This window comes from Coturnix japonica, chromosome 12 (assembly GCF_001577835.2).
Source record: "Coturnix japonica isolate 7356 chromosome 12, Coturnix japonica 2.1, whole genome shotgun sequence".
In the NCBI taxonomy this organism is placed as follows: domain Eukaryota; kingdom Metazoa; phylum Chordata; class Aves; order Galliformes; family Phasianidae; genus Coturnix; species Coturnix japonica.
This window is the reverse complement of record NC_029527.1, coordinates 16,671,391-16,949,963: the sequence shown is the minus strand read 5'-3', so window position 1 is coordinate 16,949,963 and position 278,573 is coordinate 16,671,391. Positions and strand designations below refer to the sequence as shown.

The 278,573-nt window shown below is 48.3% G+C and overlaps 12 protein-coding genes and 1 non-coding gene across 33 annotated transcripts in view; 7 read left to right on the top strand and 6 right to left on the bottom strand.

Moving 5' to 3' along the window:
- Positions 1–20,572, top strand: part of TMCC1 (transmembrane and coiled-coil domain family 1) — a 73,378-nt gene extending 52,806 nt beyond the window's left edge. For 7 of the 8 annotated variants that reach the window (XM_015874850.2, XM_015874853.2, XM_015874858.2 and 4 more), the window contains 3 exons: positions 6,488–7,422; positions 13,790–13,925; positions 16,255–20,572. In XM_015874850.2, coding sequence (XP_015730336.1) covers positions 6,488–7,422; positions 13,790–13,925; positions 16,255–16,569 — 1,386 coding nt within the window. In that variant the 3' untranslated portion in view covers positions 16,570–20,572. Of the gene's footprint in view, positions 1–5,614; positions 5,669–6,487; positions 7,423–13,789; positions 13,926–16,254 lie in introns of those variants that run through there. The other variant, XM_015874857.2, reaches the window with a different exon arrangement.
- An 18,238-nt stretch (positions 20,573–38,810) lies between these two features.
- Positions 38,811–101,861, top strand: PLXND1 (plexin D1). The gene is made up of 36 exons (XM_015874847.2): positions 38,811–40,210; positions 50,865–51,041; positions 53,543–53,674; positions 55,378–55,478; positions 56,177–56,306; positions 56,795–56,969; positions 58,429–58,537; positions 59,130–59,232; positions 61,292–61,396; positions 62,867–62,956; positions 63,743–63,836; positions 66,152–66,315; positions 67,573–67,724; positions 67,890–67,989; positions 71,053–71,192; positions 71,598–71,765; positions 73,969–74,059; positions 74,157–74,432; positions 75,344–75,493; positions 77,340–77,454; positions 78,380–78,487; positions 79,146–79,258; positions 80,478–80,585; positions 81,650–81,780; positions 82,411–82,609; positions 87,478–87,624; positions 89,043–89,199; positions 89,926–90,029; positions 90,993–91,056; positions 91,300–91,334; positions 92,993–93,097; positions 93,895–94,058; positions 95,377–95,524; positions 97,561–97,701; positions 98,535–98,609; positions 99,244–101,861. The coding sequence occupies exons 1-36, from the start codon at positions 38,921–38,923 to the stop codon at positions 99,358–99,360; spliced, it is 5,778 nt and encodes a 1,925-aa protein (XP_015730333.1). The 5' UTR covers positions 38,811–38,920; the 3' UTR covers positions 99,361–101,861.
- A 1,662-nt stretch (positions 101,862–103,523) lies between these two features.
- LOC107319758 (histone H1oo) lies at positions 103,524–104,963 on the bottom strand. The gene is made up of 5 exons (XM_015874872.1): positions 104,930–104,963; positions 104,508–104,791; positions 104,286–104,415; positions 104,156–104,211; positions 103,524–104,057 (listed from the first exon to the last, which is right to left on the bottom strand). The coding sequence occupies exons 1-5, from the start codon at positions 104,943–104,945 to the stop codon at positions 103,731–103,733; spliced, it is 813 nt and encodes a 270-aa protein (XP_015730358.1). The 5' UTR covers positions 104,946–104,963; the 3' UTR covers positions 103,524–103,730.
- Positions 104,964–105,593: 630 nt separating this feature from the next.
- Positions 105,594–111,607, bottom strand: RHO (rhodopsin). Its single transcript, XM_015874845.2, has 5 exons — positions 108,885–111,607; positions 107,889–108,057; positions 107,644–107,809; positions 107,276–107,515; positions 105,594–106,820 (listed from the first exon to the last, which is right to left on the bottom strand). Exons 1-5 carry the CDS (start codon positions 109,243–109,245, stop codon positions 106,701–106,703), a joined length of 1,056 nt encoding a protein of 351 aa, XP_015730331.1. The 5' UTR covers positions 109,246–111,607; the 3' UTR covers positions 105,594–106,700.
- Positions 111,608–113,986: 2,379 nt separating this feature from the next.
- Positions 113,987–142,699, bottom strand: IFT122 (intraflagellar transport 122). 4 transcript variants are annotated; one of them, XM_015875127.2, is made up of 29 exons: positions 142,625–142,699; positions 141,689–141,773; positions 141,252–141,330; positions 140,401–140,477; positions 139,949–140,015; positions 138,772–138,918; positions 138,278–138,457; positions 137,524–137,599; positions 136,790–136,981; positions 135,869–136,007; positions 135,043–135,245; positions 134,446–134,583; positions 133,638–133,802; positions 132,980–133,177; positions 131,243–131,383; positions 129,573–129,626; positions 127,325–127,486; positions 125,006–125,172; positions 123,962–124,133; positions 123,153–123,255; positions 121,542–121,682; positions 120,466–120,563; positions 119,471–119,571; positions 118,070–118,235; positions 117,053–117,164; positions 116,518–116,646; positions 115,615–115,694; positions 115,188–115,352; positions 113,987–114,434 (listed from the first exon to the last, which is right to left on the bottom strand). In XM_015875127.2, the coding sequence occupies exons 6-29, from the start codon at positions 138,882–138,884 to the stop codon at positions 114,345–114,347; spliced, it is 3,285 nt and encodes a 1,094-aa protein (XP_015730613.1). In that variant the 5' UTR covers positions 138,885–138,918; positions 139,949–140,015; positions 140,401–140,477; positions 141,252–141,330; positions 141,689–141,773; positions 142,625–142,699; the 3' UTR covers positions 113,987–114,344. The 4 variants fall into 4 exon arrangements, with proteins under 4 accessions (XP_015730613.1, XP_015730614.1, XP_015730612.1 ...); XM_015875128.2 differs by lacking the exon at positions 138,278–138,457; XM_015875126.2 differs by lacking the exons at positions 141,252–141,330; positions 141,689–141,773; positions 142,625–142,699 and having other exon boundaries at positions 115,188–115,349; positions 140,401–140,444.
- Positions 142,700–143,137: 438 nt separating this feature from the next.
- Positions 143,138–146,479, top strand: MBD4 (methyl-CpG binding domain 4, DNA glycosylase). 2 transcript variants are annotated; one of them, XM_015875134.2, is made up of 7 exons: positions 143,138–143,258; positions 143,684–144,198; positions 144,576–144,650; positions 144,964–145,098; positions 145,348–145,497; positions 145,794–145,897; positions 146,244–146,479. In XM_015875134.2, exons 1-7 carry the CDS (start codon positions 143,221–143,223, stop codon positions 146,319–146,321), a joined length of 1,095 nt encoding a protein of 364 aa, XP_015730620.1. In that variant the 5' UTR covers positions 143,138–143,220; the 3' UTR covers positions 146,322–146,479. The 2 variants fall into 2 exon arrangements, with proteins under 2 accessions (XP_015730620.1, XP_015730619.1); XM_015875133.2 differs by lacking the exon at positions 143,138–143,258 and having other exon boundaries at positions 143,280–144,198.
- Positions 146,480–146,607: 128 nt separating this feature from the next.
- Positions 146,608–148,559, top strand: RPL32 (ribosomal protein L32). The gene is made up of 4 exons (XM_015875135.1): positions 146,608–146,887; positions 147,460–147,560; positions 147,835–148,016; positions 148,383–148,559. Exons 2-4 carry the CDS (start codon positions 147,465–147,467, stop codon positions 148,510–148,512), a joined length of 408 nt encoding a protein of 135 aa, XP_015730621.1. The 5' UTR covers positions 146,608–146,887; positions 147,460–147,464; the 3' UTR covers positions 148,513–148,559.
- Positions 147,254–147,392, top strand: LOC116654032. Its single transcript, XR_004308855.1, has one exon. It is a non-coding gene; the product is annotated as a small nucleolar RNA SNORA7 (small nucleolar RNA).
- A 327-nt stretch (positions 148,560–148,886) lies between the features above and the next one.
- On the bottom strand, positions 148,887–164,082 carry LOC107319865 (cullin-associated NEDD8-dissociated protein 1-like). The gene is made up of 15 exons (XM_015875136.2): positions 163,923–164,082; positions 161,922–162,065; positions 160,932–161,086; positions 160,390–160,513; positions 159,489–159,745; positions 158,850–158,955; positions 157,952–158,100; positions 155,977–156,269; positions 155,187–155,328; positions 152,564–154,072; positions 152,138–152,233; positions 151,295–151,464; positions 151,025–151,189; positions 150,468–150,575; positions 148,887–150,268 (listed from the first exon to the last, which is right to left on the bottom strand). The coding sequence occupies exons 1-15, from the start codon at positions 163,988–163,990 to the stop codon at positions 150,041–150,043; spliced, it is 3,714 nt and encodes a 1,237-aa protein (XP_015730622.1). The 5' UTR covers positions 163,991–164,082; the 3' UTR covers positions 148,887–150,040.
- A 435-nt stretch (positions 164,083–164,517) lies between these two features.
- SEC13 (SEC13 homolog, nuclear pore and COPII coat complex component) lies at positions 164,518–170,043 on the top strand. Of its 3 annotated transcripts, XM_015875130.2 has the most exons (9): positions 164,518–164,653; positions 164,871–164,915; positions 165,656–165,771; positions 166,129–166,280; positions 167,143–167,276; positions 167,984–168,117; positions 168,343–168,463; positions 168,663–168,809; positions 169,231–170,043. In XM_015875130.2, exons 1-9 carry the CDS (start codon positions 164,651–164,653, stop codon positions 169,339–169,341), a joined length of 963 nt encoding a protein of 320 aa, XP_015730616.1. In that variant the 5' UTR covers positions 164,518–164,650; the 3' UTR covers positions 169,342–170,043. The 3 variants fall into 3 exon arrangements, with proteins under 3 accessions (XP_015730616.1, XP_015730618.1, XP_015730617.1); XM_015875132.1 differs by lacking the exons at positions 164,518–164,653; positions 164,871–164,915 and adding an exon at positions 164,916–165,023; XM_015875131.1 differs by lacking the exons at positions 164,518–164,653; positions 164,871–164,915 and adding an exon at positions 164,922–165,023 and having other exon boundaries at positions 165,608–165,771.
- Positions 170,044–175,604: 5,561 nt separating this feature from the next.
- LOC107319924 (von Hippel-Lindau disease tumor suppressor-like) lies at positions 175,605–192,292 on the bottom strand. Of its 2 annotated transcripts, XM_015875291.2 has the most exons (13): positions 192,012–192,289; positions 187,901–188,080; positions 184,453–184,623; positions 183,664–183,776; positions 182,075–182,269; positions 181,582–181,646; positions 181,031–181,145; positions 180,197–180,306; positions 179,641–179,836; positions 178,870–178,932; positions 177,443–177,643; positions 176,767–177,286; positions 175,605–176,495 (listed from the first exon to the last, which is right to left on the bottom strand). In XM_015875291.2, the coding sequence occupies exons 1-13, from the start codon at positions 192,256–192,258 to the stop codon at positions 176,377–176,379; spliced, it is 2,295 nt and encodes a 764-aa protein (XP_015730777.2). In that variant the 5' UTR covers positions 192,259–192,289; the 3' UTR covers positions 175,605–176,376. The 2 variants fall into 2 exon arrangements, with proteins under 2 accessions (XP_015730777.2, XP_032303127.1); XM_032447236.1 differs by lacking the exons at positions 175,605–176,495; positions 176,767–177,286; positions 177,443–177,643; ... (7 more) ...; positions 184,453–184,623; positions 187,901–188,080 and adding exons at positions 190,649–191,496; positions 191,774–191,884 and having other exon boundaries at positions 192,012–192,292.
- Positions 192,293–192,360: 68 nt separating this feature from the next.
- THUMPD3 (THUMP domain containing 3) lies at positions 192,361–198,273 on the bottom strand. Of its 2 annotated transcripts, none has more exons than XM_015875292.2 (9): positions 198,037–198,273; positions 197,637–197,714; positions 196,642–197,154; positions 195,327–195,457; positions 194,866–194,935; positions 194,381–194,496; positions 194,099–194,209; positions 193,735–193,858; positions 192,361–193,469 (listed from the first exon to the last, which is right to left on the bottom strand). In XM_015875292.2, exons 1-9 carry the CDS (start codon positions 198,238–198,240, stop codon positions 193,338–193,340), a joined length of 1,479 nt encoding a protein of 492 aa, XP_015730778.1. In that variant the 5' UTR covers positions 198,241–198,273; the 3' UTR covers positions 192,361–193,337. The 2 variants fall into 2 exon arrangements, with proteins under 2 accessions (XP_015730778.1, XP_015730780.1); XM_015875294.2 differs by having other exon boundaries at positions 194,099–194,206.
- A 17,887-nt stretch (positions 198,274–216,160) lies between these two features.
- Positions 216,161–278,573, top strand: part of SRGAP3 (SLIT-ROBO Rho GTPase activating protein 3) — a 64,113-nt gene continuing 1,700 nt past the window's right edge. Inside the window, exons 1-22 of one of the 6 annotated variants that reach the window (XM_015875333.2) lie at positions 216,162–216,393; positions 238,293–238,485; positions 240,247–240,409; positions 247,602–247,664; positions 249,837–250,022; positions 250,914–251,042; positions 258,947–259,168; positions 259,647–259,748; positions 259,935–260,132; positions 261,397–261,481; positions 262,821–262,848; positions 265,613–265,715; positions 267,414–267,474; positions 267,885–267,962; positions 268,538–268,672; positions 271,194–271,299; positions 271,564–271,791; positions 272,465–272,544; positions 274,626–274,806; positions 275,196–275,345; positions 275,668–275,995; positions 278,050–278,573. The exon at positions 278,050–278,573 is cut by the window's right edge and continues 1,700 nt beyond it. In XM_015875333.2, coding sequence (XP_015730819.1) covers positions 216,327–216,393; positions 238,293–238,485; positions 240,247–240,409; positions 247,602–247,664; positions 249,837–250,022; positions 250,914–251,042; positions 258,947–259,168; positions 259,647–259,748; positions 259,935–260,132; positions 261,397–261,481; positions 262,821–262,848; positions 265,613–265,715; positions 267,414–267,474; positions 267,885–267,962; positions 268,538–268,672; positions 271,194–271,299; positions 271,564–271,791; positions 272,465–272,544; positions 274,626–274,806; positions 275,196–275,345; positions 275,668–275,995; positions 278,050–278,466 — 3,303 coding nt within the window. In that variant the 5' untranslated portion in view covers positions 216,162–216,326 and the 3' untranslated portion in view covers positions 278,467–278,573. The other 5 variants (XM_015875329.2, XM_015875332.2, XM_015875330.2 and 2 more) reach the window with 5 other exon arrangements.

Here is a 278,573-nt window from a genome sequence, read left to right as displayed (position 1 = left end):
TATGCTTTTTTGACTTCTCAAAATAAGAGATGTTACCACAAACATACCAGGCTGAAAACAAGAAGAAAAAATAAATTTAAAAAATAATTTGTTTTAAGTAATCTCTCACCCCTTTGGTGCAGATATCTTCCTGCTCATAGATTTCTTTGAATCTCAAGGGGCTTATCCTGAACTTTATCAAGATAAGTGTATAAGTCCATGGGACCAGATGATATTCATCCAAGGGTTCAGAAAGTGATGGCTGATGTGGTTGCTGAGCCACTTTCCATCATATTTGAAAAATCCTGGCTGTCTGGTGAAGTCCCCCGAGACCGGAAAAAGGGAAATATTACTCCCATTTTTAAGAAGGGGATAAAGGAAGACCTGGGGAACTACAGGCCGGTGAACCTCGCCTCTGTGCCTGGGAAGATCATGGAGCAGATCGTCCTAGAAACTATGCTAAGGCACATACAAGACAAAGAGGTGATTCAAGACAGCCAGCATGGCTTCACCAAGGGTAGATCTTGCCTGACCAATCTGCTGCCTTCTATGATGGAGTGATGGCTTCGGTGGATAGGAGAAGGGAGATGGATGTCATCTACCTGGACTTTTGCAAAGCCTTTGACATGGTGCCTCACCACATCCCTCTCTCTAAATTGGAGAGGTGTAGATTTGAAGGATGGACTGTACAGTGGATTAGGAATTGGCTGTCTGGATGCAGCCGAAGGGTTGTGATTAATGGTTCTGTGTCAGGGTGGAGGCTGGTCACGAGCTATGTCCCTCAGGGGTCAGTCCTGGGACTGGTGCTCTTCAACATCTTCATCAATGACAGACGGTGGCATCAAGTGCAACCTCAGCAAGTTTGCAGATGATACCAAGCTGAGTGGTGTGTCAATACATTGGAAGAAAGGGTGCTGCACTTCGGTCAGGGCAACCCCAGGTATTTATACAAACTGGGGGAAGGTCTCCTTGCACGCTGCGGAGTGGGATCTGGTGTAGGGTCCTGGTGAATGAGAAGCTGGATATAAGCCGGCAGTGTGTGCTTGCAGCCCAGAAGGCCAACTGTGTTTTGAGCTGCATTGAAAAGGGGGTGGCAAGCAGGGAGAGGGAGGTGATTGTCCTCCTCTACTCAGCACTTGTGAGACCCCATCTGCAGTACTGCATCCAGGCCTGGGGCCCCCAGTATAGGAAAGATGTGGGGCTCTTGGAGCAGGTCCAGAGGAGGCCACTAAGATAGTCAAAGGGCTGGAGCACCTCTTCTATGAGAAAAGGCTGGGGGAACTGGGCTTGTTTAGCTTAGAGAAGAGAAGGCTCCAGGGAGACCTCATTGCAGTCTTCCAGTACTAGAAGGGAGCATTTAAACAGGAGGGGGAATGCCTGTTTATGAGGGTGTACAGTGACAGGACAAGGGAGAATGGTTTTAAACTAAGACAGGTTAGAGATTAGAAGAAAGCTTTTCACACAGAGGGTGGTGATGCACTGGAGCAGGTTGCCCAGGGTGGCTGTGGATTCCCCATCCCTGGAGGCACTCAAGGCCAGACTGGATGTGGCTCTGACAGCCTGGTCTGGTGGTTGGTGGCCCTGTATGTGGCGGGGGACTGAAACTGGATGATCATTATGGTCCTTTTCATCTCAGGCCATTCTATGATTCTATACATTTATTCTATATCTACTTAGTGCAATTTCCCAACAGTTTGGATTTAGAAAGAAAAATACAGTATCCCACATTGACATATGCGGGAATAAGCTCATTGGAATTGTGAGAATTTAGTAAGGTTCATTCACCAGCTATGGTTTACAGCAAAGTAGGAAGGAGGAAAAACCAACAAACTCTTCTGACATTTGGTTTCTCCATCAGAAGCAAATAACAAACAAACTTTGTGCAGAATGGAACATAACACTGCAGAGGTGCCTCTGATCCTGTTGCTCCAAACATAAGAGAAAATGTACTCTTCCAAGTAACAGGAATTCTAATTTGCCTCAGCAGATGTGACTGACCCCTTCATGCGGGGCCACAGGGCACATGGCTGCCATGGGATCACTGGCTTGTGACATTTTGGAAAAGTTATGTATTAAGAGGTAGGAACTCCCAGCCTTTCATTCCTTTTACTGCAGCTAAAAATCAATCATCAGTGCTTCTTGTTTACAATATTACTCTAAAAGGACAGCGAAATGGCTTACACAGTTGGACATCAGCTGCTGGAGATCAGTTTCACTGATTTGTATCTGCTATCAAACTATTTTTGGAACTACATCTTGGCTTTCCTGTGAGTCGTTCTTCCAGGCTCACAAGAGTGGAATCACAAAATATCTGTTCCCTTTATTGAAGTGTTTTAAAAAATTTATTAGAGTCAGGAACACTGAAAAGTGAAGTCTTCTGGTACAGAACCTCTTGTAAGGGACATCTGAGATAATTCTTTGTAAAACATGACTGTGTTTGCATGGGATCAGTTTCAATGTTTGAGTATGATTTTTCCAGAAGTATTTTGATCCTGTTTTGTAGTAGTGCTCTCCAGTTCCAAGATCCACTATTTTTATAATCTTTGTTTGGATTTCCAGAGATCTCAAGAGCTGTTGTGTTTGTCTGCATCCTCTTGTGAGTATTCTTTTTTCCCTTAAAGCTTACCTTTTTGGCACAGGAAATATAATTTTAAAAGTGCCTTGAAACAATCTTTGAATTTGACGTTCAGAGCCACTACTGAGAGTGTCAGAGTAGGAAGTACTACTGAAAATATAAGGAGACTCAGGAGAGGTCAAAAGTGATTACCTACGCCAAGCACGTAGTTAATAGCTTTAATAAACACCAAGCACGTTGTGGGAGTTCAGAGGACAAGCAGTGGGGCCTCACTTGCTGCCTCTGCTCAGGGCAGCAGCTCCGTGCCTTGCTATGGTTGTGCTGCAGGCTCAGGCCTAGCAGACACTAAAATCTGAAAGACGTGGACAACATGAAAGGCTGTCTTTCTTTTTTCTCCACTCTGATCTTTATTCCCATGACGTGTTTTAATTACAGGACTATTTAGTAAGAAGCCTTGTGTTCATCACTGTGTATGGCTGTCCCCACGCTGATGCCTGAGGCAGGAGGTTTCTGTCCCCTGCTGTGACTTTCCTGCAGCACCCACAGCACACCTGTGCCAACCCTGTGCCTGCGCTCTGTCACATCCCCAGACAGGGAATCCAAGGTGTACAGCTTTCTGATGGTGTTACTTGCACTGCTTTAACTACAGCAGGGTGGGACAAATGCCCACATTTTTTGGCAATTAGTTTATACTACTGTGCAGTGCTTAGTCACTGGGAGATGACTAATGACACCTCCAGAGCTGCCCAGCACCCTGCTAGGGCTGCTCTCAGCTCTTACAGTCCCCACTCCCTTCCTCACCTTCCCTATGTACTTCTATACCAAGTAGCACAGTGCTTTGCAGTCACGCTTTTAAAGCTCTTACATGAGGGTAGAGGATGCAGGAGCAGAGTGTCTCCCCGAAGCAGACCTGTTTGGAATGCTGCTTTTTACTTCAGCCAGCTGCCCAGTTTATTCTCAAAAGAACAAAAAATGAACAGAGAAAAACTTTGTGAAATTCTGAAGTGGTTTCTGCAGAAGGGTGACACATCTGAAATGAACACTTGTGTCTAATCTTTAGCAAAGCCAAAAGGCAAAACCATAGGTTCTGTATGGGCAGTGATTGTGAAATAGACATATAGGAACACTTACACAGGAGGGAAGATCCGATGGGGAGGAAGAGAAAGCAGCGGGTCCTCTGTGACTCTGTCTGCTGGGCAGCTCAGTGCCAGAGCAACCCTCCAGTTCCTGCTGGTGAGAGTAAGCCTGCCTGTTTGTACTGAATCAGGTTACTACCAAGCTGTACTGCAAGGGAGAATTTCTGGTTGGACTGTAATGCCTACTTATATACAAACATTGACCATTACAGTATTTTGTTTACCAGCACACTTCAGGACAGACTGCCAGTCATCCTCGGTCGATAACGCATCACAGCACTTCCTGATGTGCTGAGGGACCTGACTGTGCTGAGTCCTCCCTTCCAAAGCCCCCAGAACAGAGCTCCATACAGCCCTTTGCTTTTCAATTGGAAAAAGCTGCACTTGTTCATGCAGAGTAATGTCCACAAAGCTGATAATTCTGAAGTAATTAACCCAAGATGTTTTATTCTACCATAGCTCTTCTGGTTTATTTTCTGTAGGTGAGCTCCCAAGTGCTGTGGTTGATGGTACTGGGCATGGGATGAGGCACTCATCTGCCACCACGATCAAAAGTGTTTCTGTGTGGAATGAGCTACTTCAAATTACTTCTAAAAAAAAAAAAAAAAAAAGGCATAAAATGGATGGTTCTGTTTCTTTTTTCTGCTTTAGATGCTAACATTTACTTCTTGAGTAGATACAGATCTTCACAAATAAGTTGGTAGCTTTCTTTTTGAGAAGACAACTCTTTTTCTGAGGCAATTAAGAGGAATAATAAGATTGCAGTGGTTTACTGAATATTACTGAATAAAGAAGTGTACAGTGTGCTGCTTTGCAACTTATGGCAAGCTGGGAAAGCAGAAAATGGAGCAGGGTGCTACAGCACATATGGCTCTGCTGACAGGGAGCTAAGTGCTGCCATGTGGAATTGGTGGACACCATCTAGATCACACATGCCTGATGCATGCAGATCTTTGTTTCCTTCCGGACCATAGGAAGGCACTGGAACAGTGACAAGCTGAACTCCTCTAGAAGATAAGGCAGCTGAGTGTTCCATGTGTCCAAGTGGTTCCTCTTGGTGAGGCAGCAGATAGTCCCAGTGCCAAGATGCTGGGAAGGACCTTAGCTGCGCACTGCATGCAGTGCTGCAGGGAATGGTGAACATAGAATGTTGGAACTGAAAAGAAGGATGCAATGAATTCTGATAGTTGTTATTTTGTAAAGCATATATTCACCAAACAGATCCGGTAAGGTGTTCTGCATTTGGGGGTGAGTTCTGACCTGTCTGGTCGTTGTGTAAGTAAAGTAGTCAGGACGCTGATCAGGCTGCTGGCTCCTTGGAGGCAAATGCGTAGCACTAGCAGTTGTTTGCTGGACACATAGGGAGGGCATGGATCAGTCTGCTCATCCAGCACGCGACAGAGCCCCTTGCTGCAGTTGTGAAAGCCAAAACGTGTTGTTGTTTTGTTTTGTTTGTTTGTTTTCATGGTTAAATAGAGGTGCTACGTTCGAGGCATCATGTTAAGAGTCCACTTTTCAGAACACCGCTAAGCACAGCAGTCCCGTAGATGAGCAAGAGATGGAAACGTGACCCGGAACCGAAAGCGAAATTGTTTTTAGCTGGCCAAGTCTTAAGAATAAATAAGGAGAGGGAGTCGCGTCCTCCTCCTGCCCCGCTGTGTGTCCTGCGGGGCCGCTCGCGGTTTGTTTCCCCGGCGCTGGGGCTGCGCGGCCGGCAGGCGCTGCTGCTGCTGCTCGATTCCGTGCGGCCGAGCGCTGCCGGCCGATTCTCGCAGCCGGGTTTCCGCTGCCCGCCCGGGGCTGCGCGGCCGCCGGGCCGGACGAGCCGCCGCCTCCGCAGCGGGGCGGGCGCTGCAGCCGGGCGGGGCGGGCCGGGGCCCGGTGGGGCGCCGCGGCGGCGGCGGCGGCGGCGGAGTCATGTGGGTGCGCAGCGGGAGCCATGCAATGGGAGCGGGCGCTGCTGCTCCGCCCGGCCAAGGTACCGGGCTGCGGGGCGGGATGCGCTGCGTTGGGGCTCGGCGGAGCCGCGCTCTGCGGTGTCGAATGGAGCGCGTTGGAGAAGGGAAAGTGTCGCGACTCGGCTTAAGTGCCGGGCTGCCTCTTTAAATCCTACCCGAGGGAAAAACTTCAGTGCTTATTCTGGTTACTTTGTACGGCTCCTTTGTGGTGAACAGTTCCGCTCATCCTAGAAATAATTCTTTGGAACCTGTTGCCTGCTCTCTTCATGCTTGTAGATGCCCGCTTGCTCCTGCTGTTGCTGGCTGCACACAGCGATCTGTGTGATCGCTGACCTGAGATCCCAAGTTTGCTCTAAGCACCAACCTTTGTAGATCTCTTGCTTTTCTGATAACTCTTGTTACTGTCTTGATTTCTGGTAAATAGATGAAGTGCTGAGGATAATTTGGACGCACTCTATACTCGGCTGCATGGTTTTTCTCTTTCACAGTTGCCTGCTGTTCTGTGGCTGTGGCTACATACCAATACTCTGTAGGTACCAGTCTGCAAACCTGGATTCTGTCTTGCTTTGTGCTCGACTCTTTGGCTGCTCAGGGCTTTCAAACTAACTGAAGTATTTGAGAGTTTGCCCTTTTTCTCATCTTTTGCCGGATGTCTGTAAAAAGCATTAAGCTTATGTGTTACTTGTAGAAGATCAGTTTATTGATGCTGTATTTTAGCCAGCTGAACAAAGGTGCATTTTTGCAGAATTGTGTCCTTGTCAGTTTGGTGCAAAAAAGGACAGGTTTTTGCATTAGCAAAGCTGACTGTAGTGCTCATGCTTATGTTTCTCCTTGTGTAGATTGAACGACTGGAAGTCAGCAGTCTAGCACAGACCTCCAGCGCAGTGGCCTCAAGCACTGATGGCAGCATCAATGCAGACTCCGTTGATGGCACCCCAGATCCTCAGCGTACAAAAGCAGCCATCACACACCTGCAGCAGAAGATACTGAAACTGACTGAGCAGATCAAAATCGAACAAACAGCCCGTGATGACAATGTGGCAGAGTACCTGAAGCTGGCCAACAACGCGGACAAGCAACAGGCTGCACGCATCAAGCAAGTCTTTGAGAAGAAGAACCAGAAATCTGCCCAGACCATCGCCCAGCTGCAGAAGAAGCTAGAACATTACCATCGAAAGCTGCGAGAAATTGAACAAAATGGAATCCCTCGGCAGCCAAAGGATGTCTTCAGGGATATGCACCAGGGATTGAAAGATGTTGGAGCAAAAGTCACTGGCTTCAGTGAGGGAGTAGTAGACAGTGTTAAAGGTGGGCTTTCCAGTTTCTCCCAAGCCACGCATTCAGCAGCAGGAGCTGTGGTTTCCAAACCCCGGGAGATTGCCTCTCTCATCAGGAACAAGTTTGGAAGTGCAGACAATATTGCTAATCTGAAAGACTCCTTAGAAGAAGGCCAGGAAGATGGAACGGGAGGCAAGGCTCTAGGTGTTATCCAGAACTTTCAGTCAAGCCCAAAATATGGCAGTGAAGAGGACTGCTCCAGTGCTACATCAGGCTCAGTGGGAGCCAACAGCACAACAGGGGGCCCTGTGGGAGCTTCCAGCTCCAAAACAAACACTCTGGATATGCAGAGCTCAGGGTTTGATGCAATACTACATGAGATTCAAGAAATTCGAGAGACGCAGGCAAGACTGGAAGAGTCATTTGAGGACCTTAAGGTTCGCTATCAGAGGGATTACTCATTAATAATGCAGACTTTGCAGGAGGAGCGGTACAGGTAAGTACTTTTTTATTAGTTTCCATATGAAGTACTGTGGGTGTCAATCGTGACAGTCCTAGAGAGTAGTGCTCAGCAGCCTGGTTCAGGTGGGATGCACTGCTGTCAGTCTGGGATTTTGCTTTCCTAGTATTGTCTTTTGTAAATATCCTTATTCCACTGCTCATTTACCTCTCTCCACAAGAAAGGAGTAGCAAGAATAAAGGTCATTTCATATTTTTTTCATTATAAAAAGTCAAGCCAAATAAGTTTAGAAAGGTGTCCCCAGGAAACAGGAGTACATTGATTACTGTTAGCCAGGCAGTACTTTGCTGATGATAAAGCCTGTGAAGGTCTGGGGAAAGGCAGGGATCAAGAAGATTCAACTGAATGTTATCCTGACCCTGACTCTTCCAGTGCTCAGAGCTGTGAATCTACAAGGGAAAAGTATATCCAGCTTTCTTAGTCTCTATAAAAAGGCATGCTTTTCCCTTATACCAAAACTAGAGTTTACATTCTTGTCTCTGCTCCACAAGGGCAAAGTTCAAATAAATAAAGGTAAAAGAAGTGTTAGTTAATGGCAGCGTTCTTGTCATGGAGGTAACATGGCACTGGAGGTGGACCAGCCCCATGCTTTGGTCACTCTTTGCCTTGCTGGAAGGGCTGGGGAAGCAGAGCGGCTGCTGCCACACTACTTGTCTCTAGGGCTGCAGAGTAAACAGAGTCCCCCTCATTGGAGCTGAGGCTGCTCTCCAGCTCCGCAGAGGCAGGAGAAGGGGACAGCTTGAGGCTGCCTCTCTGCTGCCTCAACCCCCCAGGACACCACACCCTAAAGTCATAGTGAGTCTTCTACTGCACTTTAATAACATTAAATGAAAAGTGTAAGGGACCCAGCTCCTCATTCTGATAGAGGACAGCAGACTTTTGTGCAAAGCTTGTTTGTGGCCTTCGTCACTTAGACCAGGCTGCAAAGCACAGCCGATGAGGCTCAGCACACCTGTTGGGTTTGAGGATAGGTTCTCTGAAAGACTCTGTGCCATTTGCTCCGAGTTTGGTTTGCTCTGTGCTGCATATTCACTCTACAGCTTTTCAGGCATGCTGGTGCCAGATCATTGGAAAAACATTTGAAAAGGCTTTTCCTGGTGGGATGTAGTAGTGACAGCAAGCTTTCTGTGTCTGTCGCAAAGCTTGGCTAGACAAAGCCAAACCATCATCACTTTCTAATCCCACATTGCCACAGTCAGCGATTTGACTGAAACCAGAGCCCAGCACAGCAGCTTTGGTCCCTAGTGCCTCACTCTCATCAGGTCACATTGTGAAGCAAAGGGGAGTCAGATCTTCTGCTTCACAGCAGAGAGGGGCCCTGTTGTTTGGTGCTGTGTGGGTTGTTGTTTTGCACATACAGCAGCAGGCATTCATAGTGGAACACTACATGCAAGCACTATGTAGCTGAAGGAGTGGCTGAAGCTACAACAAAAGACCTTGGTTGGGGACTAATGTATGTTGGCAGCTAAATGTACTAGTTATTCCCTGACATCATTCAGCAAGGTTCACGTAGGTCCTTCTGTGAGTCCAGCACAAAGCAATGCCATGAGGGTAAGCCTACCACCTACCCACTAAGGCAGCCTGGAGTGAAGAGCTTTCATGAAAGTCTATATTTGATTTATACAGACATAAAAATATAGTGGCTCAGACTTGCTATTTGGAAAGCTGATGCACATTGGTCAAAGGTGTGACCTCCAGAAAGGACTGGCTGAACTAAGTGCCCTTGCCTCTGCAGGCTTTCAGAAATGAGCAGATAACACAAGGAGCTCATGGATAAATCACATTGAGAGAAACTGTCCGAGTCCAGGTTCTTGTTTGACAGCCTCCATCCTCTAAAATATCAGCAAGATAAAAGCCAGGAGGGCAGTGTGATATGTGACAGCAGAAAAGATGCTCCTGCCATGTGTGAGAAGGCTGGCACTTGTTCCTTTGGCTGCTAACTCTTCCTTTGCTTCAGAAAAAAAAGGAAAGGAGGAAATGGAAGCTGATGTTCTGTGCTGTGATGTGCTGTATTTCTGGATGCTTTCAGAAACAAGCACTGAGTTCTAGTTTGAGTTTTTAAAAAATATTTTAGGGAAGCCTTTACTTGTAGGGCTGTGTGGAATATTTGCATCGTCTGTGGAAACTGGAAGAAACAAAGCAGATGTTGTGATGTTTTCTCATCCAGTCTTGGTCCATTTCCTTGTTCTTAGATGTTTTGCTTTTCTGCAGGCTCTAGTCTATTTTATCTGCATGCTCATTTTGTTTCTGCTTATCAGCCAGGGCCTGACTCACAGATGTTCCTTGACTTGCTCCATCTGCGTCCTGTCCTCACTTCAGCTCTCTCTGCCAGCACAGCTGCTCTGTCAGCCATTTCTGCAGGCCCTGTTGGCGCAATTACTCCAGCCCAGGGGATGCTGGACCAGCTTGGCAGCACCCAGGGGCATGTGTTGGCAAAATATGGTCCCACAGGTCATGGAGGCAGGAGGACTCTGGCCTGCACCTTGGCGCTCACTGTGTTGCCTCCATGCTGGGAACAGGCCCTGGAGTGGCCTGCCACTTATCTCAGCTGTGGGAAGGTAGCAGTTGTTTACTGATATGAGCAGGGGCTTTCTGTGCTGTTGAGACTGACATGAAGATCCCGCTGAGTGTTTTAATCTTTCTTGTCCCTTCAGAAACCTGTCTGTACACAGTGAAATCTCATGTGATTGGAGTGTGGCCGGGCTGAGGTTTTGGGCTCCTTCCCAGCTCAGCATCCTTGGAAAGTGTGTTCTGATCCCCCCATGCTTCTGTCAGAGAATCCCACCAGACAAAACACTGGGAGCTCACACTGTCCTTCTTGGCGTCATTTAATTGTTGGGCTTCAGTGCGTTCTCATTTATTTTAAAATTGGTCAGGTTCTCGTTTATTTTAAAACTGATCAGGTTCTCATTTATTTTAAAATTGGTCAGGTGTGCTGAAATTCTGGGACTGGAGGACTGAACAGTTTATATGCCCTTATGTCAGGGCAGCAAATGCTGTGTGCTCAGCATAGAAGGTTCTTTACCCAGGTATGAAGCACTGAGATGTTCTCACAAAGCTATTGTCTCTCACCAGAAGAGGTGTTGGAGCTGGAAGCACAGCATGAATAGTGATACAGAGAGTGATACAGAGAGCAGCTCTGCCCCTTGAGTATTGCTTAGATTGAAGTCTTGGAAAATACTGCTAATAGGTAGTGTTTTTAGCTATGTTGCTCTGCTGTTGGAAGCAGTGTGTTCAGCAGCATGAAGAACATATTTGAGAAATAAAAGTTGGGTGCTATTCTGTAGGACAGCCCCTCCCTCCTCAAAAAGAGTATCCTGAGAGATGTTTGAAGAGAGAGGTATTAAACTCTCTGTTTCTCTGTGCTTGCTGTAAAGATCTTTTAGCATTTGTTCAGCCAGTTTCTTCACTTGCCGGAGCACTCACTGAGCATAAGTAAAATGTCTTCATCGTGGCTCTCTGATGCATATGGTGCACTAGCTGTGTATTTTGCAGCTATTAAAATGCTTTAAATGCCTCAAAGCTCTTCAAAAATGAGATAGCTGTAATTCTGTTCCATAGTATGTTTCAAGTCAGTTCCCTGATTTCCAAACAACAAGCCTCAGAAAGTATGTGCAAATCTGACCTGGCTGTTCCCTGTGAAGTGTTTACATGTGCCTTTCTTCACCTGAGCACCCCATCAGTATCCCACTGCCTTCCGTACAAGTGTCTTTGATGATGAAATAAATGCAAAATTGTCACTTGTCTGTTATGTAGAAAAGTGTCTGTGCTTGTCAATGTAGACTCCAGTAATTTTAAGGGGAGATTTCACACTTTAGCTGCTGATAAATTAATTCTTAGACTCTAACAAGGAATTTTCAGTACTGGAACAGAGTGTGATTTGACCAGCTGGGGTATTGCTGTTTTCACAGACAAACTTAGGGTGTCTTGCACAGACACTGGTGTTTGTATAATGGGAAGTTCTTGGCAGGTGTCAGGTAATACCTCTGAATTAAATCTGAACCATCTTTTAACAGGAGAACTGTATCTTCAGGCCCTTGGAGTCAAGTGAAGCCCTCTTAGCTTCTCAGACTTCAACAGCAGTGTAGAACAACATGGGAAAAATAAAACAAACCACATTTTCTAAATTGTAGATGGTGAGACAAGGAATTAAAAGGAGATGAATGGAGGAATTTCAAAAATAAGTTTTTATTATTAACCCTGTTCTGCCAGTTTCCTAACACGTGGTTTCCATCTATGAAAAAGCTCGGGTGGTTCTGGGGTGCAAACTTGGAGTCAGGCCACTGAGACCCAAGAGCAAGGCAGCAGTCTGCTCTGTGCAGTGGGTTGTGCTTTATGCCAATCATGTTTAACTCCTGACTATGCAGCCTTGGAGGGATCCCTTATGTTTCCTGTAGACAGGTTGTTTTGAACTTGGTAAAATATGGTTGTTTCTTTTTAAAGAAACAATTTAAGCTGCCTGGCAACAGCTGTTTTGTGAAGGTGCTTATGTGGGAGGTTAAAACATATAATCATGATGCTTTCAGAAATAGTTTAGTTCCTTTTCGTTTTAAAACCCACTGGAAGACTTTAAAATACATTAACAGGTGATTTGTGCTGCCTTTAGGACTCCTGAGTGGGCTTAGTTGTGCTTTTTTGGTTGATGTAAAGTTTTGTTGTTTTTTTTTTAAATGAGGTGGAAACAAATGGCAACATTAATTATCTGGATTCCTTCCTCATTAGCCGGTCTTCACGTGGCTGCTATCCTGCTTGAGCTTGTAGTTCCTTGGAAACCAGTTCCCTCATGTGCCCTGCTGCAGTGGCACAGCAGCACTGGTACCTCCAGGGTCAGCTGGGGGCTGTCTGGGGCTCCCTGCGGGCTCAAACACTTGTTGGAAGATGTTCTGCTATGTCCAACTCCTCCATTTTACTTTCAGTGGTTATTGCACCAAGAATGTGAATGGAAATTCTCTTTGGACTTTTTAGTTTAAAGTAAAAACCTGAAAGCATGGTTCAGTACTAGCTTATGCCAATGGATTTTGAATATGTAGCTCATGAAGCACTAAAAACCTTTTGGGGAGGGGTGTGGTGGGAGGAAGTGAATTTTTTTGTTTAGTTTCAGAGCTTAAATTCTCATTTATGGAGAAGTAGTGCTTGTTTGTTTTATGCATGTATGTATGTACATCATTTAAAACAGGAGGTAGTCAGATGGGGACAGAAATTAAGGAATTATCTGCATTGAATTCCATACAGATTTCTCTATTAGTAGTAATCAAGAGCAGATGATAAGAGCTGTACTTTAAACTCTTTCCAAGCTGTTACAGTGAACACATTAAGTGGAAATCAGAGTGGGAATAGCACAGTGGCTACAATATAGTTGTACCCATGCCTTCCTTGCATCAGAGCATTGCTGATAACGGACCAGGAATAAGGAAGCAGTGGAGAGTGCAGGGAAGAAGGCTGGTGTGTTGTTTTGGCTGTTCTCACCCCTGGTCTGAGCTCTCTCCATGTTTACCTTCTGGAAACAAGACAAATACTTGCCTGATTTTTTAAAAGATATTGAAACATGAGTTGCTTGTAAAGGGCTTGAAATTCCAAGGGTGAAGTGCTGCATACAAATACAAAGTATCCGTAATGTATTTTGAAGGTTCTGAAATAACATGAAGCTATTGTTGAAGTCTGTTTAAAAACTCTTCAGTGAGAAACAAAGCTTTCTCAGAGATGTCATAACTCCTGTTTTGTGCAGTCCTCTTCTGCTAAACCACTCTCAGACTGCTCACCATAGCAAACTGGAAAATAAGCCTTCAGTTCAGTGGTTCATGTGTCCTTCTTGTAAGTAATGCGGTGTTCTTTGCTAGTTAAGCTGAATCATTCACAAGAGATTAGAAGTACATCAATAAGTTAGACCACTGTGCAGTCTCATATGTAAAGGCTAGAATATGCCAGCATGTTCTCCAGGGCATGTTACTGCATACTATTTTGTTGTCATTTTTACTGAAATTACTCGTCTAAAATACACGAGAGTTTATAGTATTAGAAGGTAACTTATTTGGCTTAAAACAAAAGTTTTAAGAATAAGTATGCTAATTCTGCACTTGATTTCTTTCATCTCTTGACAGTTGTCATTTCTCCTCTTTGCTTGTTTTTTCCCTGGCTTGAAACAAGACCAATGTTATCTTACCTGATAGAAGAGCTTTCTTGAATTCCCAGTGGGAGGGTCTCACATTGTTCATAAAACAAAGTTCTGTAGGTGCAGTCATTGTTTAATAACAAGTCTGTGGTATTCACTGCTCAGTTGTAACTGGTCTAACAGTTGCCTCCCTCTTTTCAATAAAGCTGCTGTACCATGTCATCTCATTTCTAGATGTGAAAGACTGGAAGAGCAGCTAAATGACCTGACTGAGCTCCATCAGAATGAGATCCTGAATCTGAAACAGGAGCTGGCCAGCATGGAGGAGAAAATTGCCTATCAGTCTTATGAGCGAGCCCGGGACATCCAGGTGGGTGACAAAAATAGGAGCACTGAAATCTGGTCTTCCACATGCTCCCTCAGTAACTGTTTTTGAAATACTGCTTTGATTCAGTATTTGTTGTAAATCACCGTAGGTTTATTGCTAAACTTTATATTAAAGATTTCTGATCTTTATTCAGTCTCTGACCCTCAGGTATCTCCCCAAATAATTATTTTGTAATGAAGGGCTGTGCACATTCAGTGAGCAAATTGAGAGGACCTCCACTTATTCAGAGAAGGGTTTTGAAATGAGTGATAACACAGTAGAAGCCTGCACCCACTTTTTCTACTGGCTCTATTTGCAGGGGTTTGTTTGGGTATTGGAAACTAATGGGCTCTGACCTGAAGCTTTTTTTTTTTTTTTTTTTGCAGTAGTGTTTGCAGTGAACTCATCTAGGATGCATTTCTGTGTAATGAATTTTAGAGACCAAAGATGTCTCAGGAAAAATACAGTCGGCTTTGCGTATCCACTGCATTTCTGAACAGCTATTTCTGTTGGCTTGCCGAAATACAGAGATAGTTTTAAAAGAAAGGTTCCTTCAGTGTTTTAAGGACCAAACCAAAGCAAACAGAGTCTGTGTTGTGGGAGGGCCTTCCACAGACCCAAGCAGGCACATAGCAAAAACCTGGGCAATGATCTGAGCAGCAGCTAGACCTTGTCAAGGCCCATTCAGAAACAAATCTCTCATCTATTTTAAATTTGTGTTGTGTTTGCTTTAGCAGGCATCCCAGCGTAGATAACTGACATGAGATATTTATAATGTGAGTGGAGAACTGTAGGTCAAAGATCTCTCTTTCCTCCTCTGAAGGAGTCCCAGCCAGGTGAACGCCTTTGCAGGCAAGGCACACCTGGCTCATGGCACACTACTAGGCCCAGCTGCAGGGCGAGTTGAGTCAATGTCCTTTTGGGTTCCTTGCTTCTTGCAGGTGTTGTTCAGTATTACCCATTACCTTCAGGTGGCATAACTGAAGAGAAGCCCTTGCGCTTCATGACTTATACAGATGTTACACGAAGACAGAAAAGTAACAGATAGCAATGACCTTTAAGTTAAGTTTAACATAAATCAATGTCAGTGGCCTCTGACAGTAAACAGCAGTCTCTCCCTTTAGGGAATGTTGCAATATTCACATTTTATTCTCCTTTCTAGTTTAATTCAGCAGGAAGAATTGAGGTTGGAAACTTCAACTGAAGTGGGATATTCTGAATAGCTGCTTCTATTCTTCATTTCCTGGTTCATTACTTTTAGTGTAAACTTTAGTACAAATAGGGACTGGCTATTCCTCAGCATTGCTGGGGAAAAGATAAATGTTCAGTCTTCTTGTGTGAAGGAACAGTCAAGGACATGTGCTGGTGCTGCAGAGGAGCAGTGACAGAGCTTGGTCTGCAGGCACAGGTCCTGGTTCTGATTTGATCACCATTCTGAGTGATGTCACTGCTCTATTCAGACTTCTGACTCTTACCAATGTCATCATTCAGGTGCTGGGAAAAGCAGTCCGGAGGGAGCGTTGAGGGCAGAATTATAACTTCATATCTCTGTGAGCAAGGTGCCTTAAAATCCCCAGCTTATCTCCGACCCACCCACTGCCTGTTGGTGGTAGGTGTGCTGGTCAGGTCTAGCAGTGTTCCACAGCTACTCCTCCTGGTTGCCAACTGGGCAGACCCAGCCCTGCATCCTCTGAGCTTTTTTGGTTAGTTATTGCTGTTGACTTAGTATTGTGCCAGGTTGAAAGGGGGTCAGATGAGCACAAATCAGAGGAAGAAAATGATGGAATGGTGAGGCTCTGGGAACACACAGAATGAGTGAGGAAGAGGAATACTGGCAGAACACAGAGCCTTCATCCCCTCAGTGATCTCTTGAAACAAACTGAGGTGGGCAGCTCTTCTTTCAAGTAGGTGAAGGCTGTCTGCTTGCTGAGGGCTCTGTGTCCTCCTTCCTATGGATCCAACCACAAAACAGGAAGGATGGTAAGGCCCCTGCCATGTTCAAGGGCAGACAGCTTATGTGTAAAGTCCTGTAATGAAGCCTGGCTTCTGCCAAAGCTGTCAGCTTATTCCTTCAAGACATTCTCAAGGAAGTGAGGTCACACAGTGCCTTATGCACTGCTGCACTTAGTTGATGAGGACTCCTCAATTACATGCAGTGGCACAGCCTCTTCTCCTGCAGCAGAATATGAAGTCAGCATCATGACTTACATCCTGCAGAAGGTGTATGAGGAAGGTGGCCTTGCTGTGGTCTGGTTGCTACGGTGAGAGCCTTTGGCTGCTGCAGCATCAGCCCATGACGCACTGGAACCAAGCGGTGTGTTCTTGTCTACAGGAGGCCCTGGAAGCATGCCAGACCCGCATCTCCAAGATGGAGCTACAGCAGCAGCAGCAGCAGGTGGTGCAGCTGGAGGGTCTGGAGAATGCCACAGCCAGGAACCTGCTGGGGAAGTTCATCAATATCCTCCTGGCTGTCATGGCTGTCCTCCTTGTCTTCGTCTCCACTGTGGCCAACTGCGTCGTGCCCCTCATGAAAACTCGCAATAGGACGTTCAGCACTTTATTCATAGTGGTTTTCATTGCCTTTTTGTGGAAGCACTGGGATGCCATCTCTGGCTACTTGGAACGGTTCTTGTCTCCCCCCAGATGATGCCATGAGGAATCGGCTGCATTGCCCCCTCCCAGCACACTCGGTGAGCAAGCGTGGCAAAGATTAGTTGGCAACTACTCCGCTGAAGTTTTGAAGTGTCTGAGTGAATTTGTTTACATTTAGAATAACGTTTTTTCTCTGCAAGATGCATTGCAATAGTATTTTTTAGATTTTATTCAAGAACTCTTTTTGGTGAGAATCCTGGATAATTTTTATGTAGCACGGTTCTCTTTGGATGCAAATCTTAAGATTCTTTAAAGTGTACAAAATAAATAAATAAAATACAGAAATTTGGAGCATACCAATGGGCAACTTAAACTGTGGTTTGAACTACTGTACTAAACCTGTCAGGAAGAAGAAAATGTGATTAACTTAAGATGAGCAAAACTAAAGGTAGTGCACACAGCCTTGAGGGATGGTAACACAGCAAACCTGTAACTAAACTTTTACTGTGAAGTCTGCACACATTCCATGTCCAAATGTATGGGTTCGGAGTGGTTTCTTAACAAGAAAACATCGTGTGGATCTTTCCCGACTCAGCGTCTGGGTTCACCATTTGTGCTAACCTGACTGAACAGTGACTTTCTGTAAGGCTGGTTAACTTTGCTAAGCCTATGAAGTGGAAGCCTCATGCCATATACAGTAACTGCACAGTTGTGCTGCAGTATTTTGAAGTAGTCCTTGAAACACTTACCTTTAAGCAAAGCCCTTGGTCGCACTTTTAAGTTGTTTTTTTTTAATGTATGTATATTCACAGATTAAAAAAAAAAATCCAAACAGCATACTTGAAGAGTATTATACTCAAACTCTCAGTGCTTCCTTATTGTTTCTAATAGGATTTATTATTATTATTATTATTATTATTCGGTTGTTGATTTTTTGTTGGTTGGTTTGTTGTTTTGCTTGTGGTTTTTTTGGTTTTTTTTTGTTTGTTTTTTGAAGGGGTCAGGTGGGTCATTGCTTTTTTTTTTTTTTTCCTTATAAATAAAGAAGTGATGTTTTTAAATGAAGAAATGCGTGAATAATTATGAGCTGTCTTGTCCTGAAGCAGTTTTGTGGAAGGCAGACGGTAGTTTCTAGTGCCAGCCTGTCTGGAACACAGTGCTGTTCATACGCCATTTCTGTCCTGTGCACACAGATGCAGCATCAGGAAGAACATCATCCTCTCCGCACATTCTTGTCAGGCAGGTGTTTTGTTGGTTTTTTTTTTCCTTTTTCCAAATGTGAAAAAGAATATATTTGTATTTCTCTCTTCAGCATCATCTCTCATTCCTGGCCTCGGGTTAAGAATAGGGAATTTCTTTGCATACCTTCTTAGGCAACAGGTTCTTTTAAGGAAAGAAATGCTGAATCGAGTTTGCTTACAGGAATGATTGCCTCAGAAATATCCCTGATTCCGTTTTTAAATAAACTTAAGATTGAAACCAAAGTTTTCCTGTCCACAGATCAGATCATCTGTGTAGAGATTTTGTAAACTGTATCTGTGTAGTGTGCCATAGTTAGCATCCTCTGTGAGGGCGAGCACTCATAGTACCTTTTCAAATCCCTAAAGGAAATGTTGGCTTCAGCCATAATTGGTGCAGGCTGCTGTTGCTGATGGATGTTGGTACCGGCAGGCAAGGCTGCGTGTCCAAGGAATGTGGATTCACTCAGTTTTTTTAAAGTTTGGTGCCCCTTTCATTGTAACAGTGTCAAGATACAGCTTCCATCTCCATGAAATGTTAACAGACTCCGGGAGTCTTTCAGCACCATTTGTGGTGTTTATTCAGATGATGCTATTCTTCTTCCTTCTGGGTTTATATTCTCTGTAGGAACTAAATGTTGCTCAGGTGACCTAGACCAGTTGAGATCATACATATTCATACACGAAACATATGCATTATATATACAATATGTGTGTATGTGTATATGTATATATGTATACATATGTGTATACACATATACACACACATAAATGTAAAATATACGCCATGATGCAAATTCTGGACTCTTTAGAAATCCCCCTGAACTAGGTTAACTGATGGCTGGCTGATAAAAGCCCTCCGCAGCTCACCCATTCTTCAGAGATTCTTTGTATTTTTTCCATACTCACAGAAATCTCAGGTACCCTGCAGGGATCCCAGCACACCTGCCTTTGTCACCGTATGCACTAATCTGTTCCTGTCGTACTTCAAATGCAAATTGCCAATTGCAACTTCCTCAAGCCAAAAAGAATAGTTCTTCTCACACGAGTTGCAGACAGAGCAAAGGTTGCATAATTGTTTCCTCTCTGGACAGTTCTTGTAGCTCAAGTGAAGCTGCATTCTGTATACAGTCCTTATCTGGCTGGTACAGATTATGCAGATAATCATCTTCTCCTTTTTAGGTTTTGTCAGAAACAACAGCGTGGATAACAGTAAGAAATAATTTGGTACATAGCTGAAAAGTGTTGTTGCCTTTATTTGTGGCTCCTAGCCTCTGCACCTCCGTTCTCCTCAGTTTTGGTCACTCTACAAGAGCTCGTGGTAGGTTTTCCTGTGGTCAAATCAGGAAGGAATTGGAAGCCAATGAATTTGGAGGCTCAGTGCCACTCATCTGTAGTATGTGAAGGCAGTGATTGCCTCTCTTCTTTATACCCTAACTTCATTTAGCATCTCAAGTGTGTCACTGTCAGTAAATGCCATTTGCTAATTTGCCAGGTGTAGGCTTGATAGAAACTTATCACCTCAAAACTGTTTGGCAAAGGCCATGTATATATGGCTCCAGACAATGTCTGTCTGTCTGTCTCTTTCTCTCTCGACACTTTTTTCCATTCCAGAGAGTCATCTGCAGTAATGCCACATATGATGCTGCATCCACTTTTCTTATCCCAACAGAGCTGCCATGTGTTTTGCCTTTTGCATTAGCAGAATGTTTTGGGGTTTTCCTCCCTCTTCAATTTGAAGGTCTGTGATGATTTCTGATAGGTTAACAATGATTATATTGTTGGACATGTGATTCTAGCTTTAAGGCTCCCTTTCCCTGTCAGTGGTTGTGTTTGCTTTCTTGATGAAGCATTTCTGGATGATGTGTAGAAGAGTCCCTGGTGTGGCTGTGCACGTGTGAGTACCTTTTGTGGACCTTCCTTTTGGATGTATGCTGTTCTAGTGACCATCTCTGAGTTGCAGAATGTTTCCCTCAACATTTCATATTTGGAGCTGGAATTCTGGAATTATTTGGGTATGTTTAGTGCATATCAACTTGGGATGTGAAAAGGGAAGAATGTCACGGACTGTGCTAGTTGGGAAAGCACCGACTCTTCAGAGAAATTCTGGGGTTCAAGTGAAATTCATCTTTTTTTCCCTATTTGTTTTCTCAGTGTAAAAAAAAAAAGAAAAAAGAAAAGAAAAGAAAAGAAACAAAACAAAAAAGTCATCTTGATGCAAAAAAATGGCTGTCTTTGATTTGATGAATTTCCCTTTCCTCTCAGCTTCATTAGTTTACATTAATGATACCAAGCATGCTCACAGCAATGATTTCCTTGGATTATTCCAGTCCTGTGAGCTTTTAGGGTCTGATCAGATTAATTGAGTTCTGTACGTGTTGCACTGGGACAGAGAAGCACTGTCTTTCAGCTTTGACAATTATGCATTTTTTAAATTAAACAAAAAGGCAGCATTACAGCAGAATACACCGAGCTACAAAGGGGTCCAAGATTGGGTAGTTCTGACAGTTTTAAAGTGAATTCTGAATGTGGCTAAAGAGTTAAAACCCTGTGTGTCTGTGTTGTGTGTGCCGGGTGGTATAGTGGTAGGCAATTGACTTAGCTGTAAGTGTGTTTTAAAAGTGTAAAAAATAAACTGAAAAACTCACTTGCACGGATTGAAGAGTACAGAAATGACACTTGTGAAAGTAACACTGTAGTTTGTAGATCTTAAGCTGCTAATTGTTGAGAGAGATTTACATTTGTCTTGTCTGATTGTTGCAGATTTATCTGTGACACTTTTACTGTATATAAAAAATAAATAAAGACCTCAGCTATTAACACTGGATTAATTGGAATGTTTGCACGGGGCGGTGGGAGGGGAGTCAAGAAAAATAGGGGGATATGGAGAGGGTGGAAAGTGTGATGAGTCCTAATAGCTCAGGTTTGATCACACTCTCCCCTCCCCTAAGAGTTTGAAGTTTGATCGAGTACTCCATAAATCTTTTTATTGAGCTTCCATCCTATGGTGAGCCAGACCCCACCTGCCGTGGTGAGAATGAGTGGCTGTGTGCTCCGTCCTGCAAGACAGCACATGGTCCGTGCACCTCTGGGTGTTTGTGTGCACTCCTGGCCTGCAGGGCTGGAGGCTCAGCTTGGAGGTGGGTGCTAAGCAGTGACTCACCCAAGACATGCTGCCTATTTCAGAGAGCCATGTGGGTCCTGGCTGTGGGGCAGACTGTGCCAGTAGGGAGGGGCTGGGTCTCACACATTTGGTTCTTTTCTGTATGGGTTGACAGGATGAGCTCAGTGCTAACCTGCATGTGCAAAAAGTAGGGAGGAGGAGGGGGGGTACATGTGTGGCCACAGCTGTGCTCCATGTGGAACTTGTGAGGGAGCAGGTCCTGGCTGCATCTCAGCTTTAAAGAGATAAAAAAAACAGCTGGTAGGACCGTGTGCACTGAGCAGAGCTCATTCCCTCTGCCTCCAAGGAAAGGTGAGAGCCTGTACGATGTGGGCTGGGCTGCCACAAGGAGTGTAAAAAGCCTGTCTACCAATTTTCATACCATTTTTCAGTTCTTCGGTATTTGTACAAGGTGGGAGTGGGCGCATCTCTCTCTGAGGGAGAAAATGCTCCATCCTGTTAGGTTTGGTGAGCTGCTCAGGAGCACGAAACCCAGGGAATGGCAACAATATTAGGGGGAGTCTTCTGTTTTCACGTATGCACACAGGTTATAGAACCAGCAAAGGATGAAAAAGCAGAAATGGCCATTATTTCTCCCCACAGGCAAATTCCGGCAGCTCATGGATGGAGCAAGTACTTGGAGCCGCTTTTGCTGGAACTTTCTGACTCAAGGTAGGATGGAGATGTTGCCGGTGAGGTTCAAAGTTTCTGCATTCTTCTGGGGGTCATCTGACAGGCTGGTTGTGGTACCTGTGGCTGTCGCACATGGCTCAAGACAAACAGGAGGGCATAAAGACTAAGGATGAAAATAGTGGTTTTCTACCCCCAAGTCAACAGTTTCATCCTGTCGTTCAGAGGGCTGGGAGCCATCACTCACTCCTTGTTAGTCTGTGGGAAGTAGTTTAACAGCTCCAGTCAGGACAAGCAGTAGCACAGAGCCGAGAAGCGCCTGACCTTTCTCCCTGCAGAATGCGCTCCTTCGGGTCAAATGGAAATTCAGGCCCAGCGGTGCCACGGCGGTTGATGCCGGGACAGCCGGCGGCACAGGGCAGTTTCCCCAGCCACAGCCCACGGGAACGCGCAGTCCGGGTCCGCCGGCTCCCAGCGACACTGAAGTTCGGGTTAAAGCGCCACGTGGGGCCCCGCTGGCACGGAGGGGCCAAAGGTGAGAACCCGCAGCGACCTGCGCGCCTGCGGACCGACCGCCCCGAGCCCGTGGGACGGTGTCACGGGAGGATGCGCGGCTCGGGCGGGCAGCGCCGCCCGGCGGTCACCCCGCGCCGTCACACCGCCATTACAGCGCCATGACAACGCCATTACACCGCCACGCGGCTCCGAGGCGCCGAACGGGCGCGGTGGGGGCCGGCAGGAGGACCCTCCTGGCTGCGGGGCCCGGGCGGCCCAACAGCGCTTCTGCCGAGGCAGCCGGGACCAGAGTGCCCGAGACTCGAGCGGGGATGTGAACCGCTCTCACTTCCATTGTTCTAATAGACTGTAATCGTTCTAATCTGATCTACTTTCAGCTGAGACAATCCCGAGCGCAAAGCCGCCATGGAGCCCCTCCCGCAGCTGCGGCCGCCGCCGGGGCGGGCCGAGGAGCGCAGGTTGCGGGGCGCAGGTTGCGGGACTCGAGCCGCCCGCGACGCCGCTGCCCGTTCGCAGTCGCCGCCCCGGTCTCTGGCGCCACCCAGCGGCCGCAGGTCGGTACCGCGCCTCGTCCCGCGCTGCCCGGCCTGACCCCACCGCTGCCGCTCGGACCTACGGCCGTGTGCACGGGACGCAGTGCGGGCCCCGGTGCAGCCCCGCGGGGGCCCTGCTGCGCGTGGCATCTGAAACAGTGTTACTAGCAGCAACAGAGAGGTGATTGTCCCCCTGTTCTCAGCACTGATGAGGCCGCAGCTCGAGTGCTGTGTTCAGTTTTGGGCCCCTCAGTGCAAGAAAGACATCGAGGCCCTGGAACGCGTTCAGAGGAGGGCAACAAAGCTGGTGAGGGGTCTGGAGCACAGGCCGTATGAGGAGCGGCTGAGGGAGCTGGGATTGTTCAGCCTGGAGAAGAGGAGGCTCAGGGGAGACCTTATAGCTCTCTCTAACTTTCTGAAGGGAGGTTGTGAGCTGGGGGTTGGCCTCTTCTCTCGTGTAATCAGTGATAGAACTAGAGGGAATGGTTTTAAGCTGTGTCAGGGGAGATTCAGGCTGGACATTAGGAAATATTACTTTTCGGAAAGAGTAGTCAGGCAGTGGAATGCATTGCCCAGGGAAGTGGTGGAGTCACCGACCATGGGAGTGTTCAAGAAACGTTTGGATGTTGTGTTGAGGAATATGATTTAGCCTGGAAGTATTGGTAATGGTTGGACTAGATGATCTTCTAGGTCTTTTCCTACCTTGATAATTCTGTGATTCTGTGATTCTGTGGCAGTGTCCGCACTCGGCTCTCGCAGCGCTGTACAGCACGGCCCTGCTGTGGCTGCAGTCAGAGTCGTTTGCCCCATTCCGAGCGTTCCCCTCGTCTTCTCACGGTGTGCCTCGGCTCCCCTGAGAAGTCTCTCTGCCCCTACATCTGCTCCCTGCACCGGGGCTGCCGTGTGCTGCCGGGTAGGGTGCACATAAAGGCGCCTTTGCTGCTGTGCAGGACAGGATCCGAATAAAAAAAAGGATGAAATCGTGAGACTGGGAGGTTCTCTGGATACAGGATGGAGAACGCAAAGAACAACGGCCGCATTGATAGAGCCTCATGTCTTGCTGTGGCTGAGGAGGAAGGACCCTCCCTGCCGTACTGGAGCTCGAGGCGGCAGTGAATATGTGGAGCTGTAAGAACACTGTAAGGATGAGCAGCCCTGGGATGCTCGCTCCTGTCAGCAGAAATGCCCCTCAACTCCCCGCCACATCCCTCACCCCAGGTGCTGCTCACTGCCAGCGCCTTCTGCCAGTGCTTGCAGTGTCACTCATTAACGGGGCCTGGTGGTAGACAAAGCCTGCACTGAGATGGCACTGCCTCCAGGGCAAGGATGGGGCTCAGCTGAGGCTGCAGAATTGGCAGCCTGTGTCTTTGACAGAGAGTGGGGAAAAACCTCATAACAAGACGCATCCCTCTGAACTCATGGTGTAGTGCAAAGACCAGAGAGCCCCGGTCCCAGTGGCAGCATCAGAGCAGCCCTGGTTGTGCTGCAGGAGGCTCCCCAGGTAGCACCTCACCTCTTGGGCTCACAGGCAGAGCTGCTCTTTTTTGCCAAACTTTCAATTTCTGCTACTTGTGGCTATCCCCGCAGGCCAAAGGCAGCTGCAGCTTCTAACGATGCTGTTCTCACTTTACCTCCAGCAGCTCTGACTCACTTCCTTTCCCACCACACTCCATTTTGGCTGGTGCTAGATGAAATCCCACTGTAAGCAGCCACAGGCACGCTCTGCTCCTCCAGCAGGAACACATCACATAGCACTGCATCACACAAACAACTGAAGCTCAGGCTCTGCTGTGCCCCTGTAAACCCTGTCCCTGCCCACTGCCACTTCATCATAAGACCAAGCCCACATGGATCAGTTCTTGTATTTGCTTCCTCTTATTGCTGGCATTCAGCCTACCTGCCCTGACTTGGTGTCATGGTTTTGTGATTTGTGCTGTTGGTATTCCACATCATAACATCATGTGCTGAGTACAGGGAGACAATCACTGCCCTGTTCCTGCTGGCAGTGCTGTTTCTGATGCAAGCCAGGATGCCGTTGGCCTTCTTGGCCACCCGGGCACAGTGTCGGCTCATGTTCAGCCGAGAATCAATCAGTACCCCCAGGTCTGTTTCCTCTACACAGCCTTCCAGCCACTCCGCCCCAATCCTATAGCACCGCCTGGGGTTGTTGTGGCCAAAGTGCAGGATGCAGCATTTGGTCTTGTTGAACGTCATCCCACTGGCTTCAGCCCAGCTCTCCAGCCTATCCAGATCCCTCTGTAGGGTCTCACTACCCCCAGGCAGATCCACACTGCCCACCAATTTGGTGTCATCTGCGAACTTACTGAGGGTGCACTCAATGCCCTCATCCAGATCATCAATAAAGATATTGAAGAGGACAGGCCCCAGCACTGACCCCTGGGGAACAGGATGCAATAATGAATCCTCAGGGCCTCCTGCCCAGTGGTCTGGAAGAGCAGCTCTCCCTCAGCCCAACACAGAGCTGGAGTAGCAAATGTGAGGGGACAGACTGTTGCAGTGGGAAGTGGGCCCTAAACCATTTGGGCCACAGGCCAGGAGCTGGGCTTCCCCTGTGTGAGGGCAGCAGCATTGCCCAGGTGCAGGGCAGGCTCAGGCTGCCTGTGTTGGTGCCCCTGTGGCACAGCAGGGGGGTCCGCACTGCTCCCAGGAGCCACAGTGTGGCAGTGGCTCCTAGACACGCACTGCTCAGTGCACTCCTGTCCTTCAGGCTGGGACATGGAAAGGATCTTGTCATGCATAGAAAGGATCCCATGAAATCTGGTTGATTTTTCACCCTGATTTATCTTTCACAAGCTCCATCTTTTGGCTCCTCTGGTACTGCCAGCCATGGCTACTGCCGTTGATTCAATAATGTATCTAATCTGGCTTTCTTGAGAACAGCCATAACTCAGAGCTGCTGTTCTCCTGCTGGAGCCATCTTCCTTCCTCACGCTCTTTCTCTCTTTCCCAGCTGAGGCTGATCTGTCTGGGAAACTGTCCAATTTGCTTCCATCTGATGGGAACGGATCCCAGCTCCATCCCTTCATCTGCATTGGAGTTAAAATCAGCCAAGGTCATTACTCTGAAATCACTCATTTTCCTCTGCATCTTTGCTGCCATTTTTCCCCCCTGTGCTGGGCCACGCTGGGTGCCCCAGTCTGTAGCCTGTCATGGTTTTGTACTTTTTGCTATTGGTATTCCACATCATGACATCATGTGGAGCACAGAGAATAACTACACATCCCAGAGGACCTCACAGAGAGAGAGGAAAATACGTCACAGAAGTGATGCTGGCTCTCTTGCTCTCTCACTGCCTGGCAGCAGGTGTGGGTGTGCTTCCAAGCTGTACACCTTCCATTGCAAAGTAGGCTTCTTGGTCTTTATAAAACTCTCTCATTTTACTTGATTTATTAGGCTCAACCTAGACCAACATGCTTGGGGTCACTGGGGGCTGCTCTGCCCAGTGCGAGGCTCACACCTTGATGGCCCTGAATCCCCACTCCACCTCAGAGCTCGTTTTAGCTCAGGGCTTAAACACAGGAGAGAGGGGCTGTCCACAGAGCATAGGGCTGCATGGTGCTCAGACCTGCATCTGCTGTGAGCTGCCCCATACACTGCTGTTGGCTGGAGCTGCATGCATATATCTGAGGTTAAACACTCAGAGCCCAGCTGCCAGTACCAGGAAGTACCTTCAGATGTGAACACAAGAAGCTGCTTCCACCTGACTCCAAAGCATGACTGAGCTGAGGGGTGTGCAGCTCCTTGGGCAGGGAGTCCTGCACCAGGGGCATCCTGCAGTGCTGCAGGTGTGCAGAGAGCTGCGGGGGTGCCCTCCTCCCAGTGCTGGGGGGCTTTAAGCTGTAAACTTGTAAGCAGAGTGCTCTGTGTTTGTAAACAATGAATGTAGATTGTGGCAGAGCCCAGTGCTCCTGAAGGAGGGCAGTAGCTGTGTGTACGGTGAGGAAGGCAGGGTGCAGTGCATGGGTACCTGCACACCCTGGAGTGCTGAGGGACTCCGTGCTGGAGGAATCACTTGCAAAATGGTCACTGATGCTCTTGTGATGTGATGGTGGTGAAAAGAGAATCGCTGCTGAGCTGTGTCATTTACAGAGCCCCAACATTAATTAACTGTGACTGATAATCCATTGCCAGAATGAACAATGCTGTGGACTTATCCATATAATTCCCATTTGTGTGTTTAAAGACTGATAGGAGAGAGAGAAAAAAAAAATCCAGATGAAAAGATAAGGCTGAAGATAGAAGATACATGGTGATGTCTTGGAAATCTAATTTAATGTAGAAAATATCCTTTTAAAAAACACACTATTAGCTGCTGTCAAGTGACAGCCATTTGGCCCTCACATGCTCCAAATGAATGAAGCCAAGTTGTGTCCGAGCTCTTCTGAGAGCACCGCCTGTAATGCTCACCAGGCTTCTTCCTGGAGCACACTGGATGCATGAAATCTGCATGAAGGCTTTGAGATGGGGCTTGTCAACAAAGCCCACAGCTGAGTTATGAATCACTTCAGCTTGTCACACGAGCTGGTTTCATACCAATATCTCCAGAGGAAAAGTGCTGGAGGATTGGAGGAGGTAGGAGTGGGGACATCAGATGTGATCCCCCTGCCCTGGTTCCTGATGGAAATGTTTCACCACCACAACCAGATAATGACTGGTTCTAATGTAATAGAATGGCCGACATAAAGTGCACATATTCTGTTTTCGCATCTGAGCCTAACATGTCCACGAGTCATAGTCTGAAATGATTGGGGGTGTTACCAATCACACAGTCTGACATTTTGCCAGACGGTCTCTTCTGTCTCTTCTCTGAAGTGTGGAAATGAAGGATGTTATTTCTTGTGTTCTGTAACAAAAAACAGGGCTGCTGTGGCTTAAGGAGCCATTAGATGAGGGAAACTGAAGAAGGAAGGAGATGAAGGAGGAGGATGAGAACACCACCACCCAACGACAGAATCCAGAGTCCTGATAACCACACAAATATTGGACCATTAGTGATGCTTAACAGGATACATCATAGGGAGTACCTGAAAAAATGCTGTGGAAATTTCCCAGCCCAGGCACCACATCGTATCACCTCTTGCATCCTTTACCAGGGTGATCTTGAAAACTGTTTGATTTTGCTTGGTTTTATATTTGTTTATTCGGTCGTCATTAATAACAATGAAAATGGAACTGCCCGCCCCTGCCCAATTTCACTTGGTGCACAGTTAAAGTGCACAATTATGTAAACCAGGCAGACTCCCACTGCACGTTATCCCGGCAGCGAAACACAAACCAGACATCAGAGACAAGTTACTCACCCACCGGAAGAATTACTCACTGAGAACAAGGAGACTTTTACAAGGTTGATTTAAGTGTGCAGATGAGTGTAACAGTTGGTGAGAGTTCATCAGCCAATGAATGTACAGCAGAGGAAAAACTAAAGAAGAAATAAGGAGATGCAGATTTGTTTTTGAGTGGCAGAGGTCCTGAACTGCTGGGATGAAGTGCCCCATCCTTTGCCTTTCTCAGATCAGGAAGGCATCTGATCATATGTCAGACTTTAAGCTCTCTATTATCCTTAACAAAAGTAACTGTCTTACATACAGTCACATTGGTGGGTATCTTGCAAAGAAAGCTCTGATTCCTAAGAGAGAAGCAAAGAGTGAAAACGTGTAACACCAACACTGAAAAAACAGAAAAATGACACTCTCTTGTGTGCTCCCTTTCTTTCTGTGCTACACACAGAGCTGGGGAGATCAATATCCATCTGGTTGTTTTGTGGCTGCTGACATTGGCCAGCACTAGGGATGGTTAACGCGCTCTCAAACATCCATTTCTCGTGCTGAGCAGCCACTCCAGCCTTTCAGCTTCTCCTTGCACGTCACAGCTCTGGCCTTATGACAAGCAGCTCCCCACAGCAATGCTGGTGAACAGCATATGTGGCGATGTGCTGCTGTAAAGGTGTCCGATGCTTTTGCATCACTGCTCCTTCTGCACAGATGTGCTGCAGAGTAAAGCCCACCTGTTGGCAGCAGAAATGTGGAGGCTGACCCTGCATCTGTGCACGTGTGGCGGCTGCAGAGCACCACAGTCCTCCGGCCGAGGTCCTTCGTTTCCCACAGGAGCAGAGCACAAATAGGCACCCAACTGTGTGCACAGAGCTGTGCCCTGCAAGCGGCCCTTCCCCCGAGTGCCGCATGGGTGCAGTGTTAACCCAAACCGCGGCAGGACGGCTTCCTCCGCTCCTTTCCTAACCTCTTTGTTCTGCAATTGCCCCCTGGGATGCTTTTTCTTCCCCTTCTATCTGTGACCGCGCTGAGCGCTTGAGCAGGGCGAAGAGCTGGACACTCCCGGCATTACGCACTGGCTTATTTGGTTTGGGAAGAACTGCTTTCAGTTGTTGGGATTCAGCCTCAGTGTGAAACAGATGCTGAGTTTCATGCAGTGAATGGATTGGCATAGGAGAGCAATTGTACTGCTCCCTTTCCTCATCTGTTGTGTGGGATCAGAGCTGTTAGATCTGCAGCTGGTTAAGTGTGAGACCCCAGCATGGGAACAGAAGTGCTGGCTGCTGGTTCTCAGTGATTGCTGGGGGGTGGGATGCAGTGCTCCCCTGAAGCACAGCCACACACACACTCCTGCCTTTCTTCCTCCCCCAGCTCTCCAGAGTAGAGAGAAGGAAAGAAAATAGTTTTGCTAATAATGCCAATCTAGAGACATTTACATTCCAGCCCTGGCATGAATGTCTACCTGCAGAAGTCCCAAGCAAGGCAACAGCCAGCAACTGAAAGGAGCCATTTGCAGCCATTTTTCTGCCTTGTTTTCATTGAAGTAATTCAGACAAGGACAACTGTGTTACTTGGATTCTCTAAGGTGTAATTTAGGCATGAGATGTTTACAATCAATTCTCATTTGCATCAGCCAGGAGAAAAGCATGGCTTCTGTTAGATACTCCATCGGATGGGTTAATGACTACTTTAACTGCTAATATTTGTTCAACCTTCTGCATCTGGGCTCTGACTCTCGTGCCTCTGCGCTTACTATGCAGATTTCGTGCAAGCAGCAGCACTGTGTGGCAGGGCACTGCAAGTGTGGTTTCTATTTTACTGAGCAGAATTAGTGCCTGAGATGGGTTGTTTGACTGAAGGCCCTATGAGCTGGGAACAACACACACTTCCTTTCTGCAGTCCTGAGAATAACCTCAAATTAAAATTCTGTTTGCTATGGTCCATCCTGCTACCCCTGCTATTGAGCAGCTCAGTGAATAGACAGCATGATGGAATCACTGGGATCACCTGCAGGACAAGAAACATCAATGAGCTTGGGGTCTCTTTCAGGGTATGTCTGGATCCAAGACAGAATGTCTCAGAAGCAGAGAGAGGCAAGAAACTGTTAACTCAGAGTAGCACAGAGGGTTACAAGGTTTATTACACACACACAGAGCCCTCCACTTAGATAACCCTAGTAAGTTACAAGCAGAAATTCCATAAGCAAGTGCACTATTACTTACTGACCCTCAAGAGGTGGTGAAACACTGAGCAGGAGCAGGACAAGGATCATGTTGGCAGTGGATTCAATAGGCAGTGCCAGCAGGGCATCCTCTGCTTCAAGGGCACTTTTCCTCTCTTTCCACTGCAGCCTCTCTCCTGCTTTTATTCTCCCCAGGGTCTGCAGGCCTTTTTCCACTTGCACACTGCACTCGCTTGTCCAATGCATGACACAAAGCCCAAGTGAAACACCTGCTTGCAAAATAAGTCTTTGCCAAATCAAGATAAACGACCAAGGTCAGCTCTCTCTACAAAGCAAGTTCTTTGTGACCACAGCCACAAACACTTCCCTTAACACCATCAAATCATAGAATCATGGCTTGGGTTGGAAGGGACCTCAGGGATCATATATCCCCAGCCCTCCCAGCAGAGGCAGGGCCACCAACCTCCACAGTTAATACCAGCCCAGGCTGCCCACAGCCCCATCCAGCCTGGCCCTGAACACCTCCAGGGATGGATGGAGCTTTCACAGCCTCTCTGGGCAGCTGTTCCAGCAACTCAGCACTCTCTGTAAAGAACTTTCCCCTGACATCAAACCTAAATCTTCCTTCCTTCAACTTAAAGCCATTTCCCCTTTTCCTGCTGTTATCTACCCTCTCAAAGAGTTGATTCCCCTCCTGTTTACAGGCTCCCTTTGGGTGCTGAAAGGCTGAATACTTTGTTCCATCCCAGGATCACTCTTTGGTCAGGGGTCTGGAGGTCCCCAACATGAGGTCTGGCCCCCAGACTCCTTCCTTGAATGCTGTGCAGAGGCCAAATGCTCCTTTGCAAGGCTGGTCAGAATGGGGCAATTGATTGACAGCTTTGATTGAAACCAGAAGCAAGTTTTGCTTTTTTTTTTTTCTTTTAAACCCAGGATTAAACAGACAACGCTGATTGAAAGATAAACCCAATGCTCAAAAAGACCCTGAAGGTGAAAAGTACTATTAAGTGGGTTAAAGGAGCCTGCCCTCTGTGTTAAACCATTCTCTGTGAGGACAGAGAGCACCAAGAGGGAGATAAGAAGATTATGAGATTGGATTTCAGGTTATGGAGACCTCAGTACTTCGCTTCATCCTGAGCACCTCTGTGGGTTATGAGTGGGAGCCTAACGTGTGCCATCTGCAGTGGTTACCACTCACACAACTCTGGGAACCGGCCCAGTGCTATGCAGCTGGCTGTGCTGCAGCACCACAGGGGGATGCAGAAGCTGCCAGACCCCAAACCTGGCCCCACAACATCAGAAAAATGGGTCTGTGCTGGTCCCCCAGATCAAAGATCCGTACCATCCGTACCACCCACACCAGGTGCTGCCACCTCCAGCACAGAGCCAGCACCTACAGCTCATTAGTAATGATGAGCACCCAATAACAAGGGCAATCACTCTAGGTGAACTCCATGACGTTAAGGGTTGTTGCCATTTCAGTAACCCTCCTGGGGTAGGCAGGCTGAAATGTAATAAAGCCACTGCTCTACACCCCAATGTAAGCAACTGTATTGCTTGCACTAAGCTCAGGTAGGATGGCAGTGTTTTTTGTGTGATTCATTCTGTTCTCCTGGGGGTAGAAATACTGAGAAAAGGGTGTCCCATGGCAATCACAGCCCCTGAAATATGCCGGTGTACAATGGGATATGAGGATGTGAAAGTAGCAAAAAAAATCACTGTTTAGCTGGAGAGATAGAGGAGCTGACATTCAGGTGACAGAAATACTCCGATTTCTATCTGCGTGCTGTTTACATTTTAAAGAAGAGTGAGTTGTGAAAGGTGATTTTAATTATTTAGGCTGTGTGTTTGCCTTTCATTTTCCATTTCCCAGCTGTACCAGCAGGTTGCCCCATCTCTTTGCTGTACCATTCCTTCTGTGCAGGCTCGGGGCTGCAGTCACTGGTGGGTAAAGCAGTAAGGGGCCCATTCTGCCAGGCTACCCCAGTAAGCCACAAACAAAGCTGTTTTCATTATTACATAGAGTTGTGTGGATGTTTCCATTGCTACTCCATTTTCAAATGTTCATATTTTACAAGGTTGATTTTTGTAGTGGGTTCACGCACAAATTCATGTCTGTGCATATGGGCGTGCAAACTAGACACTGCCTCCCTGCAGCCTGAAACCTCTGAGAGCTCTTTATCTTAGAGCTTTTCTGCTACAAAGTCCAAAATGCTACACCTGACCCAACACAGGACTCCCCGACACTTTAAATGTCTATTTGCATGTCTTTTGTTGTTGTTATTGTTTTTTAAGGTGTACGTTATGTACATGTGACACTTTTACATTTCAGCTTATCTTTAAGATTAATGGATGTGTTGATTGCATGTAAGAAATGTGTCAGCCTCTGAGACTGCTGGGGCCACCCAGGAAACTTCAAGAATGGTGTTGCACTGTTTCCATTATGTCAAAAAATATACACCGCCAGATGACACCCCACTGGTGGCACCGTAATGACAGACAGCTGTCAGTGTCACTGGAAAACACACGCTGCTGGTGTCCACATGCCACGCATTTATCTCAGAGTTGCAGAATAGGCCTCTGCAAGATACAGGTGATTTAGGTTCCCTAGTAAAAAGTAGTAGATGAGTGATTTGTAACTATGTTTGTTAATGAGATACCCCATGTCTCTATTCCAGCATCAGGCCATGGTGAGAGGACTGCAGGACCTGATCAGCCCCATGGGAGAACAAAGAGGACCTTTTCCAACATCTCGGTGTTGTTTGCCCTCATACAGTGTGGCCTGGGAACCTTCTGGGGAGAGTTTGGGTCCAAGCAGTGTGTAGGGCAGGGTCTGGCAGGTGGTGATTGGCTGGTGAGAATCTCAGGCATGGTGCTGGGTGAAGGTTGGTGTACTGGAGGTTGTGACCAAGGTTGGAGGTAATGCCAGCTGGGCCTTGGCAGGATCGGGGTTAGAGGTGATGATGAGCCCAGTTTACATCAAACTGTGATATTCACTGAAGGGGTGAGTTACTTAGGTGTTGCTATCAAGTGATCTGAATAGGGCTCCCAGCTGGAGCTGGCTGATGAGAGGGGGCTGGGGACCAGGCTAGCAGAGCAGTGAGCAGTGTTACAGCTGGGTGCAGGACCTATGGGACTGTGCCTGGGGCTGGACAGGCAAGGGCTGGGGGCCTAACCCACAGCTAGAACAACTTATAAGCTGGAGCTGAACTCACAGGAGTGCTTGGATTCACAGAGTCCTGGGTCCTGCAGCAGCTGCTGGGCAGTGGTGCAGCGATGGCTGTGCTGAGCTCAGTGCAGGGCCTGCTGCAGTTGCACGGTGCCACTGGAGGGTGGGCTCTGCTTCTGGCCGTGCTGCAGGGCCAAATGGGGCTCTCTGGGATCTGTTCTATGATGCGCAGTGGAGAGCAGAGATGTGGGGAGTGGGGCACAGCAAATGGAGTCAACTCAGAGCTCAGTGATGTGGTTCATCCCTTAAAGCAATGTGAGATTTTAATTAAAATGCCTGGGTTTGTACTGAGGTGTGCGAAGCAAATTGTATTTGTTCAGTTAAACACTTTTTCAGTCCTTTAGTTTAAAAGCATGTAATGAGCATCAAACACTGCATCCTGAGCAAGAGCTGCAAGCATGGGAGAGAACAGCACTGAAGTTACTAAGGTAAGTCAGATTTCTTTGAATTAACAAAGGGGAGTGCAGACTGCAATAATGAATTTACAGCCTCATAGTTATACTGTGAGAAAGAGGGGAAGGACTTAAATCCCTGTTAAGTTTAAGGTGCATTGTAGTGCAACTGGCCCTTCGGTAGAACACGGTGAGAAATGCAGTCTGTCAAATCCCGCTGACATATTTTGGCAATAGATATTTCCTCTAATTGAAAGCAATTGTTGTGTTGTAAGCCTTCCTCCCTTCCCTTTTGTTTTCGTTAGCGGGGAGCAGTGGCCTGGCTGCCTGAGCGCGTATTGAGCAACTTCTCGCTGCAAAGTGAGCCGCGAGCAGTGCGGCACGATCCTCTGCCTTCAGAAGGAAAAGCTTCCTGCGGGCTCTGGCTGGGGCTGCTGGGCAGAGCGGGCAGGGCCGGCACCGCGAACCCCGCGTACAAACGAAGCCCGATCCCGGCTGTGCCGCGCTTTTTTTGGAGCAGCCAGCCCAGCCCTCACCGCGCATCCCACGCGGGGGTGCTCTGCTTTACGCTGCGCTCGCTTTCTCTGCTGAGAGCGAAGCGCGGCATCCCACGCTGCTGGAACTCGGTCAGAAGCAGCAGGGCTGGGCTGGCGGTCCGGCTCTGCCGCGGCACCGGGCTGCCAACACCGGGGCTGCCCCCGGCCAATCTGAGCCGAGCAGCGCCCGTGCCCCGGGCCGGATCCGTCGGCAGCAGCCCGCAGCGCCGCGGGGCGGACAGGGGGTCCGGCTGAGGCCGGAGGGGCGTCACCGCTGCCAGACACCGAGAAACCCCTCGCGCAGCGCAGCCGGAAATGCGTCTGGCCCCGTTTCTCCAGCCAAAGTGGGTGCGAACTGCAGGCGGCGAGCACAGATCTGAGCCTTCAGACAAATGACAGAAGGCATACAGCAAATTACAGGTGGGGCTGCAGAAGGGAGGAGCATGGGACTCCTGCATCCTGACTAACAGCCCCACCTGTACAACCAAAACTCTGTTCCACTCACGATGTGTCAATGCCCAACACAACTTTCAGAAAACAGATTTATTTATTTTTATTGCCTTTTGACAAACCTCTTTGTCTGGAGGATCCCGTCATTATGTGTGTGTGAACTTTCACCAGCGCCAAATCCATCACTCACCCGGGGGGACCTCCCTGTGCTCCCGGCTCTGTGCCCAGCCATCTCTGGAGGCAATGCCTCATGATGTCTGCCAGCTGCCATGCTGCCGACAAGGTTACGGCTGCATTACGTACTCAGCTCTATATTACTCTGGGAAAAGTTCGTCTTTGAAAACCAAGAGGGTTGAGGAAAAAAGCCCGATTCTGCTCAGAAGGCACAGTGCGTCCCATAAATCTCTCCTGCCCTTACTCAGACTAGTGGCTACGGTGGCAGCAGAGCACACAAGTGCCATTCCTACTTCATCCATCTGCAGCGGAGCCTCAGCCGTCAGCACTGCTTGTGCCGAATGGATGTTTGGGAAAGGACCATGCCTGAATCTTTCTGCTGAGCACCAAGCAGAACCCCCATATGCCGAATCAGTAGCAATAACTGCCTGACCTCCATGAGCTTCAATACGGTGCCTGCAATATAGATCAGTAACAATGAAACAGGGGCTCGGTCCAGACTCATCCAAAAACATATTAAGCATTTCCAGACAGTTTGTTTCCACAGTCGTTGTTTCTGAGTGCCCTGGGGTGTGTCTGAGCATTCTGCTGCTGCGTTCAGCTCAGTGCCAGAAGGCAGTAACACCAGGCTGGTAAGGGAGGCAGGGCTGGTGAGCACCAGGTGATTAGGGCTGTTCTAGTTCTATGTCTAAGTGCATCTCTGATCCCCTTTGGTTCCCTTGGTGCATGTCACCAGTGTAGCCCTATCTTGCCCACAGCCACCAGCCTCACCTCAGCTCCTCCTGCAGCCTTTAGGGTGAGAGCAGTGCATATGCTGTGCCCCTGTTGTGACCCAGCACATCTATCCAATGGTAGTTTTCCATCATTATGTATTTAAAAAGCTAAGGGTAGAGTGGAAATGCTAAGACATGGTCTGAAGCAGTGATGGAGCACCTGGTGGAAGGCAGGGCCAGCCCAGGGGAGCTCAGGTGCATGCAGTGTACCCGAGTGATGGAAGGGATGGAACCAGGATCCACTCCTTCCCAGCTCTCATTTAAGGGTTGGTAGTGGAGGTGGACCATTGGAGATCCCTGCATGTCTGAGGCCTTCTAAAGGAAAGCAGTTTTTTTGTTTGTTTGATTGATTCATTGATTGTTTGTTTTTAATATCAATATGGTGATAGTATTTAAGCTTGTTCTCATTTGCTGCAGCCTAGGATTGTATGACTGCTATTTCTGCTGTACTTTCCATCACATTATAGCATTACAACCATTACACAAAGCAAGTGACCAAAAGGGACTCAAAACGAATGTCTGCTGAATGTTGGTGAATCCTGCCTGCCATCATTTTGAAAATGAACCAAAGCCCCATTCAGAGGCACAGCAGAAGGGAGCTCAGAAGAACCAGACGCTGACTGACCCAGAGTGGTGTATATCCCGACCCAAGCAGTCCCCACGTGCTGGGGTCAGCTCTCAGTCACTGCATCTGACCCTGCTCATCACATGCAGCCCTCCTCCAGATCCATGGGCAGCTACCCTGCAGGAAAACTCCATCACGTACATAGGTATTTATTGTCAGTGTTAAAGTGCTCAGATTCCGTTTTTGTCAGCGCTGAGTCAATAGAACCTGAGTAATTGCATGAGTACCTCGTGTTTCCCCTAAAGGGAAACTGTTCTGGTGTAAATATATTTATTAATTATTAAAGTGTTTTTGAGTTCTGATGCATGCAGGCCCTCCCTCCTGCAGAGACAGCTGAAAGCTGTTATCTTTGGACCTGCACAGGGGTGGCATGGGAGGGGATTGGGGGGTCACGGTCTACTGCAGGCAGCAGAGGTTCATTTGTGACATTTTTCTTTCCCTTCCTGAACAATAACAACAAAAATAACAGTGAGAAATGTGTGTGAGAGATTCAAATCCTTTACTGCTCCATTAGGAGCATTGCCCTGAAATACTCCTAACTAACAGCCCAGATAATAGGGTGGAAAATCATTTCTTGAAAATATTCCTCTCAAAGCATCTTACCAGAGGATTGTTTCCTAACAGCACAGAAATCTTTGTTAAACAATCCTTCAATAGCACAAATATTTGGGCTTCAATTGTATCAGTGTAGATAACAGCTCAGCAGAGGAAATGGGCACCAGGACTCCTGAGGGATTTCTCTCTGACAAAGGCAGGGCTGGATATCTTGGGCAAGTCACACATTTCTCTGTGCTCTTTGGCCTACATATATGTGTGTGTGTGTGTGTGTGTGATTAGTGACTGTAATGTGGAACGTAATTTGATGTGCTTTAAAAGGCCAATTTCTCATGGAAGATGCTCTACTATCAGGATAAGCAGCCATAAGGAATCCTAAAATAGGCAGATTAAGGTTTTGGGATCATGGAGGTTTATTTCTATGTAATTAAAGACACAATCACATTTAAATACTGTTAACTTGTAGTTTTAAAGAGACCAAACAAGCAGGAGCCCCACATTCACAACTAGCTAATAATGCTACTAATTAATGACATGATCAGCAGAGACAATGAGTTAGATAGGGTGAAAGCACAGCATTTAATTTAATGCACATTTTTGGTGGACACGGCATAGCTGAGGCAGCTGTGTATTAATGAGTGCTCTGACGAGGGCAAGGAGGACAGGAAGGGGGTGAGGAAAACTGGCAGGTGTAGAAATGAGATTAGACAACAACAGAGGATTTTCCTCTCCAGAACAGAAGTAGTGCAGAATTCCCATCAGCTTTGCTAACGTGTTTTGTATAAATGGAAATAAGCACCATGAGGACGGGCAGGATGGAGATTGCTCCTCGCCAAACGGAGCTTCAGTTTGCCAGCCCTGCGTTAAACGCTGCCGGCTGTTTGTGGGCGGAGAGAAGCCCCTGCTGCAGGGTTACCTGTGCCATAACAGCGGTACAGCTGTCGCCATATGGCAAAAACAAAACCACAGCATTCCCCTTGGTGTTCCTTTGGTCCGCATTCCGCGGGCGCTGCGATCGGACGAGGATTCGTACTCGCAGCTATTACTGATCCCAGCGCCCGCGGGGTGCGGCGACACCAACCTGTGGCCTCCCCCTCCCCCCCAGCCGTCTGTGACACCCCACGAGCCGCGGTCCCTCCGTGTGGTGTCCCGCTCGTTTCCGACCTACAAGGAGACGAGCACCCCGGGCAGCAGCCTGCCAAGGCCCCCGGTCCTCCCGCCCCGACGTCTCTCTGCCGAGCCCCTCCGGCTCCGAGCATCCCAGCTTGGGACAGAATCGCGGAGATGCAGCTTTAGGCCTTCAGCCGCCCGAGCAGAGCGTTCCCACGGCGATAAGGAAGGGTGGGTCAGAGGCTGCGCTATCTCGGAGCCGTTTCTCCCGCTATGGGTTTTCAGTGGGTGGAACTTAGGAATATTAAAGCTTCTTTCTTCCTCTCTCTTCCCACAGTTGAAATGCCCGATGGAGGGCAGAGGAGATGCACGGTCCTATTCTGAACTCTCGTGTTTGGCAACGCGCGGGCAAAACTTCCCCCGGGGGTGGGGCGGCTCTCCCCGCGGTGGCTGCCGGCTCCCGGCAAGACCGAACCGAACGGGGGCAGCGGCGGCTTAACGGGGCCCCGCTTCCCTACTGGGCTCCCCTGCCCCCAAGCAGCCCGGATGGGACGGGACCGACAGCCCCCGGCTGCCTCTTCCCGCTCGACGCGCCGCTAGGAATAGGGGCTGCCTCCCATCGCCCCTCCAAAGCCTTCCGCCCATCCAACGCGAAAACGGATGGAAAAAGGTGCGCAGGGCAGAGAAGAGCCGCGCCCGAGGCGGAGGGTCACCGCGTCTGCGCCCCTACCCGGTGCGGAGACGACCCGCGGCGCGGGGAAAACATCCGCAACTTAATCACGTTCACATGACGAACCCCAAATAAGAAAGGAGCGAGGAACGCCAAGAAGGGCGGAGACGGGGGCGGGCGGAGGGAGGGAGGTGCGGCCGTGAGCGCGCCCCGCCGCGCACCACCGCGGCCGCCACTTCCCGCGGGCGTCGCTCGGCGGCGGGCGTGCTGCCCCCGCAGGAAGCGGCCCGGCCCCTCCCGCCGCTCGCCGCGGGCTCATGCAGTGTGCGGCGCGGCGGGATGGGCGCGGGGACGGGGATGGATCCGGCGGCGAGCGCTGAGCCACGGCCCCTCGCGCTGCTGCCGCTGCTGCTGCTGCCGCTGCTGCTGCCCGGTGGCGCCGCCGGCCTGGAGGTGCAGCGCAAATTCGTCTCGCCCACGCCCACCAACAACTTCGCGCTGGACGGCCCCGGCTCTCGCGTCTACCTGGCGGCGGTCAACCGCCTTTTCCAGCTGTCGGGGGGCGAGCTGGCGCTGCAGGCGGAGGCGGCCGTGGGGCCGGTGCTGGACAGCCCGCTGTGCCACGCGCCGCAGCTGCCGCAGGCCTCCTGCGAGCACCCCAAGGTGCTCACCAACAACTACAACAAGATCCTGCAGCCCGATCCCGAGCAGGGCGTGCTCGTCGTCTGCGGCTCCATCTACCAGGGCCTCTGCCAGCTCCGCAGCATGGCCAACATCTCGGCCGTGGCCGTGCGCTTCCCGCCGGGCGGAAGCGACCCTCTGGCCGTGTTCCCCAGCATGTTGAACGTGGCCGCCAACCACCCCAACGCCTCCACCGTGGGGCTGCTGCTGCGGCGGGGCAGCGGCGGCGGGGGGGGCGCGCGCTTGCTGGTGGCCGCCACCTACACGGGCTTCGGCAGCCCCTTCTTCCCCCGCAACAGCAGCCTGGAGGATCACCGCTTCGAGAACACGCCGGAGATCGCCATCCGCGCCCTCAACGCGCGCGGCGACCTGGCCAAGCTCTTCACCTTCGACATCAACCCCTCCGACGACAACATCTTCAAGATCAAGCAGGGAGCCAAGGCTCGCCACAAGCTTAGCTTCGTCCGCGCCTTCCTGCAGCGCTCCCGCCGCCCCTACGCCTACCTGGCGCTCAACAGCGAGGCCAACGCGGTCGACAAGGAGAGCCCTTCGCACAGCCTGCTGGCCCGCATCTGCCTGGGCGACGCGGCGGAGGCCACGCTCAACGGCAGCGGCGAGCCCAAGAAGCTGACCGAGTCCTACATCCAGCTGGGGCTGCGCTGCGGCGGCGCCGCCGACGCCTTCACGCGCCTCGTGTCGGTGTTCCCGGCGCGGGCCGCCTGGGGGGCTCCCGCCGAGGAGGAGCTTCTCTTCGGCGTCTTCGAGCGCGTCGGGGCGGGCGGCGGGCGGCCGCACTCCGCTCTCTGCGTCTTCCGCTTCGCCGAGATTGAGGAGACGATCCGCGCCGCCCGCAACTCCTGCTTCGTGAGCCCGGCCGCGGGGATGGTGGCGGTGCTGGACAGCGTGGTGCAGGGCACCGGGCCCGCCTGCGAGAAGAGGAACATCCAGGTGGGGCTGCGCGGGCACCTGCCGGCACCGGGCGGGCTGCGGGACGGGGCGGGCTGAGGCGGGCCGGGCCGCGAGGCGCCGCGTGCTTCTCTGCCGCTGTCGGTCCGCCTGCAACTCGGGGGCAGCGGCCCCACCAGTCCTGTCGGCCGCCCCGGTGGCCGCGACCGAGCCGGGAGGGCTCCTTCCTCCCGTAACCGAGTTCGCGCTGAAGAGAAGAGTGTGCGCGGCGCGGCTGTGGCCGCTGAGCCGGGGGAAGGTCGATTCCCACGGTCCTCGTCCCCAGCGGACGGACTCGTGGTGACTCACGGCTCCGCGCGCTCCCGGCGCTGGGGATGCGGATCGCGGAGCGCCGCCAGCAGCAGCCGCTCCTTTCCCACGGGACGGCCCCGCGCACCCACCGCCGTGCTGCGGCTGGGGTAAAAGTTTGCTGTTGCCACGATCTGTTACCGAGTGAACGAAAACGTTAAGGCCGGATAACGATGTCTGTTTGCCCTTTCACTAAGGACGTATCGTGTTTTGGAAGGGGGGCGTGGGGAAGAGAGGAAAAAAGCTGTTTTAACACTGCATTTTTCCCGCCCTCTGGGAAGGATGCATAAATCAGCTCCATCAAAGATCTTAAAAACATCTGTTTGATTTCAAAAGCAAGATCGAGTGTTTGGGCTGAGGCTTCCTCGAGCAACGCTAGTGGCAAAGAGAAAGGTTTTCCATGGTAACCAAAGTGTTTAGTGTGGCATCTCCATGCCGTGTTAAAATACGTGATCTTTAATGCACTGGTTCGTGGACCTGCTCTGGCAAAGTTGGGTAGTTTTTCCCCGGTGGCAAAATACGAGCTGCCTGACAGCCAAGGAGTCCGGGAGCTGTCCTGTCTTCTGAGTTCCTACCGCTGGGACTTAGGCTCCAAGTCCTGGCATGGTCACGGCTCTCCAAGGAGCCACAGGCAGTCAGGAATCCCATTCATAGATCAGGAGACACTCACGGGTCTTGCTGGCCGTGACTGAAGCTCAGAGCCTGCAGCGTGAGCTCAGCACCATGCCTGGCTGTGGTGGTTCCATCAGCTGAAAGGAGGTGGGAACTCTGCGGAGGTAGTGGCTTAGTTTTAACTGAACCTCAGTGGCAGAGACACAGAGACACCCAGTTCCCCAGAGCTTCCTCTGCACTCGTGCATGGTCAGGAAACAAAAGTATTTTTCTAAACTTTGTTTAGTGTGGAAAATAACTCCAACATACAACATTTATGATACCAAGTGAGGTATTCAAACAGCTCATTCCAAAGAGATTCAGCAATGAAATGAGGATTTTCTCCATCCTTGGGACTGTCCCGTGCTGCTGTCCTGAGCTGTGCTTGTGGTTGCTTTCCACCGAGCTCCCTGTGGGCTGAGGATGACCTGGAGGACAGAGGCAGCGTGCTGGTGAGGTCTGTGCTGGGAGGGCTGGCAGTCAGGTGTGCGCAGGCTGGAGGAGCATGCTGGAAAGTGCTGAGCCTCCAGCCCTCTAGAAGCCAGCAAAAATCTGCTCGCTGCAGCTCTGCAATAAGGTCAAGCTGCAAAGAAGTTTGTTTACGTGGAGACAACAGCTGAGCTGTTGGGCAGGGAAGGTGGGCTCTGGTCCGTACTGGCACTAGTGTGGCACTGCTGTCCCTGAGCAGTCATGTCACCATATGCTCGTGTCTCCTGATTTGTGGCACACTCCTGTATTTGTTCCTCTTATTCATAAGCCTGACTCACATAGAATGGAGCATTACATTTGTAAAGCTACTTTGAGAGCCTTTGAAGTCAAGTATGGCAAGGTATAAGTGAGGCGTACTATTAATATTTGTTCACACTTAACATTTCTATGCTTTCTTTGAAGCATATTCCTCTAAAATTGCTGACTAAACCTTCTTACCAAGCACAGGGACTACCTTTCACTTGTTTTGCCTTTTTTCTTCTCTTGCCTTTTCCTTACTCATTAGAATTGCCATCATTTAACAAGCTTTTTTTGTTTTTGTTTTCAGGCCCTAGAGTGGCAGTGTCCAGAGTTGTAGTGTTTCTTTGTGGTGCAAAAATGTAACATTTCTGCCTTGAAAACAAGGAGGTACTTTTTGTGTTCCAGCCCTGGTAATGCAGCAGGGCAATGTTCTAAAGCCTATTGGTTCAGTGGTGCAGAGGCATATCCTGCCTCAGTGAAGGTTGTTTTCCCGCTGCAGTGAGTGGATGAGCTCTGGGGTTGCTTTCTCACAACAGAAATAGCTCTCTGTGATGAAGTGTGTATCAAAGTGTGCTAGTCTCTAACATGTGGCTACATGGACCCCTGTGTGAAATGGTACGAGTAAAGCTGCTGCACAGCTGGGGCCTGGGTCAGGCCGCCTGAGCCTTGGGAGGGAGGAGGAACATGGATGCCCATCAGCACCTGTCCACAACCCTGCAGCAGTTGCTGACTGCACCCTGTGCGTTGGGCCTGGCCTGCTGCACGCCCATAACTCCCTGAGCCCTCTGAGAGGCAGTGAGAGGAGGCAGAGTGGTGCTCTTTGGGGTTAGATGTACTACTTGGGGATCTCTTGGGAAATGTTTTGGACTCTGCAACACCAAAAAAAGCTGAAAATGCTGTTTGTTTTCTATGCTGAAGAACTTGGGCATGGCAGCATGAGATAACAGTATGTTTCGGTGCTAATTCTTGAGTTTCTGGCTCTGTGGCTTTGTGTCAGATCCTGCCTGCTCATAAAGCACAGTGTTCTGTGGTGTGCTGATGAGATACCACCAGTGAGCTTTGCTGGGAGGGGTGGTTAAATAAAACTATCTCCTTGGCAAGCTCCTTGGCCTGCCCAAGCACCCAGTGCCTGTGAGCTCTGGCAGACTGAAGGCAGTACAGAAATGTTCTCAAAGAAAAAGATCAGATCCACATGGGAATATGACAAAACATCCACCGTGTCCAAACACTGCAGCGCCTCTGTGGGACTGGGCTTTATAGGAGCTGAGCCACTTTGAAGTGCTGGTTTATACTAATTTAGAGATTCCAAGCATGAAAATAATTGTGATCTAACCTTCCGTCTACTCACAGAAATCTGGGGGATTACCCACAGAGAGGAAGCTGGAAATTTGCACTTAATTTGTGCATTAGGAATAAAGAGGAGCTCCTGCAGCACTGTGGGTCACTGCTGTTGGCAGAAGGTGCTGCGTGTGGAGGTGCTGTACAGAGCGTGGTGTCGCACAGCACTGCAACGCGATGCTGGGCTGTGATCTCTGCTGCTGGTGCCTTACAAGCAGTCATTTCCCACCCATCCCTATTTCCATCACAGCCTCCTTGGCTTGGGCAGCTGCAGCCAAAGGGACCTCCGTGCACCTGTGGAGGTTTGGGCCAGAGCAGAACCTTATGGAGCTTTGTATGGCTTTATGGGATGTCAGGCTCAGACCTGGGCTGGGGGGATGAGTGGGGCTGAGGGCAGAGGTGAGTGTGGCACCTGTAGGTGTGGATGGCACTAATAGCCCTGCCTCCTAGCTCCTGGTGGGCATCTATTTAGACCTGTAGCAACAGCAAACTTGTGACATTTCAGTCTGATGGCCTCTTCCAGCAAGTCACTTGAAGTATAATAAGGCTGAGCCCCTGGCTGAGGTCGTTTATTACAAACACAGGGCAGGCTGGAACCTGTAGTGGTTGGAAGAAATCAATTAGAAGCTCCTGAGTACTGCTTCATGCTGCCTACAGCAGTGCAGCCTGGTCCTGTGGGCTTGCACTTGTGGCTGCCCAGCAGGAGGGCTGTGGGTGCATGGCTGGCCCTTGGCACATGCTCACAGCACTGAGGTGATGGATAGCATCAAAACTCATAGCTGCTGTCTTCAGGATAGGGTGTGATGGGGGATGACCTGGCCCAGGGCTTTGCTTATAGTTTTATTTTTTTTGCTGGATTGATAAAGTTGCTGTCCTTTCAATAGGAATGTAACATCTTGCAGCAGGTGGGGGAGGTGGCAGACTCTCAGCAGCGACCTCCCACTTCAGAGAGAGTGGCAGAATTTATTTCTGAGTGGAGGAGTCTTGTTGTTGGGTCACACACCTGGGCAGCAGCTCTGCTGGATGCTGTGTGCTGAGTGTGCCTGAATTAAACCAAACTGGGAAGAGCCTATGCAGAAATGCTGGGCTGGTATGACCTGTGGGTCCCAAAGCTGTGGTGGCTGTGACTCAGGGCCTGCTGAGCATCAGCAGGGCTCATCCACTTGGGCAGCACATGGAGACTCCAGTAGAGACCTGTGCTGGGGGCTGAAACTGTGGTGCCCCACTTTGTCCTTCCTTCACAGCATGACCTTGACCAGCGGTAGCCTCGTGGGGCTGGGCTGCTGCTGGAGCTGGGCTGCCCCAGCTGAGGGTCACTGCTCTCACAAGTGTTATTAGTAGTGCTGGAGCATTGGTATTTTAGTTCTAACCCAGAAGCAACATTGCCTCAAAGTCTGGGTTCTGCTTATATGTGCCTGACTGCTATTTGAAGGACATTTAGAATTTGTGTTCCTCCTTTTACTTCATCTCTATTTAAATAATTATGTTGTATCATATCTCTTATTTCTGGAGGAAAACCCCTCCAGCCCTCAGGTTTTCATCCCACTATTTGCTGGCCGCTGCCAGCATTTAATGGGCTGAGAGGACATGAGCCACCTCTGGATATCCCAGCAACAGTGAGCTGCTGAAACACGGAGTGTGCTAAAGCTGTTGCTTTAGAAGGGAGCTGAGGAAAGTTTATAGCACAGTGAGAGTTATGCAACTTGTTACTTGGATTGCCTTAGTCCAGAAATGCAGGCAGGAGTGTAAAGGCATGTTTGGGAGCAGCACGTGTCCCTTATGGCATGGCTGTTCTGAGTGGGGGCAACGCTGAGTATGAGAGAATTCAGGTTTTACTGAAGATGTGTAAAAGAAAAATGAAGTTCTGCTCATTATCTCAGTGCTTAATTGATTTGGCAGAACTAATTAGAATACAGAAAAACATTTACTATAAGCTATTGCTGACTGAAATAGATTTGAACTGGCACATGAAAAGGCTGATGATGTTAGGTAGAAGTTGTTACCCTAATGGATGCGTTTTTCAGCACAGCTGTGCAGAGCACTAGAGGTGTGAAGTGCTGAGTGTGAGCAGCAGCTATAAGGAAAAGTAGCCTCTGATGATAGAGCAGCCGAAGTGCTCACTCCAGACTCCTTCCTGTAGAAAGGAGCTTTTGAAATTGTTTCCTGAAGACAAAGCCAAGCATACATGAGAAATACAGCTTGAGTAGTGGAAGAGATTCTCTCCCAAGGAAAGAGTTCCTCACAACATGCAGTCTGAATAAAGCAAATATCTTATTCCCAGTAATTTAGCAAAGACTTTCACCTGTGCTCAGCAGCCGGACACCCTGTGGTGGAGGCAGTAGGTGGTGGTTTCTGCTCTGTGTCCCTGCAGAACAGGGCAGAGGAGCAGCACTCCCAATGAGGGAATCTGATGGCCACGCGACCTCTGTCTGCTCTGGCATTCACTGTTCTGTGACAGCCCCCCTGGAGCCTGTTGTTCATTAGTCCTGCTGCCTGCCCCTTCTGTGGGGATGTGGCTGTTTAATCTGAAGCACTCTATTTAATGCAGGACAAGGACCAGCACCATAAACGTGACTGATCTTCCTGGTAGCAGCAAGGAGGTGCAGTTTGCAGCCTTTGTTTCTCTGCTTCTTGCAGTGTATGGGGTTATGGTGGTGTCCTGGGGTGGGTGTGCAGTGAACTCTAGACAGAGCTGGTCTTGGTGGGCTGCTGGGGACCTTCGTTTGGCTCTCCTCCTGAAACCAGGGAGAGGCAGCACTGGTGACACTGGCACCTCTTTCTTCTGCTTATAACAAATAATGACTGATTCTTGTGCAGCTGCAGAGCATATGTAAAGGGATGAGAAGTCCCAGGAGAATGCTTGTTTATGGTGCTTGTTGCAGCCTGCCTTTCCCATGACGTTTGTCACTGTGCCCACCTGGTTTCACTCATTGTTTGCTCTGCTTCCTTAAGCTGGGGACACTACTCTGAACTCTGTAGTTGTTTCCATCAGGTGAACTCCCTGAGTGACACTGAGGATGTCAGGAGCTGGCAGGAAGCAGTCAGGAGTGAGGAGAGGGGAGAACTAGGAAAACAAAAGTAATCTGGTAAATGAAAAATGAAGGGAAGAGGCTAAAAAACTGCCAGGCATCAGGAGCTGTGCAGGAGCCAAAGGGACGCTGTTTGGTGTGGGGGTGACATTTGTCTGCTGCAGAGGGCAGGAACTGGGGAACTGATACAGTCATTTGTCTGTGCAGCAAATTCTACATCTATTCTGCTGGCTGCCGCTGGCTTTGGTACAGTGAATGCTTGTTTGTCAAGGGAATGGTGATTCATGGGGGTTTGACAGAGGGAATCTGTTGATAGCGTTTCATAAGCAATTACTGCAATTCAAGAAGCCGTTAACTTTCCCAACTTATGGCTGGAAAGCTCCTGCTGAGGAGGAGCAGCCTGGGCTGTGAGCAGAGCTGGTGGTGTGAGTGTTACACACTGCACAGATGCAGCAGCGTGAGGGATGTTCCCCACAAAACATGGGCAAAGTCATCACCAAGCATGGCTGGTGCTGGGGGCTGTGGACCCACAGCAGTGCTTTGAGGGCTGTCAGCCCTGTGCCAGGGCACAAACAGGCAGAGGTGTTCCAAGAGCTGCATGTGATCTCTTGCACGCTTCAGACCCTTGGGGATAACAGCTGGGCAGACGTTACCTGCTGGCAGTGGTGCTGTGCCAGGTATGGCACTGTGGGGTGGGTGGCATCGTGCAGAGTGCAGCATTGATGCTTCCTTGCTCACAAGACTTGCAGCCTGTGTGAACAACAAAACCAGGTGCAAATATCATCTTAAGCCTTCTTTAAGGACATCTGTGGTGCTGTGGGGATGCTGATTGCATGGTGTGTGTGATTAATTTTATGGGGGGAGCTCAGCCTAAGAGCCTCCACTGGTCAAAAGTGCACAGGTTTGCCTTATTGCCTTAAAACCAGGGTGGTCACAGGAGCTGATAATGGTCACCTTTGCAGCAGCACTACAATTAGAGACTGCTTACATTTCAAGTGCCTGAACAGCGGAGTCCTCTTTGGAGGATGACATTTTCCTCCAGGCATCCTGCAAGCCTGTATTTGACAGCTCTGGTTGCAACACTCAGACAGATAAATGCGTGATTGTGTGTACAAACTGCTGTCAGAGCTGAGAGGGCTCTGCAGTGAATAGCTGTGCCTGGGGAGGGGCTCTGGCTAAGCCCAGTGCTGCTGGACACAGAGCAGCATTTGAGCTTTCTGTCCTTGCAATGCAACTGAGAGCTGCACTGCTTCTGACACCGCCTGTTCTATGGTCGTGTCCATGCAGTATCTCCACATTTCTCTCCCTGTTCAACTCTGAATCCATGCCCTTCTATGCTATTTTCTCCGGACATATCTGAATTATTTTTGGTGTTCTGTCTGCAATGAGAGATTTCCCTGACTCGTATCTACATGTTCATAAGAGTCCAGTGGTTTATGTTGAGGAATACAGGAGATAAGGCTTGAGCCCTTTTATCACAGAATGTAATGGCCTGAAAATGTCAGTTGTGTGGAAGCAGCTGCCAAATTTTGAGCCTATAAAGACGGTTCTAAGTCCCACAAATCAACAAGTTTGGAGCGGATTATCCAATGCTGGCTGTGTCATTTTCCCAGGACTCTTGGCATGTTGGGAGCCAATGCTTTAATCCACTCTGATGCTTGGAGGGGTGGGCATGCTACTGCTGCTTCACTGGAAACAGTTTTGTGGCTCTGAGGTGTGGCAAGGAAGGGTTTTCTGCTGAAAGCAGAAGCTGCAGGGCTTTTTTTCTGGTTTTGGTTAAGAAATAAACTCCATCTTTGCTTAAGAACTATTTTTAAGGTCACAAAGACAGGATGCAGAAATCAGTAAGTTCCATAGATTTCCTGAGCGCTGCCTCACCACTCCTCTTCCTCCTTCTGTTTCCAGCAGACTTCCTTCCGAAACTGACATCCTTTGAGCCTGCCTCTGGGGTGCAGCACAGGGCTGGGGCCTGCTGATGGAATAGCCTGGCACATCGCTGCTTTGGTTGGTGCTGGTTTAGGCCTGGGATAAAAGGGCTGAACTTGCACCATGAACACAGTTTAGTGCCTGAGCTCTGATGTGATTGAAGAGCTTTCATCTCTGCCCTGCTTTGACTTTCTGGTCACACTTGGGTTAATCCAGCAACTGTCGTCCTAGTTGATGCTCCTTGGATTACATTAATTTGCAGCAGATTTGCAGTGTTATAGGAATTACACACGTGCCCTGCTTGGCATGGCTCAGCCTGGGCTGGCTGAGGGCTGGCAGTAGCTCACACCCATATGGATCCTGCAGGGCACAAGAATGGCATGGCCAATGGCTGGAGTGCAGAGGGAGCTGAGTCTTACCTCCCCCAAGTACTTCTGTTGGTTGCTGAGGATATCTGTAGATTGTAGTGGAAATGCAGTAAATACTCATGGAGTAATTTGGAGATGCAGATGACAGAAAGGTACTGGCTTGGGGAGAAAACTTCTGTTCCTCCTTTCCTTGCTGCAGGGTAGGTCAGGTTGGTTTAAGATGGAGCAAAATTGTACTCATTCTGTATCAAGAATCCTTTCCAGCACAACTTTTAAGTGAAATTTCCCAAGCTGCAGTGTGATCATCTGGTGCCTGTGTGAGGATGTGACTTGGTCATATCCTGTTTACTCTAAAATGACAGAGCTAAAATATCTCCTTGGTGCTGCAGTTTACAGATAGAAGTGGCATATTGTGTCACCCCACCCGGGATCCCAAGTGAGGGAAACACCATCTGTCTCCTCCTGTCCTTCAGAAGAGCTGATGTCATCAACAGAAAGGTGTTTTAGAGGAAGGATGTCTGTGACCAAAATAATGCTTGGCCTGCTTTACAATAGTTACATCCTGTTTACCACAAAAAACACTTTGCGTTTATATTGGGTCTGTAAACATGATTTATAAACAGGTGGAGATGACAGATAAGGAACTTCCATTGGCTTCAGCCATCTGCATGCAGAGCAGTTCCATTGTGCCCCACGAAGCTGCTGTGGTGGCATGACCCAGCAGAAGGAGCCCACAGGTCTTTGGTTCACAGGTGTTGGTAATGAGTAGTGAAGAGAAGCTGGGAATGTGTCCCCAGGATAAATTAGTAAAACCAAGTGCCTTTCTAAAGGTTTGGCTGTGAGTGAAAGAGACCATTAAATCAGAAAAATGAATGGCTTGCCATACTCTGCGCAGAGCAGGAAGAGATTGTGTTGCCCAGTTACAGAGGGAAACATATACACTTGAGAATTTGGGCTGCAGTTTTATTTTTTAATGGAATGAAGTGCCATAAAGCTACAAAACACATTTAGCAGTTGCTTGTGTCTGCCACTTGGGCCTTCCGTCTTGCTCCCATTTGTGCCAGGCAGCAGCTTTGGGCCCATCCATCCCTGTGGGGCTGAGCAGGGCTGTGCTTGCTGTGCCCCCCAGACCTGCGGCTGTGAGCTGATCCGGGCTGGGGGCTCTGAGGGGAGAGCTGCAGGCAGTGTGATTTGATCAGGAATTCAGGTACAGGACTGGTGAGCTCAGCCCAGGAAGGGATGTGGTGAACAGGGCACTCATCAGCTTCTGCCTGATAGAAGCATGCAGTCCAGTATCCCTGCATTTGTTCTGCCTCAGTGATGCTCCTGGTTACTGCTCTGGGTGGGATATCCACAGTGTGGCTGATTTCAGCAGGGCATAAAATGTGATTGGCGCTGGGCTGCAGGCTGAGCTCCATCAGCGCTGCCTGGTGTGGTGTGTGTGCCTCTCTCAGACAGGGTTGTGGTTGCTGCTGCTCCTCAGCTAGCACCAGCCTGCACATTCCCACCCTTGTTGGCCTGTAGCTGTGTGCCAGTGCCTGCAAGAGTGACAGCTCGATTGCAGCTTTCGAGATGCGACTGCTGCAGCTGATGTGGTAATGGTCCTCTCCATGCCCATCACTGAGCAGTGCTGGCTGTCCCCGCAGCTGCTGTGGGAGTGACAGCAGGTAGATGGTCGGCAGCCAGACTGCTGTGGTATTCAGGCACTGCTGAATTCATTCATGTCATCTGAGTAGAAATCATAAGGAGAACCTCAGAGGACTCAGGGTGAGAGCAGTCATAAATCCTGGGTACATCTTGAAGGGGAAGGAGAAATATGAAGCGTCAGTCTGGTTGGTTGGTCAGTCTAAATGCTGCTGTCATGCAATAGTGGCACTAATTAATTAGTGCAGGGTGGTCAGGTCAGCTGTATGCTGTGGACTATGGACACCTAATGTTCACTCACAGACTGCATTCATAGATAAGGACTCCTTATAATTTCTCCTCTGCTGTTGCTCTTTCACACCTGATGTGGTTGCAGAGCTGCCATACCTACCTAGTGTCTCCCCCTGGCAGAGCCAGGCACTCAGCGCCATGGGAGGGCTTTCTGCCAGGATTGCAGCTCCTGGCCCCAAAATACCTTCAGTTCAGCCAGGGTAATGCAACCAGCTGACAAAAGAAGCTAGATGCAGATAATGAACATCTTGTGAATGGCTGCAGCCCTGCGTTTCCCTGCTTGGTGGCAAGGTGTTTTCTGTGGGCCTGGAGATTCATCCCTAGTGAGCAGGAACTGCTGTGCTGAACCACTGACGTGTGCATATCCCTGCAGCTGCAGCCGGAGCAGCTGGACTGTGGAGCAGCGCACCTGCAGCATCCGCTGGCCATCGTGAACCCCATCACTGCCACCCCCATCTTCACCTACAACGGCCTCACTGCTGTGGCAGTCGCCAGCGTCAACAACTACACTGTGGTGTTCCTGGGCACTGCCAGCGGAGGACTCCTGAAGGCAAGTGTGGGAGTGGGGGTAGGGAATGGGGGTACAGGGTGGCCACTGTCAGTGTGGCGGGCCCATGATGGGAAGCATGTGTTATGGGTTTGTCTTAGCACCTGCTTTCATTTGGCAATAAAGAGGTAATTGGATGCTGCTGTGCTCTGTGCAGTGACGTGCACTGCCTGGTGACTGGTGGATGTTAATTACTGCTCAAGGCTGCCACTCGAGCAGGATGTACTTGATGAGACCTGTGCTGAAAATGTTATTGTGCAGCATTTAATTATTAACGGCTCTTCTAATAAACTTTCCCTGTGAGCTGAGGGCCTTGGAGGACTCCATATGGGTAGGGGAATGCCAGGCAGTACCTTGCTGAGTCCTGCACAGATGTGGATCCAGAGCCAAGTTGTTGATTTTCTGCTGTGTTCCAAAGGCAGCACGGAGCAGCACAGTGCCTGGAGCCAAGAGGCGAGCTGGGGTTTCGGTAACTTCAGGACTTGAAGTTTGCCAAGAGAAGTTTTGATTCCAGCCATACACAACAGTTTAGTGTGTTCTTAGCATCAAAAGTCCATAGAGGAGGAGGGGGAAGACCAGGAGGAGAAGCATGGCTGACAGATAGCTGCTGTGTGTCAGCCTGCAGTGAGCAGTGCTTTATGTGGAATACAGGATCAGAATGCTTGCAAAGAAGAAAACGGATCCCATCTCTTCCCTTGTTTCCATTGCTTCTGGCAGAAGTGTGGGAGAGATCAGAGGGTGATGGTGGCTGTTCTGACTCCTGCCTGCGGGCAGTTGGAGCAGGCACACCTTCAGGTGCTGCGCTGGGGGTGTGCGTGCCACACACAGCACAGTGTGTCCATGCAGCGCTGACAGCTCTCCTTCCACTGCCATTGCAGAGCAAGCAGTCTTATCTACCGAGCCTCCATTAGGGAGAGGCTCCTGGCTCCCCTTTGCTGGGATAATTTACTCATATAGCTCTAATCTAATTCTGCAACACAGCTGCATAACCAGAAGCCCTTTTACCTTCGGGGTCCTTGCTGTTTGGCATGGGATACAAGATACTTTGCGTGAGTTATCACTTAGATTTGCTGCCTGAGAAAAGACAGCAAAGGGGCAGAAGTAGTGCTCGGCCAGCTCCTGCCAGCAGCAATTATGGCTGCCAGGGAGTGGGGAATTAATCAGATAGTCTGCAGGCGGGCATCTCATGGGGCCATTTTCTGTGCTATTGCCAGCAAAGTCATTAAAGGAGCAGCACCTCCGTGTTGTGCTGGGGAGGGTCCAGGCAGAACAAATGTGGGTTCACTGTGCTCACAGGGAGGGACCTGGGGCAGCAGCTGGGAGCAGTGGACACCAGAGGAGAGCTTGGCAAGGAGGGAAAGAGTAGCATAGAGCTGAGGTGGGCACCAGGGCTTGGTTTCTGTGCACTGTGGGTGATTGCAGGCTAATTATTTGGCTCTGGATAGCCAAGTTTTAAGAGTGCCAATGATAGCTGCCTTCTTTCTCCATAGCTGCCTGCATGGGAAGCATTGTGTGTTCAGCCTGCGTTAGCTATCTGACCAGGATGTGTCAGTGCAGCTCTAGTGCAAGAACTAATTAATCTTATGTTAATTAATTAATTCAGACTTTAGAGAGAGCAGGCTTGCTTGGTCCCTACAATTGTTGCCTCCCTAGCAAGGAGGTAGGAATTTTCCTCACTCCCTTTCAGTTTTAAGATGAAAAGTGACTGTCATGTGAAATTGTGTAGCCCCATTGTTATTTCTTCTCGGCAATGCCACATTTAATTTGCTGAGCTCTCAAGTCAAATGCCAACACATTCTGGGTTCTGAAAAGCGGGCTGACACTGTACAGCCTTTTCCATGACTGCTGGTGGCTCATGGGTGGTTAGTGAGGCAAGGTGGGTGCAGCTCTCCTGCTACAGCTGCTTTGGTCCCCGGGAGCCAGCAGGGATAAAAGCTTCAGGCCATGAGTGACACACTTATTTTCAGATAATCAGGGAGGAGGAAAGCCATGTTACATGTCTGCATTGCCGATTGCTGCTGTTTTTCATTAAGCCTTAGAAGTGAAATGTTCTTTGTAAAAAAAAACACACATATGTATGTAGTGAGGGCTGAAGGCTAAAGCCATTTACATCAGGGTTGCAGTGAGAGCAGCACTTGACACGTGCCGTTGTGGTGCTGAGATGGGAACGGCATTGTGGCCGTGTAGGTGGGCAGTGCTGCATCAGGACCTGAGGCTGTAAGGATTCCAGGTGGGCCGTTGCTTCAGATAGAGGGACTGGGAGGCCAGAGATGTGTTCAGTAGGAGGCATTTCTCCTGGTGGAGTGGCATCCCTGTGCCACAGAGCTGGCTTTGCCATAAAGCTCTATGTCTGCAAGTTGTAAAACAGTTGAAGGTCTGCAGCACTTGAAAATATGGAATGATTTTAGATACATTCTTGATTCTTGTTAATAACTGAGGAAAAATAATCTTCTCTTCATAGTGTTTGAGAAATAGTCTCAGTGAGTGGCTTTTTCTCACTACAGATTAACCTGGACAGTGCCATGAGGGTTGTTAGCCGGAGGTCCATCTCAGTGGCTTACGGAGAGCCTGTCCACCCCATCATGCAGTTTGACCCCTCTGATCCCACCTACCTCTATCTGATGACGTCCTATCAGGTGAGCTCTGCATTCACTTCCCATTGAGCAGCATGGTTTACCTTGCCTTGAGCACTGAGTTCAGTGCAAGCAGGAACATTACAACGTGCCGCAATGCCAGTGGGCAGAGCAGAATCCGGGGGCTTTGGTTGCTGTCGTAGCACCCCTCTGCACTTCCTAATGCAGTGCCTATGCCCGCCGTGCTGCTGGCAGAAGTCCTGCAGTGGATGGGATCACCCGCCCCATTTCCTCCATGCCTCCACCCCGAGCAGCACAGTGACACTGGGGCCAGTGCAGTGGGATGTGGATGGTGGGAAGTGGGCTATGGAGTTTTCCCTGCTGCTGTGCCCAGTTGCAGTGAGGTGTCGGCTGGGTCTCTGCACCTTCTGGCTGTGCATTAGGATTTGCTGGATGTATTTCTGGAGCAGTGTGACTTCAAACACATACAAGACTTTTTCCTGCCTTGTGATGATTCGCTGTTGTCTGGGGCAGGGAATATTCCCGTTATTCACATTGGCTTTCCTGTCTTTGCAGTAGTGAGATGAAAGGAAGAGTGAAAGATATCTAAACTGATCCCACTTGTGGGAGTGTGGAGATAAGCTGAGGCTGTTGCTTTATAGAAAACAGAGAATTATGGCATGCGGTCTGTGAGGAGGCTTTGGGGAGCCCCAGCAGAAAGGCTGCCTGCCAGGAGGGCTCTGCAGGGGCAGCTCCTGCACAGCCGCCAGTGGAGCGGGGATGGGGCTGTGTGAGCCTGCAGCAGGTAGGAACAGACGGGCTCATCTCCCTCAAGTGAGCAGGGGAGGAAGATGAGAGCTGAGTACTCTGGGCTCTGGTGGTTTGTCCTGAATTACATTTTAATCTGTCGAAACAGATGCACAACCACAATCGTTACATGTTGCATTTGTATTTCTAAGCCCTGATTCCCCACAGATTGGTCATTATCATTTCACAGAACACTCCCAGGATGCCTCTCCAGCTGATATTTCTGACTTTCTCCTCTCAGCTCTCAGGCTATGCTGAGGACCTTATTCCTGGCTGAGTAAGGTTCTGAGAGCAGCCCCTGCGCTGCTCTTGTCTGCTTATTCCTTTCCCATCAAACCAGACTGTTAATGTGCCACCAATACCTGGGGAGGCTCCCAGGGAGCAGAGTACGGCCAGGGCACTCCTGTTGTTGGCCTCTGAGTTACCAGACTCGGTTATTCCTCCCAAGTGTTCAGAAATTGAAGGAGGAAAAAGCAGAAAATGATGTACACTTTCCGTTCCTGCATGTCTGCAGAGCAGTCCTGCAGCACTACTGTTATTTTTTTAGAAACTAAGGTTTTCAAAATAGTGTGGCTTTCTGATCTGTTTGTAAATAACCAAACACCATTTGGTTAAGAAAGGAGATTCTGCAAGCCTGAGGAGCTTTTCAAAAACGAGGAGAAGCTGTGAAACCAGCCCCAGCCATCTCCTCTGAGGCAGTGGAGAGGTGTCGTGTCACTCCCCATCATTTTCCAATTACACACTGATGCTGAAGGTGCTGGCTGAGGAGGAGCAACCCAGCTCTGTGCAGCTGCAGCACTAGGCCAGTCCAGTCACACTGACTGCAGTGCTCGCTCTGTGCTGGTGGCTGCAGCAGTGCTGGGCTCTGCACCTTGCTGCCAGCTGCTCCACCACAGCCAGGTGCAGCATTTCTGTGGCACTATGAAACATTTGGATGCAACCATGTTGTTGTTGTGCAGATGACCCGAGTGAAGGTGGCTGCCTGTGAGCAGTATTCGACGTGTGCAGAGTGCCTGGCTGCAGCAGATGCATACTGCGGGTGGTGCACCATGGAGACCAGGTAGGACCTACTGTGTCCGATGTGGGATGGCAACAGCTTTGGCCCTTGAGGCCACAGACAGGCATTCTTGGCAGCTTTGTATTTCCACCAGTCTTCGTTCTGTCATCACAAAATAAACACTTTTAAAAACACTCACGCATGTCCTCCTATGAGATGCACTTTTGAGCCAGCATATAACAGTAGCTGCTACACTGCAGGTAGCTGCCAGTGCAAGGAACATCTTGGAGGCATCCAGCCATGGGACTGCTAACCCCAGCACCCTGTTAGAGAATGTCTATAACCCTTGCAGTTATTAGTTATGGGTAGGAGACAACATTCAAATGGAAGTTACAAATGTAGACTGAGTATTTACAGACTGAAGTCAGGCAAAATTTCACCTTCCCTTCCCTGTTCTCGGCTGAGCGTGGCCTGCTCAGTTCCCAAGTTGCAGTGTTGGTGTTCTGAGGCAGGCAGAGACCACACCAAGGGGTTGTTGAATATTACAATGGAAGGGATCTCCAGGTAGAGATTTCCCTAAAACCCAGTAGTGCTGATGGCTGCAGTGGCTCTTATCATGGCACCAGGTGCTCAAATGTGGCGGCTTTCTCCTTAACTGCACGGATGGAGGCAAAAGGTCTCAGGCTCTTCACAGGGGTGTCAGTGTATTTATCAACTGTTTTGTGAATAATCAAGCACCGGTTGTTCCCTTTGTCCTGCAGGTGTTCTCTGCAGCATGAGTGCATGAACTTCACAGAAGCCAATTTCTGGGCAAGCGCAAGTGAAGGAGTGCAGCAGTGCCCTTCAATGACCATTTTGGAGCCTGAGATTAATACTGACAAAGAGAACCCGGTAGGATTGATTGTTTTCCACTCAGGGTGGTGACACACTGGAACATGTTGCCCAAGGAGGTTGTGGATGCTCCATCCCTGCAGGCATTCAAGGCCAGGCTGGATGTGGGTCTGGGCAGCCTGGTCTGGTGGTTGGCAGCCCTGCATGTAGCAGGGTTGTTGAAAGTACTGATCATTTTGGTCCTTTTCAACCCAGGCCATTCTATCATTTTTCTATGATTCTATAGTTCTGTTGTTCTAACCATGTGCACATCCCATGGGGACTGTGCAGGGGCTAGGCAGGCAGGTGCTGTGGGCACTTTGTGTGTCAGCTGATAATGCACCAGTTAGAGTGTTTTTAGAGTTCAGAATGCACAAAATGAGGGCATGCAGCTGGCTGTGTGCTTGTTTTGGAGTTCCCAGCCTATGAAACACTTCTGAAGCATGCTAAATATGAATGCTAAATAACTTCTAAGCAAATAACTGATTTTTTTATTCCCTCAATTGTAGGTCCTGATAATACAAATAAATGGAACTATCCCGAACCTAAACGGAACAAACATTTCATGCGATTATGGAAATAATATCCGCACTGTAGCCAGAGTTGCTGGAGATTATGCAAACCAATTTATTTACTGCAGTTTACTTCCACGTCAGAAATACCCTGCATTTCCAAAAGACCAAGGTATGGGAAGGAATATAAGCTCAACTCATTCTCACCACTGCTATGGAAATAGTTTTTCATAGGCCTTTTTATGCCTACTTGTATGTGCAGATAATGCATATGGAGAAAAAAGACCCAAACTGTTCCTATTTCATAGGGCATACGACTTTAAAGTGTGGACGTTCCACCATCTTCACATGGATTGGCAGTATTTCAAACCTGCTAGATTTTGTTCTAAAGAGCAGGATGTAAAAGTTCATTTCCATGCTTACTGTACTGAGATTTATCTGGTTAAAGTTTCTGCATTAGGTCAGTAAGTACTAAAACAAAACCGGTTTAGCCCAATGTGTTGCTACCTCTGTTGATACTTCCAATTGCTTTTGCTTAAGCTCCATTTGAAATATGCAGTGCTTTTCAGGAATTCAGGAAGAAGAGCAAATGTGTACCTAAAGAGAAACTCTAACCTTGTTTGTGCAACCAAAAGCCAGTCTGACACCTTCCAGTTTTCCCTGTTTTCAGAACTGGCCATTATCTCATGCCCGTGCTGCAGCAGCTGGCAGCACAGTGAGCACCCTCAGCCCTGCCTGTTTGCAGCCCAGCTTTGCACCCGAGTTGCCCAGAGCTGAGTGCTCAGGGACAGAGTCAGCGCTGCTTCCTTGCTCCTCTGGGCAGTGTGGTGCTTCCTTCCAGAACAGATGTTAAATTTTTATCTTTCAAGCTTAGAGTGAATGCCCTATTGAAGATGACTGACTTCAGTAGGGGAAGCATTAGCCAGTCCTTTTGAAAACCCTACTTTTCATAAGCAAGTTTATAAGGCTGCATTGTTTTTCTCCCTAGCAATCCAAAGAATGGAAGATTATTAACTGTTTTGTATTGTTAGTTACAGCAATGTCCAGATGAATTTCAGGAATCCAGTGCGCTGATTTATTGTACATATTCTGAAAGAGGCATTGTTTCTTGTCCCTCTGCTTATATGGCAAAATTGTGGGGGGAAAAAAAACAGAAGCGATTTTTGTATGTGGGGGAATCAAGCATAGCAGCACGATGCAGCCAAAAAAGGGATCTCCACTCTTTCTCTGGGTTTGTTGTCATGGGGAAAGTGAATGGAGGTTTAAGACATGTTAACCAACAAGTTTTAATTACCACATTTTTTTTGAAGATATCATTTAGCACCCACTGTATGCAAAGACAACCGTTAACTCCCTACTTAACACTCACACAAAGCACTGGAATTTTCTGCTGAAATTTGCAATGTTCTTTTGGCAAGGGTGTTGTAAAGTGTTAATTTAAGAGGGAAGAGTTTGAAGTCAGAGGGCACAAGATGAATGGTCCAAGCTCTAAAATGCAGCTTAGAGGAAGCCCTAGAGAAAACAAATCAGATTTAGCTGCTGTTTTCCCAAGGGTCTCTCTTGTCTTCTAAGAGTGAGCTCCAAGGAGCGCGGCTCTTGCAACCCAGTGTTCTTTGGCTTCATTCTCTCAGACCACGTGACAGTCAAAACAGCTCTCCGGGTCAACGGCAAAAATATTATCCAGGCCAATTTCACCATCTACGATTGCAAAAGAACTGGAAACATTTACCCAAAAAGAGCGTGAGTGATCCGTATTTGCATGTGGAACTGCTGCCTGGGGCTGTGCTGTGGCAGGGCAGGATGCTGGTGGCTCTGATGCCTGCAACTCCTGCTGCCATGCACTGGGGAAATGGGGACAAATCCAGCAATTTGAGGCCAGAAGCGTGTGCCTGGGTGGTGAAGACCTCCAGTCTGGGGTTAATTGGGCGAGTGCAGTGCCTGCCAGCCCGACGCTGGGGGGGGGTCTGGGCAGGATTTGGCAGGAAGGTGGCTGCTGTGCTGCCAGAGACTTACAAAGGAGGGTCCTGGTGGCATCTCAAGCCATCTGGACGTGCTGGCTTTTTTAAACAAGAATAATATTTCTGTATGAGACATGTTCTGTTAACCCTCAGGCAGCCAAGCCAGCCTCCCTCACAGCACATTGGGGCGGGTGGCTCTGTGCGTATTCCCAGCCTGCTCAGGTGGAAGGAGAGAAAATGTCAGTGCTGGTGGTGGGAGGGTTTTTTCCTGGGCACATTAAAGATTGAACACAATCTGTGAAGATTCACTGTGTGACTCAGCTCTGCTGAGCACCTCCAAATCTGCTTGTCACTCCTCACCTTTGGCATTGCAGGTGCACCAGGTGCCTCTCGACCAAGTGGAAGTGTTACTGGTGCCCCTCCAGGTACATGTGTGTCTCCAACCACTCATGGTGTGAGGATGCGCTGCAGATGAGGGTAAGACCTGGCACCACTGGCAGTACTCATGTGGAGGAGAAAATCACCCCTCTCCAAATTAAAGCTTTTGCTAACCTGGAGCCTCAATGTGTTCCCACTTCTGAAATTTACATGGAAGTTAATTTAAATAAAATTGGCTTTTTAGTGATCATTCTGCCATAGATGTGAGCCAAGCTTTCACACTGGTCTTTTGGCAGTGGTGTTCTGAGCCCCATCTCGGCTCTTCCAGAGCTCTTTGTGCTTGCTGCCCTGGTTGTTCAGCCCTGTCAGACCCAGTGGGGTGCTCCAAGAGCCTGAGTGGAACATGTACAGCATATGGCTACCCCTCACAGTCCTGTCTGGTAGCAGAACATTATGGAATGTTTCCTGCCACCGCTGGGTCACAGCTGGTGGATTGTTCCTTGGGAATGCAGGACGTATTTCTTCTGCTTTGTGAATTGTTTCTGAATGGATTGTGCTTTTCTGTGAATGCCTTGGCTATTTATAATTAGCAGTTTAGGAAAGCGCCCTTTGCTTAGCAAATGTCCTGTTTCACAACATACCTGGTGTTTTATCTTGCTGTCTGGATCGGGACTAAGTAGCAAGCCACAGTCAGACCAGGCACAGTGCTGGTTTGGGCACAGTCCCATTCTGTCTGTGGCCTTTCCAAGCACTCTCCCAGGGAACAGCTTGCAGGGGAAGGTGCTCTGTAGCCCTGGAAACGTGGCTCCTCATGCTGCATTCTGAGCTGTCAGTAAATAAACCATTGCTGGTGTGGCTGCACCTGCAAAGAGATCTGCTGGGATGCCAGCATCACACTGGCTTTGTCCACGGCATCTTAAATACTCAGACCTTTCACCCTCCTCCAGACATGAACAATATACTCAGCTGGAAGGCTGTTTCTACCTTCTGATGAACAGCGGAAGAAAGGACTGCAAGGCAACGAGTTAATCAGCCCTATAAAGTGTATTTATCTAGCCAGCCATGCCAGCTGCTGTGACATGCAAAGGCACACCAGGCCATAGACGCATTGGAATGAATTTTCAGCTGCAGCCCCACTGCTTTTATTTTAACTCTTTTGGTTCAGCTCAAAGAAGCCTGGGACTGAAGTGTCTTTCAACAGCTTTGCTCTGTTGTTCTAATTCTCCTAGCATGGGCATCTCTGTTATTTCGTTTCCTTGTTTAGGCAGCCCCGAGTGTGCCTGATGAAGGCAAGCTGTTCTTCCTGCAGCCACATGGCCCTCACACAGCTCCCTGCTCTCTCCCACCTGTCTTGGGGAGGACAGGCTGCCCTACTCCATTGTGCCCCTTGGAGCAAAGCAGGAGCAGCAGCGTGATCAGCAGTGGGCTCAGTGCAAGAGGGCAAGAAATGCTGTCTGCTGAAAATTATTCTGCATAATGGCCTAAATATTTTGTTGTCTTTTACCCCAGTGGCTCCACTGTCAAAGGCATTAATCTGGATATACCGTGGGGCAGTGCAATTTACATCTTGTGAGAGAACAGGATGGGCCTGTCATACAGATTTTAATTCTGAATCAGCCCCAATATCCGAGCCATCAATTTAAGTGAGAACAAAAGTGAGGGACAGATGACCTTTTAAAATCATTTTTCAGCTTCATTTAGGCCTTTCATTGCAGCTGTCCTCCTGCTGCAGTCCCCTTCCTGAAGCCCCCTGCAGCCCATTATATCCATGCCTCTATATGCACACACAAGCCTGCACGCTTCTGAAATAACAACACGCAGGAGAGAGACTGCAGAAATGAAATCCCTGCAGGGGCTGCAGAAACACGCAGACGAGACATCAGCTCCCAGCCAGCAGGATGGTCATGCCTGCAGAGCTGCCTTGTGGGCTGCACCCCTCCAGTGTCACTCCAGCCCTGAGTCCTACCACTAGGGTATGTGCAATGAATGAGCTGCCCAGACCGGCAGTGGTGAAGTGCATGCAAAGTTGTGCTTTGGCAAGGAGAACATCTGTCCTGATGCAGAAGGATGGGAAGTCTAGAATCACTGCAGATGCTCACAATACACCCTCTAACCTCTCTCTCTTTTTTTTTTTTTTCCCTTCCTTTATCTGTGGCAGAATAAAATAGACTGCCCACAGATTGTACCAGCCCCGCTGGACCCAATGCCCACAGGAATGTCACGAGACATCACCATCACACTGGCCAATGCAATCTTCTCTGAGGTAGGTGAGATTCTAGAAGGAAAGGAAAGCCAACCTGGCTATGTAATCTGGGGTGGGCTCAACTGCAGGGTGTCTGAGTGCAGTCTGGGTTCTGCCTTAGGGTGGGCGATGGCACCAGGCCCACTTGTTATTTTCTGGCAGTCACACCAGAGCCATTTTTTGTGTGTGAAAACATCCTTTCTGTAAAGTTTTCTGGTGTGCAAATTGTAGCAGGGCAAAAAATGGGAGCGGACATCCAGTGCTGCTTTCTGAAATGTTCATACCACAAGGATTCAGAGGAATTTGGGCGAGAAAAGCTGAGCACTGGGGGAAAAAAGCTTGTGACTGAGCTCTGGTATTTGTAGAAGAGTGCTCTGTCGTTTTGGGTCAAGTCTTCAATAGGGCCCCTGGGGCTGGTTTGCAGCATGCACATGGAGGGTGCTCACATACCAGGCATCCAGGGGACTCCTCTTCCTTGAGAAGAAACCCTTTGAGAAGGGGTTTGGAAGGAGGGAAGGAGCTGTGTGACCCCACGAGTTCCCCTGGCCCAGCCCGCACTGCTGCTTCCTGTGTGAGGTCTGGCCTTTGTGAGCACGGATGTGCTCCTCTGCAATCAGCAAAAAAGGGCAAGAAATCCTTCTTCCTCTGTGGATACTGGAGGTGGCTGGAGAGGAAGCCATGCCACATGTAACGTGATAGGAAATGAAGTCATCAGGAAAGGAGCTGAGGCTCCTCCATCCCCAGGGGTGCTGCTTCCTTTTGCCACCATCTGAGGGGCCATCCTGGGGCACCACCAGGATCCCTCCCTGCCTGAGTGGGCTGGATATGCTGCACAGTGAGGTTCCCCTTCCCCTCCATGCCAGGAGGCTGCTGATTTATTTCATCTCTATTATCGGATCTGTCCATTTTAAAGAGCAGTTGGGCCTCAGTAGAAGCAGAGCAGCAGCGTGTTTGGAGATAGGAGTTCTACCTGATGGATTGGGCACTACAGTAACTCGAAGTTGGCAATCATCCCTCATGTTATCAGTACAGAAGCATCGAAAATCTGCCTTTGAACATCCTCCCAGCTCGATCCTCATTTGAATTAGAGGTCTACGTGGTGCAGCTGCTGGGAGCTGAAGAAAGGTGGCTTTGAGCCCAGGTCCCTTCCAGTGTCAGGTGTGCCTGCAGGGGACGCACTGACCCTCGGTGTGTGACAGGCCAAGCTCTGAGCCGTGTGGCAGGGCTGCCCCATGCCAGTGTGCTTGCAATAGCACACAGGGCACACAAGAGCCAGGCAGTCTGTCAGCACACAAACAGAGCGGGATTAACCAGCAGCAGAGCTCAGCCCTGCTGACAGTGTTGGCCTATAACTTCTCTGACCCTTGTGCAGCCCAGGCACTCGTGTCAGAAGCTGAGGAAGTCATAGCACTTGTTGCATCCATTGATGGTGGTGCAGAACTGCAGAACGCACTTGCTGTAGTCCTTCAGTTGTTGTCTTCCCTTCCCCAGGAGACAACCCTGGAGTGCCACTTTGGGATGGAGAGGACGTTTGAAGCCCGCTGGGTGAACTCCTCTGCTGTGGAATGTGTCCATGTGTTGGTGAGTTGGGGTGAGGCCATGAGTCCCCAGTGCTGTAGGGCAGGGCCAGAGCTGGGAGATCATCCCCTGATCTCTCATAGGGCGATTGAAACCTTCTCCCCTCCTCCAGCTCCGCACTGTCAGCTGCAGCATGAAGCAGTTTAGTGCCCCAGGCCTGGGCTTGCTGCATGCTGCTGTCACAGCCCTGCTCAGCTGGGGCTTTGGGAAGGAGCTGGCTGGTTCATCTTGTTAAATGGAAAAGCTCAGCAACACAGACAAAATTCTGGCCATCTTCCAGTGCTGCTAATTCTGACTCTTTACTTTTGAAATAGGATTTGGACTAAGAAAATACTCAGAATCACACCAAAGAGTGGTGTGCAGTTTCTACAGGACAAAGTGCTTTTCTGAAACGCAGCAAATATTTGGGCTCCTGCCGGTGGGAATGCTAAGAGGCAGAGAGGAGCACTTTCCCTTCCCATCACCTGCAAACCCCGTATCACGGCCCAGCACTGAACATGTGCGGACTGGCCAGGCTTTTAATCGTCCTGTCTGTTTCTACTGACAGTGCCATCAAAGCAGAGCTCAGCTCTCATCACAGTGTGTGCTGTGCTTGTTTGCCTTTTGTTGAGACCAACAAAACCACTGAAAGAGAAAATACCCTTCCCCTTCTTTCCTTCTGCTACCAATGAGATCATGCTGTTCTGAGAAGCGGTGCTAACTGAGCAGTGTTAGTCAGTGCAGTGTGCACAAGTAACCTTGTGTTTTACTGAATGTCCTTAGCTTTTGTTCATTGGTGTTCTCCTGCAGCTCCACACGTCAGAAAAAAGCCATCTCTTCCCAATAAACCTTCAGCTGAAGGACAGACCCGACAGATTTATCGACAGTCCAGAGATGATGACAGGTTTGAGTTGAAAATATCTTTGTTCTGTTCCTGTCTGGTCAGTGTGAATGATCCTAAAATCCCAAAAAAGTTTATGGGCTCAGGAGAGATATGGCTCAGATGGACACAATCCTTCTCTTTCTTTCCAGAGCATGCACAAGGCGTATTTACCCTCACTTGTTTGTCTGCAGATGTGTGCACAGAAACCAGAACACTCACTTTACACCCAGGCAAATCCAATGCCTGTCCTTGAGTGTGTTGATGGCCTCCCGCAGTGTGTGGGATGGAGCGTGTGGGGGCTCAGATGCAGGGCCACGGGAGTCCCGGGTCAGCAGAGGAATGTGTCGTGAGCAGATAAGGGATGAGGAAGGGCCCCATCATTGCCCAGTGCCGCGGCATCAAAGATCAGCAAGCTGTAAAAATTGAGCCTTTTTTCTTCTCCTGTGCTGACAAAGAATGAAATGTGTGGATGGATTTCACTCATCCTGCTCTCTGTCTCTGGGAAGAATGCTTGGATTCCTAAAAAAGCCCTTGCTATATCAGCAACTGGAAGGCAAAAAGTCAGATGAGAAATGCACCCAAAACAATGCATTTACATAGGATGAGCCCAGCCCAGCCAGCAGCGACAGAGCTTGCGCAACAGCCTCTGCTCCCTGTCTGGCCAGAGCCCCACGGCTACACCCAGCTGTATGCTACTGCTGTGTGCAGAATCTTTGGGACCCTTTCCATCTCACTAGTGTTAGCAGTTCCATACAAGGTATTGATCTGTACTAGATGTAAAGGAGAACTAGGTCCTTAAATATGAGATTGTCTTTGGAGGGTGGCTGTAGTATGTCAAGAGACATTGGCACTATCAGTCAGTGACCACAGATAAAAAGGTTTCCCTGTAGTAAATCCCAGTGTATAAAGGAGATGTATCTTCCAAAGGTTTTAAATTATCCACATAAGCATGAGCCATGTTTTCCTAGCAGAAAGAAGATAGTGTCATTTTAAAATTCTTTTTATTTTTATTTTTATTTTGAGATACAGAGGGGTAAGAGATTTGATACGGAGAAGAAGGATGTTTGAGCTAAGATCATTTTGATTTGCAGAGGAGGATTGTTAATTCCATGTGTGTTGGAATCAGGAAGGCAGTGCAGAGAGCGGAATCCACATCTCTTCCTGCAGAAGGGGTTGGTTTTGTGGCCTGTGCTGACATCAGTTTGAATTTGCCAGAGTATTTGGAGTCCCATGGGACTGCTGTAGTTTCCTGGCTCCTCGCCTTGAGCAGACTGATGCAGCTGAATTGGCGGACACTTGCAAACAGAGAAGAAGACTTATAAGTGTGTCTTTTATACTGAATTTAATTGAGTTTTACTGTTGTTTTCTGGTGTTTCCTGATATTTATTAGCCTTTATTGTAAGCTGTGTTTTGGTAGCTCACTGAAAGAATTCCAGCTGGCTGCTGTTGGGTGGAAGACCAACCAGTGTAACTCACTGGTAGGCACAAACCGAAAGGAGATAAGCTCAGCTTTTTATGGAGAATGGGAGATCCTTGGTGCCAGTGGTGTTTCACTGGGGTAAGCAGCGGCAGACTGATGAGGGCTGAGAGACTCATTAGTTGTTTATGAAGCACTCTGAGATCTTCCTGTGAGTGTGAGTTTCACACATGAGTGCTGCTTTATTTTATGTTTTCCTGCAAACTTTCCTCTGGGAAAAAGGGTGTGAAAGCATCGTTTCCTGAATGTTTCTGGCTGCTTATCTCAGCGGATGCCCACAATCCAGTGGTAGAAGGCTTTGGGCTGGAAAGGAAACGTAACCTATGGCACTAACTAATGAAGAGGTGAAAGTCATGTAGGAAAACGATTTGAAAGCTGAGCAGATCTGAAGGGAGAAATTGGTGAAAGGAATCTGTGATCACTGAGCAGAAAGTGAATGTAAACATTGTACAAAGCATTATAGCAATCACATTTTTGTCCCCAAGTGTGGAAGCAATGTGATTGCTGTGCTAAATGATGGGGCCAGCCTTACCAACCAGCTTCCCATGTGGATGCGGAGAATTAGAAACGTGTAGCATAAACTGACAAAAGGTTCCAAGTCTGAGTGTTTGTTTTTCATAGGGAGGAGAACAGGAAAAGAAAGTGCTAAATTATATTGCAGTGATAACAACCAGCCAGTCCTTCTGGGAATTCTGCAGGTTGGCAGCCAAACACCACTTTGTCTTTGCTGTGTCTACAGGCACTTCTGCTGTTCAGCTTAATAAAGCTGTGGGGGCTTTTGTTACTGCCTAAAGCTAAGCTAAGCTATGAAATCCTCAGGGCCAGAAGCTCACGTTTTCTGTTGTCTCTTGTGGTGTAGTGGAGGTGTACAACTGCGCAACAGGAAGTGCTGACTGCTCCCAGTGCCTTGGCAGGGAGGACCTGGGACATCGGTGTGTCTGGAGCGAGAGCAGCTCCAGCTGCAGGCTGAGCACTGAGTCTCCCCTGCCCTCAGACGTGTGTCCAGCTCCTGAGATTAAGAAGGTGAGACTGGGTGGCAGTGCAGAGGGTGTACGGGGCAGGGAAGGTGCTGGCTGTGCTGTCCCTGGCTGGGGTCTGTGCTGTAGACCTGATATAAGGCAGGGTCAAGACAAGTGCTGAATTATTAACTGAGCTTTTATGTTGTCAAGTCACCTGAAAATAGAAAACCACATTCCAAAATCATCTTGCTAGTAACAAGATTCAGCCTTCTTCACAATAGCAGGAAAAACGGAAGCACCATCAAAATGTACTAGGGATGGGTGCTGGGGTTGGTAAAGCAAGAAGGATTTGGAGGATCAGCTGAAGGATTCTTATCAGAAATGGCATTTAATGGAGCACAGCTGAAAATGAATGTGAGCTCTATCTCCAGATACATGCTCTGCAGTTTTGCTGGGATTAATAGTGGTGGAGAGGCCTTTGGCATTGTGCATTTTGAAACAGATTTTATTTAAACTCCAGTTGAATTATTGTTTGGGAAGGTATTTGGATAGGGGGTTCTGCTTAGAGAGATGGTGTGAGCTAAAAAAAATTCTCCCTGATGAGTAGAAAAGAAACTAAAGGGAGCAGATCTTAAAACAAGCTCTCTAGGAAAGGAGAGGAGGCTTGAGAGGGAAAACAGCTAATGTGGCCATTGTAATACAAGGTTTCTGTTCTTGGGAGGCATGTGGTGATAGCTGCTCAACTTCCATGTGCCATAATGCTGCACAGAGGGACTGCAGGGACCCCCACTGTCTACATCTTCCCTCTTGTCACCATGGGAGAGAGCTGCTCCTCCATGAGCAACTCCTTCTCTAATGCACATCGAGCATTATCAGCACCTTGCCAGGAAATAATGGAAGGAAACTACAGTTCAGGTTGTAAAGCGCCATGGAATTCTGTTGCTATTTCCTTAGTAGATGGTAAATCCAAATTCTCTGGAGTCGCACAAGCAAACAAGGCCTTGCAGAGACCTCCTGCAGGCATGGAGCATTGTGGTAGGTGAGGGAGGGTACTAAGGCTGGCAGTAGGTGATGGTCAGCCCTGAGTGGGGAAGGAGCTGTGACATGTGGCTGATACTGGGATGTGTTGACAGAAGCCTCAGCTCATGGCCTCACCAAATGCACTCTGGTACTGGTTGGTGTCACCAGGCAGTTTACAATTGCACTGTCATTGCATTTGCAAAGGGAAAAGAGACCTGTCAGAATTGGAGAGATTTATCTAACCCATTTGATGGGGAAATAATACTGGCTGTTTCCTCCATTATCTCCCTTGGTGCTGCAGATCGAGCCACTGCGTGGGCCACTGGAGGGGGGCACTCTGCTGACCATCCAAGGGAGGAACCTGGGCCGCCGCTTCAGTGACATCCAAGGGGCCATCAGGATAGGGAGCGTGCCCTGTGTGCCACTACCAGACAGATACATTGTCTCCGAGACGTGAGTGCCAGGGAGGGGATGAGGTGGGATGGCTGTGATGGGTGGTTTGGCCTCAGTGACCCTTGGGGTGGCTGGGGAGTGGGATGGCTGGGCTGGGAGCAGTGCCCAGCACTGCAGGAGGAGCCACGGCTCTGCCCGGTGCTGCACAAACCTTCTGGCCTGCAGGATCGTGTGCCAGACCGGGATGGCTCAGGAGGTGTTTGCTGATGTGGTAACAGTTAATGTCAGCCGGGAAGGGAAGTCTCGGGAGCGGTACTCCTATGTGGTAAGTAACTGCCTTGTGGAGGCTTCTTTGGTGACCCTCACGCTTACGTTCCTCATACCCCTTAAAACAAACCTTGACCTTTCAATCCCCCAGCTGCCTGTGTTCTATGGCAAAACTTGACAGAGACCATGAAGAGCAGCCGACGTGTTTTCTTTTCTATAGTTACCCAAACAACATCAGCAAACCCAGGCTTGAGAGTGAGAAGCAGGACTGCTGCCAAGGTGTCAGTTTTGCATCAAGAGATCAGGCTTCCATTCTCAACTCTTGAGATGGTTCCTCACTTGCCCTACTTGTATCTGTGTTTCTTCAGCTATATAAGAGGAGTTCATTTTTCTTCCTTTTCTTTTACGAAAGTGCCTTTGCAACCTGCAAGACTTTATATGAATTGCAAAGTCTCTTGCTATGTAAGCTAGGTACCATGAATTGCTTAGAACTGATGTTTTTTGTTGCAGAGATTGTCTTAGTTTTTATGTGAGAATCCTGTATAGGGATTAGACTGGAGCTAACCCTGTGTCATTATGAAAAGCCCTTTATGGATTTGTACAGTGCCGTTGCACAGAGATGACTGTCATCTCTATAAACCTAAAATAAATCCATGCTGCTCTTCTCTTTCTTACAAGCACCCTCATCTCTGGCTAGATGCTATTCATGGGTAGCCCCATGCATCCAGGGCAAACACAACAGGATGGGTGCCAGGGGTGTGCTGCTTACTTGGAATCTGTGCTTATGCTTGTTGTTTTTGCTGGGGAAGAACAGACTATACTGCAGTCTAGTGGCTCGAGGGAAGACCTGAACCCCAGGAAATAGCATTTGATTATTGGTAGCTCTCGTGAGGAATTTAGGACAGGATTGTGGAACACCATCCCTCAAGCTTATAACTGGTGATGTGTTTGGTGCTCAGGTTGGCACAGACAGCCATGGCTGGCAGCAGCCATCAGGGAGAGTGCTTGGGAGGGGAAGGCGCAGCCAGAGCTGGCTCAGTGCTTGTTTATGGAAGGCAACTGCTGTGGGACCCATTCCCACAGTTTCCAGAAATTCCTGCTCACATCCATATCTAAGAGATCGTACAGCACCCCCCTGTAAGTAACCTGTAGCCTTGCGGTTCCAGGGGCCTGAGTCATCAGGATGTGTGTGCTGCCTCTAGGAAAGGCATCCCATCACCTGCTACAGCACTATTTGTTTTGATGACAAAGAAAGAAGAACTTAAAGAGTGGAAAAAGCTCAGCAGCTTCTTAGTGTGCAAGGAAAAGCTCTCAGGAAACATCTGTGAAAGCACCGAATAAAGTAAGAAAAGCAACAGCCAGTCTGTGAACTTGAGCCCAGTCAGATCCCAGCAGGCTGGTAGTGAAGTCTGCTTCTCCTGGGGAGCAGGGACAGGAGGTGTCTTTGCAACACGGTGCAGCAGAAGCTGTCCTATGTCTGTGTGCCTTAGCCTGGTCAGCCTTTTTCTCAGAGAAGTTTGGACAACAGATGAGATGATGCCCTGCTCTGTGTGCATATGGACTGCACCATGCGAAGCTGTGGCCACTAAGATCTGAGCCTGAGCAGTAATATCAGTTTACCTAAAAAAGACTGCAGGACTGCTAGAACAGCTTTTCCAAAGAAGCACCGGTCCTTCGTAAAATACCAGATACTCTTTGACCTTGGTATTGATGCTGTGTCTGTCCTTCAGAGTCACTGTTAAGATGTGTCTAGGAGAGCCAGAGTTTGGCTGTAACTCTGATGAGGAGGAGGGAGAAATGTGTTCCAGACTTTTCCAGGGCATTCTAGTGGGCTCTGGATTACCTGAATTTACCCAATGAGCTGAATTTGGAAAGGTTGCAATGGAAGCAAGTGGTGCTGGCGGCATATCAGGAGCAGCAGCCATTGGCTGTTGCTGAGGAAAAGAACCGGAGGGCTTTGGGGAGCAGGAATAATCCTCTCAGTTGTAGCCGCACATTTGAGTGCATAGGTTTGGGGCCAAGGGCAGGAGGCAGCTGCCTACAGACACTCAGATTTATTAACAAAATGAGTCTCATGGAAGTGGGAATGAGAATGATCAGAAACAACAGAGGAAACGGCTGGAGAGGGATAGAAGCAGAGTGAGAGTAGGACAAGGGCAAGGATAGCTATTAATAATCGTGTTTGTGCAGCTGAGACTGATGGGGAAGGAGATGAGCGCCGGGCAGCCGCAGCCGCTCACCCACGTGTGCTGCGACCGCCTCCGGGTGGGCGAGGTGAGGTGGAGCGGTGAGCGCTGCACTGCGCTGAGCTCCGGTGCCGATGGGGTCTGGGGGTGTTTGGCCGTGGATTAGCAGGACGTTTGTGCAGGGTTCTTGAAGTAATTACTTGCTGTGCCCTCGGTGTCCTATCCGAGCCCCAGCAGGAAGGTTGCACAGATGACTCTCCTGGGGCAGTGCGGTGACATGCAGGCTCAATGCTGCATTAGTCATCAGAGCCTCAGGCTCCTGAGTCGCAGGGAGATTTCCAGGAGCTGCTAATGCAGATAACAAACATGGTGATTTCTGCTGAATATGGTGAGAGGCAAAGTAACTTCCCCCTTAGTTTCTGTAGCCTTAAGAGACTGGGATTTGAAGCTTTCTTAAGAGAAGATTTGATATTCAGTTATCCTGAATCACGTGGCTGTTTTCACACTTTCTCAAGGCCATGGTCCAGCAGGCCTTTAACATTGGCTTTGCACTGAGAAACGGATCTGAAGGGCAGAAATGGTGGGAGTTGCAATGAATGAGAAGTTTTTTTTCCTGAAGGATCATGAGTTGCCTTCCAGCTCTGGATCCTGCATTGAAATTCACAAGAGAGTGGTGGCATCCTGGGCTCCAGTTTGAACTCATGTCATTTATTCCAGGAGCCTTGGGACTGTTGATTTTGTTCGGTCTTGCTCCTCAGTGCTTATACCTCTCTCCTTGTTCTGAAACCAAGACTGCTAAAGCTTTTACTGTGCTGCTGTTTGAGAGCCTGGCAATGCTGGATACTTAAATTTACTGCAGCAGTTCCCACGTGCACTTTGCAGTGTCTAATTTACCAGGCTAGATGACTATTAAGAACTGTCTCCTCTGTTTCTAGCTTCCCATGGTGCAGTCCATAGCTCCCCAGAACGGCCCGAAGGCTGGAGGGACCAGAGTGACCATCAGAGGCAGCTGGCTGGATGTGGGCTCTGAGCTCCGCGTCCTTGTCAACAGCTCCAAGCAATGCACGGACCTCAGGTGGGAATGGGTCTGCCTGGTGCTGAACTGGTGACAGGAACTGAGGTGCTGGAAAAATGGTATCATCCCCAGCAGGTCAGGAAGACCTCGATTTTTGGGAATGGGGCTCTGCATGATGCTGCTAGCATAGGATCCCTGCTCAGCCAAGGTCCTGTAGTTGCTGCAGCCCACTGATTCCTGTATTGTCACTGGGAAGAAGTGTGGGCCTGCCCTTTTGCTGTTGACTATATGGGAAAGTAGTCTGGCAGCCTGGGATAGTGTATGCTCAGAATGGCGTATGTGGGTAATGTAGTTAATAAGTGTGCGACTTGAAACTCTTTCTTGCATGTCTCTTCTTTGGGGAGCTCAGCGCCCTGGTGCCCTGCCCCTGGCTCTTTGCAGCTCACCCTACCTCTCCCTGTGCAGCCGCAATGACAGCACCATCACCTGCAGTATGCCGTCTGCAGAGCTCACCACAGCCGTGCGCATCTGTGTCCAGTTCGAGAGCAGGTCTTGTGCCAGCCACAGCATCACGTTCAAGTACGAGAAGAACCCGATAGTAACAGACATCAACCCAAAAAAGAGCCAAATTAGGTGAGATCCCCCTCTAACAGAAACTGCCGATTCTGACAGGATTTGTCCTTCCTTTTGTGGCTTTTGTTGAAATTTTTGCAGAATGCATATGTGAATGTTACTCCCTCATCACAGAACTAATTGGAATATCCTAGTGTAGCCACTTGCAGACAGTGTGAGCCCTCTGCTCTGAGCCATCCAAGCACAGAGCAGCTCCCAGGCACATTGCATGCCCAGAGCACCAGCAGTATCAAAACACAACCAGGAGGTAGCATATGTTATCTGGGCCCTGCAGTGTGCTGCAGCAGCAGCATGACTTCCATTTCAGAGCAGGCTCATGATGTCTGCATCTGCCTGCAAAGGAGGGGGTTGGCTCCAGGCTGGGAGGAGAGGATCCAGCAGGGAGGAAGGGCTTTCTGCTGGGTCTGGCCCATTGCCTTGCAGGCATGTACAGAATAGGCATCACGGGGCACTGTCTGGGTGATGCAGGGCAACCCTGCTCTGGAGCAGAAGACGTCTCACACTAGGACTGGCTGTAGTTCCTCTCTGTAGTTTCCCACTGGACTTTGGAAAAGGTCAGCTGTGGTGTTTGTACTGTCTACACCTGGTATGTACTGCAGGGAGTTTCAGATGGAGGGATCAGTGAGACCCAAATATTTTTCTTGTCAATTAAACTTCTGGAGTATTCTGTAGTAGAGTAGTCTGTAATTTGTTATTTCAGTATTCAGTGTACCCCAAGGCCACTATATTTCATTTTTAAAGTGTGTTGCTTTTAATTTCACATCTGTTCGTGGAGCTCTCTGGCATCTGTTCCTTTGGTGAAATCCACCTTCCTCAGCTGACAAGGACATCTGAGGAACAGCCAGTGCCCCCAGGGCAGCAGTGAAAGCAGCACGCTCAGGGCATGCAGCAGGCTCTGACGCTGCTCCCCTTGGAGCAGAGCTGTGTCTCTGTGTTCCCAAACACAGAGCCAAAGATGCCGCCTGTGGGAAAACTAATAACAAGGCACAGCAGTGACTCAGCCAACCTCAGCTCCCAGCCAGCTTGTGAACTATGCTGAGTGGCAAGAGCAGTATCTAAACACAGAGACAGTGAAAGAATGTCACTGCCCATAGTCACAAGGGAAACCACCAGGGTATTTCTCCATCACCTTAGTCTGCTTTCTCAATATGCACATCAGTCTCCACATTTCAGACCACTGAGAGACAGCAGCCTCTCCTCAGACTGCTTGGTCACTTGTATATTCTGACTGCTGTGGTGTTGGTGGGGTGTTGGCCATGAAGTGTCAGTAAGCTGTGCAGAGATTCAGCTGGGTCTGATTTATCTTGGAGCATTGCTGAAATGATTAGTGTAAGTAAAGTTTAAAGCAGAATGGGAGTTGTGAACTAGTTTGCAGCCATGACAGGCACTTAGAGACTTGGATTTACAGCATTGTACCTACAGCACTGTAAAAGATTTCTTAAGGCCCTGGACCCAAACTCACTGAACATATTGTGGTCTTGAGATAATAGGGTTTGTGAATCCTGGCTGTTCCCTGATGGATACTCCAAACTTTGGGCATGATATGGAGGAAGGGAAAAATAAATTCAGGGGATAACTTCTGCTGTCCAGAGCAGAAGAGCTGATGCACATTCTCCAGCTCTTGTTTTGCCCAGGAGTCTTGTGTACATCAGGGCCCTTTTGTTACTGTCACTAATTAGCTACACATTGAGGCCCAAATTTCACATTCCACAGGCAGCAGAGCTGAAACACAAAACAATTTTGAAGTTTTGATCTAAATCTGAAGAGGATGGGAGATGCAGGGTCCATGTCAGCCTCACAAGGAGTGTCTTCACTACCCAGGAGGAGATCTCTGTGGGGCAGGAAAAGAGAATATCCACTTGTCCCTGCTTTGAGTGGTCAGGTTAACCTTATTTGACACTGGTGGCCTGGGCAATGCGCTCTGTACCCCGAGCATGCAGAGGGAGGCTGCTCCTCTGGGCACTAGGAGCAGGGAACACTCTGCTGCTGCTGGAAGAGGCCTCATACCGCAGTAGCAGTGTGGATGCTTGTGGCAAGTAAAAGAAGATCTTTGGCTTTTAGGTTACATTTTCTGCTCAGACAACAGGGAAAAATCCCTGGGAAAATGACAGGAGGTGAGACCCAACTGTTGCACCTCCATGCTTCATGTTGTCAAGGTCACCTCTTTAGCAATCATCCTCTCTTTCTTCCCATCTCTTCAAAGCGGGGGCAGGATCATCACCGTGGAAGGAAGAGGCTTTGAGCTGATCCAGAATGCCTCCATGGTGGTCCGTGGCATTGGCAGAGAGCAAACGGTGGGTGCCTCCTGGATGTCACCTGGTAACGTTGAGCAGGGATTCTGGGTGAGAACACTGAATGCCTTTTCTGACACACATGTTCTCCTGCTTCCAGAGCTGTAAGGTTCACACCGACACTGTGATCACCTGCCCTTCTCCAGCTGCCTCCAACATCACTGCTGGGAGCAAGCCTGCTTCCGTCGACTTCTACCTCAATGGCCGCCTCTACACAGATGATCACCCAGTTCTGGATGAGGAGATGTACCCGGAGGAGGCCCTGCACATCAGCAAGTTCAGCCTGGAGTACTACGCTGACCCCCAGTTCTTCACAGCCAAGAAGGAGAAGTGGATCAAGCACCACCCCGGCGAGCCCTTGACCCTGGTTATACACGTAAGAGAGCAGTATTTACAGCTCTGCTTCTTTGGGGAATTACCTGCTTCTCACTGGGAAGCTCCACAGTCCTAAGGAGCAATGTAGGGTGAGTCTGCAGATGCAGTAGGTGGAGGTGGGTGAGGAAGGGAGCAGCAGGAGTCATGCTCAGGCAGGTCACACGTCCTGCTGCCTCTGTGTGCTGCTCACCAGGGGCTACAACCAGTCAGTCCTTAAGGTGCCCGCTAAGGCATGAGCACAGAGAGCTGCATCTCAGGGATGTCATAGCAAGGAGCTAAATAAAATGCTGGATGAATGGAAAAAAGCAGCAGTACGCTGGCATAAAGTCAGGCAGGTACTCCAGAAGGCCCTGACAATAGACATTTGTTCTGTAAAAACAAGTCATGCATTCTTCACTTTTGGCTGCTGATTTCAGTTCAGTTAACAAGGAAGTTGGGAAGGGCAGTTCAGAGGGGCTTAGACAATGTACAGCACTAATTGAAAGGCCGTTGTTCCCTGCAGGATATCCTTACTGCTTGCAACGTGCTCCACAGGCACTGTCCCCATCTGAGACCCCGCAGCCACATTCCCCCACTGTCTCCTCTGCTGTAAATCCTTCCCCCTTATGAGGTGGGCGTTCAGATCCTTATCTGTGGTGCTGAGACAGAGCAAATCAAAAGCAGATCTTAGCAGATTCCACAAGGGTCTTGTTCATCCCACATCCCATGTTGAGTGAGGAATGGGGAAGAGGAAAAATGGGAATGGTCCAATTCTGGCTTTCCTTTGGGGTGCTTGAAGAATGTTCTTGGAGAGGGAGAGTGCTCTCAGGTCTGAAAAGCCAGCAGGGAATAAGGAAAATACAGCAGGAAGAGCTACTGCTGCTCCCGCTGCCACTCAGGAGACTGACATCCTGGTTTTATTTTTGTCTTTAGAAAGAGCCTGACAACCTGGGCCTGGAGAGCAGCGAGTACCAGGTGAAAATTGGTCTTATCTCCTGTGAGATCCAGATTGTTTCAGACAAAGTCATCCACTGCTCTGTCAATGAGTCACTGAGCACTTCGGAAAGACAGCTGCCTGTGACGGTGAGTGCCAGCAGCCCCCACAGTCTGTGCTTGCTGGGCAGCAGGGCTCTGTGCTGCAAACCCAGTGTGCTGGAGAGCTGTGCACACAGGCAGGGCTGCGGCATCACGGCTGCCCAGGACCACTGACAGCAACCTGCTGGGTAGCTGTGTGGGCAGAAGGATGGGCAGTGAGCAATGCCTGCAGCATCTCAGGGCTTCCCATGCCAGGGGGCAGGTACTGAGGCTGCCTGGTGTAATGAGTGCTGAGGGTCTGTCATGTGCCCAGCTGTCAGGCTCAGAGCTGTGACTTGTGAGCAGGGATTCTGTCAGTTCTTGTGAGGCACTGTGAACTCCCAGGACGGTGGTGTATTTTGCAACTTGCAGTCATCTTTTTTCTGGCCCCTGTGAAATGAGTTTGGGGATTTCCACACAGCTGTCAGTTATCTGGCTTCTTATGGCCAGCAGAAGAGCTACTTGTGGAGATGATGACCCAAACCTCACTGCAGTGCAACAAGCTGAAGAGATGAAGGGCTATTTGGGCCTGGGGGGCTTGAGTTGCTTCTCAGGGTCACACTGCCCTGAGGCTCAGCACAGCAATGTGCCACCAGCCTGCTGGAGGGTTTTCCAGAGTCCTGACTGTGGTTCATTGTGTGTGAAATTCAGTTGCAAACCAAAAACATGGAAATGCAGAAGTAAGAGAATTTCCTAAGTCATCTGAATGGAAATTTTAAATAGGGCAATTTTGTTTTTTAATGAGAACTGAGAAACAGGGAAATTCCTTTGGGAATAGAAGGGAATTTTTGAGTTTCCAAGTTTGGGTTTGATGTAAGCCATTTAGGGTAAGTCCTTCAGGAAGCAGGGGAATGATACCCAGCGCTACAGTATTTCATAGCTATTGAGCATGCCAGCAGCTAAACAACCAGCTTGTGTTCATCTCTGTGCCCTTACCAAACCTTCATATGTGTCTGGAGTTACCACTTGCTGGATTTTTGTAAGTCACAGCTGCCTTTAAAACACACTTCTAATAGCTTTGGTAGCACAGGGCCAGACTCGTGCGGTGTCCCCACCTGATTTGCACCACTGATGGTTGTCAGGACCTGCAGAAGTCCCACTGGCTCGCTGGCTGATGAATATCCTTCTGACGAGCTGATACGCCTGCTGTAACAGCCAGGATTCTGTTATTTGCTGCTGGAGCTCCACAGTGATGGGAGTAGGCTGCAGCAGCATGTCTTGCTGCTGGTATGTGTCCTGGTTGGGGGTCTGATGGTACCCAGGTCCTGCCTGACTCTGACCATCCCCACTGGAACTCTTCACTAACCCACAGCCTCATTAATTCCTCTTACCAAAATTATATTGAGTTGACTGTTGAAATAAATGAGAGAAAACCACTGGGGGCTTCAAGTCTGCTTTTGTCCATGACCACACAATTTAGACACAAAGGTGAGCAGTGGATGTGGGACTGCTGCTCTGATAGACATGAGCCAGCGGCAGCACCTGCGCCCAGATGCACTGCAGTGTGCCACAGCGTGCACCTTTCCTGGAGGCGCTCCATGACACAGATGTAATCAAAAGACCCTTCCATCTCTTCTCCACCTTTTTTACAGTTTTTGCTCAAGTTTCTCTCACTTCCTATTCCTGTAGGGAAGTGAAACTCATTTCCAGAAGTGAAAGACTGTAGTGTCATGAGTTTTCCTTATCAGATGGTGCTGTTAAACTCTTTCATCCCAGAGGCGTGGAGGACCTTTTTTAAGCTGTGCTGAGTAGACTTGCCAGCTGCCCATAACCCCTTCCCTTATGGCAACAGGAGACCGAGGCCCTGGACTTGGCTGGTTTGTGCTCTCACTTCTTCCTCTTTCTCCCTCTGCAGATCCAAGTTGGAAAGTTCAACTATACAATTGCAATGCTGCACCTTGGCGGAGGAGAGACTGCCATCATCGTCTCCATCGTCATCTGCAGCATCCTGCTGGTCCTCTCTGTTGTAGGTAAGGGAACGGGACAGTGAGTTTCCAGGCCATGTCAAGGTTTTTTGTATTGAATGTGGAGGAGTGGTCATGGCTCACTCATGTGCTGGGAAACCTCAGTGCTGCAGTTCTGATCCAGAGGCATCGAATACCCATTCTTCATGTAGGACCACACCAGCACCCCAGATAGAAACTTACTACAGCGTGGAGATTTTTGTTGACTGAATCCACAGTTTATCTGTTGTTTGAGGTTTATCTGTTGTAATGTTTATAACTGACATCACTCTTTTTCCCCATATGCTTCTTTATAGTACTAAGTAGGTCTATCTGACCCAGCAGTCACAGGCAGCAGCAGGTGCCTGCTGGAGTGCCTTAGCTGGAGAGCTGGAGTAGGCACAATTTGCTAAGCTCACTGGAAGCTGCATGGTGCACCTGTATGCTCTGTTTGGCATCTATTTTTACGTGCTCAGAACAACCATACAGCAAGAAACTCATTACTTCCCAACAAATGAGGTGTTTCTAACAGGTATTTCATTTATTTTTAATAAAGGTTATAAAGCACACTGTTTTATAGATGTACCACTAGTCATTAGAAATATATTTCTGGAGGCATGGGAAGAATGTCAAACATGAACACGATAAGAGGTTTAGTACCTGTAGTACAATCTGTAATCATTAATCAGCTGGGATTCACTAATATAACAGTTTATCTAAATATAGACGGCCCAGACATAAACTGAAAACGACAGCAAAAACCTGATCATTAAATTCCAGCTGTTTTTACTGATTTACAGATAAGAGCCAGCTGCCCAATCAGTGCCAGTTTTGTTGTAGGTGTTAAGGCTGAAGTTATCAGTCATGTTAACATGCACTCATGTTAACAGGGGACCGCTCAGCTGCTCATTGTGTCCCAGTCCAAAAGGTTTATTCCCTTTCTCTCCTCCAGCACTCTTTGTGTTTTGCACAAAGAGCCGCAGAGCAGAGCGCTACTGGCAGAAAACCCTGCTGCAGATGGAGGAGATGGAGTCGCAAATCCGAGAGGAAATCCGCAAAGGTACGTCGCTGGTAGTGGGCAGTGAGCAGGAGCCCAGACTGGGAGGGAGCTGTCAGAAGAGCAGAGTTGAAGCCTTTCACCTCCTCCTTTGTAGAACTTTATGGAATTACTTATAGAAAGCTTTCTGTCATTGCTGTTCTTCTTCATCAGGATGTGTGTGTGAATGGAAGTGTGGCTCTGCCCTTGTCTTGCTGCCTGACTTAAGCAAGACACTTAGCTTCTGTGACACCAATGTCCACATCTCAGGGCTAATGGCCCTTTGCCAATGGAGGGCTGCTCGAGGGTCACACTAGTCTTTAAGGTTTAACAAAAATTGCAGCACACCTGCTGGAGCAGTGGGAGAAGCAAGCTAAGTGTCTGCATTTGCTGTCTGCCAAGTACATCATTGTGCCACGGGTGCAGAGATCTGCTTGCAGATCCAGACCTCAGGGCTGGTGTCCAGGAGGGTGGAGAAAGTTTTCTCTGTATGTGCTGCAAAAGGTGATGTGTAGTGCTGACAGGTAAACTCTGAAGTAGGCTGCTCCGCCAGAAAACCCTGCTTCAGCTCTCTCAAGGGAGAAGGCTCAAGAAGACAGAGGAGACATGCAGTATGTTTCAGTACTGGCCTCAGCTGGTAGATTATAAGAGCACTTACCATCTGTGGATCTCTTTACCTAAGGTTTTGCAGAGCTGCAGACAGACATGACAGATCTGACCAAGGAGCTGAACCGCAGCCAAGGGATCCCATTCCTGGAGTACAAGCACTTTGTGACCCGGACGTTCTTCCCCAAAGTAAGGCCATTCTGCACTTCATGGGGACCTAATCACTGCAATTCCTTACTAACCAGATCTGGGCTCTACTCTCCCTCTGCCAAGGGGTTATTACAGTGTAACAAAATCATTCCTCTGTTATATATTTAGATGTCATGTATTTCAGCCTTAATTATCATCAACACTGGAGCCACAGCTCCTGGGGTGTGAAGTGAGGTCAGGATGCTCAGTATGGCTGGAACCTGGCAGAGCTGAGAGGCAGACAAGGCACAGCTCTGGGAGCTGTGTTAGCTCACCAGCCTGGTGCTGCTGGACATCCTCCTCTGGAAGCTGTCTCTCACATGAGGAGAACTTGCTGGGGGCACTCCATTCTCCCCAAAGGCTTCAGCTGCAACCTGCTGCCTGCTGGGAGAAAGCTGACTTTGAAGGGCATCTCTCATCAGTGCTCAGGGGAAGGTGGCTTTATGTTCCATGTAGCTTGCCACTAAGGATTTTCATCTGCACTGCCACTTTTCAGAGCTCATTAGATGTCTCTGTCTTTCCCTTTGTGTTCCCTCTCCCAGTGGCTGGGCATGCTGTGCCTGTGGCACTATGCCCCTCCGGTGTGAGGTCTGGGCCTGCAGTACCAGATGTGTTGGTGCTGTGATTTGCTTCACCAGCTGCTGTGCTGTGTTGCTGTGTGCTGCTAACTGTGGCCGTATTTCACCCCTGAGGCTGTTGCGTTTTGGTGGTGAGGAATGAGAGGATGATTTATGACTGCAGGGTGTTTCATTACAAGTTACTACTCAGGTTTTTAAGTTACCCGATCTCTGTATATCTACACACTAGGCTCTTTAAGATTCAGGCTGCTATATGAATGTTAGAGATTTAAACATTTTTCCCATCTGTTTCCGAAGTTACATACATTAAGGCACCCAGTACTTCTCTGTTTTGACTTACTCTTCTATAATGCTTTCTCTTCTGGGGTTTTCTAGCTGTCAAATTACTCTATTTGCAGCCTCCCCACCCTAACAGCCGCGTGTCTGGCTCAGACATCTGCCTCCCCTTATTCTTGTGGTGTTTGCTCATTCAAGACACTCTTGGAAAGTGTGTGAAGGCTTTATAAATTATTCCAGTGCATTTCTTTGTATTGGGTGGTCTCCAGTCCCGAAGACATTTCTCTCTCTTGTTCCCTTGTGGTGTGTGGCATATGAGGAGAGCTCTGGCCCTCTGCTGATGGCTGTGTTTGGTTGTGTTGCAGTGTTCCTCGCTCTATGAGGAGTGCTACATTCTGCCTTCCCAGCAGCTCAGCTCCCAGGTGGGCTCCCAGGTCCAGGAAACCCATCCGCTCCTGGTGGGGGAATGGAAAGTGAGTAACCCACTAACAAAACAAATGTTCTTCAGTGTTTGCTAACCATACTTGTGTGTGTTGACAGTGCCATGCATTTTCTTGTGGCATGTGGGGAATGCTTGATTACTCAAAGCAATTAACACATACAGTGTTGTGTCAGCTTTTACTGGTTGGAGAAGAGAGATCTGTGAAATTCTGCTCTCACATGAAGGAGCTCTGTTCCGAGACCCTCCCAGCTTCACTCTGGTCTTTCTTCCTAGGTGTACCATAGTGTATGTCACCTTAGTTCAATACACTGTTCTTCAAAAATGAGATTAATTACAAGTGGGGACTCACTATAAGCTGTTGCCCCAAAGCTGGGTTTTGGATGCACAGGAATTTAGGAAGTGAAGAATCGGCACGTCATTTAGGTTGAAGGGAGATCTGCTTACAGCAACTCTGACTAGATCAGGTTGCTGAACGCCTTGTCCAGCTGTGTGTGGAGATGTCTTCAAGAATGGAAATCCCACAGCCTTTTTCTAGTGCTTGATGACCATGAAGGTGGAAACTTCCTTCCCTATTTTTAATTAGTGTCCCATGCTCCAGCTGGGGTCCCTTGCCTCTTATTCTGTCACTGTAGCCCTGGAGAAGAGCCTTGCTCTGTCTTCTCTACCCTGCCACAGTGCAGCTGAAGACTGCAGGATGTTATCCCCTCCGTAGGCCCAAATAAGCACCAGCTCTCTCTGCCTCTCCTTGTACAAAACTGTCTCCTAATTGGAACGCTCTGCTGAGCTTGCTCTAATTTGTCAGCATCCACCTGGCAGTGGGGAGCCCAGAACTGGGTACATGACTCCAGTTGGTCTCACAAGTGCTTAATAGAGAGGGGCAGTGTCCTGGTGGCTGTGCTGCTTCTGATGCAGCCCAGAATGCTATCACAACTTCAACAGGAAAGCAGCCTGGCTAATGCCAAACAGAGAGCGTGGAGGCCTCAGCACAGCGCTGTGTCCTTAACAGGGTCATCACTGCAGTCAGGTAGGATAAAATTTGGGGTGGGGAGAAACAAACAGTGTTTTTCTCATTCTGCTGTCTAATTTTATCTCTAGATCCCTGAGAGCTGCAGACCCAATATGGAAGAAGGAATCTCACTGTTCTCTACCTTGCTCAACAACAAGCACTTTCTCATAGTTTTTGTCCATGCTCTTGAACAACAGAAGGACTTTGCTGTGAGGGACAGGTATGAGCTCCAGCAGACTGAGGAGCCACACTGACAGCCAGCTCATGTGAGAGGGGTTCTATGTGCCCCACAGGAAGCTCTGTGGTGTGACTGCTGCCTCACAGTCTCTGCTGTGAAGGGTGGCTCTGTGGCTCCTGTCTGGTCCCATGAGGCAGTTGAGTTAGTCTGTTGTCCTACATGGACATTTTCCATAGGCCTGTGGTTTTCAGGCACTGATCATCTATGCTAAATTTCAACCAAAGACCTGGCAGCAGGACAAGACTGATTTATTCCTAAACTTATTCCTAAACTCTAAGTGATCCAGAGTCGTGCATTGTAGCTGAAGGTTACAACTAGCCTCCCAGTTTTCTTTTACAAATGAACAGCCAAAAACTTTTCCCATTTTCATGCAAAGCACCAAAAGGTGCAGTGCATGACCTGCTCTTGCAGTGTTTGTATTCCTGAACACATATGTTTTACCAGTAAGAGAGAGTTGACCTGAGGTCTGACAGCACAGAAAGAGCCTGTGGAGTTTAGACGCATTGAGAGAGCCTGCAGAAACTGTCACGAATGCTGCCTTCATGTTTTTTTATGCTAGTTAACAGTCTGCCTCAGTGCTTTAGTCTGTCTTACACAGTTCTGTTTTTTCAGGTGTAACCTGGCCTCTCTGCTTACTATTGCATTGCATGGGAAACTGGAATATTACACTAGCATCATGAAGGACCTCCTGGTGGATCTAATAGATGCTTCAGCTTCCAAAAACCCCAAGCTGATGCTGAGGAGAACTGAATCTGTAGTAGAGAAGATGCTCACCAACTGGATGTCCATCTGCATGTACAGCTATCTCAGAGTAAGAGAACCAGATAAGTGTACTGTAGGTGCATTACACGCAGGGATAACAAGGGACATGTGAATCATCTGAGGACCTAAATACTTGCCAGTTGTGCCAGTTGCATTGTCACTAATGATTGACAAACTCCAACAGATTGAATGTTCAAGCGTAAAAAAGCAACTGGAAGTTTGGTTGCTTCTGGTGACTTGATGGGATTAAGCTTCACAGCAGGCTTCCTAGTGTGGCCTGCTTTCTGTAAGGCCAGGGCACTAACTGGTATCTGTTAACCTGATTGAGAAAGAGAACCATAGGGAATTGGAAAATAACCACAATAGCTTGAGGGTTGGAGAATAGTTCCAGCTACTTGTTGTTTTCTCTGACCAGCGTAGATAGCCTTTACTGATGGTTTCCAGCTAGTTTAGCATTTGCTTGAGCACAGGACCCCAGGAGGGGTTCGTGGTATGAGGCAGAAAGGCTCCTGGGCTGTCAGTGCTTGTTTGGGCTGGGGCTCCTCGTGCTGGGCACGTCCTCACAGTACTACGCTGCCCAGGTGGTCTTAGCAGGAGAGGGGGATGTCCAGAAGCCTGACTGTCTTCCTGCATAACGTAAAAGGAATATATTTGGCATCTCAGAGCATCTCCATCTGCTCAGTGCTTTATCTCCAATGCTTGCCAGCCCTGGTTGGAATTTCTCAGAAATGTTGAGCAATAACATAATTGACTCCACTGCAGCTAATTGGAGGACACTCCATTATACCCACAGGGGAAAGCCTGGAAAAGGCCTTTAGAAAAATCTCTTTTTCAAAGTGTTTGCTGTAGTCACGGAAGCTGTACTGCATTGTCTTCATACATAGCATAATGTCTTCTGAACACAGCTGAAGATCGCTTTTTGTTCTAAAGCTTGTAACTTTACAGTTCTTAATCTTTCATTTTAGCTCACATAATTATGAACTATAATGGAAGAAAAGTCACAGGAACAAGCAGGGTTGCCTGTGCCAATGGAGCATGGCTTTCCAGCCTGCCAGAGAAAAAAAAGAGAGTGAATTAGTGATTTTATTTTGGTAGTTTTTCAGTTTTGTGCCTGCAGATTAACCACTGCAGAGAGAAAGTGCTGATCTCTTCTCTTGAAAAGCAGAGCCCTCACATGAGGCATCTGATCCAACTCTGGTTCTGCTAAAAATGGACATTGGTCAAAAAGACTTTCTCAGGAGAAAAAAGAGGAAAGAAATGTAATTGTTATCACACAGGCTGAGAACATGGGCACGTGGCACAGCTAATTATTGGTTACACAGCCCCTGAGCACCTGTATCACCTCTCCTACGTCCACGGCAGTCCGTGTGGCCATGCAGAGCTGGGGTCAGGACCAGGGCTGGTGCTGCCTATGATGAGCAGGGCTAGTGCCAGCTGTGAGCTGAAGCCATGTGGAAATCAGGATGGCACTGTCAGGGAGATGGTGAAATAAGGTCCCAGCCAGGCTAGAATCACAGAAGATCCTGAGTTAGAAGGAGCCTGCAGGGATCAAGTCCAGCTCCTGCCTCCACACAGCACCACCCAAACCCAATGTTTGGAGCAGTGTCCAAATACTCCCTAAGCTTTGCTAGTGTGGGGCTGCCCTGGGGACTCTGCTCTGTGCCCACTGCCTTCTGGTGCTGAGCCTTTTCCCAACACCCAGCCTGACCCTTGGTGCAGCTTCATGCTCTCTTGGCATGAACAGTAAATGTCTGTTGTAACAAAATGCAGTGAAGATTTTATTTCCAAGGACACATCACATAATAGGGTGGAGGTAGGGGCCCTCACTGGAGTAGAAGCTGCTACCTGCTGACATGGGGAGGAAGAAGCTCAGGCTGTCCCTGCAGGAGGGGGCTCCAAACAAGTGCAGGCTGCTGTGTGCAGGGACTGAGGGCTCTCAGCAGTCTGAGCAGAACCAGTACCTTCCTCACTGCAAAAGCCAAACACAAAGTCACTGAAGCACTCCTACCCACAGACTGCTTCTAGCTCAGAGCAACAGCTTAAATATTAGCGACAGTCAGGCACCTCCCATGTGCCTTGCATCTCTCTGTTGCCCTTAGAGAGGCATTCCTTGGTTAAAAAGTCTCCTGCCTGCCTGCAGCACTATGCTGTCAGATGTGTGACAATGGGTCTGGTTCTCATTCCTGAATGATCTCCCTTAATCACAACATCTATTTGAAACAGCTGCTGCAAATGTCCCTGCCATTGTTCAGTGGAAAAATTCCAAGAGCTTGTATTTTCCCTTGTAAGTCAACGCTACATGCTCAACACATTTGTTTCATATTAATGCTGTGACTAGCAGTCCATCCGCTTATGTTTTGGGCAAAAATGATTTAAAGGTGATGTCTTCAGCTGGGAAGAAGAGGCAGGCCACAGCTACTCACAGCTGCACGTGTAGAGGTCACCTGAAAGCAGAGGTTTTGTCCCTCTGAAAGGTGACAGCATTCAGGAGCTGTCAGAGGAGGCAGCAGGAAACTTGCTTCTTGGGGCTGGAATCAGAGAGGACTGGAAAACTTGCAGTGTTTGCACAGTTGATGCAGATCCTGGTTGCAAAACTGTGTGAGAATCACCAATAATGTGGTCTGCGTCTACACTTTATGCTACTACTTCAGTGGAAAATACTGAGAACTGCCTCCCCTCAGTGCCATTCTGCCCCATGCCTGATGGGATACTGATGGCTGAGTGAAAGCCAAGGTCCTGGGATACAGCACTCAGACCTGGGTCCAAGCTTCCCAAAGTTTTGCCTGGGGGATGGAGTTGGGATTGTATTTGTCACATTACACAAATAGATAATTATCCCCAAATTACCTGGCACCTGCGAGAAGCAGCTCCTTTCTATATTTCCCTCATACAAGCCTCACAAGGACTCATTTGAAATAACTATAGAGTGTTCCTGGAGGACATCTCTGATGCCTTGTTGGCCTTGTTAATGGAACAGTGATACTGAAGCCTGTCTGTGCTCTGAACCCTTTTCCCAAGAGCATAAAACCTTCGCTCTCTGTGCACAAAGCAGCCCAAGTAGTGCCAGCTAGAGCTGTGCGCTTCATTACTGCAAGCTTATTGCAGTGCCCCGGATAGTTTTAAGAGCCTGTGATATTTCAGTCAAAAATGAAAATGAAGTCTCATTAAAATACATTCACAATAGGAGAGGAAAAAAAGGCCCCAGAGTGTGGTTTTTGAAATAATTTTTGTCCTGAATCAGCACTGATCTCTTCTGGTTAGACTTCCTTTCTCCCAAGTAGCTCCGGAGACACTGCTGGTTTGTTTCCAGATGCATTCTCTGAACAATGTTTGAGGTTTCCAGGCCTGCCGTTTTATCTGCAGCTGCTGCTGCCAGCCCTTCTTTCCCTTCTTTGAAACGTGCAGTCTGATTAGCGCTTTCGCAGATCTCCATAGCGTCCCACAGTTCTGTGTCTGAAAGCCAAGAAGACAAACAGAAATAGCATCTCGCAGGCTGAGCTGCTATTTGGTTCCTATGCAGCATGTCCTGAGGACAGAGCTGGTTCATTCATACAGCACAGGGTCTGAGCATACACTGCATGGGCTGCTCCTCTGCACTCTGCATTGGCAGCACAGTGCCATGTGGTCAGCATGACCTAGAGAGCACTGCTGGCTCCAGGCAGCGAGGAGCCGCAGTACCCATGGGACTTGTTGATCTCTCTGCTGTGGTCTTCAGCCTCCTCCCTTCCCACTGTGGTCAGAGCTGTGTCCAGAAGCAGTTTCCCTAGCGGTACAGAGCAGGCTCCAGACCTGGTGCTGAATCTCAGGGCAGTCCCCCTGCACATCTGAGCGCTGTGACACAGGCACTGTGCCTACTCAGGGTTGTTGCTGCAGGATGCCAGCACCCCTTGCATTGGGCTGGCACAGCAGCACTCCTGTTCACACTGTGCAAGTGGTGAAAGCAAGCAGTGAGGCCTGCGCACGTCTGTATCAGCATAACCCCTGCCTGCTGGCTCACCATGCCAACTCTCCTTCTTCCATCCCGACAGGAAACCCATGGACCTGCCCCAAGTTCATACCAGCCCTGCCCTGGAAAAATAAAGCATGTGCACCATTGCACAGATGCTGTGTACCCACAGCCCTAACGCTGAAGGCAGCTGAATCAAAATTGACATCGAGCTAATTGCTTCAGCAATTATAAGGCAATTAGAATAAAAGAATCACTGAGTCTTAATTAAGAAGCAGATTGAACAGGATTTAGCAGCTCCTAGCTGAGAAGTACCAAAACCATCCAATATCTGTTGTCTTCAGCAGGATCTCAGATGGCAGCAATGGCTGCACAGGGGTGTGCTGGTTGGAAAGTACAGGAATGCGCAGTAATTTGCATTTGCCTCATCTGAAGGAAATAGCACATGAACATTAGGGAGAATGGGATGTACTCCAGTACTGAAGTGTTTTGAAGAAAATAACTTGTGTTTTCTTTGCACATTGGCGTAACAGACATAAGTGGATCAGAAATCTGGCATTACACCATGTTGCTGAACCATGTCACAGATCACTGGTCCCTGTTAGGCTCCTTGTTCTTGTTGCAGCACTGTCACAATTCATGGCTCTCCCATAAGATGAAGTTTGGTAAATGTAACAAGTTAACTGCCCTGTTTGCTCGTTGTCACATGGGAGCAGCATGGTTGACTCTGATCTTTCTCTTGCTGCAATCAGGCCTCCTCTGTGCTATGAGAAGTATGAGTGCTACTTCCCAGAGCCACAGGCTACACAGTGGCCTCAGTCCCACAATCTCAATGGCAAACCAGGCAGCACAAAGAGGACTTTCAAAAGTTGGTACCCCTGAGTCTCTCTAGACCTAGGTTACTCTGCAGAGCCTGCCCTGGATGCACCACCAGGCCCGTTGCTGACATGGACTTCTCTCCCTTTCCCCAGGAGACAGTTGGAGAGCCACTCTTCATGCTGTACTGTGCCATCAAGCAGCAGATGGAGAAGGGCCCCATTGATGCCATCACAGGGGAGGCCAGATACACCCTCAACGAGGAGTGGCTCCTGAGGGAGAACATCGAGGCAAAGCCAAGGGTGAGTACTTGAGGTGGGGTGGACCAGAGGCAACTTGTTCCTCAGTGAGAGTTAGTGCTCGTTGCACCTTGCTGCCACAGGGCTCCCACTGCAGAATGAGACTTGTGGTAGCTGCTGGTTTGCATGTCTGGCCTTTGTGGCCACCAGTGTAGCTCTGGTTAGAGGTGGTTTGTTCTGCCATGTTCAGAGAGGTAAAGCAAATCAGCATCTGTGCTAGCAGTGAGAAGATTCTGGCTCAGTTGTAATGCTATAATGGGAAGGAAACTAGCACAGTAATAACAGGGTGGCAATGTCTTTGGCTGCAGCAAATGAGAATGAGCCCAAGCACAGCAGCCACAGAAATGAAGGAAAAGAGCTACTTACCTTCAGCAGACCTCAAGCATGCAAGGATCCCCATCAAGATATGCCCTCACCTCCACTGCCAACCCTTAAATGAGGTCTGGCAAGGGATGGATCTGGGCTCTACCCTTCCAGTCACTCAGGTACACTGCATGCACCTGATGTTCCCTGGGTTGGTCCTGCCTTCCTACCAGGTGCTCAGTCAGTGTTTAAAGCTGTGACTTAGCATTTCTGCTACAGCAGTGATCGCAAGGAGCCTGTGGGCTGTGATAATCCCAGATGTTGGGCTCACATTGATGGGTGTCCTTCCCATGCTCACAGCAGCACTGCTCCTGGGCTCGGCACAGCATCCTGACCACAGCTTGCAGATCAAGTAGCTGGCTGGCTTCAGGACTGCTCTCAAAGCAGAATGGAGGCACAGAGGCCCCTGGTTTCTGTACATCAAGGAGAGCAGGGTGGAGGCAGGGCAGGGGCTGCCTTGGGTCAGCTCTGTGGCATTGGGCCAGGTGGAGCATGTGCAGGGAGGAGGTGCCTGCACCACATTACTCCTTGTGTGGCAGAACTGGCAGAAGCCAGGTGTTCCCAAGGAGTGAGTGGTGTCTGTGGCAGCCCAAAGCCCCTTACAGCTGGCGCAGGTTCCTTCTTTGGCGGGGTACTGGATGCTGGTGGAGGTCAATGCCCACACTTGCTCTTTAGTGGACTCAAAGCTTGTTTACACCGGAGCACTCAGCCCATTGCGTCCGGCAGAGGAGGGCAGTGAGCCCTGGTGGCCCCATCAGCGACTGGTCAGAGCTGAGAAACTGAGGATGTGGTGGCAGTGGGGGCAGACCTGCACTCCTTCCTGCCACAGAGGTGGTCTGTGTGTCAGGGCCCAGGCCCATTAGCAGGGCAGCAGGAGAGCAGGGCACAGCCTTACACCCTCAGGGCTCCATCAATAAATTGAATCTTTCCGTTGCCAAGGAGCATAAATCAGCACTTTTGCTATCAGTAAACTGTAGATGACAGCCTTTGTTCAGCCTGACTTCAGCCCCAGAGCTCTGTGCATCCCTGCCCAACCTTAAAATGGCCTCTGCCCACAGAACCTCAACGTCTCCTTCCAAGGCTGCGGGATGGACTCCCTGAGTGTCAGGGCTATGGACACAGACACACTCAGCCAAGTGAAGGAGAAGATCCTGGAGGCCTTCTGCAAGAATATCCCTTACTCTCAGTGGCCAAGAGTGGAAGACGTCGACCTGGGTAAGGGTGTGCCAGACTGTACCTCTAGATGAGGGAGCTGATGTTGCACACCAGCCCCTGGGGTCTCCTGGAGGGTGCTGGGTGAAGGAGCACTGTTGAGAGGGCAGGATGGAGACAAACTCCTGAGGGTGGTCTTTGGGATTAAGGGATAGGACTGGACCCTGCCGGACAGGAGGGAGATGTCATTAGAAAGAAGCTTTACAAAAGCCTGAGCTGAGCAGAAGGGTGCTTGGATTTTCTCTTTTTGAAGCCTACTGTTAATCCCTGGAGTGGATGTACCCTCTAAAACTATCTTAGGCCTGCACATGGCTTGTTAATGTACCTCTCCATGAGCAGCTATAAATGAACCCATGGACCTCTGTCTAGCCGTGTGGTTTGGTTGTGTCACTTATCTACCCTGTGGCCAACCCCTTTTTGTAGAATTTAAGGATCCAAGCCTGGTGCTGCAAGGAGGAAACCACACTGGCCTCATGTCTGCGTGCCAAGCAGGGCTGATGCTCAGTGCCAGAGGGTGTCCTCATGGAGGGACTGCTAGGCTGGGGCAGCATCATGGCCCCCCTTCTCTCCCTGGTGCCTAGGGCACAACCCCCTGTCCCCAGGCTCTACCCCTCAGGAGCGACCACTGTCCCTTGGTGGCCCCATGTGCAGCCCCACAGTGCCTTGGCTATGGGGTGCTTCCAAAAGCAGCTGCCTGGCTGCCTGCTCACCTCTGCCCTCCCCACACAGAGTGGTTTGCTACCAGCACTGACAGCTACATCCTGCGGGACCTCGATGACACCTCGGTGGTGGAGGACGGCAGGAAGAAGCTCAACACATTGGCACATTACAAGGTAGATCCGTGGGTGCTGCAGACAAGCTCTGCTTCCTCAGAGCCTGCATGGACCCAGGTGTAAGTGGCGGTTCCCCCTCCAAAAACAGGATTACTGGGGCCAAGCAGGAAGGTTGCCATAGCTCCGCAAGAGCTTCTGGGGAATAGACATCTGCCCTGGCGAGGAGCTTTTTAATATTGCAACACACTGAAACTAATTAAACACTCTTCATGCAAAACAAGTTATTACTGACAACAGAAAGAACAGGGGAAAAAAAAAAAAAAGCCTTCAATTTCCAATGGCCTCAGCTGAGCTGATCAGCATCACTGAGCTGTCAGGCCGTGCCCTGCTGCCACTGGAGCTGCTGCTCTCTGCCCTTAGAGTGGGGCTAGGGATGCCACTGGGGATGGAGGCCAAACATGTGGGGCAATGTGGTGAACCAAATTGTTCTCCTGACCAGTTTTCCTTTTAAAACTAAATGAAAGCAGAAAGTTTATTTGGTTTCCCCAGTCTGCCTGGAAGCACAATCCTCACCAGTCTGCAGCAGCGCATGGAAAATCAGAGCTGCGTGCTGATTAGCATTATTATTTGTGCAGCAGTGCCGCTGCTGGCGCCGTGCCCGCTGTGCTGGAGCCCAGCGCAGAACGAAGAGCAGCCCCTGTCCTGCGGGCTCCTGCTCCCCCCTGGGAGAGGCCAAGCAGCGCCTGCACCACTCAGTGCTCCTTCTTCTTCAAGTTACCTGCTGTAGATGTGCCAAAGCTTTATCTTGGATACATGTACTTGCCCAATTCCCATTGGAGTTGAGGGCATCACTGGCGTGTATTTGCACTTTAAAAAAGCCTCTCCCAGCAGGGCAGGGTGCTGCTGCCAGTTCCCATGCTGGGGAGCAGGGGCAGGCTGGTGGCAGGGTGACCGTGGCTGGTATTGGATCGCCAGGGCCAGGAGCTGCCAGGCACTCACTGGTGGCTGCGCTTCCCTCTGCAGATCCCCGAGGGGGCATCCCTGGCCATGAGCCTGTCAGACAAGAAGGACGGCACACTGAACAGAGGTAAGGCCCTTTCCCTGCAGCAGTAGCACCTGCATGTTTCAAGGGTGGCTCTGAGGTGATGCTGAGAATTGGCAGCCATATTCCCCAGGCCCTGCAGTGTGGTGTGATTCCATGCTGAGAAAGGTGCCGAGATCACTGGGAGCAGAAATCAAAGCTGGGCACTAGTGCTTCTTTGGGATAGCAAACACGCATCCTCATGTAGGTGCTTAGACTGAGCTGTTGTATCTCTCTTGTTCTTCACAGTGAAGGATTTGGACACCGAGAAGTACTTCCACTTGGTGAGTACCGTGCTCATCGTGTGGCTGTGGGCATGGCTGTGCTGCATTGTGTGGCGATGGGGCAGTGTCTGGCCACATGCTGCTCCTGGCAGCAGCATGGGGCAACCAGGTGCTTACCTTAGTCTGGTTGTTGTCTCTGTTACAATGCTTGCCCTTACAAAGACTGCCCATTAACAGAGAGAGGGGGCTGCGGCTGTCACTTTGGCACAGGCTGTCCAGAGCTGTGGGTGCACCATCCCTGGAGTTGCCCAAGGTCATGGATAAGGTCATGAGCAGCCTGAGCTGGTAGGGGGCAACCAGAACATGGCAGGGGTGAGGCTGGGGGGGGGCTTAAGATCCCTTACCACCAATCCATTCTTTGATTCTATGGTGCTGAACACAGGGGTCACAGCAAAGAGGAGCTGCCCTGCAGGCAGGTCCATGATGCAGCAGTTGTTGTGACTGGAGATGTCTGAGACCCAGCAGGGCTGGGGCCCACACTCACCTTGGTGGCAGGACCTGACCTGAGTACTGCTGGGGTGAAGGTGGTCGGTGGGGCTGTGTGTGTGTGTGGTGATCTTTCTTCTCACCTGCAGAGAAGTTTCTGAGCTCCCACTTTTTTCAGTGTTTGTACAAAAGAAAAGAAAATCTTTTCATCCTCACTGATGCTGACTTAATTCATCTCCATGGGCCGAAGCATCGGATGTGATGAACAGGCTGGATCAGCAGTTCCCTTCACAAAGGCCCTAATTGGAGCAGAAGGGTTATCTGTAGAAAAGCTTTAGCTCTGTGGAACATAATAAAAAATTAGCAAGACAGGCCAGTAATTGCTGCGGCCCAATCCAGCCATCAGCAGCCAGAGTTCAGCACCATGATCTGAGCGTGGAGCAGCATTGCCAGCAGCATCCCGCGGCCTTGGAGGGATCTCCTCGCAGGAGTTGCTGGCACTCTGCCCCTTCCCAGGGCCAGCAAGATTTATGAGTTCCTGCTTGTGCACTGCTCCAGATTGACAAAGTGCTAAACACTGTTAAAAGCTGTTATGAGAAGAAGTGTTATGGACAACAACAGTATTTTATAGCTTGAGCATTTTTCTCTGCTGAATTTTCCATGCTCAGATGGAGTACACACAATGCACGCACACATATACACAGGGCGAGGAGGGAGAGAGAACAGGAAACCGAATGCTCACATCTGAAACAATGCCAAGATATACTTACATGGCTTGCTAGGTCATCAGTAATTAACTGACCAGCAGAATATTTATTTTTGCTTTTCAAAAGGCCATAGTACGAGCACTGGCTGGTTGTACTTGCATTTTTTCCAAACCTAAGAAAAGCTGCTTTCCACGGAAACCTCCTGCTTTGTTTCTGGGAACCTCAACTGCAGCCACACAGGAGCACTTCACAGAGGCCAGAAAGGCAAACAGGCATCATCTCAGCGAGGCCGATTGTTCCATTCCTTTGTCTAGACTGAGAGACAATGGAGACACCAAAAGAGACAAATATCAGCAGAACTGACCATTAGGAATTACTTTTTAAAGACATGTAAGGCTGAATTTATAACACAGTAAATGGTTTTCAATTGGATTCTATATGCAGCTGAAATTCTATAGTTAAGGAGAGTTCAGTGTGACGCATCCAGGGAGGAGTGTTCTGAACTTGTGTTATGTGTTGCACCAGGTTCTCCCAACTGACGAATCAGTGGAGCATAAGAAGTCCCACAGACAGAGCCATAGGAAGAAAGTCCTGCCAGAGATCTACCTGACCAGGCTGCTCTCTACAAAGGTAGGAGCTGAGGGCACTTTTGCTTACAGCAGGTGGGATTGTTGCTTGCAGTCTGTAGCAAGAAACCTGGTTTAAGGCAGGACTGCTGCAAGGCCAGTCACTCCCAAAGGGCTTTAAGAACCATCTGTCATGAATGTTTGGAGAGGTTCCAGTGGGGCTGCTGGGCTCTGCTGCCTCCTTCATTCCTCTGCTTCCCAGCTCCCCCTGAGGGCAGCACTGCTGCGGGAGCCCCACATGATCTCCCTGAGTGCAGGTCTGGCATCTCCAGCCATGGAAGGATGCTGACCGCCTCAGGGCTCACTGTGCAGATTTAGACCTGAGCCCATCTCCAACAGAGGGATCCTGCTGGGAAGATGAATGGAAGAGGGATGTCTGTGTGGCCTTAATTCAGATTTGAACTTCCCCACTCACTGTGAGTGCTCAGCTCCAGCAGTTGGGCTCCCAGACCATCTTTAGTCCCAGCATGATGCTTCACTGGAGCAGAGATCACAAGCATGGCCAGCAGTCTCCAGGCTTTTTTGTATTTACTGTGCAGAACAATCACAGATGCGAGATCCCAGCAGTACGAAAGAAAATCTCAATGCCAAAAGAAATTAAACCCAAATGCGAGCTAATTATATCAGTATGCACAAACAAACCTTTCCCTCCTTGCTCCAGCACCCCCTCCCTCTCGTGGCGTATCCAGCTGGCAGCCAAGTACTTCCCCTGGTGCACATGGTCACAGCCCCTCACGCTGGTTTTCAGGGCTCAGGTGCTGCTGCTTTCTGCAGCCCCCACTGTGTGTGCTTGTCCCACAGGGCACGCTGCAGAAGTTCCTGGATGACTTGTTCAAAGCCATTCTGAGCATCCAAGATGACAAGCCGCCTGTGGCCGTCAAGTATTTCTTTGACTTCCTAGAGGAGCAAGCAGAGAAAAGAGGGATCACAGACCCTGACACCATGCACATCTGGAAGACCAACAGGTTTGGAAGAGTCCTCTTCTTTCCTTCCTTTTTTCGGAAAGGAGCAGCAGCTGCAGAGCCTCGGTGTCCTGCATTAAGCACCAGGCTGCTAAAAGCAGAACCAGTGAGGGCCATGAAAAACAGGGAGGGGTTGAAAGATGAGAGAAAATGTGGGCTGGAGGGCTCTGAACAAGCACAGAGCTAGAAGAGCAGGCACAGGCAAATAAAGGGTGGAAGGAATGGGCACAGTAATACACATAATTAAGGAGAAACAGGAGAGGGAATGGATGGCAGGAGGCAGCAAAAATGTAAGCTGCAAGCACTGAAGAATTTGATGTAGATTCCAAAAGTCGCATCAGATCTTAAAAGCCACACAGACGTTAAAATCCACACCTGGCTCCTTTTCATTTGATTTCCATCTTTCCAGCCCCTGGGTACCCTTCTCCTCACTTCTCTCTGACACCAAGCTGAGGCTGGAGGGTGCTCAGCACCCCAGGAGCTGCTGCTGTGGCAGCATTCTGCCTGGGGTACACAGCACCAGGGGCTGCTGGCAGTGATGCTGAGGGATGTGCTGAGGAATGGCATGGAAGAGCCAGAGTGAGGGGGGACAGAGCAAGGAAGAGAGCAAGGGACTTAAAGCAGAGCAAGGAGGCTGATGGCATCACTGCACTTGTGAGGCTGCAAGGGCAGTAACTCCAGCACAATGTGAAAAGCAAAATCTGATTTGTCTGGGACAGCAGGTGTGCACTGACGTGTGGACTGCAGATCTGCCCAGCCCTCATTACCTTAATTGCCAGTAGAGCAAAGACCTCTACAGATTTTCCTCCCCAGCTGCTGAAGAATGCCAGTAGCCAGGGCAAGCAATGTACCATGTTGCACTGAAGAAACTGGAGAAGTAAATGATGAGAGCAGGAAAAATATATATAACATGTATTTCATGGGGCTAGCCTTACCAAGAAAACCAGAGGATAGGTAGTGTCAGGGAAAACAGAAAAGGAGCTGACACTGTCACTACAAAACTCCATGAGTAAGCTGGATTGGAGAGCCCTCAGAGCAGAAGTGCTCGAGCCCCTCCAGCAGCACGCCCAGCCCACAGCTGCTGGGGGAGTGAGGCAAACTACCCTACTCACCTGGGTAGGGCTGTATGTGGGGCCTGAGCAGGTGCTTGCCCCTCTAGGTAGGCAGGGGAACATGCAGTGCCAGGAGGTGATTAAAGAACAGAACTTTGCTCCTCATCTTTTTTTCCTCTCTTTGATTCACATTCTATCATCACCTTTCTGCATCCCCTCTCTCCCCTGGAAATTCACCCAGTGTTTGTTTCTGGCCTGTTTCCCCGCAGCCTGCCATTGAGGTTTTGGGTCAACATCCTGAAGAACCCCCAGTTCGTCTTTGACATTGACAAGACTGACCACATCGACGCCTGTCTCTCTGTGATCGCCCAGGCCTTCATTGACGCCTGCTCACTGTCCGACCTGCAGCTGGGCAAGGTATGGTCCAGAGGGGACATCGCACCATGGCTCTGGCCAGCGAGACACAAAGCAGCATGTGGGGCTGGGAAGGGGCTGTCAGAGGTTGCCCTAATCCCCTGCAGTGGGCTGTGAGCCATGTGCCTGGTTTCATGCCATTGAGGTCTGAATGTATCTAAGGATGAGTTATCCCTGCTTACTCCTGCTTCGGGCACACACTTGCTGCTTTACCTTGGTTGCTGGCATTTGAAACTTCCTGACAACAGCAGCTTTATAGCAAATGCTGAAAACTGCCCCTCTCCCAGAGCTGGGTGTGTGACGTAAGGGCCCTTGTGGCAAAGGAGGGACACTGCTCAGCACGTCCCCAGGAAGCCCGTCCTGGGAGAGATTAACTCCGGAGGAAGATGTAATGAGCACTGGATTTTTGTTTGTTTGGGTTTGGGACATTTTTTTCAAGAGTTACGAAACACCTCCACTCTGTCCTTGTGGAGCTGCCGGTGAGGGGAAGAGGGGTCAGCAGGAGTCAGACAGCAGATGGAAACATTTTGCAGGAATACAATAGCGTAAGTGAAGGAACCGTTGAGTAATGCAGGGAGAATAAATCCTCAGCAGGAAAGTCAGCCTACATACAAATACTCTAGACCAGGGGATTGTCCAGGCTCTTCCTCTGGATACAGGGTGTCAGCTTCTGATACTGCCAATGTGAGAGCAGATTCACTCTGCACACCTGCAGTGTACAACCAGTTAGTAAAACATTCATCTCTTCCTAATAGAGGGAGGACAAACCAGACACAAATTTGAAAAACAACAGAAAGGAGGCAGCATGGCTTTCCAGCATGGATTTCCAGCATGGGCTTCTGTTGTGTTTCCAAGGGAAAGAAAAAAAAGAAAAAAAAGAAATGTTGTAAGCAGGCTCTGTAACTTGGCTCTATTCCTGCAGTGCCTTGTCATTGTGTTTGAAAGTAAACCGCTTTGGGGCTCAGTGCCTATTTCCCCTGCAGCCTTCCCACATATTGCTACAGCAGCTTGCAGTTACCTCTGGCTTCCTTATTTACTGCTTGTGCAGCAGGAGATGCCATATCCACAGCCAGAACCCTGCTGGGCTTGTTTTGTCTGCAGAGCCTTCCTCCCCCACTTCACCTGCCAGCACCAGGGAGCATGTCAGGGCAAGGGGACACATTGATCTCACTCCCCTCCTGTCCCAGAACCTGGGGTTCTTTTCCCTCTTGGTTACAGCACTGGAGTCAGCCAGGTTCATTCCTGGGGTAATGATGTCAGCAGGACAGCACTGCCTCAAGGTTAGAATCATTCATGCTTGTGTTAGCAAAGAGCACAAGTGGGGTTTATGCCTGTGCTGGTACCATGTGGCCAAAAGGTTAAGATTGCTTTGTCCATGCCTACATTAATCAAAAGAAAACTCGCTGTATTTTCTGTTAATTACTTTCCATGCACTCAATATAGGTCAGACAGGCTGAGTTAGCCAATGCAGAATAAATCAAAGCTACATTAAAAATCCAAGAGCAACATATCAACTGACAAAGTTCAGCTTTGTTCTTTGATTTAAATCAAGCTGGCTGCTCAAGAGACCAGAGTGACACATTCAGCAGCCTATCCCTCATTACCACTATCCACACATGGTGCCACAGAGCAGAAGTGGATTATCTAACACAGCAGTGGTACATGCATTTGCAGTGCATTGCCTGCAGCAAACCACCCCCATAACCACACACACTTTTCAGCCTGTCCTTGCTGCAATTATAATGCACTCAGTGAGACCACCATCACTGGCATAGAAGCCAGGCAGGGATTATTACAGGCAGGAGGTGATAACCTGCAGCACCTGACGTGCTCTACATGCACCGCTGCCCCCAGCCATTTGCACCTTGGTGCCATCATACCACACTCCTGTCTGCATAAAGCCAGGCCCACACCTGGTTCCTGAGCCCAGCTGTAGCTGAATGCCCTGTCTGATGGCCAGTGCTTCAGCCAGTCAGAATAAGAGGTTTTCAGTTAGAAATGATAAGGCATCTGATCTCAGTATTCTGCCCTCACTCCAGGACTCTCCAACCAATAAACTGCTGTACGCCAAGGAGATCCCAGAGTACAGGAAGATTGTGCAGAGATACTACAAGCAGATCCATGACATGCCACCACTCAGCGAGCAGGAGATGAACGCACACCTGGCCGAGGAGTCACGGGTGAGGCACTGAGCAATGCTGGGATCAGGGCTGTGCTGGGACGTGGGGCTGTGCTGCTGGGGCAATGGGGCAAGCAGGCTGCATTCAGCTCCTGCTTGGATAGGCACTGGAGGGAGCAAACAAGAGAAAGGATATTTTGCCTCAAACTTCTAGACACAAAATTCATCTGACCTAATTCCAAGCATCTTTAATGACTGCCAGAGCTGCAGTAAACATCCACAAATTTGCTTGAAACTAACTAGGCTTTGGCACCACTGGGGAGTTTTAAACAGAATGAAGTGCCAAAGAGCCAGGAATTTGGAAGAGGCTCTGCTGGCCCCTGTGGCCAGATAGCCCCTGTGCTGCCAGCTTTCAGTGCTGGCCCTGAGTCCCAGGCAGCCTGCTGGCAGCGCTCCCTGCCAGCCTGGTACCAGCTCAGGAGCTGGCAGCTGCACTCCGGATCCCAGCCTTGCCAGCAGCGCACAGCAGCTCCCTCACAACAGTCATCTCACTGCAGCAGTTCAGCCTCAGCTGTGGAGTGGGCATGTCCCTGGGTGTTCCTCTGCCCAGCTCTGGTGCTCTCCCATCCTTCACAATGCCTTTGAGCACCGAAGGCTGATCAGGGCTATCAGCTGCAGCCGCTTAAGGCTGACTTTATAAAAACTCAGACTGTTTCTCATGTAAGCATATGCAGCTTCCTTAACGAATAAGGCAAAACCCAGCTGCATCAATTCAACAGGAATAAAAATAGCCAGTCTAAATCTTTTAATCTTGCTAATGCCTGCAGATTGGACTTGAACTTGCTTGCTGCATCAGGTTAATGCATCTCCCCTATTTGTTCTGTCTTTTCAAAGAAATACCGGAACGAGTTCAATACAAATGTCGCCATGGCTGAGATATACAAATATGCCAAGAGATATCGCTCCCAGGTAAGCAAGTCTGGCTGTGTTCAGGCCTTGGACTACCTGAAGAGGGAATAGCTGGAGGTGTTTTGTAACCAAGCAATTTGATGCCTTGCAGAAAAGGGATTATTTTTTCTTTGTGTAATCTGCCCATGCACATATGTAATACATGCACACAGGTGCATCCGCTCTCCCATCCCTTGGTTAATAACTTTGTAGAAGCAAAGGCCAGCTCTTCCCAGATGTTTTTAGCAGTGCTTGACTGGGCAAGATTGGAGCAGGGTTGGCCAATGCATAAGACGGCTCCAATCCTCTGATGCTCACAGGAAGCAGAGCACAAGAATGCAGTCCCCAGTAACTTACCATCACTGTGGCCCTGGCTGTGACCCAGCACCCAGCCCACCATGCCCTGTCCCACAGGGACAGCTCTATGCTAGGAAGTTCCCTGCAGGGTTTTCTGTTGTATTTTCTCCCTCTGCCTCAATGTGAGAGAATGGACTCAGCCAAGCCCTGCTGCACCTGGAGGGTGCGGGGCCATGTCCCAGTGCTAGGCTCTCCATCCTGGCTCCAGCCGGGATTGAGGCATCATGAGGCAGGTGGGGGAGCAGGGCTGGCAGACATCCCCATGCTGCCTGCCCCTCACATGCCACCTCTCCTGCAGATCATGGCCGCCCTGGACTCCAACCCCACGACAAAGCGCACCCAGCTCCAGCACAAATTTGAGCAAGTGATTGCACTCATGGAAGACAACATCTACGAGTGCTGCAGCGAAGCCTAGGCTGACTGCAGCCTGGAAAGTGAAACCTAGAGTACACTGATGTAGGGATCCTGCCTTGATCACGGGGACACCTTGGTCCATGTCCATGAGGGTCATTCTCAAACCAGCCTTGTGGCAGTGGTGGGTCTTACCTGCAGCCAGAGAGCTCCCTCACATATCAAGAAGCAACAAGACACCCTTTGTGCAGCTAGAAAACCATCTGGTCAACACTGTGGCACCCATGACTTACTGCTGCAAGCCAGAAATGGAGGTGTGATACCTGTGGCGAGCTCGGTTCATCACCTCTCAGTAATTTGTTCCTGAGCAGCTGGCTCCCCACATCCCTGTCTGCATTCCTCATGGACAAGACCAGGCTGCAAAAGCCATAAGAAAAGGGTGGCCTCAGGGAGTAACAAGCAGAGATGGCATCAGAGCAATGGCAGAGTGCTCTCCATTCCACATCACCCCTCTGACATCTGCATTTCTCTGACATCACGGACAATCAGCTGTTCACTATCTGCTGCATTCTGTGTATTTCTGTGCCTTTTAATTTTTGTATTGTATGTGCAAACATAACCACTCCTTCATTTGAGATTTGGGCAACCTAGGAAACTGGGGTGAGTTAAAGCAGTTGTTTCCTATGTAGCTGGGGAATGCTGAAAGCACTTTATCCCCTAACAGTAACAGCTGCTAGCTGGCTGGAAGGAGTGCATTGCACGTTGGTGTGGGAAAGACTGTTCTGCCTTCCCCCAGTTCTCCAGCCTTCATGCAGTGAGCTGCAGTATGCAGTAGGGTAGGCAGATATCCCCTAACAACCCACCCTCCAGCCAGCTGGGCACAGGCATCACATCCACCCGCAAGCAGTGAGCTGCCTCTCACTCCTCTCCCCCATCCTACTGGCTGCGTACACAGCTACGGTTCTGCCTTGAGCTCACCTCACCAGAACAGTCCTCTGACAGAGCCACTTGCAGGGCAGAACATCCAGGCACCATCCTTCCTTCCTCTGTCCCACACACTGGTATCTCACCATGATCATCACCTAAAGCAGGTGCTGCAGAGGGCTGTTCCTAAAGCAGCTTGCTTTTCTTGCCTTGAAGCCAGTACACCATGGTTACCACCCAAGAGCAACAAGAGCTTTTATGACATGTTCAGTTTGTCAGTCCTTAAAGGCAAGCAACACATCCTTGCCCCTGTGACAGCAAGATGCTCTCACTCAGACCAGCCAGCAGAGCATGTCAGACATCACAAAGTGCAAACAGAGGTAAGAAGCATCACACTCCACACAGCGATGCCAACAGAGTCCCACTGCAGAGACAAAAAAGACTTGTCTAAGACCCAGGAACTCCACTGCTGTCCTGCAGCATCTGCTGGGGCCCATCCCAGTCTGGCATCCACTTCTTCTCTGCTAACAGCTCCTGTTCCACAGCCAGAGCAGCCATGACTGCTCCAGTCTTCTCCAGCATCACTCAGGCCCCTCTTCAGGGGCTGGACCACATGTCTGAAGTCAGCATTCCCATGCAGACAAAGGCAGCCTGTCTGTGAAAGCTAAACCCAGCTGTAGGCACATTTCCAAACTGCCAAATATATATTAAAAAAAAAAAAAAAAGTGACTACCTCACTCCAGGCAATGTCTCAAGGTGAGCCTCCATTACTCATCCAGCTGGCAAGGATGCAATCTGGTCCACCAGACTCCTCCTGGGTGACTTATGCCACAGGCAGGGAGTTACACCCCATTGTTACCAGTAACATCACATCTATCAGAGGATAGAAAACCCAAGTTGTGTATGTGTATATAGATATCTATTTTAAAGCAAATGATAGACTTTATCCAGTATGTTAAAGGGGGTGTGGAGGGGAGGGAAAGAAAAGAGGATTTGTTTGGAGTTTTGGGTTGTTTTTTTTGTTTTATAAGAAAACTATAGGAAAAGTACATACACTGTAGAAGTTTTAATGTCTTTGCTGAGGATGTGGTTTCAGGATAGAAACTAATAATGTAGCTGGGCTACATTTTTATTTTGAAAGTGATTTCACACAAAAAAAAATCTGAATTTTTTTTCTTTAGAAACTGTGAATAGTTGCCATAGATATAGATAGGCCCAGCACAGGGAAGGTGACAGTGAGAAGGACCAGGATAGTAGAGAATGTTGAGCTTGGCTGGAGATGAGGAAAGGGCCATGGAGCAACAGCCCCATGTCATGACAGGAAAAGGGCACGGGTGAGCCACTAGTGAGTGTGGTTTGACTGCAGGTGATGTGACTGGGCCATGTATCGGGGTCTATTGCTTTCTTATTTAATTCTTTTCCAAAGCAGAAAAAAAAAAAGAAACGCTGCAACCATTCTAAAGAGGTAATTTTAAAAGAGCAGAAGCTTGAGGGTTTGTAGTGCTGCCTTGAACCCCTGAGCCCTTTGTAATGTTTTTAAACTTTGGCATGTGTTGTGGGTATAGCGCCCTTACCTGCTGTGTAGTGGAAGTGGCAGACTCTTGGAGAAACCTATCTTTATAATAAAACAAGGTGCTGAAACCCTGTGTAGTGAACTTCCTGCTCCTGGTACACACAGAGCCTGACACTGACAGGTATCTCTTGCCTGAGACATCTTCCTCTCACAGACCGTGCAAATCGCTGCACTCCTCCAGCTTAGGAACGGGGGAGGTGGGCAGCTGTCAGCTCCAGCACACAGCACCACAGCGCTCAAGGCTGGCAGCTCAGCAAGAACCTCCTTCTTCCCCAGTGGGAAAGGTCTTATCCTCTTAAGGCTGCAGCACTTCACCACTCCTGCCTCACACGGCAGGAAGGTCCTACCAGGATCTGACATAAAAGGCAGAACAGCACATGAGGACCTGAACAAACCACAGCCACACCAGCATCACCATGGACCAGCATCACCATGCCAACCCACAGGGCCAGACACCCCTGCACTGCCAGGAGCAGTCTTGGGGGCCAACTATGCCTTCACCCATCAATAGGGCACCCAGTGCCTGCTCTGTGCTGCCACAGCCCTTAAGGCTTCTGGCCTCTGCAGCATGACACCATCCCCAGCCTACAGGGTTCGATAACCACGGCATAGCTGAAATCCTCTCATTTCCACCATCTTCCAGTAAAAGCTGCTCTTCCTGGACACCACAGGGATTTTCCTGCATTAATGCTGATTCTTTATAAAGCTAAATCCAGTCACTTGATAATATGGCCCCTTAAGGAGCCTTATGCTTTAAATTTAGTGCCTGGTGAGAGGACAGCTTCTGCCCTGTTCCACTGCAGGACACTGTGTTGGCAAGCAGACATTTGTGAGTTTGACCGCTGCAGAAGGTGCAGCTGAGCTCTGCCAGGTTCTTGCTGCACTACCGCTGACCCTGGGGAACATGAGTTCAGATTTATTAAAGATGCATCAACGTGGCCAAGGCTGAAGTTTAAAAGTAGTTTGCTCAGCTCTTGCTTAAGCTGCACAGCAAGGCCAGAAGCCTTGGAGGGCATTGGCAAAGCCAGCTGAAGATTAGTTAAATCCTCTTTAGGAAGAGAGTTTTACTTCCACTTACTTTCTCCCACCCAGGAGGACTGACAACCTTTGCATTATCAGACTGACCTTCAGAAGTGCTCTGTTCTGCACAGAGTGGGAGAAATTCAGGCACTTAAAACTATCATGTGAAAGCTTTCATACACTGACCAACACGAGCTAGCAATATAGGCTCTGTGGCGGGTACTGCACACAAACAGATAACAAGAGCACCAACAATCCTACTGTCTGCTGCAAACACCCCAAACTTTTTTTTTCTTTTTTTTTTTTTTTCCCCTCCCTAAAGCGCTTCTTTCTTCCTCTTTAATATGGATGGAGCATAGGCAGCTCCAGCCACTGCTGTGGACCATGAATGCACCCATCCTTACTGCCCCAGCAATGCTGTAATCTGAGCTCAGCCAGGCATTAGCACAAGGGCAGCATGGAGGGCATGAGGCCAGGCTCATACCCTGCACCAAGGCTGTAGGACTCACAGCCCCATTCTCACAGGACTAGTCAAGTCCGAGCTTCCCAGGGCATGTCACCATCTCGAGTCCCACCGCAGCCCAGAGCCCCCCCAGGCATCACCTTGCACTGGGGCTCCTCACCAGCCTGCATACATGGGGACCCTCAGAGTCACCTCAGCACTGCCTGCAGCAGCCAACAGCTCACTGCCACTCCACAAGTCTGTGTGCCACCCCATCCTACACAGGGCAAGGCTACAGATTCACCCCAGGATCAGGGATGTTGGCATTCAGGGCAGAAGCTGTGCTATTCAGTGAATCATACAGCCTTTATTAGTAGTGGACAAACAGAGTTAACACCTGGGAATTAAAACCAGCTCCTACCCTAAAGCCCAGGCTCAGCTAGGGACAGTGCTGTGCTGCCAAACTCCTGGTCCCCTATGACACCTTCCTGCCAGAAGTTGCCTCCTGTACTTTGACCTTTTTCCCCTGGCCAGCACCCGGAGCTGCCTGAGGCTTCCTTGCCTGGCCTTTAGCGCCCTTCTTCTTCAAGGCAGCTTCCTGGGCCGCCTCAGGCACCTTCCCTTTGCTCTTGGCTGCTGGGGTCTTTTTGGGCCTCTTTGCCCCAGCTCCTGCAGGGCGGTCACCACTGTCCTCTCGCACACCCTTGGCAGCAGGAGCTGCAGGGGGCTGTGACTGTGCTTTGCCTGGGGCCCGGCGGGCCTTCACTCCATCGCTCCTGGGCTTCCTCACCGCTGGTTGGGCCTGGAAGGGACAGGGCATTTCAGGCTGCTGCCATGCCACATCCCACAGCTTGGGTGCAGCGCTGGCATCCCCCGGCCTCCTCAACCAGTTATACTCACATCTGCAGGCTTTGCCCTCGGCTTCTTCACTGCTTTTGGCTTCTCCTTGACAGCCCCTGCAGAAGAGAAGCAGCAGATGAGCACAGGCAGAGCACCTCCCGGTGGTGCACCTCAGCCCTTCCCCCATTACCTTGCCCTCCATCACTCCGCACCGCCGCAGAGGCCCCGGCAGCCCCTTTGAGTCCCATCTTCGGGGCGGTTCCCTCGCCGGGATCCTCCTGGCCCGGCGTCTGCTTCTGCTTCAGCCTCTTGGGAGCGAGCTGGGAGCAGGGCATGGGAGCAGGGCATAGGAGCAGGGCTGTGAGCAGCCGGCAGCGCTCAGCCCCAACCCCGCTCCAGCCGCCCCACTCACCTTGAAGCGCCCCGTGGCCCCCAGTGCGGAGGAGTTCTGGGGTCTCACCAGGACGCCGCGGCTCAGCCCGGTGGCCAGCGCCCGCTTCAGCAGGTACTTGATGCGCACCGGGTCCACCGCGGGGTACTTGGTCAAGATGAAGCGCTTAATGGCGACCACCGAGGCGCCCTTCTTCCCATCCTGCGCCTGCAGCGCCTCGAGCACCATGTGCAGCGTGGAGGGATGGCGGTTCCGCCGGCTCCGGGCGAGCGGGCTGGAGAGTCGGTCAGATCCGGCGGCTTCAGCTGCGAGATACAGAAGGGGAAGAGTGAGAAGGCGCTCCCAGCCCAAAGGCTGCAGCCCTCAATATCCGAGCAGCGTCACCGCGCTCCTTCCCAGCAAAGGTAACCGCGGTGCCCATGCCCGCATCCTGCAGCCCCGACCTGGTTGGGGCTCCATGGCAGCACAGCTCGCAGACACCAACCAGGCACAGCAGCCCTGGGCTCACCTCAGCTATTTATCTGATTCCGCACGGTAACGGCGAGGGCCGGTTGGGCAGATGCTGATTGCCGGGTCCCCGCCGCAGCGGATACAGGTGAGTCCGAGCGCTCCTGCCCAATTGTTTGCGAGGGGCTGAAAGGAGAAGGAGCGCTCTGAGCAGGTGGTTGGAAGAGGGGCGGAGGCAGAGCGGCAGCCCCAGGCACGTGCTGTGACCACTCTGAGCGCCGCTCCGCTCGTGCACTGTGCTCGGGAGGAGCCCCTGCAGCAGCCCCAGGTGTGCTCACACCTTGCCGTGCTCGAGGGGCAGCGCTCCCAGCCACACGTGTGTGCGGCCATGTGCGCCTCTGCAGGGCCAGCACTGCGGCATTGGTGCCGTAGGGCTCAGCGCGGATGGCGGAGCCGCATCGCCGAGCGGTCACTGAGCACCGTGCGGCTCTGCGGGGCAGCAACAAACACCCAACCTTCCTCCTCTTCCCTCCAAAAGCAGCCCTAGGATTTGAAGTACATGAATCAGACATCAGCCTAAACACTGAATTATTCATAAGCCGCTAATCTTCAGATTTCACTGAATATGCAGAAGTATTGATAAAAAAAATAATGAGAGAATTGTACTTGCAAATTGCTCTTTATTAAAGATTTAACTTGCATGGGTTCTGTATGTTCCTTATTAGACCTCGCAAAGCTGCATAGGATTAGAAATCAGAGAGGATAATAATGTACAAAAATAGTTTCAAATGTTGATAACTCCGAAGAGCAAGAAAAACATCTTATTTGTATAACCGAGCTAAAAATAAAATTGAAGAACACTGCTACAATTGCAATATGCCATCTTGTAGTGCCTGGAACATATGCTGGTGTCTCTGCACCATATGCTCCCATGTCTTGCCTGCTCTAACACAGAGGAAGCTCAGCAATGCACAAATTTGTCCTCAAAAGCGTGAGCACCGGCCAAAGCTTCCTACGTGGGCTGACACTGAGCTGGGCTGCAGCTGACAGGGAGGGTCTGCGGATGGCTGGGAGGTAAGGGGCTGCATCCTGGTGGGGGCAGCGAGTGGGGCTGCTGAGGGGCCGACGCCGGGAGCACAGTGTGGTGCTGGATGGATGGAGAGCACGCCTTGCTCTTCCCAAGCACACCCAGCCATAGCAGAGCACAGCTGTGCCATGCTGTGCCGCCTGCTCACGACTGGGATCTGCATCATCAGCTCTGCAGCACAGAGGGCACATGTGTGCCAAAACCCACCCGTTATCCCAGAGCTGTTGTGGTGCCCTTCTGAGGTGCTGGGGCAGGGCCAAGCACGGGGCTCTGAGCAGCGGGCATCTGGTGGTGCTCAGTCTGTCCCAGCACAACCCCCTGCCCTGGCCCAGCAGCTGCTGATGGCTGCCAGCCTCTGTCTGCAGCAGTGGAGCCGTGAGGGGCCCAGCCTCTGCCCCACTGAGGCCCTCAGGTTGGGGTGAGGGAGGTGGCAATGGCTCCGCTGTGCCCAGGCTTTGCAGGGCCTGCGTGGTGCAACAGGTCTGAGCTCTCAGTGAATCAACAGAGAGAAGCACGGAGTTATGCCAGCGGAAGAGCTAAGCTTTAGCATTTTAATTACAAAACGTGTACATTTTCACAGCCTTGTTCCCAGGGTTCCTATGGTTGGGAGAGCAGCCCACCCCGCAGGGCTGTGCTGAAGCGGGCAGGCGCTGGCAGTGGGCAGGTTGGTGCTGCTGGGCCTACGCAGGGGACACCTGGCTGGTGGAGACGGAGGAGGTCTCTGTCTTTCCAGCAGATGTGTCGTCATCGCCCAGCGGGTTCTTGCCGCAGCAGAGGGTTGTGATCATGCAGTTACGGAACTGGAAGAGAGGAAAAGCAGCGTGGTGAGGGCAGGGGGCTGCTGAGGGGCTGCCTTCATGCTGGGTGTGGTGAGCAGTGAGCCCAGCAGTGTCATGGGCACATGAACCACCACAGCAGGAGCAAACACAGGTACAGATCCCATGTGCTGCAGTGGGAACTGCATGGGAACAGCATGTCTGCACCAGGGGTGTGTGCTGATGAAGTCTCCCTCCCAGTGCTCAGGGTTGGGGGACACAGCCCCAGCTGCTCTGCTGGCCAGCGTGCACATTGCTCACGTGGGTGTCTGCATCAACGAGAGCTGCACGGTGTGAAGGAGTGAGCTGCACTTCACTCTCCTGCACACCAGCATGCAGTACCTGCAATCCCCTCGTGGCTCACAGTGTGCTGGAGGTGTGAGAGCACCCCGCAGCTGTTCTAAAGAGAAATGCTACAGAGGGAGTCAACTGGCAGTTACCTGTTTGTTCATGACGATGTAGATCACAGGATTGTAGATGGCAGAGCTCTTGGCAAAGAATGCCGGGATGGTCATGAAGATGGGCCCAAAGTCTGAGCCCTGGTTGGTGAAGATGTAGAAAGCGACACTGGCATAAGGAACCCAGCAGATGAGGAAGGCGATGACCATGATGATCACCATGCGGGTCACCTCCTTCTCTGCCTTCTGGGTGGTGGCTGACTCCTGCTGCTGGGCGGCAGCCTGCGGGCAGAGCAGGGGTGATAGGATTGAGGGGGCTTGGTCTGTGTGGGGTGCAGGGCCGGGGGGTACCGCTTCTTTATGTCACTGTGTGGAGCCTGGAAAAGCCCCCACCCCCAGGCAGCACCCACCTCCTTCACAGTGCAGACCAGGTTCCCATAGCAGAAGAAGATGACGGTCAGTGGGATCATGAAGTGGACCACGAACATGTAGATGACGAAGGATTCATTGTTGATCTCTGGTTTCAGCGTGTAGTAGTCAATCCCACACGAGCACTGCATGCCCTCAGGGATGTACCTGCAAACAGTGGGGTGGTCAGCGCCAGGCAGAGCGCAGCTGCCTACACCTTGTGCTCCATGCCCAGGCTCCTCCCTACCGTGACCAGCCAAACAGTGGGGGGGCTGCACAGGCCAGGGCCATGATCCAGGAGAACGCGACCCCCATGATGGCGTGGTTCTCCCCGAAGCGGAAGTTGCTCATGGGCTTACAGACCACCACGTATCGTTCCACGGCCAGCACGACAAGTGACCAGAGGGCAATTTCACCTGCACCAGGAAGAAAGGGATAGAGATAAGGGAACTCAGTAATGAGAGGACAAAGGCATGACATCACTGGCACGAGGAAGACCCATATCTGTGCTCAGAAACTGAATGGATCTGAGGATGAGTACCAGTGCCAGTGAAGACCCCCAGCGGTAACCGCTGTTCTGCTGTGCTCTGTGATCCACTGCTGGATCATGCCCACCTCCCGCACAGCACTGCACCCACGTGCCCATGGCCCCACTCTGAACTGCAGCACTGCTCCCAGGTTCTGCTCAGACCATCTGTGCCTTGGGGGCCCGGCCCTGCCAACAGCTGCCCACAGTATGGCTGAGATGAGCTGGCCGGAGGAGGCCATTCTCAGACACATGGCCCTTATTTAACGCTGTTTATCATCGGCTGGATAGTGCAGTGGAGGTGGCTCTGCTGGGCTGCTCTGCACTGCACTGCGCTGCACTGCACTGCACGCTGCCTCACAGCAGTAATGCTCAGCTCTGCAGTGCCAGAACAAGCTGTCACCTCTCCCGTCACAGAGCATGCCAAAAAGGATGTGTCCATCCAGCAGCTGCACAATCACAATCTGCTGCTGGTTACTTTCCATGGCTATGCTGTTGTTCGCAGGAGATGGAACAGGTGGATACCAAAATTCCACAAAGAACTGCCATTTGCCACTTCCTTCAACTCCCACCCTGATGCGCTGCAGACGCCACAGCCCATAGCAGCAGCAGGGCCTGGTACACACCACCCAGCTTCCCAGGAGCAGCCGCACGTTATCCCCCCCCCTAAAACCTGGGGAAATTTCTGTCAGATTTTTGAAAATATAGAGAACTCACCGCCCAGCGTAGCAAAGAAGCCCTCAATGTAGCACCCTGTTACTCCAAAGACAAAGTACCCGTTCATCGAGGTGTACATGGTGGTCGTGAAGCCTCCAAAGACCATGAAGAGGTCGGCGACCGCCAGGTTCAGGAGGATGTAGTTTAGAGGCGTCCGGAGTTTCTTGTGCTGGATGGTGACGTACAGTGTGAGGAAGTTGACAGGGAACCCAAGCAGGATCAGCATGAACATGTAGGCAGCCAGTGCCGAGAACTTCCAGGGCTCAGCCAGGTAGTACTGGGGGTACTCGAAGGGGCTTCGCACCACCCCCGTCTTGTTGGACATGGGCACGTAGAAGTCTTGGCCTTCCGTCCCATTCATGGCTGCGGTTTGTGGGGCGCCTCTCAGTCAGACTCAGCGTCAGTTTCTTGTGTGTGGGGAATCACCCCTGCAGTTGGGCTCCCACTGCTGCTCAGCCTTCGCCGTCTCCCTGCAGAGAAGCAGCTGTAGGGCGTCACTTATAAAGTGCCCCCTGCAGTAAGCTCCAGGCGTCAGTGTCAGCACGATTAGGACTTAGAGAGTTATTAATCATAATCATCCAGGGGTAATTGGCTTTTCTGGGTGGGTATTAAGGTGACACCTGTTTCTGGCCCATGCTGTCATTGTTGGAGACCATGGTTCATGGTCATACATAGACAGGTAGCTCTGCACTGCTTGTGTGGGAGCCTAAACCAGAGGGCAGCCCCACCTGCAAGCATCGCTCCCCAGTGTTCTGTGCCACTGCCTGAAGGCTCAGTGCCTGCTGCTTGGGCCCAGCGCACTCACTGCATGCTGCGGTCTGGGCTGGACGCCTGCTGCCCATACTGCCCGTGCCCCACAGAGTGCCCCATCAGCACATCACAGGCTGCAGCGCCCATCAGTTCAAAATGCCTCAGTTTACCCACACAGGGATATGGGAAGTGGGACATGTTACCACCAGGCCCACAGGCAGAGAGTGCCAGAGAAAGACAAAGCACACAAGATCCTTCTTGTGGTTGCACTCAACCAAAGTAAGCAGGAGTGAATTTTGTGTTTTAGGCACTGCAGCGGCCGCTGGGCTGGATGTGCTTGGTGCATTCGTTCCATAGCAGGGGCCTGTTCTTCCAGCAGGACTGCAGCGCTGTGACAGCAGCCTGGTCCGTCACAGCTGCCATTCGCAGGGTAGGCTGATGAAATAGACTTCTTCGATGTGCTCTCTGCCACCTGCTTTTTGTGCTGCAAAATTTGTCTGGAAAGGTTTGAACAACACAGTGAAGCACTGATCCTGCTAGCAGATTTCCACTCGCATCACCTTCTCTGTTCTTGGCTTTATACACATGTTGCATCATGGCAGCTACATCGGCAGCACATAAAAAATAACCTCATCCACCTGTCCTGGACAGATATTGTGCTGCCTTGATCCATAGAAGGGCTGTGGACAAGGCACAAGTTCTGAGCTGAAGCCAACATTTGACCTCTTATTCTGGTGACAGACATCTTTAGTGTCCTTGAAACCTTCTGAAAGTGATGAATTCCATGTAAATGGGCATTAGAGCTGCAGGAGAAGCTGCTGTTGGATCTGTCTTCCTACCTGATGTGCCCAGTGTTGCTTGGAACATTCTTTGTGCCAGTCAGCAACTGTTAGATGTTATCTGTTCTTGACTTTTCAGAAACAATGGGACAGCATGTGCAGCAAGGGGAACAAAGTGGAGCCTTCCACAATCTCTTTGCTGAACAAGGTTATTCTTTGTAGTTCACACCATTGTGATTAGTCTTTGAGCTTCCAAAGCTATTTTGCCCCCATCTCTTCCCTTTTTTGCATCCTCCGTTTATCACTTTTCTATGTCAATGCAGCCAAGAGCAGAGGAGAGGTACCTGAGTGCTCCATACAGTGCAGGGGGGAATGCACCAGGCCTGGAGCTCACAGGTGAGAGATGGGCAAGGGCTTGTGTCACTTTGGCCTTAATAAGCCAGCTTCAATTCTTGCCATGTTTTTACCAGTGTTCCCTGCAAGTTAGTTCAGTGCATGCAAAACAGTTCAAAGGGAGAACGCAGAAAGCTTTGTGTTCTCTTCAAACAGAAGACCAAGCAGAGAAACTCGTCCTCTGTGTGGGGAACATTTGACAGAAGCATTACTACCACTGAAAGCCTGGCTTCCCATAACTAAAGGTGGGCCTTGATTGCCCCAAAGTCCTCCTGCTGTCAGTGTGCAAATGCCACCTTCCCACACATCCTCTTCTGGAACTAAGTCCCTCCCAGTTAACTTTTCATGTGTTGCCAAGACCGGAGAAGTGCCTCTAGCTAATTGCAGATGAAGCTATTCGTATCTGTACCTGGGCACATCAGATTACGGGTTTATCTTCCCAATACACAAATATGCCACGTAAAGCTCTGATGCAATAAGCCCCTGCTGAGGTTAGCAGCTGCTGTTCTAAGCTTAGGACTGACATGCGTCACCGCAGGGGTCCAGCAGTGGGAAAGGCAGGTAGTGAGTGGTGCCAAGGCAGAAGTGCAGGGCAAATGGAAGAGAACAGTTGGTGAACCGCCCACAAAAGCTTCAGAACAAGGCTTCGTGGTGGGACTTCTGCACATGCAGGGCCTTCTCATCACGAAGTCAGCAGGGAGCTCCAGTGGTACGAGGCATCCTGGAGCTGAACATCTTTCCAATATACGAGATGTGTGGAGCACAGCTCTGCCTGGAAAAGCCCAGCACTTCTTTCAGACCCAGACCATATTCACAAAAAAAATATAAATAAATAAATAAGTGAAGCTCCCCCATTTGATCCATTTTGTCTCTGTGTAATTACAAGCCTTGTCTATTTATTTCTATAATTTTTCATTCCTGATAGCTCTGCAAAGCCAGCTCATTTCAGGGAGAATGAGCTGAATTCCATTCTGGCTCACATATCAAAGAGTGTTGTTTATCAATGTCAGTTGCAACGTCTTTATTGCAAACAGTGATGTATGAGTCAGAAAGCAGACAAGCACTAATTAGAACAGAATGTTTTTAAAGTGGTAAATTAAGCAAATTTAGTCAGGAACCGTTGAGAGACTCAGAAACCCTGCAGTGCCATTGGATAGAATCACAGCACGGTTGGGTCAGAAGGGACCTCACAGCCCCCAGCCCCACCCCACCATGGGCTGCCCCTCCAGCTTGGACTACCCAGGGCCCACCAGGGATGGGCAGCACTGCCGAGGCCTCACTACCCCAACAGTAAAAAACATCTTCCCAGAAGCTAATCTAAGACCACCATCTTTTACATTAGAGCCTTTTTACCCCTTGTCCTATCGCTACACTCCCTGATAGAGCCCCTCCCCAGCTCTCCTGTAGGTCTCTTTTAGGTACTGGGAGGCCACAGTCCCCAGAGTCTCCTCCAGCCCTAACAGCTCCAGCTCTCAGCCTGGCTCCACAGCAGAGGTGCTCCAGCCCCTGAGCATCCTCCCAGCTCCTCTGGCCCCACTCCAACAGCTCCGTGTCCTTCTGACATTGGGGGCTGATTGCAGCACTGCAGGTGGGGCCTCACAGGAGCACAGATTTCAAAGCTTTACTTTCCAGGGGAACTCAGGCATACACTGCCATCACATCAAAGTGCTGCTGTTCACACGGTAGCTGTTTTACCAGCAGCTGCCAATCTCAGCTAATAGTTTAATACAATAAAGTAAAATATAATTTCCCAACCGAAACAAAGAAAGACTTATGGCAGAGAAAATGTCATAACAAAATTTATGCTAAGGAGGGCACAATTCAAACTGGATTTACAGTTACTGGATTTTACAGACAATTTAAAGTCAAGAAACCTATCACTTCTCCATTCAAACCCAGCCCAGCTGGTTGCCCACACAAATTCTCAAGCTCTTGCAGAACGACTCAGTGAACACTCTCTAGAGATTCAATTATACAGGAATATTTCTGTGTACTGAGACTGGCTGGAATAGAGTTAATGTTCTTCAGAGCAGCCCATGTGGAGCTGTGCGCTGGATTTGCAACTAAAAACAGTCTTGACAAAACATCAGTGCTTTAACTATTGTTGAGAACTGCTGGCAGTGTTTAAGGTTTTTGTTGATCCCCACTTTGCTGCCCAGCAATGGGCCAGAGGTGGACAAGGAGCTGGGAGAGTTCACAACCAGGACTGCTGAGCCGAAGGGTGTTCCATGCCCAGTGACATCATGCTCATCTTCCCATGTTAACATTACTCACATTGAGGCCATGCTTTCCAGGAAGTGTTGGACATCTGCCTGTCACGGGGAAGTAATGAATAAATTTGTCATTGTTTTGCTTGTAAACATAGCTTTGCTTACGAAACTACCTTTATGTTGACCCACAAGCTTTTCCACTTTGGCTCTTTTGATTCTCTCCTGCTCTATCAAGGTGGGTGGGAAGTGAGCATACAACTGCATGGGGTTTATCTGCTGCCTGGGATGGAACTACTACATTTGGTTAAACAGCCAGGTCCTTAAAATCCCCTCAATCTCAGCACTTAGTTGGCAACAGAAAAAATAAAAATTGGAAGGTGGGTCCATCTCCTCCCAGCTCCTTACTTTGCTTCCTGTGGTTCTGGTGTGAAGAAACACTGGGAAAATGCTGATCAGAAATGCTCCTTTTCAGCCCATCACCTCTGCCAGCTGCCATGATGGTCAATGGAGCTGTGCTAGCTCAGACAGGCACAAAGGTGGGCTCAGATCACACCACAAGGATGCTGGTATTCCTGGGAGCTGTCCCATGATTTTATTAACACAATGAGCTGCATCACTTACAAGTTGCTTCTCAGCAGACAAAGAACTTTCCTGTCCTTAGAGCATAGAGGAGGAACTGCAGGAAAGCACTGGCTATCTACAAGCCCTCAACTTGCTTTGATATTCTTGCCTGGCAACCTAATACTTTTAAGCAAGCAAATATACTCATTTTAGCCCATTAGGTCAGTGGCTGTTCTTTCATCAATGGTATACACACTGATGTTACTAGAATCAGCAGTGTGTTAATAGACAGATAAGGAACTTATGTCTGGTTATCTCATAGAAATAGATATTTCTATGCTTAACCTGTTATTTGGATTTTAACAAGCAAGAGCTCTGCACAGGTTAAAAGGAAATTCTGCCACAAACAGTACTGAAAAATAGTCCCATTTATTTGAAGTTCTGTCAATAACAGGTACATATTAAGACAAATTTTTAAGTTCTAACACAAGTTGGAGTAAAAATGATTACGTGGGTTAATTTGACCCTAGAAACATTCCTGTACAAATCTGTGGCACTTCAGCTGCTTATCTGCAAAATAAAAGAACATTCACCAAAACAGACATTTCCTTTTAAAAAAATAAAGTTACATTTCCTTCAACTCAGTTTCACTCATATCCAAAATAGACCAAGATAACAATTAAGTTGTTAGGAAACCTAAGAATGCAAAAGGTGCCTTGCCAAGTCAATGGCGAAAGCTCTCAGCTGAGGTGTAATATCAGTCCTCTTCACTGGTTTGACTCATCTATTCTCCTTCGGCAGAATGGACAGCAGTTATGCTGGAGTACAAGAAGCTCATAGTCTTCTGTGTGAAACATCTATGAATGAGAAGCAGATTGAGGGACAAGTTAGCCTGTGACCAGCTCAAAGAAAATGGAATTTCAAGGGGGTTTCTGACACCTTCTAAAGCTACTATTACACAATAATTGTCTTTCTTGCTTCCAGTTGCTTGTCAAAGCTATAACCCAGAATATAGAAACAAATCACAGAATCACAGGGGTTGGAAGGGATCTCCAGAGCTCATCGAGTCCATCAATGTCTTGTTGAAATCAAGGTAGACTACATCCACCACCCTCCTCCCATCCACCCAGCCAGTGTCAACATCATAGAAGGCCACCAGGTTGGTCGAGCATGACCTCCCCTTGGTGAAGCCATGCTGAGTACTCCTGATAACCTCCTTTTCTTTCAAATATTGCACAGTCTGCTGTCAATGTAGTTGAAGATGCACAAACCAATCAATTACTTTTGCAGAGGGAAGGATGAAAATTGGAAAGCATGTAACCAAGTGAGACTGTACTGTATTTCAGAAAGCCATTCTTGCGGAGGAAGAGTTCCTAGAGGGACTGAACAAAAGGACAACTGAGTTTATGGGGTAACTCCCTGCTAGACCAGATTGAATGTCAGAGAGGCATAGCAAAAGGAGTAAATACAAATCCGCTGCCTTCTGTCTCTACATCACTTGTTAATTTACTAAATGTATTTCAAAGTGTGGCATATCGACTATTTCAATTTCTGGCTGATTTCTCAGGTGCTGTGGGCTTTGGGGTTTTTTAATCCTCAACAAAAAGTACCTGAAAACACGAGGGGCACATGGTGATGGAGGCGTCAGGCAGCAGGGAACGGTAGTACTGCCACCGCAGCGGCTTGGGCCAGCGTTTAATCAGGACATCCCTCCGACTCATTGACTGTAGAACAGCACGATTCACAATCACAGGAACGAACTCTGAGCCGCCCTGCTGCAGGTAAGGAGGTTTAGAAAAAACTACTGTTACCAACTGCAAAGTCCTTTAAGGATTAGTGAGATCCTGTGAAATGCAAAGTACAATTCGGTAGAAGAAGCTAATACAGAACTGGCCTGAGCCTGGTTCTAACCTCACTGCCAGCTGTTTTAACAACACATTCGCACAAGAAGAGCAGCATGCACTAAGGCAAAATCTCCTCCGGATTCCTACTGGTAGCAAGAAATACACGGCTGCAAGATGCATACACAGCTCTTACCTCAAAGCTCAGTTTTGCAGTAAAGGGATCATCGTCTTCAATAATAACCGTGCTGTCGTTAAGCCTCAGACTTTGTGCATCTAGGTATATTTCTTAAGGAAGAACTACAGTTCCTCTAAGATCAGCTGTGAGCTCTATCTCACAGAATAAACAGAACATCAGTCCAGCAGGACTGGGACCTTTGTTGCTCCAGAGGTCAAAGTATTCCCAAACTGCTACATTGCCCAGACTGTTATAGAACATACTGGAGAAGGGCTTGCTCTGATTACACTAACTGCAGAATTTCATCACTGCAACTGTTGCAGAGCAGCAAAATTTACTATAACCAAAAATGACACCAGCTCTGCCTTATTTCCTGTCTGTCTGCTTCTGACATTGCAGAAAGCACACAAAGAACTTCTTTAAGTTACATTTCAAGTCATTTTAGTTAGAGACTGTGTTTTCTTGTGTGCTGCTCTGCACCCGGTGCTATGCAGCCCCACAGAAACAGGGGCTCTGGGTACCAAAACATTACAAAACAGGTGGTTATGAAATAAGTCAACGCTGGTTTCCCTTGTGAAGGAGAAAGCAGCCTCTGAACCAAGCTGTTACTGGGAGGAAATAACACACTCTCCACAGAATAGGTGCAGCGTGGCATCGCACTGCTAAAAAGATCAACTCCACATGATTAGAACTGTTTTTGTGATGAACAAGCTTTACAAAAATATCTGGGTAAAAGAGCACTCTGGTTGTTACACCAATGTAAAAAGGAAACACAACATGTTTTTTGTCATATGATAGAAAAAAGCTTCTCCCCCCAACCTTCACTCCCCCAAAAAAACAAAACAAACAAAAAAAACCAAATTGTTGTTTCCCTTTTTTCCTAAGAAAGCAACTGGAAGCGGTTTTTAATTAGCAGGATACCACCACTCATCATCTCTTGCCATTTATTCCTGCTTTTATTCAATCTCGGAGCTTCAAGATCAATGAGAGACACAGCTTCTTCATCCGTGATACCATCTTCCAAATAGAACTCAACCAGATGCAGTACTTCTAAAGGGTGTGAAAACAGGGAGCATTGGATGGGCACGATGACAGAACCACCTCCCAGAAAACACTGTGCCCTTTAACAAATGTAACATCCTTCACTTTCTGTAATGGTGTTTTCCCCCACATGTTCTCATGATGAAAAAAACCAAAACCAACCGCCCCACAGACCCAAACTGTGCTCTAAACTCTTTATACATTCAGGTTTCCAAAACGCAGCAATGCTTTGTTGCTGTGAAATGCAGCTATCCCTGGTAGAAGAAGCATTCGCTCAGTCCAATCTAACGTCCAAAGGAAGGCTTTGTTTGTCCAAACAACACTGCATCAGGAACAAATTGAGTACAAACTGACCCTGCTCACTTTAACATTTACCTACTTGAAAAGCACAACAAAAAGTGATACTCCAACGCACCGTAGGAAGAAGCGGAGAAGACGAAAGGCTGCCTGCAATTAACGCAGACATTCCCTAAGTTATTGAGCAAAGGGTTGTTGGTAGAGCACCTATAGCACAAGGGCACAAGCTCCTGCAAAGACACACACATAGCACAGTGATTGCAAACAGGTCAGCACAGAAAGTACTCTCGGTTTCAACTAAACACAAGTTCCTTAGGTTTACACCACTGATATTACATCAGCCTATAACCTGAAGAAATGCTGCTGTGAAATCAAATCCTTTAACATCTGGACATAGCTGTCTTTGCTGCTCTAACAATGAAATTTCTCCTTGTCTTTGTGGTAAGGAGCAGAATTTTGTATCAAACACACAGTACTAAAAGAAGTTGAACAGAAGGTTACTGAAGCCATTTTTTTCGTCTCCTTCACAGCTTTGGTCAAATTCAAGTTCTCCAGTCAATTAATCTCTTGTTTTCAAGAGCACAGTTATTTTAGGCCATTCTTAAGACTCTGTTTCTATTATTTCAGTTGGCCAGGTACACGTTCACTTGTACAATACAATTTATTTTTAGCGAGTACTCCATGAGACATGGCTTTACAGAGCACTGCAGAAATTCAGACTTCAGTTAAAGAAGAAAAGGTGATAAAATAAGACTTGAGGAAGGAAGGTCACCCAAGGGATAGGGGGAGGAGGGAAGGAGTGCTAGGAGTTGGGACAAATGAAAGTGACCTCCAGCTGCAGAAACACACAAAGACCATGCAGAAAAAGGCTTGACAGAGTTAACAGGCAGAGAGGAAGGTAGATAAAAGAAAGGAGAGGGAGGAGAGAAGCTGCCATAAAGAAAGAACTGGTTTTAGTTTGCTCTCAGGAACAAAAGGAAGCCTGCCCTGAAGGATAACAATAAAAGGACTGTTTCCAGCAGAAATGTAATTCTAAAACAGACCTACGCATTAATATGTTTCAGACTTTGTGTATATGATAACTCAGATTCTTGAATTAGACTTGTATATTAATGATTAGCATGAAGCTACTTACTTCACTGTCATGGAATGGCTTGGATCGGATTGTCAGGCTGCCCAGCTCTACGGATTTCTGGAACCTAGCTGGGATCTGCAGTCCCTGTAACTTGTCGTAAGCATGACGTGCCAGTTTATATGCACCCAGAGCTTTACTCTGCTTTGCCAAGGCAAATAATGTATTACTGTAACTAAATTAAGGAATAAAAATATGTATTTAGGAAAAAATACAATGTTCTTTCTAATGATATGAATGTTCTTTATAATGTATGAAGAGGCATATTCCACACTGATACTTTAAACTGCCCTTAACAAAATAAATGTGCATACAAAATTCCATTTAAACAAGCAAATGTGAAAGGCCTATCAAAATGTCTGGGGGTGATTATAACTGAAGTACGGAACTGACCCTGCATTAATACTACCTGGTTAAATAATCTGACCTCCACGCTGAAGTTTGTTTAGGTTGAATGGATTTTACCCAGACCAAAAAAAAATAACAGCAACAAAACCAAAAACGTTACTGGAACACCATCAGTGCACTGACACCCGTTAAGCACACACTGCCTAGTAAGAAGAATGCAGCACCAGCTCCATGTCAGTGACCAAGGGCTGTCTCTTTCATTAGCATGTAACAGTAACTGCTGTTCTGAACGCTACCAATCACAACCCTAACAACACACGTTAGGAAAGACATTTTGGAAGTATATGTAAGTGAGGAAGTTACTAATAGGAAAGCAAACATCCCATCCAGAGCCGTAACGGAAGAAAAACTGCCTTCCCTTTGTCAGTCAGTGACCCTTTCTGTTGTCTTTTATGGACAGATGCATTTCTGCAGCGTTCGCACAGGCCTTGTATGAGGTAACCTGATCTAGCTGTGGATTTCCTCATTCACTGCAGGGGGGGTTGAACTAGATGGCCTTCAGAAATCCTTTCCAACTCTAAGGATTCTATGATTCTACTTCCAAAAGATGCAACATGCACTCACAAAGTTGTGCAAATGGTAGGTTGAGAGACACTGCACAGCTATAACAGCCTCAGATGGAGCAAAAGTGGCTGTTTTTTCCCCCTGCTCCCATCTGAGCTCAAGGTTGTCAAGATTCAGATCCAGCATCCTGTTGGGATGACTAATACTCCTTGACAAAGTCACACATCATGCTGGGTGGGTGGCTGAGAATTACATGTTGATTTGTTCAGCTCTCCAAGACGATAAGGAAAAAAAAAAAGAAGACAGTGCAGTTAAAAACAATGGTTTGAAGGTGCTGATTATTTCCCTAGGGGCATAAATCGAATTCAATTAGCTACAACCCACAGCTGAAACTGAACATAACCCAAAGTAGATCTCTGCACTGTGGCTCAACATCAATTACTCTTTTAGTGTACCTCAGCCTCTAGATTCTGTGCAGTGTTGGAAGGATACACTTTTGAGATCCCCAAGGGAGTCTCCTTTGTTAAGCTGTGAAGCAGAAACCTGGAAATATTGAAGAGTGTTTCAGGCAAGTGGAAACTGAAAGGTTCCTCCTGTGGAATTAAAAATAGAGACATTTCTAAGACAATTCACATCACTACACATCACAATACCAGGCATCCCAAGTATTGTCATGCAGTTCATGCAGTTGCTAAAAGAGCAGATGCTGACAGAACACACCAAGCGGATTTCACATGTTAAACACCAAAGTTCATGCCTGTTACACACAGAAAAAGACAGAAAGGGATCCACACAGCTAAAATAGAATCCTTACCAGGCTATATAAAAGCAAGGCATGAACAGTGGGCAGCCTCCACCACTGAAAGGTCTGACATAGCCTGACTAGCAGAGACCTTGGTTGCACAGAGTCGTCTTTTGGGCAAGGGCATAGATTAGAGGCTTCTCATATGTTCCACAGAAGATATTTTCACCAACAGTTGTAGGAACATTACTATAATTGCTGGGAGCAGCAGGAGCTCTCCTCTCAAGACTGCACATCTTTTGGAGAAGTTTACATATATCACCACTGATAAGAGGTAACATGCTGTGGGAATCTCTGAATGAGGGTGTCTTCTGTATAAACCTGCTTTCCCCAATTAAAGGAAGAACCCACTGCAACCTGTAAAGGACCTGAGATCCGGGGTGCTGGAACCAATCAACACAGCCAGCAAAGAAAGTACTGGGGGTGGAGAGTCAGCCATGCTCATATTCTCTATGTACACAGTGAGACAAACACACATCTGCTAAAATGGCACGGCACTTTTTAAGAACTACGACAAGAGAAGTTCTTCTGCAGTACAACAGAAAGCAGAGAAATGTTGCTATACAGTATCACTAATCTACACTCTATTTAATTGTGTGAAGTCATTAAATGTTTCTTTATCTCTGGACTTCTGAAAGAAAAACATTCAGGAATACACACACAACTTCTAAAGTAAATATCTTACAGTGTATCTTTGAATATAGTGATAGACATGGTAGATTTCTGCCAATTGCTGGAAGTGATGAAACTTCTGCAACATTTCAGTCTGCTGTTCTTCATTCTCTGCGGAGAGAAAGGCATTAGTGTAAGCCCCCCCAGGTAAACCTTTGAGACTCAGTGTGAAGAAAACAACATACAGTGATACTCCCAAATGAAGTACACACCAGCCCAAGTGTCCCCCATCTACCTGTGCAAAACACAGGTTATACAGTCTTGCTACTTCTGGGAGCAAGTTTCTACTTCAAAAAAAAGCATGCTCAAATATGAGTGGTAATGGCTTTAATATAGCTAGAGGCTACAGGTTAGGTAAAGGGAGAAAAGAGCAGCTGTGCATCTCTGTAAAGCTCATTCATACCTTCAGAATTTACAAATAAAATGAGTTTTGAAACATTTCATGGATATTAAACACACTACTAAAAAAACTGGAACAGTTTGCATCTCCACACAATACCTCAGAGGCAACATATCAGCACTCTCAGGTGAACTAATAAAAAGGCACTTAAAGCACTGAGCAAAACACAGTACTATCAACCCTGGTATTCATTGGCAAATTAGTTCTCCTAAGCACTAGCTCTACCTCTCTTCCAGAGAAATACACTCAGAAGACAAGATGATAGCTCACAGTTTTGTATTTGTTGGCAGAAACAATTTGTAAAGTACCTCCCCTACCTACATTCAAGTACTAAGCAGATCTTATGCTCCAGAACCACCTTGCAGATACCAGTACGTGGACCCCTCAGTCACTGCTCTACCTGCAGCGTGTTGAGGGAAGCTACACAAGGACACAGGCTCCCAAGGATGCACTATTTTGATTCCAGCCAGATTTCAAAACAAGGCCTACGCACACTGCTGTTGTTGTTTTGCTCATCTGTTTTACATAAGAGCATGGGAAAACCAGTAGACAAAAATAGCGTATGCCAAAACTATGCACAGTATAAAAGAAAAAAAATAGTGAAGGAGCTGCAGCAATGCTATCACAGTTTAGCAATTGTCTGCCTACATGCACAAGAAGGTAAAAATATAAGCCTTTCAGTTACTTACCTTGGGCTATATCTAAACACTGCATGGAAAGCATCCAATAATAATAGGCTGCGTCGTTAAATCGGCTTTCAACCACAGCATTGTGTGTTAGCTGCTCCAGCACTCTCACAGCTTCTCTCTGCCTGCCAGCCTTGTGGAATGCTACAAAGACAAAACAAAGAGGATTTTACAGGGCAATTATATCAATTAGCTGAAATTAATGTTTTTAAATTAAGAGCAGTCTATTCAGACAATATCAAATCATCTATCCAGGGCAGTATGAAGGGATTATACACTGGTATTTTCTACTTGAAAGCAGCAACACTAATGGAACATGAGATGCAGCTGTAGGTGTTTTGTGGCTTTTGCACTGTCTTGGGGGCTCTTGAGCTGCTATGTCTTGTACACCTCCGGTGTTTTTGTTGTTCTTTAATATAGGAAAGAGCAAAAGCACAACAATCATTAGATCTGTTTTCAAGCAATTGCAATCTCTAAACACTGCAGATTGCACCTGCATTTAAAACTACAGTAAGTTCAAATTAGTTCTAGTCAGTAATGTTGAATGTTTTAGAAGATTATATTATTTATTATATCCTTGTAGCACTCATTAACAGCTTCTCTTTCAGTGAACTTCAGAAGCCAGTGTAAAGTTAGATTCTGACTTCTCACTTGGCATAAACACAATAAAGGAATGAAATAAAGTGCAATAAAGATAACAATTGCCTCCTGATTTAAATCAACTCCATTAAAACCACATTCTCCCAGACCCACACAGAGATCTCCTGCTCACCCAGTTTTGTGGAATTTGTATTAGCCAAGACAGAACAGCACGGAGCTTTGAGGAATAAGCTAGGAACAACACACATATATTCACAGATCTGTATGTGCAAACCACTCAGCTGCTCAAAGGTTTAGTGCCAAGATGTGCAGCCTAGTGCTGCATAGAGACAGCTCACGGCTGGCATAGCGCTAGCTTGGCCTTGTAAGCAAATGCGGTTACACTTTTAGATCCCAGCTGGCTGTGGAAACAGCAGATGCAGAAGTCACATGGAGCTGCACCTGAGTAAAGCAGCTACTGAAAACATGCCGGCTCCACACAGATCTTGCTTCAACTTCTCCTTATCCCTGGCACAGTTTATAAGTAAAATTCTGAAGCCCATCCACACGGTAGAAGCTTGACCATTCTCTTTATGTAATTTTATAAGCCTAATAATATCCATGAAAACTCTTAAAGATGAAAATGTTACTTGCACAAAGTGAAATTTACCTAGATAAAAGGAAAAATTGTTATTTCCACTCCAGCTTGTGAGGTACCTGCTACATTTTGAATCTTACTGGGATAAAAGTATTAACAAAACACAGTTCAGCTTTTAAGCCAAAAGTTGTGCTCAATTACGTCATGACATCAAAAATCTGAAGCTATATTTGGATGTCACTATTTCTGGTTGGTCTGTCATACTTAGCAGTTAAATAAAGGAGACCTCCCGCTACTTTACTTTTAAGACAGGCATGAAGATACTGATTGTACTTGTTTTTGAAACGACCAATACGAAATTCTCCAGGGCAAAGTCAGCATATTCTGCATAGGAAAAGTACAGAGAACATTTTGAGTGCTACATTAGAAAGTCTTACCTTTTTGGGCTTCTTCAAATCTATCATTCTCTGCTAGCCACTGAGCATAAGGGACATAGACTTCATCTTTGAATTCAGGATGCTTTTCACTCACAGCAAATGCCTGAGGTACATAACAAAGTCATTTCTAGAATGCTGCTTAGTTTAAACAATTAAAGGGTTTAGAATATTTCAATTCTTCCTTAAGAACCTACACCTATCAAAACTTAATTTGAAGAAATAAGAGCAGAATTGATGGTGACCCCAACTTTGAAGTACATGATGGTGACAGGATCATGTTTTCCACAGAAATCCCAGAGAAGTCTGCAAAATTTCACCCAACAGTAAAACCAGTTCATAAAGTGGTGTCCACACTAACAGAGCAGATATTGACCAGGTCTAAGTTACACCTATGATATGCTCACTCACACACGTCCAAGTCGGAAAAATACTTCAGTTCAAAACAGAACTTCCCACAGTACAGTTACTATTCATTCCTTCTAATAGATGAGAAGCAATCTGTGGATTTGCAAAGGAAATGAGCAACTACCCACAGGTAGGCACAACTAGGTACTGGGAAGCAAGGCCAAGAAGCATTCAGCCAAAAAAAAAAAAAAAAGAAAACCAACTGAGTAAAACAAACAAAACAAAATCACTCGTTAAACTCAGAAAACAAGCAAACAATAAGCACACAAAATTAACTCTGCACTCTGAACCACAGTCTCCAGAAGCCTGCCTCCTCCTTGCCTCTCCCTTCACTGCAGTGGATGAAGCCATGCAGTCAGCAACAACAGCAGTAGCTTTAAACAGAAACCAGAAGGAGTGCTTACTTCTTCCCAGCGGTGTGTCTCCACGTGGAGAGAGACCAAGGCTTTCAGGTCACCAACCTTCATGTAGGTTTCTGCTGCATAGCCAGGGTTATTGAGTTTCTTAAAATAGAAGGCACATTTTGACAGAGGCTCACGCTCAGCTTTATCCAGTTTCCGAGCAATTTCTATTAACCTAGATGCGGTAAAAAAAAAAGCCGTGTGTTTCAGGTCTAGCCTTACCACTTTACCTTTTGCTTAACATTGTAATAACCTCATTTTTAATCAGGGATTGTTTAATACCATAGTAGCAGTACCACACAACATGCTGCTGAAACAGCTGTCAGCAAATATTCAACATTAATCTTTTCTTTTACAAACTTAAAACCTGTTTCTACAATCCCTACTCGTGGTTGCATTTCCATACTGCAGCAAACCGTCTTCAATGAGTGTGCTCAGCCATAGAGACAGAGAGAAGCAGTGGATCCCACATGACTCAGTTGCACAGGACACACTTCCCTAGCCCTGACCTAAAAAAAGAGCCATAATAAACATTACTCCACTTGCCACCCAGGAAAAATGAGGCAAGGGAATGCTGAGTCACCTGCCTAAGTTTTTATTTTAACTCAGCAGAAGACACAAAGCATGAGCTGCTGTAAACCAAGGAGAATTTGTCCAGGATCAGAGTAGCCCAAGAATTTACTTCCTGGAATCCTGCACTCCAGCTGTCTTCCCTACCCACTAGTTTGTTATTCCTTGCAGTTTAAAACAACAGAAATAGGCTACCATACACAAGCACTGCTGTGATGAGTGCTGTGAAAACCTTAAGGTATGCATATCTCAGAAGACAGTCTCATAATACAGATTAACCCATTCATATTTCTTACTGTTGTAATTCCTCCACACTCTAAACATACGCATCTTTAAAAATAAAAATCATAGGGGTGCTTCAAATACAGCTTTACTCTATTGCATAAAAACAAAGGTTTTGTCTACTTGAAAAGTTACGCAGAATTCAATTGCACTGAACTGTAAGATTTATTATATTGAGACGAAGCTATAACCCACATATCAACCCAGCCGTGGTCCCCACTGATTTCTATGGCCTTCATGTGCTCGCCTGCAGAAAGGTACATCTCCACAGCTGCTTTTGGCTCGTTGATATTCTTGGCCCAATCTGCTTGTTTTTTAATTAGCATCTTTGTGTCTTTGGGGTCTCCGGATCGGAGAAAATCCTGAAATAGCACAATACAAAAACACTGGCATTATTTTCTGGTCACAAACATCTTTACATTTCAAATTCTAAAATACATCAGGGTTTTTCTAATGAACATCCAACAGCCAAGAAGGTGCTGTTTGTTTCGTTCTCAAAGATCACCCTACTCTGTGCCTAGATAAGAACAGTACCTCCACCTAATCACATAAGCATCCGCACACTCACCAAGCTACAAATTAATAAAGGACAAAATCCCATTTTCTTCAAGTACTCTTGATAATAAGATAGCACTAATCAAATAAGTTACTTTATAACGAGGAATGGCAGCTGCTCTAAAGAGTGATTCTGAGCTTGGAATTCTGCACAGTGATGCAGACTGTGGTTCTGGATGCTGTGAAAATGACCATTTTGGAAGTGCTTTTGCCCATATGTCATACAGCAGGAAAAAAACAACTGCACTTCAAAACTTGAAGATCAATTAAAGGCAGTTCTGGCTGTTAAGAAGCAGGCTACCATCCTTTAAAACAGCCTTTTTACCAAGTGAAAAATTAGAACAGAGACAGAATTGAAAGGTGGAAAGAAAAATATCCGTAATGTTTCTGTTAGATTCTGATTGAGATTTAAGAAAATAAAATGTAAAAAATATCAGAAAAACCAGACTAACAGCACAGTTCCACTGCCATCATTCACCACTTTCCCAGATGCAGCCAGTCAGCAGGTACAGAACTACAACCAAATCAGATCTTAAATGATCTCCATGCAGGATTTATTTCCAGTGTTGCCTCCTGCAGCACAGCCTTGATTCAAATGAGTAATGATTCAATGTAGTGATCATCACTGAATACAAAAAGCTAAAGCCAAAGAATCACGCCAAACAACCTGTGACAAAGCCTGTTTTCCTGCTTATGTCCTAAAGCTAAGTTCAACATCCAAAGCTCATCTTCATGGAGTATAAGGAGGTTTCCTGTGAGTTTCTGATGCTGTGATAATGAGTCAATGCACCAAAAGGCTTCCTTGTTTCTGCCTCTGGTCTGGGCTCTCTAGGTGGAACTGATCAAGGTCAACCTCAAACAAAAATCAGATTCTGAAGGGGCTCCTTTGCTTAATTTTGGCAGCACTGGCCCCCACTTCCCTCCACTTCACACACATCTATCTTTTCTTGGAAAAAATACCCAGCAAACACGAGAGGTTCTCATGTTCTTCCATGTACTGCGCAATCCCTGCACACAAATCTTCCTTCACATGCTAATTAACATCTTCAGTTTCCTCTGCAAGTTACTCGCAAAGACAGGAGGTACAAGACCTTTCTCTGTCTACTAAAGATAGACACGACTACTGCCAAGAATTAAAAGATATTTACGAAGACTTGTGGGGAAAATTTAATCCATGAATTACTTTATGTATTTATTTTAGAAGCCAAAACTCTGAAGCTAACAAGGACTCATCAGCCAAAAATAGAGAAAATCAATCTTATATTAGCAAAATCCCAAATTTACACATCAGACTCTTGGAAGAAAATGATCTCTGCAGCACTATTCGTGGAATCTATGCTAGAACAGTTTATACGCATGTCACAGTGAAGTCCTTGTCCTGTATTGGCCAGAGTAAGGCTCTGACAAGTGACAGACAGCACTGAGCACTGCATGCAGCCTCAGGGATCCTCACAAGAAAACACCATAGAGGATCTGAAAGCTAAATGACACTTTTATATCACTCTATAAAAAGCATTACATGTTAAAAGAGTATTCAATTTATTTCTTCATGTGAACAGAAAACTGCCGAGACAGATCGAATATTCAGAAGCAAATTCTCTAATGTGGCAGGTTAATATATTAGATGCTATGAAAAATACTTCAATACAGAACTCAAGCAGTTGTTTAAATTCAAATTATGAAAGAAAAAAAATTTTTGTCATCATACAGAAGTGAATGAAACACCTGGTGCATTCACTTCCACTTCAGGAGACAACAAAGGGATTCTTCTGTAAGATGGTGGGAAAGAAACTGTCGTGGAAACCTAAAAATCTATCTTTTTAGAAAGAAAAATGACTATGGATGACACTATTCACAATCAAAAAGTCATCCCTGGTGGTGTCTAAGAAAAACTGCACTCAAAAGCCACGAGCTACTTGCAGGTATTTCTGCATGTAATATTCAGTTGCAAACTATTACCTTGGCATAGTCAAACATGCGTAAATCAGAGTACATGTCCAGAGCCACACTTTCATGCCCACTCTTTTTGTACAGCTTTGCTGCCTCATGGAACTTTCCCTGGTAGGCATAAACATCTGCCAGGAACAACTCGTTGAGGTTCTCTCCGTGCTTCTTCCGCTCCTGGGGAGAAACAGAAAGGGGGGAGAACATATTCTAGATGAGCGGTGAGAAATGGCCATTGGAGCTGAATTTCAAGCTCAGATTTTAGCTGTTACTGAAACCTGGGTATGGTAATGATGCTGCTCCCATGTTTCTAGTGAATTTATAATTAAAGGATTAAATCTTCTAATTAAAATTAGGAAGAGCAAAATTAAATGTCACAACACAAACCAAACTGACGAAAAATCATTGCTCTCAATTTCACACAGGAAAATGAACACACACTGCCATTATGCTGCGTTATTAAAAATAAAAAATAATATTTTTTTAAAAAAGGCTTCTGATAGGTTCGTTATTTTCTCTTACAGAAACTTACTAGCATAAAATTTGGCTAAACTAACAGTATGTGCGGGTGGGGGGAAAAACAAACATAGAAATAACTGCTAGCAACCAACACCTTCACAAAGTATGTTAACATGCCTCTGGATCAGAATTAGAGCCACCACCACCATCTCCACATGCAGGAGCTCATGCTTTGAACAGTCACAGCACAGCACCTGCACAGAGCAGTGTCACACAGAAACCCTTGGCAGTGATCACACAGGGGAGCAATGCTGTATATACATGTGTGTTTGTTCTACCCTCTGTTGTAGAAATGCATTACTGCCCTGATTTGTACAAAGGTATTATTCTTAGTAGTCTTTTCTATAGGAAAACATATAGCTATGAACTACATTCAAAGAAAACTGCACTTAAGAGGCTAAAACATTCCTCGTCTAGGCAAACTCAGATCTCTACTGCCAAAGGAGACTCAGCCATTGCAGCTTCTGGTCACACCTAATGACTGGGCTGCTGTTGAAAGGTTCCCTTTAAAAACTTTGTTAAAATAATTATCAGAGCAATTGCTGCACCATTTTTGAATGGGTTCACAGAATCTCGTCAGGTACGGAGGTCTGGCAGTTAGGTTTCCTGCTGTCATCCTTTAGAAAGAAATGCATCATTACAAAGAGAAAACCACCAGAACTACCACTTACACCCTTACACCCTTAGAGGCTTTAAAGGGAACCCAATATCTGACAAACAAGATAAGCAGTGATGGAGAACTCTCTTCAGAAGAAGTATTTTCAGGTCTACAAGGAGAATCTTAAACAGACTATAACATGGCAGCTTCACAATATACTCAACGGATGCAGATCTGGAGAAGCATGTGTAGAAAAGGAACTTTATTACTAATGAGAGAATGCTCTCATATATTTATCTACCCCCCCAAAAAAGGAAATAAAAGGTAGCCAGGGGCATTCCTAACACAGAACTTTGTCATGCGTTCAACCCCAAGAGAAGTTCAGTGCAGTCAGCAGAGAGCTGACATTCCGACAGAACCAGGACAGCTCTGCAGACATGTAAGGCAAGGAATGGACTCCTTCATAGAAGGTGTAAATCTAATTACCAAGAGAAAGAGGAATTCTCTTTATACCATCTCGATGTAGATCTTTGACCTGACCATCATCAAGAGGTCTTTGCAAAAGGACAAGAAGTGATGGCACATCCTTCCATGTGCTCATAACAGATCACTACTGTCTAGTGAGATTCTATCAAGAAGTGTGAAAAGAACAAGAAGTCCCGATTAGAGCACAGCAGAGAAGTAAGGGATCCTAAATTCTATTTCCAGTTGTCACAGACTCGTCATGAGAACTTGAGCTTGTCATTTTATTTCTCTGGGCCTGTTTCTGGCTCTGCAAGGAGGAGATAATAGTAATTACCTACCTCCAGGGGGTAAGGAAGAGCTTAATTAACTCATGTTTATGAAGTATTCCATACTAAGCTCCATTAGCATAGTAGCATTTTACCAATTTTTAATAGAATACTGAATTCTTTTCTAGTTTTCCAGAAAGTTTTTAAGTTCTCCCACCATGCAGTGCCCCACATCTACATGTTCTGCAGTAAGCTGCAGCCACGTGCAGAACTCAGGCTCCCTGCTCACTGGGACTTTTCACTCCAAGCACACCCAGCAGTCAGAAGTGCTGAAGGAACAGACGTCTCTTCAGAACAGAGAGTACTGTTTTCAGCACAGTGCATCTTCGCACACTACCCCTTAATATTCTCTTACCTCAATGCTGCTGATCAACTCTAAATATCTAAGGTCTCGTATTCTGGTAAATGCCTGTGGAAAAAAAAAGGAATCAACTAACTTGAAAAGCCAGGAAATCAACAGAAGGTGGTAACACATGCATAAAGCTGTTTTCACGCAAGTAGAACAGGCAGAAATCTGCTGCTTTTTGCATTGGTGCAGTCCCTGACCTGATGGGCTTTTACTGCAATGGGGGCCCCTCAGGAGTTACAATAAACAAGATGAAGGTTAGACCTAAATGGCTGATCACCAAAACCAAACAGCAGTGCTGGGCACCAGCAGGTACACACATCAGTCCCCAGGAAAAGCAAAATGCCTTTTCCAGCACCACATAATGCTATTCTGGCTATTTTACAGCTTTTCTAATTCAGTGTGAGGCACGACACACACACACACACACATTTAAAGAGGCTGTTAACGAGGCATAGCAGATAACCGCACGGACTGCTGAAGCAGACTGAGTATGATTCTAGTTTTTATACCACTCTGAAAATTCAGTCTAGAAGCAGCCAAGGGAGAAGAAAGCAAATCAAAAGATGATACTGTGAGACGGTGTAATGTCTTTTGCAAATGGAGATAAATGTGCAGCCCAAAGTCCCAGGCGGCAAAGTCACGTGTGAGTTACAGCAGCTTAGCACTTTTCCTTGTCAGGCATAAAAAAAAATAGAAATTTAACTCTTCAGACTGTGTGGTTTAGACTCATAACTAAATTTGTGCTTAAGAGGGCACAGAATATTCTGCTTACACCAGATCAGACTAGAAACTGTGAGAGCCTTTAATGTCAAGAAGCTGCTTTTGTTCATATTAATCCGCTCTAATTCTAAGAGGGCACTGCTTTAAAATTCCAAGGAGGCACTGAAAACTTCTTTTTAAGGCCATCTATTGGCATAAAATCATCTATGAAAATGAAATTATTGGCAGTTTCCTTGCCTCCACTTTGGAAAAAAATAATTAGGTATTTCATGCCCTAAAAAAATTTATGTTATTAAAAGATGTCCATCATTACAGTCCATTCCCTGCCTATTTTTAGAATGTTTTGTATTTCATACAATATTTACGACATTGAACTCAGTTTGCCCTCTCTTACTTGAGAAAAGATGCTGAAAGAAAATGGGGAAAGTATTTTAAGCCAGAGAAAAATGTGTTCTTCAGTATACACCCACCTATAGACTACTCATAAAAACAAGGGGTTCCAGGTAGAAGGAGATGAAAAAGATACATCATCATTGAGGTCTTCTAAGAAAGCTAATGCATAGGTAACAATCAGTACGAAATCTACACGTTTAAGCTAAGGTTATCTTCAACACTTTGTGGGGGGAAAAACAAAGAATACAGACTTGGAACGGCAGGGAAGGGGAGGGGGAAATTCAGCTCAGAAATTCTTAGCTGCCACCTGGTGGTGAGCAGCACCGCTCACCAGCTCCCACTTCCCTCAAACTGCCCTGCCCATTTTTCAGCAGAAGAAAGAAACCTTTTCCTCATATTGAATTCTGATTTTGAACACGGCATTTACCTAGAAACATAAATTGGGTTTCTGTTTTAAAATGTCATCTCAAGACCTTGTTTAGTGTATCAACGACTGAGATTCTCACACACAACTAAGAGTAACTCAGAGACACCACTCACTACCCCAGCAATTACTGCTTTACCTTTTTAGCCGTTTCAAACTCCAGCCCTTCCAAGGCTTCCATGGCCAGCTCTCTCCAGTCAGCATCAGTTACTCCCAGACATGCAATCTGATATGCTTCCTTGAACATTTTCCGTTCCAGATATTGATACATGGGCGCAGACTGAGGATTTCCATCAGAAAATGTGCGTTAGAAAGCATAACACTGAGTGGCATCTGTGCAGTTCTCTAGATACAGTGAGAAAAAGTTACATCCCAATTGCAACCGGTACAAGCTCCTCAGAGAACAAGCAATTACCACTGCATCTTCAGACCAGTTTGGTTAATTATATTCTAAACTCACCCATCTTGAAATCTGCAGCTCCTAGCATATTAGAAAGCAGTTAATGAATGCTTCTGATTCCTCTGAGTGCTGAACATGCTAGATAAAATGCACGATGAGTTGCTTTTTTAAAACAAATAAACAAACACACAATCAATCTATGAAGTCAGAGTAAAGGCAGAGGTAGTTTGTTCTTAAAGGCTGCAGCAGCAGTCCAGGATGAAGCATCCCTGCAAATACTCCAGCACAACAGCAGAGGTGCCACAAGAAACTGGCAAACTCCAGACAAAGGTATTCTCACAAAAGTGACACTCTGAAGCCCAAAGACACTGCCCACTCTTACTGACCTGCTCTAGCATGGAATTCAGGAGGGAAACCAACTGCTGCAGGCTGGCACAGACAGAACAGGGCTCACAGAAGAGCTTGTGGAAGTTTGGTGGCCCTGCCAGGCAGGGGGGTTGGAACTTCATGATCCTTGAGGTCCCTTCCAACCCAGGTCATTCTGTGATTCTGTGATTCACGGATTGGCAGCTACAGATCAAACCTTTTCGATGAGCAGAGAGCATTTCTGCTTGCTTAATTCTGGGTTTGCAGCCACAAAAAGCATGCAAATTGACCTCTGCTACATTTATCAACTTATCTGAAAGTTGTATATTTTTGGTACTCTCTCCCACCAAAAGCAGAGTTTTGAATAAACTGCCCCTACAACACTGCACAAAAATGTCGAGGCATATTAGTGTCTTGCAGCATGTTAAAGACACATTAAAATAGCACACTGGACTTGGGAGATCTGGCAGCTACCAACCATGCTGGACAGTGCAGATGACAGTGAAGGGATCAGCACAGTTCTGAGGAACAAACATGGGTCTAACAGTGGTATTGTCCATTAATTTAACAGAAGCACAGAGCCCTTTGCCTTCATCAATTCTGAATTTCAAATACTGCCAAACGTTTGTGCAGAAATGTCAGAAGCCAGTTGTTGGGTTTTTTTCCCCCCTTTTTCTTGTTTGTTTGTCTCTTGGACTGCTTTAATCAAACTAAAAGGCACAGCTGAGGTGTTACCTAAACACACCTAGACAGAGCAGGGCTTGGCGTACACATAGAAACATGAAATGAGAACCTGAGGAAAGGTACATGGAGAGCCCACAGTACAAATACAGGAAGAGGTAACACTCACATCATAAACGCAAGAGCCAAAATGGATAGAAGTGCATTTACTATTAGAAAAAGTGAAGTAGAAACAACCACCACCAACAACGAAAAGGAAATTAGATTCATTAGATTGTGCATTACATCTTAAGTGGTGATAAAGAAGGTTCAGAGTGGCGATTATTTTGGTAGTAGAATACTGGAAAATTTCAGAAGAGCTTCTTCACATCTTAAGCATTCACGTTTAAGAAATGTAAAGCAACACACTTAATGAGATTAAAGGCTTACCTGCGGAACTTCAACAGCTGACATAGAAAAAACATGAAGACAGAAGATCTTGGAGCCGTTGTATCCCACAACAAAGCCTTGAAGTTTTTGCTGATGGACAGGGAAGTTACCAGCTTTGATATTGAGGTAACCCCCTCCAGAAAAGCAAAGCATATCCTCACACTGAGTATTCCAAGCCACACTATTAGCATTGGGTTCCTAGTGAGCAAAATAATGGATGATCACAATAGATAAAAACACATACCCTTTTCTAAGAAATATGTATCCTTCAGCTTGAAAATTTGACCTACTGTAGCCATGGAAGATGTGACAAAGAAAGGAGTTTAGGCTTTATGTTAATATCTGTGGTAAAGCCAAAATGCTCCATAACAGTAATACTGCAAAGAGAAGCAGGACAGAGATCTAAATTAACCCAACGAGGTTCAGGTGTCCTTTATTCAGCTGTTGCTTACACATCTCCCATCTTCTACTTCCTTGCCTACCAACTCCAAAACGGAGAAACAGATAAATCCTACAAAACGTGATGAATGGTTTCAATAAGTTCACTGTGTTTCTCTGTGTCAACATTTTGGTGAGTTCTGTGCTCTCGGTCTCTTCCTGTCTGTGTGCCATTGTGTGTCTGTCCTTGGACCACAGACAGAGAGAGACTTAATCTTACCTGGAACAATAGCTCTTTGGTATGAATATCATACACGAGGCAGGTGTCATTTTCATCAACCACTGCCAACTTGTTTCGAGATGCACTCATATCCAGACAGCGCACGGCTGTGGATTGCTTCAACAGGACGATGGCAAAGACATTATCAACAAATATCTTCAGAATCTGGATATATTCAAAACCATAGTCAGTCCAAGTTTTTATTCCTTCAACTAGAAATCACAGTGTGCACAAATGCTAATGCTGCAAAGCATGCAGTGACTGTTCTTCTTTGCAGAAATGGTGCATTACAATTAGAAAAGTGCTCCAAGGTGTCTTGAAACTCAAGACTTGTTTCCACGGCATACCCTAGCTTACAAGGCTATACAAACACAACATACACGTCCTGAATTCTGTAATGCCCCACTCAAACAATTACATGAATATACAGCTATAGGAATTAATATCTGATATGTGAAGGACTTCAAATTCCTTCCCAGTTCCATTCTAAGAATCAATACTTATGAGCTCCACTTTGCTGCTTCCAGTGCACGCACACATATACACCACTACTCCTCCCAAAGAAAAACCTTCCATCAGTTCACTAAGACTTCCATTTTTGTCAGCAATGTATCGTCTTCAAAATCAAACAGGTTTGCATGAATTTTGTAACCAGAGAGAGAGAAATACAGAAGTAATTCATTTTTAGACACAAAATGAGATTCTGTTCAATAAAATATTTCGTTGTGAAGGAATATGCTACTCTTAAAGTCTCCCCCAGAGAAAGAAATAGCATTTATTTGCTGCAGAAAGACACATTTGGCATTACCTGCCCATTCTTCAGCCCAACTAAGAGGCCTTCTCTTCCTGGAGGTCCTCCGATTACTTTGATGTAACGGATAAGAGACTCCATCAGCCACTCTCGTTCTTTAACACCACTAAATGACAGGCACTGCAATCTTTTCTCCTAGATACAATAACATACAAATTGCATGGAGGGAAAAAAAAAACCTTTCTGCCTCCAGTGTTTGTATTTAAATCTATACTACCATGTGTGCCCATTTTACATAAGAGTGTCAGAATGTCAGTCAGTTTAACAGGATGAATTCTTTAAGGCTTTTCAGTACTATGACAAAACAAACAAACAAACAAGCAAAACCAAAAAACCAAGATACCATCCCCTTCTTAACAGCTCTCCCCACCCACACATTCCCCTTGGTGCCTCAGTGCTCCAGAGACTTTCAGTAACACAGAGCTACCTGTGGCACACAGCAGCTATTACTTAGCACAACAGCACTGTGTTACAACAGCACTACATGCAGCACTATCCAGTAGTATAACCCATTGCTGTTTTTCCCCAACTTTTTGTACCAGCTATTTGGACGGCTATCTTCAAGTCTGAATCTACCCATTTTAAGGCATATACCTGGCATAAAATAATGTGATCCGAGCATACAACCAGCAAGTTACATTCAAACTTCTTTACTATCTTTTCCTTCACACGATAATACATGTCTGAGGAATCATCCGAATACAGCTCGTAAATCAGGATTTTCTCTGGCATCTGGATGGCTAATCTGTTCTTGTAGATGGCGATTTTCTTCACCAGCTCTCTGCCTTTTATTCTAACTAGAGGGAAAAATAAAACACTGTGTAGGCTATCAGGAAAATAACAGACTAAAAAAAGAGAAACACAGAGCTCAGTTGGAACTGAATCTTTCTGAAGCATTTGAACTTAAGAGCAGATTGCAGCTAGGATACATCAGGTTTTTTTCTGCAACCACGTAATCTTCTACCTATGTCATAATTTATTAACCTCTACTGTTTTTGCAACAGCACATTCCAGAACAGCACCCTGATCCCTTGCCATAAAAAACCATTGAACACAAAGAAATAAAAATCAGTACAATGCACGGAGGCTGCAAGAAGAAAAAAGTTGCCAGATGTAACATACAATTTTTTGGTTTTTTTTCTAATCTTGGTTGCAGAGATTAAAACCTTCCTTAAGAGCCTCCCCCTGCCCAGTGTCCTTTCAAATCCCTCTATCTTTCATTAAGCCTGGCAGTGCTGATTTCACAGAATCCAAGTGTGTATTCTCATCCTGCAAAGATCTTCATTCTTCCTGTGAAGTTACAACAATCTGCCTGGTACATGAAGCATATACTCCAAGCACCCCGATGGATACTTATTTAAAACCAACCAACCAACAAGCCCACAGCAGAATGTCAGTAAAGGTATGACCTCAAAGTTACCTTTTTGCTCTGTGATGAGGTGCTGGACAATAACATCAGTCATGCTGTCTCTGTAAGCATAGCGATCTTTATAAAGGCCATGAACAGTGCTGAAAATCAACTGATAAAACGATATTGTTCCATCCTGGCAGCCCACTGCCTGAACACAAGGAGAAAACTATTTCAGTGAACAGGTACATATAGGTAAGACTTGGCAAAACATGTAGTATTCATATGAGAATTATGTTCCATTTCCTGCATAAGATATAAATATAGACTGAAAGCAACTACAGTTATGTGTATTCAAACAGCTGCAAAAGTGCTGTTCAACTTTGCAGTACAAAGTGAGGACTGATGCTATCATAGCTTATACATATGCTGTGTGTTGCTTTGGTTTTGTTTTCTTGTGGTGCTTTCCAGTGTATCCACCTCCCACACACACCCTTCCCCCCCCCCCCTTTTTTTTTTTTTAAATCTGCTCTGCATCTCTTAAATTTGTGTATCAGCACAGAGTGCAGCATTTACAGTAATAAATACCCTGTTGGTATTTCCCACAAAGTATAATGCCAGAAGCTCATACAGAAACAGAACTCAAAACTTTCTTCCTCTCATGGAATTCAGTTTCATCAACCTGGAAGTCATTAGCTGTTCTCTGCTGTGTGCTGTTAGTCTATTTATTTTTATTTTTTTAATAAATAAAATTCTTTTTATACCAAAATGCAGCTAATTCCTCACAACCTGAAAGCAGGCATTACACTCATTTACCAACTTCTTGCAGTCTTAAGTTTTAATTTTAGAGGCAGCTTTAGAGCTCGCTAAACACTGCTTAGGTTCTGCTGTCTCAGTAGGGATATACAGATTAGGCAAATGAGTTTGAAATGTATGGCCTTAGCTTTCATGGCAAACTGTCTGTGAAAGTGCCAGTAAAATGTACCTACTCACCACATAGTTAGAGTCTGGTTTAGCTTTGCAAGTCCACACCCAGCTGCTTTGCTCTCCTATGGTTCCAAGACGGACACCATCCTTTGTGAAGAGAGAAACTTGTTTATCCGAACCTCCCAGTAAAAGGTACTCTCCCTTAGTAAAATAGCTCACACAGCAAGGGTCAAAATTGAGCATTCTGTCCTTCCCAATCTACAAGGGAAAAAATAAATACATCAGCAGAAGGGAAATTTCATACTTTTCTGAGGCCACTAAAACAGATGAAAATAAACACAAGGATCCTCTTGGTGGGACCTGCTCTCACTGAGAACATTCTCAGCTCTCCAGCCACACACAACTTTTTAATACCCTACATCCATCAAGCTTCCAAAAGGCAGCTCTAAATCAATCCCTCCACTTTCAAATCAGCCCACTCAGGGTGTGAGCAATCAAACAACAACCAACTGGCTGAAAGAAATGCAGAGGTCCTCTAGGAATCAGTCAGCTGTAACACAAAAGGGATCAGAGCTACAAGGTCTTTAATACAAGAACTGGAAGACAGCAGCTGAGTTGTTGCAGGGGAAATGAGCCAGAGGAAAACTTGGTTAAAAAATACTGAGTCATAAAAAGCACTGGAAAATAAAAAACATTTAATGTAGCTAGCAAAGCATGACTATAGGAACACTTTGAATACAGGGCACAGAACCAAAGCAGAAATACCCTGCTATTCCCGACTGCACTTCCCAAAAACATACCTGCTTGCCACTGAGCTGATAAAAGGAAAGCCTCTGACCCCAGTCTGCCACAGCTAAAGTATCGTTGCGTTCATCTCTGACAACAAAAAAGGCGCATGGTCACGGCAGTTTATCCATACGTTTCTCAGGGCAGTAGAATCAAACAGTAAGATAGCAGAATATATTTCAAATTCCTCATAAAAACCTCTACAAAGTGGAAGCACAGCAGAGATGCCCTGACATTTCAGCTGAAGAAAACAGCTTGAGGACACAAAATTAAAATCTGTCAACTTTTCAGGAATAACTGCAAAGTTTGACACAGCACTTGATGCTCAGCATGTAAGCAGTGGGTACAGTGAAGCTGCACCTGTACAGCAGGCACAGATCCTGATCTTAGGGATCTACACAGGAGTACAGAGCCACTGAGGCATCAAAGACAACACTGCTAAGCAAGATTGGACTGTGACTATCAGAGCACATGGCAGGAGATGAAATGGCTCCTGCAGGACTGGGGCAAGCTGAGGAAAGGCTTCAAACTGGTTAAGTGCAGTGAACCAGAGAAATTTATTACCTAAGAAATGTCGTCATTAATGCATACTAGTGGAATAAATTAAAACAAAAAAGACACTTAATCCAGAATTTGGTAACTTTTGAGTTTTGCACCATGCATAAATACCTTCTGCTTCTGGTCCTTTTAGCAAATAGCTCTTCTACGTTACGCATGTATATATATGTACATAAATGTATATATGTTATCCATTGTAGTCTCACTCACAAGCTGAAATGCATAGCCTCTTCTTTCTCATTGTCTTCTACCTTTTCCTCATTATCCTGCCCACTGCCAGGCTTGGGTTTCAATTCTGGTATCTCCTCTAACTGGCTGTTATCTGACTTCTCTAAATGGCCGTTATCTGAATCTTCTTCATCTGCTCTACTCCAAAATGTCTCCCATCGACTGCAATAGCAATTGTTTATTTACATATGGCACAGTAAGTGCAAACAGCCCACCCTCCTCTCCCCCCAAAAAAGCTGAAATCCAACAATAAAAAAAATCCAAATCCACGTTTCATGATATCTAGGTGGAATTTGTTCCCATTTTCTTTCATGTAATGAACAGCTGACAAAGCCCCAACATGTAACCTCAACAAAAGGTAACATCCCATCACCTGCTGTGAACCTGCTCCAGCAGGGATGCAAGTCAGGCCTTTCTGCTATCAATAAACCAAGGACTAACCAGTCAGTGTGGAAAAGGCTGGGATGATTATTTACCTGGATGGATTCCAACAGATGGACCATATTGGTGATGAGCCAGCCCCGGTACGCTCTATTTTAACTTTCTCATCACCATTTTTATTCCGTATGCTGATGACTCCGTTGAACATCCCCAAAGCAAGGTACTGGCCATCGTTTGTCCAACTGATAAAACACACACGTACTGAAGAGAAAACTACTAAAACCAAGCATCAGGAAGGCAGAATGGTACAGCATAATCAAATAGGCATGGTATATTGAAATACATTGTTAAAGGGAGTTCTGGAATGGAGCCAGTAATCCTTAGAGTTAGTTTGTTTACCAATCTAAATCTGCATTTATGGCAACAGCATGCAATACAGCAAGAGCTTTTTATTACATACATGGATTAAAAAAAGGTGGAAAAAACAACAAAAAAGTTATCATCTGCTTGTGGTGTTTGTATCATGTACTAATTAATAGATGCATTTTGGGGAATGAGAATGTTGGCAGTAGACCAGGCTTTTCAAAGCCACATCTGGAAGACTGAAACTGCATGTGATGGGGACAGGAGACACCTGCTTTCTCTTCTTGTCTCTACTGCAGTTAGCTGGATGACTCCAACAAACCTTGCTTCAGGTTCTGCAGAGGAGTAATAACACCTTCTGCAAATGCCAACAACATAGAAGATGAACAGCTCTATGAGAAAACTATACTCATCTTTCCTCTAACTTCATTTCATTGCTACTGCACAAGTTGGCTAAACAGATGGATACAGACGTTCAGACACTTGCACAAGACCAGAGCATCTCTCTGATACCTTCCAAGGAGTTACATATATATTGTATATATTGAAGAATTATATATATACTGTTGTAAACAGTACCTAATAGAAACCAAAACCCTCTGCTATCTAAAACAAGGACAAAGAAAGAAAGACAGCTCTCTGAGAAGACAACACAGGAATGAACAAATCATTTTTTATAAATATCTGTCTTATTTCTATCTGAGTATTCTTAATACTACTCTAATATTTTAATTATGAGAATGGCAAAGTTGCATGAAATGTGATGCTTCTGAACAGCAGCTTAGGAGAGCCTCTTTCCTGCTGGTTATTCTGTCTCTAGACTTTAGCTATTTTGCTTGAACTTTTTTTCCATAAGCCTGCATACTATTTTAAACTGCTTGTATTGAAACTAACTTAAAGAACACTTACCTGCAGCAGGTTATCCTACTGCTGGCTTTATGTTTAGAGACTGATTTCTGTTCAGGCGACCATAAGCCTTGATTAAAACAAAGAAAAAGCTGAAGTAAATGACAAGAAAACTTTCACCAGTGTTCAGATTAGAAACTTCAGAAGGAACAAAGTCTCACTGCTGGGACATTTAAATACAGACTACGCAAACAGTATAGAGGAAAAAATAGATCTACCTAATACAGAGAAAGGGTCCCTCTGGAAAAATCACAGTGAGAATGTACATTTTATTCTGGAACAAATTGCAGTATAGTCCTTCTCAACTGATTTTTAGTGATACATATGAGTAATTTTGGGCAACATCTTGTCTCTCCCAGATAAAGAGAGCTATGTGAACCTGTTGATAAAGCTACCAAGCTGTAAAACTTGTACAGAATTTACAGGTTTAATGGAAAAGTGAGAAGAAGACATACCAAAATCACTGGAAGAGCAGGATGCCAACTGATGAGTAAGAGGATTGTATGAAACGCACTGTATAGAGTCATTATGCCTAAAATGAAGTTACAATCACATTTCAATAAATCATTCTTAAACGCCTCTTTCTGACTTTCAGCGAAGTAGCTGAAAGCTCTCACCAGATGGCAGAAATAACTTGATCAGCTTCTATTACATTAAATTAATCCAGTTACTGTAAACTAAATCAACAATAAATTCAAAAAAACACTGTCATTAAACAGCAGGATGAGTTAAAGTTCCATCAGGATGAGTTAAATACGTGCATAAATGGTGGTTTGTGAAATGGGACTAACAGTTATACCCGAACTCTAGAATAAGTGTCCTTGTGTCTTCTCCTACCCAGTGCAATGTCCTGTGCAGAGCAACTAGCAACAACTGTGCAAGTGCATTCAGAAACAATTTAAGATGTAGCTGAAAAGCCATGACATAAAAAAAAGCCAAAAGAAAGGTGAAAATATACCGTGTGGAAAAGCTTCAGCTTGGTCTGTGACCTAGATTAATATTACTTTGATTTATTACACAAGAACAGTAATATTCTATTTCATTCCATTTCACCTTACAGAATTCCCCCAGTTCTTTGCCAGCCTTCTAAATACATCAGAGATTTATCTAGACTTCTCACCCTCATTTATGCCTTTAATTGCTTTCCTGCCTCATTCACATATTTCATCCGCTCTCTTCTCTCTCATATTACTCACTGGCATTTTCTCTAACCTTAGTTAACCTTCTTCCACCTCTAACATCACTTACTGTCTGAGAGCAGAACTGAATAATGAAGGTTTGCACAGGATTGAAAGGCATCACTTACGTGTATTTCAGAATTCCTTCCAGCTTTGAAGTCCAAATAATCACACTTTTATCAGCTGAGCCAGATGCAAAACGTTTGCCTAGGAATTAAATCCAATTTAAATCCCATACATAAGAATTCCTTACTCACCCAATATTAAACAAAAGAGAGAGCAAGATGTTCTTGAACTTGACACGGCTCAAGCCATAAAGAGCCCAACACTGCAAGTGCCCTGGGGTGTGGCTGCACTTCCCCAGCTACATGAAACCTCAGAGGCTTTTTTTCATGTAGAAGAAGCTCAACCATACAAACAACAAAACCAACACATGCACACAACATTCAAAGTCCCCTTACTAGAACAACCCCGTTTTTTTTTTTTATCAATTTGCCATAAGGAATGGAAGATATTACACACTTTACAAACCAGACTAAGAAAGTCCCACAGAAGTGATATTTACCATCTTTAGCATAAGCCACACAGTACACAGTGTCCTTATGTCCCTTCAAAGGTTGAATTAAGGTTCCATCAGAAGTATCATATACCTGTACAAATAACCAGAACAAAAATAAATCACAATGAGGAGTATGACACAGAATTACCGAAGGCCATGATTATACATTTTCTTTGCTCTTTGCTTTGTTACAAGCAACACAATTCATGCAGAACAAGACACCTGAAAGTATAAAAGCAGTTTTCTATAACAAACAACACTGTTCTAACACTTGGCATAGAAGTAGGCCAGCACTAAAAAATTACACACACACATGACATTTCTAAACAGCTCACTGGGCCTCTGCCTTTTAGCTTATCCCTTTCCTTTCTTGTATTAGATGTTTACGTACAATAAACTACTGGAAGTGATCATCATTATATACACCACCCTGCCAGCACCAGCAGTGTGAAGGGCTGTGTGCTTCCAGCTCACAACAGCACATGCAGCCATCTGCCACCCAGCCCTGCACTGCCCACAGCCTCACACTGCAAGGGAGGACCAGGGCAGCCCTGGGCTGCTCCTGCTGGAGCTGAGCTCACATTGGCAGCCCTGGAAGCTGATAAGCTGTAATTGAGGCTCAGCTCAAAGCTGTAAGGTGAGTTTCTTTCTCGTCTTCACAGGGATTGTCGTGAAACTGCAAACAACATGCACTTACTGACTTGCGATCAGTGCTACACTAATAGCAGTGTTTGCACGCCGTGCATTGCACCACGCTGAGCACACAGCGCTGCCATGCCGTGCATTGCACCAGGTCGGGGTGAAGGCTGGCAGGCTGCTGGGAGGTGTGAGATGCTGCGGTACCACAAACCCCGCTACACCTGGGAACTGCAGCTCACAACAAGGCCCGGAGCCGCCCGCAGCCCGACCGCACTGCGGGGCAGATGACAGGGGCTGTCCTACCAGGAGCCGGTTGCCGGCGGCGATGATCAGCTGCGTCCCGTCCGGCTTGAACGCGAGGTCGTAGAGAAGAGCTTGGAAGAGACAGCCGAGTTGTTGTCGTTGATGTTTACGGGCTCATCCGATCCCTGGGACCCCCAGAAGCAGCTCCCGCCCCGAGCCGCCCGAGCCCGTGCCCCACCATAACGCGTTCGAGCCCAGCCCCAGCATTAAACGCTGTTCAGCTCCCGGCCCGCACAGTCTACGCTGTCAGCCCGGCCCCACATAACGCTGTCAGCCCGGCCCCACATAACGCTGTCAGCCCGGCTCTCCCCGCCGTCCCCGCTCACCAGTGCTCGGCCCTGTCCCGCCATGTGAGGGCTGCCCGCATCCCGGGCCCGGACCGCGCTCGGTCGCCGTGTCGGTGGCGCCGCCGGCTCCCCGGGCAACGCGCAGGCGCACTGAGGCCCAGCGGACCGCCGGGGCGGCAAGGGGCGCCCTTCGACCAGGCCGCGAGTGGCGTCACGTGACCGCGGCGTCCGGAAGCGCGCCTTAACTCGGCCGCCGCGCGCGGGAGCGGTTTCCATGGCGACGGGCGGGCGGGTGACGTCACGGCGGGAATGGAGCGGGAGCGCCGGCAGCGCGCGGCGACGGGCGGGTGAGGTCACGTGGAGGCACACGGGCGCGCGGAACGGAGCAGGGCAGCTCTCAGCCGGGACGTGCTGTGCCGTATTGTGCTGTGCCGGACCGTGTTGTGCCGGGCCGTATTGTGCTGTGCCGTGCAGTGCTGTATTGTGCTGTGCCGGGCCGTATTGTGCTGTGCCGTGCAGTGCTGTATTGTGCTGTGCCGGGCCGTGTCGTGCCGGGCCGTGCCGGGCACCGTGAGCTGCGGAGCCGCTGCAGCCCGGCGCGGTGGCTGCGGGCACGGCGGGAGCTCCGGCAGCACCGTCCGGTAGCGCCTCGCCGGGCGGTGACGGGAGGCGGCCCCCGCTCCGTGCTCTGCCCCCCGCCGTGCCGCCCGGCGCTCCCTATGGGGCGGGCAGGGGAAGGAGCCCCGCTGACATTCCTCTTCTCGGCCCGCAGTGCAGGAATGAAGCTGCGGTCCAAACGGGAGCTCACGGGGAGCTGCCGGGCGGCGGGAGGCGTCGATGGGGCCGCAGCCCGTGACGGGATCTCAGCCCCGGGCGGGACCGCAACGAGTCACGGAGACAACGCGCACCGCAAGAGGCGGAGAACGGCGCGCGGCGGGCGGGGAGCGGAGCGCGACCCGAACGAGACGGCGTGTGCGGAGCCGGCCGCGCGTGTCCCGCCGTGTCGGGCCGAGGCTGATCCGCGCACCGCGCACACACGGCGCGTCCCCGGCGGGCAGCGGTCGGACCCGCCGCTGGGAGCGGCCGCCGATCGGCTGCGGGGGGAATGTACGGGGATGGGATCCGGGACTGCAGTGCGAGGAGAGGAAAACGGCGGGTGGAAAACGGGGGAAGAGACGGAGCCGGGGGATACGGGAACCCGGCATTACCGGTCTGAGACAGATGCTGACGTCTTGCAGCCTTCTGACAGCAACAGCTTCACAGCGGGGAGAATAGCACGAGGTCCAGGTGTGTCTTTGAGCAGAACGTTCTAACGGGGGTTGTCCTGAACTATCCAAGTCTGGTTTCAGATCAGGCACCTTCTACGTGTCCCATTCCTGGAGCTCTTTTGGTCTATTCAGCTCCACAGCTGTAACTTCTTCCATAAAGCAGCGTGCGGTGGTGTGTAACTCTCAGCTGTCACTGAACCTGTTTTCCAGGCTGTGCTGGAGTCCTGGTTTCTATTCATAATGTTTTTCTCAGGGCTGACAAACACATTTGAGTTGTGCGTTCCTATGTGGAATCCCTGCATTTCCACCACAGATAAAAGAGAAAACAACAAAGAGCCACAACAGCAAACTATGCTGGGTTCTCTGTGTTAACGCTGAGGTGTTATTTCTTTACAGATGAACCAGTCCCACGGACACAAGTGGATAGGAGGAAAACAAGCCCGTATTTCTCAAGCAAATACAGTAAAGAAGGTAGGATTCCTTAGAGGAATAATTGCTGTTTTGCAGGGGAAGTAATAAGATGAGTCAAGATGAAGTCATGATGCAGGAAGCGCGTGCATGGCTGGCACATACAGGCAGCCTTCAGTGTGTGCTTACAGTGTGACATACACGTGTCCCCTGCAGCTTTGTAAAAGAAAGTGCACAAATGATGCTGCTGTGCCCTCCTGCTGCACCCACAAAGACAAACCTGCTTCAGAAGTTCTTCATTTCATTTTTCCCCCTCTAAATAGGTCACATCCATCCTTTTTTACCCTTTGTATTTCTTCATATTGACTGTGTACAGCTCTCAGCCCTCCGAGGAGGAAGGCCTTCAGAAAATGGACTCCTCCACGCTCCCCTTTTAATTTGGTCCAAGAAACACTTTTCCACGATCCATGGAAACTTCTCATTGCCACCATATTCCTCAATAAGACTTCAGGTAAATGGAGTAATACAGCTTTGTGTTGTGTCAATGTTGGGTGGTGGTAATAGGATTGATAGCAATAATATAGCCATATTGATATAATAGCTGCCAATTTTATAATGCCATTAATGAAAGAATAAATGTTTATGTTTGTGTTGATGTAAAAAATAATCATAATAATTTGTTTCTTCGGCCTTGGCAAAAACTGGGTGCAGTCAGAGCAGCCAAATAACCCGCACAGGTGATGGTGGTTTCTCTGAGCAGGTAAAATGGCCATTCCTGTGCTCTGGGAGTTCCTCAGGAAATACCCTTGCCCTGAAGTAGCCAGAACTGCAGACTGGAAAGAAATGTCAGAGCTGCTCAGACCTCTGGGCCTCTACGCGCTCAGAGCAAAAACTATCATCAAGTTCTCAGGTGAGGTTTTATGGCTGTGTTTGTGCAATGCTGTAAATCTCATTAGCAACAGAACAGCTGTTATTTCACAAACTGCTTTGTGACATCTTGGAGAGTGCTGGTGGTTTGTTTAATGGAGCTTTGGGAGATGCTGGTTTGACACGTGTGGAGCTGTTGATCAGGTTGTCTTAACTTAGGAACTTGTGGTGTCGACTTGTAGTGGTTTGATTTTAAATGGTGCCACGTGCAGCTGTGGGGCAGCGTCCTGTTGTGCTCAGGCCTGGGCCTGCAGGGTGAGGGCTGTGCATGTGTTCCAGATGAGTTCCTGAGCAAGCAGTGGAAGTACCCCATTGAGCTGCACGGGATCGGGAAGTACGGAAATGACTCCTACAGGATCTTCTGCGTTAATGAATGGAAGGAGGTGCGCAGTGCTGCCCTGAGAGGGGCCTCAGAGGGGTCTGAGAGGGGTGTGGGGGCACTGTGCTCTTTATTATCTTTCTTTTATTTTCTTTTCAACGAGTGCAATTCTCAGATGCATCTTTTGCAAGTCTGCCTTAAGTCGGGCCTGGCTGAGCCTGGCTGAGCTCACATGTGGCAGGGGGCTGCTGCTCTGATGGCACTGTGGGGGGATGAGGGCAGGTTTGTGAGCTGGGAGGGGAAGCAGGTTGTGTTTGCTGTGTGTGTGTGTGTGTGCTGTTGTGTGCTGTGCTCCAGCACTGTCAGGTGCAGTGAGATGTGCCAATAAACACGAATTCCTGTTGTTGTAGGTGCAGCCCCAGGACCACAAGTTGAACATTTACCACACGTGGCTCCGGGAGAACCACGAGCAGCTGAGCGTGGACTGAGAGCAGCCACCAACGGGCCGTGCAGCCCCAGCGCCGCACTGAGCGTCGTGTGCTTAGTTTGTGCGTTGTTGTGCCGTCGGACTCAGATAATCGCTGTAATAAAGTGTTCAAATGCTGTGAATGTTTTTAATAAACGGATCTGACTGTTTGTACCATCAGTTCCTGTGAAGGCCCCGTTGTCCCGTCGCACCGCGTGCCGTCCCGCCGCTCTGGGTCCTCCTGCCCGTGCTGTGCCGCCAGGGGGCGCTGTGCCCCGGACGAAGCTTCCTGCTGGGAGCGGCGCCGGGCAGGTCCTGTCAGCTTCGTAGTGAACGCGCAGAGCGGACCGTGAAGGAAGCGCCCATCCGTTCTCCCGAGCCGCCCTCCCGCTCCCGTCCCTCGTTGCTGCTGCTCAGGGCTCAGTGTGACCCCACCGGGACCGGCCGCTCCGTCCCGCCGCTCGCTCCGTGCACACAGCGCACCGCGCTGACCTGTCGGGACCGCCCAGGTGTCCCATAAGGCCCCGCGCGCGGCGCCCCTCCCTCTCTCTGCGGGCCGTGCCGGTCGGTGCCGCCATCGCGCAGCCGGTGAGTGCGATCCGCCGCCATCCGCCGCCATCCGCCCCGGGAGGGCCCGCCCCGGGATCCCTCTGCGCTGTGCCGGGCGCGGGGCTTCCTGCGGCACGGAGCCGCGGCGGGGCGGAGAACGCCGGGCTTGGCCTCAGGCCGCGCGGCCCACAGGCGGGGCGGGGGGTGCCGGGCTGCGGCCGCGCCGGCGGGACCGGAGCTGGAGCTGGAGCTGGAGCTGGAGCTGGAGCTGGAGCTGGAGCTGGAGCTGGTTGGGCGCTCGGCTCGTGCCGGCCCTCGGGACGCTCCGGCTCCGCCCGCCCTGGGGCTGCTCCGCAACCGGGACGGTCCCGAGCTCGGTGTACGGGCCGGGAGCTGAGGGCGGGTCACCTCCCAGGATCGCATCTGGGGAGCGCGCGGTGCTCTGCCAGCTTCGGACACGGGAGGGAGAGCGACTGCAGGGAACACCCATTCCCTCCCTGGCTCCGGCAGTGGCCGGGGGGCGGAAGATAGCCCTGCTACAGCCCTTGTGGTACAGTGACGCGCTGCCGCTGTGCCCGATGCCTTTTCTCAGCCCGCTCCGTTTCCCGCAGCCGCCATGCCTGCCCTGCGGCCTCTCGTGAAGCCTAAAATCGTTAAGAAGAGGACCAAGAAGTTCATCCGCCATCAGTCTGATCGCTATGTCAAGATCAAGGTAAAAAGTTAAGGACACTTCGTTATAGCAGCGCTTTTGGGGAAGTCCGGTTTATGAGTGCCCCGGGGGCTGGCAGCGAATTGGAGCATAAAGGCCGGGTATTGCAGCCATGGGCTGGGCTGTAGCAGTGCAGCCATGAGCCCCGTGGGTCGTGGTACAGCAGTGTGGCACCATGAACCTTTTTGCAGGTTGGTTTTGGCCATTCTTGGTGCGGCTGTGCTTGTATTGATGTCTGTTTGTAACTGAGTAACAAATGCTTCCCATGTTTCTACAGCGCAACTGGCGGAAACCGAGAGGTATCGATAACAGAGTTCGCAGGAGGTTCAAGGGCCAGATCCTGATGCCCAACATTGGTTATGGGAGCAACAAGAAGACAAAGCACATGCTGCCCACGGGATTCAGGAAGTTTCTGGTCCACAATGTCAAAGAGCTGGAGGTGCTCATGATGAGCAACAAGTAAGTCTCCAGGTTTATTCCTCATCCTTGCCCTGAGTTGTTGCTGCAGTTCTGCAGTCAGTGCTGTGGCTGTGTGCTGCTGTGCTGTCCATTCCATAGAGGTGCTGGGGGCAGGAGAATGCAGGTAGGATGCCTGGGACGTGTGCATCTTCATGGAACACAGGTGCTGTCCTGCTTTACTCAGCACCATGGTGCTGCTCAGGGTGGCAGTGGCAGTGCTGGAAGGTGTATGAAGAGCTCAAGGCTGTCAAACCTCTGTCAGTGGCTCTTTGTGTCTGTTAAAACTCCCATCGACAGGACGGCCTCCCTGCACTGCTGCTGCACATTGGATTGAGGTGAGCTTAAACTGTGTTCTGTTCCCTGCAGGTCTTATTGTGCAGAGATCGCTCACAACGTGTCTTCCAAGAACCGGAAGGTCATTGTGGAGAGAGCAGCTCAGCTCGCCATCAAGATCACCAATCCAAACGCCAGACTGCGCAGTGAGGAAAATGAATAAGGCTGCTACGTCTGGGGTGTGTTTAATAAAGTGTAAAAACAAACTGATCAGGATCGGCCTTTTTCTGAGGGCTTGGCACACAGCACTGTGACTCCACTTTGCACCCACAACTCGTGCTGACAGTGGGATTGCAGCAGTGCACTTAGTGCATCTCTTGCTCTTATCTGGATATTTGCTTCCTTCCAGGTATCTGTGCTTCTGGGGGCCTGGAGCCATCCCATATTTCTGAGCATGTTGCAGGGCAGGGAACTGACATGTTAGTGGAGGCTAAAGAAAGGTTGTGCAAGCAGGTTTTCCCTTGTCCTGTGGGCTCCTGGTAGTGTTAGCGATGTCATATTGCTGTGATAAGTGATGAATTCAAGAATAAACACAGCTCCGTAGGTACATTTTTTATTTTAAGTTACCACTCAAACAGGGTGGATATTCCTTAACACCGCACTATAAATATTATATCAACTGCTGTCAAAAACAAGAAATGAAATATTATTAGAACTGCATGTCTGGAAGAAGTGTTCTATGTATTCTCTAATTTGCTGTTACATTTTCTCTTAAGGCTTTTCTCCCCCTCTGCAAAGCAGTATCAGAACAAAACATCTGCTTTAGAGGTCTTCAAATGGCAGAAGGCACTGGGCTGTATATTTCAGCAGCTCTGGTTACTGAGACCCAGCTGTTATTCTGGTGCACTCAATATGAGCTTCCCTCCAAGTTTGTGCTGCTGTGTAATTGAATGACCACAATTTGGAGCAGATGGGTGCTGTGCTGTGGTCACTCAATACAAACACTGATCTGCCCCAAGGGGGAAAAAGAGGCCTCTGCTTAATGCAGAGAAAAGCTTAGTAAATTATTTGTATTGCACTACAGCCCCGCAGTGTCCTTTGGAAGGCAGCCTATGGAGGTACTCTGCATGAAAAAGTAGAAAAAAGGTATTGCTAAAACACTGTGGAAATACCCAACTACCACACTGTGTTAACGCAGCCCTGCGCAGATGGAAGAACAATCCAGCTGCAGTTCGTGCAGCTTTGCTCCTTCCTCTTCCTGACAAAGGTCCTATGCTTACAGTGTACATCAGTATTAAACACGCAGCTTTTAGCCATGTTATTTAGTGAAACTATGCAAATACATTCAGGCAATTTGGAGTAAAAAGTGCATGTGCAGTGGTTAAAAAATACCCAAACTTTTAAACTATTTGTACTTCAGTAGGGAAATAACTGCAGGAAGCGGTTTCCATTTACCATGGCATCATGCTAAATTGATTGACATACCCTGTAAAAGCTTGCTGAAACTTCACATACATATCTACTCTCCTCCCTGCACAGGAGCCATGCTTTCCTTGATCTCAATATCACATTAAAATGCAGCAAGATCCCCAGTGCCCACAGGTGCCCGCAGAAGCAGCTACTGCTGGCACCCACTGACTGCCAAGCAGCTGCTGCACCAGAGCAGCTCGCTGACGGCCTCACTCAGCCCCACCTGTGACATCCGTTGGTTCGTGCATGGTGAGGCAGGCGATGGAGCGCAGGGCAGAGCCTTAGCTCATGTCCATTGATTCTGAAGTGGGCAGAGAAGCAGCGTCTTTCTGGATGCTTTCAAAAAGCGATGCCATTTCAGGGCTGGATCTGATTTGAGAAGAGAATTCAGCCATGGCCGGACTCTTCTCCACTTCAGGGATGGTCAGGAGAGCAGCTACTGTTCTCATTGCTGATCGCTTCAATTCATCCTGCTTTTCAAACTCCTGTTTCACTGAACCAGCTTTTACCTAAAAATCCAAAGCAGAATCTTCAGTTGGGATTAAGAAAAGATGATGCTGGCCCAACAGCGACCACATCAGCAGACACAGGAGTGATCAGATCATTTCTAATCAGAGGAACTTGGGGAGCAGGTTGCTCAGAAGTAGTAACAGGGCTGAGGGCACAGGTGGCAGAACACACCCCCAGCACGTCCCACTCTGATCTCACCTTTGTGGAGCAGGTTGCCCGGAGCGGTTCAATTAGTCGCTCCAGCCTCTGCAGAACTGCATTAGGACAAAGTGTAGACAGCCGAGCCAGTATGATGAAAGTCAGCATCTACACAAAGGAGGAAAGAGAAAATGTGCTGCTTTGCTACACCCTTCAGATCCCTGGCTCCAGCATGGATCCTGTCTGCAGAAAGCTGTGTGCTCATCATAGTACCTGTACCACAGTGGTTTTCTTTGCACTTCTGTAAGGGGTTTTATTAAGAGTCTTAACTAGAAATGCACCTGCTAGCAGCCAACGTACAACAGGTGCCCAGCTGGACTCAGGTCCCAGGTGTCCTGCTCCCAGGTGTCTGTGGGTGCTCAGCTTTTGAGAGAAAGGTCACGTTCACCCCAACAATTGTGCCACTGCTGTACTCCTCTAAGTGGAGGTAGATTGAACAGAATGAAAAGGAACTAGTGCTCCTACTAAGCTATGAGATGTACCCTGGCTCCCTCAGAGCTGAATAACAACTGTTATTTCTCTTGTCCTACAGCAGTTTTGGCAAAGCACCCGCCCACCTGAATATCATAGTGATCCTTCAGTCCATCCTCCACGTGGTTTAGGTACTCATAGATATCCAGTCGGTCGAGACAGCTTTCCAGCAGTGTGTACATGCATTCAAAAGCAGCTTTCCTCACATCAAGGCCATCATCCACAGTGTGTTTGAATGGCCCCATTTCTACCTTAAACAAGAGGAAAAACAGCTGTAACCTCCCAGCAGACAGCGTGACAGCCTCACACACTCGGAGCTGCTGCCGTATCGCACACAGGACAAACTAATGACATACCTCTCGGATGAGTTCTCTTCTGACCTTTGTTTCATTATATAAGCTGGGGAGAACTGCATTTAGCAAGTCCCGGATTAAAGAAGGCTTGTTGTGAGCAGCAGAATTAAACATGGCTAAAGCCACACGTCGAACATTCAGGTCTGAATCCTGAAGGGTTTTTAAGAAGCTCCCTGTGGGTTGAAAACACACCAGGCAGTGTTTTACAAGTCCACCACAAAGCAATTGTAACTGACGTAAGAACACTACAGTGTATTTTTGATGTAACTTGGATATAGTTAATGGCAAAATAACTCCAGGGGCATGGTCTAACAAACATTAGAGATGCTAAATAGAAGAACTGTGACATTTTGCATTTGCAGGCATAAACAACAGGATTCTAGCTACCACAGACCCTCCCTTAAAGTCACATCAGCTGGTTCAGTATTCAAGGATGTTCTTTTTCCTTGTTCAGATCTACTTTGCTTCAGTAAGACTCCTCTGTAACAGAAGGCCTACTTCCATACAACAGATCCGAGATAGAGGCTCCCTAAAAGGTATAAGGCCATTTTAATTTAGCTTGTGTTTCACAAGATCCTGTCTGCATAGCACTTGAATCCTAAGTATGAAAGAGGGAGTTTATGCTTCCTACAAGTCTCTATCACCAATGGAATATGCCCAAGAGCAGAGTATCACATTTAGCAAGCACCCAGTGTGACAGTGCTCCTCCTGAGGAGTCAAAAGGAGAGAAACACAGCAGAAAAATAATTGGATTAGATGAGGTTCACACAGGTGTGAAAAACCCCTGAGCTGTTACTGAAAGCCAGCAGCTGTTCCTGGCTCACCCTGTGACTTTTACTAGCTTACCTATGCAGCCTTTCAGGAGAGCATCAATAGGTAGAGGATGGTCTGCAATTGTGAATTTGACTGCAGTCACCACTGTACTGCGGGCGTGTGGAGAGCCTATGACAAAGATGGGAAGAAGAAAACAGTGACAGATCAAGAGACAAAATCATCACTTTGACTTTGTAGCATCTATTCAGCTTTCAGTTCCGGCAGACATACACTGAAGAGCAGACTCAGGATTTGACTGAACAACCTCTCCCAGCACAATGTTTGTGTTCAGCCCACGCAATGCAGTACTCCTTTGAACCCCTCACAGAGATCCCTTGTCTCTCCTTCTCACCTCCCCAGACTGCCTTCCTCCCTGTGGTACCCACTAGTGGTTTACAAGTGGACCTTCCAGCAAAACAAAGCATGGCTCCATCTCAGCGCTGCGTTTCATATCGTTACCTGATGACAGCTGCTTTTTCAGCCGAGGCAGCAGCTCAGAGGGATTCACCAGAGTCAGCTTCCCCAAGCACTCAGCCACCACATTGCGCGTCCCTTCTTCTGAGCACTCACAGTGTTTAAAAAGCAGAGCCCAAATATCCTCCACGTAAGGCTTGAGGCTGTCAGCTGGGGAAGAGCTGATGACTTCTTTTAAGGAGTGCAGTAGGAGGTACTGTCTCTTGGGCTGGCTTTCAATCTCTTTCAGCATGAAGGGAAGGTACTCCTTAAGATTTCCAACGCTGATGTTCCCCAATGCATATGAAGCAGCTGATTTCACCTCTTCACTGGGGGAAGCGAATGCTTCCAGGATGACAGTTTTGAGTTCCTTCTGAGCACTCACAAGGTTTGTGGTGCGCCCCATCTCTGCCAGCGAAAGGAAGGCCAGAACCTTTACAGCAGAGCCGCATTTGGGGCTTTTTACATCCTGGATAAACTGGTTCACTGTCCCAGGGGCTTCTTTGGGGCAGGCTGAGGAAAGGGCAGCCACGCACTTTGCAGCAGAGTAATACGCCTGTTTGTGTAACACTGCTGATGCCCCAGATGCACCTGAGGAGTAAACAGGTGCGGTCAGCTGCTTCATCAGCTCTGAGTAGCCCACAGTGGCTGCCTTTATCAGAACCAGAGCCTGGAAGAAGTCAATGATAGCGTTCAGAGCCCCTCCTTGAAGCAAAGGTGAGTGGACAAGCTGAAAGATTTCAGCAAGAACTGAACCGGTGATCTTAGAGATGCAGGACGGATAAACCTTAGCTAAAGTGGTAAGGAAGGTGATGGCCACCTGGGAAACGTGCATGTCATTCTCACTGATTAAAGCAGGGAGCTCTGTAAGAACAGACTCTATCATGGCAGGCTTAAGGCTGTCACTGTAGTTCTTCACCAGAATATCTAGAGCAGCCAGAGTGCTCAGTTTCAAGGCACGTTGATTCTTTCTCAAGAAGGAAGCTAGAATGGGGAAACCTTCCCCTAGGATAGGTCGTAAGTCTATTTTAAGTGGAGAACTGGCAATGAATGTTAATGCTTTAACTGCTGTCAATCGGGTGATTTCATTTCTGAGCCTCTCCAGAAATATCTTCAATGTTAGCTGCAGATCAGTGCTTAAATGGTCTCCCAGACTGTAAATGATTTGTCCCATACATGAGATAGCACGCTCTTTTACCTCCTGGTCAATGTCAGCTGCCTTCAATCGTTTCAGAGTACTGGGAAAAAGGTCCTTCACGTACAGCTTGGCATCAAAAGTGCAAGGTTTGTCCAAAGGCCTCATAACCTTCACAAGCTGCTGTGCGACCAGCAGAGCTTCTGAAGTGATCTTATAGAAGGGGTCTCCTATACAGGCCACAACAGGAGGTAACAGGCTTTTGATATGAGGATGAAATGCCTCTGGCTGGTGGTTGCAAAGAAGGACATGAAGAAAGGACAGCGCATCAATTCTCATGTTGGAGGAGTTGGATTTATCAGCCAAGGAGAAAACAATACCTGTGCAGAAGAGACAAGAATGAGTGCTGTCTTATTTCAGCTGGTGATCTTTATTGGGGAAAAAAAGCCACCAAAGCCACCCTCAGAAAATGGGCACAATCTGAATCTGTTTCCTTTCCTCTCCCTACTCAATATATATTCACTATACTAAAGAACTATTATCTTGGCAGTCTTTCTGCTTTCAGGGAAGAAGCAATTCAGACACAGTCGTGGACAGCTGGCTACAAAAACTTCTTAAAATTTAATAAGAAAAATAACCTGGGCTGAGATAAGGAGGGACTGTTATCAAAATACAAATAAGACTGATAGTGTTAAGATTAGGCTCAGCAGGCACACCACGCAGCTGTAATGTCCCCTTCTGAGTTTTTCCTTTATTCTTTTGTGGGAAGTCTTATGGCTTCTGTGATTATTGCCAGCAACATAACTGTGAATCATTAATAGACTGACTTCCTGCCTAGATGTCACATGCTTCCAAACCCATTTTCTGACTTAAACAGAAACACAGCACTGTTTGCTATCTCTGAAGCTGTGCTTGGCTTTCTATTTACAAGCTTTTGCAACCCACTGATTCCTAAGAAAGACATACGTGGATTGGGCACAGGAACAAGCACAAGAGACATTTTATATATTTACTACATAGTCTCTCCAAAAGCCAAAGCAGACCCTCAGTACTACAAGACTTTCAGCAGTCTGGGATACTTCATGAACTTACAGGCAAGGAAAGCTCTGTGAAAAACATGAAGGAGCACATAAATTTATTGGTAAATGTGAATATATTCATTAATACCACTATGTTTTATAAAAGAAAAAGTCACTTGTTACTGATCTCAGCAGGCTTAGCTAATTCTAGCTACTTTTCAAAGGAAGCTAGAACATGTCCTCCTAAAGACAGCTCCTCCAGGGACTGTGGGAATGAAGCTGGTATTCTTATCCTGGCTGTCAGTGGGAGACAGAACCAATGACTAATCTGAGAACTGCTTAATGCATCAACGTGGAAAAGAACTTGACATTTATGCCTTGAAGCTGAAGAAAGACAATACACAGGAGTAAAACTTGAACACGTGTTGTTATATCAACTAACAGAGCCAACCCACAGACTGTGGACAAGCTTTACCAGGCACTAGTGCAGGGATGTGCTCTGCCAGGCAACCGGGAAGAACATTGGCCAGCTCTGTCAGGAGGCTGAAACAACCCTGTCTGGACTTGATGCTCTTGTCCTTGAGCTGCTTGTGCAAGGCCTTGACAATGTTGGGAACCTGCAATGTGAAAAAACAAACCAGAAAGAAACACATCAGTCACCCCAGCTTCCAGGGCACAGAGCTATGTTACCAAAGCAGCTTGTTCAGCTGAGCCAGAGCACTAACAAGCACTGCAAGAAAACTCAGGATTCAGCAATCAACAGTGGAATTGTTCATTAGAGAACAAGACTAGAAAAAGATTACAAGACAGTACACATGAAGAAAAGAATACACTAACTGATGAGCTGGAGGGAACTTTATTCTTCCATATTCTAAAAACAGAATCCCTAGCGAACTTTTCTGATGTTGGTGTTACCTCCTAACACAGAAGCTTTAAGAAATGCAACAGAATCATTTTAGCCAAAGGCCAGTGTGTCTTGTACAGCCTAAAAACAAGTCAGAGGCTGACCAAGGGGGACAACTGCATACAACTGAGTGCTCTTGCTCTGCCTCAGCTCTCGCTCCTAGGAACAGTAAAAAGGATGAACTGAAAAGAAAGGGTGACCTGTTAATCCTTGGGATCTGATATCCTCTGGTGTCTGCCCAAGGGCTCCTTCAGCTAGCTCTGTTCTCAAGCTTGACTATTAGGCACATTCATCACTGGCACACTATCTACTTCTCTTTATTGCTTTCTGCCATCATCCAGCGCACCATCTCCTCACACACCTGGTTCTGAAGCATTGTCAGGGAAACATCATCTTTGCTGGAGTCATCTGAAGTGTGCAGCCAGCTCTGGATGGGCAGTGTTTGCTTCAGCAAGGAGATATATGCACTAAAGATGTCAGCTTTAACATTCTCCTCTCTCTCCTTAAATCTGCTTATCAAAACTGGAGAAAGGGTTTTGTAGAAGTCGTGAAGGAGATCATGTCTGCTGCTGACAATGGCCTCCAGGCACTTTGCTGCAGCCCTGCGGACTTTCCAACTGATATCATCATCATCACTGTATTCATCATCACTTTCTGGAAGGAAGACAAGGGAAAACAAGGTGCACTGTCAGGTACAAATCAGAAGTAGACGATCAACTGATGCCTCAGAGTTTCCCTCTCTGGCTGACTAAACAAACAGGTGCCAGTAACTCACACATATGTGGGAACACGAAATTATCCAGAATAGCCTGTCCCTACAGATGTCACCAGAGACAACAGTGTGACTCAGGGCTGCTCTGTGCTGATGTGAGTTCAGATTCTTCTGTTTCAAATCAGAGCTGACAGAACAAACCTTAATATTACTCCACTTACCGGGGAAGCCACGTCAGCTTATGCAGCAAGGTTTTTGTTTTGAAGAAAGAATGAGGCTCTCTGATTTTAAAGGCAGAAATATGTAAATATTTGACTTAGCAATCCCTGAATAGCACAAAATAGCAAACAATTTACAATGCTACTGGCAGAACAACTAACATACTCTCCAGGAAGCCTGCTGAGATCTCATTCTGATTAGCATGAAAGTAAACAAACATGCCCTCCTTTCAGGGAACCTGTTCTAGCTTTGCTCTTTGCTGCCACACTTCATGCAGCTATAAATAGAGACATTACAAAATGCTTTCTATAGCTAAAAGGCTTTAAACATACACCTGCTATCTGACCAAGGCTCAATATGCACCTCAAGCTAAACAGATTCAAAAAGCAAACAGAAGATGCCTCTTAAGACAGTATCAGATTGCTTTCATTGGTGACTGAGATGTTTCTAACGGTGGCACTTTCAAGGCTTCAGGACTGTAGCATTGCTTCTTCCTGCTACAAAGCAGTAAAAAATAGCTACCTTATAACAATGGTGTGGCTACAACATCTGTGGGCTGAGTTAGGTTGAACTGAAACCCTGATACTGAAATGGCAGCTTTTCATTCGGAGCAGCAGTTCATAGAATCACAGAATTATAGGGGCTGGAAGAAACCTCCAGAGATCATTTAGTCCAAAAATAATTCTGTGCAGCACCCCAGCAGATGCAGTACGGTAAGTAAGGTAACTGCAGTTTTTAGAACTCCTCATAACATCTTTCTTTTCAACAAACATCATTTTGTTAGGATCCCAGTAAGGAGATGTCTAACTTACATATGTTTGAATCTACTAGAGCTAAATTATCAGGAGAAACAGGAATCTGGGTTACAGCTGATTTAAATGCTTAGTATCACCGGTGGAAGCTCAGACTTCAGAAAGCTCAAAAATGACACCTCCCCTCAACTAACAACCCACACACATCAGATGAGCTGCTGGGAGCCAGAGTCTGAGGTCTGCCTGGCAGGCTGCAAGTAGCACTGGCACTTCTGAGAGCTCAAGGAAGTGCTTCCAACAGTCAAGATGTCAGAGCTATTGCTCCTCAGGATTTCCAAGCGTCATGCTTGGCTGCTCGCTATACATACTCTAAGACATTACTACTAAGTCAGCAGGGACATGAAAGGCAATGCTTCCTCCACCTAGCTCTCTGATAGCTCAGAGTACTAGATTCAGTGTTCTCTCTGTTGCCTAAAGCAGGCAGAGATCTCAGGTACTTGTTATTACCATTGCTAAATTAAAATAACTAATTCAAGAGCACTGACTGTCTTGAGACAGATCTGAAAAGTAACAACCCAGAGGGTGAGAGAGCAGGGAGGGGAGAAACATAAACCAGTGTTCTGCTGAGCACAGTCATCCTCACAAGCACGCACCTTGCTCTTCATCCTCCCCATTTTCAGTTTCCATCCTTTCTTCCTCTTCTTCCTCCTCATTGTCATAGTTGTAGTTGGGGTCAAAGGTGATGTACTTCAAACATAGACTCATCACATTTGGGATGTGAGGGTCAATTTCTTTTTGGCACCTATCATGACAAACAAAAATTCTAAGAGTTAAAAGTTAATAAAATGAATAATAATTTTAAATATTCAACTAACACAATCCATCCAAAAAGGATCCCAAAATGCTTCCCAGACCATTTAAGCATTTTGCTAATACAATAATCCTTCTCCTACTGTGCACTAAGCAATGCCATATCCTCCTGGGGAAGATGCACTGGTTTCTATAAGGGAGAAAATAAAACAAAACCCAAAAATCCTAGCTGTGAGCACCTGTTTCGGTCTGCTCTCCATGGGAGAAAAACTCAGCAGCTTTGCAGGGCTGCTTCCCCAAGGCAAGCCCTGAACTTCTGACCAAACATCAGGAAAGCTGCACCACAGCAGCTCCTCCCCATAGATATGCCCTACATCTGCCCCACAGCAGCTCCTGCCCCATAGACCCTACCAACATCTGCAGCACAGCAGCTCCTCTATATGACCCCACTTTCTTGCCTCCCACTCCCTCCAAGCACCAGGAACCCTCTTCTTGAGGTATCCTCCAAAGACAAGAAAAACTCCTAGTTCTGCAAAACCAATGCAGAAAATAAACTCTTATATGTTAAAATAAAACATCTCATAAATCATGCCCAAATCTGCATCTGAAGAAGAAATGTTATTTGTGAGTTATCTTTCCCAGCAGGAATGCGTGTAGGAAGATACTCAACCCAGGACACCGTAAATATTTACACCAGAAGGACATCAATGCAAAGGATAGCAGTTGTTCACGGGCACACACCTTCTCACAAAAGACTCGAATGCCTGAAAGCAGTACTCTCTCAACTCATCATCATCCACATTACAGTACCGAACAATCAGAGGAATTATCTTCTCCAGATGTTCTCCTGGAAAAGACAAAGTAAGCAGTGGTAAACAATCTCAGCTGCCTGCTACTTCCTTCATGTGCCTGGCACAGCATTACGCACTGAGATCCCTTAGGCAAGGACCCAGCTGCCCACCAACAAGCAGCACTGTGGGATTTTCACTAGATGACTCTGGCACTTTGGTCATAGAAAGAGCTATGCGTACAAGTCTTACAGGACTGAACGTCAGTTCTGGCAGATCTTTCAAACATGCTCTCCTACATTTCTCCTCTTATTTAAAATGAGGTGAATCTGTTGCCATCGTTCACAGAGGCACAGGGGACTAGGGTAGTGATGAACATCTGAAGATGAAATGCGCTACAGAACAGCAGCCAGAGAGTTCATTTGGTGTCTCCTCCCAAGTGTAGATCAATGCCAAATCAGGACCACAGAGAGAATCCCAAAGCACAACCCACTAACACATCAAGAACAGACCAAATGAACTTATTTTACCACTGAGAGCTGTTTTAAAATGCATGCCTGTTTCCAGCATCATTTCAAACCACTTGTCCTACCTATGCGGTGCCCAGCCTGCCTACTGATGCCAGCAATACACTGAATGTATGTCCTGGTAGTTGAGGTAGACTCATTCTTCTTCAGCTCAGCAATAAGATGCTCTGTGAGCTCTGAGAAGATGTTCCCACTGCAAGTCAGGACGAGATGACCCAAAGCAATGATGGCTCTTTTACGTACTGCCAACCTGGGGCTTGTTAGCTGAGGAAGGAGACAGTTCAGGATGGAAGAATGGAAAGAGTAGAGTGTTCCCCCCAGCCTGCAACCAACAGAATAAACAGAATTTGAAAGTCAGCATTGCTGTCAGAGGAAAAGCTCCTGTGCCAGCAAAAAAATGTACAAACTCTTCAGCCATGAAGGGGAAGGGAGAGCAAATGGGTGGTTTTGGAATCCTGGGTTTGAACGCTGGCTTGCACTACACAACATAAGGAGAGGTTTTTTGTCTTCATTATGCAGTAATTTGATTTGATTGTGTCCTTCTAGATGACCTGGGGTTTCGTCAATAATTTCCTGCATGCAGCTGACATATGACACTGTCACTCTGACTTATGTAACAAGAGAAAGAGGCAGCCAGGAAAAAAAATGCATGTGCAATCAGATCAGAGGGCTAAAATAAACTTCCCTGCTTTGCTCTCCCTTGCCTTTATTTATTTATTTTAAACAGAGCCTCTGTGGGATCCATCACTACTGTTACCGCTATTACCCAGCACAGAAGGGCTCAGCGTGCAGCCCGTCACCCCTGCTGGGCAATCTGCTCTGCTGAGATATCCCCCAATGGCAGCCAACCCAAATCCTTCAGTTTTAAGCCCACATAGTAAGATTAGGGAAATGCAGAAATCAAAAGCAAACACACACAGCGCAGCCCCTTGCTGTACCCAGATGCCAAAGGAAATCCTTTGTTACCTGCTCAACATATCTGACAGGATGTCAAGAGCCTCCAGCTGCACAGATACATCCTCCTGCTTGCCAATAGCTCCTGTCAGCTGGGCTGTGATCTTTTTGCATACATTTGCTGTCATTGTGGAACCTGCAAGACAGAGATCTTCCCTATCACTTAAAAGGAGGTCTCAATCCTACATTAAAAATAAGAATTCACCACAGGAAGAGATGAGAAGAGCGACAGTCAGTCAGCTTTTGTTTGAGATGAAGGACAGACATCACCAGCAGCAAGGTGCATCCAGCTGCAGGAGCGGATTTCCCTAAGAACTCAGATACAGTTTCAGGTATAAGTATCCTCCCATTAACCAGCTCAAGAGATTTCATGTAATCTCATCTCCACCCATAGCAGTATTTCAGCTTGAACCATCTTTCCTCCTCCCTTCATTTCTTGTCCCCCAGCTGGTGAATATTTATACTGTTCAGACTCTAACCAACCCATTTTCTTGCTTCCCAAAGGCTATGATTCCCTTCTGCCTCAATCTATCAGACAGGGACAAACATTTTACCTGTAGAAGCTGGCGGCAACTCAGAGATAACTGTTTTCAGTCCAATGCTGGAGATGTCCCGCAGCTGTTCCTTGTCTGACAACATGTTTGTGCATAGTGTATCTACAATGGTCTCCACTTGATACTCCTTCACTTTGCTCACCAATGGGCCGAGGCTGCAGAAGGAGAACCAAATAAGAATGAACACAAAGAGGACTGCTTTCCCAAGTCATGTTTTGAAACAAAATCATCCGTAAGAAACTGACTTCCTAGAACAAATGCCAAATGATTTTTATACGCTATTAACTATCTATTGTCCTCTGCCACGTGTGTGAGAGCCTCCTCTTGAGCCAAGTCTCAGAACTGCTATGAGAAGTCTGCTCTCTTCACTCCGCACTTTTTATTGTTATTACTAATATTATTATTACCATTATCAAAACTTTTTAAAACCTACGTTTACTGCTTGTGTGTTTGTATTTAAAATTGTGCAAGATGTGTTTGACAGCATTTGTTTGCAATTATTTATTTTAATTCGCACCCATTACAAGCTAAATAGTTTAAAAACATAAAGCAGTAATTGTATATCAGCAATATACATGTCATCAGCTTAATACCATATGTAACAGTGACAAGGCCACTGGGAAATTCTGCACCAGATTTCAAGCCTTTCTAAAGGAGAAGAGCTTGATGTCCCAGAACTTTAAACTGAGCTTCTCTCTAAAGAACTGAAATCTCAGGCATTCTGCCTCACAGCTTGGTAAGAACTCAGTTACTTCTGAAATCACCTACTGCTTGAACAAAGGCATCTGCATGCTCACCCTGCCTGGATGAGGGTGAGGGTTCCCAACAGGAAAAGAAACTCGTGTGCAGCAGGTGAGGGAAAGCTCCCAGGAGGGGAGGCTGGAGCAGGGTGCCAATGCAGCAGAAGCAGCCTCCATTGCAACACCCAGTGGAGTCTGTGACCACTTTGTTATTGCCAACAAACACGGTAATTTCTGACACGGCTCTTACCATTTGACAGCGAGGTTCTGTACCTCCCCATTTTTGTCTTCCAGCAATTTCAAAAGCATCTTCACGACTTTCTTCTCACTGTCTTCATCCAGTTTTATAGAATCTTTTTGTAGTTCCATCATCAGGTCATTGGTGGCCATAAATCTGAAAGAAATGTAGCAGTGGTGGACTGGCTGATACACAGACACAAATGCATCTCCTTCTCTTGACAATCACTCTTTGTACAAAAACAGATTTTCAAAGTAACGTACAATACTTTACACTCTAATGAAAAAGACGGTACATAGAACTGATACTTTTTGGCAAGAAGAAAACTTAGAGCAAGGCAGCTGGTGAAAAGGCTTTGGCTAAAAAGTCTACGAAAACAAGAAATAGAGATTCTCTTCTAAACATACTTGACAGGGATGGGTTATGCTACAACTGAAACAGGCACTGTGGGACCTGTTGTGCATTTTCTCTCAGTGCCCAAATGAGCACGGCTGAGTACGGTAGAAAAAACAGGAGTGGTTTTTCACCAACTGTCAGACTTAGGAAACCAAGCATGGGGTGTGAGAATGCAGCTGGCTGTGTTCCTTCTGACATCGCTGGCAATGACAGCACAGTCCCACACACTGAGAAAGTCTATCAAGCTCAAAAATGGAAAATCAAGTCATGGCTCCATACCAGACCTTTAAACTTCTTCTGTACCTTAAAAAAGTTCCTTTATACCTTATAAAAAGATCTCTACCATAAAAATTCCCCACTTATATTTAGAGCTGCACTGCTCAGCTCAACCTCCCTCCTTCTCACACCCTCCTGCTCCCTGGGGCTGGTACAGGTCCTGGCAGCTGTGTTGGCTGTAACCTGCCCTGTTTCCTCGCTCACACCTCTCGCAGAGCTTTTTTTTCTGTTCTAAAGAAAAGTACAGACATCTACTGCTGCTCTCACACTGCCAGCCCTGAGTGTTCCACATCCTCTTTCTGATGCTACAGTATCCCTTTATTAAGGAACACTCCTCTGCTCTTTATTCCATATCCACCACCAATCAAATTCATTCGCATTTTATTTACAACCTAAGACAGTATATGGCACAACATTTCTCTCCCATGAGCAAAACCAAGCAAGTACTTCTCATCCCAGCTTAGGAGAAAAACAACACCTCTGACTTTTAGCCAGTGTAATTTCCTACAGGCACAACGTCAAAACGCACAATGAGAAATTCTGTAACCCTGTTCTCCTAAGGGCAGAAAATGTACAGGAGCCCGAGGCTCTCAGCAATGCACGTACAGATACCACATCTTAACTGCTGTAATGTGCTCCTCGGACAGGGACGGGTGTCCGAAAGGAGCCGAGGAGGAGCTCCCCCCTCATCGGACGACACCTCCATGTTAAATCCGGCTCTGCTGTAAGTCATTCAGCATTAAGGAAGAAATGCCCCTCCGGGGTTCGGGGCTGTCTCCCACACGCGAACCTTCCCCAGGGCGGCACGAGGGCAGCGGCGGCATCAGGCTGACCAGAAACACACGCAAAACCCAAAACTCAGAACCGCGGCACTTCTGATCCGGAGGGGCCCCGAGCTGCACCAGCGCTGCCTGCACAGCACGAGCATGACCAAGTATGGCCACCGGCCGGCGGGATGAGCGGAGCACGGGGCTGGGGCTGGGGCTGGGGCTGGGGCTGCTGCTGCTGCTGCTGCTGCGGGCTGCATGAGGCGGGTAACGGGCAGGGCGGCACCTCTGGGCTGCCGGTAACAGCTGTCACAGGTGTCGGCCGTAACGGACCGAACGCACCCGCCGCACAGCCGGGGCGCCGAGCCGCCCGTCCCGCACCTACGGAGTTCTTTCTTTCTCTACTGACATCCAGAATGAGACAAAGCGGCCCCTCTCGCCCTACCCCCCCAGTCCCGCGGTCCCGCAGCACGTCTGACAGCTCCCCGCGTGCGGCCATAGCCCGGCGTCGGGCCACGGCTACCGGGCGGCGGGGACGGCCCGCCCAGGGGAAACCAGGAGCTCCGTCCCGCACCTGAAGTCCTTGTCGGTGGAGGTCATCTTCTCCAGCAGGCTGGAGATGTGGTACGACACGCTGGCCATAGCGGCGGGGCGGCACGGCGCCGGGCGCCCGCAGGAAGATGGCGGAGGGCGGCGGGGCCGCGCAGTCCCCGCGGGGCCGCCCCCACGGCGGCGGGACGGGCTGCGGGGCAGCCGCCTGGACGGGACGCAGCCGGAGCCGGGCGGCGGCGTCGGGCCTCGGGCGGCCCCTGCCGGCGGAGCGAGGCGGCGGCGGACAGAGCGAAGGCAGCTACCGGAGAATCGCACCGAGCGGCGGCTGACAGCGACCGCCGGACACGAGAACTGCCGCACCGCGAGGAACGGAGCGGAACGGAGAGAGAGCATCAGCACGGGACAACGGAGAGAGCATCAGCACGGGACAACGGAGAGCATCAGCACGGGACAGAGGAGAACATCAGCACGGGACAACGGAGAGCATCAGCACGGGACAACGGAGAGAGCATCAGCACGGGACAACGGAGAGAGCATCAGCACGGGACAACGGAGAGCATCTGCACGGGACAGCGCCGCCTTCCCCCATCCTGCGCACGGCGCCGGCCGGAACTGGGTGCGGGCGGAACCTCCTGCGCGGGAGGCGTCGCGGCGGGGCTGTTTGTGCGGCGGACCTTCGTGCCACGTCCGAGCCGCTCGGCCGCCTGCGGATCCATCGCTGCCGCCGCTGCACGGCCCGCAGCCGCCGCTATGGTGGGTAGAACCGGGGAGGGCAGCGGGGCCGAGCCCGGGCCCAGCTCCGCGGGGCGGGGAGGTGTCTCGGGGTAGAGCGGGGGGCGGCGGAAGAAGGTGGCGGAGGCAGCACCGCGGCCTGCGGGACCGGGAGAGGCGCTCCGCTCTCCGCAGCGGCCCGTGTGTGTGTGTGCCCGTAGCCGAGCGCTGCTCCCTGACCACAACCCTCCCTCCGCAGGTCTCCGTGATAAACACCGTGGACACCTCTCACGAGGACATGATAGTAAGTGTGTGCCGTGCTGCTGCCTTCAGCCCAATGGGTTGGACCGGGACTGCTGCGTGTTCGTTAGTTGGCGGTCAGAGGGCAGAACGCGAGTATCTGCACGGAAAGGTGACGTGGGACGTGAAATACCGAATCCTGACTGCAGTTCTGATAGTGCTATAATCATAATCATAATGGGGAGCGGGAAAATGGGAAGGAGGAAAAGTTTAACGCTCACAGTTTCCGTGCCCAGGGTTGTTTCTATGGAACAAAGACGTGTGCTGAATGGCACAGAGTGTGGGTGGACAGCTCTGCTCTCCTTGATGCTGGTGTTTCTGGGAGCAGCTGTGCAGGCATAGGAGGAGGGGTTACAAAGCAGCTTATGAAAGCAAGGAGTGCTGATAAATGCTGATGTTTCAAGCCCAATAAAAGCTGTTAGTGCAGTTACACTGAACTTACACAGTAAGTATGTAACTTGGTCAAGGCTTTGCGCTCAGTGACACCAAGCTCCTGTCCTGAGGGTGCTGTGCAGCCCCACTCTAAACCCGCACACTGCGCACGTAACAGTCAGAAAATGGCAGGTGGGGAAATGAATGACTGGTGTGGTTTGTCTGGGTTATTTAAGACCTGTTCCCCTCGCCCTGTCCTGCTGCCACTCAGTGACCTGTTTGCAGCTCTTAGAGCTACTTCTGAAATGTAATGATGTGATTTAGAAAGCAGAACTCACACGGGCCAACAGCACCTTGTGCGTTGCCTTGCAGCACGATGCGCAGATGGATTACTATGGCACTCGGCTGGCGACCTGCTCTTCAGACAGATCTGTGAAAATCTTTGATGTTCGGAACGGAGGGCAAATCCTCATTGCAGACCTGAGAGGGTAAATTGTCTGAAAAGATGACGTTCTTTGCAAGTCTTTAATTTTTTGTTGTTTAGCCTTTCAGTGACATAGGATGCGTGGTAAATTCTCCAGGGTGGTTCTTTGTGGCGTGTTGTTCTAAATAATTCTATAGAATTGAACTCAGAGTCTTAATCCAAGGATAAATATTTGGAGTTGTGTTCAATGGTAATGGCTTTATCTGGCAGTCGTGCCCTATTTTTCATCTTGATTTTACTCATATTCTTTATATCATTGTATTAGTGATGTACAGAACAATGGTTTGTGATGTGATGGCTTAAACAGCCACAACCAGAATGCATCTCTATCAGCTCTTCCAGATAATGTTGTTTCTTGCAGGCATGAAGGTCCAGTATGGCAGGTTGCCTGGGCTCATCCTATGTATGGAAACATCTTGGCTTCCTGCTCCTATGACAGGAAGGTTATTATCTGGAAGGAAGAAAATGGCACTTGGGAAAAGACCTACGAGTACACAGGACACGATTCCTCAGGTTTGTGGTGTGTGGAGCTGGGACTGCAATGGGGTTTGGACTGGAATAAATCCGTCATTGTTTAGGCAGAAATCTTCCATCAGATTGTGATAAGTTAATGGAAAGAAGACACTAAGTCTGTTCTGCGCAGGAAGGACATCTGCAGAACAGCATCCTGCTGGAGAACCAGCTGTCTTGGTACATACAGCATTTTCACAGGACAAGTAAATCAGCTTTGGATAAATAAGGTTGTAGGATACTGAAGTCTTGAAATAGTGTTGTATGTATCCACTAAGGAGGAAAGGAAAAAGTGGAATTTTAGTATGCTGTGTTTGGTTTTCCAGTTGAAAGTGTTTTGTTGAGATGATCAGTCCTCCTATAAGCAAAGCTGAAATATTTCTGAAGTGTTCAGCATGCCAAAGCCCATAGAAAGAAATGCTGCTTTGCTGTTCAGTATTGTTCTTTATTCTCAAAGGAATCAACTAGAATATACTCTTGGTCCATGCTCCTGAGACTAAGCCAGTGTTAAAAATGAGTGTATAATGGATGCATACCTTGGTTTTGCTACTGATCTGGACTTTAAATGCTGTTCCAGCTTGTCAGTCTTTGTTCTAGAATCACTGATACCTCTTCGCTGTTGCACAGGACAGTCAAGAGGATTTTATCTCACTGAAAGTGCTGTTCTGGTGGTCTGCTACAACTAGAGGCAGTTTTCCATCATACGATAAACTGTGGTAATTGTCTGCTGAAATTCAGGAATGCAAAGACTCTTCTTAGCTTGCAAAGCTGCTCGCTTTTAGTGACCATTCACTGGTACTAGTCAGTGATTGGGTTAAGCAGTTTTAGCACTGTGTTGTAACCCAGTCTGTCTCATCCCTCACAGTGAATTCTGTCTGCTGGGCACCACATGACTATGGACTGATCTTGGCCTGTGGGAGCTCTGATGGCGCCATTTCATTACTGAGCTACACTGGTGATGGGCAGTGGGAGGTGAAAAAGATCAGCAACGCACACACTGTAAGTTGGAGCCATGGATGAGGATTGAGCTGATGCTTCAGAGTGTGCAGACTAAATAAATACTGAAATACAATTAAATATTGTGAATTGTTCTCCAAAACCGAAAAATAACTTGTTTTAAATAAATCTAAAGTAAGAAAGTATGTTTTATAGTAAGTGAAGTGAAGTAGAAAATAAGAGGTGAAAGCCATTAAAGAGCACTGATAGTACATCTGATCATGACTGTTAAACACAGTGCTGGAAGTGACATAGTGGGAAATGGCTTTGATACTCAGAATACCTCGTACAACCTGGCTGTGAGTAAACTTCAACAAGAAGCTGGAAAAACTGCAGGGAAAAACTCGTGGTTTTCCCACAGCAGTGGGACTTCTTGTTTAAACAAAACTTGACAGCCATCTAAGCAGATAATGATGGTGGCTTGCATTAAAAGAAAACGGAGCTGTGGGCACACAGATTCTTTCTGCATTCCTCACTCTTAGCAACAGCATACATCTTGCACCTCTGCTTTTTTTTTTTTTAATCTATCTCCACTGTATACATTTCCAAAATGATATTTGCCTGTAAGACAGTTACTTGGCTACATAACACTTCCTGAATAAATGTCCAGTCAAGAATAGAACAATGTTTGGAGTTCTTATCCATCCAGCATAGATGTCCTTTGCTCCCTCCACAGCTTTTAGTAATGACCTTATTTTTTCCTTGCATAGATCGGATGTAATGCAGTTAGCTGGGCTCCTGCTGTTGTACCAGGCAGCCTCATAGAGCAACCGTCTGGTCAGAAACCAAACTATATCAAAAGATTTGCATCTGGTGGTTGTGACAACCTTGTCAAGATCTGGAAGTAAGTGCTCTCTTACCAGGCTTAAGAACTTCATTCTTTATGGTTTCTGAATGTCTGTATTAGCACCTTGAATTATACTTCAGGCATCTATATGCTTTCATCTTTAACTATCTTTTACTATTTTAGAAAAGCACTTTAAAAATAGAAACAACTTAATGTCTTAGAAACTCTCATAGCAATTCGTGTGAGATCTGCTTAATCTTATCTGTGTAAATATGTTTTCAGAGAAGAAGATGGTCAGTGGAAAGAAGAGCAGAAGCTGGAGGCACACAGTGACTGGGTCCGAGATGTAGCCTGGGCTCCATCCATAGGCTTGCCAACAAGTACTATTGCTAGCTGTTCACAGGTGAGACTTAGGTAGGAGTGAGCTGTACTTACGCCTTGCTTTTGGCTATAGAAAGGAAAAAGACCGTCATGTACAGTGAATATGCAAATAGACACATTTAGAGTTCATGCCTGTGTAAGTGCAGTCATCATTGGCAATGCAGACAAGCTTGGTTTTTGTATTACTAACTCATGGTAGCCAATTCTGTTTGTTGTTATAGGATGGCAGAGTGTTTATCTGGACGTGTGATGATGCCTCTGGAAATTCATGGTCACCAAAATTGCTGCACAAGTTCAATGATGTTGTTTGGCATGTGAGTTGGTCCATTACTGCAAATATACTCGCAGTGTCTGGAGGAGACAATAAAGTGAGTACTGCAGCCTCAGTTTGCTCTTGCATGTCATATTTTCACTTTTGTTGTTTTGAGTTAAGACTTTTAAAGACTTCCCTTTGATGCAGTGGTGTTTTTTTGTGGTTATTTATTTATTTACCTAAAGGGGAGGAAGACTCCAACCTCTGGCAAACTACATGCACTGCATTCTTAGTCCTGATTGGAAATGTAGGCTTAATTTTATTTTGTAAGGATATTACCATTGGAATTAATTCTTACTCCCTTTATTGCTGGATAATGATTTAGCAAACAGCAATAAATAATTTGATGCTTGAAAGAACTCTGACACACTGCTATACTTATAGACCATTACCATCTTAGTGATGCAATCATTACAAAGAAAATGAGAAACTGAGAATGTGTAAGACTTAACATCTTTTCCTGCTCTGTTTTTGAGGTCACGCTGTGGAAGGAGTCAGTAGATGGGTTGTGGGCATGCATCAGCGATGTCAACAAGGGCCAAGGAGGAGTGTCTGCCATTACAGAAGGGCAGCAGAATGAGCAGTGATGAGGACTGACCAGTCCAGCTGCTGGAAGTGATGGCTATACCTGATTTGCAATGTTTCTTGAATCAGATGAGAACTGGTTTTATCCAAGCTGGACGTGAACATGGGAAATAATTAGCCAATTCTATGAGCAATCTTAAACAATACTGGGGGGCTACATTGTGTAGAAAATCAGCCTTACTTGACATTCCCTTAAATTAAAGATGAAGAGAGGAGCAAAGTATTGTGCCTTGTGCTACTCCCTAACACAGTAAAAACTGTAACCTGCCTTCTAGTTTAGGAGTTAGATTTAATTGGATACACTTCAAGCACTTGAGCAGGAACAGGAGGAGGCAGGCAATGAAAGTGCTCGTGTGTGAAACCATCTGTGTAACCCATCTGGCCACTCAAAGGCCAAAACTACTTCAAGTGATGGAGCAGGCTGGTGGAGTCAGCAGTAGCCAGTGTTCTGGTAGTACTGAAATGGTGTGTGGGTTTCCCTGAAAGTAATATGCTCAGATACATGAAAATCTCAGTGCATTCCCAAAGATGAAAAAGAGTAGCAGAATGCATATCTATTTTGCTTTACGCTAATCTCAAACTTGTTTATTTAAAGAACATCAACAAATGAAAATACAATTTGAAGACTTTTTTTTTTTAGCCACAATTCTATACTGTACCTCAGGTTTTTGTTTAGACAATAAAATAAAGTCTTATTGGTTAAAGTCTGGTGTGCTGTATTTGGAAATCTTTCACAGGGGGCCTTATTGGGGTTTTCTGTAGTCTACCTTGACAGATGCCTTAGTGTGGCTCTCATGTATGGTATTTAGCTTCGTAAGGGCTAATAAGTGCCAAGTCTAGCCAGAGTCCACAGTATACCATGACAATGCAGGGGACTTCTGTTAGGACCCAGAAGCTCTCCAGTGGTTCTTATTATTATCCACTGCCTACTTTCTTTGTGCTCCTTGGTGTTCTCTACCAGCAGGCTCTCAGACAAAAGTCAAGATGGTGATCTAATTCTACCAGAACTTCTTAACATAGCTCTGTTGCAGAGGGCATTTGTTCTCAGCTGCCCTACGACCCTCAATCCTACCACTGAAGATTTGTGAGCTGTAGCACAGAAGAAATCCCACAGATCAGCCGCATCATTCAAGTCTAGCTAGAACACAAGTAACAGGTGTAAATTTGTCATCCTTTACTGTATGTTCCCACTTCGTTCCTTCTGTTCCTGAGGGTTTGAAGAATATCCTCACAGGATGCTTTCTAGAGCCCCAGACATCGCTGCAACTATTCACTGACATCTTCAAGGTGCATTATTTCATTTTCAAAGTAACAGAAATGATGTTTCTAGGACACATCTTTGTTTTCAGTCCTTCAGCAAAGAACAAAATTTGATAGAACAGAACCCAGGAGAGAACGTAGACAAGAGGAAGCACACTTAGGGGCAAACACGAGACACGGCTGTTACTGTAGGCCAGGAATACAGTTCCACTTCTTTTCTGTTACAGCACACCAGATAACAGTGGAAGGGCTCAGGACTTTCAAAAAAATAGCCATTACAGGCACTAGTTTTTAGAAGGAATGATGTTAATGCCACAGCAGAAAAATAAAACAAGAAACACACGATTCCCTGCACAACTTCATTATGCGTAGACAGGAACTCAGCAACAGATGTATGCGGTTTTCACGTTTTTGTCAGCTCTTATCTTACAAGCACACCATGTTTCCAAGGAATCTAAACGCACGTCAGACTGCATTCCCAGAAATATCACAGCACAGAACAAATACCCCACTCTCTATATAGGGTGCTTCAGAAAGCAGCAGTTTGGTGAAGTGACAGAGATAACCTGGTGAAGTTTCAGAGCCCTTCCAAGCTTTCGCCAGTTTTCCTCTGCAATTCCTCTCAGCTAACCAGTCTGCTCCAGTCATTACATCTCAGTTATAGAAGAAAACACAGTAAGTAAGAATCTCTTTTGACAGGGTATATTATTGCATTTTTGCATGCAACAATTGTGCTTTCTGTCTGTATCCGTTTTTAGAAACAACTGCATATCATTCAAATCAGGAGAAACATTTTCACTGGCTTAGGATTCAACGAAATACAGAGATAGAAAATATGTTTAATGTTTACTCTGTGTTTTCAGTTTGGAGCACCACCTAACGAAGACAATCATGTTTCTCAGAGTTACTCTGCTAGGAATTCTCCTTCTCAGCATCCTCGAGACAGAAACTGCACTGGCTGGCTCTAGTTTTTTAAGCCCTGCATATAAAAACATACAGGTAAAAATTCAGCATAATGCTTTTTTGAAATGGTCTTCCTCTATAATTCCTTAAAGCCAAATTCTTTACAGTGCTTAGAGGTTTTGAAAAAAAATATTTCTGGAAGAGGTAGGAGGGATTCCAGAGAATTACTGTAACAGATAATTCACATGAGGAAATGAAACTACTAATCTTAGAAGCAAACCAACCAACTGAATAAAAAACCCCAAACAAATGCAAAGCAGCTGTTTAAATAAGTTGCACTTTGAAAATGAATTGGGAGGTGGCTGTTCCATAATGAACCCTTAAACAAACTGCTGATAAAGTGAATGCATAATAGTAGTGCAGTTATTTTATACCCACACATCCACATAACTTTAAAAGAAGCCATCAATAGCTTTAAGTAATCATAACTTCAAAAGAAGAAGCAGCAGTGGTTCTAACTAATTTACTACATCTGCGTTAATTATGAGTTCTATTTTCCCTGCTACAGACCACTTTGATTACAGGAATTTTACACAGATGCTAATTTGCTTGCTTTCTAGCAACAAAAAAATACAAGAAAACCAGCAGCAAGATTACATCGCCGTGGCACAGAAAGCTTTTGGGATACAGATGAAACAGAGGGAGAAGATGACAATAACAGTGTTGATATCAAGGTGGGTATTTTTCACTCTTGCTCACGTACAAGTTCAAATTATTTTGTTGGAGTAGGAATACAATTTCTGCCACAGGAGGTGTACCAATGAAAGCCACAGTCATCTAACCTGAAGGGCACCAAGAAAGACATGAAAACTGCCAGTGTTGATAGCATGAAGTAACTTAAAAGTGTCTGCACAAAGGCAGATCGTGATTCTTCCCAGGGAGGTGGTTGAATTGCCATCCCTGGATGTGTTTAAGAGTCGTTTGGATGTGGTGCTCAGGGATATGATTTAGCAGAGGGTTGTTAGAGTTAGGGTACTATGGTTAGGCTGTGGTTGGACTTGATGATCTTCAAGGTCTTTTTCAACCTGGGTAATTCTATGATTCTATGATCTCCTGTTAAGGATTCACTTACATTTTGGAACTAACTAATAATACAAGTTCCTTGTAGTTCTCTCTCCTCCAGTTTATCGTGCAGTTCAGTGCAGTAGCCATGTGCTGTTTATCAGATGGTCATGCCATGTCTCAGCACTATTAAACAAATGGATCACGTTTTTCTACCTCTTGTTTATTGTCACTCCTATGAACTAAATTAACCTCTAGTGCCTTGTCCAAAAATCATCTGTTAAACTGCTTTAATGCTTTTACAGTTTAATGTTCCTTTTGAAATTGGTGTCAAGATAACAGAAACAGAGTATCAAGAATATGGACAAGCCCTGGAGAAGATGCTACAGGACATTCTCAAAGAGAATGCTAAAGGTATTTTCAAATAAGCCATAAAAGCAGAAACTTGAAACAAAAAGCAAAAAACACCCCATGGAATGTTGTCTGCCCATTTGTCATGTGAATCAATCAGAACAGCATTTCAGAAATGACTGGCCTAAGTAACTAAGCTGCCACTAAGAGAGCAACTGAAATACCTGATGTTCAGGAAGCGCTGGCTTAACGTCAGAGAATCACAGAAGAGTAAACAAGATTGTTTTACATGACTCACAAGTGAAGTTCTAAGTAGTAACTCCCACCACAAACTGTTGTTTCTTTTTTGTTGTGTTTTTACTTTTACAGCCCTTCACTTTTATTTGTACTCAACTACATTAAGCTGTCCTTTCCAAATCTTTTATGGGTTTTGTCAGGCTTCAACCATCAGGCATTCCAGTCACCTCAGGCTTCTTCTTTCACCCAGCTTTTCAGGATCTCAAGAATTGTTCCAATCTCTTCTCTCTACAATCTGAATTCCTTTTGTAAGGCTGTTTCTATGGCCATTACAGAAATAAGACAGTTTTATGCATGCATTCCCCAACAGAATACAACCATGTGAAAGCTTTATCTATCTTCATTTGGGTGCTTTAGGCACTTACGGACAGACTGGCAAAATGGGATTTTCAGAAAAAAATATGAAGTTTTTCAAAATAACCTGCCTATCTTTTGCCTTTTTAGAAACTCAGACAAAAAACTGAAGCAAGCTGAAGGACAACACAGCACTAGATGGTCTGATTTAAGTTTTACTTTAAAATGAAACTATGACTGAGTCTACATCTCTAAGAAGGGAGGATGTGAACTTGAGTAGTTTGCTCAAAGAAAAAGACAAGAATCTGCAAGCAAAACTTCAAACGGCAATGCGAATCGCAGGCTGACGTGTAGGCTTATCTTATTTCCTTCCTTATTATCTACTGTGTTTATTTTGAATGATGTATTTGAAAGCTATATGAATCCTTTGTGAAACTGATGGAAACTTCATCTTATACTTCTACAGACACCCGTGACAGAGAATAAAGCTTATGCTGAAACTGCAACCATTTCTTTTTTTTTATGAGTATCTCAGACTAGATCGTTCACATAATGAACAGTGCAAACTACATGCACATGGAATCAACTTTCAAACACCAGATTTGTTTAATTCTCAAGGGATGTGTTAACATGGATATTATCAAGGAAACCATCCAATATCTCTTCAAGTTAAAATAAAATCGATTTTCCAGTTAACTAACTTGGATTCAGAATTATATCCATCCTAATGCTAGATATCAGAAAAACAAGGTTTAGTTTAATGCTACAAGTGCAAACACCACTGTGCTCCACTGTGACACACGTTCTTTTCTGTGCGTAAGCAATTACACACTTCCAAATGCCCATGTAGAAATGTGTGAATCCTTGAAGATTTTCTGGCCAATGCCTGAAGATATTTTATAAAGTACCCTGGGATCCGCTAACGTGATAAAGATAAATACAGATACAAGGCTCAGGTCTTAGACACATTCTCTTTTCCTGATACAGAATTTATCACCCAGGTGAACTGACTCCTTTGATATCACAGCAGTACCTTGTATTATACCACCAGGAATCAAACAAGATGTACAGGCAAAGGGGGAAACTAATTAAAAGGGAGTAAGTATTTCCAAGACAACTAGAAAACAAATATCCTTAGAATCCTTAGCACCAATTTGAATAGTCATAACATTTTGGTATCAGAAAAAGAAGAAATAGTGTCATGTTTTTTCTGCCCATTATATAACAGATCCCCAGGTACAGATCTTACCAGCGTTTGCTGAACAGCTCCATAAGTCACGCACATGCCTGATGGCTGACCCAAAAAAGAGAGCAAAACATTACTAACTTTTTCCCGATGATCTGAATGTTTTCTATCTTGCAAATATAACATCGACCTCAGGAGGGCAGCAGAGCCCAGTAACGCACGGCTAAAGGAGGTCTGATGCGCTGTGCTACTGCCTAGAGTAAAACACAAGCACCAGATCCTACAGCTGTTCAAAGTGACTTCGTAAAGTCTCACTCTGAGCAGTGAGTTGGCCAACAACAAACGCAAACTTGCTGCAAAAAAGTCAGCAATTCTATCGTAACAAAGTGCTTCCCTATCAGCCTCCCAACTGAGGAGAACCACGGCACTGAGGTAACGGCACAGTGGGCGGGACCTTCGGGCGGGCCGCTGCGCCCATTGGGCGGCCCGGAACCGCTCCCGGCTCCGATTGGCTAAACTCGCTCCGGGAACGGCGGGAAGAGGGAACCCGCCGCGTCACTCGGTGCCTCAGCGATGCGCCGCACGGACGGGGCGGGGAGCGGCGGCACGGCCGGCTCTGGAGTCGGGCGAGCTGTGGGACCGCGGCCGCTACACCGAGCGGTGAGCCGGGCTGCAGAACAGCGGAGGTACGGGACAAACCGAGCGGGGAGCGATGCGGAGGGCCGGGCAGCAGCCCGGGAGGAGGCCGTGAGGCGGGGCAGCGCGCGAAGTGCGAGCGGTGCTTATTGAGCTGTGCCGGGATGCGCCGCTCAGGGGCCGCCGGTACCGGAGAACTGGCAGCTCTTCAGAGAGCTGGAGTAAGGCAATTTTCTGTGCTACAAGTCACGAAAAAGCTGGATATAAAGACAGGGCTTTTGTTGTTTTTTATGCTCAAGTTTATTAATAAAGTGTAAATTTGACAGGTTGAGATTAAAATGTATTATATTGAATAGCCAAAGGAAGAATACCATTATTGCAAGACTATGCAGAATATTAGCTATGTTACATTACACTTAATAAACATCTGGTAAGGCTCCATACCTCAGAATACGTTTAAGATTAACACGGAACAAAGGTAAGAATAAAACAGCTGGCTTAGTGAGGAGCACAGCTACATGAGCAGGCCCATCTGGCTCTTCTTTGACTGTTCTACCCATTGCCAAAATAAATACAACCTATCGAATTTCAACTGTCTGATGAAGTGTATATGAAATAGATCATTTGGAAACTGAAACCTTCTCCAATCTCTTCAGAGATTTATTTCCTCATATACAGTGCAATGACAATAAAAGGTATTGCAGCCAATTGTGGATTGATGTTTGCTTTGTGATTCTAGGACTGGGGTATTTTAATAAGGCACGTTATCTGCAGATACTTTTGGAAGTACACAAGAAAAGGACCTTAAATCTGTTTACAGTGCAGAGGAGAAGAAAGAAGGCATTTCTGCACCGTGCCTCTGCCTGTTTTAGGAAAGATATTTCCCATTTCTTCTCAGTGCCACCACTTTTGTTTTCTTCAGAGAAGGGTAACGTTTCTGATCCACATCTGCTACTCGGCCTCACAGCAGAGGTTTACCATCTTTCTAATAAAGAATCAGTCATGATTTCTTCTTATAAATTGGTCAGAGCTTATAAATCCATCCAGTTTAAGAATCAAAAAGTTCAGAACTGCTTAATTTGTCTTCTTCGTACAGCAGAATATTTTCCATTAGCTTCTTTTTTTGGTCATTTATTTTTATATTCCAGGATGCCTCTCTGGCTAATGCTGAAAAACAAAAAATTCCAAATACTGAGGAAAAAAACCAAAAGCATCGTGTCTAAGGCACAAACAAGGATTTTAAAATTAAAAATCTGGTTTAGAAAAGAAACAGACCATTCCGTAGATTTATTGCTATAAGTCATAGAGCAAGGAGTAAGAGCCCAAACTGCTGTAAACACTTGGGTTAGAAGAGAAGCATGGATGCTTCTGCCAAAACACCCAAACCATCACACATGGAACATTCTGCACCCACAGCTTCAGACTTATTGACATTTACCTTGGGATGAACATGTGGAGTCCAGCTCTGCATCTTTTGGTTGGGATGTGCTTTGTGCAGTAGCAGCCATTTCCAAGTTGTCATCGCTTCTGACGCACACTACGTTTCTTTCCCGGAGCACATTTGCTTTTGTTTTCTCCTTTATCCTGCAGTCAGAGCTCGCAATGTTTTCTGAATTGTTGCAGTTGTTGCTGAATAGCTCATCTGTAGATTTTTCTTCATCGGGGTTCCAGATGAAACTCGTCGATTCATCTGATTCACAAGGGACCCGTGACGTCTGTTCGCAGTAAGTGTCAGGTGACACAGCTGCTACTGAAGGTGTGCACTGAGCAGCACTTGCCAGGAGTATCGGCTGGGCACTGTCCTCCTTGTTCTGCCCTGCAGAAGGGGTGTCCATGCTGAGGTTGGTTGTCTCATCATCAGTTTCTTCTGGAGTATTCATAGAAAACCCAGAAGTGCTGCCTCCACAGATGTAGTGCTCTCTCAATTTATTTTCAGCTGTTTCCATAATTTCCAGCACCTGTTTTTAACAAGAAGATCTGTGAATGCAGAATAATCCCTATACCCCTTCTTACACACACTATCAACAGTCCAAAAATGCTGGGGTGCAAATGCTGTATCTTTAGGCCTTGCTATCATGAAGGCTAAGTTCTTGGTCAAATTGTTCAAATATTACCTCTGCTATGTTAGCATTCTTCTTCCTCAGACAAAGGCAGACGGCTGAGGCAAAATGAACAGCAGCCTCTTCCAGCAAATGTCCTGCTTTCTTGTCCAGGTATTTACAGCAGATTTCCTTGGCAGCCAGCTTTTCCAAATTCTTGACTTTGGAATGTGAGGCTTCTTTTGCTATTTGGATTTCATCAGCAATCATATCTTTCTATTCAAAGGAGAAAGGTACATTAGCGAAGACAAAATTGATACCAATGTTTAATTCCATCTAAATCACTGAGAACAGAAGTCCCCCCCCATGTACTTGTTATTACTGCTCCTTAACGGCTGGTTTACTGATCTAAAAGCTGATTTCCCTTTGTACAAGTCATAGAAATGCTGCTTTCACAGTAGAGAAATGGCCAAAGATTTTCTTTGTGCGTGTCTGATGTCAAAGTGCCTGAAGCAAACCCAGCTGCTCTATGCTTATACCCACCTAAAGGAATGAAAAATCATCAATGCTGTACATAGCATTTTCAATATTTTCAAATACTTATTAAAAGAAATCAGAAACCCAGGACTGTTTGTTTCCTGAAGCTATTTCACAGTATCACACAGTATCACAGTCTCGTGTGGGTTGGAAGGGACCTTAGAGATCACTGAGTCCAACCCCCGGGATTCGAGCCTCATGTGTAGCAGAGCGGCACTTCTACCACTTGCGCCACAGGGTGGATTCGAACACGGGCCTCCAGTGTTGGCATTCCTACCACTGCGCCACCGGGGCACACTATTTGGACGTTGCTGAACTGTTTGGAAATTATATGCATGAAAACCACCATCTTCCTCTTCAGGGTTTCAGCAGCGTGGCAAACCAGAAGGAGTGCATTGCACAGAAAGATTATAGGTGGAGTCTGTTTTGATGAAGATGGTGTTAATGGAATTCAGTGAGCCTGGACAGTTCTGGCTGCTCATGAAAGTAGTTTGTGTAGTTCTAATGACAGCCTGGACAAATTGGCCAGGATACAAATTCCAGACACCAATGTAATACTGATAAACATGGTAATGAGCAACTGCAGGTAGAGCCTACCCAGATTCCTCACTCAGTCTGACTCATAACACATCTTCTTGGTACATAAAAAAGCCTGCAGCAGCATTTCAGCACAAAGTCTGAAAATGAGAATGTGCTTAAAACTGGCTATGCTGCAGCATCTGTTAAGATAAGCAAGGCCAGTGCTCGTGAGTCTGCTGTGTGAAATGGGAATGTATACTCTGCTTGTGACTAAAGGTGATAAACCACTGATGTTAGTGGAACCACAATATAATTTCTAAAAAATCTCTTCTTTAGGATGTGTAAAGCAAACTGCAAATAACAGCATTTCTATAAAATGTACATTCACCTCATGACAGCAACCTCATTCACTCATGCCAGTGTTCATTATTTCTGCTTTTCCTTACCAGATAAATAGGGCTCCTTCCTTCATCCAGTGCCTTCATCCCTGTCAGTATCTCTGCTAAGACCTAGAAAGTTTATTTGACAGATAAACCAATTTGTTCACAATAAACTCTGTTTTTAAATGTCTGTATGTAAAGAAATATTGAACTACTGAACTGCCAGGGCATTTTAGATTTTATTTTTACTCTAACACTTCACACAGTGTAATAATGCCAAATTTGGGTGCTATTTATGACACTTTAGATCTAACCCCAGAGCTCAGTCCAGAATTTTTTAGTTAGGTACCACAGATAATATAAAAAACAAATGAGGTTCAAAGAGAGGACAGTCAATATAAATCTGTGTCAGAAATGACACCAAACAGAGTAACTTCCTGTTACAATGGAAACTTTTGAGACAAGTGACATTTTGAACTCTCATCTCAGCTGAACTTCCAAGCTGACAGATGACGTCTGTAGTGGCGGGTGTTTCCAATCCAGAATAATTGTGAGAGCCTGACAGAAAACTTTCTGCTGATCTTTCTCAAACTACTAACAGTAACACATTTGTTGCAACATCTTGTCATTTTGTTGTTCATAAGACTCACATTACTTTGCCACAAGCTGAAGTAGATTCAGAACATTAAGATAATTAGAAAACAGAATCTCAGCTTGTTATATAGTTATCAGTTGGAAATTAAATTGCAGCAACAAACAACTATGTGGGGAATGTGCTCATACATCCATTTTCCTGTCTACAAACATCAAAAACCACAGATGGAAAAGTCAACTTACCACACCACAGCCAAACACGTCGATTTTTTCTGTTAACTGCCCGTGTCTGACAAAATCTTCTGGCAGATAAGTAAGAGAAGCTTGCAGGACTTTGGTTTTCATCATAGTACATTCGGACTTTTTATCAGCAGAGAACAGTCGCAGACCTGAATGCCCAAGCTTCGGTGTGAAGTTTTCATCCAACAAGACATTAGAGCTGTGAGAGACAAACAACACTGCTCAGAGTCATTACTTTCACTTGATGAGAAAATCTGCACTTTTCAAAGTCCAGGGGGAGAGAAATTCCAGCTTTTGGCCAGCTGTGTAACAGTGAAAGATTAGACAGAGAGGAAGGGAGAGAGGGCTTAAAAATACTCCAAACATTACTAAAGAAGAATATACTTCCATCATTTATAAAGGAGAGACAAGTTAAACGTGATCAGGTGAAGATCCTACATAACAAGAGATAGCAGAACAACACTGCAAATGAATATCAACACTATAAAAGCTTTCAGTTGCTTCTGTTGAAGAAATCCTGGACTTTGTGAGTGCACGGGTAATGCCAAACCCCTCTCACCTCTTGATATTCCCATGAAAAATTCCAAAATTGTGTAAATACTCCACAGCTCGGATGAGTCCCACAGCAATGCTAATCCGTGTCTCCCACGCCAGTGGAGCAGAATCATCCTGCAAGGAAGTAATAGGAAAAAAAAAAAAAAAAAAAAAGGTCATTTTATCTTTTAACAATGGAAACTATACAGCAGCAGAACATTTTCATTCTAAAGACTGTTTTGGTCTCACTGCAATCACAAGCAAAATGCCAGCTGGCCTACATCAAAAGTTTTGTCCAACGCGGAGTTTGTGATTTCTAGGCCCAGGAAGGATCTTATTCTTGTGCACCGCGCTGCGTGTTTTGCCTCGTGACAACAGTGAGATAAGGACAAAGCAAAGCTCATGCTTATTCAAAGCATCAATTATATGCCATTGCAGAGGCACTGTACTGGTTGTGATGGATTGCTTTTCTGCTCCTTCTGCCATATGATCTCTGCAAATGCTCTTTCAATACGTGTGAACATCTCAAACTGTTCTCTCTTAAGCCCTTCTAAAACATTGCAGAAGGTGAATGAAAATGATGAGAACCACATTCCCAGCTCCAATGAAATATTATGATACAGACTGATATGTTCTGCAGATTAGTTATTATTTGAAAAATCTGAAGGTTACAAAGCAGAAGCTTTTTATTGACCCAATCTGCTTTGCTGTAGTAAAACTGAAAAAGAGCATAATACCTACAAAGAACTTAGCTGGGCTCTTTTGGTCTGTTTCTTAGAATTATGAGATCTCACTGCTTTTCATACAGTAATGTGACTTGTAGTCACAGATAAATAATGGACTCAGGTTATCTGCTTACTTGATGCTGAAGTTTGTTCTGCAGTGATCCATTAGGCAGGTATGGATATATCAGACAGTGCAACTCAGATTCTACTGTGAATCCCAGCAGCTGCAAAATGTTGACATGACAACACCTGCAGATCAACAATGATTTACAAATTAAATGAGAGCAATGCAGGAAAATGCATTCTAAGGCTGGAATAAATCCCTACATTCAAGACAGTTCGGAATTACATTTTGTCCTGTAGCCACAAACATAGAATGGCCCTAAGTGGGTTCACAGAAGGCTACACTAGCAGCAGAGGAGAGACAAGGCTACAGCATGACACTTTTGAGCAGCCAGAAGGGATACAAAGCCTTCACCATGTCCAGGAGTGGCAAGGGGCTGTGTGTGCTTTGCAGGGAACAGCACAACTCTGGCAGGCAGGTATGCTGCTTCCCAGGGCACCATCCCAGTCCCCATCACAGGCTGGTGCCTGGGGGATACGTGCATCAGTGTGACTGACTGAACAGCCTGGGAACACAGTGCATGCAGGGTACACAGACTGCCTTTGAAAGGCAACCACTCACCGAAAGCAAATCTGTACTTCTGTATGAAAAAATCTCTGGGTGGAATTTGGACTTGTGCACTCAGTCTGAAAGAAAGAAAAAGAAAACATGCAATAGAATCTCAACAGTAATGATTAAGGTGCTGCACTCGTACAGGCCTATTACTCTCTAGATGACAATGTTAGCAAACAGGCTGTTTACACTGATGACCATTTTGTGTCATAGACAACAACTATAAATTCAAACAAAAAGTGATGTGAAGAGATCTCTGATCCTATTATCCCCGCAGGCAGCTACTTCCAGGCTACTCTGACAAATACAATGAATTGAACTTGCCATGTGAGTAAAACCTCACATATGTGTTTCCTGCATCTAGGTTTACTAATGTTATTTCTCTTGTACTTCTCCTTTTTTATAGCAGATCTTGTTCTCTGCCCACAGAATATTAAATGAAAACTATTTAAGAGATTCTAATAAAATACCTCCTTCAAAGAAAAAGAAGTGGAGCACTTGCCTCTTTCAGTCTTTTGATGACATACACCATGTTGTGCCTCTGACCTTGGTAGACATCTGCAAAAGTGCCTTCACAAATTTTACTCTTGCTACTGAACCCATCTGTGGCATTAGTAACTTCTTTCTGGGTCCACAAAAGACTCCCACTGGGGAGATCAGTCATCGTCTCCTGCTGAGGAGTAGAAGAGCTGCAGGGCTACACATTGCGAGAAGAAAGAAGTTAATCTCGTAAACATTTGTATGCTTTCTCCATCTCTTTCAAGCTTCACATTTCTTTTCCATGAGCTAAATGAGAGTTGTGATTGTTGAAAGAAATTGTGAAAGGCACTGTGCAATCGCTCGGTATGCTTTCCCTTTGTAATACCTGCGTTGATTTGTCTTGCTGATAGAAATATTTTTCACGGTAGAAGACACCTGAAAACAGCTAATCTATGTTTCCATCTTTCCCAAACAACAGAGTTAGTTTTCTTTAAAAGTCCTTATGTGTATTTGAAGTGACATCAATTTAAGCCACTAAACCCATTTATCTCTATGCCTGAGGCATGTATCATGGTACTGTATCAGAAAGGAGTGGCTCTCATGCTATAATGTTTTTATTTTCCCCTAAGAATTGCACAGCTACTTCTGAAGTGGTTGCAAAATAGTTGCTCACAGTCAGACAAGTCCTAATGCCACTTGTTATTACAATTCCACTGCAGCCTACACATAATCATACAGCTTTCACAACCCTTATTTACTCCAGACCTAAGAAAACAAAACCTTAACTCCCCCCCAGGAATTCTGAAACTACTGTGTTCTTTGTAGCAATCTTCTCCTATTGCTGTCACTCCTGAACCACATCATCCTGGACAAGTCTTAAAGCACAATCTTCTTTAGAAAAAAAAATAACATAAAAGGAAAAAAGAGGTTAATGCAGAACTAGGATGTGCACACATTGACCTGGGAAACACACTCTGGAAAAGTACAGAATGGTTCCATCTAGATGGTCTTGCAGATAAGAGAGCTATAGTGAGGAATAACAGAAAACTATGTTGAAATCACCAGGAGCATGAAAAAAACTGCTCCCAGCAGGATGGCTGAGCCTGGGGATGGGGCTCAGAGGGATGGCAGATCTTCATCCTTGGAGATTTACAGTTTTCAACCAGATAAGGCTCCCAACCTCAGATTGACAATAGCCCAGTTTTCAGCAGGAGCCACATTTTAAATTTAAACTAAAAGCGTGACATTGCACCTAGTCAGTCGTTTATACTCCTACTGTAGTACTGTCATACTGTTCTATGATCCCATTAGAAATGTTGGAGTCTGCTGCAAAATCTATACTGGAAATTCCTTCAAATAATTAATTAAATTAATTGGTATTTGGGCACATTAGCCATGCTGAGCTACGTAGTACTGTTAAATATAATCCCTCACTGATTTCTCATTAGCAAAAAAAGAAAATAAAAGGAAAAAAAAATTGAAGCAAAATTTAAGTATTTAGACATTCAGTCTAAACATAAAGTTGAGAAGTAAACTTTAATTGAAAAACACAGCATGCCATCACAAAGCAAATTTTCATTGTTATAATCAGTAAGAATTAAAGGGATTTACCTTCACACTTGATGAGACGGAAGGATTTGACTGTAAGGATTTCAAAAGGTCTCTTGGGGGAGGTGGTGGAGAAGGAAGTGAATACAAGGTTCCTTCAGAAACAGCATCTGAAACTGAATTAGCAGCACTGATAATACACCTCTTTTTCGTGACATTACTGCCACTGACTCATTGTGAGCATCCAAGATGTTTTGCTGAAATGCCTAACCATGTATAACCTATGACAGGCTGTCAAAACATGAAATGCCATATAAAGACATGGAGCTATTGTCTTGGTTCCTCTCTGTGGGACGACTGTGAAGATCATTCCAGCCCTGGCTCAGGGACATGGAGCTTCCAGAGCCTTTGCCTGCACTGCTGCTCACATGCTGTCCTCAGCACACAGTGGTTCTGCTCCCTCTCCCAGCAGAGCCACTTGCTGATGCACAGCTCTCCTCTGGCCCAGACTCATGCTGTATGGAGAGAGGGACTGAGGGCGTGCGGTGAACGACAGATCTAGTGTTAGCATGGAGCTGGTGCTCACACAGACTTGGGAGAAGTACTCCTGAGATCCCACAGCACCTCTGAAAGCCAGGAGAGGCACAGAAAGGAAGAACAGGTGGCTGCATGATCAAGCTAGGAACTAACAGCTTGGGAGACTGCAGTGCTAGGTGAAAGGCAAATATTCATTTAGGACCATCTTGAACAGGAATGCACTCATTTATACCACAGTGAAAGTCAGGGTAAAGCATTCTTGTCTATATGGTCATTTCATTGTTACAGAAAATCAGACTCTATTATTTTACTTACTACATGCTGGTGATATTCCTGGCTGTGAAGGCTCTGGTGATGGCAGCAAACTTATCTCATTTTCTCTCTCTTTGTGTTTGTTTTCTGTGGGAGTTAAAGATACGTTCTCCTGTTTAGGTGGCTCTACCAGCTCTTCTTTTTCAGAAGTGATAATGCTAGAGGGTGATATCCCTGCAAAGGAGATCAAAATTAATGTGAGTACCATGCATAAGGAAGCCTGACTAATCAGTTATCAGAAAGTAATCCCTGTTGGGAAAATGGACTATACATTAAAACAACTGTAAAGCATTTCTAGTGTTCATTGTTCAATTGTTTCAGTATTACTGGTATTTAAATTCAGACTTGAAGAGCACATACATCTTGCAAGAAAATATTAAAATCAGAATAGGGCACAGCTGGGACAGGAACAAACTGCAAATAAAAAAACACAAAGATGCTCCACTACACAGAGCTGTCAAAAACCCCCAACAAAGCTGCTGAATTCAGGTCTGTTAGAGGGGAAAACGAGGGGGAGGAGGAGCCTGGAAATGCTGAGTGTGCACCAGAGATGACACAAGAACTTTGTAGTGCCTACTAACCACATTTTCCTGGTTATAATTCTGTACTCTTATTTTCTATCTGGAATCTTTTGTCAGCAATATATGTAACATTGACATAAAAATATAAATCAATCCTTTGATATGAAAGAAAATAAGCACAAGTACCAATACGAGCTTTTTTTGTTGAGCTGTTGTATCAGCTTGTCACCTTCAGTAAAAGCCACAGCACTCTGCATCTGAAATCAGACAATAGCTTTGTATTCTTCTTTGTGCACAAAGAAAGCATTGGGGGTATCTGAAGCCAGAAGGAAGCCAGAGTTTTCATTTAGTCTGTGCTCCTCATAAACCACTTTCAGCAGAAGTGAAGCTCAGAAGGCAAGGCATGACAACTCCCGGTGCACTGCAGCTTGGACCACAGACAAGGGCATGTCTGTGTAGGGCAAGCTTTTCCATTTGACTTCCTTCTGGAGTTTGTGGGATTGTTCTGCAGTGTCACATATGAATGCAGGTTTGAACGAAATAACGTCGAACTGATGCTCCAGAAAAATCAGCTGTTTCTTTGTTAAAGCAGCAGAATGCCATGAGATCACAACCGTCAAAGGTTTGGGAAATCACTGAATTTCAAGCAGTCTGCTGGCCTTCCGTTCCTACTGGCATTCCCTGCATTCTGCAATTGCTGACCTTCCCTGCTGGTACTTTAACTTAGAAGCCTCTACAACTTGGATCACTTCCCTCTTTCAACCTATTTCTCATGGTTTTTTAAGAATTTTGCAACTTCCTGCACATCAGTCAAACAGGTCACACTGACACCGAAGAATGAACACAGGAAAAAGTCTGTTCTTATAGATGTGCCTGCAAGTAACTGCCAGTTAAACAGTCACCTGGTGTCCTGTCTGAGAGTTGTAAGTCAGTCTGAACAGTGTTACGGTGACACAATAGTTGTCAGAAATCAGAACAGCGGCTTTTTGAAGTGCCCAACAGAACTGAAAACCAAACCCACTTCCAGCTCCTTGCACCGCCCTGCACGGAATGCTTTGATTTCCCAGATCCTCCTGTCACAATGGAAACCAGAAACAAAGGGGTGGTTTATTTTTCTCAGAAGGTGAGTGCAGATTTTTTCTGATGAAGCCACAACACGCAGAGTGGAATTACAGAAAGTCACTGAACGCACCGAATTAAGGAACACCCCAAGGTGAGCTGGCTGCAAACAAAGGCGGGACCAAGAGCGCTCGGTCCAGGCAGGAGCAGCGATAGCTGGAGGTGTGGCTGGCTGCAGCATGTCCACAGCAGTGCCCAGGAACTCCCTGTGGACTGTGTGAGATACACAATGGGCACAGAACAAAGTTACTGCAGCGTGGAGGCCACTGGCTACTCCAAAGCATCTGTAAAATTAGCATTATCGAGGAGGCTTATTGTGTTGGAGATCTCTAGATCCAGTTTCTTCAGTGTAAGTAATACACGTTGTTTTCAATCCCGTCCACTCAGGCTGGACCCTCAGGGCCACGGTTCACAACCAGCTCACTACCATTCTCATTACAGATGAAAATTCACTATTCTGTAGCTCTGTCCACTCAGTTGAGGAGTGAGGACAAAGAATTGTTAACATCTCCTGAGTGGAGCGACTGAGTTCAGCCAGAGGGGTTCTGCTGGAAGAAGTGCTATTGCACCCTGAATATCCCTTTTGAATAGACAGAAATTCAGAATAATCCCTTAAAGTTTTGGTTTTTTTTTTTTCTACCCTAAAATGAAGTTCCTAGGTCACACTAACACCAGGAACCCACGAAAAACCCAGCTGTGCTATATAAAGAATTGCAGCGGCAGGCAAACTGTGACACATGGTGGGAATTTCCATGAGCAGCGCCTGTCAGTGCCAGCTGCGTGTGCTGCCAGCCCTGCCCACGGGTGGCTCACAGCAGGACGTGGCCCACAGTGGCCTCCTCCTCCCTGGCTGTGCAGGCAGTGCCCCATACGCCTCCCCCCTCCTGTCACTACACACTTGTCAGCTTTGCCCAGTTCCACATGCACCTGCATTGCACTTCTCCCATCATTTTGAGCCGCACAAATCTAATTTTTCTTTCTAACAACTGCCTGTGGAGAATAGGCAAAAGTCACACAAACACCACCTTCCTAATAAGTGGGTTTGGGTGGGAATACATGAAGAGGGGAGTATAGGCCACTGTCAACTTGCCAGGGCAGCCCAGCACAGGAAAATGAACGTATTGTCCAGGGTTTCACAGCTCCACAACAGAGCTGAGCTGAGGTACCTCTGCTTTATGAACATGGATGGCTGCCGGTTAAACATTGGCTTCAAAAGAGAAACAATGAGATTTATATTTAAAAGTACTGCGACTTCTACAGGGCGATGGTTTGCCTTGATTGGATACAGCATTTTCAGAGCGTCAGCATCCAGCTCAGAAAATAACTGAAATACAGCAAATGGGACAGAGGTGAGAACAATGAACCAAGCACTCCTATGGGAACGTTCTCATGGTGCAGGAAAGCAGCTGCACAAGCAAAGCTGCTATAGGTTCCTCTGCCCTGAGTTTGTTGGCATTTAATGTATAATGGCAACATTTTGGTGGGGAACAGGAATGTATGAGAAATTCACACATTCACAACTCAGCTCCATGGTAAAACAAAGCAGCGTTTCAGAGCCATCCTTCGTGCACAGCACTGCCTCATTCTGGCAGCTCCTGAAGCACCTACGAGACACTATGAGGTGGGATGACGAAGCAGAACAGTGGCCCCTCGTCTACACCAGCTGCCCCTTCCCACCATGAGCAGAAAATAAGGATCAGCAGAGACTGCACAATGTGAGCACAGGGTTCTGAGCAAAGACTTCGTCAGCCTGCGCAATGAACACGGGGATGGCCCGGCACTGAGCCCAGCTGTTCACAGGCGCTACTCACAGTCCAGGATGACCTGAGCCGCCCGGTAGAGCTGCAGCGCCTGCAGCAGGTCCAGCAGCTGCCGCACGGTCGCCAGCCTCACACCCCACCACCACATCAGCTCGCGGGTGATGCTGATCCCGGTCTTCTCCATGCATTTGATCTTCCGCAGCTCCGTCTGGTCAGTGATCACGTAGGAGGCTGCGGGAGATGGGACGGCTCGGTTAGCAATGGGGAGAGAGCGAGGGCAGGGAAAGCACGGCGTGATGCAAACACACAGCGGCTCTTTCCGTTCACACCGTTTTAAAAGCAGGGACTGCCACACGTTAGCCGTGTGGATGTGGAGAAAATCCAGCTCCTGATAGCGGGGATTATTGTTATTCATTCAGATGTTAAGGGGAAAGAAACACAGTAAAAGTTAGTTACGTGGAGTCCAACGCAGAACCCCTCAGGCTGCTCAGCGACTCGTCGCCCTCAGCTCCGCGCTGCGCCCCGCTCGGCTCCGGTTCCGTTCCCGGACGGCAGCCGCTGGACGGAAGGGGCCGCGCGGGCGGCGGGGCGGCTCGCGTTATCGGCGCCGGGCAGAGCGAAGGGGAACCTCGGCGTGAGCGCGTGGAGCGGACACGGCGGGGACCGAGACGAGGAGGGGAGCGGAGAGCGGGGGGGGAGCGGCTGGGGGAGCGGGGAGCCGCGCTCACCGAAGCGCATCCAGTCGCTGTCGCTGAGGCAGTCCATCTTCTGGCAGAAGTCCTCCAGCACCCATGCCGGCATGCTGTGCACGTACGGCGACGGCGGCGCCATCTCCTCGCGGCGCCCCGACCCGCGGCCCCACGGAGCGCCGGCTGCGGGCAGGCCGGGCGGGAGGGGCACCCCGCGCTTCCTCCTGCCGCGGGGGCGCGGCTTCCTGCGGGGCGGGGCGGATCCCCGCGGCGGGGGCGGCTGCGTGACGGGCTCGGAAATCGCCGACCTTGCGGTGCCACGGACGTGTCCGCTTCACGCCCCGCCAGGAAGCGCTGAAACCGGCGCTGATGGCCGCGGCCGAAAGGTCAACTAAACTAATCCACAGCGCGCTGTTTAAAGAACCTCACTGTAAGGAACGCTCCGCGTCGCTATTGAGGCCGTAGCGACAGCTGCCCTGCCAGCCGCACCTGCCCGCACAGCCAGACCTGCCCCGAGGCAGCCGGGCTGCTCCCCGCACCGGCAACAGAGCAGAACCGGGACCTTCGGAGCCGTTCACCACGAGGAGGGTGAATAAAGATCCGCGACGGGTTCACCGCCGTTTAGAAACGCACCTATCTGCTTTGGTGACTTCGCTTTGGTTTGACTACTGCATGTAGTGAGAGGTTTCACGTGGGAACTGAAAATCACTTCTTCAAACCGAGGCACAAATAATCCCGCACAGCAGCCCTCATTTCAAGCAGTGCCACACGAGCTGTGCTGCCCGCGTCCCGACTCCTGCCGCTGCAGCTCTGCTCAGCGCCCCGCAGCAGCACTCGGTGTGACGTTCGGTTCTGTCCTGCCTGCCCCATTACTGCTCCTGGCGGCTCTCACAGCAACAGCGCCGCGAATCCGATGTGAGCTCAATCCCGCAGCATCCACCTGAATGCCACTGCAGAAACACAAACGCGTGTGCAGTTGCAACCACTGCAAAATCATCAGACAGCACGAGACTCAAAGAGTTAACACGGATTTACATTTTTATGAGGAACAAAAATCAGTTCATACACAAACATTTAAGAAAGAAAAAAGTCCACAAGAAGGGCAGACGTTGCCTACTTCAGAACCTCACACTGCAGAACAGCCTGCTGCTATCTGTTAGCAACCTGCTGCTCTGCAGCCTGGGGAGCAGTTCACATATCTGCTAAAACCAACATTGCTTTGAGTTATGCACAGAGACACACAGACACACATCTGTGTATTTGAGGTATGGGGGAACATGTAGGTGAAGAACCTTTCTTATTTCTAGGAAGCATATAAACAGGAGGCACATCTGTTTACAAGGGTGGATAGTGGCAGGACAAGGGGGAAAGCTTTTAAACTGAGACAGGAGAGGATCAGGTTGGATAATAGGAGGAAGTTTTTCACCCAGAGGGTGGTGGCGCACTGGAACAGGTTGCCCAAGGAGGCTGTGGATGCCCCATCCCTGCAGGCATTCAAGGCCAGGCTGGATGTGGCTCTGGGCAGCCTGGGCTGCTGGTTGGTGACCCTGCACACAGCAATCATGAATCGTGAATGGTCATTGAGGTCCTTTTTAACCCAGGCCATTCTATGATTANAACAGGTTGCCCAAGGAGGCTGTGGATGCCCCATCCCTGCAGGCATTCAAGGCCAGGCTGGATGTGGCTCTGGGCAGCCTGGTCTGCTGGTTGGTTGCACACAGCAGGGGGTTGGAACTGGGTGAGCACTGTGGGCCTTTGCAACCCAGGCCATTCTATGATTTCTCTCTGTGCAGCTGGCCTGCTGAAAAGCACAACTCTGCCTGGGGGAGCCAGGCCTGCAGCTGGGGCAGCTTCTGTGGCTCTGGGGGCACCAGCAGCCTGGGCAGACCAAGACCAACCATGCTCCCCAAGGCCAATCCCTGGGACAAGAAAATGAGGCTCAGAGCACCCACCTTCTGGGAACGCTCCCTTGGTAAACCAGTATGGGAGCTGAGGGTGTGGGCACAGAGGTACAGAGCAGAAAGGGGTCCCAAAACCAAGATGCAGTTCATATGGCTGAAAAGGTGCCCTCACCTAGAGATAAAGCAAGAATTCAGTAATGAAGGACAAATTAAGGCATTCAAGGCATGTTCTGTGTAAAAATTTGTCAGCCTGAGTTGCTGCAGTGAGGGTTTATGAACACATAGGCTAACACAGAAATGCTTAGTCGTCTTTCCGCCAGCACAGAAGTTTTGGGCCAAGCCCTCAGAAGGCAACTGTGGAAGCTCTCACGTGAGCACACCCCACACTTTGTAATTCAAACATAAATCCAGCATGTGAGAGAGCGAATTTCCACCAAAACCGAATTATTCAAGCAAACCTGGTGCTGCTTTGCCACCGATTTTAGAGTCTGGATTAAGTGAACCCTTGGTGTCATTTTCTAACACAGGGAGCTGAGCCACGTGCATTTCCTCCAGGCAGACAACCCCATTTGTGTGACCATGGAATGTTCTGAAATAGTCCAAAGCAAACTCCTCTGGGTCCTGTATGTGCCAGGCCATCAGGGTCACTGCTCAGTAGTGCATGAGAGCAGGAGCAGAGCCCTCACAGAGCAGCGCACTCCTGCACACTGTTTGTCTTTGGAAGCTGAGCTGCCAGCACAGCAGATGTTCTACAGTGTGACTGAGTGTGTTCCAGAACTTCAGTGCCGACATTAGCTCCCAGCACACGTCAACTGACGGCCCCTCCTAAACCCAGTGCTTTGCTATGTGTGTGGCTCAGAACACACATCCTTTCAGTCGAGGGTTTCCTCCTGCAGCATTTCGCTCCTCTCCATGGACAGCCGCTGCAGGTCCTTCTTGATGTCGGGGTGGTCCTCCAGCTCCTCGTACAGCGAGCGCACGATGTCCAGCTTCCGATAGTCCCCGGGGCGGACCAGGCTGCGCACCACCTGCAGGCAGCGCTCCTTCAGCGTGAACACTGCGGGGAGACAGAGCGGGCACGAGGGCAGCGGGCGGCTGGGAACCGGCACAACACAGACAGCCCGGCAGCGTTACGGAGCCTACGAGGGGCGCCCGGAAAGTAAAGCGTGCCATCTGTCTGCACGGGAGCTACACCGGACAGGCGGTCACGGTAACACCGGTGCGTAGAGCGGATTCTCAGCTACAAAGCGTTATTATCGGACGCGGCCGCCAGCATCAGCTGCGCGTTGTGTCCGGCGGTGAACGCGCCCCGCCCGCCCCGCAGCGCCCCGCACCTGGCAGCGTGATGTCGGCGTTGCTGACGTCAGGAGCGGCCACGAACAGCTCCTGCCGGTTGACGAGCAGCCCGTCGTGCGAGCCCGCGTCACGGAACAGCCACAGGTGTCCTGCGGGGAGCGGCGCTCACAGCGTGGACACTCACGGCAGCACCGCGCGGCACCGCGCCCCCTCACCGCCCCCTGCCCGCTCCACGTCCGCTCCGTAACCGCCCCCTGCCCGCTCCCCGCCGCTCACCGCGGTAGCTGTGCATGACCCGCCCGGTGCGCGGCCGCAGCACGGGGTAGTACCGCGGCCGGCCCTCGAAGTCCACCCAGATGGGCAGCACGGCTCGCGGGCTGCGGTTGTTGAACACGACCTCGGACAGCTCGCGCGTGTTGGCGGAGCGCAGGCCCGGCGCGGCGCGGCCCGGCGGCGACATCACTGCGCGAGGCCGGGCGCCGCCCAACCGCGCATGCGCAGAAGACGGCAGGGCGACACGCATGCGCAACGAGCCACGGCGGCGCTGACGTAACGCGGGGGCACGGTGACGTCACGGGATGCGCTCGGAGCAGCGGCTGCCCAGAACACGAACACCGAGACCAAGTGCCTTTATGGAGCTAATAAACTTTAATAGGCCTAAATCCAGCTCTGAGAGCGGTACCACGAGCTTGAATACACTTCAATGGAATGACAAGCTGGTAATTAGTGTTTCAGCCTCTGATGAGCAGAGTAATTAGCCTGAGAAACCGCAGGATGTTCAGAGAAGGAAACAGACATTCATTGAACAAGAATTGAACAAGACATTCATTGAACATGAATTCCTGTCATTAGGGCAGCATCCCTACAGCAGCTCCTACAAAACCCCTCATCGCTGCCCCTCAGTGCCAGCATCACAACTCCCAGGTAACACCGCTCCCAGGCAGAAACCACAACTGCTCTGCCTCACCCACAGCGGGACCTGCAAACAGCCCGAGGCACCAACAGCACTGAGCTGGTAACAGGTAAGAAACAAACAGCAGCACCTGCGCACTGCTAGCATTTCCTCACTGGAGCATCAAACATCTTAATTCACATCTGGGAAACAGTATCAACTTTAAACTTTCAGTTTGGAAAAGTTCTACAGCAAAGAGGTACTACCTCCAAACCCTTTGAGATGACTAACTGGAATACTAAGACTGGCATTTTAAGATAGGATTTCTACAGTTCAGGGGAAAAATAAGCTGCCAATTGGCTCCAAAAACGCCTCAACATGTTTTCTACTATAAGCAGAGGGAACAAACATTTAACTGAGAAATACAACAGATGTGGTAGAAAAGACTCAGGCAAAGGAGAGCATTGCTGACACCACTACTGACTTTCAGTTAAGGTGGCAGAGTGAAAAGCAATAACTTAAGTCAGGTTCAGAGCACACAGTAGAACGGGGAGTTCTCAGGTTGGTCCCTGGTTCAGTGCTCAATTTACACAATTCTTATTTATTGCCTTTCGCTCAGGAACTGAGACAAACACTCTCAGCAACCTCCTTTACCAAGCTGCTCATCTGGAAATGATGCAGGTCTCTGCTGTCTTCCTCCACAAGGGCTGTCACCAGAAGGACTTATTTTCTTCCACTCTTTCCCAGGTGCGTTTCAGAAGATACACTGCAGCATGAAGTCCCCCTACATTCACCCACACTGTGTGACTTTTGCGCCAGATGTGTCCCAGTCTCGACAAGGCCTATGACAGAAAAATAGCACACAAAAAAGCTGCAAGAGTGGTGGCAGCTTCTTCAGGATAAGAATATAAGGATAAATTTGCTTTAGATGTTATTCCTGGCTATAGCAAATCACACCTGAATAAGGTCTAAAACCACATGAAAATGCTGCTATTCATCTCTTTAGAAACAGATCACCTGCCATAGTGAAGTCAGCTTAAAGTTTTTCTCCACAATAGATTTTCCTGTGCAAATGGGTTTAATTCTAAGGTTTGACCCAGAACGTACCTTGATGAAGCATTTCTTGTCCTGAGTCAGCAGCACAGCTCTACCTGTGCCTGGTGTGCAGATCCGCCCCATCTCCATGAGGCAGGCTGGATAGAGATCCCAGTTCTTCTTCTTTGACCCTATCCTATAACATAAATCAAGATCTCCTTTGTGACAGTCAAAAAACAGCAACTGCAGTTTTTTTCTCAGACACGGATCGACTCACATATGACCACTGAAACCTTCAGCTTTCACTCTTAACACAGAACACATTAATACTTCTCAATTAGGCCCAGTTAAGTTACAGGAGAACCCTAAACCTGGGCACGCGAGCACACGCGGTGGTGATGGTCACACACAGTAACCTGAATTTGTGGTCGCTCACCTTTTCCCAAAAGGCATGTCGGTCACAATGACATCCACAGAGCCAGTCCGCAAGGGGAGATTGCAAATATCCCACTGAACGATGTCTAAGGGTGCGCCCAGGGAAGCACTGCTAAAAAAGCAAAGATATCTCAGAGGTATGGTTTACTGAAAATATTTCTACACTGAAGAACTCTGTAACAGCAACAAAATAATAGTGAAAAAGTCCAGAAAATCTATGCAAGACAGATCTATTCCTATAAAGCACCATGGGAAAATAAAATCCCCTGTACCGTGTTCTTACCTTTCCTTACTTTCATTTTTCTTTAGCAAAGAGCAGATATTGCTTGCTGCTCTCTTTACAGCTTGTGGGTTGTTATCACCAGCAACGTGGAAGCAACCAGGCCATTCCATCGCTCCCTGGGGGGAAATACTGACAAGCATTAACATGAACATTTCTTGCTTTTTGAGACAAAACCCACCAAAAAAGAAAAAAACAATATTACAAAGCAATCTCAAGTAGATGTCGATGATTTTCAAACTCTTAACAGATATGTCACACATCTTAGGCAACTCAAAAGCTCAAAGTTCTTTTAGATTTTGCTTCTTCCTGTTATAGCTTTTGGAAGGAAACTAAAGGCATTTAGTGAAAGTGTGCCTGTAGCTGTTGAGAAGTTGGCAAGATGCTTCTGTTGGTGTCTATTCAGTTACTGCCATTAAAACTTACATGTTACTCGGTTGCAGATACTGTCTTGAGTTTTACTACGTTAAAAAGAAAGGAAGAGTCACCTCTATTGGTATTGCACCTGTACCGCACATTGGATCAATGATGATATCTGTTGGCTGGGGATCACAGAGTCTGAGGAGCAGGAAAAAAAAAAGGTACTTTGAGAAAAGAACACAAATTTCTATTACTGATGGAAAACTAAACTGTTTTAATCACAGCCACTGAGCCCCTCTAACATAGCATGGGAACATTAATTGCATTTAATAATTAGCATTTATACATGCCAGTCCAGTGAAATTCTCTCAAGAATGTCATCATCCAGCTCTCTGAAAACTGGCTCTTTGCAGCAAGCGTTTACTTTTCTAAGCTGGGAAACATCCAGCATTGCTACATCTTTCTTCCCTTTTAATAGGAATCAACTAAAACGGCTTCTAAGGGAGCAGTGCGGGAGATAACGCAACTAATTTGTGAAGCAGAATGACTTATTAACTTAGAATCATATGAAACTATGCATTGCACTGACCTAAGCATGCCATAAGCAAGAGTTGAGCGAAGGGTTGTGGGTCCGAAATGTGTAATATTTCTTCTGTGGAGACTCTCCTCAGTTAATGCAATGCCCACAACTACTTCATTGTTGTGAATATTCAGGAGTACCTAAAGAAAAACTGGCACTAAATTTCAGGAGTAACACAAGCTTCCCACAGTACATCTGGTAAATGTTTCAATCGGCAGCTGTGAGTTAGATAAAAATCAGGAAATACAAGAGCACCGTCTACTGGCTTTAGTGAGGACAAGGGATACACATCAGGACAGCACAGTTGTTTTTCACATGCACAAAAAGCACATTGTGATGCTTTATACACGCTGGGGAGAAGCAGGGTTAAGTCCTGCAAGTCACAGCGCAGCATCTGCAAAGCGGCAACAGAAACCCCACGCCTGGTCCTATAAGCAACGTGAATTCAGAAGGTGAATATATCTTTACAAGGAAGGGGGTCAGCCCTTAAAAAATTCTGCAAGAAAGTCATTTCATTTTATTGCCTCTCAAAATGAAAACTTTAATGGACCTTATCTGCTGGACCTCCCTTCCCTATGTAAAGGGAAAAAACAGTGGACAACCCTTTTTGTCCCCTGAAACCATATGAGTAAATAATACAGGAGGGGTAAAAGTATAAAACCTTGTGGTGTAGCTGAGAGAGGAGAAAACTTTTCAGCACGACTCAGCTGCTCTGGGGCTTAGTGGTGAGTGAGAGCATTATCATGAGCAAGAGCACGTGCAGAGCAAAGGGCAACATGGAAATGAAGAAATGTGTCCTCACCACAACGCAAAAGAGAATATAGACTATAATGGGCTGATAACAGCAGGACTAGGGGAAATGGTTTTAAGTTAAAAGAGGGAAAATTTAGGTTGGATGTTAGGGGGAAGTTCTCTACTAGGAGAGTGGTTAGGTCCTGGAACAGGCTGCCCAGGGAGGTTGTGGATGCCCCGTCCTTGGAGGTGTTCAAGACCAGGTTGGACGGGGCCCTGGGCAACCTGATCTAGTAAATGTGTATGTTTGGTGGCCCTGCCAGGCAGGGGGGTTGGAACTACATGATCCTTGAGGTCCCTTCCAACCCGGGTCATTCTGTGATTCTGTGATAGACAACCAAAGTGCAATCAAGCAGTGGGGTGTGAGTATATATGTAACATGCCAGGGAAAATAATGCCTCTGAGGAAGCCACGGCTTCAGCATTACCGACTTCCAGCTCCAAGATAATTAAAGGTTATTTTGGAGTTTTCTGAGAATCAAACTATGAATTAAGTTTTGAAATAGAATGATTTCCAAGGCACAATGCAATACCTCTACATCAAAGTTGGTCATGTCGGCCTTCCACTGGAAGTGCTCCTGTACAGCTCCTCCGAAGTCTCTTGCAGCCTCATTTGATGTAAAACTGTGCTTGTCTCCAGCTCTATTGCATGTAACGCGAAACTTTAACACCTTCACATCTCCTCCATCTTTCTTATCTTCTCCTGCCTTTGTCTCAGCCCCAGAACTGGCATGCAGTTCATTTTTAGCCTCTGAGAGTTCATTATCATCCTCCTCATTTTGTGAGGCATCTCCTTGCATCTCTTCTCCACTCTGGCCATCTCCTGCCATGTTAGTGGTGCAGTCCTCCTGCCCACCCGCAGCTCTGTGCTCCTTTTCCTCCCCTGTGCCGTCCTGCAGCTCCCCTTTGCTTGCAGTTTGCTGCACATTCTGCTTTTTGCGTTTTGTCTTTTTCTTTTTTAAGCCATTGTTCAGCTCCCAGATTTTCAGAGGATCGTCCCAAGGCAGTTTTTTAACCAAATCTTCCAAATCTTTTAAAGCATCTTCCTTTTAAAGACAAAGAAATGGTCCTTCAGAGTAATTTCCTTCCTTTAAGAACCACCCTCTTTCTAAATCTCTTACATTAGTCTGTACATGCAACTTGCTGCACATCTAATCACAGCTGGCACTTCTTTTGGGCAATTTTTTTCACATCTGGCAAAGACTAAGAAGTGGTATTTTACATCACAGGATCCAGAACAAATAATCAGTTACCATGACTACATTAAGAGATCAAGAGATCTTTTATTGTCCCATGTCCAAGGCTGACATCCATGCACACAGCTGCTCCCTCTCATTTCCCTTGCAGCAAACACAAGAGAAGGAACTGAGGCAGACAACATCACCGCACTTCAGCTGTAAACCCAACAAAGAACCAGGACAGCACTACGAGCATTTCAAAGATCATTGCTCATGAAACACCGAAGGCACTACAATGAAAATAACGCTCCAAACCCCACAAGGGACTGAAAGCAACGAGAGTCACTCACCTTGGTTTCTTTAAACTGATAATCTTTGAACTCCTGAACGACAACAAACAAATTATCCACAGACCTCAGCTGATGGACCTATAGCGAGGGAGAGCAGCAGTGCTCGGTTACCATCGGTTACAAAGCGTCGCCACTTACATCTACATCCGACCTGGCGCTACGTGCAGAGATTGACAGCTGACGAGCAAATCATTGACAGCCGGTTTGGGGTTCTCTGACTCCAGCCCCCTTTGCCGGAGCACAGCAAACCCGACCGAGCCCCCACAACACCGGCCGGGCGGGTCGCTGTGCCCCGGCTGGCATCAAACGCAGCGCGCTGTGCTGCAACACACGACGGGCGCTGCGGGGCAACACGCACCGCGGGTGTTCACCCGAGGGCTCCGGGGACAGGTGCGCTCACCTCGGGCAGGCTGTGGGCCGGCACCTCGAAGTAGATCTTCCCGCGGTCCCTGCTGATCCGGGACGCGGAGCCGAGCTTCTCCTGCACCTCCGCGGCCGCCATCGCCTCGAACCCGGTGGGCACGGTGGCGCCGATAACGGCCAACCGCTCCTCGCCAGCGCCATCCCCGGCCGCATCCGGACCGGCCGCCTCCGCCTCCGCCATGACCAAACGCCGGCACGTGCCGCCCCTGCCCGGCTTCCGCTTCCGGGACGGAGCCGCGCGACAGCGCCCCCTGCGGTCCGGAGGAGCGACCCGCGTGTGCAGCGGGAGGGAGGGGAGCGAGGTGCTGATCGGAGCGGGACGAGAGGAGACTGTGGGGATCCAGAGCGGGTTCAGCACCGCACTGCACAGCACCGCACTGCACTACCTGCACTACACTGCACTGCATAGCACCGCACTGCACAGCACCGCACTGCACTACACTGCACTGCACTGCACTGCACAGCACCGCACTGCACTGCACTGCACTGCACAGCACTGCACTGCACTGCACTGCACTGCACAGCACCGCACTGCACTACCTGCACTACACTGCACAGCACAGCACCGCACTGCACAGCACCGCACTGCACAGCACGCGGCACTGGTCCACAGCACCGCACTGCACAGCACCGCACTGCACTACACCGCACTGCACAGCACCGCACTGCACAGCACCGCACTGCACTACACTACACTACACTGCACAGCACCGCACTGCACTGCACCGCACTGCACTGCACTGCACTGCACTGCACAGCACAGCACTGCACAGCACTGCACTGCACTGCACTGCATTGCACAGCACAGCACAGCACTGCACTGCATAGCACAGCACAGCCGTGTGCGGCGGTTGCAGCACTGCATGCCCTTTGCTCTCCCCTTTGCTCTCTGCCGTTTGCTGGGTCTGTTGCCACATGCAGCGTCCTGCAGCACCGTGTGCCCTGGGCTCTGTGCGAGGCTGCACTTGGCTGCAGCACGAGCTGTGTGTGCGGGACTGGGAGCAACATCGTCATTCCCTCCATTTATTTGTAGCTCGTGAATCGGGACTGAAAGCTGCGAAGGAAATGAGGGACTTGTGCCATAAGCAGCACGGAGAGTTGGTGTGGGATTGCTGCTGCTGTGGGAGAGTGACACCGGGCTGTGCCGGGCCGGGCTGTGCCGCGTAATCCCACCCAGCGTGTGGTTCTGAATGAGTTAACATTCTCTGAGCAAAGAACTGCGGTTTGTCTCGAAGAAACACCGTCTGCATACAGCTGCACAACTTGTGCCTCCTGAGGTGGAGCCTGGTCTAACTGAGCAGGGAGGTGCAGGTGGGGCTCCTTGGAGCCCTTTCTGGAAGGTAGTTTTGAGGAGCAGTGGGACCTGCGAGTATTCAGGGCCATCATGGAGAACCTGCAGGACGGGAGGATCTGATGTCTGTGATGATATCAGAAGAAATCTCCGTTAAAGAAAACCTTTAAGCTGAGCTGATCTTTTTCAGCATGTCTTCAGACCATCTCAACTTTACTTCAATCTGAAAAACATCACAATTACCAAATGTCTGCATCATAGCAGAGCTGCACGTGAGCTGCTGTTTTTCACTCCTTGTGTGTTGGTCACTCAGTCAGGAGAAAGCCTCCCTGCAGTAATGGTGAGCAGCTTCTGGGATGCCTCTTGCCCAAAGATCTCCTGGGCTTATGTCCAAGCAGCAGCGTGTGCTGCAGGCACTCAGTGACCTTCAGTCCCATCTGTCTGAAATGGTGAAGCTCTGGGGGATTGCATGGTCCAGGCTGAGGTTTGAGTGGAAAAGACGAGCATCCTTAGTGCTGGATTTACCGCACCTGACTGCCCTGGGAAGTGGCCTGATGCTCTCATTCACTCCTGGGGTAGTTTCTGTAAGACTTTATAAATGATGCCTCAGGGCTAACTCAGGTGAGTACCTGAAATATCCTGGAATGGAAAGAAACATTTCAGCCATTATGAAAATGATTCTTTAGCAGAATGGCCAAAAAGAAACCATAGTCGCTATGTAAATTGGGTAGTGGGAATGAAAAACATAAACAGATTTGAAGTACTGACTTGAGTTAGAGTCAGGACGCTCAAAACAGCGCTGTTGTCTGTCTGGAAATGACCAGATAATGGCAGCAGATGTGATTGTGTGTGAGAAAAGCTTGTTAACAGCACAGCTGCCGCTGCCACTGTGCTGTGTAGATCTCACCTGCGTTCAGTGTGATCTGCTCGGCGTGGTTTATTTCCTCTGACTCAGTGCTGCCTTCAGACAAGTCCCAAATACAGACTGTTTCCCCTCTGGCACCATCTTGTACCTGTGTGTCACACTGCAGGCAGAGCCGGATTCTCTCTCGCCTGTGGTGACAAAATGTATCCAGATTGATGAGCAGCAGAAACACAATTTCACATATTTTGTTATGGATACGAAGCAGATCACCCATTTACGTAGGAATGACAGCACTCCTATATTCTGCTTATCTAGCCATAACTTACCTTAAAATACAAGTGTACATACTAGTGGAGTGAATTCATGTTTTGAATACCCTCCTTGGGTTCCTGTACAGCTTTTGAAGCTCATCTCAAGACAGTCCTTTGTTTGCTGTACTGATCACAGTCAGAAGAACCTTCAGAAATCACCTTCTGCTCAGTTCAGGTCTGTTCCTGCATCCACAAAGCTTCCTCCCTCTGCTGAGCTTAGATCTCCATATCACAGATCACGTCAGCTTACAACCAGTGAAAAGCAGTGCACCGCAGACCACCATGAAGCGCTCTGTATGGAACCTGCACGTGGGCAGGAAATCACTGCATTGTTTGCATGACTGTTAAGAGAAACGCCAATGAAACGGATGTTCATATGCTGCTAAATGTTACTTGAAGTATGTTCCCAAGGCATTCAAGAGCTGTACAGATTCTTAGAGACTGTTGCACAATGATGTTCCAATGGCTGTTGGCACCCGACCCATGTGGGAGGTCAGTGGTTGCTCCACTGTGTGCTGCCCATCTCCTCTAGAAACAAACAGGCTGAGGGGCACTGATCCATCTCTGTCATTCTTTGCTGCTCCTGTTCCTCGTGCGGTGGCACCAAAGCTGCCTGGCATCCAGCTCTGTGTAGAACCATAGAGAAGAAAATAGTTTGCTCTTCCAACATAGAAAGCTTTTGAGCAGCATTGGGAGCATTTTGGTGAGCGTGGCGTGTCACATTCTGTGTTCTGTAACCTCTGTGAGAAAGCACAGCTTGCGGAGGGCTTTGGGTGATTACCGCTTCCTCCCCACGGCTGCTCCTGCTGTGCCTTTCGGTTACGTTCTTAGTCCTGCTCTGCTTACTGCTGCAGGTTCCATGGGTTTAAGACAGATATGAGATCGCGCTGGGGGATTTTTGCAGGTGCCTGCTGAGCTGCTCGGGGGAGGAGTGGCTCACATAAGCACATTTATTTCTTGTGTTAGGACACCCTGCAACAGGGTCTCTGAGTAAACAGGGGTGTCCGCATAGCGCCATTCAAACCCCAGGGCATGCTATGCACCACTCAGCCCATCTGCTTTGAGATCATCTTAGTGGCTGTGACGGCTCCCCTGCCTGCAGTGAGATGGAGTATGAGTCCCTCTGCATAAATTATTGCAAAACAAACCCAGGCTGCAGTGCTGTGAGTAGAGGAGGTCGTTAAATTCCGCAGTGAATCTGCTGTGCCGCTGTCAAGGCGTGCCTGTATTTGTGAGATGGTTTTCGCTAATGAGGAAACTTTGTCTCCTGAGGAATTTGTAACTGAAACAGCAAAGCATAGTCTGGTGGCTGCAGAGAGAAGCAGCTGCCAGTTCTGCTGGGTGACCTGCCCTTACATCACTGGGCGCTGCTCCTCCATGGGCACCACACGTAGCTGGGACACGATCTGTTCTGGAGCTCCCTGCCTGCCCGCAGGTGGAGATTTGCTGCCTGCAACCCTGTCTGCAGGCTCAGGTTCATCCAGCACCCTGCCCATCCGCTGTTTCCCACAGCAGGTCTCTGTCGGTACCAGCCCAAGTGCTGCTGGAATTGAGAGAGCAATGTGCAGTGCTGGTGGGTCCCCTTGGGCCCTGCTGGGTGGTCTGTGTGCAGCCAGGGCTCTCTTCACCCAGCCCCATGGAAAGTGTCTACAAAGCATGTGCTGCACAGCTTTCTGCAGCCCACTGCTCCAGGTTGCTCCCAGCCCTAAGGAGATCTCCGAGCAGCACGAAGTGACCCCACACTCATGCTGGATGTGCACCCATTAACATGGCAGGCTGTGGCTGCCCTGCCCCAGATGGCTCCAGCTCCATGGTACTGTGCCTTCAGGCTGCCCCATGGCTGCAGGCCGGGGTTGGGCACTGCTGCTGCTTCCCCAGAGCAGGGCCTGAGCATCCCCAGCTGTGTTCGCTGTGCTGTGGGAGGGCACATGTGCAATGAGATGTTGCCTCCTGCTGTGGGGCCGCCTTGGAGTGGCTTTTCAAGTCCTTCCTGTGGCCGAGGGCTTTTATGTGTGTTTCAGCTTCAGTCAGTGTTTCAAACCACATAGGCTGCATTCATATGTTTTAAATAACATGACTTGATCGGGAGACCACACACAGAAGGAAGGCCGTGGGATGAGACCATTGCCATGGGCCAATGGATAATTGAAGGAAGCAAACCTTGTGCTTCCTCCCTCCTAATTTAGGAGAGTAGTTTAATTGGAGGGAACTGTGGTAATGGGAAGCTCAAATGGAGAAGTGCCTGTCCCACTTACTGCTGTTAAATTGCAGCCTCGGGCTGTTTGATGAGTTCATTGCAGCAGGCTGTGTACATTCCTGAAGCTGATGTCTGTTCAGTTTGTTTGAGGCAAAGTTTGAAGGCAAAACATTGTCAGCTGGTCTAATTGTAGTGATAGTGGGAGGAGAGGAGGAGACAGCGTTTCCCACAGCCTGCTGTGCAGTAACAAGGAGCAGTGCTGGCTGACATCTTTACAGCCACACCTTTACACTTCACTGCCAGATCCCCATGGGTCCCCGAAGCTCCACTGTGGGATTTGTGCTGCTGGGGACCGCAGCTGTCAGAGCCGCCTCCCCCTGTGCCATGTAATGGGGCACTGCAGCGTTCTCCATCCTTTGCCTAATCATCTCTTGACCACAGCTGCATGGTATGTGGCCTCCCACAGTCCTGCCTGTCTGGCTTCCTAGATCTGTTCAATATTTTAATTAATGGTTTGGATGGTAGAACAAAGAAAAGGCTATACTGGGCTTGTGGATAACACGTAGCTTGAAGGGACTCCTCCAGGAGCATTGGAGGAAAGGGCTGGGATTTAACATGAGCTGCAATAGAGGATGCTGGTATGCAATGATGAGCACCAGGCATGCTCTTCTTGAGCAACAAAATGCAGCTGCAGCAGCACGAGATGCCATGGGAAGTGGGCAGAGCTGGGTGTGAGTTCACAGCATCATGTTGGGATGCCCTGCATCACAGAAGGTGTGCGTTGGTGGAGCCTGCCTGCTCCTGGGGGCTCTGTCAGGGCTGTGCTCACTTCTAGGGCTGCAAAGTGCATGACTGGAAAAAGGGAGAGTGCTTAGAAGGTGAAAAGAGCGTGATCTAAAAGGCATGACTTCTAGGAGAAATTGGCCAAAAATCCAACTCTTTTCTTAAAAAAAATAATAATGGGAAAATATACGGGGAGGTAACGCAAGGAACACAATTACCCACCCAGTACGTGCATCATCGCGTTTGCTGTTAGCACCTGACACGTCTGATTAGTTCCTAACTGAGAGCAAAAGGTTACCGAGTGTCAGAGCACACGGCTGCTGTGTGATGCCCTGAATGCTGATGAGTATCTGCGTAGTTTGCATTTGCGTTTCACTGCTACCTTTCATGTGAAGCTTTGTTTTCCTCGCTGCTAATTTATTACAGGTAAATTGCAGCTTGCATATTAAAAGAGCTGCCAAATATCACTTGGGGGCCAGAAGAACTCTTACAGAATTGTAGGCTCTTTTTTATTTTTCCCTTCAGAAAAGCCCTTTTCGGTTATTCTCTCGGATGAACTCTTACAATTGTAATATTGTAACATCAGAAAAGTTGTATTAATTTACCTGCTGCTAAACTCTCTGTGACCCTGCTATGGGGATAGTGAGACTCTGAGCTACCGCTCTGATGTCTGTTATCTTAAACCACGTTTCCCAGAGGCTGTGAGGTGCTCAGCAGTCTTTCTAGCCCACATACTTTGGGCTGAGAAAAATCAGTTTCAGCCAGTTTTCTACAGAAGCAGAGTGCTGTATTCCAAGTGGCGGCACGTGTGTGCTTTGACCTCTTTCTTCCTCTGAAGTCACCGTAATAAGCGCCTGACAGTAAAGCTGTCAGGATGTAAAAGCAGTGATTTCTCATCATAATGTTCTGTTGTTTCCAACTCAGTCATTTCTGTGGTACAAAATCAAACTGGTCCCAGGGAGGTCTGAATGGAGCACAGTGCGGCTGTGACTGCAGTGACAGCAGCCCACCTGCACCTCATGGGGCTGTGTAACATGAGGGAACAGATACAACACATGCAGTGTTCCATCAGTTCCAATTCAGCTGTGCCTTTAGTGGGATGTGCTTAGTACTTTGTTTGGTCCATGTTCATTTGCAGTTGTTTTCACATCTAGAATGGCTGCCATGTACAAATCACAAATCAAATATCGAAGGCTGCACTTTGAGAGAAAATATCACCTTGATGGTGAGAGATTTGATGCATGAGGGGTATGAGAGAGGGAATGTAGCCAAAGGGTGGGCAAGGGCTGCGATGAAAGGACGTGCTGAAGAATCACATCACATCCACGTTAATGTAGAGCCAATGCTCCTTTGTGCTTCCACGTTGCTGGGTGAAAAAATCCTAATTCTTCAGAGTATGTGTACATGAAGAATAGCAAAAGCTACGTTAGGATTGGGGTGGTGCTGCCAGCTGTGTGCTGCTCCGTTGCTTCTTTAAAAGAAATGATGTGGAGAGAATACTCATCTCTTGTGTGGAAGGACCACTGGAAGGGAATAAGAAATCGGTGATGGTTTCATTGCTTCCACCCCTTCAAGGTGAGATGGAAGCAGAAAGACAAGTGGAATTCTAAGGGTGAGAAATGGTGCTAGTATGAAAAAATTCTCTTCTACATCTGGGAAGGATAAAAATAGGAGCTGGGAAGTGATGGGACTCACTTCGTGCTGTTACCAGATGGGAAGAATGCAAATACAGGCGTGCACGGCTTTTGTGTTCGGCTGATTGAATGTGAATGGCTCAGTGGGCAGCGAGCAGTGGGGAGAGCAGGGCTGGGGGTCCGGTTTCGGGAGGGGCTGAGTTCACTTGACAAAGGGTTATAAAACACAATTCAAAACCAAACTCCGCTGACCACCACGTGGAGCAACATGAACAACTCTGAAAACGTCCTGAAGTGTTCAGTACCTTCCATCTCTTCACAGAGGGCAGCTGAAATGAACCTTTTACTCTAATCACGTTGTGATACCTTTCTTGCTTTCTTAGGGAGCAAAAACAAAATAAAAAACCCCAAACCGACCCAAACGTGAATTATGTCACTCTGCTGCACGCATTATGAGTCCGAACACGTCTGCTATGATGGTATTCCTCTTCTCAGCTATTGCTTCTGCAGCAACACGAGGACTGTGCTCTCAGGTTGCATTTTGTATTAACAGCTCTGAGTTCCTGCTGTGTGGATTCTGGCTTCGGCCACTCAAAACCCCAAAGGAAGTGCTCAGGCTTCAGGTCGGGCTCCCCATCCTGCGTGCTGCTCACAGCTGGGCAGTCAGAGCTGCCATAGAGCCCCACTCTGGTTCTGGAGGGAAACTTGTGCCTTTCCCCGGCCATGTTACTGCACACTGTGGCAGTGCTGCAGGCTCTGGCTCAGCTCTGCACGCACTCTCCTCTCCCTCTTCTGGTAACTTCCACATCCATCCTGACCTGCTTGGTGCAGGTCTACATGGATTCTTCACACGTTTAGAAACAAACCTTCTGCGTGTTCTGGTTCACATGGTGCTGAATGCCCTGTTTAAGGAAGTGTCTGTCACTACTTAACAGATTCTACAGCGCTGTGTTTTCTGGGGAGATGCCTTCTGGTATCTTTTGATCTTCTGGTACCATTTGACTCAGTCTGTAAAATTAACCGCGGGGAATCCAGAATTCCCATAAGCCGCAGGTACCTGCCACTGAGCTGTGAAGGTGCTTTAAGTGAAGCTGGGGAAGTTGTGTGATGCCACAGGGAACAGAGTCTGGAGAAAACTTCAGGTTTAAGTGTTCTCACTGCTCCGCCAATGTAATAATTGTTTGTTCTATATCCATGTCTACATGGCTGTTACAAACAGACGTCTTCCATTGAGCACAGCTCATGTAATGCACTGTAGCCATCTCAGTGAGTCTGGGCTGGTTCAGCAGCAACACCTCAGCAGGGTCAGCATCCTCCCAGTGCTGGCCAGCAGCAGCACTTTGCTTGAGGGGACTTTGAGTGCATGATGGCAATTTGTTTGCTGCAAAACACTGAAGCCAGAAATTCAAGCCTTGTAAGTTTGTAATTATGCAACATGACAGATCATCAAACCTGTTTTGTTATGGCCTGAGCTACCCACCCTTTTGGAGTACCAGGTTTGATTTACTGTTGATATGGTCATTTACGTGAATTCCAGTCTGCGAGGCTTTATTTCAGAGGATGTAGAAACCCCAGCCATTACTCACATGTGCTCACTGCTTCTGCAATTCGGCTCATAGAAGCTGTACCTGGTGCTTTGTGGGGGCCTTGCACAGCACATATGCGATGCTGTGGCCATGCACAGTTGCAGAGCAAAGCCCCCCATGTTAGCAGCAGCACAGCTGGCACACTGCCTGCGAGGGAAGTGCTGTTTGCTCAGTTTGTGGGCAGAACAGTTTGGGGAAGTGAGTTCTAGGAAAGCCCCACTTTTCCCAAATGTTCCCCTTTCCTTGACCAGTGACCCCAATGCTGTCATACTGTGGGGCAGCATGTGGCTGTCAGTCACTATTTCTGTGACCCATTTTTCTTACCTGGGTGCTCTGTGAGCTGAGCTGGCCTGGATGTGCAGTGACAGCTGGAGGAACAGGGAGCAACACCTCTGTCCTCAGTAGAAAATGTAACTTAAATTCCAACCTGAACCACACCTATGTAAAAAGTCAGCTGTGGATCCGAGGTATTTAATGTTGTGTAGGTTAGAGCAAAAGACTTGAATGGTTGATGCTGAGTCTCAGGAATACTGTAAAAATATTTGCAGCTGAATGACTGCAACATTTTGCCTGCCTTCTTGGCCTGTCTCAAGTGTGCTTATGAAACTAATGGCATTGCTGAATTGCTCAGGAAATAGTGCTCCCTCTGTTCTGGCCCAGGTCTTGCCCATGCAGCATATTCTCTATTAGGCTGCAGCAGGCTCTGATGCTGGTGTCAGCTCAATTTCCTCCTCCTTAGCTCATGCCAAGAGCTGGATGCCAAAAGCTGGCAGGGAAACAGCTCAGAAGAACCCAGGAACGAAAGAGGACACGGGAAGGATGCCAGATCCTAAAGAAGTGAGATAGAGGAACCGTGGGGATGGCGACTGAGAAAGAACTGCCACTCCCAGCACTGCTTCCCTTAGCCTTGTAGAAGAGAAAGGAACCATTAAAGCTAGATACAGCTTTTCTCCTTTATCTGCAAGTATTTCTGGACGATCTGCTTGTCTGTCTGGGGAAGAGAGATAACTAAACCCCCAGACAAACCCCATGCCAAAATGCCCTGTTCCATACATACATTTAAGTGGGCAGAGAATGAGCAGATGACCAGATGGGAAGTGAGAGCGCTGCTGGTGCTGCGTGACGGCTGCAGGAGGGCCATGGGGCTGCTCGTGGCAGTGAGGTGCTGTGCAGACATGCAGAGGTCAGGTCATGCTGCCTGCAGACAAGAGGCCTCCAGTGTGCCTGCAGAGGAGCAAGGAGCTGAGGAGCCTTCAGCCTGTGATGTGCACAGAGCTGTGGGAGCAGTCAGTGCAGCTGACCTTGTTGGTATGTGACAGGGCAGCCTAAAGCAGAGGGAGGTGGGGAATGAGAGCTGCCTGCAGTTGCAGAGCTACTCGGAGTGATATTGCCCTTAGAGAGTGAGGATGGAAAAATGAATACCCGGAGTGCAGGTAAACGGCAGCCAGTGACAAGAATGAGATCTGGGCTTCTGTGTATGGCTTGGTGACACTAAACGTGCCATTCAGCAGCTGAGGCTGTGAGCATTGGGGAAAGCGCTGCTGGCAACTGGCCCGTGTGGACTCTGAGCTGTGTGTGATTCCACATCCTGTGCCCTCAGCTCCTCTCTCACCTTGTCCCATTTGTTCTGATTTTCCTTTGCTCAGAGCAGGATCTTCAGGCACAGCTCTTTCTTGAGAGCTAAATGCCTCTCTGGTATATTTCAAATAGGAAGAGAGAACTCTTCTCTCTTCACAGCAGCCTTTAAAGTGATTTTCAATTAAATTCTCCCCCAAAATATTGTCTCTCAGACAAGAAAAGCTGGCCTTGAGTCACTGTGAGCATGTAGGCTGTGTTGTCATTGCGGGGCTGTGACTGCTGCCAGTTGGATTGGAGGCACTGCATGGCACTGCTCTGGGTGAGCTGGTGCTGTGGGATGCCTGTACTGCTTGTGTGTTTTACTCCTCAGGCACAGGAGCTGCAGCATCCGGTACATCCCCAAAGTGCCAGTGCTATGGGACAGCTGCCCTGCCACACGGGGTCATGTCTTTGCAAGAGCAAGATCTCACTTGGTGTCTCACTGCAATGCTGTGAGATTGCAGTGCAGGAAGGTACAGCTCTTAGACCTGATGCAGGTAGTCAAGGTCACTGCTGTATTTTCTGGCAGTGACACTAATTTAAAATCCACCTGGCTATCTGTGAAGTTGAGGATGAAAACAAGTGAGCTGCACCCCCATTTTGCCTTTGGAGCTCGTTACCTCAGGCTTTGTTCACAACTTCCAGAGGGCTCTGCAGCTGGGATTCTCCCTGTATTTCTGGACAGCCTGCAGGAGATGGAAGTTTTCTGTGGGTAGAGCAGCCGTGGTGAGCAGCACTGCCCTGACCCTCAGCTCCAAGCAAGGATTTGCTCCTGGGCATCTCTTATGAAGTAACCAGCACCTTTGGACTGGGAATGGGTACCATAGTGCTTTGGAGGCTTCGGAGCTGTGCTTTGTCGCTATGTCATCCAGGCAGGTCTGACTCAGCTCTTCTTTCCTCCAGGTCTGGTGGCACAGCTCCCTCTGGGTGCTGCAGGGAGGGGACTCGATGACAAAGTTTGGTTCTCTCCCCACCTTTGTGTTTCACAGAACTGCAGAAGAAGCACAGCCAGCACACACAGGGTGAGCTTTAAAAGAGGGAAACAAGAAACCAAACACTGGGGTGTAACTGAACAACAGCAGGACTGCTATTTTGTGTTGGAGCCTTCCTGACATGGTCCCACTCAGCTGCTGCATCCCCAATAAACGCAGCGTTTCCTCTTCACAGTGTTCAGCTGCCCAGCCAGAAGAACCTGCTCAAATAAAATCATTCTTATGCTATTGCTAAGATCCCTGCTGCAGCTCTCAGGGCTGTGAAAGCTTCTTCAGCTGCTCAGTCCCATGTGTACTGTGGGATGCTCGGCCTCATGATGAAGCTCTGCTACCCAGCTGGGCAACGTCCTGCTGCACTGAGTGCCCAGTATTGCAGTGCAGCAGGAGGGCGGGGAGACAGGGGTGGTAAAAATCAGGTTTAGAGCACAGTGTTGCTGGGGACAGAGGGAAGCAAACAGAGCTCTACAAACCCCACAGGCACCAAAGCTTTGCTTTTAAAGATTGCTTCTCATGCTGCACTTCTGGCATCGCTCTGCATTCTGCAGCCACAACCAGGAGAGGCAGCAGCTGGGGCCTGGAAAGATACGCCCCGAGCTAATTGCTGTGGTGTTTTAATTACTGCTCCGTTCCTCCCCAACTGGCTGCTACCAGGAGCGACCATCCACTGCAGGGACACCAGCAGTGCCCCTTGTGGCTTCTCCACGTGGGGAGAGGGCCTGCATATCCCCGGCCAGATGCAGCACTTCATGCTCTGAGCACGCACGCACCTCTCAGCAGCCCCCCTCCAAAAAGGGCTGACACTGACCCACGGCTCCTGGAGACCGCATCTATATTGCCCAGTGTGCAGAAAGGCAGCGATCACACACACAGAAACATTGCTTTCTTATTCCCACAGATTGAGCTCACACACCAAACTATCCACACAAGATTTATACACAAAAGGTATCAAGTCGATAACGTTTCTGTCTGTTCTCACAGTGGCTGGATGGTGATTGCCATGCAATTATAACATGTCAGGCTCTATACTTTACTGCACATGGTTGGGGAAGGGGCCTCACCCAGGCAGGGGGCTTTTTGACCCGTGAGTGTGATTCTAGTATTCTAATGAAGGCAGTCAGCTAAGAACTTGCAGACCATGGGTTTCCTTGCCAAGTTGATGAGGTCTTTGGGAAGGCCCTGGTTAATGATAGCAAGTTCTTTCTTCTCATACCTGATATACTGCTAGCTCAGTTTGCCTAGAATTTGCCTTCCCTGGTGGAAGATGACCTGCTGGCAGATCTCACCCTCTGACTGCACACACCTCCACCCTCAGCTCCCATCGCACTCCCAGCCCTGCTCTGCAGCTGCCGGATCAGATGGAGCAGGGTGAGATGGAGCAGGGTGAGATGGAGGGGCCCTCCCAGGACTCCACAGACCTGGGTTGGGGATGATCAATCAGCATCTGCCTTTGATCGAGTGGCACAATTAGCGCCATCCGGCCTTTGCTGTTAATCATGCTCCCTTTGTGCCACTGGTGGCAGCTTGTGGCGTTTATGGGCACGATAACGCTGACATTTCTCTTTTCATCTCTTCCTTCACCGCGCATCTCTTCCTTGTGCTTGGCTTGCTTTGAATGCTTTTTATTATGCTAAGCAGCATGAAAACTGTAACGGGAATGGAGTCTCCCGTCAGGTGAAATGTAGCTTCAACAGATAAGTGAGATGCTCTGTGGTCAACCTGTCTCTGAGGAGATGAAAAAACAAAGGCAAAAGCCCTGACCATTTTCCTTCCCCTCCTTTCACACATAGAGAGCGATGCAGCCGAGCTGTGAAAGAGGCAGGGTTTCCTTCTCAGCTGAGAAGGGGCGCTTCAAAAAGCCCCAAACTTTCCACTCTCCTTTCAGGAAATGACACCGCCGTGCTGGAATTTACAATGAAGCTGTGAATGCAGCCGGAGCTTTGGGCTTCACCGGGAGAAGGCCCCCTCGGCTGGCTCCATTCAGCTATAATGAGAGGGCCCAATTCGCCGTGAAAGGCGCCTTTTCCATGTGGCCCCTTTCCTCCATCAATTGCTGTCAGTGTAACAGAAGGCCCCGCGCAGCTCCCCCACCCCGTGCTCCTCTCCAGCCCCCGGCCCGCCGTGCTGAGCCGCACACAATGTGGCTTTGTTCGGGCACACAGCGAAGCTGCAGTTTCCCAGGCTTTTCCTTCCCCCCGCTGCGGCCATGCAGGGCTGCGAGAGCGGGCACCAAACAATGCGCGAGGGCTCAGACATCCGCGCTGCCCGCAATGGTGGCCGGGCTGCGGTGAGGGTGGGATGCGATGCAAAAGGCAGCAGCCCCTGCGCCGCGTGCTGCTGGATGATGCTCTGAGTCCTGCGAGGAAACGCTTCTGGATGTGTGGCTGTGGATTTGGAGCAGAGCAGGAACGTGTCAGCATGCAGGGATTGCCCTGTCCACACCGGGCATGAGGGCACGACAGCCCACACTGCACACCCAGTCAGTCTGTGGCAGCTGCAGGCTGTGGTTGCACATTATGGACCCCATAGTGCCTAAAGTGACTGAATTTGCACTGTAGATGGAGAAACGGCAATCGCATGTGCTACATTAATTGCAGACAGTAAATAGCAGTGACTCCGATGTCAGAAAGTGAGTCAGTGCCCAACAGCCACCATCACGCTGCAGCAGTTACTTGGCTTCAGCTGGACTCAGAGCAAAACGTTTGTGAAAACTCTGCTTTGTGGGCTGAGCCCAGAAACTGCTGTCGTCTGCTTCCCCTGTGAGCCACATCACCCGAAAGAAAGCGGTAGGAAAATTCAATTCCTATTTGTAGGATGCAGAGACACAAGCAGTCCTGATCTGCACGTTGCACAGCCACTGCTGGGGTAAATTGATCAAGGAGCAGCTGCACCTCACATGTGAGCAAAATGGGCTCAGTCCTACCAGTGAAAATTGCAATCACATAACCTGCAGAGTGGAGCAGAAAACGGCTCTTTGTGAGGTAGACTTAATGTCTGCAGGATCTGGCCTTGTGTCTGCGCTCATTGATACTGCTAAATGTGATTGATTGTTCATAAGCACCAATTCAGGGATGATAAAAAGACATTGTGAAAAGAGCAGTAGCTCCTCCTCTCAAGCAAGTTCTTTTTTTGGTCTGTTGCTACAGCAACTCTGTGCTAAGAACAAAGATGACAGCAAGATATTAAATTTTACAGCAACTCAATTGACTCTTGATTTGTCTTCTTTTTTGCCTTCAGTAACCGAATCCTACTCCACTAATTGTGTTAGATTTCAGATAGAAATTATGCCTTCCTGTGGCAAGGATTTCTGTGTTGCTTTTTCTTCCTTCCCCTTAGAAATCAATTACATTGAATTAATTCATTTAAATCCAGTGGGTGATTATAGCCACTAGATTATTTGGATTTATTTCTTTGACGTGTGGACATCTTGTATTTTAAGTCACAGCTCACATTCTTTTCCAAACCCCCCAAAGCCTTAATATTCTTTATTAAGAAACAAGCAGTTCTTGGCAAATTCATATTTGTCAAAGTTCAACTCATGCCAACGGCGCCGATCAAAAACGTACATTCAAAATTACTGTAGCGGAGCTCATCTGAATTCATGAATGTTAGAAGTGGATTTAAAGGAACATGGCTTTCCAGCTCCATTTCCCCCACTTTCCAGTCTCAGTTTCTTTTAGGACACCAGAAGGCCGTTCACACCGTGTCACTTCAGCACATGAAAAATCACCGCACTAAGGTAAAATGCAAAGTGAGCAATGAGCCCATACGGCCTCTGGGGGAACTGCTATCCCAGACCTCAGCTGTCCGAGCTTGAGAACTTCTGCTTGGAGACAGGGAAAACTCCTAATCAGCTGGAACATAACAATATAGCTCTGGCAGTCTCAGCTTCAGCAGTGCACAGGAGTGGCTAGTCCAGGCACAAGCTTGTGCTTTCTTTGTGAGATGAAATCTAAGGAAGTAGAGCAATGGAACAAACTAGAAACAAAGTCTTGTGTCTTTTCCCTGAAAGTTGCTGTGCAAAAGCACTCGCTTGTAGGTTTAAACAGTATGGGCCAAAGCACCCAACCTGCCCTAGGTCAGGACTTCAACAGCCAAGCAACTTTCAGACGCACACTGATATTAGATATTGACATGCTCTTCCTAAAAGCTGGGACAGCTCTGAATATTGTGCTCTGGGAGAGAGGATGTGGGTTGCTTTGGATGCTGCCGTGCAACAGGAGCAGATCCTGGGGAGTCAGCAGTGCATCACCCACAGAATCTGCAGAGCGCAGCAGGGAAATGAAAGTACGGCTCTGACTGCACAGTGTCTGTAATCTCCCTGAGGAAATGAGAGGTAACAGATCTTTATCAGGAAACTGTTAGCAAGAGACCTTTCACAACTGCTTAAGCAATGTTCACGGTAGTTTTGGCCTTGTATAGCCAAAGTTTTGGTAGACTCAAATGCCTCTTACAGGAGATTGACAGCTGCAGGAAAGAAGTGCCATTGGCAGGTTGTGTATCATGATAGCTTACGCTTTTAGGCACAAGTACATATCCTCCATTTCAGCTGGTCTGCTTCGTTCTTTTTCGTGCAGTATTTTGGGTGCAGAGAACTGATACGTCCCTACAGGTATATCAGTGCCGAGCTACCATGGCACCTCACTGCACAGATGAAAAGGCACAGAGAGAGGACTGGTTCTCTTGTTGGCGCAACAAGATAACAGAACTTTGCTGACAGGAACAAAGTGCACGAGATCAACAAATAAAAACGCAGTGCAAGAAGCTGCGTTGATGCACCTCCAGTTCGTTTCACTCTGGGAAATGTGTCTGTTTCTCGAGCAGCATTGCCCCATGGATGCCTGCACAGCAGACGAGCACTGAGTGGGTCCCAACTCCATGGTTCAGGGAGGACCTGCAGGAGCTCAGCAGTGCTGAGCTGTCCATGTGTCCATGTGCACTGCCATGCAGAGCCCAACGAACACCTGAGCACAGCCGTGTCCCCCAGGCACACCGGCACAGTGCTGCACAGCCAGGGCTGACAGTCGATGGGCTCTGCAGAACGCACTGTGTGTGGTGGGCACAACATGAAGCACCGACAGTCTGACACTGGAAACAAAGAGTGCAGGACAGCTTCTACCTCAAGAATTTTCCTTAATTTAGGAATTGCTTTAAGCAAACATTACTTCTGCTTCCTGAGCACACACAAGGCTATTGCCCTGGAAGTAATCTGCATTAGTCGTACTGGAGTGACCATGTTGCCATAGTTACTGCTGGGTTCTCTATCCCTCAAGACTGAAGTATTTATTACAATTAAATCCCATCCCATTCCTCATCCAAAAATCCTGTGCTGAAGGTGTCACAAAGTGAATCATAATCAGATCCTTCCTCTTAGAAAGCTGCTTTAAGTACAAATCCCACAAACAATCTCAGACTTTGCTATTTAGCAAAGGTCTTAATTTCTGACTGGAGTTTTCCTCAGTTAATGCTGCTTCTTTATCTGTAGTGATATTTTTAGGAGCAGAAGACCCTGACTATTATAGAATTACGTTTACTTTCTGTTTTGTTTTGTTTTTCTTTCACCTTTGTATTGCAGATTGTTTGGGTAAAAGTTGTTTTCCAAGGCCCCAATCATGGCAGTCTTTGCTGCACATTGAATATCGAGTTGCAAACTCTGTACTTTAAAGGTATGGAATTACTACATCACTTAACCTTGATTTGGGAAATTATGTGGCATTATTTTATACCACAGATCTTTGCTTCACTTCCCAAATTCACTGTTGCCAGAGATTTCCTGGAGAATTCCTTCACACCTCCCAGCTCTCCTTGGCATCCTCCCACCAGCCCCACTCCAAGCACGGCTCTTCTGCAGCAGTGCCGCTGCCTCTGGCTGCTCTTTGGCTCTTCTTATGGCTGCTTGAAGCTCGGAGTGCTCCTCTGTGTTGCAGGCCAAGGCTAGGTAAATTATTTGTTTAGCAGGCTTGGTTTATTCTTTGTAAGCTGGCAGAATGGCTGTATCACCAAATCCCCTTGCATTCATTGGGCTTCACAGGGACAGCAACAAAAGGATTCATTGTGCGGAGCAGCAGCGTGAGCTCAGCTGGGACCAGGAAGATGACTGGAGGCCTGATGCGATGGGCTGGGAGTGCAGGCAGAGCACAGGGAGCAGCGTGGGCCACTCCGGGATCTGCTGTGTCCCTGTGCCACGGGCACCTCAACTGCAGAGAGCGGCTCTGCTTGGCCAGGGCCCCGTCCGGGCACCTTGCTGTGAGGACACGGGCAGCTTTGCTCCTGGGGCTGGGAGATGCACTGTGCTGTGCTGTGTTATGCTGTGCTGTGCTGTGCTGTGTTATGCTGTGCTGTGCTGTGCTGTGTTATGCTGCGCTGTGCTGTGCTGTGTTATGCTGTGCTGTGCTGTGTTATGCTGCGCTGTGCTGTGCTGTGCTGTGCTGGGCGCTGCCACGTTTGGTTCGACCCTCGGGGCCACGCAAACCTCCCAACACCTCTGTTACTTCCTGCACGCTGTCTCGCGGCCTGCCCGCCTGCCTGGGGCCGTCCCGCTCCGCTGCTGCTCCTGCGGTACCCAAAGCATCGCACGGAGGTGCAGACCCAGCAGCAGCAGCTCCCGACGGCACAGCCGCGGCCTCCAGAGCCGCGACAGCCCGGCAGCACCCCGGGGCCGCGCACCGCCTCCGCCCCGCCCCGCCCGCTGCCCGGCTCGGTGTGTCGCTCCGTCCGCCGGCGGAGGGCGCGGCCCGCAACCTGAGCGCGGGAGCGGCACGGCACGGCCCGCCCAGCGCCGCACGGAGCAGCGGGGCGGGGCCGCAGCGCGGGCGGGGCCGAGCGGGGCCGGGCCGGGCCGGGCCGAGCCGTGCCGTGCCGTGCTGTGCCGTGCCGTACTAGGCTGGGTTCGGCTCCGCGGCCGGCGGCGCTGCGCGGTGTCCCGGCCCCGCCGATGCGGCCCGTGGCTGGGTGAGGCGGCGCGGCCGAGCGCCCGCCCGCAGCCTCCCGAAAGATGTCCTCGCAGGGCAAGTCGAAGAAGGACAAAGAGATCATCTCGGAGTACGATGCGCAAGTGAAGGGTGAGCGGCGGGCGCTGCGGCGGGGCCGCGCCTTTGTGTGCGGGGCCGGAGCCGCGGGCGGTGCGGGGTGGGCGCGGGGCCGGGGGCAGCGCCGGGCGGGCTGAGCTGAGCTGAACTGAGCTGAGCTGAGCTGAGCTGAACTGAACTGAACTGAACTGAGCTGAACTGAACTGAGCTGAACTGAACTGAACTGAGCTGAGCTGAACTGAGCTGAACTGAGCTGAGCTGAGCTGAGCTGCGGGGCCGCCGGTGGGGCCGCGCCGTCCGCGATCCCCGCTGTCGCGGCTGAGGCGCCCTCGGTCAGCGCCGGTGGCTGCGGGCTACGTCGGGGCGCGGCGGAGCTCCGGGCGCAGCTCGGCAGGTGCCCGGCGCAGGGCGGCAGTGCGGGAGTGCGGGCGGGTACGGAGCCGGGCGGGGGCCGCGGGCGGGGAGCGGAGCTCCGTGCGGAAATCTGAGTCGTTCCTGTGTGGGTTCCTCCGTGTTTCTCTGGGAAAGGCTCGGATCGATCTGGTCAGGGAGGCCCTGATCTTGCGGGTCTTACGTAAGGCACCTCGGCGTGCGGCAGGCAGCGCTGCCAGGGGACATGGTCGTTATGCAAGCCCGGCTCTGCAGAACCAAGGCGTCAAAGCGCAGCGCTGTATTCGTGGTGTTAGAGTACAGCACCATCCGAGGTAACGTCTGCTGGGACCGCTGAGCACCACGTATCAGCTCCACCTTTCATTCAAGCTGGGCTTGTTGTGTGGAGGTCGGTGCTCCCCGAAGCATCGCAGATGCCTGCAGTGTGGTGGAAGCATTGCATTGTTGCATGTGTGCAGCTGGCAGAGTGCGGGGCCTCCTCTGTGCCATAGAAACAGGGCATTTAATGGCAGTAGCCAAGTGTTAACTGGTGTCCATCCATGGATAACTTCAGTTTGTGAGTGCGTCGGTTGCAGTGTCAGTCTGTGACTCCAGCTATCGGTGGTCCCTTCCCACACCCTGCCCAGTCATTGCGATGCCCCCCGCGCTGCCCCCTGCTGCTGCTGGCACACGGAGCTCCCGCAGCCTTCGGGTGGTCGTCCTTACGGGCACCATTTTGTGTTGTGCAAGTCTGTGCTTAAGGCAGAGCTAATTAAAAACACAGCACGAGCTTTCTGAGAACGAACCTGTGACCACGAGAGCCTCACTTCCTTACTTTCCCTGGAGGTCACTGTGGTTGGACCTTGAGCTCTGCAGGCACCGGGTGCTGTGTGCGTACCCTGGTACCCTGCGTGGTGCAGCGCTGCCAGGCCCTGGGGAGGGGCTGCCTGCTGACACGGTGCCATTGTTTATTTTCTTGCATTTCAGTCTTTTGTAGCTGGCTTTGAAGAGTGATGTAACAGTCACAACACACTCTGCTCAGTGCCAATTACCTTTCTTGTGTGTAATTTGGGCACACTGATGTTATGGCACCCTGCTGTGAGGCAGACGAAGTGTTCTCTCAGCCCGTGGTGCTGTTCAGTCCTGCAGGGGGGATCCGTGTGTCCACAGCTGCGGGCGGTGCTGGGGCACTGCAGGGCTGGGCAGTGCAGAGCTGGGTCACAGCTGGCTTGGGGCTGCTCTGCTCCATGAAGTTCTGCTGCAGACGTCTGCGGTGGGTTTTTTTGTGTTTTTTAATTTTATTTTACTGTGTTTGTAACTGGAATATTCATTTGCTGCGATCACTCTTGGCCTGACATCTGTTGTAGCCTCATGGGCTCCATATGTTGGATCATGAATGCCAGGGTTATGTATAAAGATGGTTTATTGCAGCATGGTGATCACGTCTCGGGCTGATTTCTGGGCAGCGGTAACACAGGCAGAGTGCTGGTGGGACTGTAATCATTGTTTGGTGCTATTGTGTGCCCAGTTACGTCTCCAAAAATGGCCATTTTCTGACTGAGGGCATCCACTCTGCTCTTGTGTCTCAGCAGCGGGCAATGCAGGTTTCCCCACATCTAAGGCCAGGGGGATGCAGGAGCCAGAGGAGCCCTTGGGGCGGCTGCATTGGTGTCACACAGCTGGCACGGGGGGTCTTATTGTCACCCAAGCCCTTGAGGGTAGTGATGTTGACACAGATCCTGCCTCCCAGTGCCCGCTGCCCTTGGCTCAGGCTGCATCGCTACCCCAGGAATCTGCTGCTTCACTTCAGGGGTTGGAAGATGGACGCACTCTGCAGTGGGCTGCCTCTGAAGGTGTCACATCAGAGATGGCCGAGTGCTGGCCAGGGGGCTGCCAGCACACAGGGGACTTGGAAAGCAGCAGCCATCTCGCAGTACTGGAACACGGGGTTGTATGAGTGTTGTAGAGAAGTTTGACAGGTAGGCTGGCAAAGCGTGACAGCGCAACAACAAAGAACAATATGTTGCTTAGGAAAGTTGTGCTGGCAGCCCTCCTGCTGGGGCCATTGTTAATGGTGACAGGGGATGGTGTGTGATGGGTGTGGGGCTGAGCTCCTGTGCACAGGGCACTGCCGTGTCCTAAGAATTGGTAGGTGCACCATTTGTGTGGGAGGTGTGACTGGTGTAAGTAGGATTTAACTGGAGAATTCTCTTCCTGCACAGGGGTGTTGTATCAGCTACGATGACTCTGTATCTCCTTCCCCTCTCTGGAGAATTGTCTGCTTTTCTTGTGGTGGGAAGGAGTCACCCTGGAGATGCTTTAAGGGTGTGGATGTGCACACACGTGGGACAGTGCTGGGGAGGAGCTGGCTGTGGGCTGATAGCGGCTGTGTGTGCATGCAGAGCCTGCGGCCTCGGGTCTCTGTGGTTAGGAGTGGAGGTACCCGGGCCCTGCTGCAGGCTGCCCATCCTTCCGGCTCTGTGCAGTGTTTGCCATCTGTCTGTGCACAGGGACCTCTTTCTTTCACCTCTCCTGTGTTTGCTGCTGACAGGCGTGGCCCTGCACACGGCCTCTCCTGTCAGTTCCGTGCTGAGGGTCCTTGCTTTCCCGTCTGCTGCTCTGCATCTCACTTCAGCTGTCAGGCAGACCGGCCCCACACCAGCTGCAGGTGCTCACGTGGTGGTACCAGAAAGGAAACATGAAGGATACCTCTTAGGAGGCAGCTTTCCTTATTTGTCTGCCTTAAATGTACAGACATTAAAAATGAATGCTAATTAAGATGTGACCGTGTGTTTACAGCTGCCACGTTAAAGCTGCTTGCAGAATACAGAGTACGGTGGATCCTTAGATGCACCATTTCATACGTGCAGTTTTAATTGGTCTGTCTGGCCAGAATGATAAATAAATGCATTTTCTTCCTCATTACTCTTGAATGCATGATTTGTTGCTTTAAATGCAGCAAAACTAACCAGTTTTAATAATGTAGACAGAACTGCCTATAGTACGGTGTAGTAAATCTTGCAGAAAATAGGGCATGCTGTTGATTGGCTATTAAATTTCATATTGCTTCCTGAAGCTTTTTTTAATCCCGGCAAAATTCAGGTCATTGTATGATCTGTGTGGTGATTGCTGGCAGGAAGGCTGCTGTGAGCCCATAGCATCTTGTTCTGTCAGATGCTGGCAGGTGAGGAGCATCCCTGGTGATCCTCAAGGCAACGGCCTTCAAAAGGCACAGCTGGATGTGGAGAGATAGAGAGACCAGTTCTTACACATTAAGGACTCTTAGTTGCTGTGTGAGCTGGGCATAGAGCAGTTTTTGATGGATTTAGCATGCAGAAACACTAAGAAGACGTACAGCCCTGTGGCCAAAGAGAGCCAAAGTGTTCTTCCCATTTTCATTGAAGAACCACACCTTAGGTTAATTTATAATTGCTCGTTAGCTTCACTGTATTTTTGCTATTGCAGCCGCTGCGTCCTTTCCTGTCTGCTCTCATTTCCCACACAATGGTCTCTTTCCACTTTGCTCAGAACATTTTGGGACAATTTCCACACCAGATTATTTTCTGGGGTCGCAGCTCGCTCAGGTGGGAAGTTCGGTTACTGCTGGGGGAGGCATCCAGGCTTGGATCCCAGCAGCCCAGGTAATGCAGTGCTTTTGTGCCACCCTTGGGTGGGCTGTAGGTGGCTGCTGAGCATCCAAGGAGCCGTCTGCAGCAGAAGGATTCTAATGAAACCACTCTCGTTTCTACCCTTAGACTTCAGAACAAGCGTTCCGATCGCTCCTTGTTTGCTTGACTCCCATACAGGCTTGTTTGTTGTTGTCTGTCGTTACTCCCTGAGTTCCCTCACTGGGTCTGATGGCGTTGCCCTGGCAGGTGGGCTGTGTGTGGGACCCTCGTGTGCCAGGGCCGGGAAGGCCATTGCAGAGCAGAGGAGAACATGAGTGTGATTCATAATGGAGATGAACTGGAAGTGTCTAATGGAAACGAATGTGATCTATCAGATGTTTTCTGCTCTGCTAACACCAAGGGTGCTTCAGCAGAGGCCTCTGGTGGCACAGTGTGGTTCAGTCCTGCAGCCAGGTGTGTGCACGCAGCAGAGGCTGGGTTACTCCTTGCTGCGCTGTGCTGGGTGGCAGCTGGAGCAGTGGGTGGTGGCTGGGCAGTGTGTCCTGACCTGATGTGCAGCAGCGGAGTTACGGGGCCTTGGGATTCTTATGGAAGCTGCTCTGTGAAACAAGTACGAGGCTGTGGGTCTGCACCAAGCCCTCTTGTCTGGGTAAGGGCCTCCTGCCCTGCACGGCTTGGGTGGCTCCTGGATCACCTCCTTCCTTTTGCTGAAAGAAATCTGAGCAGATATAGGTTCTCTGTCCTTCGGGCCGTAGTGCACACAAGCAGCAATGGTGCAACCAGTGCTTCCAGCAGAACTCTTGAAGGTTGGTTTCATTTCAAACTTTGCCACTGTTACTTTCTTCCAATGCATTGAGAAATCAAAATTCAGCTGTGTTTGGCAGCCTGCTGCAGCAAAGAGGCCTCCATTGGCCCTTGCTCTGCTTTGGAGGCCTGCTGTATGTCCTTAAGCTCCTGCCTTGGGCCAGAGATGTCGTGCGGAGGCAGGAGAGAACATATGAACCTGCAGAGCCGCAGCTGCTCTGTGGTGTGTATCCCTCCAGGTGGGACCAGTGCCACCACAGTCCTCTGAGGGCTGGGAGCTGCTGCTCCGGCTCTATCTCTAAAGCTGGTGGTTTCCTTTTTGCTTGCTGACAGGTAGTTGGGTGCGGTAGGACTGCTGATCAACCTATCCTACTCCTGATGATGGTGAGAACCTCCTGCAACCCATATTTGTGGCCCCAAGTCAGTATTTTTAATGGTTCTAGGAGTGCAGCAGCAAGCAGACTGCAGGTGGTTAATGGGTGTTTGTACGCCTTCACAAGGTGCAGCATTGGCAGTCCTGCATGTGTGGTTTCAGCACCGGTTGGGAGCAGAATTTACTCTCCTGTTCTGTTGGCCCAGTTGAGGTGGGGAAAGAATAACGTCCCTTTAAGCTCTTAAATTTTTTGTTGCCTGGATTTGGCTTTGTTTTGATGGCTGTTTTTCAGTCTACCACCCACAGCAGTGACATGAATCACCTTCTGAAATGCATTTACCACTGTCAGAGGCATTTGTAGTCCTGCCATGTGGTCAGTGGCTGCGCAGGTCAGGCGAGCACCGCGTGCCAGCTGCTGCAGGGCTGGGAGAGGAGCAGTGCTGTGGGCATTGCTGGCTGCCGTTACACCATGGCACAAAGTGAGCGGCCCTTTTTGCAGCCTTGGTGGCGATTTGAGCCCAGAAGGCTTTTGCTGTGCAGTCAGCAAGGCAGCCTCTTCAAAAAGGATGAATATTTCTTACTAATAGCTATTGTGCTGTGTTTGCCCCACCTCTGTATGTGTTATTGGTTTGTATCATAGCAGCAAGGGAGGACACAGAAATGAGTGAACAGCATTAGCCCACGCAGTGACAGCAGTAATAATCATTGATACCTCTAATTTGTGACCTCCTTAGGGTTTCCAGTCTCCTCCCAGTGCTCCTGCTTTGTGCCTGCAGTTGTTGGATGCACCTTAAGCTGTTGACACCTCCAAGGACCTGATCTGTGAACTATTCTCTGAACAACGGGCCCGAGATGACTTATTTTGGTGTCCCTTTTCTTACCCCTGAAAGGCAGCTGCAGTGTGTTGGGAGAGGCAGCTCCAAGCAGTGTGTTGCAACATACACTGTTAGGAGAGGAAGCAGTGCATCAACATGAAATTGCTGGGGGGGTTTCTTGGCTGTGATGTTATTCCCTAGGCTGGGGTTGGGTCAGCATGATGGGGACAGTGTGTGTTGGAGTGCCACAGAGCTGCAGGTCGTTCTGCCAGCAGCTTGCTTTTAAAGCTCCCATGAAAAATGGCACCATCAGCAGCACGGCGGCCTCACGTGCCAGGCTGGGGAATATATATGGCTGCATTATTTATCCCAGTGCTGTCATTACTCATCAGCGAGGAGGCAGCTGTTAGGATCCTATCCATGGCAGGGAGGGAGAGGTTCTAAATCATCCTCTTTGTTTTAAATCATACCCTTTGTGTTAAATCATCCTTTTTGTTCTATATCTTACCATTTGCTTTGCCTTAAAAACAAGGATATGTAAAGAGATGTGATGTTAGAGTTCCCTGTGGCAGTGGGTGCCTCTGTCTTCGTACCCTGTTTGGAGGGATGACTGATGCTGCAGGCTATTGATCTGGGTCTTCAGAGTTAGGGGAAAATTGTACCACCTCTCTGCATCCAACAGCCTCAGAAAAGAATTTGCATTACTGTCCATGACTCTTCTTTCCTCTGCAGTTACAGAACTATTTTAAAGAGGGAGGAGTGGAAGGACATTTTACTTGTCTTTTTTGCCTAGGCCTTTGGGAGGAACCGTCATGTATTTGGCTATCATGCATCTCACTGCCATAAGCAGCTCTGTAAAGTATTGCACTCTTGTCTGGAGAATCGAACTGCCTACGTCCTAACAGAAAATTACTGAGCCATTTCTATGCTTTTTCACTGGTGTCTGTTGGACACCTGAGAGAAGAGAGAAGGTTGTTCCTTAGGAGGATATCCTTAATTTCTAGGTCAGCCCCTACAGAATGAACAGCAGAGGGGATGCAGCTCTCTGGGGCTGGGGTTTTGACCATGGGCTCCTGTCTTGCTCAGTGTGCAGGTAGTGATGTTTACTGGGGAGGCTCAGCACTATTTTACTATGCTGCTTGAACGGCCAGGCTAAATATTAAAAAAAAGAAAAAAACAAAAAAAGTGGAATGCAAAGCCATGTCAATACTTTGGAGTCCCTGCCTTCTTCTTCTTTTCTTCATGCACGTTTTACTCTGTGATAATGCTGTAATTTAATCATTGACATTATAAGCACTAATGGTACAGCAGTTAGAAAATTCAGTGACAGTGCTGAGTATGAGAGCCCTGGTGTCTTACTGGGAAACCATTTGTATGTTGCTGCTCAGTGGAGTTCAGCTCTGCCAGGTGTAGGCTGGGGATTGCGATGTGTTTTGATTTTGCAGTAGTGCTTCCGAGTGCTTCTGTGCGGAGGTGGGCATGTTTTTAAAAGGGCTGGGTACTTCTGCAGTCAATATTCTGCGCAGTTAATCCTGCTGAAGTCAGCACAATCAAGTGTCATGCTTCAGGGCTGAGTGCGATTGCTGGAGAGATCAGAAAACAGTTTCTGGAGCATTACACAATTGGCTGGATACGTTACAGCTTCCCCTGGAGCATCAGAGTGCTGCTCTGAGAGGCCGCAGGGCAGGATGAGGTTGGCATGTCTGTGAGTGCCTATGTAGCAGCGCCAAAGTGCTCGGTGCCACAGCATGGGGCTGCAGGAGGAGCATCCTGCTTGGCCAGGGCTTCCTTTAGCTGCTCTTTGTTTCCCTTTTCGCGAGACATGGTTGGTGTCCTGTAGGGTATTTCATACGGTCCTACTGTTTCTAGTACTAAAGTGAACAGGACTTCTGCTGTTGTAATAGGGAAGCTAGGAATTGGTATCTCCACTCAAAGAGTGTGTTTGGGTAGTTAAGGAGAAACCAAAGGATGTATGGCAAAAACTGAGTGAAAATATAATAGCTGCACTGAACCAGTTGTAAGTTGAGTCTTGTGGGGCATTTGTGTTGCTCATAGTACTCATTGCACGATGTCCTTCAGAGGGATTCGTGTTCTAGAAGCATTTGTTTCTGTGCAGTGCTTGTCTGCTCTTGACCTACTCTTGCTAAAATCCCTGAGGAGACAATAAGCAGACACTGCAAGCGAAAATGTTGTATTGTAAACCCCCTAAAAGTGAGACTGTAACATCTTCTATTGTGATGGTGCCTGCGGGATGGTGCAGGAGATGCAGTGCGTAACAACAAGCTGTTTGATGCAGGTCTGCTCAGAACCAGGGCTGAGCATCCTTGGGGCTGAACAAGGGGAGCTGAGCTCCTGCACATCTTGGTGTGGTGCTGTTGGTGCTCCCTGCAGTGCTGCAGAGAGTTCCTGCTGCTGTCCTGACACATGGCGAAGTGCCCCCACACATCTGGAGGTGGAGGGGCCGGAGCTGCCCTGGCAGCACTGCTGGGCTTTCCTGGTCTCCAGGAGAGCATCCTCGGGGCAGTCTCACAAGGAAGCCATCCCCCTGCTGTTGGCAGCAGTTCTTTTGTCCTTACTGCAAGTGCACTCAGATTGCATGTTGTGGGAGCTCTGCGCTCCTTAATTGTTGTTTGTCATCGTGGGAATTGCTTGTTCTAAAACCAATTACAACCTGACAAACGGATCTGTCTTATTTACAAATACATCCATCTGGCTGTAGATGGTCTGCTGTCACTGCCAGGATCATATCAGGCCTTCATTGCCTGCTGAGCTCTGAAGGGTTCCCGTGCTGGCATCTCATTGCCTGTGGCTGTGAGATGTTTGCTGTACATAAGCATACGTATCATTGGCGGTATAGAGGGAAGTAATTTCTAAATCAATAATTTCCAAGTGAAATAAACAGAGAGAATCTATCTGGAGTGCTTAGCATCCCCAGCGGTGCGGAGCTGTCAGCCCCTGTGGGCTGTGGTGCGGGACACTGGTCTGGGCACTGCAGACCCATCTGTGTTCCTGGCGATCAGTTCTGGAAAGGCAGGAAAACAGAGAGAAGTGGGTGACTGGCGTTGGGGTGCTTGAACTGAAAACCCATCACAACCTGTAGCTCAAACTGTTTCAGACTGCTTTAGTTTTTCCAGGAATGTTCAGTTACAGCTTCAAAAAGATGAGAGGTGTTCTGAGTCGAGCAGAGCCTGGATGTGCTCAGCAGAGCATCTGTTCCTTCTCCTGGTGCCTCATCCACAGAGGGCAGAAAGCAGACAGCTTTAATGTGAGAAAGGGGGAAGAGGTGCCTCCTGCTTTAAGGAATTAGAGTTAGCATGATTGTATCAAAATACAGCTGCAGGAGAGTTAGTCATTGTGAATAATGTATATATGACAAACTCGGGCCTGTTTTGGTTTGTGATTTATCCGGGAATTACTTTTACCTTTTATATTTATAAATGGGCTTTTGCTGGCTGTCTGAGTAGAAGTTCATGAGTTGCTTTGAAATGAGATACAGGATGCAGAAGTCTGCTTTCAAAAACCTGAGCTTATGAGGCCGTGAGTTGACACCTTTGCATGGGGAAGTGATTCTCCTGTTCACAAGGAGATTTGTGAGCTGTGTGTGGGCCATCCCTGTATCCATCAGTCTGTCGGTCCCCAGCCACATGGTCTGGGAGGAGACCTGCCCTCACTGCAGGCCATGGGGTTCTTTGGCAGCCCCTGCCCACCAGCTGGCACTGAGTGTGGCTCTTTGCATATCCCTGTGGCTGTGGGATCTGCTGCCCAGCACTGTCCCTGGGGGCGGGAAGATCCCAGGGAGGCCGGCTTGCTTCTGTGGTCAGATGGAGTGCAGGATGGAGTGGGCATCCCTTGGAGAAACAGAGGGCTCACGTGGCTTAAGGTCTTGTTACTCAGATTAGCAAAGAATGGTGGTATAAATCTCTTTCTGCATCTTACTGTTCTGTGACTGAGAGGGGAAAGTCATATTGTTTTGCTGGACCTGGCGAGCAGGTTTTGGTGTGAGGGATGGTGGGCGCTGCTTCCACAGCTCATCAGTCACCGAGGTGCACAAATGGAAAACGGGGAATGCCTCGGTTCATCAGCATGTGCATTTTTCATCTTGTTTGAAGCAGCAGGTTTGGCTGCATTTGCTGTTGTGCTCTGTGCGGCCCAGCCTCCGTGCTGGAAACTTCAGGAGAAGAGAGGCTGTCAGGCTTAGCCTGAGCTTGAAGAGAAGGGGAAGCCCAGGGAAGCACTGAGCGCAAGGAGAGAACTGCTTCAGAGAAACCGCACCTTTAGAGGCCTGCAGTATCCTATGGGAAGCAAGTGAGCTGTTATGGTGGTTGTCTGCCTGAGATACCCGATGGACAGTGTGAAATGTGCTGCTCAGATCTGGAGCCTCAGCGTGTTTCAGCCTCTGGTGGTCCTAGTGTTGTCTGGTAAGAACTCATAGACAGACGTGAGGCTTTCTCTGCCTTACTTCTTGCAAAGTTGATTCACTGCACTGTATTTGTAATTCTTGACAAGGAGATAAGCAAGGGCAATGCAAACATGAACGTTTTGTGGCTGTTTTGTTTTGTTTTGTTTTCCAAAAGATGAGGGGAACGAAACTTATAGATTCAGTGTACCCTTAGATGTCAAACTCTTTAACAAGCATACCAGTGAAATAATGATGGGCTGGATTCCAGCTGGATTTATAATACTTCATATAATTTGTTAATGTCTTTCCTATCACGATGCCAGAACACGTGTTATAATTTTGAGGGGGTAACAAGTGCAGTTGGAGCAAGCTGAAAGCTGCTGTGTGTTCTGAGTGAGATCCCCAGATGTGCTGCTCTCACAGGCCCAGGCTTCTGCCGATGTTTGCTGTGGGGGTGTTTGCTGTAGGAGTTCTTCATGTGTGCAGTGAGGACACAGCTGTGCTCTGTGCTTCTTTGTCCATATTCACTGGATGCTCTTTTAGCAAAGAGGATGTCATGAACTGTTAGAGGTAGTAAAACTTAGCATTTTGTCCTATTTTGCATTTATTAGCATATGCTAATTATTCATAGAGATAATTACCCTTTACCAGCTCACATTAATTTAGGTTGCTTTTGAAAAGCAATCAAGAGGAGCAGGGAATGATTATACATCAAAGTGAATAAGAATATGGCACAGAAGATATATGGTGCACTTTTGTGTACGAGGCTGTGTCAACTCACTGCTGGCCTTTTCCTTCAGACTACTTATTTGAACTCAATTTGATGGTTGGTGCTAAAGGCCATCACTTAAATCATTGCCCATCTCAAAGGTACATTTATGCTCTTCATCTGTCTCGTGTATCTCTTCAGTAAGGAAAAATATTACCTTACAACAGATGAAAATAGCCAAAAAGCCATGGTAGGGCATTCTACCAGGTGACCAGTTGCTTGCCCATCACTGAGCAGGTAGGCTTAAATTCTCCATTGCTTTTGTTATCGAGGAGTGTCCAAAGCTTGAGGCTTCAACAAGTTTTTTGCCTTCTTTGGTCTGTTGGTGTAGTCACTGAGGTCTCCTCTTCATTGCTATGGTCAGAGTGTTTTCTATATGAGTGCCATCAGCAGGAGGGGTTCGACAGCGTGTGGAGGTCTGGGCACGATGCCCCATCTGCTGTGCTGTTAGGGGTACTGTCTTTAGACCATTGCTGGGCTTTCCTGGCTTTGAATTGGCAGTGAACGTGTGAAACCCAGTGCTGTGGGAAATGTGTAGAATGTGTTTTACTTGGAGCATGTTTTCATGTAGGTATAATGTTTTACATGAAAAAAACAAAAATCTGCATAGAGCATGAAGGTGTGAGGAAAATAGTTTGCTAGCAGATATCTGACAAGTTGAAATTTGATTTGTAAATGAATTGGCAGTCATTTGTGTGCAGATGCAAAGAAACAAGCAGATTCTGAGCACTTCTCTTTACCTTGGGGTCTTAGTCCACGTGTTCTTTCAGTGCCCTGGGTGGTTTGGAATAGAGCTTTTCTCATTGCTATCTGCTGTGTTCCCCCCTGGGACCCCAGACGTGGCTCAGCAGCACACAGCAGTGCCCAGCGCTGGGCTGGTCCCCAGCAAGGCAGCTGCCCTGTGGAGCATTTGGAACCAGACCAACAACAACATATTGCACATGCACCGTATGGGCTCAGGGAATTGTGTTTAAAATAGCTGCACTTCAGGCTGCTCGGAACAAAGAAAACTACCTGTCTTAAATTGTTGTCTTGCTAAGCATGACTTGCTGTAGTTAAGGTCACTTTGCTGGGTATTTGGATAACCACAATGTACTTGTATAACAACTTTGTGCTTCAATTTCTTTTTTAACTTGGAGGAAAGAAAAGCATTTTGCCAGATTGCCACCAACGGGGGGGTCTCATTCATACAACAACCATGAACAAACTCTTTCCGAATTCATTCTACGTCTCGTTGCTCTGACTCTGACCAACATGGAGAACCAGTAGCTTTTTCCTGTCCCGTGGGCCAGGTGGAGAAAGAATCATTTCCCTGCCAGCACTGGTTGTGGAAGGCTGCTGTCTGTGTGTGTTAGAAGGGCCTCCCTTCTATTTCCAGCACTGTGGAGAGAGAGTTCACAGTGGTAAATACGCCCTCAGTTTAACTAAGCCTTAAATCAGACAATCTTCAGTAGCTGGCTGCTTGCTGTGTTTGGGAGATGCAGGATGCAGTCAGCAGCTTACGGGCTGACAGCAAGGAGCTGTAGTAGGGATGAAGTAGGGATGCCTATGGGACTGTTCCCTTCTGCAAGTCTGGTCTGAATAAATAAAATGGGATTTGGTATCTTTTATTTCTGACAAATAGATGAGGTAAGTGGGACACATGGCACAAAGCCTGCACTGAATTCCAGGGGATGTTGTTTGTGCATGACCCAAGCACCAGGACAGCAGGTGCTTGCAGGAGAGCTGGGTGTCAGGGAATCGGGGAGAGCTCCAGAGGGGAGCCAATGGGCCACAGGAGGGCTGCAGCCATCACAATGCTTGGCACACAGCAAGCAGGGCACGGGTGGCTCTGCTGCTGCCAGCCCCATACTGCGCTGCTTGGAGAACCCTGGGGCTGCCTTCCCTAACAAAGGTGGGCTGCTTTGCTGCAGGGTTTATGTGCAGCTGTGTCCCAACATGGCTGTGCTCCCTAACACGCTGCCTGCACAGTGCCAGGGCAGCAGGGACGGGAAATGGATGAGTGGAAGGAGAGCAGAATCCTTAAAAAGTATGGCAGAGGACTTCGGAGATCACTGAAGGTTATCTTCTAAACAAAGCACAGGACAAAATAAGGAAGGACTGTGAGCATCAGGTAAGTGGAATATTTTGACTAATCCTCAGGGCTTGGAGTTTGTGTCTGCACCAAGAGGAGCTGGGGAGAAAGGAGGAGAGCTGTCAGCAGGCGCTCAGCACCGTGCTGTTGTGCAGTGTTCTGCAGCTGCCGGGCGTCAGGCTGTGCAAGGGCAGCTCAGGATTCCTGCTGCATGGGCTGGGAGGTGTCTGCACACAACACTGTGCTTGGTTGGGAGAGGGTTGCCTGGTCCTAAAAAGAGTAATAATGTGCAGGGTCCTGATGGCCTCAGGCCTCTTCATGCTTGCCAGAATTGCAGCAGTGGTGGTTAATTGTTCTTCCTGGGAGAGCTGTGCTTGGGAGTGCATTGGTGGGACAGCCTGTGTGTGCAGGGCAGCACGCTTCTGGTGTGATGGGAACTTGTCTGGAGGAGGCTCTTGATGTTTGTTCCCTATGCTTCGTTGTAAGGCTTTTCTTTGTGATGGAAGCATCTGCTTCCCTTCCTGCTGTGCTTTTGTTGTCTAACAAGGGAGCTGAAAGCAGCACCATGGTGCTGTGCCTGTAGTCAGGTTGGTGTGAGTGGGGCTGGTGCTTCCCACCCTGCAGGATGGGTGCATGTGTGCACACGTGCCCTGTGTTTGCTGTGCAGGAAGGTGCTGAGGTGTGGTTGGCACAGGTTGCTGCTTGAGCTGAAGGTGTGGTGTGAGGTTATGACTGCATGTGCTGTTTATGCATGGCAGATGAACATAAAGGGCTTGCAGGCTTCATATGTTTCCCAGTCTTGCTGTGGTGGCAGATCTCTGCTCCATGAGAGCATCTCGGGATTGAAGAACGTTGTGGTTGTAATGTGAGAGGTAAATGGGGACTGTAGCCTTGTGTGTGAAAGCAGAGCTGCTGGGCAGGGCTCTGGGAACAGCGTGCCTTGGTGTTAAGTGGTGGAGGCGCATTACATTTGTCCCAGTCCCAGCTGACAGTTCAGGAAGATAAAGGGAAGTGCTGAGCTTTTGCTATTGAAGACATGGTGGTAACGCCCTGGATGTGCTGCATGCAGTGTTTGTTTGCAGGTTTGTGCACACAATCACTGCTCTGCTCCTCGCCATGGACAGCTGCAGTCAGTCAGTGAATGGCAGGGGCTGGATGTTGGTGGGTGTTGTGCTGCATGCTGCAGGGCTGTGCCACAGTCCCACTTCCCTGTGCTTTCCAAACCCACGCAGTGATGTGGGATCTGGCACTTCCTCTCAGCCTTCAGTTTCAGTGCTGCATGCCCTAGATAAAGCCCATGCCCTTGCAGAGCTGGCGTGTTGTGGGGGCTCAGGGCCGTGGGGAGGGGCAGGGGCTGGTTGGCCAGGAGCCTCCTGCATGTGGCTGAAGCTCAGGCTCTGGGTGGGCAGCAGTTGGTTAGTCCTTTGGCAGCAGCTATGCAGATTGCAGCCTGAGCTTATTTTAGCAGAGCAGAAATGAGGAGCAATTAGCAATCTGGTTCAGGAGGAATTTATAACAAGCAGCCGCAGCGATGCCGCATGCAGGGGGCTGGGCTCTGTGTGAGCTCCTGTCAGTGCATCGCTGTGCAGCCTATGGCTGTGTGAGCCAAAGGCAGTGCAGCATTTACATGCATGCATTGCTGCCAGACAGCAGTTGAAATAAAGCTGCGGCAAATAATTAATAAGGGGAGCTCCCAGACTTGTAGTGTAAGGAGATAAGTTAGTACAGAAGAAAGATGGTGATGATGAGGGGAGGGTGTAATGTGCACCTGTACCACCTCACTGTGGGGACAGAGGCAGCCGTGTGCCCAGTGCAGCTCTTGTGAGCTGGGTGGGCTGAGTACAGCCCAGTGCCAGTGCTGGGACATGGCAGGATGCCCTGCTCTGTGCCTGTCCTCAGCTGGTCCCTCCTCTTCAGCGCCTAAGGGTGCATCATCTGTTAGGAGGAAGAGCTCTTGTGCTGTGACAGGATGTGTGTGTGTGCCTTTGCATTGTTTGTCTATCACCATCTAATCCTGTGCCCACTAATAAATAAAGCCTGGGGTGCTGGGGAAGAGGGTGAGGAGACAATATGCCTGGCTGATTTTCCTTGGAGGAGGAAGTAATGTGATCACTTCATAGCAGAGGATGTGATGACTCATGCAAAAATGAAGCAGTGAGGGTGATTATCACCCTGCGTTGTGGGTGGCAGCTGCGCGATCCAACGATCCCAATAAGCTGCATATTATTAGCCTCCACTTGGGCTGTCTGCAGCCTGAAACCTGCTCGAGGTCTGTAGTTGGTGATGAATTCGCACAGAGCTGTGCTGGTTGTCTCCTCTTGCAGAAGGGCACTGAAAGATGAAATCCCTCCTTATCCGTATGCTTCCTTTCTGCAGTTTCAAGGTGGTTGGGTTTCAGGATGACGGTCTTTTTATTGGTTAGGGCACAGCTTTCTTTTACTATTCCCATATTATGTTTTTCCTGGAAAGGAGGTGTGAGGTGACTGCCTGGGGCTGACACTTGGCGGACACGGGAGGAGGAAGTGCTGCTGTCAGCAGAGGGCTGTGCTTGGCCCTCTGCTTGGATGTGCTTAGATGAAAGAACGTTAATGGTTCTGTGCTTTCAATGAAGTTCAGGCAGTGCTCAGGACACTGTGCTTTTAAGGCATAGCTTCCCTTAAGAGGCCACCCCATGTTGCCTCTGGCTTCTCTTCCACATGTGTCTGTTCTCAGCCGTGCTGCTTACAGGTGTTTGGTTTGATCTGTTCCTAGGAGACACGCTTGTGTATTGATTCCCAAACTTGCTGAGTCAGCATTTCTCAGAGGCTGTACCTGTGGTGTGTCCTCATTGCTGTGCAGCTGTGTTTCCCACAGGCCGTGCTGTACTGCTGTGTTTGTAGGTTGCTGCGAGATGCTGGATGAGAACTTCTGAGGCGTGACTGTGTGCTGTTTATGTGTGAACAAAGATGTTCAGTAGCCTTGAAGAGAACCACCACATGTCTGTGGGTGCCCAGAAGCTGCTGCTGACCTGAGCTGCTCATGCTCTGCTGTCTGTGGTTATCCTGCCCCAGCTGGGGCTGCCAGGCTCCTTCCTGAGACCCTGAGAAGTTTCCCTGTCTGAGTTAAGGAACGTGAGGTACTGCAATAAACTGTTTAATGATCTGCTCCTTTATTTCATTTCAATGACTTTGGGGTGTGATTCACATTCTTGCATAGCTCCCTTTCTTTCTCAAAGTGTAAATAAGTTCTCTTCTGCGTTTTAATAGCCCCAAGACACAGAGTTCTTGGTGACGTCATGTGGGCACAGTCAATGTGTGCCAGGGGTGATCCTGGTGGGGCCTTGCCCAGACTGGATGTGCTGTGCAGCCCTGCAGAAGCTGTGGCGGTGCCTCGTGCTGTGCACAATGTGGTGTGTGTGGGATGGGCACAGTGTCTGCTCCGTGAGCTGCTGTTGGTCCTTATCACATATTGAGTAAACCCAGCAACAAGGCTGCTTGGTTCTTCCTTTATGCTTTAACCAGTTGCTGTGGATTTCTTACTTCTTCCTTGCATTGCTAACAAAAGCACATGGAGTGGCATGGAGTGGAGCAGCTGGTGGCCTGCCTCCCACCTTCCCCTCCTGCTGCCTCTGCACCCTGGTCTTCCCCTGCCCAGCGAGCCCAGTGACTCGTGCCCTCTGGAAGCTGAATTCTCTCATGATTGTCTTTTTTCCTCTTCACAGTTCATTGGACTGGCACAGCAGCACAGGAGCTGTGGCTGGAAGTATCTGCCCCAGCTCAGAGATTGGGGATGGTTCTTTGCAGTGTGTCTCTCCATCTCTGCAGCCTGCCCACTTCTCTGCCCATCTGCACTGCTGGTTCTTCTGAGGTGGTCAGATGAATGTTTTCCTGAACCAATGTCTAAAGCATTCCTGCAGTTCTGGCTGCATCTTCTCCTTCTGGCTCTGGTTGCTAAGGGGATTGGCCTGACCTCATCTGGAGAGATTTCCTCATCTTTTTTGTTTATTTCATTCTGTTCATACAGATTTGTGTTCTGCCAATGTGCTGTTGTTTTTGCTACATTGACACACTTAAAAACTTTGGAACTTCATTTTCCTGAAAGGTTTGGCTTCAGAAAGAGTAAAAACTGCTTGGGAAGCAGGCAGGGCTTGCTGGCTTGGATGGGTTTTCTTGCTGTGGTGTGTTGGGTGCTGATACAGGCAGGGAAACCCATGGGGAAGGATGGCAGAGGGTATCCAGATGTGCCTGGAAGTGGCTGCCTCCCCAGGGCTGGTATCATTGGGCTGCTCAGGGTTTGTCTACAAACAAGACAAACAAAAGAAGTAACTGTTCATTGGTGCTGCTTTGGTCTCTCTCTGTCTTCAGTCGTATAAAATGTAGCTCCCAGAATATTGATGTAATCAGTGCAGCCCAGACAACAAAGTGTACCTGGGAGTAATTGAGATTTACATCCTCTGTGCTGCTGGTGGCCAGATAGAAGTTGAGACAGGTGTTGCCAATCCAGACTGGGTGATTCTCAGGAATTCAGGGTGGTGCTTGGGCTGTTGGTGTGCAGATACAAGCTGTGCAGCTGCAGTTTGCTGTGTGGAGAATACTGGTTGTTGACGCAGAAAGAACAATTCCCTTCACTGTGTGCACTGCCGTCTCCTAGGAAGAAGGACAGAAGGAAGAATGGGGAAAATGAGTGGCTCCAGGGGTCACTTACATAAAGAGAATGCTCCAGAGTGCTCAAAATGTGATGTGTTTCTCATGGTAGCCTGTGTTCTGGAGTCAGTTGGTCTGGATTTCTGTTGCTCATGGTCACACGTTGCCTTGTGCCAGCCATGCAGCTTTCGCTGGATCTGTGGGACTGCTGATTTTCAGTCAGTATGCAGTGTGTAAAGAATGCTGGGTTTGGCTGTGATAGAAGCATAGTGACCATTCTTGGTATTGCAGAGCAGCCCGGAGTGCTTTGGGTGCACCTGGTCTGGGTGCTGGGCTGCTCTGCTTTCCATCTGGTGTGCTCAGGGTCTGAAATTCTGTTCTTAAATTTAAAGCTGCTACACAGCATTACATTTCTTTTCAGACAGTCTTTATCTGTGGGAAGTTTTGGTTTTGAGGCTTGGCTGGAGTTGATAATAAACCCCATTTTACCCCCCAGAGCTATCCAAGGAAAGCAGACCTACCAGCAGAGCATTTTGGACAGGCCCAGCTCTTCTCTGCATGTGGTGCTGTGGTGTGGGTGGATGCTCTCTTTTGAGCCAGCTTGCCATCTGATATTTGCAATAAACTATTGAGGCTAATCACTGTTGTGGGAAAGACAACGGCTTCTCTTGCCAGGCTTGCTTTTCCACTTACCACATCTCAGTGGGTGAAGCATGTGCCCAGGAGCTGCACTGCAGGGCCGTCGCTCTGGGGTCAGTGCGGTGTTGTTGTCCTGGGCAGGTAATGCAGCCTCTTCCCAAGTACTGAGTTTGCTTCACCTTTGTTCATGTTCATTGCCCAGAGCAGTGAGTGTTGCAGCTCTTGAAAAGCGCTCACCCTCTGGGATACCTACCGTGCTGACCATTTCTAGGGTATTTTTTGAATTGTTTGAAGCCCTAGTTGTGTAAGGGAATAGAGAAGGTGGGGCAGGGCTGTCCTGCTGCCTTGGAGCAGGGAGCTTTGCTGGCCGTGTGAGTCCCTCTCCTGGACTCTGTGGCAGCTGTATCCCTTGTTTTGCCCTTTGCCAGTGCTGCAGGCCTTGCTGGGCTGCTCTCACATTTCCTCCCCTCCAAAAGGGTCTGTGGCTTTTAGAGCAGACATGACCAGTGCTGTACTTTTTATAGGATCACAGAGTCATTTAGGTTGGAGAAGACCTGTAAGTTCACTGGATCCAACCAGCACTGCTGTGGTGTGTCCTGCTGGGGAGCACAGCCCTTGTTGATTTGAGGTAGGGAGCACTGGAGCCAGGGGTTACTGGGAGAGGGGCCGGCTTGTGAAACTGCCTCTGGGGAATGCTGCTGTGTTGCAGTGCACTGCAGAGGGGTGAAGTTTGCTGTGCTGAGCTCAGTGGGAGCTTTGCCACAGTCTCAGCTGGTCTGGGATTTCAACGTGGTGTCTGTGAATGTCTGAACTCAGAGTTCATCCTGCCCAGGAGAGTATTTCAGCTACACGAGGACACAAAAAATAAAGCAATAATAAGAGCAGATACCTCTGATAAAGGCTGTATTGCACCGGTGGCAGTCATCTAAGGTTTCACTGTTAAATTTTAGAGAGATGAAGCCATATGGAAAATAAACCTCAGTGAAGTGTGGGTGGAGCTGGCTGAGCAGTAGCACATTAATACTGAGCTGAAATCAAGCGTGCTGGGTTCATTCTGACCTCTACAGACAAGCATGTTGCTGGTGAAACAAGGTCTCAGATTGGCCACAGTTAGTCCCAAAGAATTTTGTTCTTTGTGAAGTACTGCATCATCTATGCAGTCAGGGGTTTGCTATTTGAAGGCATGTAGTCTCTCTCCAACTGTGTGTCCTGCCAGTATTGTCCTTGCTGTGCAAGGGGTGAGATAAGCAGTCCAGGATAGGAAAAAATGAGGTTCACCCTGATGTGCTGGACCACATGTCTGCATCAGCCACCACTGCTTTGAAGTCTGGAGGAAGGTAGAGGAGCGCCTTGCTGCACCCAAGGTGGTGCATGGTGGGTCTCTGCCTGCAGCCCCACTGTGTGCAGGGTGTGGGCTGTGGGATCTGAATGCACCCAGAGCCAACCTGTGCAGTGCCCCTGTCCTGGTGCGGGGGAGCAGTCCCCAGACCATGCCAGCAGTGCTGGGTGCAGCTGCTCTGTGTCTCAGCAAGGTCCTGCCATTCATCCCGTGTGCTGCTGCAGAGCCTTTGTTTGCCAAGGAATTCAGTTTTCTCCAGTATCCCTGCCGCTGCATTTCAGCAAGCCAAGGAAATAATCTTCTGCCTCTCATCCTGCATTGTAAATAGCAGGAGTGCTCCGACTGGAAACTACTTTCATGTAAAGAGGACCAAACAGAACTGGAGAGAAAAGCAGCAAATGGTGAAAGCTGATTGCCCAGCAGTGTTCGAGGGAACTCGGGGAACTGCTTTGCATACTGGTTGCAGAACAGCTCATTTGGGGCTTAATTGGCACCGTGGTTTTGTGTATTTTGAGTCAGACCAGCTCATATGGAAACGGGACCAGCCGTATGGGTTTGTGCCATGCTTTGATTTTCTTGCATTCATTCCAACACAACCCTTAATTTTGTTTTCTGCTGTGAACCTTTTCCATGTAAAATGCAGCAATAGCTCCTGCAGGCTGGTTTCTTCCTGGGCTCCGTGTGATGGCTGCAGGTACTGGCCCTGTGCCGCCAGGCTGCCCTGGTGGTGCTTTGGTCAGTGCCTGCACTGTGCTGGGCAGCCTCAGGCTGTGGGCAGGTGTGTGTGTCAGGAGTGATGCTGAAATGGGACGGAGAGCCCCGACCTGGGGAAAAGTGTCCAGAGAGTGAATTGAAAAGACTGGAGAAGCTTTATTGGTATTCTTTGTATCTCTGCGTGTTGCCGTGTCTGTTAAGAGCTGTTCTAGAAAGCACCTCAGGCTGTAATTCTCCGCAAAGAGAGAGCTAGGGATCAGAATTGTGTGTTAAAAAAAGCCTCTATCAAACGGGCTCAGCAGAGCAAAGAGCTGTGAAGCAAGTCCTGCGTTGGCAGCAGCAGGAGTGGGAATGCAAAATCCATATGGGATGTAATGAAACTTCCACTGACCTTGTGTGGGAAGGAAGCTCTCATCAGCAGGGAGTGTGAAGGCTTTCACAGCGTTTTGTTATAACTGGTACTGCTGTGTCCTGTGGAAACGTACTGGGGGTTTTTAGGAGGCTTAATTCAAGGCTCCTTGCCCAGTAGTGCTATTGGATGGCAGTGGCACTGCCTGGTGGCTCCTGGGGCAGTGCTGCACACCAGCTGGCATTACCCTGTGTCCTGTCCTGCCCCATCTGCTGGAGCTGTGTGTGGCTGTCCCTGGGGTCCCTCAGCACCTGCCCACCTGCATGTTCTCTGCAGAGCTTTTTCAGCACGTTCGCTATTTCCAAAGAGCTTTGTATTTTTAGGTGACCTTCATGCAGCCTGCAGCCTCTGGTCCCATTAGTGCTGCTATTCAGTTCAGCAGTGATGAGGTTGCTGCAGGTACCTTCGTTCGCAGCTCAGAGCTCACCTGGCAGGCTCTGGTGGGCCCTGTGTTTGTTACTGGAGGAGATGCTGACAAACAACATTGCCTACAGCAGCAGCTGGAACCTCTTCCACATGGGATCCTTGCTCAGTAGAAGAGTTCAGCGCTGTCTGTGACTCATCTCTGATTTCCATTGGTGCCTTGCATGGTTACTGTTCAAGAAATTCAGCATTCAGCATGGAATAAGGATTGGGCAGGACTGGGGCTCTGAGCCTTTCAGGCTGGTGCTGCCCGGGGGGACCACTCACAGGCAGACTGTGCGGGTGCGTTCTGCAGGCAGGCATGGATGAGTGTGAACATCACTGACCTTCAGAGCAGCAACTGGACAGCTCTGCAGGTCAGGTTCTGTATGCTTACATAGATGATTATTTTGACCAAAAACAAGTTTTTAATGTGAAACTGTTGAATGGGATTCTCCAGCTCTCATTCTGTTTGCTTTGTTATGCTTTGAATTGAGGGAGAGTTTCTCTAAGGTGGTTGGATGGCCATCCTGCATGTGGCTATAACTTTGTTTTTTTCTCTCTCGTGCACTCAGAGATCCGCACACAGCTGGTGGAGCAGTTCAAATGCCTGGAGCAGCAGTCGGAGTCGCGCCTGCAGCTGCTGCAGGACCTGCAGGAGTTCTTCCGCAGGAAGGCTGAGATTGAGCTGGAGTATTCCCGCAGCCTGGAGAAGCTGGCCGAGCGCTTCTCCTCCAAGATCCGTGGCTCCCGTGAGCACCAGTTCAAGTAAGTGGGCACCACGGGGCTGAGGGGAGCCGAGCATTGAGCTTAAGTGGGTTTTTTTAGCTGCAGAGTCCAGAAGTGGATTAAACGGAATAGCGTTGGTGGGGCCCTTGTCTGTGTCACCAATGTGTAGAGTTCACAAAGAGCCAGAAGCATCACAGACCTTTGCTGCTGGAATGGGACTTGCTACACGATTCTTTGAGCAGTGAAATGAAAGCACGAGGTCAGGCTGAGGCAGGAGTGCAGCCTGGGTGTTGTTCTCTGGGAGGTCCACGTCCAGCTGTGGGTTTGGTGGTCAGCCTCTTTTGTAACCCAGGTGTTACTTCCATCTCTCGGTGTCAGAATGCACCATGTTGCAGACAGAGCTGCTTTCTGGCTTGGAAGCAGCTTGTGGAAATGTAATTTGTTACACTTCTTCAAAATGAAATATGTATGTTTTCTGTGTAAATATTTTAAAACAGAGTTTTGAAATAGGAAGTACGAACTGGATATGGAATAGTGTGAAACTCAGATTCATGGTGAAAACTGAAAAATCCTTGCATGTGTGAATGTGTGCTGGTTTCCAACAGCAGCCTCTCTTGAGAATAAGTGCACTCAAATATGGAAACAAATATGAAACAAGAGAAATTAAAAAATAGTTTTAAAAAAAGACAAAAAAGGTGTTTGAGGGAGGATGTCCTGTGTGCCTGCAGGGCATGGAGCTGGGGGTCCTGGTTGCAGTGCTGCTGTGCCATGGCCCTGCATGCTGGCACCGCACAGTGCTGACATTCCTGGCCTTGGTCTCCCCGAGCATGCGTCTCTGGCTGCATCCCTGAATTCCGAGGGGAGCACGTGCCCTTTGCTGAAGATGAATCAGGTGTCATTCAATCCACTGGCCAATTAACGCAGCCATTTTCCTAGGAAGTGGAGGTTTCTGCCTGTCAGATGCACTTAGCCTAATTCCCAACTCTTCACAATCTCTCTATAACCTCCTGTGATTATTTTTTCCCCTTTCGACTGCAAGAACAGCAATTTCTGCTGTTACATTACTAAATCCTATTTATTCCACATTAGTAAATCCCATTTAATCTGTTTACTTGGTCTCTCTGGTGAGCACAAGTTTGCAGTTGACGCACTCAGAACTCTGCTCACAGGGAGATGCTGCTCTGTGCTGCCTGCTGCCCCTCAGCTGCGTGGTGCCCAGTGGGCAGCTGGGCAGGGCCAGGATGGCAGGCAGTGGGCTGTGCCATTTACAGTAAGTATAATACATAGAAAAAGGAAAGGGAAGAGACAGGAAGGGACCTGATGAGCACATCCCCAGGCTCCTCCTGAGTATGAATAGAAACTGGGATTCTCCGCAGCCTTTGTGTCTGAGAGATGGAACGTGGGGAAAGCCACGTGCTGCCTGGGCATGCGGGTGGCACGGTGGGGTGTCACACAGCAGTGTGGCACTGTTGGAGGCTGATAATTTCTAATCTGAACAGATGTGAATAAATGCAATGAAATGAGGGTTCCTGCAGTTTCTCCTCAGTAGCTCTTCACACCGTGACTGTTGTCACAAATCCCTGTGCCCTCCTGATACCACGAGTGCTGAGCAGTGGGTGCAGGCATGTAGAATATCAGTACTGAATGCTGTGCTCTGGACCATGCCATGCTCCAGCTGGCTGTGCTGTGTTTGAAGGCACTGCTAAAGGGCTGACAGCATCCCCTGCAGAACTGCATGCCTTCCTGACTTTTTCCTTTCACCCTTCTGCTTTTTTTTCTTTTTCCCCCCAATTCCCCTAGGAAGGATCAGCATCTCCTTTCCCCAGTGAACTGCTGGTACCTGGTTTTGACACAGACCCGTCGGGAGAGCAGGGATCACGCTACCCTGAACGACATCTTCACAAACAATGTCATCGTGCGGCTGTCACAGATCAGTGAGGATGTCATCAGGCTCTTCAAGAAGGTAACACTGCTGTGTTGGGAGCTCTGTGTAGCGGGGATCTGTCCTTAGGTTTTAATTTAAAAAGAAAGTCTTTTGCAGACTTCTATACAAACTGGAGGCTTTTTTGAAGGTGGAGAATTAATCTTCTTATTGGGCATTAGGTTTTTTGAGGCTGAGCTTAGCCATATTTATGGCTTAGCACCTGTGAAAAGTCCTGGTAAGAAGGTGGGCTTGTGATCAGCTGGAGAACACCTTGGATTTGTGGTCCTGGTCCATCACAGCAGCCCGCTTTAGTTGGTGAAGAAATTGCACCCAGAGCTGCATCAACAGTGTTGGTGTTACCTCTGCCCCATGGTTCTGTGTGGGTGTGGGAGAGCTTTGGTAGGAGACAGAGGCAGCAGTGAGACTTTATAAGTACATGTCACAACTCAGTGAGAAAACCAGAGAGGAACTGGAGCTCTGGAACATCAAAGTGTAACACCAGAGTAAGGCAGCCAAATAAAAATTCTCCGAGGCAGTTTGTTAAAGACATAAAGCTAATAAAAACATCTCCAAAATCACAAGAAAGAAAAGGGCTACAGGATGAGAAGTAGAATAGGTGTCAGAAGTACAAGAAGAGCAGGAGGTCACAGACAAACACTGCCTGGCTTCATCTGGGTGCTTGGAATGGAGATGTGTGGAGATCTGTTTGGGGGCAGGGAAGCAGCACCAGCTGCAGGAGCCTGACCCAGCCAAACCACCAGTGGATATTTTAGAGCAAACCAATACAAGGGCCTGTTGCTTAGAGTTCTTTCCAGATACTCTTTGTCCAAGAGTTCTAAAGAAATGAGATACAAAGCTCTGAGGTGACTGGCAGTGATGTGTGACCTAATGCCCAAACTGGCGTCATTGCTGGAGGAATGGAGGGTGGAAAATGTGATGACTTCTTTTTTTGTTGTTGTTTAAAGACTCCTGGAGGATTTCAGGGAGCAGATTAGCAATCGGACTTTAAAAACAGACTAGTTGGTTGAAACTTTAGTAAAGAGCAGGATTACAGATATGCAGCCAAGTACAATCAGGGGGAGCGAGTGTAGCTTTCTGAAGAGGAAAGTCATGACTTGGAAGCCTGGTGAAAATGTTTTTTGGAGCCAGAGATGACAAGAGCAGGCTGGCGTGGTACCTTCAGTGTCCTACAGCCTTTGGAAAAGGCTCCTGCTGAAGTACTTGAGGAAAAGCTGTTGAACAATGAGGAAGGAGCATTTGATTTCTTCATGAGTGACTGATTAAAGACAGAACCAGAGGAAGGAAAATTGTTGTGGAGTTGGTAATAATTTGGAAGAATGAGCAGTGAGCTGATAATGTTTGTTGAAAGGAGAAGGTGAAAAGGAAAGACTTCTTGTGTTGTTGTTACTACATATATTTTATCACATTTGCATTATTATGGTTGATCTGTTGCCACACATTACATTTTTGGAAGCTGTGTGAGTCCTAAGGCGGTCAGAACGACTTGTGAAGGAGTTGTCCCCATCAGCAGCTACTGGTGGCATTTGGGCTCAAACCTCTGCTTTGGGGTCATGGCCGGCAGCTCCTGGGGCTCCTACACTGCCTGGGCTTTCCACTGGGGCCATCACTCTGACATTCTTAACTTCTGTAGCTTGTTTTCAGTGGGTGTATGGAGAACTGCAGTTAAAGGAGCAGGGCAGGTCCTGTGGGATGACTCCGCACAGGAGAAGAATTCTGAATTCTGGTTATCTTGAAATTTTAGCTTAGCTGGAGGGTAAATTAAATGTAATATTTTTATGACTAGTTTCCTCCACTTTATAGATCTGACCTAGAAGTTAAGCCACAAGGGCAGGGTTGGACCTGTTCTCATGTGAGATGTCCTTCCTTTTCCAGTCCTGGTTAATTCTAAACTGTCAAAATTTCCCTCCCATTTTCATGTTGCTCTCAATTCAGTGTTGAGCCATGCACTGAGACTGTCCTTCTGCCTTCGCAAGGCTGTGATGGTGTGCATCACTGTAAATCACAGGACAAATCCAGTCACCACCCAAATGAGGGTACAGATGTTGGAAGTATTTTTCTTGTAGTAATTCAGTCTTCATCAAGGTCAGGATGAAGTATTTCATCCCTTCAGTGGGATTCTTAGTGTTTGCTTTTCCTCCGTCTCCTTGTATTGCATAGAAATTGCTGCTCCTTGCTTTTCCCTTCCCATCTTCTGCCCATAGAGGTGAAGTAGCAGCAGCTCTGTCTGCAGCCTGCTAAAGCCAGTGCCTGGTTTTAATCAGAGGGAAGCTTTGCAATTGAGTCCTGGGGATCTGTGACACCTGCGTTTGTGCCTGTAGACCTAAATTGTAGAAGAACTCGCATGTCCCTGGGAGTAGCGATCAGCTCAATCACCAGAAGGGTGTGTTTTGTGTCCTTGTTTGTTCTTAATGGGGTTAGGGAGGTTGACTTTTTGGGGTATCATAGAATGTCTTAGGTTGGAAGGGACCGTAAAGATCATTTGATTCCAACCCCCCTGCAAGGTTATATTTTCAACCTATTACATACCATGCCCAAAGTGGAATCCAGGGCTGCATTCTGTAGCAGTGCTTGGTGGAGAAGCACATCTGTGGAAGTAAGAGCATCCTGATAAAAGGCTTTTTAGACATCGAGTCCAGCATTGCAGCTGGTGCTGGATTTCTCAGAGCAGGTGTCCTTCAGTATTTCGTCTGACTGAAGCTCATCAGGCACTGCCAGGGACTCTGTGCTGTGCAGGTGGAGGACAGCCAAGCCAGCTCTGAAGGGTTAAAGGCAGTCACAGTTGTGGTTCAGCTGCTTGGATTTGCTGCTCGTTGCTCTTTGATGGTAAATAAAGGTAACATTTTTTTCCAGAGATGTCATTTTTAATTCCTCCCATCTAGAGTTTATTAATGGGTTGTGACATGCTGCGGGTACATGGAGGAACTGGAAGGTTTTGTGTTTTGTGCTTTCATTATGTAAATGTAAACAATTGCTGCAAAGCAGCAGCTACATAATATCTGGGGTATGAGAATGTGCATAATTGAGAAGCAATTGATCGCTGCTATGGTAATTTGCCACTGAAGGTGCTGAGCTGAGCTCCCCAAACAACTCTGTGCCCTGCTCAGCTCCCCTCTCCCAAGCCGTATTCCTGGTGCCCTGCAGCCCTTCCAGCAGCTGCTGTGTCCCATCCATATTTTCCACAGCTGGATTGTTTCCTCTTGGCTTCATAAGTGACAACTTCATTAGCTTTGAAAGTAAGGAGGAAGTCGTGCAGGGAAAAATGTAACCCCTCCTCTCATTGTCTGCTGCCTTTTAATATAAGTAGGGGAAGAAGAGCCTGCAGCCCTGGGGGAATGAGGCTGTGCTGCACTGTAAAGAGGGCTGTGCTGGACTTGGTGAGAGCTGCCTTTCAGGACAGCGCTGGTGGCATTTGGGGTTTTGGTGAGGTTTGGTGAGATGGAACATGAGGGATATTCTGCAGCTGGGATTTGAACCTCCTCCTTCCTGAGAACTTTCATAGAGCCATACCATGTATAAAGGAATTACTGGAAACACAGCAGAAAACATGTAGGGACGTAATGCTGAGGCAGTGCTGCTTGTCTGAACTGTGCTGCAGCGCTGCTCAGCCTGGGCTGTCATTGTGCACTGTGACAGTGTTTGTGCCCCACACTGCGGGGTCTGGCCAGAGGTTTAATGAAGTAGTGTCTGTCTGGAAGGAAGCCCCTTTCTGTTTCTTTCAAACAGGAGCTCTTTGTTGCCAACAGTTGTGTTGCTTCTTCCTGTTACTTTGTCTTTGGCACAGGAATTTGGACAAACCTGCAAAGCCAAAGTTCCTGCTGTTCCACTGAGAATTCCTTTGGTGGGAGTGATGGGCATAAAGCAGCAGCTGAATTGGGGACTTGGGTTGGTGAATGGTGTTTTGGCTTTGTCTGTAATACATGAACACCATTTTTCTGTTACAGAAAGGGCAAACAGCAGAACTGGGACAGGTGAGGTGAGTCTGTCAGCTCTCACCTGCCTGAGTCTGGGGGAGACTCCGGTGCTATGGGGCTGAGTGCTGCTCACCCTGGTCCCCATCATCAGGCTGCAGGGCTCCTGGGTACTGTCTGCACAGAAGTAGTGCAGAAGAAGAATGTGGTGCACACCTGTGGTCCCTCCTTGGCAATGAGACTCATGAGAACAGCAACTGAGCCATTTCCTTGTGCTCTACTTAAACATTTAAAACTAGCTTTAAAAATGTTGTCTGTGTGGGCTCCCCCTGGGCCATGTAAGAAAGCAAGGACAGTGACCACAGCTGTTGGCTTTGGGAAGAGCTCACTTTGGGACCTGGGCTCTAGTTCCTGCAAGAGAGGGCCAGCTGGAAGTGCTGGGTGCCCCTGCCTTATCTCCTGCAGGTGTGGGGCTTGGGGTCCAACAGGCCCCGTGCTGGAGCAGCCCATATCCTGGGTGCTCCATGCCATCTGGAGGTGCCCGCTGCTGCTTGCTCCAAGAAGAGTTCCAAGGCCAGACAGTTGGGGTGGGCGGCAGAGGGGTGGGGGCTGCCCAGCAGCTGTCTGGGCACTCAGCACCTCCTGCTGGTTGCCATCTGCTCGGTGCTGCAGTGCAAGCGGGAGCCACATGGCTGTGGAGAGCCTGAATTCCAGTACTGTGATGCTGGTTCCCAGGTAGCCTCAGTGTCCTATAACACTGTGTGCCCTTATCCTTTACTTCCCTTGCTTTACTCTTTGCATTAAACTCTAATTACTGATAACCTGAAGTTAAACTTCTAGTGTGTATAGGTTTTCCAGTTGACTTTCATGAGAGCTCTGTGTTGTCACTCAGCCAGTCTGCCAATGGGATGGTTTTGCCTTATGTGCAAAATGCATGGAGTTGTTTGAGGAAATCTGAAAGAACTGCTATATTTTGTTGTTTTTTTTTAAACTTGCCATCTTTGTTTTGTGTTTTGAAGGGATCTATACTTAGTTTAAACATATCTTCAAGTTATAATTAATGTTTCCTAGCCAAGAAGATTCCACTAGGAGATTTGGGGTATAATTGCAGGGGAGGCAGAGAGCAGCAGCCGTGCAGCTGCACAGCATCTACTTCAGGGTTTGGGTGGAGCCCACCCGGCTGCTGCAGGGGGTGGGAAGCAGCTCAGCTCAAGTACTGCAAGTGGCAGATAGGTTTTAGCAGAAGGGAGTGGAGAGAGGAAGAGGCTGTAGGCGTTGAAGCTCACAATGAGCTTTATCCTGAGCTTGCTGAACTTTGGCTGTTGTGGTTGTGAAATTGGAAACTTTATGATGTAACTGTGGTGCAGTCATTTTGCAGTGCTGAGTCCTGCCCAAGAGAGGCCGTGGCTGACTCAGGTCAGAGTGGTGACAGTGAGCACTGAGGGCAGAGCAGGGCTGCTGCCTTATGGCTGTGGTGACAGCAAAACGTGAAGTATTTGGGCTGAGAAGTCCGGGTTATTCTGACGCGTGGAGTCGGCCATCTGGGAGCAGGTGTCTGTAATAGATCTGTCAAGTCAAAGTAGAGTGGCAGGTGATGCTACTGCTAAGGAATGCGAATAGAGGCAGTTCAGGTACCCACAGGTGTTTGTTTTTATTGTGCGGGGCAGTTAGTGCAGCACTGACATGGCTCTGGGAGGAGAGTGCAACACTCAACCACATTCAGTTATGGGGTTTTGTTGAGAAATAGGCAGTTGGGCTGCTATGCACTGCTCTGGCTGTGGAGCAGCCCTGTTTCCCTGCTGGCTGCAGCCTGTGTGTGGAGCAGGGCGTGCTGTCAGGCCCGTATGGAGATCCCAGTGGGCTGCCAGAATTCCAGCTCCATCCTGGGCTGCTGCATGATGATAACAGAAGGGTGTGTGCTGATCTGCATTGTCGTCTTGGAAACTCAGGTTGGGTGATGTGTGGACCAGCTCAGACCTCAAGTAAAAGTGCAGCAGTTCTGAAACAGCACGAGGATTTGCTCTACTGTGTGTTCACGCTTATAATGATGCATTCTGTTTTGTTAAGGATCTGTAGCAAATTAAACCAGCGTTTTGATTTCCCTTATTTCTAAACTGTCGTGGGCAAGACTGTAAGAGGAGGCCATCTGTATTTTGGTTTTAATGTTTAGAGATGGAAAAAAATAGAGCCCAGCTGTGGGCTGGCAGCCCCAGTGACGCTGTCTTTGCAGGGTTTGTGCAGTGTTGTAAATGAGGCCCTTGGGGCATTTCTCATACTGTGGGGCTGATTCATTCTTAAAAATAATATCTGTAATTAAAATGTGCAGTTTTTTGTCTCTTAACTCTGCTGCAGTGCAAAGAGTGGAAAAGCTTTGTGATGGGCAGATCTCTGGGGGCACAAGGCATGAGGAAAGGCATTTTCAAACCCAGCTGTGCTGCTAAGGTCCACCCACCGCACTGAGAAATAAAAGAAGGAAAGGAAAACCCTGCAGGCATGAGAGCAATGTGAAAAATGCAGCTAGATAGCAGTGGCCTAAATATGTTGCTGTGTTTTGTTCTCTATGGAATGGGTGTGAACGCATTTCCAGGAGATGACCAGGACTCTCTTGGACTCGGGAGCTGGGAGGCCTGGAACAGATGCTTCGTGCTTCACTGCACTTGGGTTTATTATGCAGTTTACAAGGGCAGAGGAGAACAATTCCATTTTGCTTGTTTGTGGGCTGCATTTTTCTGCAGCAGCAGTGCTCCTCCATTGCTTCGTACTGCTTAAGTTCTTTACTCAGTGAGTGGTGAGGTGCTGGAACTGATGCCCAGGGAGGCTGTGGATGCTCTGTCCATCCCTGGAGGTGTTCAAGGCTGGGCTGGATGGGGCCCTGGGCAGCCTGGGCTGGCATTAAATGTGGAAGTTGGCGGCCCTGTATGTAGCGGATGTGTTGGAGCTTCATGATCATTGAGGTCCCTTCCAACCCAAGCCATTCTATGATTTCCTCAGGCTGCTGTGTGCCTCTGTGAGTCAGGGAGGGCCCTCAGCTCACCTCCTGCTGTCTCACGGTACCGTTGGGTGGTGCCAAGCCCCACGTCTCACCATGCACACGCTGGTGACTTGCTGGCTGCTGGCCCTGCAGGGCTCTGGTGCCATGGTGGTAGGCCTGGGGAATGTGCTCGGTGGAGAGGATTGAGAGAGGTGTGTGTGGAATATTTGGAAGTCCTGTGGTTTTACTCTTCTCTCCAAAATGTATTTTGCTTTTAGAAATGCACATTGTGAGCATGACAGTGTAAATTCTTACTCTTTTTGTCTTCCAGAGTAAAGAAATTGGCTTACAGATGCATGAAGAACTCTTGAAAGTCACAAACGAGCTGTACACGGTAAGCATGGACTCCTGGCTGTCATGCTGTGTGCAGCACGGGAGCACAGCAGTGTGACTGTCAGAGCAAAGTGTCTGTCAGGCTCCGCAGGCACCTCGCAGGGCTCTCACCCTGTGCCATCCTGCACTCCAGCCTTGTGTTCTGTTCAGTAGGAACATTTCACTCACGGCTTCGATGAAGTGGAAGAGCATTTCCATTTGTATTGTGGCAAAGAACTTCCGTGTCCTCACCAGGCAGTGGATGGTGCCATCCATGTGTTTGATCTGCATGTAAATGAGTTGTTTTGGGTGTGCTGCAGTGTGGCTCTGGTGCCTGCGAGGCCTTCAGTTGCTGTGCCCTGTGTGTGGTGCTGCCTTCAGGCCCCTCTGGGCATTCTCTTGGCTCGTTCCACTTGGAACTTCTGGCACAGATCTTCTATTTACAGGTTTGTTTCTGCATTGGTTGTTGAAGGACAGCTTTTGTGAGACCTGCAGTGCAGGTGGGCAGCCAGGCTGGATAAAAAGCCTGCGAGTGATCTGGGATTGCGTTGTTTATGGTTGAGTGTCACAAGCTGCATTAGTGATGGTGACTAATGAAGATTAATTATGGCAGCAGCAAGGCAGATGCAAAGCAAGCAGAGAATAAAAAGGACTGGGTTGGCCTTGGTGTCTTTAGAGCAGCATGCTCAGAACATGGCCCTGGGACAGGAGGATCGCCTGAGGGATACCACTGCATCTGTGAGCATTGAAAGCATTCTGGGGCCTGAACAGCAGGGAAAGGAACTGCAAGGAAAGCAGTGTACTTCGGTGCTCTTTGGGTCTGTGGCAAAATTTGTTTCCACGGGAATGGAGGTACCACCCTGTTTACTGCTTTGCTCCTACCTGCAGAGCAGAGAGGTCTGAATGGCCAAACAGACTGGAATGGCTGGAGAAACTTTGCAGTTTCTTTGAGCTGAGCTTGCTGCTGAAATAGCAGACCAGTTATGTCATCCTGCTGGGAGGGAGTAGGGAGAGGCATGCTTATTTCAGAAATTATGGTGGAACAAAAGTGAAAAGTTGGGCCTTATCAGACAAACAGGATTGCCATGAGTCCCGCTGGTACAAACCAGCTCACCTCCAGTCCCTAGTCTGCTGTCCTTGAGATTTCAGGTAGAAGCATTGAATCCTAGGGATTCGTGGAGGCTTCCTTGAAGCACTTGGAGTGCAGTGGGCTCAGTACCTGCTGCCTGGAGCCATACTTAACCCCAGCCATTTCAGGGGAGTTCTGAAGCTCTGCCTGGGTTGTCCCAGCTCCGTGCTGCCAGTGTCTGTGTGATCCACCAGAGCTCTGATCTTCAGTGAGAAGCCAGCCCTCTCAACCTTGTCAGGGCAATGTGAACTGAGACATCCAGATCCCAAGGGCAAGCGATAAAAGGGGACAGTGTGACTAAAGGCATAAAGAGAGAAGAGCAGATGTGTTCCCCTTGCCAGCTCTATTGAAATGATCACAACTGTGCCCTTTGGGCTTCTGTATCCAAAAGAAAATGCTGCAGTGGAGGCTGCGAGTTTTCTTGGCAGCAGATTAGTGCTGTGTGTCCAGTGCCTGCTGGTGGTGCTCAGTTTAGAGGAAGAGATGTTGCTGCACTCCACCTGGCACTGACTGTGCTTGTGGTGGCAGTGAGATGGGAATTCAGGGCTGATGGAAGACAAACTCCAACTTGCAGCTGCTTTGTCTTCGAGCTGGGGTCTGTGGTTGGGATGGTAGAGCAGGGATGTGCTCGGTTACACTGTTTGCTTAGCAAGTTCAACTGCAGGAAGAGAAGGGTTGGGTCCAAAGTGGCATCAGGCTGATCGTGCCCTCCTCGCAGTTGTGGACACCCCAACCCCATCTGCAAAGCACTGGAGGACATTTCTCATCTTCCTGTAGGAAGATGAACCATTAATGAAGTGAGTGCTGTAGGTGTGGCTGTCTGCTTTTGCTGCAGTGTGGAAGCAGTGCATAGTGGTTCTAATACCAGCTCTGTGCTGTTTCAAAACAGGACTTGTTCTGGGGCTTTTTCTTTCCACCTTTTTGTTCCTTAATGCCATAGTGGCCACAGACAGCCTTGGCACAGCCAGGACTGAGCTTCCCACTGCACACAGCTGTTGTCCTACCCTCGTACACTGGGGCCTCCTGGCTGTGGAGCAGCCGGCTCACTCAGTCTTGTTCCCTCAGGTGATGAAGACCTACCACATGTATCATGCAGAAAGCATCAGTGCTGAGAGCAAGCTGAAGGAGGCAGAGAAGCAGGAGGAAAAGCAGTTCAACAAGTCAGGGGATGTCAGTGTGAACCTTCTGCGGCATGAGGAGAGGCCACAGCGGCGGAGCTCCGTCAAGAAGATTGAGAAGATGAAGGAGAAGGTGGGTGCATGGGATGAGGTGCAGGGCTGGAGCTGCCTGTGCAGTAGGAACTTAGCTCTGATTCATTCCACTTCTGTGCAGCTGCTTCTGTCTCCCTGGAAGGCATTAGGAAGCATAGCTGTAACTGCACTCATTTGTTTTGCTGTTGACAGTGAACTGTAGCTGTCTCAGGGTTCCTTGAGACAGAATAAGTACCAACTTTTCCTGCGTAGATTGCCTGGGGTTTAAGGTGCAGCCAAAACATTTAACACCTCTCTAGTTTCAGCTTCTCTCTGGATGTTGGAATCTTTAAAACTGTTTAATTGTCTGTTAATTTCTGAGAATAGCAGTAGATTCTTAAGCATGTGTGTTGGCCTTGCACTGAGGCACTGTCCTGCAGCAGGCCTCTGGGAAGGGTTAATCTTCTGTTCTAAACCTTCAGGCTAGTGATCCTCATGAGCAAGTGCCCCAGATCCAAGCACATCTGCTATTGCAGAGTTTTGAACTCTGGGTACTGCTCTGAATTTTGTAGTTTGGGCCTCTGGGCCAGATTCCACATCAATACAGCTGCTTAAACCTGGAGTAAATCCAGATGCGTGTCAGCATATCTGGGAGGAAAGTTTTGCTGCCAGTTGTGATTGTCGCCAAAACTTCCATGAATGTACAGATAAAAGAACAGCTGTGCTTGGGATGCTCTAGGTGCATCTGAGCAGAATGCACTTATTGTGTATTGGTTTATTGTACAGGGACATTCAGATGTGATCCCTTCCAGCCTGGCAAAGATGCCTGTTTTCATACCTGATGCCAAACTTTATTAATTCATGTGTCACACTTGGTCTCTGGGGCGCTGTGGGGCCCTGCTGCAAAAGGAACATCCTGTATATGCTCTAATGCTCCCTTTTGCTTTTTCAGAGGCAAGCCAAATACTCTGAAAACAAGCTGAAGTGTACTAAGGCCAGGAATGACTACCTGCTGAACCTGGCAGCCACCAATGCAGCTGTCAGTAAATACTATATCCACGATGTCTCTGACCTCATTGATGTAAGTGCTTCCTCCTTTGCATGCATCCTGCCTGCTTTGCACTGATGAGTGCACAGCTCAATCTTAGACATGGTTTGGTTCCTGTATGTGCTCATGCCCATGTGATAGTAATGAAGGAGAATTTGTTTGGACTTTAAAATATTCTTACCTGGGGCCTGATAATGTGCTGTAAGCTTTGATGATTTTACCCCTTTGTAGTTGCATGTGACTTCATCTCAGCTGGTGAAGGTGTATATGTGCTGTTCTGGAGATGTCACAATATGATAGTCAGCCTTCTGAATTTTATGGTGGTCACATGATCACACAGCAAAGTAATCAATGTATATTTATGCTATATAGAAGCTTCTGTTATTGTCATCTGGAAAAAAATAAATAGAGTTTTGATTATAACTGTATGTTATGAGCCAGCATGCATAGCAGTACCTTCAGAAATGCACAAGCAGAGGAGCCCAGATTTGGATCCAGCGTCATGTATCTTTTATGTGATATCACAAGCAGGCTGTGGTCTGAGTGTCACTGTATGGTGGTTTTGGCTTAGGAATTGTGCAGGAATGGTGCTTCCTTCACTATTCAATGACAGCCTCATCCTCTGTGGCTCCCACACGTAGGGTTTCCTGCAGCTGGAGCTTTTCAAAGTCCAGAGCTTTTGCTGTAGAATTTGCCTTGGAGCAAGCCAGCTGGGGTCCTTAGGTTTCCTCCTGGCCCATCCATTAGCCTGCATTTGAAATAGGTAAACTCTCATAAAAATCACATGCATCCTCTTTTTTTGTTGTTGAAAACAGAAACCTGTTCTTTGTGCTATGTGTATCTGTGGTTTCTATCAGTTTGAGTAGGTGCTTAGCACTCCTTTGCACTGGTGGCAGTGAAGCAGATGGAAGTGCTTCCCTAGCTAGGAAAGGCTCCTGCTGAGTTGTATCCAAAACATTCCTTGCAGGAAATCGACTCAGGGCAGCAACTCCCAGGAGCAGCTTTGTAGAAATGACAGGGATTGAAAGTGTGTGTATATCAGGGACTTCTATGAGCTACTTTTAAATGATTCAGAAGAGTATTCAGTCTCTTCCTTTAATAGGAGTCTTCACAGCAGTATAGATTGCACTGCACAGTTCCTTCCTGATAAGGCAGCTTCAGTGAGCAGTTCATTGCCTGACCTGTGAGCGCCAGGTTGGGCTTCTGTCCTGGTATTCACTGAACGCATGATTAAAAGATGCGTTTAAGTGTTTATCTCCTAATCAACCGATGTGTGTGTGTATTCTTCCAAGCACTAATTAAAATAAGTCTGATGCAAAACCCTCTGAGGATTTCAAGATTTTAAGGATATGGTAAAATATATTCTTAAATGTCCTCCCTATTCTTTGTATTACTGCAGATGACTTTAGTCGTGTTACAAAGAATACTCAGTAACTCAAGCATGAAAACAATCAAGCATTAAGGTGTGATAACTCCTTGATTTATCCAAGGAATTCCTCTTCCTGTTGCCCATTCTCTCTCCTCACACACGCTCTTCTCTCCCTCATTGTGTTTTTTCTTTTTTAAGAAAGAATACCTTATTTCTGTGGAGTTTCTGAGCCTTTGGTTTCCTGTAGAGGTGATGAGTTCCAGTTCAGTTATGGCTGTTTATACTATTTCTTCCAACTTTATTTCCTTGTGCTGACCCTTCTACTGCTGTCAGCAGATGGCTTTTCTTCCACACTCCAGGAAATCCCTTCAGGGGACTTTAACTAAAACATCTTTGACGCTGTGCAACTAAATTCCCCTAATGACATATCCTGGTCACCAATGGAAACAAAATATTGGATGTGTGTGCTGTACGTGGGTGCCCTAATTTTAAATCCCCAAAGAGAGTGCAGTTTATTTGAACAGACTTCTGTAGAAATGTTTTGCAAGAGCATGGCATGGAAGGCTTCAGAAAGCTCCAGAAGGAGTTCACATGTAATTATTTCCATTGGATGCCCCTGGAGCTGGTGATATTGTGCTATCATTGAACCATCACAGGGTTGGAAAGGACCCTCAAGATCATCCAGTCAAACTGTCTTCCCATTACTGCTGCTACCACAGCCACTAAATCATCTCTTGTAGCTCCTCATCCAGACGCCTCTTGAACATTGCCAGGGTCAGCAACTCCACCACCTTCCTGGGCAGCCATTCCAGGTTCCTTTCCTCTTCTCAGTCATTCAGCCACTCAGACCCAAGCCAGTAGGCCACAATAATGTGGCCAAAGTGCAGGACCCGGCACTTGGCCTTGTTGAACCTCATCCCATTAACCTCAGCCCAGTGATCCAGCCTATCCAGATCCATCTGGAGGGCCTCCCTACCCTCAGGTTGATCAATACCACCTCTCATCTTGGTGTCATCTGCAAACTTACTGAGGGTACACTCAATCCCCTCATCCAGGTCATCAGTGAAGATATTAAACAAGATGGGCCCCAGTACCGACCCTGGGGGACACCACTTGTAATGGATTGCCAGCTGGACTTAACTCCGTTAACCACTACCTGCTGGGCACAGTGCTCTAGCCAGTTCCTTACCCAAAGGAGGGTATACCTGTGCAGGCCTTGGGCAGCCAGTTTCCCCAGGAGAGCACTGTGAGAGACTGAGTCAGAGGTTTTGCTGAAGTCTAGATAGACTGCATCAACAGCCTTTCCCTTGTCTACTTGTCTTGTCACCCAGTCATAGAAGGAAGCTGGTCAAGTACAGTCTGCCTTTCATGAATCCATGCTGTCTTGGCCTGATCCCCTGGATGCCACGCACGTGCCGTGTGATCTCACTCAAGGTGATTTGTTCCATAACTTCTCCCGGTACTGAGGTCAGGCTGACAGGCCTGTAGTTCCCTGGATCCTCCTTATTACCCTTGTATATGGCGATCACATCAGTAAGCCTCCAATCCTCCAGGACTTCTCCAATTAACCAGGAGCGCTGGTAGATGGCAGAGAGCGGCTCAGCAGTCACCCCTGCCAGCTCCCTCAGCACCCAAGGGTGGAGCCCTGTCTGTCCATATGTATTCTCTGTAAAGGAAAATGAAGAAAACAAGTGTTTTCAGCTGTGGTTTTAAAGATAGCATTTTAATCTTAATAATTTTAGAAGATGTTGCAATAGTGCCTTTCATTCAAGTGTTTGTGCTGCTTGCAGACACTAGGTTGGTACCATCAGATTAGACTTGGGCTTAAAGTACATCATTTGCTTCTTCCCTCAAAAGAATCATGGTTCTTTGAAGCACCTGTGTTCTTATTTCTGTCATTAAGTTTATGACCAAATTAATCTCTGTGGCCTTGCATGTGGAATGGAGATGAAGTTGTTTCTGTCCCCCTGGAGCTCTCTGCCAAATAGCTTTGTGGTACTGGAAGTGTTCACACAAAGGATATCACCAGGTCTGGAGGGCACAGTGTGCCAGGCGGTCCCACAGGCTGGGTCTGACATTGCCACGAAGTGCTGCCGTGTCTGCGCAGATGGAGCATGTTCTGCATCTGAGACAAACAAATGGGTAAAGGAAGGGAATTCTTAGGAATGTTAAATTACTGCCAAAAGTTTTGGTCACTAGAAAATGCTAATGACATTGTTATTTGTAATAAGGTCAAGTGATGCTTGGGAAGTAGTTTGGGAAAGCCACTGGTCGCTGTAGCTGTGCCCCTGGTGGCTGCAGCTGGCAGTGGTGATGCACTGAGGAGCAGAGCTTGCTGGGGCTGGAGGTAAGAACAGAATTCTCCTCTGTGGGTGGTGTGTGCAGCATGGCGGGGCTGGCCCTGTGGAGGTGGCAGTGGCAGCAGATGAAAATCCAGATGGACCTGCTGTGTTCTGAGCCTCACGCAGAGTGAGGGAATGACTTGCAGAAAAAGGGTTCTGTTTGCGTGATCTTTTTGAAAGCAGGGCTGATGTGGATGTAGGGGACAGGAGAGGTGCACTGACTCGATATACTTTCAGGAGTTCGACTCCTGTTCTCCACCACTACCCTGGTTTAGTAAACTCATGTTCTGTTTCTGTATGCAGGTGGTTAACATAATAGCTGCCATACTCCCCATTTGTCAGCAGCACCTTAAATCATGATAATCCAGTAGCAGTGCTTTTTTCTAAGCTGTTCTTAGAGTGCTGTGTTAAACTCCAGAATCCAGCCAGCACTCATCTCTTAAACTTTGCCTGTCTTGGCTTTAATAATACATCAAAACTGCATTTTTTCCCCCCAAAGTTTGCGCCCAGTAAACAGTTATTTCCTCATGCAGACACTACAGACATTGAAATTGTCTCGCTAGGTTAATGGAGCCCGCTTGCAGATTGTTTTATGGCTTGGAGTATCGTGTAGTCTATAAATTCTGCTGTTCGAGGGCTGTGAGCAGCCTTTGTCTGATGGACCTTGTTAGTGCAGCACAAAAAGGCAACAGGATGTTCCCTGGGAGAGAAGAATTCCTTCTTGACACTTTCTGTGCTTTTCCCAGTAGCGTGAACGAATAGCCTCAAGGTCCCAGTGTCCTTTAGGAGATTAATTTACCAGTGAGTTCATCTTGGAAAAAACCCAAACCAACACACATGCACAAAGGGCCTAAGAAGGCATACACAGGAGAGGAGTGCAGTAGGGAGATTAAGGGGCAGAATGAAGTGTGGGTCAGAAATCCTTTGGAAAGAAACCCCCTCCAGGGACCACAGAGGTAATTACCATAGTGGGGGTTGGAAGGGATCGTGTGGAGCTGTGCTCTGTGGTGCTGTGGGTAGGAGCATTGTTTGGAGGTGATCCAGCCTCGTGCTTCAGAGTTGGTTATGAAAGTCAGAGGGCCCCCATTCTTCCCCTGCACCATCCCTGTGTGCTTGCAGTTCTCTTTGGCTGAGAACAAATCAGGTTTTGGGGGCTCTGTCTGCAGTGCTGCCTCAGGCACCGAACCTGACGGTCACAGCTGCTCCTTTGGGAGAGGTTGTGTTGGAGCTGCAGGACTGTGCATGGGCACACAGCCATGTCCTGCAGGGAGGACAACTGTGGGTTGGCTGCAGAGGGGATATGTGGAGTTGGCTGTGCTGCCAGGCATTCTGTCCCCATGTTGTTGTGGAGGGGCGGTGCAGGGGTTGGTGGGCAGTGCTGGGCTGTGGCTGCAGCTGTGCCCATGCCCTCAGCATCACCTTGTGCTGGAGCTGTGGGGCTGCAGGCAGGGCTCTGTGCTGTGCTGCCCCTGGTGTGTCCCAGTGGCCTGTGCCTCCTCCCAAGGCGCAATCATTCCTGCTGCTGTGCAGCTCTGTCTCACAGCACACAGAGGCTGTCTGTTGTGGCCAGACATTCCTGTACCTGTGCTGGGATGCTGTTGTGGCCAGGCTTGTTTCCATTCTGATGGCTCTGAGAGAGGTGTGGCTGTAGGACTGCTGCTCTTCTGTTCTCTGTGGCCACAAACTGAGCACTGTGTTTTCTTGGACTGTTTCTCTGAAGACCTGAAGGTTCTTCCAGGTGTGAGGTGGGTGCTGGTACCCAGCATTGGCACAGCCTCAACACTCTGAGCAGAGCTGTGTGGACTCCTGGCTCTCAATGTGTCTTCGGTTGAGCTCTGTAATGCTTCCAGCCCTTACAGGGGTGGTATGAGACTTAATGAATTAATATACAGAGAGCTTTGAGCTCTTCAGATGAAAGGCGCTGCAGAAGTGCTAAGGGTTGTTATTTGTGCTTCTAATTTATTTTCCATCAAAGGGGGATGAGAAGGGTGAGAAAAGGCTGTTTGTTCTGGAGATGGAGTTTGAAGTCTTTTTATTTTTTTCTCTTCGTACTTGGTGTGTTTCTTTGGGAACTGTGTGACTGTTGGTGCTTCTTTCCCCTCCAGGCAGTAGTGCATGCAGTGCCAGCACAGTGCTCAGAGCTGGGGCACATAGCGAGATGCTGCCCTGGGTATCAGTGCTGGGTACTGCTGGCTGCAGCACGAGCTCTGTTGGCAGGGAGGGTGTCAATAGCATTTTTCTCTGCGTGTATCAGGGACTCCACACTCCTCAGAGACTCACAGTGCTGTATCCAGTTTGCACCCTGCTTCCCCCACTTTGATTCCCCAAAGAACCATTTTTTGAGCGTTGTTTGCTGAAGGCAGAGCTGCACTACTCCTTAACTGTCCCTGTTTTAAACTAATAAATGTAGAAGTTAAATAGCAGGAGGATAAATAGTGAGTTATGACCATTTAATCAGCCCTGCCCCTGTGGGGGGCAAGCAGAGCATGCAGAGGATCTGCAGGTGGGAGTTAGGCCTGTTGTGTTGTCACTGCTCATTCTACCACAGCCCAGCAAACAGCTCTGTGTGACATGATGTGAGCTGAGGGTTGTCCCTTCACGTGGGCAGGAGGAGAGAGGCAACTTCTCTGTCTGGGCTGCTCGTGGCACTAACTGAGTCTTCACATTTCACTTTGAGTTTGTCAGTGTTGATGGTCTGATGCAGAGGCGCTTTCTGTGCCTTTCTGCATTGGCTAGCAGTGATTCCTGTGGGCACTGCAGAGTTAGAGGGGGGGCATCTGCCCCATGAGGATGGTTTTGTGCTGCCAGAAGTAGAGGGGAACCTGATGGGTGAGCCGGGGTTCTGGGTGATTTGGTTACAGCTCAGACAATGAGACTTTCTACTCATTCTTTAATTTGTGTGACAACAGAGCTTCTGAACTGTAATGTATGTGGCTGGCAGGTGCCAGCTCAGTTCTGCTTTCTGCACCAGCACTCTCACAGTGCCCAGCAGCACATTCTCCCTCAGTGCCTCCAATAGACATTGCTCTGTGCTGCAACCATCCCACTCCTTGGGAGTGTCCCTGCAGATCATTGCACTCATGTGCAGGTATGTGCAAACTTCAGACTGTGTGTGAGATTGCTGCTTATTGACTGTGCTGGTGGCAGCGCATGTCACTGTGCCAGGAGCCAGAAAGGGTATCTAGGGGGATATGTGATTATGGAACTCCTAACAGTGATGAAGCTGTGCTTATCTAACTTCACATCCTTTGTCAGGAACTTCAGCCCTCTCCATGTCTAGAAATAGATGTGCCTTATTTTTGGATTGCAGCCTCCTTGCAGCCCTGTTAGCACAGCTCAGTCTGGTGTGCTGACCTCCAGCTCCTGACTGTGCCTCAGTGTGCCCCTCCTTTCCGTGCAGAGCCACTGCTGGCATCCCTGTGCTGGGTGCTTGCAGCAGGGCCATGCCTGACACTGTGATGCCATGCTTTGGGGGCTGGGAGGAGACCTGCTGGGATGGAAGCTGCTGCTTGCTCAGCTGTGATTTGGTGCTCAGAGCAGCAAATCCATGAGCTGTTGCTATACTTAATCTGCCAAATTCAATTATATAAAAAAGAGAGATTAAAAACAGGGTTTTGCTGCCCAAATACTGTGTATTAGGCAGTTAGATCAGTTTTATCGTCTTCTTCAAGATTAACACGATCAATTGTGCATAAAAAACAGCCTTGTTGTGGGCTTCCTAGCAAGGGTGGAGGGGCTGTGCATGTACTGCAGAGCCCTTCAGTGCCACAGTGTTCCACCACCTGTCAGTATGGGGTAGCTCAGGGAATGGTTTCTCTGTGCAGAAGGCACTGGCAGGATCCCTGGAGGCAGGGAGTGCTGTGGGCAGCACACAGTGTGGCCCTCTGGCTGCTTTTCCCAGAGGCCTTTGAAGGGCAGGAGTTCTGTCATTAGTGCGGCCCTGTTCTGGTGCAGAGCAGCCAGAGGAGCCATGCCTTTGTGTGATTTTTAGCTCTTCCCGGCCTGACAACCACTTGTTTGTTTTTTTTTTTCCAGCAAAACCAAGGCATTAAGTTCACGTGCTGTGCCTGGGGTAGTGCACAGCCCAGCTAATTGTGCTCCGGTACCTGTTCTTCCTCAGTCCTTTTTCTCGCCTTTCCATGCGGTGTTGCAGGGCACTGATGGCACAGCGATGGCAGTGCTGGTGGTACCTGCTCCTAACTCAGCCCTGCCTTGCTGTCCCACAGTGCTGTGACCTGGGGTTCCATGCCAGCCTTGCACGGACCTTCCGGACGTACCTGTCTGCTGAGTACAACCTGGAGCAATCCAAGCACGAGGGTCTGGACATCATTGAAAATGCTGTGGACAACCTGGATGCACGGAGCGACAAGCACACCATCATGGACATGTGCAATCAAGTCTTCTGCCCTCCACTGAAGTTCGAGTTCCAGCCCCACATGGGGGATGAGGTATGGCGATGTGGAGCTGCCTCACAGCCTGGCGTAGGCCTGGTCCCTGTTAGCCATCACCTTTACATCATTTCTTCCCCTCTGCTCTGTCTTCATGTGTTGCTGTTCACGTTTCCTTTTTTAATGAGACATTTAGTTCATTAGCAGCGCTCTTCCTTTCAGTCTGCTCCTTGTCCTCTCCCAGTTACAAAGCCTGTGGTTTCATCCTCAGCTAAATTGTCCAGCAGATATGATGGTGGGGCCTTAATTTACCTGCTGTAATTTGGAGACTCTAATTGAGCTTTAAAATGCTGAGTAGAAATGCTTTGTACTAAGCCCAGGTCCACAGTACTGCTGCTTGGAAACTGGACCACACTGCCTGGGAGGGCTTCAAGGAACTTGTGCGTAGCTGGGAGAATCTTTCTGGTATTAATGTGCACATCTGGTCTGTGTACAACTCACTGAACCCCTCTCCTGTCTCTGCCATGCTCCTGCTCAGGTGTGCCAGGTCAGCGCCCAGCAGCCTGTGCAGACCGAGCTGCTGATGCGGTACCACCAGCTGCAGTCCCGCCTGGCCACCCTCAAGATAGAGAATGAAGAGGTAAGAGCTCATTTTCCATCCCTGTTGTGCCTGGGTGTGGGGGTGTGCAGTGCTGAGATCTCCCTTTGCAGTTCATGCTGGGGCAAGCCCAGTACTTACAAACTGCTTGTGGGCCAGTTGTTTGGGCTCCAGATGTCATTTTTTCCCTGTTTGCTTCAAAAACATACTGTCTTTTATGCCTGATAGGTACGAAAAACTCTGGATGCCACAATGCAGACCTTGCAAGACATGCTGACGGTGGAAGATTTTGATGTTTCAGATGCCTTCCAGCACAGTCGCTCCACTGAGTCGGTCAAATCAGCTGCTTCAGAGACTTACATGAGCAAAATAAACATCGCCAAGAGGAGAGCCAACCAACAGGAGACTGAGATGTTCTATTTTACAGTGAGTCTCACACCATGTGATGCAGGACGGCAGGGCATTAATTGCAAGGACTGTGTTGCATTTTAAGTGCTCATTAGTGAAGGGCAACAACCAATTCAGTCTTTCACTATTTGTCTTCTGTATGGTTTGGGATTGGAATGCATGGAGAATGACAATTTAGTGTCTGTCGCATTCTCATTTTTAATGGAACAACTGCAGCATGCAGTTTTGACTCAAAGGTTACAGAAGTCAGCAGCAGTGGCTCAGCACTGGACAGCAGGCTCCAGTTAAGCCCAGCCGATGGATCCTCTGGAGGCCTTTCCTGTTTTGAATTCTCAGCTGAGCCTTCCTTTTCTGGTCTACACAGATAAAATCTGCCCTGGGCCTAGGGTTGAAATAAACAGCCATTAGCATCTCACACAAACACTGCAGCAAGCTGTGCTGGCTGGGGTTCTGTGCAGTGTGTATGCTGGGCAGCAGCAGCCTTGGTCAGGTACTGCGCATCTGTGCTGTACTGGAGGTTCTCTGTTATCACTCTTGAAGCAATAAGACATTAGCTCAGCAGATGTGCCCCTCATTAAATGTGGTTAATAGGCTACAGTTCATGTATTTATCTGGTGATGTATACGTGAATGTGATTTCTCAAGCAGTATTATTATTTCTGTGTGGGCAGGGAAGATGGAAATCAGCACATTAGTTTGTTTTGTGTTTGTTTCTTTAATTTGGCAGGAACTTGTGATTTTTCCTATTTTTTTTTTTTTTTTTGGCCTTCTGTTTTCCATGCCTATCTCCTTTACTCCTCCAATTTTATAGAGAATTGCTTACTCTGGAGCGATCGTGGGTGCACAGAAGTCTGGCAGTTGTGCTGCATGGTTTTCATTGCCCAGCATGCTGCACGTTCACTGCCTGAGCTGCTCTGCTGCATCACTTGTGTGAATGGAGCCAAAGTGCCGCCAGGGGAGGGAAAACCTCTTTGATTTTCCAGGCTGATCTCAGAAGTCTAACAAAGGAAAGTTTGCTTTGAACTTTTTTCTTTGGAGCAAGTTGCATTCCCAGGCAGGGGGTGCAACACCAGGGAGACGAGGCTAACAATAAGATCTGTAGGGCAGTGGGAAGTGATTATCAGGCCATGCTCCGTCCTACAGTGCATCTGCTGCCTCATCTGTTGGAGCCTGACAGCCTCCGTATCCCCTCAGGAGCCTCCCAGGCAAAAAGTGTACATCTATTACAGAAGATTATTGCCAAGTGTCTTAACCTACCTTGCTTGTTCTGTTCTTAATTCCAGAAATTTAAAGAGTATTTGAATGGCAGTAACCTGATCACAAAGCTCCAGGCTAAGCACGACTTGCTGAAGCAGACTCTTGGGGAAGGTGAGTTGTGGGGTTAGGCCTAGAGAAGGAACACGTGCTGCCAGCATTGCTCTGGCTCTGAGCTCTGGCTTCAGTGGTGTGAGGACAGAGCAGGCAGCATGTAGAAATGGGCCTGTCAGAGCTCTGCCCAGAGATCCCAGGTGTTGGCACCAGACTCAGGCCTGTTTGGTAGCTACAGGGCTTTGGCTCCTGGGGGTCGGTGCAGGAAGTGATTAATCCCTTGTTGATGATTCGGTGCCTGCCCTGCTCTCACACAAATGCACTGTTGCAGCTGTACTTGAGAGGAGGAGTTTGGTGTCAGTCCCTGCAGTTCTCTTAGAGTTGTGCAAAAGCAGCTGTGGAACATTTCCACATGGAAACTGAATTTCTTCCAGGTCATGGGATTGTCCTGATGTGTAGACGTTTAGCCCTGGAATGCAGAATGCTGTGTTTCACTGTGAGCTGATTCTCTTTAGGAAGAAGTCTGAGTTTGCAAAACATCTGTGTGGAATTCTTTGCTTTTTCAGTGAGGAATTGGCTGTAAGCTTGCTTTCTGCAGGTGCCAAGGGAGAGCAGGAAGGAGTCATGTGTAGCCAAATGCTTCCTTTTATGTGCCTTAGAAAAAAAGGAAGGCTAAATTGGCTTCCTTGGCCTTCGGAGAAAGGCACAAACAGCATGTGAAATGGGTTTCGTTTTTTCAGTGGATTGACAAACCCTTTAAAAAATGAGCAGATCTTATCACTGGTAATATGCTGCCGTTTATGTGAAATCCAAGCACTAAAAATACATGAAGGGAGTGAGAATATTGACAGCCAGAATAGTCTGCTTGATGATGATTAGATGGGCTGTTATCTCACAGGAAGAGCCAGGGAGCAGAATTACACCACTGTATTCAGATGCTATTAGTGGTCCTCTATGAGGCGGTTGGATAATCTCAGCTTCCTCCCCAGGGGCTTCAGCCCTCATCAGCCTCCCCCTTTCCTATTTGAATTTGGCCAATATCCAGCTAGTGTAAATGAGCACTTATTGCAGAGGACCTGCAGTGCATCTGGTTATTTTTTTCTGAGATGGACTTCATATTGCAAATAAACCTTTAATGTCAGTGGGAATAGAAGATACTTTCCCTCCCTTGTGACTGAGCCCTGGACTTCTAATGCCTCGTATGGAAGAGGTTTGCATAGCAACCAGCTTAACATCTCCTGCAACCCGCAGGGCTTTTGGGCACAGCTAACCTCTGTGCCACAAGCAATTATCTTGGGGCTTACAGAGCCAGAATGGGGGTGTGAGTACTTGTGCAGCTGTATTTTAGCTGAATTTTTATTGATGTGAAGAGTTGATGGGAATTTATTTTTCTTCACAGGTGAAAGAGCCGAATGTGGAACAACCAGGTGAGAAGTTTCTTTTATTTCATCTGTATTTGGGAAGAATCTTTGGCTTGTGCTGGCTGTGGTGAGGGTGGCTTTCTTTGCTGCTGATGCAGCTTGGTGGGGCTGGAGGGCAGGCAGACCCTGCTCCCCATATCACTGACATGCTTCCCTGCTGCACTGCCTCCAGTGGAGTAGTTGGGGTGATGACAAGCATGGCCTTGGTGTTGCTGCAGTGTAGTTTATAGCTGACTGGCTCAGAAGTGTCTGGAAGTGCTGTGTCAGCACGGTGCATTGTAGTGCCTGATAGGCACAGCTGAGGTTGGGTTGTGTTCAGACACCGCAACATGAACGTGTCCATCTGCTGCCTACCATCCCTGTTTGTTTGAAGCCTTTGATACATCCTCCAAAAGCCTCTCCTGTCTCTTGTTACCTTACCTAGGAGTACAGAGAGTGTTTGTATTCCCTCACTTTCATCCAGCTACAGCAGGAGATAGTGCTGGGCTGAATGTAAAGGAAAGGAAGACTTTGATCTGTGTCCAGTCCATAAAGCATCTCCACAGATTTCTGGTGGCTTGCTCTGAGTTTGCTGCTTTCACAACAGTAAGACATGGGCCAACAAAGCCTTCTGATATCTTCCCAGAACACGTAGAACCTCTCGGCATCATCTTTTTATCCCATTTCAATATTTAATCCAACTTGCAGAACCAGCAAAAAAGCCGCATGCATTCCATGTTTGAAATGCTGAAGCAGATGGTAGTGGCAGGGCTGCCCAGGAAGGCAGGAAAGAGGCTGCCTGACAGAGAGCAGGGGTGGGCAGGGTGCCTTGGTCTGCTGCCTGCTGGCGGAGATGGGTTGCACTGCAGTGCTGTGCCTGGCCAAGAAGCGTCAGTGCTGGACTTCCAGTACAAGATGCCATCAGGACGTCAGAGTGGGCAAGAGAGCAGGGACACAGGCTAAGAATTCCAGACATCCTCAGGTATCACTGCAGTCTTTTGTTCCTGGAGTTGCCCTTGGCCTTTGCCTATTGCAGTGCTGGGTGCCCTGGGGCACTTGGCTTGACCAGGGCTCCTGAAGAGCAGTGGGTCCTCTGTCACTGCCTTTCCCAGGAACCCAGCAGAGCTGCCCTGCAAGGCTCTCACATCTCCAGTCCTTGTGTTGGCTTTCACACTCCTATGCCTTTGGGAGCCCCAGGCCGGGCTTTCTGCTGAACTGGTTGATGAAACCAGGCCAAATCTGAATTTGCTCTCGAGTACTTTGTTTCTCAGGAGTGGGTGCCCATGGACTGGCGATGATGCAGGCCAAAACAATCAGAGGAATGAATAGTGGCCTCCTACATGAGGGATGATGGCACAACTCCCTGCTGCTTATGTTTGCTTTTGTTTCAGCCTTTGCTTTTACTGCACAAAGGAAAACAAACAAGAGACAATCTCCTTCTTGTGAGTTCAGGCAGAGCATCCTTCCTGCAGACACAGCTGGAGGAGGACTTCCCACTTTGAGAGGAGATGGCACCTCAGCAAGCAGCCCTGGGCTGCAGCACGTGGCTGCTCGGCTGAGGGTCAGGGGCACTGCTCTGTGCAGTGATCATTACTGCTCCAGTGGTTAGTGTAGGCTGGGCTAGAGGATGGATCCAAGATCACTTAGGAAATTTATGCCATTTTTCTCTCTTTTCTAGATGTGAGTGCTCATGTCTTAATGGCCTTCATTATCAGAAGGAGAAATCAGAATGCAAACACCATTAACAGAAGCAGCCCCCCAGAACCCTGATCACAACACTAAAATAAGTGTTTCCATGGCTGTATTCCTAGAGTAGTGTGTGCCTGTAACCCTTGCTGAAGTCAGTGGAGTCCTCAGGATCTGTTCCCTTGGCTGGTGAGGCCCACTAGTCCCTGGGTGGCACAGGCAGGGTCATACTGCTTCATGGTGTAGTGCCACCCTGTGTTGTCTGGTGGTGCCGAGGGTGGCTTTGCTCAGCATTGTGTATTGATAGGGCTCACTTATTTCTTTGGATCTTGGGTTCCTGGCGACTTCTTCCTGCCAGAAAAACCAACGACCATTCACATCCCTGTGAGCCTCTTGCAGAGAGAAGATAGCTGCAAAGGGGAGTTCCCACTGTCCTCTTTTAGGCAGTGTGAGCAGAATGGGGTGCACTTCTCAAAAACAGGATTGCTTTGGTATTTTCCAAAGGTTAACTGTGGTCTGTTTGGGGTATACCAAGGGACTGGTTGAACACTTCAGCAGCTCTCGGTGTTTTTTCAGGCTGGCAGAGTGCTGAAGTGGTAGAAGTAGGAGGCTGGTGTTAAAAATCCTTCATTTCACACCAAAATGTTATCCTTGGTAGCAGGGCAAACACCAGGCAGCAGTTGCACTTGCTGGCACCTCAAGAGAGGGAGGTGTGTGTAAAGGCAGTTTTGCTAAGCTGTGCTTAGCAGCTTTATTGTTTTCTTGCTTGAATGAAGGAAATTCTGCATGAAGGAAATTGCTGCCAACCCATCATCTGTTTAGGTTGTGGTTGCTGGTGTATTTACTGCTTTGTCGCTGTCTGGGGATGATTGTTTTTTGTGGTATCGACTGGGAGCCTTTGGGACACCCACCAGAACAGCCAGTGAGATGGCTGTGGCTGCATCAGAGGTTGGTGTGTGCAGCGCTCGGGCCACGTGCCAAGGCCTCACCATGGGGGATTCTGTTGGGTTTAGTTCTTGTTCTCAGTCATAACCTTTGAGATCTCACCCATTCATTGCATTTATGTTGGTGTTCTGTTGATTTCTTTTGTTCCATTTTCTCCCAGGCCCCCATGTCTTCCCCCTAAGCCACAGAAAATGAGGAGACCTAGGCCTCTCTCAGTCTATAATCATAAACTCTTTAACGGCAATATGGAAACGTTCATTAAGGTACTCACTGGCTGACAGTAATAGTTGATGAACGCTGTAAATGTAATGGCGGCTTTCCTGTCCTATCTGCCCACTGCTTTCCTGCCCCACACCCAGCTGAGCAGCCAGTGGTTCATCACAGTTCCGGCTCCCCACAGCCACCCCAGCCCATCAGTGTAGCCCTGCAGCTTTAGGGCAGGGGGTGTCCCTGCAGCAGCACTAGGCTGCAGCTCCCTGCCATGAGGTGAGGAGCAGCAGGGCAGCACACACTGCCTGGCTCTGCTGGGCCCTGTGGAGCATGGCACGGCAGGGTTAGGGCTTTTTTTTCCCCCGTACAATATAATAGATTTGAGGTGGGGAAACCACTGTGGAGTAAATAGGATTTTCAAGGTGGATTTTCCTGGAATGTGCTGATTAGAAACTTTAACAATGTACTCCCTCATTTTCTCCTTTTTTTCCCCATATTTGTTGTTCTTGCCCTAGGGCAGAAGCAGCAAACTTACAAGCTCCCATGTATCTCTCAGTTGTAGGGACTGCAGCCTTGAGATGAAATACTGTGTGCTGGGAGGGTAGATAAGCCATTCTGGCATATTTTCTTTATGAAAAGAAAAATGCTAAGCAGCCCAAGTGGTGCATCTCAGCACGACTGCTGGCAGTGGAGCAGTGTTGGTTTGGGCAGAGCTGGGCCTGGGGCTTGGCTCACAGCACACGTCCCGTTGTCCGGGGTTTTGTATTTAGTCTGATTTTTAAGAAAGATCCTGCTCAGAGCCCTTCCTGCTGAGTACCACTGTGCAGTGCTGGCTGCAGTGGGGTGCTGCCAGGGGCTGCTCTGGCTGACAGGAGCTGGGGAGGGTGGGTGGGTGCTGCAGGGCTGGGCTCGGACCTTGCTAAGCTGCCATTGCATTTGAGCGTTCATGGCCTCCAAAAGAGATGCTTACCTCTAACTGAACTCATCTTTGCTTAATCTCTTCTTTTTTTCCTGCTCTGCTGCTTTTTTGTGTTCTCAGAGGAAGGAGGAATGCGCGAACGAGAAATCAGGTATTTACTGCAGGCCCGTCTGTCAGACGGAGTAAATTGACCAGAGAGATGCAACTGCACTGGGATAAAAAGAGCCAAACAAAGCCCTGAGGAACATGAGCTCCCCTTGTGACAGCAGGCACTGCTCATGTTCCCCTGAGCTCCTGCCCCAAGGGGCGGCTGTGAAGTAAAGCCAGAACTGCCGTAGGCTCAGCCGCAGGCAGTGTGTGTTTCATAGACTGCAGTGGGGTTTTTACTTCTCTTTTTTTCTTTTCTTTTTTTTCTTCGGCATCTGCTGATAACGGCTCTTTCTTTAGGTGGAAATATTGTTGTAAGTTCTGTTACTGGAAGCTTATTTCATCAGTCAGGTACAGCACGAGATTTATTTTGGCTCAGTATTACACCTGCGAAATGGAGTAACTGTGATCCAGTTGCATCAGCTCACTATCTCAGCCAGGTAGTGAGCAAGTCTTTGTCACACACTTCAGTGAAAGCTTTTTGTGAGTAATCGGGTGCACACAGTGTATTCAGCACTGCTAGATGGCTTGATATGTGTAACACCTCCTTTTCTTGCCTGTCCTCTTACTAAACTTCAATGGCACTGATTTTCAAAATTGTCTTTGCAGCCTTTAATGCATTTTTCTGGGCTTTATTATCAGTCAACCAGTAAATTATTGCCCTTTTTTTCTTTCTTTCATGAAGGATTCAGGACAAGTCATTCCTCTCATCGTGGAAAGCTGTATCAGATTTATCAACTTATATGGTAAGTTAATTCAGCAATACTGACAGCAGAACTTTCTGCAGATGTAATGAGTTACTTGCAGCCAGCAGAGAAATGCAGCAGAGATGCCCTCGGCCCTTGCTGTATGGCCTCAGGTTATAATTACCGTGACATTGACTGTGATGTAACATTGGATGACTGACAAATATTTAGGTCTTGTTAGCACTCATCCACATTAAATTGCTTGCTTAGGCCCTGGGCCAGCAGCAGCTCTTCCAGCACTTTGATCTGGGGGCCATGCTGGAGAGTAGGAGCAGGGCTGGCTCATGCTGGGCTGTCTGCTTCTCTGAGCCTTTCTCTCTGGGTGCATTGACTGCTGGTTTCTGCTGTTCTTCACCACAAAGTATTGTACAGCAACTGGACAAATATTAAAATAAATTGTTCTTTTCCAGGCCTCCAGCAGCAGGGTATCTTTCGAGTTCCCGGCTCACAGGTAGAAGTCAATGACATCAAGAATTCCTTTGAACGAGGTGCGTTGGCAGAGCATGTGGTCGACTGGGTCTCCTCCTGCCCGTACTCCTAGGGACAGTGGTGGCAACTTGGGGGGTGTTGGGGCACCAGATCTTATGTAAATCCACTAATAATGGTGAGAGAAGCCAGGTGGCTCTCTCCTTCTGGCTGTCCTGAAGTTGCATCTCTACAGTGGCAGCCACCCAGGGGGAGAATAGCAGCAGTGGGGAGAGCTGCAGAGATCCTCTCCACAGCCATTTAGTGCTGAAGCCATAAAATGATCTGTTGGGAATCCATTTGCAAGGAGCTTTTATCAGTTGCCAGGACAATATGAGAGTGACGGTGCTATCCAGAGCAGCTTGGTCTGTCCCAGAGGTCTAACTGCATACTCCAGGCAAGCCTGTCTTCTTAAGCATGCAATGTGCTGTGTTATGGAGTGCCTTATTAAGCTCTTGCTGAGAACATGCACAGAATTACCATTCCACACATGAGGGTTTTCTGAACTGTGGGAAAATTTTTACATCGTGAGGGGGAAAAGCCTTGCTGTGTTGATCTAATCTGACTAATGCTGAAGTAAAGACTCTTCTCTGGGCAGGTGAGGATCCCCTTGCTGATGATCAAAATGAACGTGACATTAACTCAGTGGCTGGAGTCTTGAAGTTGTATTTCCGAGGACTGGAAAACCCCCTCTTTCCTAAGGAAAGGTTTCAAGATTTGGTATCTACTATAAGTAAGTACACATGATGTGTCCTCTTGGAGAACGGGATGGGACAAGTAAAACAGTAAACAGGGCAAATACACCTGTGCTTTGCAGCATATGCTGTAAGAAGGGTTATTGAGGATGCATGATGTCAGTGCTGGGGGTAAGGCAGAGGTGTAACATCTTGTTATGGCTCCTCTAAAATCCAAAGTATCAACATCAGGCTTAGGCCAGTGGGCTGTATACACATTGATTGTTGCATGAGGGCTCTTTGGTCACTTGAATACAGCAGGCAACGTCTTCCTGCACAGTCTGTCTCCATGAATCACTGCCAGTTTTGATCTGTTGCATGCCATGCTGCTGGGATCCAGAGAGTTTGCTGCTTTAGCTCAGCACTGTCTGCTAAGCAAAGCGGAGACCAATACCTCATGGCTACTCAGGAAACTTCTCTGATCCATGAGGTCAGCAAAACTGGTTTCAACTTCACGCAGTCAGGGGTTCTCAAGGTATTTGCTGCTTGTTTTTCCTGCCCCAAAGAAAAACAAACTTCTCTGAGATGTGAGAAGAGGTAGAAGCTTGAACTTCATCATGAAATGATATGAACCAGTTCTTGGGGTTGGTTTAAGGGGAGAAGCCTGGTCATCCCTGTGTTCTGTCCTGACTGCTCCCAGTCCAACTCGTTCCTGTGCAACCAGAGAAACAGATCTCCCAGCTGGGCCTTATTTCTCACAGCACTTTGTAGTGGTGGTGTTTGTTTATTGGTAAGTCATAGAAGTCATTCCCACAGGGCAAAAGAAGGCAGAATAAATTCAGCACATCAGAGACAGTGGAAGAGTGTTGTGCACTGTGGCACCAAGACAGCTTTGTTTTATGGGGGCAGTTGGGCTGTGTGGTTTGCCTATTGGCCTGTGGGTGCTCTGGGGCTGAGTGAAGGGCTGTGCCCTTGCTCAGCTGTCACTGCTCAGGGCTTCCTCCTGCCTCATAATGTCAGTGAACATAACTGCTGGAGATTTAGTAATGTCAAGACAGATGATACCTGGAGGGGAACAGTGCAGGGATGGGCTTGTTCCAGAAGAGGAATGTATTATTATTTCTCAGGAGCAGTTGTTTATAGAGTAGCTGTTTGAGATTTGCTGTTGCCTTTCACTTTTGATGTGCTGTGAAACAGTGCAACATGCCTTTAACACTGCAAGCAAAGGAGGCTATTCCTGCACCAGACCCTCGCCCTGGGCAGGGAGCTCCTTGGGCTCTGAGCAGACTGCAGCTGCCCCTGGGCTCTGCAGCAGCAGGAGCGGAGCTCTGCGAGTTGTGCCTGGTAGTGTGCAGCCAACCCTAATTAATGCCTGTTTGCACCATTTGTTAAACTTTTGGGAGCTTCTTGTTGCAAAGGTAATGAGTTCACTTTCTGGGTTCTGCCCCTGGGAGCTGCATTGTTCCCTGCCTGATGGGAGTGATGATAAAGAAAGGGCTGTTTTTTTTTTGCTTTATGGGGAACTGAGAATTTACATGGAAACATCCCCCTAAACACGCATGGGAAGCAGATGGGTAGGAAAGGCTCTTTGCTAGCAAAGGTTCATTCTGGGGCATGCCTGTGTTACAGAGCGATTGATGATTACTCCATTAATCCTCTGAATTGCAGCCAGTTGAAACATTTTGGTAAGTAGAAAGGCAAGTACTTCAAGACAGCTCGTTCCTCTGGGCTTCAGAACAGATGCCTGTTGTTGTATTGCTTTATCCCGTGTTTGTTTGATATTTTTAATGTATTCTTAAGTATAAACACAAATGGAAGAAATGAAGAACCAGTGAGCTGTAGTATGAGTTCATTCTTCAGAAGGAAAAAGATTCGAAACAAAATACTACAAAGATTTCTGGTTTTGGATTGAAGCCAGAATTGGTTCTGGATGTTTGAATGAGTGCCGGCCTGGTGACTTGTCAGGGAGGTTCATTCTAATTAGCAAATGTAAGAGTTTGAGCCAGCGCAGAGGAAGCAGCCCTCCACTGCTGTGGCTTGTTCTATGCATGGAGGGCTGGTTGTGGTGCTCTTTGCCAAAGGGCAGAAGTGGATCTTAAAGTGCCAGCTCAGATTAAATTCCTTTTAAAACCAGTGGGAAACTTAAGCAGGGCTGAGGAAGATCTGGTATTTATACCCATGAAAGAGCAAAGCTAATAAAAACCTTATCTTAAAATCTGCACTAGAATACCGAACGGTGTGCTGTTCCCAGTGCCAAATTGGCCGAAGCTTTTGAGGAGAGGAGCTGCTGAATAAGTAACTAAATAACACATATTAACGGGCATTTTAAAAATGAAACCATGGAAATGCCTTTATTTGCTGTTTACACTAAATCTTGGCCATACGTAGGAATTGACCTGTCAAAGAGCATTGTGCTGATTCTCTGCTGACTTCATAGTGTAAACCGGTGGATTGAATCAGGGTTTGTGCTGTTGTTTTCCTTGTGTAGTTGGCTACTAGATGTGGAATAAGCCCCATTAGTGCCCTGTGCTCTACTCCTGAGAAGGTTTAAAGATGTACTTCCTATTTCATGTGTTCCAGAAACTGAGAATCCCACCGAGAGGGTGCACCAGATCCAGCAAATAATCGTCACTCTGCCCCGGGCTGTCATTGTTGTCATGAGATACCTATTTGCTTTCCTCAATCAGTGAGTCTCTTTCTTTCTCTCCTAAATTGCTCATTATCTGCCTCTATTTCAGCGCAACTGTGTCTTTTTTTGCATGAATTACTTTTGGTATTGCCATAGAGTTGTATTTTGTCTCTTCCTTGGCCTGGCCTGGCTGTGTGTTTGGGGAAGATGCACAGCTCAGTGCTGATTGTGGCTTTGGGTGCTGGGTAGGCTTTGGTGGAACATCTTTCTGAGCTGATAAGGAAAGAGAATACCACACCTCCCTAATGTGTGTGCTTGCAGCTTGTCACAGTACAGTGACGAAAACATGATGGATCCCTACAACCTGGCCATCTGCTTTGGGCCAACCCTGATGCCTGTTCCAGATGGGCAGGATCAGGTGTCCTGTCAAGCCCATGTCAATGAGGTCATCAAAACCATCATCATCAACCATGAGGGCATCTTCCCCAGCCACAGAGAGCTGGAAGGACCTGTCTACGAAAAGTGCATGACTGGAGGGGAGGAGTACTGGTAAGGAGCAGGGGTAGAAGTTAAATTGCATACAGAATGCCGCAAAACTGGATACCCTCACTGGGTTCATCTTCTTGTGCTGCAAATTAGGAGTGGAGCTGTGACAAAATGCAGAGCTTTGGCTGGATTCATGATGAGCAGAACTGACTCCAGCTGCTTCAGTGTAAAATAAGGGCTCTGGGGATCCGATCCCTGAGAGGATGAGTTGTAAAGAGAGCTTTGAGGAAATTCAGATGTAATATTCAGTGCAGCTGAGCACAGTGCTGGGATGGCTTTGGCTCTCTGCAGATGCAGCATACCTTTTTACCTTTATTTCTGGCAAATGTTCAAATTAGATATGCAAGAGTTGGGGATAAAATGCTAAAGATCACTGTGAATGAATAGGAAATTTTACTTGTTATTGCTTGGTTTTTGTTTTGCCAAATATGAGTAACATGAATGAGCAATGGGACATGAAGTTCTGGGCTTGAACATTGGTGGTGGTGCACATCTGCCGTACTCAGAGCAATTCAAAAGTTTGCTGTGATTTTGTGAGACTGAGGTATTTATTTAAAAAAAAAACAAAACAGAACTCCTTTGAGTGCCACTTGGGCCCCTCAACAACTTATTTTTGAGAAGTGCCTTGGGAACAGAACCTTGTTCTCTCTTTTAAAGTACCATGTGTTTATTGCAGTGACAGCCCTCACAGTGAGCCAGGCACCATTGATGAAGTTGACCATGACAATGGCACGGAGCCACACACCAGTGATGATGGTGAGCACACACATGAGCTGCAGAAACTTGGATCTGTGTTAGGAGGATATATAGGAAAGCACTGTGTGCTTTGCCTCTCATCACATCAGGCTGGACTGTTGTCTGGCATGTGGTTGCTTCTGTGCGTTTGGCAGTACGTGTACATGGTAATTGATGTTGCTTATAGGTTTTCATTGTAGGATGTGCAAGGACTGCCACCTGACTCCATGGAAGGTACAGGGGTTGTTTTTATGGACTTCATATTGATCACAAAGGCGAGTGCAAGACCAAGGTGCAGGCAGAACTGGAGAAGTGGCATGCTCATTACAAACTATGGTGCCCAGGCCCATGAGGCACCTGCAGGTTGAGAATCAAGCTGGTGCTGCTGAGATACAGCAAATGTCACCACACAAATAGCAGTGCCACTGTGAAACTGTACTGTGTGGCAGCATGCTGCGCAGCTAAGTGCTCCTCTCCTGGTGTCTTAGGATCATAGAATCATAGAATTGCTCAGTTTGGAAAAGACCTTGAAGATCATCAAGTCCAACCGCGACCTAACCACAGTACCCTAACTTGTAACAACCCTCTGCTAAATCATATCCCTGAGCACCACATCCAAACAGCACTCGAGCCCCTCATCCAGATCATCAGTGAAGATGTTAAACAGAAGCGGCCCCAGCACTGAGCCCTGGGGAACACCGCTCGTTACCACCTTGTCACTGTGCCTCCTGCTCTGGCAAACACTGACGCTCCCTGACTTGCCGGGCTGCAGTGGGGTCTGCCCGCAGGGGGCAGCGTGCAGCTGGGTCAGCAGAAGGCAGCCCGAGGTGTGCCTGCAGCACAAAGTACCTCTCTGGTTGCCAATGTGAGGAATAGCAGGGAGCAGAGACAGAAGATGAAGGAGAGCAAGCTGCCTTTCAGCCAATTTTTTGCCTGGGTGATCACATTAATAGCTGTGATTGGAGTTTCCAGGTGATTAACTTTGATGCAAGTGTGGAGAAGAGCAGCTTTATTTTGTGAGAGTACATGTCCCTTCTTCCCCTCGCTCTATGCACCCCTCCTGCTGGGAAACTCAATATTTTATCTGGCTTAGAAAGCCCTTCTGATAGGCTCCTCCCTGTGTATCCTCCTGAGAGCATTCCTCATTGATCCTGAGGTGGCAGGCCCAGACACTGTGGTGCTCACACTGGTGCAGCCATATTTTCAGCTAGGGGCAGTCTATCCATGGAAATGACCTGTCTGCCATCGTGTTGAGGGAGGGCAGGGTTCATGTTCAGCATCTCCCATGTCCTTCAGTGGTTCCTGCTCTGAGCAGAGCAGCAGGTCACACCCCGGTGTGGAGCCCACGGTTAGTGACTGCACATGGAACAGAGCAAGTTTCCATGTTCTCATGAGAACATGGCAGATCTGAAGGAACAGGGCTGACCTGCCTTGTCCATCTTTGCTCTTGTATAAATGCTGTTGGTCTCTCTGGGCTTTAAAACATTCAGTATCTCTGCAGGGTTATGTTAGCTGTTTCTTGCTGGCTCCAATAGCGGTCAGAGCTAGCAGAGTGGTGGCTGCTGATATTGCACCTCCTTCTGGGCAGGGAGGTGAGTTCAGAGCTGATACTGTCATTTCTGCGGGGACCCCCAAAGGGGCATTTATTATTCGTCAGTAATTCGGACCAAGTTGTCTCCAGGGTGAGGGAGGGAATTGAAGAGAAGGTAATGGGGGTTTTTGGGTGTTGTATCTGATACAGCTTGGTCAGATCCCAGTCTGGAAGATAATGGTCTCCTGTAACCAAAGAACTCACTTTATTGGAAGAAAATATGAGTGTAGACAAAGGTGCCATATGTACACAGGGAAATTTCAGCTGCTCCCCATCTGGTTTGCAGCTTTCTGTAGTTTGTGAGCCTGTGAGAAATTCCAAGAAGACTGAAAGAACAAAAAGAATCAGTTGGTCTGAAAATAAGATGGTTTGTGCTCAGTGTAAGATGCTCTTGGGAAGCTCAGGCAGCAGGATGAGAGCTGCTCGGGTGAGGTTTCCTCTTTCTGGGGCTTATTCTGCCCTCGTAATTGTCATACTGAGCTTCTCTGTCTGTGTTTCTCTTCCTTTGCAGAAGTGGAGCAGATTGAAGCCATAGCAAAGTTTGACTACATTGGAAGGTCTGCACGAGAGCTGTCCTTTAAAAAAGGGGCCTCGCTCCTCCTGTACCATCGGGCATCAGAAGATTGGTGGGAAGGGAGACACAACGGTGTGGATGGCCTCATACCCCACCAGTACATTGTGGTGCAAGACATGTGAGTAAAGGCACTGAGTGCTGACCTGAGATGTCAAAATCACCCACCTACATGAGGTCCATCTTTAGCCACCTAAATAGATCTGGTTTTCCCAGGTTTAATGACTTGAAAAATCTGTATCTGTTCTGGTACACCTCTCTATGTGTTAGCTTAGGTTGTCTCTTGTTCAAGCTGATATAGCCAAGCACTATATACTGTCCTTGATACACCATGTCTCCACTGACTACTCAAGGTGGCAGGATGCAGATGTAGCATTGGTCACTCTCTATGTAAGTAGCTGCTGTTGCATGCTACTCGTTCTGCCTGTCCTTTGTAGATGCTACTCCTGTTATAAATACTGCACCCAGATTTGTTACAGCGGCAGCCTGAATGGGGTCTCGTTTCCCCAGGGATGACGCCTTCTCCGACAGCCTGAGCCAGAAGGCAGACAGCGAGGCAAGCAGCGGCCCGCTGCTGGATGACAAGGCCTCCTCCAAGAACGACATCCAGTCCCCGACGGATCACCTTGTGGACTACAGCTTTGGTGGAGTCATGGGCCGGTAGGGACCTCTAATGTTCCTGCAGACACAGAGGTGGTCACTGTCACGTGCAGGGAGAGTCAGTGTGCAGGGCAGGGCAGAAGGGAGTGTTCTGTTATGTGGACTGCCAATATAGATCTTAACAACTAAAATGGTACAACGCTGTCCCTTTCTCAGCACTGGCTAAAATGTCTGTCTGTCCTCTTGCTTTAGTCTTCTGGAGCTGAAGGGGTTGAATCTGATTTGGTCTGGCTTCCCAGAGCTGAGAGATTGCCTTGCAGCATGCAAGCAGGTGCCTGTATCTGACGCGTGGTGACCCACTCTTGTGATGAATTCTTTGCAGAGTGAGATTGAGGTCTGATGGCGCAGCTATCCCTCGCCGTCGAAGCGGGGGGGACACCCACAGCCCACCCCGGGGGCTGGGTCCTGGCATAGACACTCCTCCTCGAGCAGCCGCCTGCCCTAGCAGCCCCCACAAAATTCCTCTAAGCAGAGGCAGGATTGAGAGCCCTGAAAAGCGCAGGATGGCGACATTCGGCAGTGCAGGGAGCATCAATTTCCCAGACAGGAAGGCCTTGTCTGACGGCCACCCGCTGCGATCAACCTGTGGATCCACCAGGCACAGTAGTCTTGGAGATCAGAAATCTCTAGAAGCAGAAGCGCTTGCTGAGGTAAGAGGGTGGTGAGTGACTCCCAGTGCCCATGGATTGAGAGGTAAAAACAGAATTCAGGGGTGAGCGCTGCAGGGCCCCTTTCATCTCACAGCACTTCGGAGTGGTGGTGCTGTTGCAGCTGCAGTGGTTTAGAGATGAAAGCCAGCAGCGTGCTGTCAGCTCCTCCAGCCCTGCTGGTTGGTCTAACAGGAGGTACTGCTGCTCCCCACACCTTGTTTTTACACAACAGGGAGAAGTGTTCAGTGCACTGCTGAAATGTGCTACTGTCCCTCACAAGGAAGGACGTGCATTACCTTCATTGAGCACTCTATAGAAAGCATCTGTAAGTCAGAATTCAGATGGGTGCTTAGTGCATTTCAGGGTTTTTTTTTGTGGCTATGTGTAGGACCTCAGAATGTTAGTCTAAGCACAGTAGGATGTCCCCAGCCATACATGATCTGCAGCATTGCCGCAGTGTCATGCTGCTTGTTCAGTGTGCTCTGCTGTCAGCACAGCCTGTGGTCTGCTCTCCTTGCTGCTAGCTGGGGGCTGTCAGCCAGGTGCCCCTAACCCCGTTAACAATGTGGAGTGCTGTACTTCCATGGAGCAAACTGCAGCATTCCTGTGCCTCTGCGTGGCTGGGGCCATGCAGAAGATCCTTCTGTGTACCAGCACTTCCAGGCCACGTGCTGTGTGCTGCTGCTGGGCAAGCGCAATAGAGGTGGGAGAAGAATGGCTGCTGGGGACACTGCTTCCCATCACATGGAAGGATCTTCTGTGGGGCTTGTCAGATTATGCATAGGACCACCTGCTCTCAGTGGGATAGGTAACAATAATGGCAGAAAGGAAGAACTCTTACTGTGCTGTCTGCTTTTCCACCAATCACGCTCCTTGTGCGCTTGCTCTGCAGCACGCTGCCCAGCTTCTCTGTTCATCAAGAGCTTACGTGTGATGTGAACCAATCTCGGGTAGCTCCAGAGGAGCGGGGAGTGCTGGGGGTAGAGCACGAGATGCCCCCTTTCCTTTCCTTCACTTTCTTTGTGTTTTTTGAACTCTGGGAAGGATTCTCACTCAGCTGATGTAAATAAGCATTTACCATGAAGTCGGTTGGACTGAACTTGGTAGTCCTAAGGCTGAGCTGTGGGAGAATTATTTCCACTCATTTTCTGCACAGTTTAATATAATTAATTGGAGCTAACTTGATAATTAATTCCCTTCAGCTGAACATGATATAAGGCTTACTAAGTATTTTGTATACATGAAAAAGCACAAGGACTTGTCTACACAAGGGTAGTGAGGGGAGCTAACTGGAATTACTTCTGAATCAGTTGATTCGATTGCTGTGAATCACTTTTCAGATGGTCTCTGTTAAAGTGGCTTTAATTCATTTAAGGATGACTGAAATGAAGCCAAATTAGGCCTCTTAATCTCTGAGTGTGAAGATTAGCACCCAGCTGTTGGCAGTTGACCAAATTTGCTTTAAATTTACCTTTTCCATTGACTTGTGCTCCCCATCTGACAGATCTCTTTGGGCGGACCCAGGGATGCCATGAGCCGGGTGGCTGGGAGGTGCTGGCTGTGGGGGGCCCTGGTTCCTGCAGGGCTGGGGGTGGGAGATGGGGACCCGCTGCCCCTGTGCTGTGAGGAGTGCCTGGAGCTGCCTCCCCCAGCCCTGAGCGCCTTGTGTGTCTCATTCCATGCACATCACTGTGCCTTTCTGCGACATCCTGACCAGCACATGGGTACCGGAGGTCCCACACGCCTGTTGGAGGCTGCAGGGATGTGGTTTGGAGGCAAGGAGAGGTGTCCTGTCCCTGAGGGTGCAGGTACCGGGGTTGGTGTCACAGTGTCATGTGGGATTTGCTGCTTTTAAAAGTCAGTGACCAAATTCCCACTGACATCTGAGCCAGTGGCACCTCTGCTGCCAGAGCACGGGCTTTGTCTTCTCCCTGAACTCCTGCTTTGCTCCAAGGGACTCCAAGGTCGGAGTTTCCCCCCCCAGCACACAGGGCAGGGGCAGCTGGGTGCGGGTGTGATGGGCGCTGACCTCCTTGTGCCGGTGCCGTTGGCAGGACATCGAGAAGACCATGAGCACAGCACTGAACGAGCTGCGGGAGCTGGAGCGGCAGAACACGGCCAAGCAGGCTCCAGATGTGGTGCTGGACACGCTGGAGCTCCTGAAGAACCCCCCACTGGGCGCTGCCAACTCGGAGCCTGCCAGCCCCCTGCACACCATCCTCATCCGGGACCCCGATGCCGCCATGCGGCGCAGCAGCAGCTCCACGGCTGAGATGATGACCACCTTCAAACCGGCACTGTCGGCCCGGCTGGCTGGGGCACAGCTGCGGCCCCCACCCATGCGCCCAGCGCGCCCCGCGGTGCAGCACCGCTCCAGCAGCAGCAGCAGCTCGGGGGTGGGCAGCCCCGCCATCACCCCCACCGAGAAGCTGTTCCCCAGCGGCGCGGCAGACAAGTCGGGCACCATGTAGCCAGGCTGCAGCGCTGCGCTCAGGGGGAGCACCAAGGTGTGACACAGGTGTACATGTGTGGGTGTGCAGGTGTGCTGGAATGCTCCCTGTGCTGACAGTTGTGTGGC

Bases quoted from the DNA above. Each gene is read 5' to 3' on its own strand.
- PLXND1 (XM_015874847.2), top strand. From the start codon at position 38,921: ATGGGCGCGGGGACGGGGATGGATCCGGCGGCGAGCGCTGAGCCACGG. The intron at 81,781-82,410 runs GTATGAGCTCCA...CTGTTTTTTCAG, and splicing joins GACTTTGCTGTGAGGGACAG to GTGTAACCTGGCCTCTCTGC. The intron at 93,098-93,894 runs GTAGGAGCTGAG...CTTGTCCCACAG, and splicing joins CCAGGCTGCTCTCTACAAAG to GGCACGCTGCAGAAGTTCCT.
- LOC107319758 (XM_015874872.1), bottom strand. The intron at 104,416-104,507 runs GTGAGTGGGGCG...CCCTGCTCCCAG, and splicing joins GGGCCACGGGGCGCTTCAAG to CTCGCTCCCAAGAGGCTGAA. The intron at 104,212-104,285 runs GTAATGGGGGAA...TCTCTTCTGCAG, and splicing joins GCGGAGTGATGGAGGGCAAG to GGGCTGTCAAGGAGAAGCCA.
- RHO (XM_015874845.2), bottom strand. From the start codon at position 109,245: ATGAATGGGACGGAAGGCCAAGACTTCTACGTGCCCATGTCCAACAAG. The intron at 108,058-108,884 runs GTGAGTTCTCTA...TTCCTGGTGCAG, and splicing joins CTTCTTTGCTACGCTGGGCG to GTGAAATTGCCCTCTGGTCA. The intron at 106,821-107,275 runs GTAACTGCCAGT...CCTCTCTTCCAG, and splicing joins ACATCGTCATGAACAAACAG to TTCCGTAACTGCATGATCAC.
- IFT122 (XM_015875127.2), bottom strand. From the start codon at position 138,884: ATGTTCAACGGAGTCATCAGCATACGGAATAAAAATGGTGATGAGAAA. The intron at 124,134-125,005 runs GTGGGTTATAGC...TACCGCATCTAG, and splicing joins GACCACGGCTGGGTTGATAT to GTTAATAGAAATTGCTCGGA. The intron at 121,683-123,152 runs GTAAGACTTTCT...TTGTCTTTGTAG, and splicing joins ATTTGAAGAAGCCCAAAAAG to CATTCCACAAGGCTGGCAGG.
- MBD4 (XM_015875133.2), top strand. From the start codon at position 143,631: ATGGGGCGGGCAGGGGAAGGAGCCCCGCTGACATTCCTCTTCTCGGCC. The intron at 145,099-145,347 runs GTAAATGGAGTA...TTCTCTGAGCAG, and splicing joins ATTCCTCAATAAGACTTCAG to GTAAAATGGCCATTCCTGTG. The intron at 145,898-146,243 runs GTGCGCAGTGCT...CTGTTGTTGTAG, and splicing joins GCGTTAATGAATGGAAGGAG to GTGCAGCCCCAGGACCACAA.
- RPL32 (XM_015875135.1), top strand. From the start codon at position 147,465: ATGCCTGCCCTGCGGCCTCTCGTGAAGCCTAAAATCGTTAAGAAGAGG. The intron at 147,561-147,834 runs GTAAAAAGTTAA...ATGTTTCTACAG, and splicing joins ATCGCTATGTCAAGATCAAG to CGCAACTGGCGGAAACCGAG. The intron at 148,017-148,382 runs GTAAGTCTCCAG...TGTTCCCTGCAG, and splicing joins GTGCTCATGATGAGCAACAA to GTCTTATTGTGCAGAGATCG.
- LOC107319865 (XM_015875136.2), bottom strand. From the start codon at position 163,990: ATGGCCAGCGTGTCGTACCACATCTCCAGCCTGCTGGAGAAGATGACC. The intron at 162,066-163,922 runs GTGCGGGACGGA...CATTTCTTTCAG, and splicing joins TCCACCGACAAGGACTTCAG to ATTTATGGCCACCAATGACC. The intron at 156,270-157,951 runs GTGCGTGCTTGT...TCTTCCTTCCAG, and splicing joins TGGGGAGGATGAAGAGCAAG to AAAGTGATGATGAATACAGT.
- SEC13 (XM_015875131.1), top strand. From the start codon at position 164,949: ATGGGTTGGACCGGGACTGCTGCGTGTTCGTTAGTTGGCGGTCAGAGG. The intron at 165,772-166,128 runs GTAAATTGTCTG...TGTTTCTTGCAG, and splicing joins CTCATTGCAGACCTGAGAGG to GCATGAAGGTCCAGTATGGC. The intron at 168,464-168,662 runs GTGAGACTTAGG...TTGTTGTTATAG, and splicing joins CTATTGCTAGCTGTTCACAG to GATGGCAGAGTGTTTATCTG.
- LOC107319924 (XM_015875291.2), bottom strand. From the start codon at position 192,258: ATGCGTGTCGCCCTGCCGTCTTCTGCGCATGCGCGGTTGGGCGGCGCC. The intron at 182,270-183,663 runs GTAAATCCCTTT...CGCAATGTGTAG, and splicing joins CCGTCTCATCAAGTGTGAAG to CCCTGCAGCTCTTCTACTCC. The intron at 179,837-180,196 runs GTGAGAGGGGTT...TGTCTCTCACAG, and splicing joins TTTCATGGGAATATCAAGAG to CTCTAATGTCTTGTTGGATG.
- THUMPD3 (XM_015875292.2), bottom strand. From the start codon at position 198,240: ATGGCGGAGGCGGAGGCGGCCGGTCCGGATGCGGCCGGGGATGGCGCT. The intron at 197,715-198,036 runs GTGAGCGCACCT...CCCTCGCTATAG, and splicing joins CGGCCCACAGCCTGCCCGAG to GTCCATCAGCTGAGGTCTGT. The intron at 194,936-195,326 runs GTCAGTGCAATG...CCTGCTCCTCAG, and splicing joins CTTGCTTATGGCATGCTTAG to ACTCTGTGATCCCCAGCCAA.